The sequence below is a fragment of the Dromiciops gliroides genome, chromosome 2 (assembly GCF_019393635.1).
Source record: "Dromiciops gliroides isolate mDroGli1 chromosome 2, mDroGli1.pri, whole genome shotgun sequence".
NCBI lineage: Eukaryota > Metazoa > Chordata > Mammalia > Microbiotheria > Microbiotheriidae > Dromiciops > Dromiciops gliroides.
In genome coordinates, this window is record NC_057862.1 from 436,441,206 (window position 1) to 436,680,143 (window position 238,938).

At 38.6% G+C, this 238,938-nt stretch overlaps 2 protein-coding genes and 1 pseudogene across 2 annotated transcripts; all 3 read left to right on the top strand.

Annotated features, from left to right (window-relative positions):
• Positions 1-6,372: 6,372 nt before the first annotated feature.
• Positions 6,373-199,235, top strand: EHMT1 (euchromatic histone lysine methyltransferase 1). Its single transcript, XM_043980933.1, is given in 27 exon segments — positions 6,373-6,460; positions 22,586-23,145; positions 42,884-43,064; positions 53,903-54,039; positions 54,446-54,634; positions 57,012-57,092; positions 58,590-58,710; positions 63,440-63,571; positions 74,071-74,216; positions 77,592-77,735; positions 84,958-85,187; positions 85,898-86,071; positions 97,667-97,749; positions 99,851-99,954; positions 101,521-101,643; positions 131,539-131,615; positions 131,617-131,636; positions 136,952-137,058; positions 138,620-138,774; positions 139,622-139,789; positions 140,073-140,217; positions 140,639-140,716; positions 144,043-144,158; positions 146,761-146,847; positions 155,967-156,045; positions 183,225-183,400; positions 197,550-199,235. Coding segments are annotated over 27 exon segments (3,840 nt in total). The 5' UTR covers positions 6,373-6,414; the 3' UTR covers positions 197,731-199,235.
• LOC122741021 lies at positions 127,094-128,011 on the top strand (annotated as a pseudogene).
• Positions 199,236-219,427: 20,192 nt separating the features above from the next.
• On the top strand, positions 219,428-226,536 carry LOC122740282 (voltage-dependent N-type calcium channel subunit alpha-1B-like). Its single transcript, XM_043982277.1, has 3 exons — positions 219,428-219,709; positions 221,038-221,143; positions 226,404-226,536. The coding sequence occupies exons 1-3, from the start codon at positions 219,435-219,437 to the stop codon at positions 226,443-226,445; spliced, it is 423 nt and encodes a 140-aa protein (XP_043838212.1). The 5' UTR covers positions 219,428-219,434; the 3' UTR covers positions 226,446-226,536.
• Positions 226,537-238,938: the final 12,402 nt, after the last annotated feature.

A 238,938-nucleotide genomic window follows, 5' to 3' on the forward strand; every position in this document is an offset into this window, starting at 1 on the left:
AGAAAATAGGCAAAGAAGTCTTTGCCAGCAGTTGGGTAAGGAAAACTGCAAATAACATCTCAGGAAATAGTCAGGATAGCTCACTTTCAGGTCATGGAAGAAATAGCTTTATTAGAAGTTCTTCACATGCAAAATAACTTAAAGGGCCCTAAGCCGATGGCCCACTTTGGTTCAAGCCCTATTTCATGCAAGAAAATTTAAATATAGCAGAAATTTATATGCTTCCTTGAGTTATCTTAAAAGCCATTTAGCTTATATAAATTAGTATTTATTCTGGCTTACACTACAGCATTTTCATGTATTGAGAGCACAGTATTGATCCATCATTATTAGGTAATGGTTTTTGAATTTTTTCTAGACAGTATGATAAATAATTTTTTGCTTATTTGAGTCCCTGATTCTCTCCCCCCCCCCCCCCCCCCCAAGATGGCTGACCATCCTTATTTGGGGTTATGAAACAGAGCAAAGGATACTAGCTCAAATGGAGATTGAACCTGTGACCTTAGTTTGATTAATATGTTGTTGGAGCTAAATGCTTTAACCAATCACAGGAGGCTTGCTGCATCTGGGGCTCTGTTAAATGTTGAAAGAGAGGAAGATACAGTATGTTGATAAGTTACATACATTGAAATTCACGAAGCTATGGATCTACACATTTATAATTCCTAGCATTCTCTTGGCAACACCAGGGATAGACAGGCATTTTTCTTTTAATCACTCAGTATGTTTATTCTTTAGCTCTTTGGATCATCAGGGCTCTAGTTGCCATCTGCTCTCTGTTGTCCTACACCAGTTAGCTTGACCTAGGTTTATTCCTCATCTAGGTCATGTATCAATTAAACTCTTCTTCCCAAGGAACAACATTTTCAGACTGCACATGTACATGTGCTGGTTTTATGTGTTGTGTATATATATGTCTGCGTATATTGTGTGTGTATGTAACACACATACATATGTAAATATACTATCTTCTTATTGGGTATTTTGAACTAAATACCCCAAAATATCTCAAGTTCAGTATGTCTAAAACATCTCATTATTTTTCCATCTAAACTCACTCCTTTTCCAAACTTCTTTATATCTATTGAGAGTACTACCATCCTTTTAGATACCCAGGATTGCAACCTCAGTTTCATCCTTGACCTCTCATTCTCACTTATAGCCAGGTCAGTTGCCAAATCTTGTATTTTTACTGCCACAAAATCTTTACCTGGTCTTTACATTCTATAGCTCCTATTCCATGGCCATCATGTCTTGCCTTGATAAGTGCTATAGTCTTCTATTAGTGTATCTATCTTCAGTCTCTTCTCTCTCCAGTTTGTCTTTTACACAACTATCAAAATGATTTCCTAAAGCACATTCTGACCACTCAGTAAACTCCAGTGCTATTTCTATGATCAGATATCTTTAGCATGTCATTCAAAGCTCTTTACAACCTTGCCCTAGCCTACCTTTCTATCATATTACATATTATTTCCCTCCATACACACCATTTTCTAGGCATCTCTCCTACTCTTCGTGTACTGTAGGTTATATTCTATGCTGTGTGATTGGTAGATAAACAAGACAGAGTCTTGCCTTCTCTGTTTCCCTTCTTTGCCCTTTTTCATTTTTACATCCTTCCTTAGGTATATTCCATTCCTGGCCAAAATGATTTGTCATTCCTGTATTTTCAGCTGTGGACCCAAAAACTCATTTCTTTCTAGACATGTTAACTAGAACATTCACTTCTCACCTGTTCCTTTTTTCTTTTGAAGCCTAGATTCAGTGGTAGGATTAAAAACCTATGGGTGTTTCCTCATTTCTTTAGTTTCTCCAAGATTTCATCATTCTTAACATTGCTTTATAGATTCCTTTTGACAGTATCATTAGTGCTCATATAAACAAGGGTGGGTTATGGTATCAGTTTTGACAAATTGAGGAGGTTTTCTATCTTGTCTAGGGGATGTATCTTAGATGACAGGAGACTTTTCTTGTTATTTACAAGTTGAAAAATAGCTCTAGGATGTAGTGACTAATCAGCACTGCCGTCCGCTTCTGACCCTTAACTGGTGATGTGTCACTAGGTGGCACCTGTGGATCCACATATCATTCCTCAGAGAACAAACAGCTGCTTCCTTTTTAGTGTCCAGGTCTCATCTTTAGGAAAACCACATACTTAATTTAACTCTAGTTGTTCAGTGATCCTTTTGTCCCCTTTCTCCTTTGAATCAGATTTTTTTTCTTCTTTTTTGGGGGTGCGGGGTGAGGCAATTGGGGTTAAGTGACTTGCCCAGGGTCACACGCTAGTAAGTGTTAAGTGTCTGAGGCCGAATTTGAACTCAGGTTCTCCTGACTCCAGGGCCGGTGCTCTATCCACTGCGTCACCTAGCTGCCCCTGATGTCTTTTCTTCTGAGTGGCTTTTAAAAAACCCCATACCTGGATAATGTAGACTGGTGGTGTCAAACTCAAATAGAAATTGATTCTACAGCTGCATATTTGACTTAGAAAACTTTAAATATTATTATATAGGTATTATAATTTTATTCATTTGTTAAACATTTTCCAATTACATTTTAACTTAGTTGGGCCCAATAGGGAGCTGAGGACCACAAATTTACTGCTATAGAAGAAATCTTAAGAAATTACACCTCCTTTCTAGGATGGCGACCATTTCTTTCCTTTCAGCATACATAACCTGGGCCATGGCAAAAAGATGAACTTGTGCACTCTTTTAAATCCTTTACAACTTGACTCCTTCCTACCTTTCCAGTTACCCCCCCCCCCCCTTCCATGAACTCCATGATCCAGTGACACTGACCCTTCTTACTGTTACTCACATCTTGTTGTTATGTGCATATGATATTCCATGTTTTGACCTTTTTATTGCATTTCCTGATACTTGGAATGCTTTTCACCTTTGCCTCCTGGTTCCTTGGCTTCTTCAAGACTCAACTCTAATCCTATCTTCAGCAAGAGACCAATCTTTCCCTTCCCCCCAACCCTCTTTGAGAATACTTCCCATTTACCTTGTATATAAATTGTATATGCATATGTTGTGGGGAAATAGGGTAGGGGGTACGGGGGTAGTAGTTTGGGATAGGGGATAGGGGTAGGGGTTTGGGGTCCTAGGAATTCCTCTTTAAAGAATTACACCCTCTTGCACACAAATCCATAAAATAAGGTAATAGTTTATTTAGGGGCTGGGAAGGAAACCAAGAGAGAAATCCTTGGACTTCTCATGGGGAGAAGGCATGGCACAGAGTGTGGCTCCTGAGATACCAATCTCCTTGAGCAGGAGACAGGCAGTTACTTTTATAGCGGTCTGATGGTGGTCCAATGAGTGATTGACTGGAAAGTTCCCCCACTGGTGGTGGCTGGGGAAATTAGTGAGGGGTGGCTGCTGATCTACTAAGCCATCTATCCCTCTCTGCTCCTCAGGCCACAAAGGTAGCAGCCACACCCAAATTTATCTCCCAGGGCTGTGGGGGACTGGAATGAAGGTGGTAGCTGGAGCTAGCTCAGTCCTGATCAGGTTCCATTCACCTCTTTAGGTGTGTCTGTCCTTTGGTTAAGTTTCTCAAGGAGAAGGTTCTTTGATGTACCCCAGAGAACTTCTGGCGTGGTCTGTTACCATAACACATACATACAGTTGTCTTCTCCCCCATTCAAATGTGAACTCCTTGAGAGCAGGGATTATGCCTTTTTTTGTCTTTATTTTTTAATCCTCGTGCTCAGTTTTGTTCAGCAGGGTCTGGCACATAGTAAGAACTTAATGTTTGTTGACTAATTGACTTACTCTCTGCGTTTACTAATAAACATTCTCTATGATTTTCAGAATGTTACACAACTATTCTATGAAATGATTATTTCTTTTTGACTTTAGAATTAGATCACTGTCATTGCCTTAGCTCATTTAAGGTTTATAGATTACTTTCCCTTGTATCAAATCTGTGAAGTTATAGGCTCAAGTATTGTTATCCCTATTTTGTGAAAGAACCAACAGAGACTGAGAGGCTAGGTACTTGTCTGATAATACCTAATAATACCCTGCTGTTAGAACAATATATTACTCTGTCTCCAAATCTAGTGCTACTATACTTTTCCACCTTGAGCAAGAAACCAAATCCTTTAATTTGCCTCTTTGAGGGGGTTCTCCGAGCCATCGTTCATTCAGCCTTGACTTCTTTATGTCTTTTATTTTTACCTATACCAAGTATGTCAGTATTGTTCCTTTATTGCTGAAATGTGACATAGTTGTTAGAGGCCAGCCTTGGAACCAAGAAAACCTGAGTTCAAGTCCTGCCTCTGATATACGTTGGTTGTGTCACTTTGAACAAGTCATTTTAACCTCTGAGTGCTCTGGGCAACTCTTTAAGACTAGAAGTTGCAGAGAAAGTCCCAATCTTCATTGGTGGAAGGGATGTCTCATGTTGATACTTCCTTTACCAATGCAATCACAGATCCAGTTTCTGTTCTTTAGTAGTGTATTGGCTTTTGGGTCTTTGGACAAAGATCATACATATTAAATTAATTCTGTGAGTCTTACCATTCTTCCCTCCTTTTGTGCTACTCTACTGCTCTAGGCTATAAAAGATTTGGGGGGCCCCTATGAATGGTGCAGGCTTTACTGAGAGCAATGAATCCATGAGTCTTTTTCACCAATTTTAATGGCAGTAGGAGTTGTCAATAATACCTGAAAAGGTCCTTCCCAGGCAGGTTGGGTTCCACTGGTTCTCTGAAAATTCTTTACATATATTTTATCTCCTGGGTTGAGGCTGTGCAATGAAAAGTCTCCTTGTCATTGAACCTTTCATTTCCCTAGGTAGTGCTTTAAGACTATAAGTTTCAGAGAAGATACCAGTCTGCATTACAGAGGGAGAGTTCCCTTTATTAATGAAATCACACATCTAGTTTCTATCAATATTCCTCTCCTTATGTCTTATTGTTCCAATAGACTGTAAGCTTCATGAGATCAGAGACCAGGTTATTTTGTTTCTTTGTATCTCCCAACAGTGTCTTAGATTATGCCTCGTAGTAGTATATCAAATAGTAGATATTCAACACATATATTCATTGATTTTGTTGATGCAGTCGACTGCATAGACTTGAAATGCACCTCTCGTGCTTTTGTTTGAAAAGTATCTGTCAAGTTTTGTGGGCTATGCTCTTTTTCAACAGGGAAATAGCTTTAGGATTTTGGTGGTGGTAGGTATTGCTGGTAGTGATGGTTATGGGCCCTATACCTGTGATTTCAGTGGTAGAGGGAATTCTCAAAGAGGAAACTCCCTCTACCAATGTAGATCAGTAACTGTTTTGCATCTTAACATAGTTTCAGAGTTGATTAAAGTAATGGTGTCAAACCCACAGGAAAGGGGGCTACTAAACCATACATAAGGATCCCAGCAGGCTACATAATTACTTTAAAAACCACTTAACATTATCTATGTTTCTATTATATATTACTTATTTTATAAACACTTACCGATTATATTCTTAATCTTAAGTTTTGTAGGCTTTGATTGCCTGTCTAGAGCACTAAGAGGTTAAGTGACTTTCCTAGGGTAACACAGGCCAGTTGGTCAGTCAGTAAACATTTATTTAGTGGTCTGTGTGCCAGGCACTGTGCTAAGCCTTGGGGGCACAGAGAAAGCAAGAGATAGTCCTAGCATGAAACAACTATGTACAAACAGGATAAATTGGAATTAATCAGGAAGCACATTTTAGAATTTATTTATCTATTTATTTAGGATTTAGGCTTAAGAGCAATTTCGAAAGGCTTTCTGTAGAAACTGGAATTTTAGCTGGACTTGAAGAAAGCCAGGGAACTCAGGAGTTAGAGATGAGGAGGGAGAACATTTCAGGCATGGGAAAGAACAGTCAGTGAAAATGCCTGGAATCAAGAGATAGATCCTCTTGTTGGAGGAAGAAGGAATCCAGTGTTACTGGATCAAAGAGTACATGTCAGGGGAGTGGGGGGATGTAAGGTGTGAGAAGACTGGAAAGGTTGGGTTGTGGGGAGAGAGTTTATGAAGGGCTGTGAATGCTAGATGGATTTTTATTGTTCTGGGAGGTGATAGGGACTCCTGAAGTTTATTGAGTAGGGAGATGACATGGTTTAAACTTTTCTAGTTCTGTGTCACAGGACATGTGTCATCATGTCTGCCTCTCATCTTTGAAATTATAAACACATTTCAGGGAGAAATAATATAGAAAGTTAGGGTGGACTATGGAAAGTTTTTTATTTAATGTTTTTAGTTCTGACAAGTGGTTTTGGGACAAAAAGATTAATTTAAATTTGGGCTTCAGTTTTAAACTAGGATTTCAAATGTTTGCTAGAATTGTTTACTGGTGCTGTATGTTTTAATTTTGGTCATTCCGTTTCATTGTAGCAAGCAGTGTTGAGTAAGGGGGAGACTAAGAAGGATACCTGCATGAGACATGAACTGCTGAAAGATATCACAAACAATAAAGAAGAAGGTAAGTATGTGTTCTCACTTTAACTGCCATTATTTGGGTCATTGAATTTGACATTGGTAAATAAGCACTGAAAGCCTGATTGTTTTAGCCTTCAGGGTTTCTTTAATGTAAAGAAAGTGTTTAATTGTTTCTTGAAATGGATAGTCAGTGGTGCTTGTTGCATGCTATACACCTTACTAGTTATTGCTTAATGAGATGGGAATTAGAGAGAAAAAGAAAAATGATATTTTTATATAAATATTATTACATTTTCTTTTCTTTCACTTTGAAACTGGACAAATATTATGTAGGGTCACGAAATGAATTGAACAGGGGATCAAAAAAGGCTCTGGGGCCTCAAAAGCAGTTTCTGGTCTGATTAGTGTTTACTAAAATATACTTTGTCTAGATTCATTGTCTTCTTGCTGCTCCAGGTAAAAAGTTTACTTTTTTGACCCTAGTTCTAAATTATTTAATCTGCCTGATTACCAAAGTTTTCTTTTTTCACATACCTGGAACTAATTTTTCATTGTATGTAAGAGCCTAACATTTAATGTTTCAGTTTTATTAGCTGTATCCCTTAGTTTCTTAGTAGTCCATATTGTTTGTTTTTTCCCCTCCCAGGATACTCTCTCTATTGTTCTTTTTTTTATTAATAAAGTATTTTATTTTTTTCCCATACATGTAAAGATAGTTTTCAACTTTTGTTTATACAGGCTTTCCAATTTCAGAGTTTTCTCCCTCCCTCCCCTCCCTCTCCCCTCCCCTAGACACACACACACACACACACACACACACACACACACACACACACACAATAGCATTAATGTTATAAGAGAAAAATCAGAGCAACGATGAAAAACCTCAAAATAGAAAAACAGCAGCACCAAAAACAAAAGAAATAGTATGTTTCATTCAGCATCTATACTCCACAGTTTTGTTTTTTTTTCTCCCTGGATTTGGAGATCCTCTTCTATCATGAGTTCCCTGGAACTCTTCTGTACCATTGCATTGGTGAGAAGAATATAGTCCATCACAGTAGATCAACACTCAATGTTGATGATACTGTGTACAATGTTCTTCTGGTTCTGCTCATCTCACTCATCATCAGCCCACGCAAGACCCTCCAGGTTTCTCTGAACTCCTCCTGCTCATCCTTTCTTACAGCACAATAGTATTCCATTGTATTCATATAGCACAACTTGTCCAGCCATTCCCCAATTGATGGGCATCCCCATAACTTCCAATTCCTTGCCACCACATAAAGAGCAGCTATAAATATTTTTGTACATGTGGGTCCCTTTCCCCTTTCCATGATTTCTTTGGAAAAAAGACCCAAAAGTGGTGTTGCTGGGTCAAAGGGAGTCCATATTGTTTTAATATACTAATTGTTATATCCAATGCATCTTCATTAATATTTCTTCTAATTTGCTTATAATCAGTTAGTCATAAAGCATTTCATGAGATATTTTTGCAAGAGATCTTACAAAATCATATCTTCATGCCTCTGCATAATTATCACTTCTGTTATAAACTTTTAATTTGGAAATTGCTTTCCTCAGAATTAGCCTTTGTATGGTTGTCCATGGATTGTTGTCACTATCTTACTGAGGAAGGAATTGAGGTGGCTCTTCTCTATGTGAGTTAACACAGGATCATACTACATTTGAGAGTTGGAAGGAACCTTAGTAGTCATCTAGTCTAAACTTACCCACATGAAAAGAATCTCCATTATGACATACCTGGCAAGTGGCTGTCCAACCTCTGCTCGAAGACCTCAGAGGAGAAGGAAACTCATCGTCTCTTTAGCCAGTTCTTTCTACTTTTGGACAGTCCTAATTGTTATGATCGTTTACATGAATGACATTATTCCTTAAATGGTTTCTGTGCAACCTACACCCATTGCTCCTGGCTCTGCCCTTTGGGCCACAGAGGACAAGTCTGTTCCCTTTCTGAAATGCTATCTCTTCAAGTACTTGGTTAGGTATCTTGTTCCCACTAAATTTTCTCTTCTCCAGACTAACATCCTTAATTCTTTCAGTTGATTCTCACATAATAATGTTCTTTAATTCATCAGTATCCCTTTTATTTCTTTTCATTTGTCTATCATCCATCCATCTATCCATCTGTCTCTCTATCTACCTACCTACCTATCTATCTATCATCATCCGTCTGTCTGTCTATCTATCATTGTGGTGCAATGAGGGTAAAGTGGCTTGCCCAGGGTCACACAACTAGTAAGTGTCAGGTGTCTAAGGTCGGATTTGAACTCAGGTCCTCCTGAATCCAGGGCCGGTGCTTTATCCACTGTGCCACCTAGCTGCCCACATCAGTATCTTTTTAAAACTATAATGTCCAGAACTGACCACAGTACTACAGATGACATCTGACCCAGGCATATTACCAAGCAATTAAGATCTCCTGAAAGCTAGCGCTCGCGCTCACTCGAGCTCTCTCTCTCTCTCTCTCTCTCTCTCTCTCTCTCTCTCTCTCTCTCTCTCTCTCTCTCTCTTAAGCTATATCTCTCTTAATGCAGCCCAAGATCATATTAATGATTTTCCTGTCATATTACACTTTTGACTCATATATTAAGCTTTTAATTCACAAAAGTGTTTAGATATTTTTCAGAAAAGTTGCTGCCTAACTATGTCTCACCCATCTTATGCTTAAGAAATTTATTCTTTTTACCCTCAAATCCAGAGCTTCATAGTGGAAAGAATGTGGAATTTAAAGTAAGAGGACTTAGGTTCAAACTCAAAGTCTACAACTTATCCATGAGACTTTGGACTTAATGTTTGTGGGCTTCAGTTTCCTCATTTGAAAAATGGTGTTGATGAAGGTGTAAGCTTTTTAAGCTCAAAATATATAATACCGTACTTTTCCATTTCTTTCTATTAATTTTATCTTAGATTCATTTCAATCCCTAGACTTATAAGATATTTTTGGCTCCTGATTGTCATCCAGCGTGATGGCTATTCTCCTAGCTTTTTGTCATCTGCACATTTGATGAACATGCCCTCTATTCTTTTTTCCATGTAATTGATAAAATGTTAAAGCATAAGTCAAAGCACAGATCTCTGGACCATTCCATTGAAGAATTCTTGTCAAGTTGACTTTGAACCATTTGTGATTATTCTTTCATGCTAACATCCAACCAATTCTGAATTCATGTGTGTCACATCCCTCCATCTTTTCCTCAGGAATAGTATAAAACTTTTTATCAGAAACTTTGCTGAAATCTGGGTACCTCTCACCTAATCTACTGCAGCAAGCTCCTAATTGGTCTTCTTGCCTCTAGTGGGTCCCAACTCTACATGGCTGCCAAAGTGATCTTTAAGTATCTAGAACTGACTATGTAACACATACACAGAGACACCACAGATAGGCAGACAGACAGACACACACACCACAAATAAATTCCAGTGGCTCCCTATTGCCTCTAGTATGAAATAGAAACTCCTCTTTTTGGCCTTAGATGCATTTTCCAACCTGACTCTAACCTGTCTTTCCAGTTTCAGTACACGCTATTCACTTTTCTATAATCAACAATCCAATAAAACTGGCCTTCTCTCTGTTGTTCACACAAGGAACTCTATCTCTTATCTGTACAATGCTTTTCCCCCATGCTGTGATAAATTTCCTCCTCCCTGGGTGTCTGAATTCCTTTTTTCTTTCAAGACCCTTCTATACAAAATCTACCCTGCCCCCTCCAACTGCTAGTGCTCTCTCCTCCCTAACTACCTTGTTCTCATTTTCTATTAAAATCTTTACTTATGTAGGTACGTGTCTCATCTGATAGAATGTAAGGTTTCTGAGGATAGGAATTACTTCTTTTTTAAAAGTTTGTATGCTTGGCATTTAGTACATGTTTGCTGATTGATAACAATTATTTTTGGCAAATAATGCTCAAAATACAAAATATCTTTGGACAAATCTCAGTCCTGATTTAAAAGTGACAAATGGGACACTGATACTAGTCAGAATGACAATCCTCCAAAGGCAGCCAGAGTGCTGGCCCTGGAATCAGTAGAAACTGAATTTAAATCTAGCCTTATACACTTACTAGCTGTGTGACCCTTGAGCAAGTCACTTAATCCTGTTTGCCTCAGTTTCCTCATCTGTAAAATGAGCTGGAGAAGGAAATGGCAAACCACTCTAGTATCTTTGCCATGAAAATCCCAAATGAGGTCACAGAGTTGGATTTGCATGCTTGGCAAATGCATGCTGATTGATAACAATGATTTAAATGCAAAATATCTTTGGAGAAATCTCAGTCTAGATTTGAAAGTGATATAAATGGAGAGTGATGATAAATGGATAATGTTATAAACTGGTACTGGTTAGAACACATCAGTTCTCCCAAGATAGTTAAAGAGTACCTTTCTTTAGCAAGTTCAGCTTATTTTTTGTACATTGTTCAACTAAGTCTCTAACACTGCTTAGGGGACAAAAGAATCGAAAGATGCATTTATTACTTGACCGATGGAATGAATACAGAAATTTAGGCACAAAACAATCAGTAGCAAAACTAGTAATTAAAAGGATGTCATATCCTAATTTAAAAATGACAGATCTCTAAATCCATATATTCTAAAAGAACTTAGGATGCTGTGGCTTGCAGTGTTCCTATTTTAGGATTGTCATCAATAGAATAACAAAAAGAAGAGTACCTCTTGATGTCACTTTGGGGAACTGTCTGAAGGGACAGAGAAAGACAACTGAAATAAATTTCTCTCAGACATGCCTAAGTCTACCCCATCATTCCTGTAGCCTTTGAGCCTGACATCTTCTACTTTAACCTTCTCCATACTTATTACTTAATTCCTCTTGTTCAGAGCCAAACTCGAGACCCTGTCTTTATTCATTTGCTGCTATATTCTTCCCTCCTATCCATTTCTCAACCCCATCCAATCTATTGCTGTACTGGAACTGATTTCTCCAAGGTTAGCAGCAATTTCTCTTATAATTTTTTTTTGGGGTGGGGCAATGAGTGTTTAGTGACTTGCCCAGGGTCACACAGCTAGTAAGTGTCAAGTGTCTGAGGCTGGATTTGAACTCAGATCCTCCTGAATCTAGGGCTGGTGTTTTATCCACTGCACCACCTAGCTGCCCCCTCATAATTTTTCATGAATTAAAAAATTTTTTTTTTAATTTTATTTCCACATCCCTCTCATTTTTACTAACTAGCTATCTCTAGTAACAAAAAGTAAAGAAGAGAAGGGGGGGAAAGCCATTTAGCACAATTAATCACTATATTAACTGAAGGGAGAAGTGATGAGAGCTTGAACTAAGATAGTGGTTGTGTGAGTTAGAGAGAAGGAGTCGGATGTAAAGGGAAAAAATGTTATGGGGATAGAAAAGGCAAGATTTGCCAACTAATCGATATATAAGTTACAACTCTTGGTTATATACATGAAGCCTGAAAAGATGGTGGTGCTTTTAACAGAAATAGAAAAGCTTGAAAGATGAGTCAATTTAGATGGAAATATAAGTTCTATTTTGGACATTTTGATGTCCAGAGATGTCTCTGGAAGATCCAGTTTAGAATGTCTTATGGGCAGTTGATAATGTAGGGCTGAAACTTAGGGGAGAAACTAGGGTTGGATTTGCAATCCACTGATAGAAATAGACACAGATACACAGACACAGACATGGAAATGACCATCTTTTTCAGTCATACTCTTGTCTCACTAAACCTCTTCAATTTTCTGCTTTTAAAGTTAATTTTTTAAAATCCAAATATAAAACTTGACTTTTATCTTTGTAAAATTTGAGTTTTAGATTCACGTCACGGGTCTAGTTAGCAAGTATTTATTAAGTACCTACTTACCAAGCACTGTGCTAAGCATTGGGGATACAAAAAGGTTATTCTTGCCCTCAAGGAAAGCACAGTTTAATGAGGAAGACAACATACAAACAGCTATGTATGAACAAGATACACAGACACATACACAAAATACTTTGGAGATAATCTCCAAGGGAAGGCATTAAAATAAGGAGGACTAGGAAAGGTTTCTTGCTGAATTAAATTTGTGATTTTTTTGTTTTGTTTGTTTTTGTTGTTGTTGTTGTTGTTTTTTTGCAGGGCAATGGGGGTTAAGTGACTTGCCCAGGGTCACACAGCTAGTAAGTGTCAAGTGTCTGAGGCCAGATTTGAACTCAGGTACTCCTGAATCCAGGGGCTGGTGCTTTATCCACTGCCCACCTAGCTGCCCCCCTGAATTAGATTTGAAGGAAGCAGAACTGGAGAGGGAAGGAGTTCCAGGCATGGGAGACAGTTTGTTTATATCTTTTTGGTTTCTGTCATACAATATGTTAGTTATTCCTGATTCAGTAAACATGCGAATTATGCCTTTAAGTCATTGATATATATTTTTTTAAATTCAACATCACCTGGCTAAGTACAGATAGTTGGTACTCTTAACTTCCTCTTCTATTTTGACATCAATTAATTGATTTCTTTTGTGTTCCACCCATTCAACCAGTTTCCAAAATCTTATCCTCTTCTATATTTCTCCATTTTGTCCTCAATAATAACATGAGTATAGCTTCATTTTCTTGCTCTTCTAGTCTAGTAACCATGTCAAAAGGAAATTGGAGGTGCGGGGAGAACTAGTTGGTGGAGTAGATAAAGCACCAGCCCTGGATTCAGAAGGACCTGAGTTCAAATCTGGCCTCAGACACTTGAGACTTACTAGCTGTGTGACCCTGGGAAAGTCACTTAACCCTCATTGCCCCACAAAAAAAAATGTAATTAAAAGGAAATAGGGCTGTATAGTATGACGCTGTTCTTCTTCAACAACATATACTTACTCTTACTAGTCACTGCTTTCTCTTCTGTATCTCGCCAACCCATTCATTGAATAATATATCTTAGAATTTTTGCCAAGAATTGAAGTCAAGCCTATATCATTTATAGTTCTGTACTTTTTGGGAGGTGGTAATATTATTTACCTTTCTCCAATCCTTTAGCACCTTTTCCATGTTCCATGATATTTCAGATATCACAAAAAGTGAAACGTACATACCATCCACCACTGTTCAGTCTTCAAAGATGTAATTTGTCTGGGCTTGGTAACTGAAATTTATCAGAGAGGAGTTAGGTAGCTTTTTACCACATCCTTACTTATGTTAGGTAAAAAGTTAATTCTCTGGGGCAGCTAGGTGGTGCAGTAGATAGATCACTGGCCCTGGATTCAGGTGGACCTGAGTTCAAATCCAGTCTCAGACACAACACTGACTAGCTGTGTGTCCCTGGGCAAGTCACTTAACCCTCATTGCCCCACCCCCCCAAAAAATGACTAATGCAGAAATATGTTTAATGTGACAGTAATTAAGAAATTGTAGACTAGAATGGTACATGGAAAGAACAGCAACGAAAATAATGAATCACAACATCATGTCGCTATAATGGCCCAGATTGTCCTAGGAAAAAGAGATGAAAAAATGCACCTTCTTTTCTTAGAAGAGATTGGATCCTATTATTGCTTATACTAAAAGACTCAGTTGACACAATAGTTGTATTGAACTACCTTGCCCCCCATCTCTGTTTATTTTTTGTTACAAGGGATGGGTTATTAGGTAGAAGAAGGAAATGACATATTTGGAAACAAAGATGAAATTTTTTATTTTTTTATTTTATTTTTTTTTTAGTGAGGGCAATGGGGTTAAGTGACTTGCCCAGGGTCACACAGCTAGTAAGTGTTAAGTGTCTGAGGCCGGATTTGAACTCAGGTACTCCTGACTCCAGGGCCGATGCTCTAGCCACTACGCCACCTAGCTGCCCCCAAAGATGAAATTTTAAAAGATACCGCAAAGCATTTTAAAAAAAGAATTTGTTGGTAACTTTGGAGAAATCACTTTCATTCTATGCTAGAGTTGGAAGTGAGAGGGAAATGAAGCTATAGAATCAGTGAGTATAGTAAAGTTTTTCTAGGAGTTTGTGAAAGAGAAGAAAGCCATAACACAGTAGTTTGGGAGAAGAGGGGGAAGAGATGGCAGGCCAAAATGTTGTTTAAATGATATGGGGAATTTGGCTATATTTGTAGGCACTAGGGAAAGAGCCATTGTATCAAAGACTGATGACTGGAGGGGTGAGGACAATTAAGGGGCAAGTTGTCAGATAAGTGGAGATAGAATGGGATCAGGGGCATAAGTAGGGGCAGCTAGGTGGCCCAGTGGATAAAGCACTGGACCTGGATTCAGGAGGACCTGAGTTCAAATGCAGCCTCAGACACTTAACACTTATTAGCTGTGTGACCCTGGGCAAGGCACTTAACTCTCTTTGCCCCACAAAAACAAAACAAATAAAAAAGGGCATAAGTACAGGGTTTGTCCATGGCAAGGATAATGACCATCTCTTCCTTTGAGATTGTTACAGAAGAGAAAATAATTGAGGATGATAGTGAGAATGTTGTTTTTTGCATTCTTTTTTTTTCCCCCCTTTTGGGCGGGGGGCATATAGCTGCCTCCCGCGTTTTACGTTCTGATGTCATTTTAAAAATTATTTACTTTATTTTTAATTTATGAAATAAGACAAGCATAAGAGTAGAATAAAAAAAAGATGATTGTACCTCAAAATGCAAATCTATTATGTACAATTTTGTTATTTCCTTTTAAATATATAATAAAGTTATCAGGTAACTTTTTTCACAACCCACCCCCCCACCCCGAGGTAGTTACCATTATGTACATAATCATATGTATGTACACATATAATTCTTTTACATATATACATATATGTTTATCATAGATCCTTTGTAGTTAATTTTGGGTATTTGCAATAGTCAAAATGACAGTCACTAAAGTGTTCTTAAAACAACATTGCTGTTACTGAATACAATGTTCATTATTTCTGCAAGTCTATTCATATTTTTCTAAAATCAACGAGCTCATCATTTCTTATAGCACAGTAGTATTCCATCATGATTATATACCACAACTTGCTCAGCCATTTGCCAATTGACAGGCAACCCCACAATTTCTAGTTTTTTGCCACCACAAAGAGAGCCGCTTTAAAGGTTTTTGAACTTATAGGTTCTTTTCCTTTTCCCCTAGTCATCTTTGGAAATAGACCTCGTAGTGGTATTGCTGGGTCGAAGGGCATAGAAAGTTTAATAACTCTTTGGACATAATTTCAGATTGCTCTTCAAAATGGTTGGATCAGTTCACACTTCCACCAACAGTGAATTAGCCACAATTTTTACTTTCCTCTTCAATTATTTTAGCCAATCTGACAGGTGTAATAAATTCATTTTTGCTTTATGCCTGACATGTTGTTACTTACAACATGAGAAGCTATTTGCATCCCAAAGGGTTTTAAGGCATGTTATCACAGGAATGTTTGTCCATAGTTTGTGTGTATTCTAGGAGGGTAGTGGACCTGGTATGAACTAGGACTTCCCTGGAATCCCAACAAATTAGGCAGAGAGAAAAGATATTACCTCTATCCCTAACTCCCTACAATACACAATCTGAAGCCTTTCTCTTAGGCCCAAAGTAATGAATTTCAACAGATTCTTAAGCTCACTACCTCCTTTTAAAAACCACCCATATTTCAAATTTGGTTTCAAAGTTGAGAATTTGTAAATCAACCAGATGCTAGACCTGGTTTCCTAGGGTCCCACTTTTGACACCTAGTATCAGTGTAACGTTGAGCAAGTCATTTCTCCTGGGACTCATGATGTCATTTTAAAAAATGAGGTATTGGGGCAGCTAGGTGGTGCAGTGGATAGAGCACTGGCCCTGGAGTCAGGAGTATCTGAGTTCAAATCTGGCCTCAGACACTTAACATTTACTAGCTGTGTGACCCTGGACAAGTCATTTAACCCCAATTACTTCACTAAAAACAACAACAACAACAACAACAACAACAACAACAACAAAACCCAAAACCAAAAATGAGGTATTGAATTACTAGTGCTTTAGATACAACTATAGTTAAATGCTAGTACAGCAATACATTCCAAAGCCAATAAGTGATTTCTTAATTATTTGCTATTTTTTGGAATTATCTATACTATTTTCCCTGTTCACTGGATTAGGTAGATTACCTCTGGAGGGATTTTGGGAAAGCATTCATATGAATTACACCTGATATTTACTTGCTATATAATTTGTATATATTTATATATGCATGCTCATATTGTTTCCTAGACCTCCTTGAGGGCATGAGCTATTTTGTATTTGTGTTTGTTTCCCTGACATATAGGAAGCAGTAGACTCTCAGTAAATGTATTTAATTGTGAAATTGGAAAAGTGTGAAGGCCTCATGAACCAGCGTCAGTGGAGAAAGGACTCAAACCAAAGAAGTGATAATCCATCAAATTATTCTTTTTCAGTAATGATTATTGAGAATCATGGTCTTTTATTTGTCATAGGGATTTGTCACACATGTTTCTCTTAGTATTCCTTTTCTTCTATTAACGTTCTGTTTTAATGCTTTGTTGTTGCCTGGTTCCTGAAGGCTGTCTCAGCAGAGCACTAACTCTTATTAGAGGACTAGAGTATGAGTCTAGAAATAAGATTGTCTGTTATAGGGGCCCAGCCTAACCAGTTTAGTGATACTTATCACCAGATTGGCTACATAGTGATGAGGTTTTTGGTCAAAGTAACTCCAAACTACTGTCAATGAAGTTATAGAAGAGTCATTCTATGTTGATGGAAAGAAGCAATTATACCAAAGTCATGGATCTTTAAGGTTTTAAAGTATGGAATCTTTTTGTTGAAACTGATTTAAATGGTAGTACCCCATAGGTCATTGTACCTTAAGTTCTATTAGAAATAATAAGAAACTTTTTAAAAATGAAAGTTGAGGGGGGGGCAGCTAGATGGCACAGTGGTTAAGCACCGGCCCTGGATTCAAGAGTACCTGAGTTCAAATCTGGCCTCAGACGCTTGACACTTACTAGCTGTGTGACCCTGGGCAAGTCACTTAACCCCCATTGCCTGCCCCCCCCCCCCAAAAAAAAAAGAAAGTTGAGGACTATGAGAAGGTGATGTGCCAATTTACACATATATAAAGGGACTATTGTTTAATTTAGTATATAGGAAAGTGGTTAACTTCTAATTGTTTTAATTTCAAAATGTTAAAATTAATAGATGGCATCAAAATTTACTACTTGCTATGTTTCAGGCACTATGTTATATACTGGGGGTATAAAAAGAGGCAAAAGACAGTCCCTGTCCTCAAGGAACTCCCAATCTAATGAGGTAGACAATATTTAATTAACTGTATATAAATAGGGTAAATATAGGATATCTGTAAAATAATCAACAGAGGGAAGGTGCTACAGTTAAGAGAGAGTGGGAGTAAATTCCTACAGAAGTTTGAGTTTTTGCTGTAACTTGAGAAAAGCCAGGGTATCCTGGAGTTGGGGGTGAGGAGAACATTCTAAACCTGGGGGATAGCCAGAGAAAATGCCAGGAGTCAAGAGCTGGAGTTTCTAATTTGTGGAACAACAAGGAGGCCAGTGTCACTAGAACAGTGTGTGGTGAGGAGTAAGGTATAATAAGACCGGAAAGGGGGGTGGGAGGACTAGATTGTGAAGGATTTTGAATGCCAAACAGATGATTTCATGTTTGATCCTGGGAGGCTACACTACCCACTGGAGTTGGGGGTGTAGGGTATGACATGGTCTGTTCTGCCTTTTCAGTAAGTCACTTTGGCAGCTGAATAGAGTATGGCTTGAAGTGGTGAAGAGACTTGAGGTATTTTGCAAAGGTGAAATTGACAGTCTTTGGCAACAGATTTGAAGTGGGAGTAAGAGATAGTGATGAGTCCATAATACCACCTAGGTTATGAACCTGAGGGACTGCGAGGATGATGTTGTCCTCCTCAGGAATAGAGAAGTTAAGAGAGGGGTGGCATTTAGGGGGAAAGATAATGAATTTAGTTTTGGTTGTTTTGAGTTTAAGATGTCTGTTGGATATGGGGCACCTAGGTGGTACACTGGATAGAGTGCTGGGCCTGGAGTCAGGAAGACCTGAGTTTAAATCTGGCCCCAGATACACATTAGCTGTGTGACCCTGGGCAAGTCACTTAATCCTGTTTGCCTCAGTTTCCTCATCTGTAAAATGAACTGGAGAAGGAAATGACAAGTCACTTCAGTGTCTTTGTCAAGAAAACCCAAATGGGGCCATGAAGAGTAGGATATGAAGGAAATAATTGAACAACATTGGACATCCAGTTTGAGATGTTTCAAAGGCTGTTGGACATGCAAGATTGGAGGTTCCAGAGAGAGGTTAGGGAAGAGAGATTGTAATTTGAGATTGTAATGAAATCCATAGGAGCTGATGAGATCACCAAAGTGAAGTAGGATAAAAGGAGAAGAAAAGAGGTCTTCAGGACAGAATCCTGTGACCTAGATGAGGGTCCAGCAAAGGAGAGTGAGAAGGAGCCAGTCTGAAAGATCTGAAGAGTCTGAAGAGAACCAAGAGAAAGTGATACCTAAAAACCTAGAGACAATCAATCAATCAATCAATCTATCTATCTATCTATCTATCTATCTATCTATCTATCTATCTATCTATCTATCTATCTATCTAAATTTAGTCTTTCTGTCTGGATTAAATTTTTTAAGTTGACAGTTGTTAATGATCTTCATTTTAGCATTCATTGGTTTAGAAATTAGAAATATTTGTTTCATAAGAGTTTGGCAATGTATTCTTGATTTCTAAGAATAATTTGTGTAGTATATAGATAATAATTTTTTATTTAAAAGTCTGATAGAGGGCATGTTCTGGGATTTCCTTTTTTAGTGTACATTGAATTAATTGGCCACAGAGGTTCCTTTGAACTCTCAAATTCTATGACTATCCTTCTAGTGATAACCATAACTGAATTTAGTTAGATTCGTCTTCAAGTAACAGGTGCACTTGTGAGGCTATACTTGAATTGATGCCTTTCTAATTTGGTTGGACATACTAAGACTTTGTTTCATTGGCTTAGCCTTTGAGAACCTGTAACCTTTGTACCACAATCAAATATTGAGGAGAGGTCTAATGTTTAAATTTTTTCCTCCTATCTTAAGTAAAAATGTCTATTTCCGTTTTTCTAAATTAAAACAAATATTCAGTTTTCCCTTCACCTAAAATATTGCTGGATAAACCAAAACTTCCTATCATATTTTGTCTCTTCATGGGTCTCCTTATGTATGATCTTCCAAGGCTCATTAGATCAGAGGTATATCTATGTGTATAATAATACAGTTCCTTTGACTCTCTATTCTGTGGTGTTTCCATTGAGGCTCAGGAAGGTCTGGGAAAATCCTTTCCTAGTTCTAATTCTAGAATAGGAAAAATAGAGAAAACACTCAATAGCTTAATCCCAATGGATTCACTGGGAAAACTCCTGATATACAGAGTTTCCAGGGGCTGAGGACAATGTTGCTATCTCCTTGTACAATAGATAAGTGAGTACTGAACCTCTCTTCTCCCCCCCCCCCCCAATTTACATCATGGGGTCAGATGAAGTATGTGGGGGGGGGAGGCCTTAGGGACCCTTAGGAGAGAGACTATTTCATTAGGGATAAGGGGATCTCGGCTGACACTGACTTTTACCTTGATGTCCAAACTTTGAAAGTGATTTCATTAGAAAATTGACTACAATAGGAATGTTTCTGTTATCTAGTGTTCAGTTTACTCTAACTGCTATATTTTGTAGAGGGAAAATAAAAGCCTTGAATCAGATTTGGGACAGATTTTTTTCTACCAGTAAAGGGCCACTTTGATCAGACTTTTACAATCTATGCTTGATGGATAAGTCCTTGGAGTTTGGTAGAAGAAGAGTATGTTAGCATTTGGTGGGATATTTCTAAATTAGCATCAGTTTTTTCATATTCTTGTTAAATGACTGAATTCTCCATGTTTTACGTGTTAGAATTTTCCTCCAAGATATGTGATTCATTTTTGTAGGGCAGTGGTGCCAAATTCAAATAGAGGTGAGGAGGGGGAGCTAAGCCATATATGAGGCTTCCTATGCACTTCCTATGGACTTAGAAAACCACATAGTAGCAGTATTTATGGTTTTTTGTATTTTTTAATTATTTTGTTAAATAGTTGACAATTCCATTTTAATCTGTTTGGGTTACACTAGGGAGTATTGCAGGGCCACAGTATACCTGTTTGACATCTTTGCTGTAGGGAACTTCTGGTGTGGAACGTGGAGCTCCCTTTTCTGATTCAGCTAGCAATCTACTTTTATTTGTTTGGGAGCACTGAGCAGTTAACTTAGGATGTCTGGGTGACTGTTAGTTTGTATCAGAAGCAGAATTTGAACTCGGAACTCCCTGACTCCAGGGAATGGTCTGACCTGTGTCAAATGGGATCACATGAGAAAGTATTTTAGAACCTGAAAAGTATTAAATAAATTAAAAATAGGTACTATGTGGGGCAGCTAGATGGCGCAGTGGTAAAGCACCAGCCCTGGATTCAGGAGTACCTGAGTTCAAATCCGGCCTCAAACACTTGACACTTACTAGCTGTGTGACCCTGGGCAAGTCACTTAACCCTCATTGCCCTGAAAAACAAAAAAACAAAAAACAAAAAAAATAGGTACTGTGGTCAGCCCTGTCTGTCAGTGTATAAGAATATTGTTTCTAAATACTTCCAGTTCCTTTCTCTTATATTTCCAAATTATACCTCATCTTTATCCTATAGCTTGGTATCTGTTTCCAAGTAGAGTCAAAGGACTTTGGCAGGAGGAACAAAAAGTACAAAAATAGACAAAATATTTGTTGAATTTTTTTTCACTGTATCTTGGATAATGAACATTTATAAAAAAACAGAGAAAGAGAATTTTGTCATAATCCTGCAGGCTCTGGCCTAAAATATGGTACCCTAATGTTTACAACCTTAATCCATGAAAATAATTACTTTTTAAAAAATAGTAATATTATTATTCATACTGTCCTCAGAATGAATCCTTGGTTACACAAGGATACAAATTTTATTTTGCTGTCCTTTACCATATAGTTCTTTACATTTTTATATACACATATATCATTTACACGCTCTCTCCTCATTACTTACTACATAAATATTTCATTACTTGGAACATTTGAAAACTTGCGTTCAACACTCCCAACAATAGGGACTTCGTTTTTTGTGAAGATATTTTAAATTATTTAACTTTTTACTAAATATTCCTATTAGTTAATAAAAATCTACATAATATCATTTTTGGAACTTTGATGATATATTTGTAATTAAGTTAATAATATCAATAATATTTTCTTCGAGTCTATCCTTTTTTTTTTTTTTTTTTTGGCTGCGGGGCAATGGGGGTTAAGTGACTTGCCCAGGGTCACACAACTATTAAGTGTCAAGTATCTGAGGCCAGATTTTAATTCAGGTACTCCTGAATCCAGGGCCGGTGCTTCATCCACTGCGCCATCTAGCTGCCCTCAGAGTCTATCCTTTTTATTTTTATTTTTTCCCAAAAATTTTACTGAAACTTTAGCCTTACTAATTGACTATAAACTTTCTTAAACAATGCGTTTGAGATTTAAAAAAAATTTTGTATAAAACATGAGCACCTTGCATATATGGCTGGTAGACTTTAAATTTTGTTAAATGAATGAAAGGATTTTCTGCTGGGTAGAAGAACAATGCCAGCTTGAGCTTGGTAATGTTTGGTGCTAATTCTACTCAAGTTTAGGAAACTGGTCTCTTGTAGAGCACAAAATTAGGGGAGGGAAGACCTGAGATCTACACCTGACTCCTTCACTTACTCCCATAATTTTGGGGGGCAATCTGATAAAATTTCTGAGCTTCAGTTACTTTATCTAGAAAATGGATATAACAGTACTTGTATTGATTATCTGAATGGTCTTCCTGTGTCAAATGGGATCACATGAGAAAGTATTTTAGAACCTGAAAAGTATTAAATAAATTAAAAATAGGTACTGTGGTCTAGTAAAAAGAGAGCACTGGAGTTGGTCAAAATTATTGAATTCTGATTTCCTCATTTGTAAAATGGAGATAATAAATAGAAATATGCATTTCCTACTTCCAACTCCACATGCTTGTTATAAGGAAAACTCTTTGCAAACCTTAAAAAGCACTACATATAAATGTGAGCTGCTGTTATTAATGCAATTATTGTACTGTCAACCACATTTGACTTCTTGTGGCCTTTTTCCGCAGGGGGTAATGCCATGGCTGCTGATGAAAGTTCAACAGAAAAGCAAGGAGGGGAGCCTCAAATGGCAGCGGATGGTGAAACAAATGGTTCTTGTGAAAGAAATGAAGCCAATAGTCATCCCAATCCAGCTAAACACACTCAGGACAATACAAAAGCCAGCCCACAGGAGCCTGCTAATAAGTTAACCAGAATAGCTGAAAATGGAATTTCTGAGAGAGATAGTGACTTTGGGAAACAAAATCATGTGAAAGCTAGTGATTTCACCCAGACTTCTCTCACAGGAAGTAATGGCTATATCTTAACCAAACAGACATTACCAGAACAGCCCATAAGGACTACCAGCACCTTGGCTTCTTCTCTTCCTGGCCATGCTGCAAAAACACTTCCTGGAGCAACCAACAAGGGAAGAACTCTAAGCTCATTTCCTCATGTACAGGCTGCAACGCCTACCAAGCTTGGTGAAGGGAGTAAAGATCTAGATCATAAAAAACCTGCCACTACAAATCCTGATGTCAAAGTCCACAGAGCTCGGAAGACTATGCCTAAGTCCATCCCCAGCCTGGTAATACACTCCCTGCTGCATTCTTTGTCTCTTGAATGGGTTGTTTTTGATTTTTGACCAGCAGGGGATGTTGGGAAGTGGGTTGAGAAGGTGAAAGGGGCTATTTAACTTTCTTCCCCCCCCTTGTTTGACTCCTGAAATTAAAGGTGTTCTTTTATATGCTAGATATAACCATGGTTAGATCATTGAAATACCTTCCCAGGGTCATTGGATGACCAGTTCTCCTGTTTTTGTTCCAGGGGCTATATGAAAAAAAGCTCATCAAAACTTAGTGCTTTAGGAATGAGTGATACACTCATTAGGAAAACTAGAGAGAACCCTGGGTCTGTTGATGCTTTACAGCTAAATCCTCAATCTCTTCATAATCTCCTCTCTTCTTTGGTAATGTCTAGAAGTGGGCAGTAATTAGATGTTTGAGCAAAGAGTTACTGTAGAGGTTGAGAGAGAGAAGACAAAAGGAAGGAGCTCTTTAAAAAGTGTATAAGCAGCCTAGGCTTCTCACTTACTATTCAGTTAAACAAACATTCAAATACAGAGCTGCAGTTTTCATTTTGAGACCAAAATCCATATTGCTTACAGAATATGTTCGTGCCATGATGTTGCTGGTACCATAGAAATCTTAATTCTGCTTCTGGATTGTAGACTGTTTCTTTATATAAGAAAACATAAAGAAGGGGGAGATCATTAGACTTTATTGTGCTTTAACAGAATGAAAAGGACCTAGTTGCGACTTTATGTTGCTGAAAGAAGTGGTGTTTGCTATTAGAATCATCTCTTGGGCCCTGATATTTTTGAGGAAGTGATATCCTTGGGAAATTGGTAAAAGGAAGAGGTCAAGAGGAAAAAGAACAGGAGAGAGAAAAGATCATAAAGTACAATAGAAGGCAGTGATTTTTCCTTGCTGGTAGAAGGTAAGGAATGTGTTAGAAACAGATATAGCTATCTTTGGCTATATTAGTCTCATATGTACAAGTAGTATATAAGAAATATTAGATGAAGAGACAAGAAACCTGGGTCCTAGTGCTAGTTTTGACTGAGTGTAAACATGACCTGAACTTCTGAAAACACTAAGACTGTCTCATGGATCTAGTTTTGTTCTGCTTTTGGGTTCATTAAATTCCTTGTGCCCACCACCCCAAGAATTCAGAAGCAACAGTTACTCATGCAGCTATAATAATCAATCAACAGGTATTTATTAAACATTTAATCTGTTCCTTTGCTAAGCTTGAGGATATAAATACAGTGAATGAAACAATTTCTCATCATGAGGAACTTACATTTTCATGGGTTGAGACAAAAAGGACCCACACATATACACACGCATCAAACAGAAAGAATAAATATAAATAAAGTACAAGATAGTTTAAGAGGGAGGACACTAGCAGTTCAGGGATTGATTTGCTTTTGAGTAAGGTTGTGTTTGAGCTGAGTCTTGAAGTCTGAAGTCAATGAGGCAGAGAATAAGAGACTGTCCCTACTTGGTGGGGATAAATAGTATAAAGGTATAGAGATGGGAAATAGAGTCTCCTGTGTGAGGAACAGAGGGAAAGCCAATTTGGCTACGTTACAGAGTGTGGGAGAGAGAGTAATGTATAATAAAGCTAGAAAAATGGGCTAAGGCCAGGTTAGAAGGGTTTTAAAAGCTGAACAGAGAAGGTTATTTGATTTAGGAGACAGTAGTTGATTGAGCAAGGGAGTGATATGGTCAGATCAGTGCATAAGAAAAATTACTTTGAAAGTAGTGTGTAGGGAGCGGCTAGGTGGTGCAGTGGATAAAGCACTGGCCCTGGATTCAGGAATACCTGAGTTCAAATCCGGCCTCAGACACTTGACACTTACTAGCTGTGTGACCCTGGGCAAGTCACTTAACCCCCATTGCCCCACAAAAAAAAAAAAAGAAAAGAAAAGAAAGTATTGTGTAATGGACTGAAGTGGGGAGAGACTTCAGGCAGGAACACCAATTAAGAGATAATTGCAATAACTTAGGTGAGAGGTGATGAGGACTTGAATTAAGGTAATAGCTTTAGGGAACGAATCTAATGCAAGAGATATTGAGATAGAAATGGCAAAATTTGTTAGCTGATTATTTAGGTAGGATGAGTGAGAGTGAAGCATTTAGGCTAATGCCAAAGTTAAGAACCTGGGAGACTGGCAGAATGGTGGTGCCTTCGATAGAAATAAAGATGTTGTAGGAGAATAGTGGGTTTTTTGGGAAAAGTTAATGAGTTCTGTTTTGGACTTGTTGAATTTGAGATTTCTTTGGAACATCCACTTTGAAGTGTCCAAGAGGCGACTGGTAATTTGAGTGAAATTGAGAAATTGAGGTTTGATATAGAGATATGGGAGGCAAGAGTATAGGAATGATAGGCTATGGAAGCTGATGAGGTCATTCAAGAGAGAGCATACAAAAAGAGAATTATATGGGGCTTATAAAAGATCTTTGGGGAAAACTCAACACTTAGAGTGTGATCTGGATGATGAATCAGTAGAGGAGACTGAGAAGGAATGGCTAAATAGGTAGGAGGTGGACCAGGAGAAAATGGTGTCATGAAAGTCCAGAGAGGAGAGAGTATCCAGGAAGATAGGGTGATTAGCAGTGCTAGATACAGCAGATAGGTCTAGAAAGGATGAGGACCTTAAAAAGACCATCAGTTTTGGCAGTTCAATAATTATTGAAATTAAAAAAAAATTTAATTTAATTTAATTTTTTGGCTAGGCAATGAGGGTCACACAGCTAGTACCTGTCAAGTATCTGAATTATTGAAAGTGAACAGTTTCAGTCAGTGATGAGGTCAAAAGCCAAATTGAAATGTCTCAGAAAGGGGAAGAGATGAAGTAGACATGAAGTGTAGATAGCTTTTTCTAGGAGTTTGTCTGAAGAAGAGGAGAAAGATAGAGAATGATAGCTTGAGTGGGGATGGTAGGGTCTTTTAAAGGATGATGGAGACTTGGACTTGTTTAAAGTCGGTTGGGAAGGAACCTGTAGTTAAGGAGAGAGTAAAGATTTGAAAGAGATGGGGTCAGGGCACAAATGGGCTGAGCGTGGCAAGGGTAAGGGCTACCTCGTCAGAGACTGGGGACAGGAAGAAAGGGTAGGGGATAACAGTGGGTCTTAGGGAGCAGAGGCTCATTTCAGTAAAGTAATTGTCAAGGTCCTCAATTGAAAAGGGAGAAGAGGAAGTGTTTGGAGGTTTGAGGAAAGAAGGTTTGGAAAAACCTTTTTGAGGACTTTGATAGGTAATCAATTAGGGAAAAATAAAAGGTTTAGTGAGGCTGTTTGAAATTTGAAGTTGTGTTGTATAAATTTATAATGTACCTAGTCAGCACAGTTGTGACTTCCTTTGGCTCTTTTCAGCAAAAGATGAGTGCAAATGAAGGAAGTAGATTTGTGGAAGTAATCCACGAATGTAGCTATGCAGAGGAACAGCAGTGATAAGATAAGGGGATAATGGATTCCTAAGTAAAAGACTATGTAGAGTTTTATTAGCTAAGTATAGGGTCAAGATTAGAGAAGGAAAGTAAAATCAGTTCAGGGGCTGTGGTTTGAGAAGTGCAGGGATTAGAGATTTCCGTGGGGGCAAGGATGGGTTTAGGATGAAAGAGGTAGATAGGGAAAGATGGAATGAGTAAGGATTATGGTCTGGTAGAGGAATATTGGAAGTTTTAATTACAGAAGTGAAACACTTATGGGTAATGTTGAGTTCTACTGTATAATCATCTTTATGTGTGGCTGAAGTAAAGAATAGGTCATAGAATTTAAGGGGGCTAAGTAATTGGGATGTTAGGGAGTTTGAAGGAACATCACCTTAGATTTTGAAATCCTCTAGTAGAATGTTAGAAGTTTGAGAGGAGAGGAAAATGATGAGCCACGTACTGAACTTTGTTAGAAAAGAGGGAGAATGACCTGGAGGTCCTAGATTGTCATTGTATGTCTCCCTGAAAATATTTGTTTTGGTATCTGTTTTTAAATTTATCTCTCCTCTGATACAGTAGCTAACATAATCTGGATTAGGTAGAAAACTTGGATGATGTGGACTTTGAAGGAGGAGAGGTTGAGGAATAATGGTGGCAAAGGTAAAGTCTGGAAGTAGCAGTGTGAAGCACGAATTATTTTTACCCACTTTTTCCTCTTTCGCTCTTGGACTAATATATAGGAGGTTGTGGGTGACAGAATAGCAAGTTATATAGAGGAGGGCAAGGGAAATAGTGTCATTAGGGGCCAGGTCTAAGTGAGGGCTAGTAGATAGAAGGAATGTGGGAGAACAAGGTCCAGGATGAAGGCAGGTTTGTTCACTATGGAATTGAAATTCCAGAAGGCAAAGTAGGTAGGGTTGGAGTATGGGACATTGATGGAGGAGGGTTGAAGAAAAGAGTAGGAATAAAAGAATATAAAATAAATTTATTTGTTATATACTTTTATATATATATATATATATATATAGTACTATAATATGTAATATGTATATGTAATGTAATATGTAAAAGCAATATAAAATAAATATAAATACACAATTAAAGTAGGGGTGGTGATAGTTTTCTCCTATGTGTCTGGTGATTGATTAATACAGAGGTAGAGAAAGAAACAGGTTAGAGAGAGAACTTGTTAGGCACAGGGGTAGTAGAGGGTAGTAGATAAAAATTAAAGATAAGAGTTTCAATGTGCAGAGGATATTGGGTCTATACTGGTTCTTGTTTGCTGCTGCTACTGCTCAGGGATGGCTGGGCATATTTTTACATGTGACCTGGGCAGTTAGTTTCACTGTCTTCCTACTGCTGCTAAAGTGATTCTTCTTAAGCTTAGGCACATATCTGACCATGTCACCACACTACTCAGTCATCTTAAGTGGCTTCTTAGTCCCTCTAGAATTAAATATATACACTCCACTGTTTAGCTTTGAAAGTCCTTCACAACCCAGTCCCAGGCTATCTTTCCAAACCTGTTGTAAATCATGCCCCCCTAGAATTTTCCAGTCTAATTATAACAGGCCTTTTCTCTGTTCCTCACACATTACTCTTAATTTTCCTTCTTGGTTTTTTGCATTGGCTCTTCCCTTTGCCTGGCATGCAGCTCTTCCTCTTCTGTGCTTCAGTATCCTTCTCTTCCTTCAGTACTAAACTCAAGCACCACCTGAAACTTTTTGTGATTCTCACTACTGTTAGTACCTTTCCTTTCAAACTACCTTGGGTTTAAATATTTTGTATTTATTCTCTCTCTCTTTCTCTCTCTCTTTTTTTGGTGAGGCAATTGGGGTTAAGTCACTTGCCCAGGGTCACACAGCTAGTAAGTGTCAAATATCTGAGGCCGGGTTTGAACTCAGGTACTCCTGACTCCAGGGCCGGTGCTCTATCCACTGTGCCACCTAGCTGTCCCTGTATTTATTCTCAATGTGCTTGCAAACATACATCCACACATTTTGTTTTTTCACTTTCAAATGTAAATTCCATCTGAGTAGAGATTATTTAATAAATTTCATACATTTTTACATTTAATTTACATATACATATACATTTAATACATAGTCTAAGAACCTAGCATAGCATCTGGCACATGCTTTACAAATACTTGTTGATTAATATTTGACATAATCAGCTGTCATGAGCTTTCTGCCCTATTCTTTACATTTTAATTTGTAGCAGTAAATTCCCTAGAAATCATGGGTGTGGCAATCATTGGTTCCTGTGGTTAGTTATTGTCTTCTTATTGCAATAAAACTGATCATGAAAAGTGTTTCTTATAGGGTGTTGTGTGTGGTTCTCCCCCCCCCCCATTATATTTTTACTTGTTAAATATTTCCAATTGCATATAAACATTTTTAAAACATTCATTTAAAAAATTATTTTGAGTTTCGCTTTCTCTCCCTTCTTCTTTCTTTCCTCCTCTCTCCATCCTCCACTCGGGATTTTTAAAAACAAAAACTAGTAAGAGGATTTGAGGACCATTGATTTGTATGACTTCTGCAGGGATTTAGAGGAAAATGGCAGGTGGGGCATAAGTCTAAAGCATTGAACCTCACAGGTTTTTATCCTGAGACTCTCTGGAAATTTTAAGTATTAATTCAGCTTAATAATGAATGATAGCTCCTTTAATTACCCTCACAAATACTTGCTGATTTGTTGCATTATATCTTTTTTGATTCACAATTAACTTTCTTCTTCTTCTTTTTTTTGGGGTGGGGCAATGGGGGTTAAGTGACTTGCCTAGGGTCACACAGCTAGCAAGTGTCAAGTGTCTGAGGCCGGATTTGAACTCAGGTACTCCTGAATTCAGGGCCGGTGCTTTATCCACTGCGCCACCTAGCTGCCCCACACAGTTAACTTTCTAAAGAAGAAGCTGCCTGAAAACCTTTGGTGGGTTATTCATTAGAGAATGATATTCTTTGTTTCAGGTTGTCTGACCATCTCATAGGTCAGTAAGGAATAATTGTTAATCAGCTGTGTATCTAGCAAGTTGTAAGGTACCTTGAAAAGGATAGTTAAGGACTCTTCCTTTAAGGACTGTACACGTTTGGAGTTTCAAGACATACATTTAAAAAAAATTAGAGAATAATCTAAATTATTATGCTACAAAGCATTAAATGATATAGTACAGACACCATGGACCATAAGAGTCCTTGAGAAGAGAGTATAAGACTTGGGCTGGTTGGGGACATGTCATGTACAAATTTATTTCTTTGAGATTATAATTGTAAAAGTGGAAAAATATCGCTTGATTTGATTTAATTTTGCATGTCACTTTTCCAAAATGCAGCTAATACTTAAAGTGACATTTGCTGTATTATGTTTATATTACTTTAGTAATTCACAAGATCTGAGTTTATCTTCCTGCTTTGATGGATATTTTTTTTGGGCGGGGCAATGGAGGTTAAGTGACTTGCCCAGGGTCACACAGCTAGTAAGTGTCAAGTGTCTGAGGCCGGATTTGAACTCAGGAACTCCTGAATCCAGGGCCGGTGCTTTATCCACTGCGCCACCTAGCTGCCCCTTTGATGGATGTTTTGTAAGTTGCCATGGCCAACCTTCTGTTGATGGTCTTTTCCTAATTTATCTAGGGCAGTCCCCAGGTAACATTTACAGTTCATTGCTGAGCCTATAGTAGTTAAAGCCTTTCCAGGACCAGAGTTTGTACTAGAATCAGGGTCATATCCTCACCCCACTGAAGCATTCAAATAGAATTTCAGTAGAAGCATAGCTAAATGCACATTTTAAATTTTGCTTTGTCATAAAAGTTGTGTGCCCTGTGGACACTGAATAAGTATTTAGTAATGATTACACTGTGCTGTGTTATATTTTTTACAAGGATTTTGTGGGATGGTATTTCCTTTAAGTTTGTTTCATCTCTCTTGTTTATTGTTATTCAAACTATCCTAGGGTTTAATAGGTACAATTATGCAGTCTTCATTTATCCTCTATTTGTTAGAGAGAAAAATGGACACATTTCACCAAGATATGGACATATCTTACCATTGCTATTCAAAGATCAGATCTTTGAAGCATTTGTATACAGTTTTATCCAAAGTAGTTTTTAGCCTCGAATTCATAGATATTTAGTCTAGTTTACCCAAAGTCACGTCCTCGAGGTCAGAAATCATGACTTTGAATGATTCAAATAATGATAAAAAAGAAGACATGCTATTATTTCTTCTGCTTTTGCCCTTTATGAATTTAGGAATATGTGAGGGAAAATCAATCCTTTTCTCAATAATCCTCGGGAACTCAGCAGTGATGTGACAAAGGCTCTTTTATTTACTTATTGTGAGGAGGCACCCTAGTGTGCAGCTAATGGGTGCTAAGAAATGGGGTTCACAGGCCCTGTTTTGTACCCTAGGCCCTAACGCAAATGGACCCTCCCCCTTTTCATCATTGGTCTGATTACTCAAGGGTTACAATCTACACACAAAACCTAGCTAATTGGAACACAGTATTCCCATCTCTCTTCCTTATATGGGCATAACTCAGGAGTGGACCATATTCTTCCTTATAATGGATACAACTCCAGAGCAGACCTTATTGAGAACAGGGCTCTGTGAACCATGTGATTTTGTTAGCTTGAGGAGGAGGAGGGGATCTGAGACTGTTGTCCTACAAGCAAGTCAGGAGGGGTATGATTGACTGGTATATCCTCATTGAGAAGAGACAACTACTCATTTTTTCACAGAACAGAATTATTGAAAAAGTTCATAAGTATCGTTTCAAGGTTCTTTGCCATTTTATTTCATTTTGTAGTGCTGGCAATTGCCATAAAAAATCACATTTCTGGGGCAGCTAGGTGGTGCAGTGGATAAAGCACTGGCCCTGGATTCAGGAGGACCTGAGTTCAAATCTGGCTTCAAACACTTGACACTCACTAGCTGTGTGACCCTTGGCAAGTCACTTAGCCTTCAATGACCTGCAAAGAATAAAAAATCACATTTCCCTACATTAAGCTTTTAGTAAAAACCATGATTTTCATGGTTCTTGTACTCATCAGGCATCTAACTAGGATATATTTGTAGAATCCCTTTCTGTATTCACTAGGGACCTTGATATTTTCGACTTGTAAATGAGTTTTCTTTTGTTTGAGCATGGAATAATCAGTTCCATCTAATACTTAGTCCAGGAAAAGGTAAGAACAAAAGCATGTAGAAAACTGTGGTAATAGTGGGAAAAAGTGCTGGATTTAGTCAGAGAATCTGAGTTTAGGTGACATTTGTGGTTTATTTTACCTCCGTGACCGTGGGCAAGTCACTTAATGTCTCAGGAAGACCTCAGTTTCATCATTAAAAAAATTTTTTTTAAAGTTTCCTCATCCTTAAAATGATCAGATTGGGCTCTATGATTTCCAAGGATTTTCCCAACTCTAAATCTGTGATCTTGGCATCACATAGCTTTAAAAAAAAAACAAAACCAACAACATCCAATCTTGTCAATGTATGTCCCCATGAAAGTATTTATTTTGGTATCTGTTTTTGAGTTTATCTCTCCTCTTTCATCCCTTCAGGCTGTTATCTTATTCTATTCCATAAGTAAAAGTGCATTGTTTCTATAAAGTATACTTCCCTTCCCTTTCCTCTTTTTTTTTTTTTTTTGGGTGGGGCAATCAGGGTTAAGTGATTTGTCCAGGGTCACATGGTTAGTAAGTGCCAAGTGTGTGAGGCTAGATTTGAACTCAGGCCCTCCTGAATCCAGGGTCAGTGCTTTATCCACTGCACCACCTAGCTTCCCCTTCCTTTCACTTTCTAATTTTCTTTCTAGCCTCTGTTTTCTTGGCCCGAATTTTGTCCCTGTTTGCATGGATTTCTAACTATTGCTTCATTCATTAGAACACTGTACATTTCCCATTATTAATTAATTTTACCTTTTAAAATTTCTTGCCTTTCTGCCTTTAGCTGTCTTGTTGTTGTTGTTCAGTTGTTTCAGTCTTGTCCCACTCTTAGAGACCTCATTTTGGAGTTTTCTTGGTGACGATACTGGTATGGTTTGCCATTTCTTTCTCCAGCTCATTTTACAGATGAGGAAACTGAGACAAATGGGTTAAGTGGCTTGCCTAGAGTTACACAGCCCTCTAGTAAGTGTCTTGAGACCAGATTTGAACTCAGGAATACTAGTTTTCCTGACTCAAGGCCCGTGCTCTATCTGTTGCACCACCTAGCTGTCCCAGTTATCTTAGTATGGGGCTTTATGGCATACCTGCTTTAATGAGGGTAACTTATATTTTATCCAGAATTCTGCCTTCACCTGAAGATACTATGCTTCCTGTCCTCTATACCTTCATTCCTTAACCAGATGGAGCTCGGCTTAGGTCTCACCTCTAGCTCATTAACTCATCCTTCTAATCTCAACTTCTACATACCTCAACCTTTTAATTAGGGAAGTTTAACACTGACTTATTATTTCTCTCCAATCCATGGCCATCATCCATAAAATTTAAAATCCATTAGACTTCTTAAATTCATACTTTTTCATTTCCTTGACTCAGTGGAACTCCATATGCATAAAAACCATAACCCTTCATGGTTACATCTTGTACCTCATCATTATAAGTCACTGCTCTAACTCTAATATTTGACTCAGTTACCTCACTTACCAGTCCTCTCTTATTTCCCAGACATTCCCACTAAATCTGTTGTTTTGTCTCAAGGATCATTCAGTAGAAGTGTTCAGCTTTCAGGGATTTTGTAGGAAGGATTACTGCCTTGAGAGAAATGCCATATCAGACCCCTGAAGTTTCTTTTAATGTACAGGCGAGTTTAAATTGCTTGAATTTGTACTCAGTGCTATTGGTAATATAGAAATTTTTGCAGTGATATTTGTTAATCTAGAAGAGGGCATAGAGAAGATAGATCATTGGCTGACTGTTGGACATCTGTAACTGATATTCCATAACAACCTCAAAGCCATCATGCCCAAAATGGAAACTATTCTTTCCCCTACCTCCTAATATACCCCTTATGCTAATATTTGCTTCTATTGAGGGCACCACCATCTTTCCAGTCACCAAGTTTGCAACCTTAGCATCTTCTTTTACTCTTGCTTCTCCCTCATTGCCTGTATCCAAGTTGCCAAGTCTTGTATATTCCATTGCCACAAAATATCTCAAATTCATCCTTTTTTCCTCCACTCACATGGTTACTACCCTAGCTAATTCAGACCCTCAACAACACTTGACTGTGGAATAGTGTTAACAGACACTTAATTGGTTTCTAGGCTACTAATCTTTTCTTTCTCCATCTTTCACACAGCTTCCAGAATAAACTTTTTTTTGTTGCTTGTTTTTAGTGAGGCAATTGGGGTTAAGTGACTTGCCCAGGGTCACACAGCTAGTAAGTGTTAAGTGTCTGAGGCTGGACCTGAACTCGGGTACTCCTGACTCCAGGGCCGGTGCTCTATCCACTGCGCCATCTAGCTGCCCCAGAATAAACTTTTTAATAAAGCGCAAATCTGACAGTCATACCCTTGCTCAAGAATCTTTAGCAGCTCTATATTGCCTCAAGGATAACATAAAAATTCATCATCTTAAAGCTCTTCACAGTCTGACTTTCAGGCTACCTTTACAGGCTTATTTCTCATGATTTTTTTCATGTACTCTGTGTCCTCTTTTAAAAATAGTGTTTTATTTTTTTTTCTAATTATATGTAAAGGTAGTTTTCAGCATTCATTTTTGTAAGATTCTGAGTTCTAATCCCCACCCCCCCTTTCTTCTCCCCTCCTGAACCAGCAAGCAGTCTGTAATAGGTTATACTTAAAATCATGTTGAACATATTTCCACATTAGTCATGTTGTGAGAGAAGAATCAGAACAAAAGGGAAAAAAATACAAGAAAGAAGAAACAGAAAACAAGAACAAAAATAAAAATAGTATACTTCAATCTACATTCAGACTCCATAGTTCTTTTTCTGGATGTGGAGAGCATTTTTCATCATGAGTCATTTGGCATTGTCTTGGATCTTTGTATTGCTAAGAAGATCTAAGTATCACAGTCGATCATTACACAATATTGTTACTGTGTACAATGTTCTTTTGGTTCTGCTCATTTCGCTCAGCATCAGTTCATGTAAGTCTTTCCAGGTTTTTCTGAAATCTGCTTGCTCATCATTTCTTACAGCAGAGAAGTATTCCATTACATTCATATACCACAATTTGTTTAGCCATTCCCCTTTTAATGGGCATCCACTCAATTTTCAATTCTTTGGCACCACAGAAAGAGTAACTATAAATATTTTTGTACATGTGGATCCTTTTCCCTTTTTTATGATCTCTTTGGGATATAGTGGTATTGCTGGGTCAAAGGGTATACACAGATTTATAACCTTTTGGGCACAGTTGCTCTCCAGAATGGTTGGATCATTTCACCATCAAAATGCATTAGTGTTCCAATTTTTCCACATCTTCTCTAACATTTATTGTTTTCCTTTTTTGTCAAATTAGCCAATCTGATAGGTGTGAAGTGGTACCTCAGAGTAGTTTTAATTTGCTTTTCTCTAATCAGTAAATACATTTGGTGTTCTATGCAAATTGGCATACTTGGTAATACTCAAATTGAGGATTTTATCTCCTGTCTGCCTGTATATAGGTTGTCCCTATCCCTAGAGTGCTCTTTCTGTTAAACTTCTGACTCTTAGAGTCCTGACTTCCTTCAAGGCTTAGCTTATGTGCTGCTTCTTAAGGCAAGCCTTTACTAATCATCTTGATTTTGATTTCTTCCTCAAATGATCATATATCTGCTGATATATTTTCATATTGTCAACTTATTAGAATGTAAGCTTCTCAAAGTCAAGGATTGTATTAATTTTGTCTGTGTTTGCATTTCCCTTTTTAGCAAGTGCCTTCTTTGCACATAGTTGATAGGCCCTGAATAAATCCTTGTTGGATTTGAATGGGGATTATTCGTGGTAGAAGATCGGCAAAGCTGCTTTGGTGAAAAGGATGGGGAATTCTACGTTATTTGCATAAAGGCATTTTTGAAGTGGCTGACCATGGAGACATCATAGTTGCCTTTACAGTCCCCTATCTCAGATAAATAGGGCACATAATGGCAAAGTTAAAATTATGCTTGTGCAACTCATTGGCCAGCGTGGAGGTAAAGGTGATTGGAGTTGAGGTCAAGGGACTTTTGAGCCCAGACGTTCATTGAATTCATACTTCCATTATTTTTTGTGGTTCTGCCAATACTTGGTTTGCCTTCCCTATTGTAAATAAAATCTTCCTAGCCAAGACCCAGGCAATATATGGAAGATTTTGAAAACAAGCTTTTTTGGTATAACTTCTTTTTGAACTGAATTATGCACTCACCAGCAGACATTCATTAAGCACTGATTGTGAGGTGTACTCTTGCCTACAGGATGAAATATACAATCAAATAATTGACTTTCAAAGTTCTTTATAACTTGGCTCTCTTCTACCTTTCTGATCCCTGTAATCATGTGACACTATCCTCTTGGTTGTTCCTTGCAAAAGACACTCCATCTCCTAACTACAGGCATTTTCACTGGTTGTTCCTCATGTATGGAATACTCTCCCTCCTTTTCTCTCCCTCCTGTCTTCCCTGACTTCTGACAAGACTCAGCTAAAATCCCACCTTCTAAAAGAAACCTCTTTTGATCCTCCTTAATGATAGTGCCTTCCCTCTCTTGGTTCTTTCCAGTTTTTCCTGTGTATATCTTATTTGTACATAGTTGTTTTTGTGTTGTCTCCCCCATAAGACTGTGTGTGCTTCTTGAGATCCAGGGCTGTTTTTTGCTTTTTTTTGCATCTCCAACACTTAATAGGAGCTTAATAAAAGTTTGTTGACTTTTTGAGAATATGATGATTCTGGATAAATCAGAAATGGCATTTATGCTTAGGGAGCTTACAATCCAATAGATTAATTTGATATAAAGTAGAATCTGATGAAGTATAAAGGAGTATATAGTGTCATAAAAGTAGATGAGAGAGAAATACTTTGGTTTCTGTAAACCTCAGTTCTGTGTCCATGGCATAATTAGTAAGGTATTTGCGTTTTGTCTTGTTAATCTTCATATTTTACCATTTATTTAATATCTGGGCCACTCTAATTTCCTTTTTTTGGTCTAAAAATTTACTTGGAAAGAACCTATATTCTACTTTTAAAATAAACCATAAAGATGGAATTTAATTATCATAAAGATGACTTCCCTCATTTCTAAATGTTACTGAAAATGCAACTTTCAGAACATTGGAGCATTCTGATTCTTCTTGAGGTTAGTTTTGCTTGTACATCAAATTCTGAAGGGATTGTGCCTATTCTTTTTTTTTTTTTTTGCGGGGCAATGGGGGTTAAGTGACTTGCCCAGGGTCACACAGCTAGTAAGTGTTAAGTGTCTGAGGCCGCATTTGAACTCGGGTACTCCTGAATCCAGGGCCAGCGCTTTAACCACTGTGCCATCTAGCTGCCCCTGATTGTGCCTATTCTTGTACTGGAATTGAATTGATTTGACTTGCTTCAATTATTTTGGTCTGTGATTAAAAACCTTTTCATTATACAGCTTTTTATTTTAACAGTTTTTTTCCGTGGAACTGGACTTTTCAAATCTTCAACAAATATTTATTATTAATTGCCTACTATATGCATATCTCTAGGGAGATCATTCTTCTTTTGGAGAGGTGTATATGTGTGTGTGAAACGAATTATAGCTCATATTTTTATGGTGCTTTAAGGATTCCCAAATATTTTCCTTGTAATTTTCCTCATAACAACCTTATGAGAACAATGGAACTAGGTGGTTCAGTGGATAGAGTTGCTGAGCTTGGAGTCAGGAAGATCTGAGTTTAAATCTGGCCTCAGACTCTTACTGTGTCTGTGTGACCCCGGGCAAGTCACTTAAACATATTTGCCTCAGTTTCTTCATCTGGAGCTGAAGAAGGAAATGGCAAATCACTTCAGTATCTTTGCCAAGAAAAACCCCAAAAAGGGTCATGAAGAGTTGGACATGACTGAAAATGACTGAATAACAAAACAGAGAACATAATACTAGACAGTATTTACTCAGTTGATAATTGTGTGATAGATGTTTAAAATATTACATGTAATTCAAAGGAGGGAATAGTCATTATGGAGTGGTTTCATGCTTTGGGACAGGTCTTGAACAATGGATCATTATGACAAGGGCTGTGCCTTATTCTACTTTTTTATACCCTATAGCATCCTACATCCTATATGTAAAAAAGCAATTAGTAATTATGTGTCAGATGAATCTAATGTGGAAGACACTGAGGAGTATACCTTCCAGTACAGGCTGACTAGAAATTATGAGTTTGTTTTGAGGCAATGAGGAAAGATAAAGTTTTGAATTGATAGAATTGAATAGATAAATAGAATTTCATACAGAATCATATGGTTCAACTTGATTAGATGTGGAAGGGACTTTAGCAATAGAATTTACCCCTTCTATTTCCTCATTTACAAATAAGCAAATGGAATTCCAGAGGGACAAAGTGACTCTCCAGGGTTACACAAACTAGTTAATAGGAAATCCAGGTCTCTAGTTTATACTTGTTATTTTCAATTTAGTATTTGATAGCTCAAAGTGTTCTAATCGTTGAATGGCCTGTGTTGGTTGGTTTTCTTTGGAAAAAATGCAGTAATTATGACCTGTAAACTTTCTATGACCACTTTTAAGGGTTTATCATATATTGGAATCCTTCTGATTTTTAAATTTTCTGTCCTTCCACTTGAGCAGAAGATGTAAAATTTAAGTGGATCGTATATAATGATCATAGATTTAGAGATGTAAGGGACCTTGTAGACTCTTCTTCCTATAGCATATATAGAAGTTTAAATTGATGGTTTTTCTTTTTCTGTTCAGGATAATTCTGAATTTTTCAGTTCAATAATTTTTTGTCTGGGAAATAATTCATGTTTATCTTAGCTGGTACTAAGCATACTTTGTTGTGATGAGTTGGTACCTACCCCTTTTCCATGTTAACAGTACATATCCCACAAAGTAAATAAGAGATGTCTATGTTATACGGTGAGGATTCTGATAGAAAGATGAATGAGGAAACATTGGTGTTAATCAGAAGCAAGCATAATAAATTTATTATGCATCATTTTTGTCATAAAATAAGATTTATTTAAATTTTAGGTGCTTTAAAATCAAGATGCCCTAGAAATGAAACTTTTTCTACACTTGTTTGAAATTAGAAAAAGTCTGCCCTCAATGTGGAACCGTCTAACTGCTTTAGTTATGAATGTGTTTGCAAAAATAATCTGGGGAGATTTGAAGCATCAAGAAAACTTCCTGACAGATTATACATTGTTTTATGTTGTCCAATGTTAGGGTCCTTTTGTATGGATGGTTGAGATGACTTTATAACAGGTTTTAATATGATCTTACCTATCCCATTTCATCCTGGGTGCTTCAGGACAGCTAGGTATATGGATAGATATGCATCTAAGAGGTTCTTCTTCTCTTCTCCTCCCCCCGCCCCCACCACCCCTAATCTATACATGGAGGCACACATCCCTTTCATACCCATTCTGATCTCTATACAGATACACAAAAACTAAAAATATCATGAATGGGTAGGCATGTGAAGCTTTAGCCAGGAATGGAGGTGAATGGATTAAAAATAAGGTTGATAGTATATAAGACACTGGCTAGTTGTTAGATAAACACAAAAGTCTTCAAGATGGTATGTTTAATTGAAAGGCCATTGAATTATTCTGAGTTAGAAACATTATTTTACCATTTATTAGCTTTGTGACTGTGAGTCATTTAATTTTTTTCAGCCTTGGTCTCCTAACCTGTAAAATATGCATAATATCTGATAATAATATGTGATAAATGGTTGTGAAAATGCTTTGTAAACAATATCTAAAGTATTGTATCAGTGTCACATGGCATAATTCTGGTCTTTTATTATTTAATTCAAATACCACCCCCATTCTTTCCTTGTAATTTTCAATATTTACTTTCTAGTTGTTTTTCTTTCATTTCGAGATGCAGAAGGATTTAAAAAAAAATAAAAGATTTCCTTATGGGCTCTGTTATTGACACCTTTTTTGCCTGTTTGTATAAATAAGCGTGTCATAGCTAAACTTTTTTTGGTGGGGGTCTGGACCTACAATTTTATAAACATTGGGCACTCCCAGGGTGAAAACTGGATTCATCAATGCAGATCAGCAATTCATCTGTAACCTATTGTCTTAAAACGTTGCCTGGGGCACCGAGTAGTCAAGTTGGCTTGCATGATGACATCATAATATAACTAGCTTTGAAACCATATCTTCTGACCTAGGACCAATCCTCCTCTGTCCAGTTCATCATGCTGCCATTTTTGGTTATAATAGTCTTGCTAAAATCATCTTGTCAAAATAAATATCTAAGACTTTCTTATCTGTGTCTTTAAGCTTCTATAAAAGGTTGCTAGACTGCAGTTTAGGTGGTTTTTCTTTTGGATTTTGTTCACATTTAAGTTAAGTTGGGAAGATACAACAAGGGATGCAGCAGTTACCTGTATCAGACTGCACAGCTACACTGTGGCCTGTGGCTCTTCAAGGCACTGATCCATGGTTGTCTGCTACTGGTGGAGGCCTACTACTACTACTACTACTACTACTACTACTACTACTACTACTACTACTACTACTACTACTACTACTACTACTACTACTAGACACAGGACTAAGATAGACTTTGAAAGCAGATAAACCCTTTTTTGAGTTTTCTTCCCCTTTCTCTTGTTTACTCATTTCTGATATAGTTTGCTGCTTAGCAAGAGTTGGAAAAAGGTTTGAGGTTATCCATATAGACTTAGCTATCACAGTAGACCTTTTAATCCAAAAGTCCCATTTCCCCTTCCTACAAGGGAAGTTCACTTTTTTTTTTGTAGCATATGAGGAAACTGTTAATCCTGCCATCTTTATGCTTTTGTAACATATATTTAAAAAAATGTTCTAGAAAGCTATCTTCCAGAAACATTTATTCATTTGTGTGGCTCATACTAGCACCACATGGTTTGGGCTATGGGTCTTGGGTCTCCTGTTCATTTGATTGTTCTTTCTCTGATAAAAGAATATCTGGTAGCATTTAATCTTCAAAATAATTAGTTATTTATATATCTGTAAGTAAAAGCCTAAAGTCTATAGAATGAATGGGTTCAAAATCAATATTTTATCTTTCTTCAATAATGCTCTTTGGAATAGGGGGAGTGCAAGAAGGTGAAAGCTATCTCCTAGACAGATATGATGGTGATAATTTGTTTAGCAATTTTTGGGGCTACATTTTATGTACTGTTTTAAGGGTTGTGGGATCAAGTCACAACTCATCTGCTTTTGATGGTGAATATAGAAAGTGTTATATTTTCATCTTCTCACTTTGTCAGATCTTGTCTTTTTCTCAAAACCCTAACAAAGGTCAGTTGATCTTATATTTACTTGTTGGTTACTTGAAATAGTTTTCTAGTTAGAATAATACAGTTTAGAAAAGGTTGGCATCCATATCTCTTCTTTAGCTATTGGCTTTCACGACTATTTTCCTATATTCTTTAGTCTATATTTTAAATATCAATCCAGCCTGTCAGAGCTCGCTGTCTAAAGAGCACTGTTCCTGGTAATATGGGGGATACAAGAGAAGTGAACTTAGTATTAGTCTCTGTGCTCATAGCACTTAAAAGTACGGTTTATCTGTAAGTGGAAAATACTTACGGACTTGAACAGCAATGAATAGAGGAGTACAAATTTGTTTCAGTGTAAAGAAAATCTAATAAGTGAAGTTTCTTGGAAGATATATAGTTGGAGGTAATTTCAAAAGAAAGAAGAGACAGGAATTAGTACTGAAGAAAATTATGGGTATTCCAGATGGAGTTCATGGCAAGGTTAGGTAAAGAAGAGTAAATGGGACTTTTTCTTTTTTTCTTTTTGGGTGAGACAATTTGGGGTAAGTGACTTGCCCAGGGTCACACAGCTAGTAAGTGTCAAGTGTCTGAGGCCCGGACTTGAACTCAGGTACTCCTGAATCCAGGGATGGTGCTTTATCCACTATACCGCCTAGCTGCCCCATGGAAATGGGATATTTAAGTATGTCCTGTTTGTTGTAGTGGAAACTTCATTTTGGAGTGATAGGAAATTGGTATAGGGAAGACGTTGATGGGGAACCATGAAGATTTATTAGAGGAGTTTATATTTATGCAGGATTGGCAGTAGAGAGGCAGTTGAGGTTCTTGAGCCTCAAGAAATGATAATGACTGGCATTTCAAATTGGCTGGTACTTCCTTGTGGTTAACTTTCATGTGCATAGTGACCCAGAAATGGTAAAGACCATATGGAGTTGTAGTTCTCAGGGTGCCCATGAGGTTATGATAGTGCAGATCAGAGCTTTTTCCACTCACGACCCCTTTTCACTTGAGAAATTTTTACATGACTCCGGGTATATAGGTATATAAAATCGGCATACATAACCTTTTACTGCTGCCTAATTTTTCACAACCCACACATTCAGTTTTTTTTTTTCCCCCAGTGAGGCAATTGGGGTTAAGTGACTTGCCCAGGGTCACACAGCTAGTAAGTGTTAAGTGTCTGAAGCCGGATTTGAACTCAGGTACTCCTGAATCCAGGGCCGGTGCTCTATCCACTGCGCCATCTAGCTGCCTCACACACATTCAGTTATGCAACCCCTCATGGAGTTGTGAACCACAGTTTAAAAAGCTTTGGTGTACACCAGAAGGGATGCTTGGGGAAATAGAGAGACTTTGAGATGCATTGAGGCCTAGTGATAGGAACCAAATAGGATATGTAGGAAAAGATTGTAGCCAAAAGCTAGAGAAAGAAAACTGTAAAAAGGCCTTTTTGGAGTCATTTTCATGTAGTAGATGATACTTGAAGTCATCTGAAATTAGGTAGTTTTACCAAAAGGTGATTAATCCACCCTTCCCACTCTCCCAGACTAGCACACTGTGATTCAGGTCATTGTCACGAATTTTTTGTAAAACATTGTTTTTTCCTAAACATGTCAACTTGCCTTTTTTTTTTTTTAAACTCTTCAGAGCAATGATTTCTCATTACCTATATCTTTTAAAAATTATCATCTTAGGGATGTATGTGTTATATAGCACAGATGACACATTAGCAGATTCACACATTAGCAGATTCTAAGGCAAATTAGTTGGTCTTGTCCTCTTTAAATACAAATTGTTTTCAGTTGAGGGGAGTGTGAGGAAAAATTAAAACTTTTTTTTGATTGAGAATGTTATTTTAGTGACAACTTCTTTGTGCTTTTAGTCATTAATTCTCTTTGTTTTGAAGCATGCAACCAGTAAGGACCCCAGAGAAGTTCGAGATTCTAGAGATCATAAAGAATCAAAGGAGGAAAGCAACAAAAATGTTACGGAGTTTGGAAAACAGCAGCTTTTGCCCCCTCTCTCATCCCTTCATCAGTCGCTACCTCAGAACCAATGCTACATGGCCACCACAAAGTCACAGACAGGTAAAGAGGGAACACTTAACAACGACCCTTTCTTCCTTGAAATCTGTTAATTTATATATAAATTCTCTTTTCTGTAGAGCACAAGAGCCACAAAGAATGCTTGACTTTTCTAGCCCTTGTATTGACTCTCAATTAATTTTCCTTAGAATTGATAAATCTTTTTATATTTACCCTTCAGCTCTTTTATGAGATTTTTTTTATGCTTTATAGACATTCTTTCCCTTCAATAAATTCTTGTCTTAATAAATTAACTAAGATTTCCTATTTCTTAACACCTCTTGTTTTTAATCTTAAAGTGAAGGTTTTCATTCTTAAAATGCAGCAAACTGTCACTATTTTGGAGTGAAAACTTGGATTTGTAGAATGTTTTCAAAGAAGTACAATTTAGAAGATAGTGTGGAAAGAACCCTGGAGTAGGGAGTCAGGTGATTTGAGCTTCAAACCCATTTCTGTCATGCTTTATGAATTTGGGCCAAACATTCACCTTCCTGAGTCTCAGTATCCTTCTCTTTAAAATAAGGCCATGGGATTGCTAAGGTCCTTTCCATCTCTGGCTCTTATCCTATGTCTTTGAAGTCTATACAAAAACTCAAGTTAAGCTCACAAAGTTCATTCAGATTGTGATTAGAGAGGTCATTAGAGGGCTTTTTGTTTCAATGAATAAATGACTGATTTTGTGTTAGTCCCTGAATGTTTATATGAATATAGATACTTCTTGAAAGACTTATGAGTGCATGAAAAATTTATTTTAACCTATTCTGTATGCTCCTTTTTATTGTTGCTTTGTGACATATATAAAGAAATAAATTTATCAAAAGTAAACTTCAACTCCAGTTTAGTCTTAACAGATTTTAAATTAATAGAGGCTTTAAAAAACACACACACACACAACTTATAGCTACCACTACTGCACTGAATGCACTGTACAAAGTGCATTTTAGGGGCTATGTAGGAGATAAAGAAGTATAGCGCTTGATCCCTGCCTTTAAGGAGCTTGTAGTCAATTAAACAATGCCTTGTAATTACCATTTCCAAAGTTAATTTAGTACTATTCTAACTTTTGTTATATTTTTCTCAAAGCATACAATATTCTTTTTCTTTCTGCATTGCATTTTTCTTTCCTGAGAAATAGAAAATCTAGTGACCATTGTAACAGAAAGAGAACTAAATTTGGAGTCAAAAACCTTGAATTCATATCTTGACTTACCCCTTAACTAGCTGTATGCCTTGGGCAAGTCACATACCTCCTTAGGCCTCAGTTTTATCTGAAAAGTAAGGGATGGGATTCAGTAATCTTTAAGATTCTTTCCAGATCCATAGTCTATAAATCTAATAAACTCCTTGATTAGAAAGATGATGCCAATGAAGCTATCGTCTTGGTATTTATTCCTCTATAGCCTTTGTTCTGTTCAGTGATCACAGACCAGTCTTCCTACTTATAATCTAAATGCCTGCCTTTCGTCGCAGGGCTGATCATATTAGATCATACTAGATTATATTATGATCATACTATGATCATACTAGAGACCATGTACAGATAAGGACTTTGTTTCACTACCATTAGAACTCCGGTGTTGATTTTCTGTCCTCTTGGTAATGCAAGTCAGTATCAAATATAGTAATAGTTAAATTACCTCAGTGAACAAATGAATGAAAAAAATTCTGTATTAGTGTCTTTCACTGTAGATGGTAGGTATCATTTTAGTCTATGGGTAGAGCTCTTATGGGTATCTTACTGGTGTAAAAGTGGAGGTGAGGGCCAAGTGAATCTCACTTTGATTTTCTTTTTCTTTTTCTGACCACTGTTAACTAGTAACATTGATAAGAAAGTTTTCTATTTGTTAAAGTCCTTTAAGCATTATCAGTTCAATTCAACCGTTATTCAACATCTGCTTTACAAAACTTTGTACTAGGAGTTAGGGAAGATGTAGAGAGGTTATAATCTATATCCAGAGACATGGTCAGGATTCTAAATGGCTTTGTACAGAGCCCATCCACTCCAGTGAATATGCTAATGGATTCTATATCTGTATTCGAAAACATGTAATCCTATCAGATTGTTAATCTTCAAAGTTTAATAAAAGTGATAGAAAAATCAGTTTTTGTTCTAACCAATTACTGTAGGTTAGCATTTCTAGTACATGAGATATTTGGGTCACCAATTCAGCCTTGTGTTACTTGAGCTGACTCTCCTCACCTAAAAGATAACAATATATAGGTGTGTTTTTCCCAGTATATCTTAAATTTAAGAAATTCTGTGACTTGATAATATCAGACCATTAAATGAACATATGCACTGTGTCTTAGAGTGTCAACTCATTGCTATTTGAAAAATAATGCACTATGCTAATTAATATCCTCAGCATGTGATGAACGTATGTTGATAAAATTATCCCATAGTAATAATTTATGTTGAAAAGCCATGTCTAATTTTTTTCCCCACAATAATAATGGTCTGTTTTAAAAGAAAGTAGAAGCTTTTTGAGAAAGCAGTTTGTGTTACATGGGTTTTGGTAAAAGTTTCAGCCTATTAATTTTTTTTTTTTTAAGTGAGGCAGTTGGGGTTAAGTGACTTGCCCAGGGTCACACAGCTAGTAAGTGTTAAGTGTCTGAGGCCGGATTTGAACTCAGGTACTCCTGAATCCAGGGCCAGTGCTTTATCCACTGCGCCATCTAGCTGCCCCCGCGCCATCTAGCTGCCCCCAGCCTATTAATATTAAGTATTGGGGCGGCTAGGTGGCGCAGTGGATAAAGCACTGGCCCTGGATTCAGGAGTTCCTGAGTTCAAATCCGGCCTCAGACACTTGACACTTACTAGCTGTGTGACCCTGGGCAAGTCACTTAACCCTCATTGCCCCGAAAAAAAGAAAAAAAATATTAAGCATCTGCCCACTCACTGTTGTATATGAACTTTGGGCAATAACTACCTAGCAGCTGACTGAGAAATAAAAGTCCAATTTCTCTCCTTTGTTAAAGGAGTAAATGAAAACATTATCTCCTTTTGATTGGGAAAAAATATTCACAAGTAGGTTCAATGCTACACCATACACATACCATATGCAAATAATCGTTTTTGGCAAAAAGAGAGAGATTGCTAGGGAATAAGAGGGAATGGGTCTTATAGCTAACTTAAAGACTAGAAAAGAAACTGTAAGACCTTTCCTTTAAAAGCAGTACTAGAACCTGCTATCCCCTTAAACAATCTTTATATCTCTTCTCCCTTTTGCAGCCAGTCTCCTAGAAAAAGATGTTTACACTTGTTACTTTTACTTCCTCTCCTTTTAGTCCTCAGTTCTTTGTATTATAGCTTCTGACTTTATCACTCTTTTGCAACTTTTCAAAAAAATTTTTTAAATTTTTATTTATTTATTTAAGTGAGGCAATTGGGGTGAAGTGACTTGTCCAAGGTCACACAGCTAGTAAGTGTTAAGTGTCTGAGCTTGGATTCGAACTCAGGTCCTCCTGACTCCAGGGCCGGTGCTCTATCCACTGCGCCACCTAGCTGCCCCCTTTTGCAACTTTTGTTTCCAAAATTACCAGACTTGTTCCCTTAATGGTATTTTATTTTTTTCCAGTTACTTGGTTTTTTTCTTTCAATTTACTTGTAAAGATAGTTTTCAACATTCATTTTTGTAAGATTTTGAGTTCCAAATTTTTCTCCCTCCCTATCTTGCTTCCCACCTCTCCAAGACAGCAAGCAATCTGATATAGGTTATATATGTACAATCACTTACAACTATTTCCACATTAGTCATGTTGTTAAAGAAGAATCAGAACAAAAGGGAAAACCCTCAAGAAAAAAAAAAGAAAAAGTAAAAATAGTATGCTTCAGTCTTCATTCAGAATCCACAGTTCTTTTTTGGATGTGGAGAGCATTTCCCATCATGAATCCTTTGCAAATGTCTCACATCATTGTGTAGCTGAGAAAAGCAAAGTCTACCAATGATCTCTCTCTCTCTCTCTTTTTTGGTGAGGTAGTTGGGGTTAAGTGACTTGCCCAGGGTCACACAGCCAGTAAGTGTTAAGTGTCTGAGGCTGGATTTGAACTCAGGTCTTCCTGACTCCAGGGCCAGTGCTCTATCCACTGCGCCATATAGCTGCACCTACCAATGATCTCTTAATTACCAATTCATATGGTCTTTTGTCTGTCCTGATCCTACTTGTTCTCTTTGCTGCATGACACTGATCTTGGATGCTTTCTTGTGGGATTTCATCCCCCTCCCCTCCCTGCAGTTTTCTTCCTGAATATCTATTCCTCCTGTTTTCTTTGCTGGCTTATCATCCGTGTAATGTCCCTTAACTTAATGTCCCTTGTGAGTATTCCTCAAAACTGTTCCTGGCTGTCTTCTTTCTCTAGGCTTCCTTTTAAGAACCTCATCAGCTCCTATGGGTTTAATTATTATATCAGTACAGATAATAATTGCTAACGTTTGTGTATAGTTTACTTTGTGCCAGGTACTTAGCTACAAATGATTCATAGATCTGGATGTCCAATCCCTTTCTCTTCCTGGGATTCATTTCTACTTTACCAACTTCCTCTTGGACATTTCAAACTGGAAGTTGTTCCAGAGACATTTCAAATTCAGCATGTCCAAAAGAGAACTTGTCCTCCCTCTCTCCAATCACTCTTCTTCCAAATTTATTTTTTGATGTAGGTGCTATTGTTTTGCTGTTTTTCAAGTTTATAATCTCAGCTCTATTCTTGATCCTTCACTTTTCACTGATTCCACATATCTAATCAGTTACTAGTTCTTGACATTTCTTTCTGTGCAGCACCTTACTTCTGACCCACTTCTCTCTACTTACATCCTACCACTTTAGTTTGGGCTCTTGTTTTTTCTTGTCTAGATTACTTCCAATAGCCACTTAATAATTCTCCCTACTTCAGAGGTCTCTCTACTACACTCTATCCTTCACATAGTTGCCAAAATGATTTTCCTTAAACACAGACCTGACCACGTCCCTCATTTTCCATATTCAAAAAACTCCAATGCCATCTTTTCGCCTCTAGGATCAAATAAAAATTCCTCTGTTTAGTATTTTTTTTAAAGCCCTTTACAGTTTCATGCTGGCCTATTTTTCCAGCTTCACTGTATGTTATTCTTCCTCCAATACATTACAAGCCTGCCAAACTACTCTCCCATCTCTTGCCTCTGTTTGTATAGGCTGAACTAACTCTTCTCCCCCCCCGCCCATTACTCTGACCTCTTATGCCTGGAATATAATCTCTCTTTCCCTCTCTTGCTTAAGAGGAACCCTCTATTCCTTCAAGGCTCATCTTAAACACCATCTTTTAAATGAAACCTTTCCTGATTCGACTGATTGCTAGTGTTCTCCCTGCAACAAACTCCCTAAATACCTTTATTTAACTTCCTCATATTTATTTGTATTTATTCTCTTCATATTTATTTAGAACTGATTTATATGCACTTCTTGTTTCCTCATTAGAATATAATCCTTGTATTTATATCAGTGCCTAGTACAATGCTTGACACATAGTGGGTACTTAAGAAATGTTGGTTAATTGGTTGTATAGCTTTTTTTTTTTTTAGTGAGGCAATTGGGGTTAAGTGACTTGCCCAGGGTCACACAGCTAGTAAGTGTTAAGTGTCTGAGGCCACATTTGAATTCAGGTCCTCCTTGACTCCAGGGCCGGTGCTCTATCCACTGCGCCACCTAGCTGCCCCATTTGTTGTATAGCTTCTTAATAGTTGTTACCAGGAATAACTAGTTGGAGCTTTCTTGCCTAGACTTGTTACTTTTACAGATGTGTATTCAGATCCATTTTAACTATTTCATTATTTATAGAGGACAGATGTTTGTCACAAAGTGCATACTTAAATCCTTGTTGATTTTTTTTTTACCAGTTGATCTGATTGATTGATTAATGAAATAGGTGTACTGTACCTAGTAGTCACTTAGTAAGTCTTTATTGATGATGATATTGATGATGACAATGGAAAAGAAGATCTAAAGGACCATAAGGTTCTTTGTTTCATTGAAACTAGATTGCTCTTCTTTGCCTGAAGTCAGACTATTTCTATGGTTGCTATTACATTTATTTGAGAAAAATCAGCTCTTTTAACCCAAAATAGTTTCCTTTCCTCCATGCCCCCCACTCATTGGTTTGCTAGTACAATTATCTAAATTTACTACCTAATCTATTCTTTCTGCTAAGACCACAGCCTCAAAAGGGATAACAAAAATCCCAATTGGACTAAATCTTATGTCCTAAGAATTACTTTTTGTAGCATTGAGGGAATATTAGGATACTTTATTATGAAATGGGATTTTCTTTCTTCCTTTTTTGGGGGGGGAGGGGGCAATTGGGGTTAAGTGACTTGCCCAGGGTCTCACAGCTACTAAGTGTCAAGTGTCTGAGCTTGGATTTGAACTCAGGTCCTTCTGAATCCAGGGCCGGTGCTCTATCCACTGCGTCACCTGGCTGCCCCTTGAAATGGGATTTTCTAAGCAAGCACCAGTAGCAATTCAACATACATGGATTGACATCAGTTAGATACCATGGATGGAGTTTTGCAAGTCTAGTTGTTCCCCTGTTCTCAACTGGGAAGCAAAGGCCCTTTCCATAGGATGTAGTAGAGCAAAGCCTCAGTTTAGGTAAAGTAGGAAAAGAAGATTGTAGGAGCATTTTGATAATTACCAAGAGTCTGAAGTTTGAAGACCACCTTAGGAAAGTATATTGGTGAGTTAGGAAAAATAAGAAACATTCTAAACAAGTCTGTGGCTAAGATTAGGTTTAACTTAAATTGTGGTTTATAAAAATTCCGTATTAAATGGCACCAAACTGTACTTTAAACTTAGCTTTATTTGGTTGCATGCTTTCTGTTCATATTAAAAGTAGTGTTTTGTGATTAACCAATTAACCAATTGTGTTTAGCTGTTTTAATTAGGAAGTCATTTTTGGTAAAGTCTGTAATTTTTTTTGTTAAGCAACAGAAATTATTGTTATAACAGGAAATAGGAACTTGTTAGTGTTATGTATAAGACAAGACAGTGAAAGCACCTGGCACTTATTAAGTGCTGGTTGGTACTGTTGTGCAGAGTAGTAAAGTTGAAAGGGCATTGGATTTTGAGTCTGAGAACCTAAGTTCAAATCCAGTTCTGTTATATATTGCTCATGAACTTTGAATTTAATTAGCTAGAATTTAGTTTGTCAATTAACCTTTCTGTTTCAATTACCTCATCTATAAATTTAGGGGATTAATTTGATAATCTTGAAGGTTCCTATGATTCAAAATATTATTAAACTATTGACCAAACCACAGATATAAGTCTTTGAAATTATTTTTCTGGAGCTTAAATCTGTCAGCTTATTCATAATATTACACTAATATTAGCCATTTCTTTCCCTAGAACCATTTCTGTGTTAGACAAGTATCATACCCAGGTATGCCACCTAGCCGCCCCTCCATGTCCTTTCATCATTCCCTCATAGAGAATCTTCTCAATTGATTCAAAGCTTTCCTCTAGGTTTTTTTTCCCTCCCAAATGTTTCTTCATTATCAGTACAACATTCTAGTTGTCTTTCTATCATCCTGCTCTGTGTAATTGCTTCATCTTTTTCAATAGCATATCTCCTTGATGATATTTTATAAGACTTTCTACAAGAATATAGTAGTTAATAATATGCTGCATTCTACTTATGTTCATATGTATCTTTCTGTTGTCCTTTGGATCACTGGCAATTTTTATTTGTCAGAGATAGTAGTGTTCCTGGGTTTGCAACTATCTATTATCAGTGAAAGGGTGGTGGTGGTAGTGGGGTGTGTGTGTGTGTGTGTGTGTGTGTGTGTGTGTGTGTGTGTGTTTGTGTGTGTGTGTCTAGAGAAACATTCTGGGATCATCAAAATGGCTTTGTAGTTTTCTAATTCCAATTTCCTGTTTGATTCTGGGCCTAGGTCATTATCCATTTTTAAATTTTGTCCAAGATACATGTACTGAGTGACTAATTCAGTGGACTGTTTATCCAACTACATGGCAAATTCTAGACAGCAGACATTCTTCATTCTTTGGGGTTTTCCTCTGTGGCTTGTTTGGTTGATCTCTTTTGAGTGAAAAATAGTGGATTTAATTTTGAGGGTATGTAGTGTTCTGAGTCTTGTTATAATTGGCTCAATGTCACCTTAATGGCGAGGATCTTTTCCATCTGAAATCTATGGGGAAAATATCCTTCACGACACTAATAAATTTATTTATTTATGTATTGATTGATTGATTGGTATGAGCCTAAGTCTCACTATTTTATGGTACATTTGATATGGATAATTAGAGAGTCCTTCTATGGTTGCATGAAATATCCAGGAATCTTCTTTGATATTAATGTTTGAACGGGAGATACCTTCTTGGAGAACTTTTAAGGCTGTAGTTTGCTGTTCTGGTTAATTTTTTAATGCAAACTAATAATAAGCATATTAAGATTTTCTATTCATTAGTCAGTCATTGTCTATAAAAATATTCTTGACTATAGAAAATCGTCTTCAAAATTCTGACTTTTCCCATCTCATATTTTTATTAGGACTACCCTAGATGCATGTATGTAGTTCTTTCCCATAAATATATAAATAAGGAGAAGTGGATATAATAGATTGACAGTTCATGTCCTCTCAGTATATTTATTTGGCTGTGATTTAAAATAAATTTGATTCTTCCCCTCTGAGATATTTTAAAAATTGATCTATCAAGTGCTTAAAAAAATTTCTGATGTGTGTTTTTAAAGTGGCATTTCCAGTTCATATGGCATACTGATTCTAGATATCTATGTTCTTATGTGGTGATTCCATCCGCTGTGACTGATGATGGGAATAGATCACTAGCAGATGACTGGCAAACCTGTACCCTTTTCTATTTGTTATCCTCAAAATCTCATCTATAAATGTTCATGAGATGATCTACATTTTGTTTTTTTGTATTTCATGCTGATGCAGATTCATTTTCTCCTCCGTTGCTTTTTGCATTTTTGGAAGGCAATTTTTCTCATGCAGTTTTCTGCTCTCCTCTTCCATTATGTTTGTTCATTTGTTTTGATTTTACTTATAGGGGCATTAGGAGATTCCTTCGACTGATCAAGATTCATAGCTCTTCTGTAATATAACGTCTTAGAGAGTTATACAGGGCACTGAGAAGTTAAATGACTTGACCTCCTTCATGCTTTGCCAATAAGTTTGTACATTAAACTTTTTCTTCTGTTGACTGCTATAAGATTATATGATCATTGATCTCAAGCTATAAGGTACCTTAGAGACCATATAGTTCAATTTACTCCTTTTACAAGTGAGGTAACTGAGGCCCAGAGAGGTAAAATGACTTTCCCAAGGCCACAGAGATAGTAAGAGTAAGTCATTTTGCTTGTCAGGGAGACTAAAGTTGGCTGATTCAGTTCTGAGACTCTTGTTCATATAACTGCTTTACATTGGTTAAACATGTGTAGGAAATGGTGGTTATCAGTGATTTCATTTACCTTTATCCATTTCTCTGATTTCAGAATCAACAGCTAAATTGAATAATCAGTTAGCTCTTGTAACTACATCGTGTTTTCTTCAGATCTTTAATCCTCTTCTGATATTGTGTTGATTTGTATATTTGCTATAACTAGTTGATGTTCTGATTATATACAAATAGTTTATACAGGAATAACTTCTACATATATAATCATTGATTTCCTATAATACATTCATATCCTTTAAAGATAGAGTTAAATTTGGGGCGGGGGGGCGGTGTTTTTTCTTGTCTATTACCTTCCTACTTTCTTCTTAAGGGAAATAAACCTTATTTGGTTTATTTCCCTTGCTATACAGGCAAGAAGTTTCTGAGTAGTCTCTAAGTCTCAGACTTTGATTTCTAATCCTGGACTGTATTTTCCAACTTTTTTATTATTTCCTTCTCTGTGTGCAGTTTGACTTTGAGGTCACCAGTTGTCAAGGTGTATTTTAATTTTGTTTCCAGGGTCTTTTAAGTCCTTTGTGGAATTTCTTTGTTCCTATATTCTTTGGAACAAATTCTAATTTGTAGTATAATTATTATCATAGTGGTCTTTTTGCTTTTAATTATTGGATAATTTTTGATTTTTCCTTTTTTAGGCCCCACCTCATCATGTGTGTCATCGAACAGTTACCTAACAGATTCCCCTATTCCCCACACACCCACATTTTCCTTTTCCTTACCTCTTCAAGTAGTAATAGAAGATGAAATGAATGAACAAAAGGGTGATGGGGAAAGGCAAAGTGATCATCTTGCTTTTAGCAGGAGTGTTTTTATCAACCCATTTTGAAAGTGGATAAAAGCTGTTCATGGATTATGGTGTTTAGTGTGTTCAGAACCATCTTGCGAAGGCTATAGTTTTTATTGGACTTTGCTACTGACTTGTATAATTTTTGTGTGTGTGTGAGGCAATTGGGGTTAAGTGACTTGCCCAGGGTCACACAGCTAGTAAGTGTCAAGTGTCTTAGGCTGGATTTGAACTCAGGTCCTCCTGAATCCAGGGCCAGTGCTCTATCCACTGTGCCACCTAGCTGCCCCTGTATAATATTTTTGCTACAGTTTCCCCATTTTTACGGTAGGTATAAAGTAAAGAGCTTCTGTTCCTCTGGATGAAATTGATAAACCAAACAAGTCAGAAGTGTATGTAATTGAAAGTAATAATTTCAGTGGCTCCCCTAAAGTTATTGAATATGCTTAAATAGTATTTCATCATAATTTTGGTGATCATTCTATTAACTGTCACCTATCCTTAAAAATGTTTGAATAGTATTTCCTTCTTCTCTCCTTCTGTTCTTCCCCTTTTGGCTTTTTTTTTTTAGCTTGCTTGCCTTTTGTTTTAGCAGCTGCAGTATCTCGGAAGAAAAAACGGAGAATGGGAACCTACAGCCTGGTTCCTAAGAAAAAGACCAAAGTTTTAAAGCAGAGGACGGTGATTGAGATGTTTAAGAGCATAGCTCATTCCACTGTGGGCACCAAGGTGAGGGTGACGTGTGAGGTACTTGCCTCGTGTGCTTATTGGAAAAACAAAGGGTGCTATGTGTCCAGTCCTATCATGATGAGGGCGTCATGTGAGAATTTCAATGATGGCGATAGCTTGTTAAGCTATATGTTTCATGCTGTTCTGTTAGAAAGGACAGGACACAGAAAACTGTGTCCAGGTGGGTCATTCCTTTCTCCATGTATGGCCATTCAAATAATATTACAATACATTTTAGTTTTTGACTCAGTCCTATATTTCTGTTCACTTTGCAGTCTCATTTCTATGAAGTTTCAGAATTTTCATTTTGCCAAGAAAAAAAAAATTGATTTGCAGTGGCTGGATAAAATGTTCAGTGATACTACTAAGAACCCCCCTTGATAACGGTTACCTGCTCATGTTTCAGAGTGAGAAGGATGTAGGTGATAGTAGCCTTCATGTAAATGGCGAGAGCTTGGAGATTGACTCAGAAGAGGATGACTCTGATGACTTGGAGGAGGATGAAGATCATGGATCTGAGCCACCCCCTGCATTTCCTGTAGAAGACAATAGGATCTCTAAAGAAAGCATATCTGAAATTGATCGGGCCCAAAAGGTATTGTAAAAACTTATGGCTTACAATTGAAATGTGGAGTGCAATTTGACAGTGCTTGCTAAAAGTTTGTTAGCATGCACTTAGTTGATTGACTAGGGATAGCCACTTTAAGGTCACAAAAGTTTTCTTGACTTTTTGCCTTAGTTGGGATTTTGGTATTTTATTTTTCCTTTTTTCAGTAGAACTACAGAAATGTCTTTTTCTGCATAATCAGCAAATCAGTAAGTCAGCAGGCATTTCTTATTACCTTGTGCCACTAGACACTGTGTTGAGTGTTGCAGGCACAAAGCCACAAGGAAAGCATTTTTTGTTTTGACCTGGCTCACACTCTAAGAGATAACGTTCTAAATATATACTAGGTGGAATCCTTCTGTTTCTATATTTCTGTGAGTTGGTCATATAGTTGGTCAATTGTTCTTGGACTTGTTGATAATAGTTCATCTAGCTAACTGATATTTATCAATTATCTGACAGCTTAACTGCATAGTTTCTGTATGTGTTGCCATAGTCTCCTTCTATTTCTGGTCTTTGAGAGTAGACCTAAATACTAAGGAATACTTTGAAAATAAATTTAGAAAAATTTATTTCCACTTAGTTTTCACACCAGAAAAATGAATTTTGTCAGTGAATTCTCAATTTGTTGGACTGTGGGCATAAGATTGTTTCTGATAGTTTTTCTTTTTTTTGCGGGGCAATGGGGGTTAAGTGACTTGCCCAGAGTCACACAGCTAATAAGTGTCAAGTGTCAGAGGCCGGATTTGAACTCGGGAACTCCTGAATCCAGGGCCAGTGCTTTATCCACTGTACCACCTAGCTGCCCCATTTCTGTTAGTTTTTTTGTTTGTTTGTTTGTTTTGTGGGGCAATGGGGGTTAAGTGACTTGCCCAGGGTCACACAGCTAGTAAGTGTCAAGTGTCTGAGGCCAGACCTGAACTCAGGTACTCCTGAATCCAGGGCCGGTGCTCTTATCCACTGTGCCATCTACCTGCCCCCTCTGTTAGTTTTTAAAATGAATTAGGTGATAATTCTGGTTTGTAATGGCCTCCTAATTGGTCTCCACTTCTGGAAACTCCCCTTTCCATTCTGTCTCTCACTTAGCTGCTAAATTAATATTCCTAAAACATAGGTCTGACCTTGTCATACCCATGTTCAAGAAGCTTCTGGGATAAAATCCAAATTCTGCAGTTTGGCATTTATATTACTGCACAGTCTGATTCTACTTTGTATTTCTAGACTGATCTCGTATAACTATCTCAGTGTATTCTACATTCCAACCAAATTGGCCTACTTTATGGTCCTGTGTGTGAGTCACAGGACTTGAGTTCAGTTTCTAGTTGTGCTCCTCTTTACCTGTGTAATCTTATTCAAGGTCCTTAAATACTCTGGGCCTCAGTTTTGCCAACTGTAAAAAATGAGGCTGGATCTTTTAAGATTGCTTCTAGCTCCAGATCTGTAATTTCTTAGGGCATTCCATCTCCTACTTGTGTTCTTATGTACAAAACCTCATGTTGGAATCCCTAGGTTCTCGTTATATACTACTTCCTACAAGATGCATTTCTTGATTCCTTCAGTTATTAATGCTATTGTCATCTCTCCCCATTACTTTTATTTATTTTACATATTTTTTTGTGCTTACTAATTTGTGTACATGTATCATGCTCTTGTCTCCCCATTTCCCAGTATAATTTAAGTTCCTTTATGGCAAATACTGTTTCTTTTCTCTTAAGTTGGTAAGGAGGGCAAAGTCTTAGGGAAAGGGGACATGGGCACCCATACTAGTAGGTATTTATTGTATTAATGGCTTTTTTTTTTGGTGAGGCAGTTGGGGTTAAGTGACTTGCCCCAGGGTCACACAGCTAGTAAGTGTCAAATGTCTGAGGCCGGATTTGAACTCAGGTACTTCTGACTCCAGGGCCAGAGCTCTATCCACTGTGCCACCTAGCTGCCCACTTTCATTTCTTTTAAAAAATATTCTTTAAGAATAAAATTCCTGGGGGCAGCTAGGTGGCGCAGTGGATAGAACACCGGCCCTGGAGTCAGGAATACCTGAGTTCAAATCCGGTCTCAGACACTTAACACTTACTAGCTGTGTGACCCTGGGCAAGTTACTTAACCCCAATTGCCTCACTAAAAAAAAAAAAAAAAAAAAAAGAATAAAATTCCTTTTATCTTAGATTATCCCTTAGGGAGTGAAGAGAATTGGAGGAGGGTTAATGTTTTTTGAAGCCATGAGGGCTAGCAAGGTTAGTTTAAGTTCATTATCTCCTGGTTTTTCCCCCATCACCTACCATAGTAGCTTGTACATAATAGATTCTAAATAAATTTTGAGTTGAATTGAACCTTTTCTCTTGGCCGTATGGTGATATATTTTTTTAAGATGGAGGATGGGGATTCTGAAGAGGAACAAGAATCTGGAGAATCTGGAGAGGAAGAGGAAGATGGGGATGAATCTGATTTGGTAAGAGACAGTAGTGTTTTATTCTTATCTTTGTAATCACTTGGGTAATTCAAAGGAAATGTTATCTCACTGGTGTTGGTAGTACTCTCTCCAATGATCATTACCCCTACATGCTATAGTACACTGTTTTGTTATTTCCTGTGGCCAAAAAATCCTCTACATGCTTGTCAACTTTCTGGTAATGAGCTTCTGCAAACATGGGCTGTACCTTGGTCTTTGCCAGGCTTTTCCTTGAGTCCTTTTCAGCTTGGGAGAGCTTGCCAATTCTTTTATTGACATTGTTTTTGAGAGCCCATTGTTGTTCTTATTGCATTGGAAGCAGTGAGGTACTAGAAGAGGTGTTTGTTTGGAACTGTTTCACTCTAGCTCTGATATGTTTGATACTTCCATTAAGGTTCCATTATCTTATATCCTAACCATTCATTCATACCTCCTACTGGATTGCATATGTGCCTCACCTTCCTTTTTAGTATCATGAACTGGTAAGATGCTGATGGAAGTCACAGAATAGTACATTTCCATTGTGTATAAGGAAGGAGGTGGTACATGGTGGTAGCATGGAAGGAGTGTGACAACTCAGGGCACTTACTGTCCTGCTACTGATTGTTCTGTGACCTTGGGCAGGTAACTTTCCTTCTCTGAGCCTGTTTCCTCATGTGAAATGAGAGTTGAACTAGATGAGCCCTGAAGTCTCTTCCAGCTTTGAATCTAGGATTTTCTCATGAGGTGGTGGGGAATTTTTGATGTTCTCAAATTGTTCTCTTAAATTATTATATATGTAGCAACATACTATGCCATCCTTTTGTATGCTAAAATGATTTTTCTTGGTGGGGCAAGAAATCAGAAAGGGGGTTTTCATTTATGTTGTTTTAGTAAGGATTTTGTAGCTGAAGTGTAAGGGATGACATTAGGTATCAAGCATAATGCCTTCTATACAGCAGGCACTTAATAATTGTTGAATTGCATTGAAGTACCATAATTTTGTTACATTGTAAATTGTGACCCTCTTCATTAAACTTTTTTTGCATTGAGTATTCATTTGAACATTAATAGGTGTTGATTATTTCCCTTCTTTAGAGTAAGAAGAATAAAAATACATTGTTAATGATGAATCCACACTTGATATGGAGGTTTATTTGTTTCCTACATGAACTTTTAACTAAAAATTTTTTTTGGTATTAAAATGAACCATGGTTACTAAATCAGTTTGTACTGGCATGATTGTCTGGGTCTAAAAATACTAGATTTGGGGTAATGTTGCCCTTCATTAAAGATATAAACACTATGTTTTATCTAAGGCACATTCAAGTCCTTGACCCAGAAAGACATTTGAGAAAGAGAGATTTAAAGGTTTTGTTTGAAGAGATGGGATTTAGCGGGTTGGGGTTTTGGGCAGGGCTGTGGTTGGGGTGGAATGGAGAGCAGGGATCAAACTTGCTAGGACCATTATGCTGCTCACACTTTATTTTGTATTCAAATTCTCTTTTGATTCTCCAGAGTTCAGAATCTAGCATTAAGAAGAAGCTTCTGAAACGGAAAGGAAAGATAGACAGCCCTTGGATTAAACCAACCAGGAAAAGAAGGAGGAGGAATAAAAAGAAACAAAGCAGTGTTTTAGGTATAATTTATTGAAAGTTTGTATTTAAGAAACTGAAATGATCCTAAGTGGTGTTTTTTTGCAGCTAATTCTTATGTGTTGAATATGAATGTTTTTTTTTAAATTATGAAAGTATTTTATTATTTTCCAGTTACATGTAGAGATAGTTTTCAACATTTGTTTTTACAAGATTTCTAGTTTCAAATTTTTCACACTCCTTCCCCACGACAGCAAGTAATCTGATATAGGTTATATATGTACAACAACACCAAACATATTTCTGCATTAGTCATATTATAAGAGAAGAATTAGAGCAAAAAGGAAAAACCTCCAAAAAAAAAACGAAAACGAAAAACCAAAACCAGTAACAAAAACAAAAGAAATGGCATGGTTCAATCTGCATCCATATTTCACAATTCTCTTTTTTTTCTGGATTTGGAGAGTCTTCTCCATCATGAGTTCTTTCGAACTATCTTGTACTGCTGCATTGCTGAGAAGAATCAAGTCTATCACATTTGATCAACACACAATGTTGTTGATACTATGTACAATGTTCTCCTGGTTCTGCTCATCTCACTCATAATCAGTTCATGCAAATCCTTCCAGGTTTCTCTGAAATCTGCCTGCTCATCATTTCTTACAGCACAATAGAATTCCATTACATTCATATACCACAACTTGTTCAGCCATTCCCCAGTTGATGGGCAGCCCCTCAATTTCCAATTCCATGCCACCACAAAAAGAGCAGCTATAATTATTTTTGCACATGTGAGTCCTTTTCCCTTTTTTATGATCTCTTTGGGGAAAAGACCCAATAGTGATATCACTGGGTCAAAGGGTATGCACAGCTTTACAGCCCTTTGGACATAATTCCAAATTGCTCTCCAGAATGGTTGGATCAGTCCACTGCTCCACCAACAATGCATTAGTGTTCCAATTTTTCCACAGCTTCTCCAACATTTATAATTTTCCTTCTTTGTCATACTAGCCAATCTGATAGGTGTCAGGTGGTACCTCAGAGTTGTTTTAATTTGCATTTCTCTAATCAATAGTGATTTAGAGCATTTTTTTTTTCATATGGCAATAGATAGCTTTGATTTCTTTATCAGAAAACTGCCTGTTCATATCCTTTGACCATTTCTCAATTGGGGAATGACTTGGATTCTTATAAATTTGATTTAGTTCCTTATATATTTTAGAAATGAGGCCTTTTATCAGAAGTACTGGCTATAAAAATTATTTCCCAGCTTTCTGCCTCCCTTCTAATTTTGGATGCATTGCTTCTGTTTGTACAAAAACTTCTAAATTTAATGTAATCAAAACCATCCATTTTGCATTTTATAATATTCCCTATCTCTTGTTTGGTCATAAACTGTTCTCTATTCCACAGATCTGAAAGGAAAACTATTCTTTCCTCTCCTAATTTACCTATGGTATCACCTTTTATGTCCAAATCATGTACCCATTTTGACCTTATTTTAGTATAAGGTGTAAGACGTTGTGTTGAATATGAATATTAAAAATAAATTGTCTTCTCTTAAAATCAGTTGTAAGAAAAAAGATTATTTAATTACCGTAAGGAAGTCCAAGTAGATTCATAGTTATTTCTTTTTCTTTTTCTTTTTCTTTCTTTCTTTCTTTCTTTCTTTCTTTCTTTCTTTCTTTCTTTCTTTCTTTCTTTCTTTCTTTCTTTCTTTCTTTCTTTCTTTCTTTCTTTCTTTCTTTCTTTCTTTCTTTCTTTCTTTCTTTCTTTCTTTCTTTCTTTCCTTTTCTTTTCTTTTCTTTTCTTTTCTTTTCTTTTCTTTTCTTTTCTTTTCTTTTCTTTTCTTTTCTTTTCTTTTAGTGAGGCAATTGGGGTTAAATGACTTGCCCAGGGTAACACAGCTAGTAAGTGTTAAATGTCTGAGGCCGGATTTGAATTCAGGTACTCCCGATTCCAGGGCCAGTGCTCTATCCACTGAGTCATCTAGCTGCCCCGATTCATAGTTATTTCTGCAGAGGTTTGAGGAGCATACTTTAAAAGAATTCTTTTTTCTTTTCTTTCTATTTTTTTTAAAGGCATAAATGTTAAATACAAAAGACTAAAGAACCTTTTCAGGACATGCTCTTATAGTTACTTATCAGTTAACATTTAGTACTGGAATTCTTGAGGTTTTTGTATTTCAAAGAGTCAGATATAGTTTTCATGAGCTGCTCCGGGGTAGATAGCAAGTCAAATTGCTCATATTATCATTCCGTCCCCCTATTGCCTCACCCGATTATATTGGATTACCAATCTACTTTCTTTTTGTAGTGAGAAGAAGTTGAGAAGTCTTGTAAATATATATGCTGGAATTTTAAAAAGATGTCTTTATAGGAAGCCCAAAAGGTGTGATATTCTTACTTGTTGATACATTTGGCCCAACCGGCCACATCTCTTATTGATAACTCGTATCACTCACTGGTCTTCTTGTTCAGAAAAACAAAGCATGTCAGAAAAGGTCTCTGCTAGCACCTCTCCAGGTATACTGCTCCTAGTACTGATTCTTTATAGTACATGTGTTAGCCCTGTATAGTAGGCTCTTTGTTACCTATCTCAGCTTTTAATATCTCTTCTGTGGAAAGTTACTATGTATCTAAGACTTAGAAGATTCTGTTCCTTTTTCTTCTGTTCCAGCACATATCTATAGAAGGGCTATATGTATTTTTCCATTTTATTTCATCTCTTTCTTCTATCTGTTCATCCCTTCCTATAAGGGGGGAAATCTGAGTTACCAAATTGGCTTTCCTATGAGTTATATAGAAAGAGGTGGTATAGTAACAGTAATAAAAATTATTATTTATATAGTGCTTTAAAGTTTGCAAAGTGATTTCTAATGCCATCTGATTTGATCATTCTGCAAGTGTTTAATAAATGTCCTAATTCATTCAGTAATTTTTATGTTTATTTTTTAGGTCTTATTAATTATTTGTACTACAAAGACCAGGTTTAATGTGAAATGTTTACTTTTTAAATTCACAGATTTCATAAAGAGTTATTTACACAAATCTCCACATTTATATTCAGTAGTCTTCGTGTATATAAATTCTTTTGGGACTATAGTTCTTAATTTAGAAGTAAATTTGCTAGAGGAGTTACAGTGAGTGAACTTGTTTTAAGATGGTAATATCAAGGAGTGCTTCAGAAGTATAATTAGTAGCTCCACTGTATCATGTTATCTGTTTTCTTAAAATCACTACTTCTGGAGATCATTAGACTGTAAGGCTGAATCTCTTTTTAGTCACCTTATGCACTCATGCCTTCTCACTAGGGCTCTCTGTCAAGGTTCATTTTCTCTTCACTGGTTGCTATTTTATTACCTGACATGAGTTTGACATAGTGGTAGATTCAAGGTGAAAGGTTGGTGTTTGGAATGGAGTTTTCCTTTATCATAAAAGATTTTGGGGTTTAAAAGACTTTGAAGCTGAATCATATGCTCTGTTTTTCCTTTTGGTAGTTAAAAAGGATTCATTCATGCTGTGAACTTTTCTCTCTTGGTGTGGGGTCCATGCCTGTGTAAAGCATTAATATGTACACCTCTGCCCTATTAGATGGTTAGATAGCCAGTCAAACTACATACATAATATAATGTAGATACAAAGCCTACAAATACACTTTTTTGTTATTATTGGTTCTGGATTATTACTCCTCATTGGAACAGTTAATTGATTAGTATCTTATAAATTAATCTACTTCGTACTCTTCTTTGCATTTATGGGCATTTAGTTTGTTCATTTCTTGTGAATTTACATTTACCTCAAGGCCTATTTGAATGGCTTTTTCCACCTAGAAAGATTCACTTGAGTCCAGTCTGCCTTGTCTTCCTTAATTACAGAGGCCACAGTAAAGGGTATGAATTATCTTTCTCTCCTCCCTTTCTTGTAAGCAGTTCGAATCCCATAGAAATAGATGTGCTTCTTTTTGATCCCTATAGAGATTATCACCAGTGACTAGTTACTGAGCCCTCTTAGCTCTAAAGTAGCAAAATTTTTGTGTTTCAGTCTGCTTTCCAACAAATATAACCTCTTAATGCCTTGAAATTTTTTGTGGGGGTTAGAGGAGGGTTCTTCTTTCATACTCCCATTGCTGGTCTTATCTCCTTCTGTAGTCATGTACTTTCTAAGCTGGCCTCTTATATCAGATGATTAAGTAGTAAGATTCCCCCTTTCTTCATCTCTATTCTTTTTTCCATAAAATGATTCTGATTTCATCTGATGCAAGGATTTTTGATTGGTCTGCAAGTTTGGGGTTTTGATCCAGCTGCGTTTATTCCTTATTATTATGAAGCTGGAAGCTGCTTTATTAACTGCAAGCCTTGACCTTCAAAATCGAAAAGTCAAGTGGGTTTTTTTCCTTTAAAATTTTTCTTACAAAAGTTTAAGTGGTCTAGATTCCTCCTGATTTACCCTAGTATATGATTACATCATCTAGCTGATATAGTTGCAGTGAAAGGTGTTTCTGCATGTCAGTGCTTATATTTTTTCCTTAATTTTCTTTTTACATATTTTAATGAAATGGAAAATTTGTACATCTAAGAAAAGAAATGAGTAAATAACTATAATATGCTCAGATATTTTGTAGTATTTTAGGTTATTTCTTTATGTGGATTTTAATAGACTATTGTGAACATGGCCTTTATACTGCTTTCCTCATAATGGATGTGGCCTGCATGTATACGCAGTGTTTGATTTTATGAATATGTGCATATATGTACATGCATTTTAAATATAGGTACTGAAACATACAAGTCATCTTTGGGAAGCACAGGACAAGCTGGGCAGGAAAATAGTATGGACTATATGGAGGTTTCTCTGGATTCTCTGGATCTCCGAGTAAAGGGAATTTTATCTTCACAATCAGAAGGTGAGTGTCAGCTTTCTAAATATGGCCATGTACCATTTTGGTTCTTTGTTTGCCTAGTTTCTTCTCTGTATTAAGACGATGCCCCCTGGTGGATATTAATAGGAGGATTTGATGAGATTCATCTCTTAAAGGTGAATGAACAGGGAGAGACATAACATAAAGCCTATTTTTTCTGTCCACTATAAGCTCCAACTGAATAATCCCAAATTGAAGGTAATTGAGAAGGATTTCATTGAAACACATGCATTTCAACCAAGATCAGACAGTGTTTTCATAGTTTCCTACAGTTCCTTAGCATAAAGATATACATTTTAATTTAATATCTCAAAGTAACAAACAGTTTTAAAATTGAGAATATTTCGGTAGATACATAATTAAATGTCATTTTGGACTCCATGATTTTTAATCCCTATGTTTGTAGTGTTAACTGGATCAAATAGATTTTATTGATATTGCAGAGTTAAACAGTGCTTAGTCCTTAGGTATGCTTTGCATTGGAAGAATGTGCATTGGTAGTATAAGCCTTTGTTTTTAGACATATTCTGTAATACTCTACCACTGCATTTGTTTTCTTCAGTAGAGTAGAGCACATATACATAAAAACCCCATTAAACTTTAGCTATACTCTGTAATAGATTATAGATAGATAGGTAGATAGATGACCTTATTAGTATCCTTTAGTACAGTAGTACATATGCTGTAGGTGATGTAAACTTTCTTATTCAGACATACTCTACAGTATAAGATTTCTTTTGATGATTGATGTGATCTCCTTAGGTTTCTTTTGTACTCTTTGTGACAGTAGCACATATGTTGAAGTGGCCTAAGGGGGGGGCGGTGTTCTAACATATTTCGCTGTATATGTTGTTCGTGATGCTGACTTGTGTTTAAGACAGGATCCTGTCACTATATCATAATTTCAGCTTTGGAAAGAGAGCTCAATGGTCATCTAGTATTTTCCAGACTTTTTTGATTTTGTACTCCACTATGTATATATTTGCTTATTTTTATGTTGTATACATGCTATACTAATAATTATGCATGTTATAAAACATACAGAAGTTGACATTTTAAAAGGATAAGATAAATATGAAATGGTATTTGATGCTAGAGTCAATAGGAATTATACCTGAATTTGAGTTAGGGGAGGATTGGTTAGATAAGATGTAAACTTTAGGAAAACCGCTTTGGCAGAAGCCTTGAGCCCTGGCTCAGGTGGCTGTATAAGTAGAGAAAAGGGGCAGATGGGAGAGATATGGAAGGAGATGAGGTAAGATTTGGCAACTTACTGGATATGTGGATTGAGGTGAAATTGAAATTGTGAATGTAGTTAACTAGAAGTATGGTACTGCCCTTGATAATTTTGAGGCCAGCTTTCTATCCATTAGGCATTCCTGTTTAAAAAAGAAATTATGTTAACCTAGCATGGCCTGCTTTTGATGAAGCAGTACTGGCTCCTTGTGATCACAGCTTTCTTTCCTAGATATTCACCAACAATTCCTTTGTTAATATGTCCTAGAATATTGCCAGGAACCTGAGTCAAACACACTGCTGTTCATGTAATTTTTAAAATTGGGACATTTGCCTTTCTCCAATTCTGTGGGGCTTCTCTTATTCTCCACAACCTGCTTGAGATCTCTCTCAGTGGCTCAGCAATCACATCTGCCTCTTCTTTTTATACCTGAGGATATAGTTCATATAGGCCAGGTGACTTGAACTTATCATGAGTTGCTAGGTGCTCTTTTATTTGCAGACCTTAAAGTACCATACACATATGTTGATGATGATGTTATTATCATTATTACCATTTTCTCCTTACTTAGCTTAAGATATCAGCCATTATTATTCTATCCATTACACTTACAGGTCTTTCTCCTTGCAAGGGAAAATATAAACAAAATTAGACTTGAGAACTGTGCCCCTTCTCCGTCGTCAGTTATCACTGTTCCATCTATCCTCAATGGGGATCTCATCCCTTTCTTCTTTATTCTCTTCTTTTCCAGTATAGATTTTTAAAATCAGCTTGTTCTTAGTATTCCTTAGTATTTCTTAGTATTCCTGACAGTATTCTTTGTTTTTTTTGTTTTTGTTTTTTTGGGCAATGGGGGTTAAGTGACTTGCCCAGGGTCACGCAGCCAGTAAGTGTCAAGTGTCTGAGGCAGGATTTGAACTCAGGAATTCCTGAATCCAGGCCCTGTGCTTTATCTACTGCACCACCTAGCTGCCCCCTCCTGACAATATTCTTACAGGATTATACTATAGTTTTTTATTCATCTTTTGTTGCTACCCTTTGCTTCCATCATCTGTAATCATTCTTATAGAATTTAAGATGTTTAGCAAATTCTCATACATCTATTGAACTCTTTAAATAATATCCCCTTTGCCTATTTATTGGAATGGTTTTATTTTGTATCTTTGAAATTTCATTTTTGGGAGCATCTTATTCCTTCTGCTCTGACTTCACTCTGGATGGGTTTCTAGCCATGAGTTCTGTGAATACTTTGAAATCTTTTTTCCCGAAATCTTTTTTCCCAAAATCTAGGATACGTGATAGACTATTTCTGGCTTTCTTGAAATCCTGTATCACAAACTCTGTGATAGAGTAGTAGTACACTTTGTCCCTGCAATCATTTTCTCTTTGTTGGTAAGAATAAGATCCTAACTAGATTCTCATTGGTTTCTCTACCTTTTGAAAGATAAAATCATCAGTAAGTTAAGTTAGGAACATATCTGCTCTTCTTTTGCCAAAAAGAGTTTCAGCAGATGTCCCCCTAATTGAAATCTCATTTTACTCCCTTTGCTCCAGGCTCAAAATTTGTTCCCCCGATTTCTCTTCTATTTCTTCTTTCTGTCCAGGTGGTCTGTAGTAATACTTCTATTTCTCCCTCGATAGATCTTCAATCAAATTCTGACTGTCATGCTTTTACCTTATGCTTTGTACATTTCTTCATTTTGCTCTGTCTGCTCAACATACAGTGTTAACTCATCCCATTCATTTACCTATCCTGTTTCTTATGAATAAGACAGATATTTTTAGAGCCATATTCCAGCCGTACATCTCATTACCAAGTCTTAGTGATAATGATGAGACCAAATTTGCCTCCTTTAGTTAAGATCTCTAGTTCTTCTTATTTGAACTTACTTCATCTGTCACTGCAAGGCTAGTGTTGTGAATCTTTCACCATGCTTGCAGAGTAAGATTCTGGAGTTGATCAGACTTCTGATCTTTTCAGACTTACCTGTGATTTGCCATAATCATTCTGGAGAGGTTTTTCAAGCTGTGTCTGCATCAAATTTCTCATATATGAAGTCTGTATTACCTTTTGGGGATAGAACTGGATCTGTTATTTCTTTGGTATAGCAAACTCTTGAGTAAACTCTTCTAATGGAGATTGGCGTCCTACTCTGTTAACCTAGGGTTTTAAAAAGAGTTCTGGGGCTTGGAGATAAGATGAATTTCTCAGGCAGCCACTTTCAGTAAATGTCAGAAGTGGGATTTGAACTCATGTTTGCTTAACTCCAAGGCCAGTTATCTACTATGCCACATCCTCTCTAATAATAACTTATTCAGAATTAATAAATGATTACTTAACATGGATCCTATGAATGCTATATTATTATTTTTGTTCTTAAAGACTTGTAGAGGGTGGAAAAAATGATAAGGCTTGTAGTCATTAATATCTCTGCTGATTTCACAAGTAACATTTTTGCGTGGCTCATATATATCAACAGGTATTTAATGAGTCATAGCTTTAAAGGACAAATAACTTGCCTTTTAAATGCTTTGTTTCTAAACCATGCTGTTTCTAAATCAGAACTCTTTAATAGGACCTAAATTTGTCCTATTGGAAGCAAAATTCTATTTGTCTTCTGAGCTTTCTCCCCTTCACCTTCTTCCCACAAATCTGGATGCACTAAAAGGAACCATGATCCACCGAGCAAGCATTACTTATGCAACTCACAGAATTCCTGAATTTGAGAGTTGGCAGGTACCTCAATGATTCATACTCATACTCAATGACCTCAACTCATATGTGAAAAGAATCATCATCACATTATATAAATTTCTTTTATATTTGAGAATAAATCTTAATCCAGTAAAATTTAGATTTAATAAAAAGGAAACAGGATTTTGAGTGTCAGATTATTTTTTGGTTGATAGCCAGACACTCAAGTCAGACAACTATAGATGTTCTTGTCCTATTCGGCCTTTGGTTCATGGTGTAACTTTAAGCAGATCAGCTGCCCTCGATAGTCTTCAGTTTATCCACGTATACATTGAGAAATTGCATAATGTGTATGTGTCCCTACCAACTTCAGTATTCTAAGATTGTTTGATATCAAAATGGGGTGAAAACACAGACTTTAGAGGAGGGGTTCTTCATCTTTTTTCCTACCTGAACATTTTAGACAGTTGGGTAAAGCTTATGGACCCCTTTTTAGAATAATATATTTAAATACATAAAGTAGAATACATAGTATTACAAAGAGAACCAGTTTGAAATATAGTTAAGATATTTTTTAAACACAATATCCAAGTTCATGAACTCCAAGTTAAGACCCTTTGTTCTCTCTCATTTCCAAGACATATGGTCACACATGTATACATGTATGTATTGCATATGTATGCATATATGTATGTGGTTCTCACTTATTAAAAATAAGACTCATTCCCCAGTTGATAAATTATCTATTCTTTAAATAGTCATTTATTTATTTATTTATTTATTTTAGTGAGGCAGTTGGGGTGAAGTGTCTTGTCCAAGGTCACACAGCTAGTAAGTGTTAAGTATCTGAGGCTGGATTTGAACTCAGGTACTCCTGACTCCAGGGTCCGTGCTCTATCCACTGCGCCACCTAGCTGCCCCCTCCAGTTGATACATTATCAAAGCATATATAGAGCTAATTTTCAAAGAAAGGAATCCAGAAAATTAATAGACATATGAAAAAAGATGTTCCAAATCACTAATAATTAGAAAAATGCAAATTTAATCATCAGATTGGCAAAGTTGACCAAAAACCAAGGAATATACAAATTTTAGAATTTTAGGGCTTCAGAGGAATAGGCACATCAGTGTACTGTTGGTAGAACTCTGAATTGTTATAATCATTCTTGAAAGCAACTTGGAACTATGACAAAAAAAGTTAGTATATTATGCATATTCTTTGACCTAACAATTTCATTACTCGTTCTATACTCCAAAGAGTTCAAAGAAAGAGAAAAAGGACCAATATCCACAAAATATAGCAGCTCTCTTTGTGGTGGCCCATCAATTGAGGAATGGCTGGTTAAAATATGGTATGTGAATGCAATGAAATACTCTTGTAAGTAATGATGGAAGGGACAGTATTAGAGAAAGTTGAGAAGACATGAATTGATACAGAGTGAAATAAGCAGAACTGGGAGTTTACAATATAAAGACAAACAACTTTAAAGGACGTAAGAACTCTGATCAACATGATGCCCCAATACAGTTCCACAAGACTCATGAAGTATGTTACTCATCTGCTTACAAAAAGCGGTGATGGACTCTGTGTAAATTGATACACACACACATATTTTTTTTAGTGAGGCAATTGGGGTTAAGTGACTTGCCCAGGGTCACACAGCTAGTAAGTGTTAAGTGTCTGAGGCTGGATTTGAGATGCAACTGTTTTTTTATTATTATTATTTTTTTTTTTTGGTGAGGCAATTGGGGTTAAGTGACTTGCCCAGGGTCACACAGCTAGTAAGTGTCTGAGGCCAGATTTGAACTCAGGTACTCCTGAATCCAGGGCCAGTGCTTATCCACTGCGCCATCTAGCTGCCCCCTGAGGCTGGATTTGAACTCAGGTACTCCTGACTCCAGGGCTGGTGCTCTATCCCCTGCGCCACCTAGCTGCCCCCACATATATATTTTAGACATGGTCAGTTTGGCAATTTATTTTGTTTGACTGCATATTTGTTACGAGAGTGGTAGTTTTTTGGGGATGTAGAGGAGGAGATAGGAGATAGAGAAAATAATACTACTTATAGATTTATGTAAATTAAAAAAGTTTTAAAAACCTTCCTTAGAATACATCCTTTATCATTAGAAAAGCAAAAGAAGGAGAGGAGCTAATTCTTACAGAGTTGCCAAAATCTCTTTAGAATAGTAATTACATAGTTAAACATTTTTTTACTAGGGATAGATAATTCTGGAAACTAATTGAATTTAGGGCATGAGACCAAAGGAATAATCAAAGGTGATACTAGGTTTTGCACCTTATACCTGGGAGTATGATATTACTACCAGTAGAAATATGGAGATCAAGAAGGTCAGAGTATTTTAAAATAAAGCATGTGGAATTTGAGGGTCTAGTGGCTAAAGCTGAGTTGGCTAAAGCTCAGGAGCTGAAGTTACGGATTTAGGAGTAATTGTCATAGAATTCAGTGTTGATGTTACAGATTTGGGTAAGCCTGCAAGAGGAGAACCTATATTGAAAAAGCAGGACGTATGACTGGATGATTGAGGTAATTATTTGTTGAACATTTCTTTACATGATCTGTCAGGTGTGTTCTTCAGGAGTGGATTCCAATATGAAGATGGGGGGGGGGCGGAGTTTCCTGAGCCATCAGCATCTTAGTGAACTCTCAGGCTTAGTCTGAATCAGAAAATTCATGAAGAATCACATAAACAGATAATCAAGTAATGCTGATAAACAAGACCTGTTATTCTAACCTCCCCACTCGGTTTTTTACCATCATTGTTCAAGAGTGTTGTAATTATCTGCCACTAACTAGCAGTGTAACTTTGTTTACTTATTTAGAAAAGGACAGAGGCATCTTAGTAAAGTGGAAGATTCTAGGTTAGAGGGAATATCATTTTCCCAGGGTTCCGAGCCTTCTTCTGACTATGTGTCTTTGGGCAAATCATTTACCCTTCCTGGCCTCAGCTAGTTGGTTCAGTAATGGACCACTGAACTTGGAACCATGAAGACCCAAGTTCAAATCCTGCCTCAGAGACTAAAGAATATGGTGATCCTGGACAAGTCATTGAACTGCTGCCTGCTTCAGTTTCCTTATCTGTAAGATGGGAATAATAATGGTTTCTACCTCCCCAAGGTTGTTGTGAGGATAAAATGAGATACTTGTTAAGCACTTTGTGATCCTTACAAAAAGCACACTCTATAAATGCTAGCTTTTATAATCATTGTAATGAGAACAATGACTATGGTTATATTTAATTTTATCTCTAAAATGAAGAGGGTTGGATTAGATAGCTTCTGAGACCCTTTCTCGCTCTAGATCTAGGATCCTTTGATCCTATGAATGAATAGTGGCTCTGAGGTGAATATTAACAATTAACAGCCTCTCATTCAGCAAACATTTGTCATATGCCTTCTTCTCTGTGGAGCAGTATGTTAAAAGCAGTTGGAGAATAGGCAACTGAGTAGGTAAGATACGGTCATTATGCTTAAGTAGCTTATAGTCTAGTAGGAGGATAAGATACACGTGTAGTGTGAGGTCTGAAATTGTGCAGTGGGAGTGTGGAGTGGATTCAGGAAGTTTCTAGGAGGAAATGAAGTGTGAATTAGACTTTAAAAGAAAAGGAATTCAACCAGTGAAGTAGAGGAAGGAAATTACTGCCATTGAATATAGGATAAGCAAAGGAATAGAACAGAAGTAGGAAAATACAGTGCCTGTTTGAGGGACAGATTGCAGTTCAGGTTCAAGCAGAGTGTGTGAGGAGACTGGGAAAGTAGGAAAGTCCCTGATTATAGAGGTTCCTGAATATCATGCAATGTTGAATTTTACTCAGTAGTCATTGACATTTTTGATTTTCTTTTGTTGTGGGCTAGATGATAGAATTAGATTAATTCAAAAGAAGCTTATTGGCCAGATTAAAAGAAGTCATTAATAGTGGACTGTACCTGGGATCTTTTGCTTGGTCCTTTGCTATTTTAACTTTTTAAATCAATGACCTGAATAAAGACATAGTTGATAATCTTATCAAATTTGCAGATGACTGTAACCTGGGAGACCAAGCCAACAAACTAGATAACAGAATCGGGATCCAAGGTTACCTTATCTCTATTTTGTATAATATATTTTATATATTCCTATATATTTACATATTGTCTCACCCTTTAGAATAACAGCTCCTTAAAAATAGTAAATATTATACTTTTGTATTTTTATCCCCAGCATTTAACAAGTTCCATGGCATGTACAAAGTAAGGGCTTGTTAAGTAGATCTTCACAGGTTAGAACATTGCTCTGAATCTAATAAAATGAAATTTGAAGAGGATGAATTAAAATTTTACACTTGAGTTTTTAAGAAGTAAGTTTCATGAGTACAAGATGAGGGAGGAATGGTTGGACATAGCTTTTCTGACAAAGATCTTGGACTTTTAATAAACTGTAAGCTTAAGATGAGTGAGGGTGCAGGTAGGTGGCACAGTGGGTAAAGCACTGGCCTTGGATTCAGGAGGACCTGAATTCAGATCTGGCCTCAGACACTTGACACTAGCTGTGTGACCCTGGGCAAGTCACTTGGCCCTCATTACCCCACAAAACAAAACAAAACAAAAACAGATGAGTTGAGTGATATCGCAGCTTAAAAAGCTATTGTTAACATGGGATAACTTATTGTATGTTAAGCATAGCTTCCAAGTATTAGGAGGCAATATTCTTCCATGGTCAGACTGCACCTGGAATAGATGCAGTGAGTTTCTAGAGAAAAACAATCATAGTGGTGAAGAATCTTGGATTCATGCTACAAGATCATTGGTTGAAAGCATTGGGGATGTTTTAACTTTGAAATAAGAAGACTGAAGGAAAGTGATAATTATCTTCAAGTACTTGAAGGATTATCATGATGAAAAAAAGCATTAAACTTGTTTTGTTTGGTTCCAGAGGGCAGAACTAACAGCAAAGGGTAGAAGTTGTGGAGAGGTAACTTTAGATTTGGAATCATGGAAAACTTCCCAATATTTAGAGCCTTCTAAAAGTAGAATGGGCTGCCATAGGAAGTAGTAAGTTCCCTCTGAGTGGAGATCTTCAAACAAAGATTGGATGACCATTTATCAGGTGTGTGGTAGTGAGATTTCTTTTATGAATATGGATTATACTACATGGTCACTAAAGTCTCTTCCAAATGTGAAATTTTGTAATTATTTTATTTTCAGAGTGCTATGACCAGGTCTTTACATTAAAATATTATTTGAGCAGTGCTATGAAGGATGAACTAGAGGGAATAGAGCTTAGGGTTGAAAAGACAGTAGCCTTTTCACGTGGTAATATATTAGGGTATGTTTGAGAGTAGAGAGTCAGGGATGAGTGCCACAAAGTGGAGAGGTAGAATCAGTAGTACTTGATAACTGGGGGGAGGTGAGGGAGAAGAGTCATAGATAATTTAGAGGAACAGAAGACATATTACAGGACAAACTTTTGGGCAGGCACTTATAATTAAGGGCTGGAAATAGGATGAGGTGCCAGTGAAGTAAACTAACAAAGTAAAGGAGGTACGGATGTAGAGCCAGGAGAAGCAGAGTTATGGGGTTTCTCTAAAACAGTAGAAGAGAGGATATCTCAAAGGAGTATGGTCACCAGTATCAGGTACTTCAGAGAGGTCTAAGAGGATGAACATGGGAAAATGCCCATTTTCTATAACAGAAGGTTACTGATAATCTTTCAGACGACAATTATACTAATGTGGTAGGAGTGAAGACTGGATAACCAGTGGTTATAGAAGAAGATCCTAGAGTCATCTGTCCTAAATAGATTTTACCTCTTATGAGATCAAAGCTCTGAAAAGCAGTAAAATAACCTGATGGTTTTTTTCAAGACCAAGGGAATATTAGGGTTTTGAATAGATCATCAGTACTTTGAGCAATTGGTGGTATTGATATGGAGCTTGATGTCTTCTGCCATCCTTAAACAATATGTCCATGTGGATCCTCATGCCCTGAAACATGGCCTCCTCTGTTGATGAAGACAGGCTTGATACTGTTTATCTGGGCCATAGTAGAGATCCTCTAACCTAATTAGTGTTTTTGAGTTGAGGGGAAGAGTGAAAGGCATGTTTTACATTTAATTAATAGGTGTGTATGAGAATATTAATACATCAGTGGAGCTGGACTTGAATGTCTGAAATATTTATTTATTTTGGTTCATGTTTGCATGTATTTTATACCAAATAGAGAAGATGTGAAACTTGATCGTTACACTTCTCGGAGAATCTGTATACACATAGTCTATATACATGCTCACATTTATCCATTTATCCATTTATTTATACACACATACATATATCTGTCTATACATATATACATAGGTATATATGCATACACATATCTATAGCTGTGTGTGTGTATTTTTTTCTGAAGTATATTTTTGAGGATGCATAATGAAGTATATAAGTATAAAAGCTAATAGTAATTACATAATGGTAAGTTTTTAGACTATTATCTTTATTGGCCCGAAATGAGCCTGAAACAAGAAATATAATTCTTAATGAATTCCTTCTTCTTTATAGGTTTATCCAATGGTCCTGAAGCAGTGGAAATTGATGGCCTTCAGGAAGTGCCTCTCTGTAGCTGTCGAATGGAAACGCCAAAAAGTCGTGAGATTACCACTTTAGCTAACAATCAGTGTATGGCCACTGAAAGTGTAGACAATGAGGTAAGTGACATCAGTTTTCCTATATATATAGAAATGGAAATTGTTAACATCAGCATTAGGAAACACAACTTTTCCAATTTGTTGAGAAAAATAAGCTTTTGAAGGGTCAAAAACTCCTTTGGAAGAGCTTCAAGGATTTTGGAAATTGGGAAACTGTCATATACTTAGGAAGGTTTCTCCAGTTGTGAATGCTCCATGCAGATCCCCCTAAATAAAATTAGTTTTAGACATCCTGTTATGTTTTTATAATGCCTTTCCAGTCTTCTTGCACCTTACTCCCCTTCATGTACTCTTGAATCAAGTGACACTGGCTTCTTTTCTGACTCCATTTTTCGGCGCTGTGCATTTTCTTTTGTTGTCCTTCATACATCACATCCCTCTGGCAACTCCTGCGGCGGCACTGGTGCCAAACTGTATTGGCTCTGCCTCTCCTTTGGATCCACCAATGTGGCGGAGAGGGAAAACCTGTTGCGTGGGCAACAGCTTGTTTTCCATATTGATCCGCCCAGGCCAGCGCCCTGGAGAGGACACTCCAGCTACTCCTCATGGGGTAGATACAATATGGGATGCGACAGTTACCGGTTACAAGTCACTCAGGAGCTGTGGCTCCCGTATCGGACTGCACAGCCACACTGTGGTCTGTGGCTCTTCAGGACACTGATCCATGGTCGTCCATGACTGGTGGAGGCCTACTACTAACTACTACATGCCTAGCATGATCTCCCTCCTCTTCTCTGCCTCCTGGCTTGCCTGACTTCCTTTTTGTCCTAATTAAAATCCCATCTTCTACAGGAAGCCTTACCTATCCCTTCTTAATTCTAGTGCTTTTTCCCTTCTAGTTAATTCCTGTTTTTCCTTTACATAGCATGTTGGTATATATTTGTTTGCTTGCTTCTTTTCTCCTTCATTAGATCATGAGTTTCTTGAGAGCAGATAGTGTGTGTTGCCTCTTTTTGTATCCCCAGCACTTAGCATAGTTATTGGTAGGTTGTAAGTGCATAATAAGTATTTATTGACTAACTTTTAAAAAATGAAGCATTTTGGGGCAGCTAGGTGGTGCAGTGGATAGAGCACCGACCCTGGAGTCAGGAGTACCTGAGTTCAAATCTGGCCTCAGACCCTTGACACTTACTAGCTGTGTGACCTTGAGCAAGTCACTTAACCCCAGTTGCCTCACTTAAATTAAAAAAAAAAAAGAAGGAGGATTTTACACAAATTAACATTTGTTGAGTGAAAGTACATGCATGGGTGCTTTTACATTTTACAAATGAAGGCTTTTTAGTATTTCTGTTAAGTTCTCTTCTTTCCTACTATAAACCTAGTGGTAAAAGCTGGACTTTTGGTTTATTGTCTCATATTTAGTTAATTAGAAGCCCATCTTAGTATAGCTAATTTTCGTTTACCTAAGTTGAAATTGTCTACATCGTACATGTTTTTTTTTCCTCCATCAGAGTATGCATTTTCTCATAAATCTGGGCAACTTGACACACTTGATATTGATTACAGATAGTTCACTCTCTCTCTCTTTCTCAGAACATTCAGGTTATTCCATAGACCACTGAATGATGTATCACACTTAATTCGTTGGGAATCTAAAGGTCCAAGGATTAGTTTTGTGACCGGGTAGTTACTTATTTCCCTTTGACCAGGTCTTTCAACGACCTTCCTTTATCCCAGCTTCCCAAGCAGACTTTACACAAGATTTCCTGGGTTTCCCATTTTAATTTGTTTTCTCTGAAGCTCTCTCTTCCTCTGCTGTCTCTAAGCTTACTCCCTAACATTACTTAATTGTCCCTTTATCTCCAGGTCAGTTTTCTGTGAATGTGAAAGGTTGAAGGGGAAAGAACTAAGAAAAAAAAGATGGTTAAGAGGGAAATGATGTTTTTTCTGACTCCTGGAACCCTCTATTATTTCTTCAGTACTTGTAAGGAGCCCATGTCAAGTCAGGGCTCTGACTGAGCCTGGCCAATTAAATGTAGAGAGAAGACAAAATGGCCTTAGTGCCCAGGTTTCTAGACTCCTTTTCCTTTTATATAAATATTAGGATTTTTGAGTCAACTCGGTTGTGGTGGCTGTCTCAAGAATTTTCTTGTCTACTTGTAGAAAAAAGTAGACACATAATAGACCAGCACAAATGGTCAGGATTTTCCACTCTCAAGACCTGGGTTCTCTTTCAGCTTCCTGACTTTCTTACTAATCGATTTATGTTTCTTTGGGAAATACTCAGCTTCTTTGGGATTCAGACATCATAGAGAGGCTATCATTTCTTATGGGCTTTCTTCTGTCTTAGTCTGTGTTAATGAGCCCTGTAATTAGTTGAAATTACTGAGGATTGACTATGGTTCTGGTTTTAGAGAATAAGAGTTGGGGCGGGGGGGGGGGCGGGAATAGTGATAGAAATTTGATTTTTGAAACTGGTTAAGAAATAAAATAACCCCAAATAGAATGTTTATAAGAAGGATTTATTTATCATGTTACCTGGTTTTCAAAATAGGAAATTACATGTTGGTCTACTTTTACTTAATTTTACAATAGTGACTTCTGTGGAAAATGTTATAAAATTCTTTCATTTTAAATACTTTTCTATTTATGTGAACCTAGTGAATTTAATGATAATAATGATAATAATGTGCATTTTTATAGTATTTAAGTCATATTCTCAAATAGATACATGATCTCATTGATTTGGAAATTCACTCCAAAAATGCAGATTGCATCAGTGGAGCATTCTAGCTGTCCATTTCTTACCCTTATGTGACAAGTCTATCTACTCTTTCTATCATATGATTCCTCAGTGAAATTAAATAAAGCTCTATAATTTATTAATATCTTTAGCCATATACTAGCATATTTGATCATTAGAAAAATTCTGTGACTTAGGTAAAGCAGGTATTATATTCCCATTTTATAGGTGAAGAAGTTAAGTTCCCAAAAGGTACCTTGCTTAAAACTATCTAATCAGTAAGTGCTTGAAAGCTTGAACTGGAACCAGTAGGTCCTAGTCTAGTCATCTATATTTCTGACTAATTTTTATACTTTTGGTACTTTTGGGTACATTCTTAAATTTATGCAAAATAAAAAATCAAGGACAATTTTGTGCCTTGAATAATCTCAGGCTATTACAGAGTTTCAGTTAATTTGCTTGAGCTGTATATATTACTGGTATGAATATCCTTATCACATATGAAATACTTTAATTCATTTACTTTTTGGTTAACAAGTGATAAACTACTTTCTCTGAAGATTCTACTTGTCTCAGAAACAAGGCTTTTTACCTCTCACCTGTTTATAAGCTCCTGTGGAAGCTTAAATTCCCTTTGGGTAATTGACTCCATTATTTTGTAATTGAATTTGCTTTTATTGCTATAATTGCAGTTGGGCAGATGCACAAACAGTGTGGTTAAATACGAATTGATGCGTCCATCAAATAATGTCCAGCTCTTGGTGCTATGTGAGGACCACAGAGGGAAAATGGTGAAACATCAGTGTTGCCCTGGTTGTGGGTACTTCTGCACAGCTGTAAGTCTCAAGTTAATCCTAGATATGACTTGGATTTTTCATTTATTTATTTATTTTTGGTGGGGCAATGAGGGTTAAGTGACTTGCCCAGAGTCACACAGCTAGTAAGTGTCAAGTGTCTGAGACTGGATTTGAACTCAAGTACTCTTGAATCCAGGGCCTGTGCTTTATCCACTGTGCCACCTAGCTGCCCCATGACTTTGATTTTAGATGTGGCCTACCATTTGCATTGCATAGTATCAGTTAGACACATATTTCTAACAAAGATTACCTTTGCCCATTACTCTGTTTTATTTAGACATATACCTTCTCTATTGCATTAACTTGATTTTTTTTTATCTGTCCTGGGGGTGTTTATCACCTGTGAAAAGACAATTTTAAAAAATGATATTTTGAGAATTGGACCTTTATTTTTTAAAGTATTGAGAAAAAAGTATCTTTTCTCCTCTCTTCTCTAGTGACTATCACTGTAGGGGCCAAATTTTAATTGGGGAGTGTTAGTTAGACGGCTCGCCACAATATTGGGGCAAGGAAGGAGATTAACAGCCTCTTTCAAAAACAGAACAGGGTTTATTAACAAGAATGAACTTAAAAACACAAGTAAGATTAGTAGAAATAAGGGAAAGGAAAAAAAAAGGAATGGGGGAAGGAAAACAATACAACCTGAATCACACCACCACCCAGGGCTCAGCAGAACACAGGGCTGTGTCCTGTCTCTTTCCTGCTCCAAGCCAGAATGGTGAAACTCCTCCTCCCTTCTTATCAGCTACCCTCTGGCTCCCAGGAAGCAGGGCACACAGACACACAGCCCCAAGTTAATTGCCCAGAAGCCCTGATTGACAGAAATAACAAACCACTCTACAACTGCCAGCCTCCCTTCAACTTCTGGATGCCAGAGATCACCTCACTGCCCTCACCCGACTTCCAGTCATATTGGGGCTGCCCTCATTATAATTTTGCCAAGGCCCATGCAGGCTCGCTGGAGTGAGGTCAGGGTGTATGGGCGCATGCCGCAGTCAGGGTGCACGAGGTTTCAAATTCTAAGCAAAGATGGGGGCAGAGAAACCTCAAATCACAATTAATTCTTTACATCACCAAATCCCTAAAAATGTTATCTCATTCTCTGTTATTGCTTAATGAGACGATGACCAACCAGTCAGGGAATCTGCTTTCTTTCTAGCGTTGTCATTACCCTGCACAAAGTTAATATGTTTTTGTTTAGGAGTACAAAACTAAGACTGATTTCTTTGAGTCTTTCCAAAATTGTACCATGTTCTCTTTATAGATTCTTCAGAAATTTTGTTGAGTTGATTGAAATAGAAGAATCAAATGTTTAATCTGTATATTTATACTTAATTCATGAAATATGAATGTTTTTGTCTTTTTCCTTTGTTAAATATTACTCTTTCTTGCCTATAATTTTGTTTATATTTATGTATCACTTTACACATACAAAATGTGTTATTTCATTTGAGCCCCACTACAACCATTAAGTAAACATCTTTATATATGAGAAAAATGGTTTTCAAACAGGTTAAGTAACTTACCTTAAAGCACAAGGCCAATAAATGAGCAAGCTAATGTGTGTGATCTGCAGGTCTCTGGACTCTGTCTTGAAGTTTAGGACTTCTTAACATGCATCTGAGAACTTTTTTTTTTAATATTTTGATAAATTTAATTTAATATGATTTGTTTCCTATGTAATTATGTGTATTTTATGTATTTAAAATATCCTGAGGAGGTCCCTAAATTTCTCCAGACTGCCAGGAGTCCATGACACAAAAAAAGGTTTAAGAACTCCTGCTATAGTTCTTTTTGCCTTCCCATAAGGGCCCCTGTGTTCTTTTTTTTTTTTTTTGGTGAGGTAATTGGGGTTAAGTGCCTTGCCAAGGTCACACACCTACTAAGTGTCAAGTGTCTGAGGCTGGATTTGAACTCAGGTCCTCCTGACTCCAGGGCCAGTGCTCTATCCACTGCACCACCTAGCTGCCCCAGTGTTCTTATTCTAAATTTAAAATATTTTGTTAAAGCAAGATTTAGAAAATTATTAAATATTATTAAATCTGCCACTATTTAAAAAGAAAACAAACTAATACAATATTACTTTAAAAAGGATACACATCTTTAGAATTCCTACACACCATCTTTGATGATTTCTGCTACAATCCTTGCAATTTGTTTTTGGTAGTTTCATGAATATTGCCATTTTTGCGATTCATAAAATGGGAACTAGGGCCCTCTTCTTTGACAAGTTGTGTAAGTTCCAAATTTGACAGTACTGCAAATTGTAATGGCTAATACTTGAAACTTTGGGGTTCTGTTTTGTGGTGAAGATACTCCTTTACATCTTTAATATTTCTTTTACCTCATTGTTTTAATTACAACTTGATATCTCTCACAAAGCTTACAACCCCCAAGGTGGCGCTCCCTCCTCGGCTCCCGGCTCCCCACCTCCCCACCTCCCCACCCCAACTCTCTCCTCTTCATGGATTATGGACAACTCTCGCATTGTTCATTGTGGCCCGTTGCAAACCATTGTGCCATCAGCATCACTCTTTCATTTTGAAGTCCCTGCTGTGTAATTTAAGATTCTAAATGTGGATTCTAATGTGTTCCCCCAGTTTGGGGGAAACTGACTAAAAATCACTGATAAAACGAGTTTAGGTTTTTAAGGGTTTATTGGAAAATAGAAAGAAAAAGATTGAGAACAGAATTCTAACAGCCTGGCATTCCTATCTTTCCTCAAATCTCCTGTGAAGTCCTCTGCCGCCACCACCATCAAGTCCGGAAACCAAAAAGGCCAGCGCTCTCTGCGCAGGCTCCCTTTCCTCCTTCCTGTCTCCTCCCAGACCATAGGAGGCTTCTCCTATGATTGATTGGCTGGTAGACTTGATAGACAGCACCCATGAGCAAATGTCATTTCCTGACGCCAAGGAAAAGCCACAATGCCTCTGAGGCATTTTCCTCATGGTGGAGCTCTCCACAGCAAGTCTCCAGTTGGTGGCGTCATTCCAATCATTACACTGCCATCTATTTAGCAGCCATTTCTAATTCTTGTCATCATTGTATTTTGATCTTTACTCTGTGGTCTTAGCATTTGACATATATTCTTCTGTAACACCAACAGGAATAAAAATATTTAGATAGCATTTTTCAATGTTGTCTCATTTGATCCTCACAAAAGCCCTATGAAGTAATTGCTATTATTATTCACATTTTATAGATGAGGAGAATGAGTCAAAGAAAGGTTAATTGACTTGCCAGGGTCAGAATACCAATAATTATGAGGCAGGTTTTGAATTCCTTTCTTCCTGACTTAGCCTATCTTGCACTTTTTGATTCTTCCTTGTCCCTTGGCCTCACAATTGTCCTTTGTTTCAGTGAGTCCTCTCCATTCTCTTTCTAGTAATATATTACTTCAACCCATCATTGCTTTCTCATTTGTTGTTGCCTCCCTTTTTAATTCAGTTCTATTTAGCAAGCATTTATTAACAAGTATAATATCCAGAATATTGTTGTAGTCATTTATTGATATTCTAGGATCCTCATGAGATTCATGATGTAGTGAAGGGATGTGACACATACATAAAACTATAAGTGAAAATATAGCAGGTGCCTTTTTGCCTTTAGTCCCTCTCCTCTCCCATCGATCTTATGTCAAAATTTATCTTCCTGTTGCATTTCTGATCATTATTCCAACGATCTAAAATAGGAGTTCTTAATCTTTTTTGTGTCATGGACCCCTTTGGCTTTCATGTAAAGCTCATGGATTTCTTAACAGAATTTTATTTATTTATTTATTTTTTGGGTGAGGCAGTTGGGGTTAAGTGACTTGCCCAGGGTCACACAGCTAGTGTCAAGTGTCTGAGGCTAGATTTGAACTCAGGTCCTCCTGAATCCAGGGCCAGTGCTCTATCCACTGCGCCACTTAGCGGCACCCAGAATTTTATTTTATTTTTTTCCAGGGCAATGGGGGTTAAGTGACTTGCCCAGGGTCACACAGCTAGTAAGTGTCAAGTGTCTGAGGCCGGATTTGAACTCAGGAACTCCTGAATCCAGGGCCGGTGCTTTATCCACTGTGCCACCTAGCCGCCCCTCAGAATTTTATTTTTAAATAATTGAGAGCAGCTAGTTGGCGCAGTAGATAAAGCACCGGTCCTGGATTCAGGAGTACCTCAGTTCAAATCCGGCCTCAGGCACTTGACACTTACTAGCTGTGTGACCCTGGGCAAGTCACTTAACCCTCATTGGCCCGCGTACCCCCCCCCCCCAATTGAAATAAACAATAAATTTCAGTTAGAAGTTAGTGAGAGTGAAGATGTAATATTCTTTTCCCTATTCAAATTCATGAACCTCCTGAAATTTTACCCTCGGACTTCTTGAAAGTCCATGGATCCATGGTTAAGAACTTCTGGTCTAAAACTTCTTCCTCCTCCTTTCCATCAAATTGTCTACTAAATTAAGCTCAGAGTCCTTGCTCTGGCATTTAGATCCCTCTGTGGTCTTTTCTCAGCCATTTGTTTTCTAATCCTACTTTTCTTCTTTCTGTGACTTTTTTGCTCATCCTTTTCCTTCCACACAATATCCAATCCATTCCTTCAAGCTCTTTCTCAAATGTACCCTCCCTATAAACTGTGCCCCAGTGGATGTGATTTTTGTGAACTCAACATGTTTATCTGTTTTGGAACTTCTGCTTTGCATTATCTTTTAGTTCTCTATGTGTATGTCTTGACTTACTCATAAGCTTTTGTAGGGCAAGCATTGGGTTTTAATAGTTTTCATATCCACCAGTGTTAAGCCCAGTAGTGTAGACAGGCACTAAATGTTTGCTAAATGATTGAATATCTTGTTCTTTTTTGCTAATATCTAGAAATGTTTAGCCATATTCAACTAGTATTCTAATTGGACTAAGCTAAATGTGAGGATAAAACTCTTATAGCACCTTTACTTTGTATCCATTTAACTACTTGAATATTTTCCTTCTGTACTTTTCTTTCCTCATCTTTTTTTTTTTTTTTTTTGGCGGGGCAATGGGGGTTAAGTGACTTGCCCAGGGTCACACAGCTAGTAAGTGTCAAGTGTCTGAGGCCAGATTTGAACTCAGGTACTCCTGAATCTAAGGCTGGTGCTTTATCCACTGCGCCACCTAGCTGCCCCCCATATCTATTAAATAAGGGGACAAATTAGTTATTATAAGGTCACATCTAGTTCCAAATTCTACAACTTTTATCCAAAGATAGCTTTGAGAACTTTAGAAATGTTTTGAATTCTTTAGAAGAACGCTATCATGTGAATTTTTAAATATAATTTTTATTTGTTTTGCCTATTTGATCTAAGAAGTGATGATCAGAAAATAGCTACCTTTAATTCTGTCTGCTCAGGTGCCCTTAAGAACCCTGTGTTCTTATTACTCTTGCCTGGGATATTGCTCTCCAGTCCCTGGCTGAAACAGAATTGGAGAATGGCAACTCACTGTGGTTTTGTTTGCTTTTTTTTTTTGCTGGGCAATGAGGGTTAAGTGACTTGCTCAGGTTCACACAGCTAGTGTCAAATGTCTGAGGCCAAATTTGAACTCAGGTTCTCCTGAATCCAAGGCCAGTGTGTTATCCACTGTGTCACCTAGCTGCCCCCTCACTGTGGTTTTACTAAATGTCTTTAGTTTGTGCTTACTCAGATTTTAGATTCCAGGAAACATGACTGTCACTTAAAGGAACAGCCAATAGAATGTCATTATTAATTTTTAGTAATATCAAAAGTTGTTTAAATTGTACTTTTAAGTTTGCAAAGTGTCGAATGTGCATTATTTCATTTGATCTTTATATAATCTCAGCTGTATATTGGGCATATCATCAATTCTCATCTTACAAATGAGATCAAAGCCTAGAGAGGTCAAAAGAATTTCACGTGGTCAGAACATCTTGTAAATGTTGGGCGTAAGATATGAACCCATATTTTTCTGATTCCAGGTCTAACGCTTTATCAGCTGTACAACATTGATTACATCTAAAGCTATATTAAATAATGTTGTCCCTAATATACAAATACCAAAGGATTGACTCTTCCCCCACACCCCATCTTTATCACTCAGCATGTTTCTGTCAGCTATTTAGTATTGGCAATAGATTGACACCGACTCATCCACCTTTCCCTTCTTTCTCTCCACCCTTTTTCCCTACCCTCAGTCATTAAGCATTTATTTGTCAAGTGCTACCAAACCAGACAAACAAATCCTTAAAATAATTTTAACTCCCCCTTTCCTGTCTTTGACTTCCTTGGGTAACATGCCTAGAAATCGACCTTTTTTCTTCTTCTCCAGGTTGATTAACAACAATGTGTTTAGGAGCAAAAATAGCTGACCTACTCACTCACTTGTAGAATGGAACTCATTCTGAACTTGCAAGTCACATCTTCTAATGCATGTTTTAAATTATTCTTGATTATCAAGCTCCAACTCAAAATTATAATTTGACTTTCAAAGAAAATAGAATAGAAAAGGTTTTAAAGTCTCTGTTCCTTGTAACCACACTTATGTTTTCTCTACTTTCCTAATTTTACCTTGCAATTAATTAAATATTAGTGGTTTCCCAAGTTCATTTTGTAGTTCCCTTTGAAGCTAAATTGAACTGTCGTTCCTTAGTATAATTTCTGCCATGAGCTTTTCACAGCTATAGCTTTGGGTAGGAGTTTTTCACTCAACTAATTTTCCCTTTCACTCTAATGGGATAAGACTGTGACTAGCTACATCACAGTTGTGGAAGAAAAAGCCTTTGCAGGGGGGCCTTTTTGTTCTGTATATATTTTTTGAGTCACAGTGTAAAAATAATGATCTCTATTCAGCTCTTCTTTTGTTTAATGATTCTTTGTACCATTTGTTTGTGATGAGAGCAGAATCACCCCTATTCTGGAGCTTAGGTTTTGTGTATAACCAAAGAAATGTTTCAAAGCACAATATAATATATAGACTTTTTATTAATAAATAGCAAGTTGTGGGGCAGCTAGGTAGTGCAGTGGATAAAGCACCGGCCCAGGATTCAGGAGGACCTGAGTTCAAATCCAGCCTTAGACACTTGACACTTACTAGCTGTGTGACCCTGGGCAAGTCACTTAACCCCAACTGCCTCACCAAAAAAAAAAGCAAGTTGTTTTTCAGAAAATCTGTTATATGATCTTGGTTATAATAAAACTTAACCATTTTCATGTTTTCTTTATTTAAAAATTTTAGGGTAATTTTATGGAATGTCAACCTGAAAGTAGCATCTCTCATCGTTTTCATAAGGACTGTGCCTCCTATGTTAATAATACAAGCTATTGTCCTCATTGTGGGGAGGAAACCTCAAAAGCAAAAGAGGTGACCATAGCCAAAGCAGACACTACTTCCACAGTGTCGCTTACCTATGTCCAAGAGAAACCAGTCACTGTAGAGGGAAGGGCTGACACTACAACAGGTAGCAGGTAAGATGAAATTTCACATCCCATTCATTTAGTTAAAATTAGCAAAAGAATGTTGGCCATTTGTAAATTCCAGATATGTATACATGCATACACAATCTTATACATATACACATGTATAAACATGTACTCCACACACATATCTAATATACACATATATGTACCATGCTTTTCTTTGTCAGTGTACCCTCTGTTGTATTTTTAGTAACATCGGTCCTTTTCATAATTAGTAGGCATTTAGAATGCTTCCCTTTTCACAATTCCTATATTTTCCAAGATTATATGTGAATCAGATCAGTTTTTAAAATGTCTTTCATTACACTTAGAGAAATTCTTCATCTTTTAAAATTAATTTTTATTTTTCAGTGATTGCTGCTATTTTAGGCCTAAGTATTTCTGAACTTCAGTTTGGCTCTCAGATAGTCCACACTCAATTGTACTAAGTAAGGCTGGATGTAAAGGGAACTCTGTTGTGAATCCTTCTTCAATCATTATACTGTATTTATTCTGGGGATTCCAGTTGGAACTATCAGTTTGTGACAGACTAATTTATAGCAGTTTTGTATTGTTTTAAATGCTACATATTCTCAGAATAGCTAAAGTAAAGCAGACATATAGGAGAAGATTATGAAGAAAGTATTTTGGAGATTTTGAGTTTCTTAAAAATAGTTTTTTTGTTTCTTCAATGTTTCAAATTTTTTTTTTAAACAAAGTGGAGTTGGAACACAGTTGTCTGAAGAGGAGAAGCCTGAGAGTTCAACTCCTCAAGCTCCTGAAGGCTTCGAATTGGTCTGGTCTTCGGTTTTTGTCAAGCCTACTACTGGTCTTTCACAGGGGCCAGTAAAAGAAACCTTGGAGAGTGCTTTGATTGCTTTGGATTCTGAAAAGTAAGTTCTAATATAAATGAACAAAGGTCCTATTGGAATTTAGGATTCAGACCTTATTTGTCACTCTTTGGGGAATTTCAAATAGAGCATATTTCTTTTAATTTTAGAAATTTTCTACCTATTTCAGCTTGGTGGTGTGCCGCCGCCAGGAGCCAGGAGCCAGGAGCCAGGCGCGTTCTTCTCTCCCCCCCCCCCCCATTACATCACCGAAATGATTTGAAATAGTTTGATTGGTGAAGGAGAGCAGCTAGGTGATACAGTGGATTAAAGCACTGGCTTTGGATTCAGGAGGACCTGAGTTCAAAACCAGCCTTAGACACTTGACACTTAACTAGTTGTGTGACCCTGGGCAAGTCACTTAATCCTCATTGCCCTGCCCCCAAAAAAGAATTGATTGGTGAAGTCCAAGTTGATTTTCCATCTAGTTTTATCAGCTTGTCAGGGTTATTTATAATGTCTCATTCTCTAAAACTTTTGCAAAACTTTGCTTAAGAGGGTAGCATGGTTTCTATCTGAGACAGCTAGATAGCTCAACTGACTGAACAATAACAAGAAAGTGGTATGTGTAGTGGAAAGGATACAGAATTGGAAATTGGAAAGCATTAGTTTGTGTTCTACTTCTTCTATTTGTTTTCTGACCATAGGCAAATCATTTCACTTTCCACGAACCTTAGTTTAGTTTTTTATGAAATAGACATAATAATGCTTGTAACACCTACCTCATCTGACTGTTAAAAATGAAAGTTCTTTGTATCGCATAGGAGTGTGAGGTATTTTTTATCAGCATTTTACTCTGCTTTTTACAAATGCAAGTTACTTAGCTCTTCTGATTTTGTAACATTATTATAACTTAATTTCCTGTTCATTAACCAAGGGAGAAAATGGCCTCTTATAAGTCATAAAATCATGCTCATTAGGTTGTCTCATTGCCAAATAAAAGATCCTCAAGCATTATTCTTTAAAAGTGTTGGAGGAGGGAGAAGAAATTTCCTTTTCAAATGCTGCTGTCAAATAAGTATACCTGCTGTGTATGCAAACCATCTTTTCTCTGAATTTGGGTGGAGAGGGGCGGGGCAATGAGGGTTAAGTGACTTGCACAGGATCACACAGCTAGTATCAAGTATCTTGAGCCGGATTTGAACTCAGGTCCTCCTGAATCCAGGGTTAGTGCTTTATCCACTCTACCACCTAGCTGCCCTCCTCTGACTTTTTGTAGCCCTGTGATGTTTAAAATCTATATTGTGTGATCGCCTTAAATTATAAGTTTCAGTACCAGTCTTTGGGCATTAAACATTTATTAAAGCATACAGGTATTAACATGGAGTTCAGAAAGTTAAGAAAAAGTCTATCTAGCCTAGAGTTCCAGCCTGGTTGGGTTCTTCCTCAAGTCCTCCTCCACGAGCCTGCTTTAATCAGGAACTCTCCAGCAAGCTGATTGTGGAAGCTTTTATAGATCTGGAACAGAGGTAGTCCTTACACACTGCTTCAGCTGATTGGTTGGTGTCATCCAAATCCATTGGTTTTGAAGGTGTTCTCAAGTTGAGTTTCACAGTCTAGCTTCTGAGAACAATACCTTCTTAAGGGCTAGCCAGCTGTGATTACAATCCAGTTAACTTGAAGTAGGCTAATCAGCAGTCAATCACTCTCATTTGATTCAGTCAGTCTAGATTGATCTCCAAATCGTCTTTGAGTATCTGCTAAATCCCATTATTTTATCACAGCCCTAGGAAAGTGACTTACTCTCTATCATCTTAGTGTCTTTGTACAATGATGGAAGTCTCCTGAGTTTTGACACTCTAGTGTGTGAAGAGTAAAATCTAACATGTGGGTCACCTTTTTCCTGTTCCCAGTGTGGAGGAAAACTAGCTAGGGTTTACTTATAAATTAGAAGCGTTAGCACCAATTTGGGGCATTAAGCATTTATTCATGAAAAAGAGAACACCTGGGTCAGAAAACCAAGAAAAAACTTATCTATCCTAGAGGAGAAATAAGGGTTCAACCTGGCCTGCTTCTTCTCCCACGTCCTCCACCACAAGGCAGAGGCTGTTCAGAACCACACTGTCAGAAGAAACAACTCTTCCCCACTTCTTCCTGCCTCCCTCCCCTGGAAGAGGCCATCCTTCAAGCTGATTGGGTTAGCGTCACCTAAATTTCTTGGTTCACTGGACTTGAAGGGTAGTCTTGTTTGTTCAGTTCAAAGTCCTCAGCTTCTGAGAACAATACCCTATTGAGGGCGGGCCAGATGTGGTTTCAATTTAATTAACTTTAAGTAGGTTAATCAGCAAAATCAGTCACTCTTAGTCAGTCTCACTTATTCAATCAATCTAGATCAATCTCCTCTGGTTGGTACTTTGGACAAAAACCCATTATTTTTTACAAGTGTTACAAATCTTTATGTATAGATATGTGTCTTCTAGGAACAGCAAATACCCAGCCCTTGAGGGATCATCTTTACCAACAAAGTTAAAATAAATCATTCGTCTTTATATAGGATAGGAGAATACCTATACAGAGTTGCTATTTTTCTGGATTCCAGTAGAATTGTGTATACCTTCCTCTTCTCAAAAATCAGTCTTAGACTGTGGCAATATTAACTAAATTCATAGGGTTTGTACTAAAGTTTAATGTATCAGGCTTTCTATGCTGTTGGAATAAATATTCCTTTTGCTTATTAGACTGAAGTTATTAGGAGAAAAACCTTGAAGCCCAAATTATATTTGTTGAACCTGAAAACCTTATATTCTCAGAGTGAGTATTTCAAGTATAAATGTCAACGGTGTCACAAACTATATATAGTATCTTTATGTTCAAAAAGGGGCAGTCATTAAGTAGATAAATTAGGCCATGTAGCTTATATTCTTCTCAGGGTTTCCTCCATTTATAGTTTATTCAAGGCAAAGGTTAAGTAACTCTTAGTATTATAGGCTAGTTGTAGCTACATAGGTAATTCAGAGCTACTAGAAATCCCAGTCATAGCATCACCAATTGCCATCTTTTTAGCCTAGAAGGTTTCTTAATAATTTTTCTAATCTAATCTTTGTAAAGGACTGTGTTACTAGAAATGTCTTTCCTTAGAGGAAGAAGTGACAAGGTGAACCAGCAGTTCCAGTTAGCATGTTTGAGCTGATGAAGTAATATCAGAAAATTTTTTCTCAGCTCTACCACTAAAGATACGCATTTGTTTTATTCCTTAGAATCCCCAGTGTCCTCAAGAAATTAACAACTTCATTGCTAGAAGACTGAGAATTGTTGTTGAGAGATGACTGAAAATAGTTTTAGTTTCTCAGGCATAGATGAGAGGGTGGGGCAGGCTTTCTACAATTAGCTCTCAAAAATTGGCAGTTCAGGTTGAGATGAGGTACAGGCTCCAAGTGCTACTTTGGCACTCTGTAAGGAGAAAGGAATGCTTAGAATGCACTACTGTTTAATAAATAGTGATTGAATAAGTGATACTAAAAGGGTTTATTTTTATTTACTTCTTTATTTCCCGAACTCCCCATTTGAGAATTATTGTCATAAAGCAAAGAGTTTATGGAAATGGTGAAAAAATTTACAAATTATTGTGTTTCTGATGTTCTCAAATTAATTTCCAAAACTTTCATTTCTCTTTATCTCAAAACTCCTTGATTATCATCCTCCACTTTCCTCATTTCCCCCATTCTCTGACAGTGAGATTACCTTTTTCCTATATCAAGGTCAACCAATCTACTTGTGCCCTTGGTCCTAGCTCCGCCAGTGTTTTCTAGCAGACTACTTACTCTAATAATTGTGTCACTTTTCTAATATGCCTTTTCCATATCTATTTTTGTTGTTGTTGTTTGTTTGTTTTTGTCAAACAATGAGGGTTAAGTTAAATGACTTGCCCAGGGGTCACACGGCTAGTAAGTGTCAAGTATCTGAGGCCGGATTTGAACTGAGGTCCTCCTGAATCCAGGGCCTGTGCTTTATCCACTGTGCCACCTAGCTGCCCCTTTCCATATCTATTGATTCCTTCTCTTCTCTCTTCAATTTGCCTAATTGGTCCTTCATCCTTAAAAAAAATCTTCAGTAGATTCTACCATCTTTCCTCTTCAGGCTTTGATCATATATCTCTTTTTCTCAGCCAGAATCTTGGAGAATGGAATACATTCATTGCCACTTCTTCATCTCCTTATATTCAATTCCTCACTTCTTTACAGTCTGACTTTTCATTTTGAATTTGCTTTCTCCAAAGACCAGTGTTTAAATCTGATGGCTTTTTTCAGTCCTTATATTAATAGACCTATTTGACTTTGTTGGCCACTCTTTCTGGATTTCCTCTCCTTTATGAATTTTGATTACTCTTCTTTTTCTCTGACTCCTCATTCATCCCTATCATCCCCCCTACCTATTTGTGGGTGATCCCTCATGCTTTGTCTTCTGTACTCTTTTCTTCCTTCACACTTTGTCTTAATGACCATATACCCTTCCTTGGATATTATCCTTATGCCAGTCACTCCCATAATGATATCTAGTCCCTGCTTCTTCTGAGCTTCAATCCCTCATCCTCAGTCATTTATTGGACATTTCAAATGGGATACCCTACCCATTTCCCACTTCCCATCTCCCCTGTTTTTGTCAAATGTATCACCATTCTAATCTTCTAGTTTCATAACCTTGGTGTTAATATCTTCAACTCCTCATTTTCATTACCCCAAATATCCAGGCAGTTGCCTGATTTTGTTTCTCTCCATTGCATCTCACATCTGACTCCTTCAAGCAACCACCAGCTTAGTCTATGCTGTCATCTCCTTGTCTAGATTTTTGTGATAGTAAAAGGCTAAGTGATGCAGTGGATGGAGTGTTGGGCTTGGAGTCAGGAAGACCTGAGTTCAAATTCAGCTTCAGACACTATCTGTGTGAACCTGGGCAAGACCTCTGTTTGCTTCAATTTCCTCAAGTGTAAAAACAGGAATTATGCCAGGACCTACCGTGAAGGATTGTTGGATCAAATGAGAAAATATTTGTACAGCATTTTAGCACAGTGCCCTGAACATAGTAGGTACTGTATAAAAATGCTTTTTATTTCTTTCCACTCGTGACTTCAAGAAATTTATATTTGAATCCCGGCCATATAGGTATATAAAATAGGTACACTAATCAAAAATTTACTGCAAAATTTTCTGCAACCCCCACATTCAGTTATGGGACCCACAGTTAAGAAGTGTAAGAAAGGGCAGCTAGATGGCGCAGGGTATAGAGCAGCCGGCCCTGGAGTCAGGAGGACCTGAGTTCAAATGTGACCTCAGACACCTAACACTTACTGACTGTGTGCTCCTGGGCAAGTCACTTAACCCCAATTGCATCACCAAAAAAAAAAAAAGAAAAGAAAATAATGGGCTTTGCCAACTCTCAAATGCCCCAGCTGGGATTGATTTGGACTGATTGGATTGACGGAAATTGACTGACTTTGCTGATTAACTCAACTTAAAGTTAATTCAGTTGCCTGACTCTGAAGAGGATGTGTTCTCAATGACTGTGGACTCAGATACAGCACCCACCCTCAAGTCCAGTGAACCAATGGATTTTGGGTGATGCTAACCAATTAGCTTAAAGCAGTGTGGGAAGGACCACCTCTCCTTGGGAGGCAGAGGAAGCTTGGACTCTCAGTTCATGCTTGAACAAGCTCGTGGTAGATGACTTGGGAGAAGAAGCAGCCAGACTGAACTCTTATCTCTCCTCTAGGGTAGATAGGCTTTTTCTTGGCTTTCTGACCCAGGGGTTCTCTTTTTCACTAATAAATGCTTAATTGCCCAAAACTGGTGCTAAAGCTGCTAATTTATAAGTAAAGCCTAGGTAGCTTTCCCTACACTTGGGACAGGAATAAGGTGACCACACATTTAATTTTAAACTTCAAAGTAGCTTTGTCTTAATTGGTCTCTTTCCCTCAAGCCTCTCTGAACTTTAATATTTCCATCACATGGTAGCAAAAGTAATTTTCCTTAAGTATAAATCTAATCATATTACTTTCCTACTCAATAAACTCCAGGGCTCCTTGTTTCCTCTAGGATCAAGTATAAACTCTGTTTAGTTTTTAAAGCCATTCACAATTAATTTCAAGTCTGATGACCTTTTCTCAGTTTTCATCCTTATTGACCTATGTGTAGCCTTTTAAATTATTGATTCTTGTTCTCCAGGATACTTTCTTCCCTAGGTTTTGTGACACTGGTCTCCTTTGATTTCCTTGTACCACTTGAACTAGTCTCAATCTTGTTTATTGGCTTTTCCACCAGATCATGGCCCACTAACTTTAGGTGTCTCCCAAGTGTTTGTCTGGGTCCTCTTCTCCTCTATACTATGTTACTTGGTGATCTCATTTTCTGCCCTGGATTCCATTATCTTTGTGCAGATGATTCTTAGATTGATTTATCCACCTTTAATGTCTCTCCTGACTTCCTGTCTGACATCACCTAACTTTCTCATTGATATCTCAAACAGGGTATCTAGTAGACATCTTAGATTCACCATGTCCAAAACAACTCATTTTAAGTCTCCTCTTTTCCTCTTACTTCCACTCCACTCCCAACCCAACCTCACCAGCCTTCTTCCAAACTTCCCTATTGGGGGTTGGAGCCAAGATGCCGGGAGAAAGTACATTAAAACACACAGAGCTCCTGATACAATCACCCCCAAAACAGCAACAAAAGAACCCCTGGAGCAGAAGAACACACAAATATATGGCTGAGTTTATTCTTCAGCTATAGATAGATTTTAGGGGGCTGTGCTGGACCACAAGTAAAGTCTAACCCTGTGATCAAGCTGACAGACACACCAGACATGCTGCCAGAGGAATTTAGCCTGGAGCCTCTGAATCCGCTATAGCACTGGTGTCCTTCTGGAGCTGAGTATGTGGTCAGTTGAGAGGGCGGATTGGCTGGAGGGGGGGCGGACAGAAACTGAAGGGGTTTACCAGCAGGACAGGGAAAGAATTTGGCTGTCCCACCCTAGCGGGGAATCAGGAAGAAATCCTGAGTGACGGGAGGCTCAGGTCGGGGCAGTGCACAGGCTCATCAGAAGTTAAAAACCACCTCACAGAAAGCTTTGCTGGTTGGTTGTTTAGTAAATAGGCTTGAGGTTATCTCCGGAGCAGAGAATAGGCCAGGGAGAGCAAAACTGGCCCTCCCTCAAACCAAAACACCTGCTACCCTCTGAGCTGGGAATAGGAGTGGATCCGAGGAACAGCGTGGCGCCCCCCCCCCTCCCCCTCTCCTCTCCCCCCCCCCCTTCTCCTCTTCCCCCTCCCCCAGTGGTGAGTTAAAATCAATTAAAAGATAAGCAAACAAAGAAAGTTTAAAACTATAGAAAACTATTTCAGCGACAAGTAAGATCAAGGTGCAGCCTCAGATGAGGAAATCAACCACAGGTCCCCTACATCCAAAGCTTCCAAGGAAAATATGAACTGGTCTCAGGCCATAGAAGCTCTCAAATGGGACTTAAAAGAAAAAATAGGAGAGAAAGAAGGAAGATATATATATAGAGAGAAGAAAGAATAGAAAGAGAAATGAGAGTGATGCAGCAGAGTCATGAGAAAAAAGTCACAGCTTGAAAAAACAAATGGAAAAGGAGATTAAAAAACTGTCTGATGAAAAGAGTTGCCTAAGAATTAGGATTGAACAAATGGAAGCTAGTGACCAAGACACAGTAAAGCAAATCCAATTGAATGAAAAAATAGAGGGCAATGTGAAATATTGCCTTTGAAAAACAGCTGACCTGGAAAATAAAGCCAGGAGAGATAATTTGAAAATCATTGGACTACCTGAAAACCATGACCAAAACAAGAGCTTAGACACCATCTTCCAAGAGATTGTGAAGGAAAATTGCCCTGATATTCTAGAAGCGAAACTAAAATAGAAATTGAAAGAAGCCACTGATCACCCTCCTGAAAGAGATCCCAAAAGGAAAACCTCCAGGAATGTTATAGCCATTATATTATTATAGATTACAATATTGTATATTATATAATAGATTATAGATTATAGCTCCCTGAAATCTATCTATAGCTGAATTCTAGAACTCCCAGGTCAAGGAGAAAATATTGCAAGCAGCTAGAAAAAAGGAATTCAAATACTGTGGAGCTCCAGTAAGGATAAAGCAAGATCTAGCAGCTTCTACATTAAAGGACTGAGGGCATGGAATATGATATTCCAGAGGGCAAAGGAACTGTGACTACAGCCAAAAATCTTGTACCCAGCAAACTGAACAAAATTTTTTTAGGGGAAAAAATGGAATTTCAATGAAAAAGAAGACTTTCAGGCATTTGTGATGAAAAGACCTAAACTGAATAGAAAATTTGACTTCAAATACAAGACCCTGGAGAATAATAAAAAGGTAAACGGGAAAAAGAAATCATGAGGGACATTAAAAGATTAAACTGTTTATAATCATACATGAAAAATACTACTTCCAACTCATAAGAACTTTTTCAGCAAGGAATACACATAGTCTGAAATGACTTGAAGGATGGTATTTGTAAAGCATTATTTTTTGCATATCCTTGTTCTTTGTGGCGCAAACAAGGTGGGGTTATCTGCTGTCTGGTGCAGCATTTGACTCTGGGCCTCCTGGCCCAGGACTGGTGCTTTGTCCACTGCCATCTAGCTAATGCATGATGACATCTTTAAAATAAGGGGGAGAGGTAGGGAGAATAGAACGGGGGAGGGAGGAGGTGAGAGGTGAAATGGGGAGAAGTAGCTCATAGGAAGGAAATAAGAAAAAAGCCTTGGAGGGAGGGGAGAGAGGGGGAGGTGGGTGAACTTCAGTATCATCAGAATTGGCTCAAAGAGGGAATAACATACATACGCAAGTGGGTATAATAATATATTTTTGTCCTGAGAAAAGTGGGGAGGAGAGGAGATGGGTGGGGGGAGAAGAGGGGAAGGAGGGTAGGGAAGTTTGGGGAAGGGAGCTGTAAAAAGCAAAACACTTTAGAGGAAGGATGAAGATGTTCTGCATAACAACCACATTTATGACATATATTGAATTGCTTGATTTCATAGGGAGAGTTGAGGAGGGAGGGAGGAAGAAAAATTTAGAAAAGAGAATTAGCTCAAAGGCCATAACCTCATCAGAGCAGGCTCAAGGAGGGAATGACACACATATCCAATAGGGAAGAGTAATCTATTTAACCCTTCAGGAAAGTAGGAAGGGAAGAGGATAAGGAGGGAAATGTTGAATGAAGGGAGGGTAGAGCGGGGGAGGGGGCAGTCAGTAGTAAAAACACTTAGGAGGATTAGGGCAAAATAAGGTAGACAATGGCATAAATATCATTGGAAGGGAATGGGATGGAGGGAAATAGTTATGTTTATTGATTACCAAATGTATGACACCTACTCTGGGCTATTGTGAAGAAAATTCTCTGTCAAGTTCAAGGTACTATATAGAAATTGTGATGAACAGGATGCTATCAGAAAAACCTGGAAAGACCTACATGAACTGAAGCAGTGAGAAATGTACTGTATACAAAGTAACAGCATTAGTGTAAGATGATCTGCTGGAAGCATGTGGTTATTTTCAGGCAAGGCAATGATCCATGAAGAACCTAGGAAATTGCAGTACATCTACAGAGAAAGAACTGATGGTATTTGAAAACAGACTGAAACACATTTTTTTGACAGTTCCCTAATCTGAAGTTTTGTTTTTATCTGTTTCCACTCACAACCTAGATAAGGTAGAATTGTTTGCCATGACTACTCATGTATAATTTATGTTGAATTGTTCCAGTCCTTGGGGTGGGGGGGGGGACGGGAGGGAGGAAGAGAAGTTGGAACACAAAGTTTAAAAAAAATTGATGTCAAAATTTGCTTTTACATGTAATTTGGAAAATGAAAGTCTAAAATAAAAAAAATAAAAATTTAGACAGAACTTCCCTATTACTGTTCAGGGGACATTACCATCCTCTCTACATATCCATCTGTTGCTACATCCTATCTTTCTAGCTTTACATCACTTCTGTATGAAACCCTTCTCTCTACTCACACAGCTATAATTATTGGTTTAAGGCCCTCTATACCCCCATTCTAGAGTATTAAAATAGGCTGTTAGTTGGTCTCCCTGTTTTCAGTCTCTCATTTACCATGATAGTCTGCCAGAGGTGATTTTCCTAAAGTGCAAGTCGGAATATGTTCCTTCCTACTCAGGAAATTTCAGTGACTCCTTGTTACCTCCAAAATATCATTAAAATCCTCTGTGTGCTACTTAAAGACTGTAACAACCTTGCCCCTTTCCTGCTGTTCCAGTTTTCTTTCACTTTACTCCCTTCTATTTACTCTTTTTATCCAATGACACTTGACCTTATTTTTCCTCTAACATGATACTCTATCTTCCAACTCTTTGCTGTTCCTCTGAGTATCTGTTTTGTCTAGAATACTTTCTTTCTCATATATTCTTGATAGATTCTTATTGATAATTGGTTTTTCATATCATTCCACTGTTCATCATTTGTAGAGTAGTTGAGGTAATTATAGGAATAAAGTAACAAAAGAATTCATGCATATCTTTCTCTCACTGAAACATGTTTTTTCAAGATATCATTTTTGTCTTTGATGTGTTTATTCTGGTCATTGGGTCATTATGTGCTAAACTAATGAAGAGGATCATTGACAATTTTTTATATTCTGTTCAATAATCTTCTAGCCTTTTCTCTTGGATGGCTATATTTCATGGTTTATTCTTTTGAGGCTGAATTTGATGTGTTACTCATGTGTGTTAATAAATGATGGCAAGAACATCATGATATTTTCCAGGAGTAAACACCAAGCAATTGCCATTACTTAGTTGCTCATGGCACCTGTATACACTTGTAAGGGTGGGTTAGAATCCAGGTTCCAAAGGGCTACAAATAATGAATACCAAACTGCCTCCCACATTTAGTTGTAGTCATCAGTGATATTCAGTTCCTGTCATGAAATAGTTGCTCTTCATCACAGCAGGACGTAAATGGGGGGAAGGGAGAAAGGGAATAAGTGTTCATATAGTACATCTACTCTAGGGCAGGCACTGTGCCAAGCGCTTCACAAATTTCTATCATTTATTTTAAGATAAGAACAGCATATCCATGTAGAATGTTTTAGTTGTCTTGTGTGGGAAAAGTGGGATCACCTTGATAGTGCCTTTTTAATTCACTCTTACATTGAGATCTTTTGTTTTCTCCTCCTTAGATGTTCTGTGTCAATTCATTTCATGTAAATTTTGTGGTATGGCCTACAAGATGCTGTGATTCTTACATTGGAAAAACAGAAGAAAACACATCTTGTACAGATCCTCTTTTTCTGTTTATACCATTATGTAGCCAGACCCACTGAAAAAGTGTTATTTTAGGTTTATCCTTGAAAAATTGGTGTGTAGATGTCAATTGCTATGTGCACTTATCAAATAACCTTTGGCCTTGGGGACACATCTGGTTATTTTATGAAATATTCTTTCTGTTGGAATGACTTGACATAAGATGTGCTTAGTAGCATTTCAGTTATTAGAGGTAATTCTGTAGAGAACAATATCCCATGGGATATAGTCATAAGCTGAGGCAGCAAATGGCTTTATTTTCTTTAAGAGTCACTGATTCATTTTTATTTCCAATAGACCGAAGAAGTTACGTTCCCACCCAAAGCAGCTATACTTTTCTGCTAGGCAAGGGGAACTGCAAAAAGTGCTCCTTATGTTAGGTAAGTAGACCTTGGTATACAAGATTATTATGCTTCCAAGCCCAAAATTTGAGATTGCTTGCTGTACTAGTTTCTGAGGTCATATGGTGCTCTCATTGAGCACAATTCACTTGTAGTCTTAGTGAATAAAAGATAAAGCATTAATTTTCCACCTTTCTTTCATAAAAATAAAGTGCACAGGGGGCAGCTAGGTGGTGCAGTGGATAAAGCACTTGCCTTGGATTCAAGAGGACTTGAGTTCAAATCCAGCCTCAGACACTCGACATTTAACTAGCTGTGTGACCCTCAGCAAGTCACTTAACCACTCATTTCCTTGCCCCCCCCCCAAAAAAAAAAAAGTGCACACCTACTTTGGATTTCTTCTGTTTCTCTTTATGACATAGTCTTTTGCTCCATTATCAGTGTGGTTGTAAAACGATTTTTTTTCTTTTAAGCAGCTATTTAGTAATATGAGTATCAAATTAAGAGAAGGCAAAGCATTGTTACAACTGGGGTACTTGCATGGTAGATCATTTATATTTATTATTTTGGGGGGGAGGGACAGTGAAGGTTAAGTGACTTGCCCAAGGTTCACACAGCTAGTATGTGTCTGAATTCTGGATTTGAACTCAGGTCCTCCTGAATTCAGGGCCGGTGCTTTATGTATGCACAACCTAGTTGCCCCATAGTAGATTATTTTTAAAGGATTTACTTTCTTGGTGCTTATGAGCTATGTGCTTATGGACAAGTCACAATCTCTGAAATCTTGGTTTCGTTATTTTGTAAATGATGTTTAATAATACTGGCACTGCATGCTAGACTCTTGAAAAGATAGTGAAATACCCCAAAATGGTATATTAATGTGAATTATTATGATTATAGACAACTCTGGTATTCATATTAATAAATAGTGATGTTAATTAAAAAAATTATATTTATATATCATGAGATGCCTTTTTTATATTGAGTTGATCATGGATATATTCCTAATATTTTCAGAATTTCTATTTATAAAGCAAAGTGATGAAGCCACACTGTGAAGATCTGATTCAAAAGGAACTGAGAAGTTGTTTGATTTAAACCATTTTTAATGCTCCTTTCTTAGCTCTTTGATGTTAAATGCTATGCTAGGGGATGGAGATAGTCATCAGCTTGGACATTTTTGTTGATCTTATCAACCTTGAACTGCCTTGCTTATTATATTTTGTTTGTCAAAATTCTAATGATATTCTAACAATCTGGTACTATAAACATTGTCTCCCAGAATATATTGAGAGAATGTATGGTAGTGGCTAGAGAACTGGTCTTACTTGTTAAACAAGAATTTATTAAATGATTACTATGTGTCAAGGACTGTACTTCTGGGGATACAAGGAAAGGCAAACCATTTCCTGCCCTGAAGGAGTGGAACATGGGAGAGTAAAGTTGGGAGAGAATGAGGGGATTAGGTAGGGTGGGTGGGGGTGGCTGCAGTTGAAGATTAAGTAACAAAAGGATAGGAGAGAGTAACAGTTGGTGGAATTTTGCTGGCCTTCAAGGTAAGGATGAGTGACAGATGATTAATATACTCACAGTTTCAGTTCCCTGTTGTGATAGGTTGACATCTGGGGCCTGCAGAGTCTTCTCTGGGATAGAGGGAGAGGGAGAGCAAAAATCAATTAGATGCTTGTAGAGTTAGACACATTTTAGCTGTGCAAATCAGTTAAATTGTCAGTGCACCAGGTACCCTTTGATAGAATGTAAACTCTACAGAGTAGGGATTATTTCCTTTGTTGTGTCCCGAGTGTCTAGTTCAGTGCCTGTTACATAGGAGGTGCTTAATAAATGCTAGTTGCTTCATTGAGACTTCTAGTTATAAATGAGATGCCAGCCTGCTTTAATTGAAGAAGTTTCTACATTGGGGTGACAACATCCATTCAGAACGTCTAATGCTGTCTCCTCCTTGCCTCCCACCCCCACCCCCACCCCAATCCCATCAATAACAATAGCCTTCAAGACATGGATAGACTTTTTAAAAAGTTGGTTGTGTACCCAAATATCTGGCATTTTAAAATTTACTTTGAAGTTGTAGTAGAAGGTATAATATATGAAATTATTAATAAACTCTGGTTATTTTACAGTTGATGGATTGATCCCAACTTTAAAATGGAGCACCAGAATAAAAGAACTCCACTCCATGCAGCTGCGGAGTCTGGCCATGTGGACATCTGTCATATGTTGATTCAGGTTCAACTTTGTCATTCACAAGAAGTCTTTTTTTTTCCCCCCACATCCTTTTAGAAGTTTTTAAGTCTCTAATGATGATATAGTAGAAAAATACTGATTTGGAAGAGGACTTGGATTCACTATTTGGTTCTGTTTCTTATTACTGTGGTACTCTGGGTCCCTTCCAGCTTTGTGTTCATGGGCCAATGAGCCTGTGATAATGATGCATCTTGGAGTAGGGAATGAGTATGCTTGTCTTGGATTCGGGGATCTGGGTTTGAAACTCAGCTCATATTTGTCTTTGTGACTCTGGGCAAGTCCACCTTACCTTTCTGGGCCGCAGTTTCTCATCTGTCAAATAGGATACCTCCCTCTATGATTGTTTTGAAAATCAAATGAAATTTTAGATAGACTGATAGATATATAGATAGAAACATTTCAGTCCTTACAGTGCTATACAAATGTTAATAGCTGCTGCCACCACTACCACCATGATTGTAATCAAAGTAATTACTGATCAGTTCACTTTTGTTCTTTATTTCCCATGAAAGGAAGCTTGGATCTATTAATATAGTTTTTTCAGGAAAATTTCACATCTTTGGAAATTGACATGACTTCCTTATTTCATCTTTTAATTAAATGTGCTTTTCCTCAAGGAGCAACATTTTTACTCATTAAAAATTTTTTTTCTTATTGTTTAGTTGCATTTAATCAATATTTTTTTCCCATTCATTGCAAATATACATCTTCACAATCTTTTTTAGGCTCGGAATTTAGTCATTCCAAATACTTTCTATGAAGAAAATATATTTTGAAGTCTGATCAACCTCTTTCTATTTTGGGGGACTGAAAGAGCACAGTCTTTTTCTGTGTTGCGTACTAAAAGAAGAATTAAACTTTTTTTTCTGCTAGTCCTTCAAAAAGGGAAAACTAGGAATAATGTACAGAACCTGGCAAAAAGGCTATGTTAGGATAAAATAAAATGAGATTATGTATGAATGTATGCATGCATGCATGTACACATAAAATGTGTGTCTATACATGTGTGCACATATGTGTATAATGTTTTGCAAACCTTAAATTGCTACCTAAATATTATGTGTTATTATTGGATTTGGTATAAGAGAAAACTTTCTAGGAATTAGAACTTGTCAAATGGAATGGCTTGTCTTGGGAGGAAATTAAACAAAGGCTCAATGATTACTTTACCAGTTTTATTGTAGATAGGATTTTTCAGTTATGGTTTGGAGTGCATGGCCTCTGGGTCTCTTCCAGCTTTAAACTTCTTTGACTCTGTAAATTATATGTATTTCATATTTTTTATATAGCATTATATTTCAATGAAAAATACTTGAATCTAAATAGTTTTTTTTTTAATGGAGTCCCTAAGATAAATAAATTGTATTAGGGAGTGTTTCAGTAATGCATGTAGCTCCTTGTGAGAAAGCATACTGTATAGTTAACATAAAAATGATTAGACTTTTTTTCTTCCCAGTGAAGTATGTGGAAGAGTTTTATTAGTAGGCAAGAATTATAATAATAATCCCCCCCCACCCCCTTTTCCTCCACTGTCATTTGTTTTAATAGGCTGGTGCTAACATTGACACCTGTTCAGAGGACCAGAGAACCCCACTGATGGAAGCATCAGAAAACAACCATTTGGATGCTGTAAAATACCTCATCAAGGCTGGAGCATTAGTAGATCCTAAGGTATGATTGTTAGATTCTAGTTCCTATAAGTATATAGATTTTCCCAGGAGATGGAAGGAACTTCATGTCCTATATAGAGTACAGCCAGGGATTATCTTATAGGACTCCAAAGTGGAGAATACCTTGCCTCAAACTTAAGGTTGTTGTTTATTCAGTACTTCAAAACATTAATTTTAATATAATTTGGCAAACTTTAACTTTAAGCTTAGGGCAGCTCAGTGCTACAGTGGATAGAGTGCTAGTCCTGGAGTCAGACTCATTTTCCTGAGTTCAGATCTCACCTTGGACACTTATTATCTCTGTGATCCTGGGCAAATCACTTAATCCTATTTGCCTCGGGTTCCTCTTCTGTAAAATGAGCTAGAGAAGGAAATGACAAACTACTCCAAACTACTCTCTTGCAAAGAAAACCCCAATAAGATCACAAAGAATCAGTTATGACTGAAACCACTGAACAAGAAGCAGCAGCAGCATTGAGTCCAGGTTTGTGTACATGGTAGGAATTTGGTAACTGAGGTCTGGATGATTGATAGTTCCTATACTACTGAAGAAACTAGAGCCAAAATAATATTCCTGTTTACTATGAGGAAGCCCAAAGACATAGATTGCAACTAATATAAAGACTGTGCAGTTTGTACTTGGGCAATTATAAAGAGGTTTATAAAGTTGTTCTTTTGTATAAAATGGGAATCATAATGATTAGAGTTTCCACCTTCCCATATTCTTGTGATTATTAAATGAGATAATTTATGTAAAACATTTTAAATACTTCAAAACTGTGTAGTTTTTAGCTATTATTTCCATATTCCCTAAAACAACAAGAAATCTATTTCATGGTCATGTCATCTAAAGTATCTTAGCTTCTTCGGTCCTCAGTTTCCTAATTTATAAACTGAGGAGTTTGGATTATATGACTTTTAAGTTAGCTTCATAGAACAGGAGATATTAATTATTAACTACCATGAAGAGAATTTGTTTATATATGCCAAAATCTGTTATAGAAAGTCATCTAATCAGCAACCATTTATTTAGTGTCTACTACATGTACTAGGCACTGTGCTAGTAAAAAATTTCAGGGTAAAAAAATTCAGAGAAAAATCACTACCCTCAAGTAGCTTATATTGTATGTTGGGGGAGATAATGTACATACTTAAGTATATTTAAAACAAGTGTGTAATTAATACAAGAGTGGGAGAGTGTGTGTGTGTGTGTGTGTGTGTGTGTGTGTGTGTGTGTGTGTGTGTGTGTAGAACACTAATAACTGGGAATGTCAGGAAAAGGTGGTATCCAAACCTTGGAGGAAAAATGGGATTTTAAGAGAAAGAGATAAGATAGGATTACAGTTCCACTATGTGGGGTAGCCAGTGCCGAGGCATAGAAAAGTTTGATGAAATGATGTATGAAGAATATAAAGGCCAGTCTGGGCTGGAACACAGTGTGGAAAGAGGAGTCCTCTCACTGCCTCTGTTTCCTGCCTTCTCACTCCCTTTCTAAAACCTCTAAAATCAGTCTTTCATCATCTTCACTCAGTTGAACACTGCTCTCTCCAAAACCACCAGTTCCCGTCTTTCCAAATTGTCTCTCCTGGATCTATTTCCAGGTCAGCGGTTTTTTCAAAGGAGATATTTCACATTGCCCTCTTTTTCTATTCATTTGAATTTGTTTTTATCGTATTTTGATTTTTCATAAAGTCATTAGCTTCTATTTGCTCAATCCTAATTTTTAAGCATTGATTTTCTTAAGGGAGCTTTTGTACCTCCTTTTCCATTTGGCCAATTTGGCTTTTCAAGCTGTTGACTTTTTTTTTTTCATGACCCTCCTGCATCACTCTCATTTCTCTTTCCATTCCCTCCTCCCCCCCCCCCCTTTTTGCGGGGCAATGGGGCTTAAGTGACTTGTCCGGGGTCACACAGCTAGTAAGTATCAAGTGTCTGAGGCCGGATTTGAACTTAGGTCCTCCTGAATCCAGGGGCCAGTGCTTTATCCACTGCGCCACCTAGCTGCCCCCTTATCTCTCTTACTTTATCTTTGAGTCCTTTTTGAGCACTTCTATGGCCTGAGACCAATTCATATTTTTCTTGGAAGCTTTGGATGTAAGAGCCCTGATGTTGCTGTCCTCATTTAAGGGTATATATACCTCGATGTTCCTTGTCACTAAAGAAACTTTCTGTGGTCCTCATCTTTCTCTGTGTGCTCATCTTGCCTGTCTTTTACTTGACTTTTAGCTCTTTAATTTTTTTTTTTTTTTTTTTTTTTTTGGTGAGGCAATTGGGGTTAAGTGACTTGACCAGGGTTACACAGCTAGTAAGTTTCAAGGGTATGAGGCTGGATTGAACTCAGGTCCTCCTGAAATCCAGGGCCATTGCCCTAGTCCACTGGCCACCTAGCTGTGCCCCCCCCGCCCGCCCAGTTTTTAAAAAAATTTATTTTTTTAGTGAGGGCAATTGGGGTTAAGTGACTTGCCCAGGGTCACACAGCTAGTTAAGTGTCCTGAGGCTGGATTTGAATTCAGGTACTCCCTGACTCCAAAGGCCAGTGCTCTATCCACTTCGCCACCTAGCTGCCCCCCCCCCATTTTTAAATTTAAAATTTTTATTTCTTTATTTTTTACAGGGGCAATGAGGGGTTAAGTGACTGGCCCAGGGTCACACAGCTAGTTAAGTGTCAAGTGTCTGAGGCTGGATTTGAACTCAGGTCCTCTTGAATCCAAGGCCAGTGCTTTATCCACTGTACCACGTAGCTGTCCCTAACTTTTAGCTCTTTAAAATGGGGCACTGTTTCCAGGCTGCATTGTCCCAAGCTTCAGGGGTTCCCAGGTGGTATGATTTAAGGAGGGGCAGGTTCTTTACTTGCCTGGCCTGTTCCCTGGTCCATAGATAACCCCAGGCCAACTTGCTAATTAATCAGACAGCAAAACTTTGTATGTTGTGGTTGTTAGCTCCTATTAGCCTGTGCCCCTCCCCCACCTGGGCCACTGCTACTCAAGCCTACTTCCTGGTTCCCAGTAGGGATAAAAAACCCAAGTTTTGCCTCAGCACCAGCAGAGACCCCTGTAATGTCTCCCCTGTCAAGGTCTCAGCCCTCTCACCAGATTGTGAGCTTAGTTCCAGATGACACTGCTACAGCTGATTTAGGGGCTCTGGGGGTCTCTTTCCCTGGCTTGGCCTGCCTGGGACTGGATCTGTGTCAGGCTGACTGTGTGTTTGGGCTCTACTACTGTCCTGGCATAGCAGCCCCATCCTTCCGACCTTCTAAGCCATCTTTGGCTAGAAAATGATCTTAGCACATTCTTTTGTGGGCTTTGCTGCTCCAGGAATTGTACTATTGCATTATTTGGAGTTTTTTGGAGTGATCGTGTTGTGAGTTCCCAGTGTACTCTTTTTTTTGGGTGGGTGGGGGGGCAGGGCAATGAGGGTTAAGTGACTTGCCCAGGGTCACACAGCTAGTGTCAAGTGTCTGAGGCTGGACTTGAATGCAGGTCCTTCTGAATCCAGGGCCGGTGCTTTATTCACTGGGCCACCTAGCTCCGCCCCCCCCCCCCCCCTTAATTGCAAAAAGCTGATGACTTTTTTTCAGACCTTATCCCCCCCTTTTGTTTTTTAAGCCACTTTTCAGTATTCAACACTGTTGACTGCTGTTTCTTATATTCATTCCTCTTTTGTTTGCATGGTATTCTTCTTTCTTGACTCTTCTCCTTTTCTAACCATTTCTTTTCATTGGTGCATTGCTGATCATCAGAACATCTTACTATCAATGTATTCTAAGTGTTTGTCCTGGACCCTTTTCTCTTCTTTCTCTTCACTCTCTGTTCAAGTCATTCAAGGTTACAACCTTGGTGTCATAATGTCAGTTATATCAATAAATCAGTAAACTTTTATTAAGCACTTAGTATGTGCTGGACACTGGCTAAGTTTTGGAGATACTAAGAAAGGGAAAATACAGACCCTGTTCTCAAGGAGCTCACAGTGTTATGGAGTCAAAAACATGCAAACAACTATGTATGATATATGATGCATATATCATAATGGAGGTACCTATTGTAGATGGCCTTCTGAAGGAGCCTTGTGTCATAGAATAGAGGAGAAATATCATTAGCTAGCAATCAGGGATGGATGATTCAAGTGAGCATTTTTTAAGGAATAGGAAGATGTGGGCATACTTGTAGGTAGTAGAGAAGCAGCAAGTATTCAAGGAGAGATTGAAGGTAAGTGAAAGGGTGGTGTAATCTAATGTAGACAACAGGATGGAATTGGAGCACTTTTGCATGTAACGGGGTTTGCCTTGGTGAGGAGGGAGCTTTCAGTAAATGGCCTCAGTCTTAGCTAAGAGGGGAGGAAAAGCCATGAAAAGTTTGAGGAGGTATGAAAAAGTTGGGAGGAGTCCCTGTGGTGAGTGGGAGTTAAGTTGAGATGTGGGAATGGTTTGCTTTAATGCAGTGAGGGCTTATTTTCTACACGGCTCTGAAAGATGGTTTTCCTAATGCATAGTCTTTCTGTGTTACCCCTTGACTCAGTAAACTGTAGTCACACTCTGTTACCTCCCCGATCAAATACAGAACTTTTTGACATTTGAAGCTCTTTACAACATACTTGATGTTCCTCACTTTTTTTCTTATCCACATGGTTTTGCATTAACTGTCCCTCATGCTTGGAATGCTCTGCTTCCCAACTTCAAACTCTTAGATTCTCTGACTTCTTTTAAGGCATTCCTTGATCTTTTTATGTTCTAGTCTGGTCCCTTTTAGTGTTATATTTCATGTACTTTGCTTTTTACCTTGTATGCTGTTATTCATATATGTTGTCTTCCCCATTAGAACTTGTCACAGTACCTAGAACTTAGGAAGCACTTAAGTGCTTCGAAATTGATTGGTAATATCATCAATTCCTATCAGTTTAATTATCATCTGTATGCAACTGTTTCAGAGATTTATATATTCAGCCCTTATCTTTTTCCTGATCTTCAGTCCTACATCAACATTGACATTTATTTCAAATTTCATTTTCCATACATAGCTCAAACATAACTATACCTGAACTCTTTCCTTTTTACATCTACCTTCCTTTCTCCATTCACATAGCTATAATCCTACTGTAGTCCCTTATTAACTTTCTTCTATACCCGTTTAACAGCCTTCTCTTTGATTTCCAGTCTAAATCTCTTGTTGATTCTATTCAGCCATCATATGAGTATCAGATTGATTTTCCTAAAGCATGAGTCTGACTGTGTCACTTTCCTACTTAATGAAGTCCAGTCGCTCTTTATTTCCTTCAGGCTCAAATATAAATTGGCATTTAAATCCCTTTGAAACCTCTGCTCTACCTACCATGCTTGTTTGACATTACTCTCCTCCATGCACACTCCAGTCCAGCCAAACTGACCTTTGGGTTCCTCATGAATGGTTTTCCATCTCCTACTTCTGGGACTTTGCACTGGCTGTCTTCTCTACCTGGAATGCACACTCTCCTAACCTCCATTTTTCTGATATAGTGTGTTCCAGTGTTTAATTTAATCACTCCTGTTTACTTGAGCTCTGGGTACTTGCTGGCAATAGAAAAGGAAACAGATTAAAGATTAGAGAAACAGTGGACTTGAGGGGAATTTGAAGGAATGGGATCAGTGGTATAAGGATTGGGGTCAGCCCTCCTGAGAAGGGTTACCTCCTCATTAGAGGCTAGAGCAAAAGAAGACTGGATAGGGGTGATGTAGTGTAGTGTAGTGAATAATACGGTTTCTTTGAAGTCTAGAATATCTGGTTTCCTTCACTTCACCTCTGTGCCTTAACTTCCTCATCTTTCAAATGAAGGCATTTCACTCACTAAGCAACTAATCAATTAATTAAGCAACAAAACCTTTATCTTTAGGTGTTTGATCACAGAGGTACAAAGAATAGCTAGGTATAGGTAGTATGCAAAGTACACTAGCCATCCTAACTCAAGTAGGAATGTTTGTAATCATTGGTGTAAATCAGACAAGGAAGGATGCCTGAAATATGGCTATGGAAGGGTATGCTGTATCCTAAAGTCATAGAAAAGATAAGAGATAGGAGTAGTTGCATTATATAGTAAGATGATATACTCATGTGAGGAGGTCCAGGAACTAGAGGAGGGCATGATGGAGAGCAACATCAACCGAGTAGGGATGGGAGGCTCTCAAGAATGAAATGGTAAATCATGAAAAGTATATGTTACTGGATAAAGAAGAGAAATGTGTATCTGTGAAATATGTAACCAGAAGTAATCAAACTTAGTGACCATAACACTTGACAAATCCAAGGATTCAACAAGGTTAAAGACTAGCTGGGAAAACTTGAAAGTATTCTGATAGAAATTAGGTTTAAACCAATGTTGTAATACTATATACTATAGTTAAGCTCTAAATGAATACATGTACTAGATGTAAATACTAGACGTAATAATACATATGCTAGACATAAAAAGTCACATCATAAACAAATGATAGGGACAGAGAAAGTAATAGGTTTCGGGGGCGGCTAGGTGGTGCAGTGGATAAAGTACTGGCCATGAATTCAGGAGTACCTGAGTTCAAATCCGGCCTCAGACACTTGACATGTACTAGCTGCGTGACCCTGGGCAAGACACTTAACCCCCATTGTCCCGCCAAAAAAAAAAAAAAGAAAAAAGAAAGAAATAGGTTTCACAGCAATGGATAAGGGAAGAGTTCTTGACCATATAAGAGATGGGAAGGATCAATGGAAATAAAATGATTTTGATTATATAGGATCAAAACCTTTTTGCTCAAACAAAATCAGTGCCACTAAAATTAGGGAAACAGTTAACTGGGAACAAATCTTTGTGGCATATTTCTCTGATATAGATCTCACATCAAAATACATAAAATACATAAAATTACAACTTTTCCACAAGCAACATCAATGCAATTAAACTTAGATGGAAACTGTTAAGTGTGGAGTGTTTCTTTGAAAATATATAGGAATAAGAGACATTACCTCATAGATACACAATCAAAGAATATTACCATTGTAGTTCTCAAGAAAAATAATTGATGCCATCAATAACTAAATAAAATAGGGAAGAAAAGGAAGTCAATAGGCTATTGGCCAGTGTTCTTTTTTTTGTTGTTGTTTATATTTTATTTATTTATTTTTTTTACATATAAAGTATTTTATTTTTTCCGTTACATGTAAAGATAGTTCTCAGCTTTGGTTTATACAAGCTTTACAATTTCAGATTTTTCTCCCTCCCCCCTCCCCTAGACAGCAGGTAATCTGATATAGGTTATATCTATATATCTATATACATATACATATATATATTTATACACACATACACACACACACACACACATATATATATATATATACATATATATATATATATACACACACACACATAATAACATTAATCCTATTTCTGCATTAGTCCTGTTATAAGAGAAAAAATCAGAGCAATGATGAAAAACCTCAAAATAGGGAAAAAAAAAACCAGCACCAAAAAGAAAAGAAATAGTATGGTTCATTCAGCATCTATACTCCAGTTCTTTTTTTTTTTTCTTGGATTTGGAGATCCTCTTCCATCATGAATTCCCTGGAACTCTTCTGTACCATTGCATTGGTGAGAAGAATATAGTCCATCCCAGTAGATCAACACTCAATGTTGATGATACTATGTACAGTGTTCTTCTGGTTCTGTTCATCTCATTCATCATCAGCTCACGCAAGACCCTCCAGGTTTCTCTGAACTCCTCCTGCTCATCATTTCTTACAGCACAATGGTATTCCATTGTATTCATGTACCACAACTTGTCCAGCCATTCCCCAATTGATGGGCACCCCCTCAACTTCCAATTCCTTGCTACCACGTAAAGAGCAGCTATAAATATTTTTGTACATGTGGGTCCCTTTCCCCTTTCCATGATTTCTTTGGGAAAAAGACCCAAAAATGGTATTGCTGGGTCAAAGAGTATGCAAAGCTTTATCGCCCTTTGGGCATAATTCCAAATTGCTCTCCAGAATGGTTGGATCAGTTCACAGCTCCACCAACAATGAATTAGTGTTCCAATTTTCCCACAGCTTCTCCAACATTTATTATTTTCCTTTTTTGTCATTTTAGCCAATTTTATAGGTGTCAGGTGGTACATCAGAGTTGTTTTAATTTGCATCTCTCTAATCATTAGAGATTTAGAGCATTTTTTCATATGGGAATAGATAGCTTTGGTTTCTTCATCAGAAAACTGCCTGTTCATATCCTTTGACCATTTCTCAATTGGGGAATGACTTGGATTCTTATAAATTTGATTTAGTTCCCTATATATTTTAGAGATGAGGCCTTTATCAGAAGTACTGGCCACAAAAATTGTTTCCCAACTTTCTGCCTCCTTTCTAATTTTGAATATATTGCTTCTGTTTGTACAAAAATTTTTAAATTTAATATAATCAAAATCATCCATTTTGCATTTTATAATATACTCTATCTCTTGCTTGGTCATAAACTGTTTTCCTTTCCAAAGATCTGATAGGTAGACTATTCCTTTCTCTCCTAATTTACCTACGGTATCACCTCTTATGTCTAAATCGTGTATCCATTTTGACCTTATTTTAGTATAAGGTGTAAGATGTTGGTCTATGCCTAATTTCTGCCATACTGTCTTCCAGTTTTCCCAGCAGTTTTTGTCAAATACTGAGTTCCTATCCCAGAAGCTGGAGTCTTTGGGTTTATCAAACACTACATTACTAGTGTCATTTACTACTGCATTTCCTGAGCCTAGCCTATTCCATTGATCTACCACTCTATTTTTTAGCCAGTACCAGATAGTTTTGATGACTGCCGCTTTATAGTAGAGCTCCAGGTTTGGTACCGCTAACCCACCTTCCTTTGAATTTTTTTTTCATTATTTCCCTGGATATTCTTGATTTTTTGTTTTTCCAGATGAATTTTGTTATTATATTTTTTAGCTCTATAAAATAATTTTTAGGTAGTCTGATTGGTATGGCACTGAATAAGTAAATTAATTTAGGCAGGATTGTCATTTTTACTATATTAGCTCTGCCTATCCAATAGCAATTGATATCTTTCCAATTATTTAGATCTGATTTGATTTGTGAGAAGAGTGTTTGGTAGTTGTGTTCATAGAGTTCCTGAGTTTGTCTTGGCAAGTAGACTCCCAAGTATTTAAATTATCTACTGTTACTTTAAATGGAATTTCTCTTTCTATCTCTTGCTGCTGGGCTTTGTTGGTCATGTATAGAAATGCTGATGATTTATGTGGATTTATTTTATATCCTGCTACTTTGCTAAAGTTGTTAATTGTTTCAAGTAATTTTTGAGTTGATTCTCTAGGATTCTTTAAGTATACCATCATATCATCTGCAAAGAGTGATAGTTTTGTTTCCTCCTTGCCTATTCTAATTCCTTTAATTCCTTTCTCTTCTCTGATTGCTAAAGCTAACATTTCTAGGACAATATTAAATAATAGGGGTGATAATGGACATCCCTGTTTCACCCCTGATCTTATTGGGAAGGCCTCTAATTTATCTCCATTGCATATAATATTTGCTGGTGGCTTTAGGTAGATACTGTTTATTATTTTAAGGAAAGCTCCACCTATTCCTAAACTCTCCAGTGTTTTTATTAGGCATGGGTGTTGCATTTTGTCAAAAGCTTTCTCTGCATCTATTGAGATAATCATATGATTTTGGTTGGTTTTCTTATTGATGTGGTTGATTATATTAATAGTTTTCCTAATGTTGAACCAGCCCTGCATTCCTGGTATAAATCCCACCTGGTCATAGTGTATTATCCTGGTAATCACTTTCTGTAATCTCCTTGCTAATATCTTATTTAAGATTTTAGCATCAATATTCATTAGGGAAATTGGTCTATAATTTTCTTTCTCTGTTTTTGCTTTGCCTGGTTTTGGTATCACCACCATATTTGTGTCATAAAACGAATTTGGTAGAACTCCTTCTTCACCTATTTTTCCAAATAATTTGTATAATATTGGAATTAATTGTTCTTTAAATGTTTGGTAAAATTCACCTGTAAACCCATCTGGCCCTGGGGATTTTTTCTTAGGGCGTTCATTAATGCCTTGTTCAATTTCTTTTTCTAATATGGGTTTATTTAAGGATTTTATTCCCTCTTCAGTTAACCTGGGCAGTTTGTGTTTTTGTAAATATTCATCCATTTCATTTAGATTGTCAAATTTATTGGCATACAGTTGAGCAAAATAATTCCTAATTATTGCTTTAATTTCCACTTCATTGGTGGTAACATCACCTTTTTCATTTTTGATACTGGTAATTTGGTTTTCTTTCTTTTTTTTTTTTAATCAAATTAACCAATATTTGATCTATTTTATTGGTTTTTTCATAAAACCAGCTCTTAGTTTTATTGATTAATTCTATAATTTTTTTGCTTTCAATCTTATTAATTTCTCCTTTGATTTTCAGGATCTCTGGTATCTAATTGGGGATTTCTAATTTGTTATTTTTCTAGCTTTTTAAGTTGCATACCCAATTCATTAATCTCCTCTTTCTCTTTTTTATTCATGTAAGCATTTAGAGCTATAAATTTTCCCCTAAGCACTGCTTTGGCTGCATCCCATAGATTTTGGTATGTTGTCTCATTATTGTCATTCTCTTGGATATAGTTATTGATTGTTTCTATGATTTGTTGTTTGGCCCATTCATTCTTTAGAATGAAATTAATTGATTTTCATTCTACTTTTCCCTGGCTCTTTCTTACATGTAATTCTTATTGCATCATGATCTGAAAAGGATGCATTTACTATTTCTGCCTTTCTACATTTGACTATGATGTTTTTGTGCCCTAATACATGGTGAATTTTTGAAAATGTGCCATGTACTGCTGAGAAAAAGGTATATTCCTTTCTATCCCCATTCAATTTTCTCTAGACATCTATCATGTCTAACTTTTCTAGTAATCTATTCACCTCTTTCACTTCTTTCTTATTTATTTTTTGGCTAGATTTATCTAATTCTGAGGGGGAGATTCAGATCCCCCACTAGTATAGTATTACTGTCTAATTCTTCTTGTAACTCATTTAACTTCTCCTCTACGAACTTGGATGCTATACCACTTGACGCATACATATTTAATATTGATATTACTTCATTATCTATAGTACCTTTAAGCAAGATGTAATTTCCTTCCTTATCTCTTTTAATGAGATCTATTTTTGCCTGTACTTTGTCTGAGATAAAGATTGCTACCCCTGCTTTTTTTACTTTAGCTGAAGCATAATATATTCTGCTCCAGCCTTTTACCTTTACTCTGTGTGTACTCTTCTGCTTCAAATGTGTTTCTTGTAAACAGCATATTGTAGGATTCTGGTTTTTAATCCACTCTGTAATTCGCTTCGTTTTATAGCAAGAGTTCATCCCATTCACATTCACAGTTATTATTACTGACTGTCTATTCCCCTCCATCTATTTACCCCCTTATTTCAACCCTATTCCTCCTCACAGACGTTTTACCCCTTCCTTACCCCTGCCTCCACAATCTGCCCTCCCTTTTTATCACACCCCCTCTTCTTTTCTTTACCCTTTTCTCCCTTGCTTTTGTCCCTCCCTTCTATCATTCCCCCCCCTTTCCCCTTCCCCCTTTTGCTTCCCTAAAGAATGAGTTAAGTTTCTTTATCCCAATGAAACGTATATGTTATTCCCTCTTTGAATCAAATCTAATGAGAATAGGGTTGAAACATGTTCACCCCTCCTTTCTTTCCCTCTATTGTAATAGGTTTTTTTTTTCCACCTCTTCATATGAAATAATTCATCCCATCCCACCTCGCCTTTCCTCTCCCTCCCCATTAGACTCCCCTTTTTAACCCCTTAATTCTTTTTTGTATCATCACATCAAAGACAATTTATATTTATACCCTCTGTGTATAAGTCCTTCTCTACTCTGCCCAGATACATTTACAGTTCTTAAGAGTTATGAGTGTTATCTTCCTGTGTAAGGATATAAACAGTTTAACCTAATAGGGGTAAACTTTTTTTTTTCTACCCCTCTGTATACCTTTTTAAACTTCTTTTGAGTCCTTGTATGTTGAGAATCAAATTTTCCTATTCAGTTCTGGTCTTTTCACCAGGAAAGATTGAAAGTCCCCAATGTCATTTAAATGTCCATCTTTTCCCCTGAAAGAAAATGCACATTTTTGGCTGGGTAATACATTCTCGGCTGCAATCCAAGCTCCTTTGCCTTCTGGAATATCATATTCCAAGCCTTGCGGTCCTTTAATGTTGAAGCTGCCAGGTCCTGGGCAATCCCTGACTGTGGCTCCATGATATTTAAATTGCTTCTTTCTGGCTGCTTGGGAGTATTTTCTCCTTCACCTGATAATTCTGGAATTTGGCTACAATAGTCCTTGGAGTTTTCTTTTTGGGGTCCTCTTCAGGAGGTTATCGTGAGGGTTCTTTCAATGATGATTTTATCCTCTGATTTCTATGATATCAGGGCAGTTCTCCTTAATAATTTCCTGGAATATGGTGTCTAGATTTTTTTTCTGGTCCATGGCTTTCAGGTAGTCCAATGATTCTCAAATTGTCTCTCCCCTGGATCTGTTTTCCAGATCAGTTGTCTTTCCAATGAGGTATTTCACATTTTCTTCTATTATTTCATTTTTTTTATTCTGCTTGACTGATTCCCGGTGTCTCATGAATTCCTTATCTTCCAACTGTCCCATTTTAATTTTTTAAGGCATTGTTTTCCTTCCAGTGAGATTATGCACTTTTTTTCCATTTGACCAAGTGAATTTTTTAAGGCAGTGTTTTCTTCAATGAGATTATGCACCTTTTTTCCCATTTGGCCAAATGAATTTTTTTAATGCATTATTTTCTTCAGTGAAATTATGTGCTTCCTTTTCCAAGCCTGCTGATTCTTTTTTCATAGTTTTCCTTGTTTTGCTTTCATTTCTCTCCCCATTTTTTCTTCTACCTCTCCTCAATTAATTTTTAAAATTTCTTTTAAGCTCTTCCAGGAAGGCTTTTTGTTCTTGAGACCAATTTCACCTTCCCTCTTGAGGCTTCAGATGTAGGCAATTTGAGGCTATTGTCCTCATCTGAGTTTGTGTTTGGCTTCTTCACTATTGATACAGAAGCTCTCATGGAGAGGGAGCGCTCTTTTTGCTTCTTACTCATTATTGCAGCTTAATTTATTTATTTTTTACGTTGAGGTCTGCTCTGGGGGCACCAGGGTCCCCCTGTTTTGGGCTTCTTGTGCAGGGGTATAGGTGCTTTTTACTCTGAGGGCCTTTATGGAGTGTGGAAATCCCCCGCCCTGCACTTCCTGTCTGAGTGCACTCGGCCAGCCAGACGCCTGATCCCGGCGTCCGTTTCAGCCTGACCCGTTCATGGCCCTCCCGGCCGGTGCAGGTAGGTTTTTTCCGCTGTCCTTCTTGGCCACCACATTTTTGAACCAGATTCCAGGGGCCTCAGTTGTTCGGTTATGGCCCGCAGCTCCTGCTGACTTGCCCCGACCCCTTCGGCGCTGGGTTGTTGCCCTGCACTGGGCCTCCCTTTTGCCGGAGTCAGACCGACCTTTTCCTGAAGTCTTCTAAATTATCTCTGGTTGGAGGACTGTGTCTCTCTGTCCATTTGCAGGTTCTGTAGTTTTAGAATCTGTCCAGAGGCTTGATTTAATGTTCTTTTTGAGGGAACAGAAGGAGAGCTCAGGCAGCTTGCTGCTTCCTCTCCGCCATCTTGGCTCTGCCTGGCCAGTGTTCTTGATTTTAACTCTTGGCAGAACACATTATTGAAGAGATGCTTAGTGATCCTCTAAAGAAAGGAAGTAAGCACAAAATTCAAGCATTGTTTCATGAAGAATAAGTCATGCCTTACTTCGTTTTCTTTGATCTCTCTCTCTTTTGAGGGCCCTACCATCTATCTATGATGAGATTCACAACTTTCTTAAGTCATCTTTAACTCTTTTCTCTCCTATGCTTCCTTATGCCCAATTGGATTGACAAAATTTTGTTTGACACCTCTGTTTTTTTTTCTCATGACTCTCCTGCATTGCTCTCAATTTCTCTTCCATTCTTCCTCTCTTTCTCTACATCTTCGTTCTCTCTCTCCTACTTTCTCTTCAAAGTCCCTTTTGAGAGCTTCCATGGCCTGAGACCAGTTCATATTTTTCTTGGAGCTTTGGATGTTGGAGCTGGTTGACCCTGTTATTATCTTCTTCTGAGGATGTATTATGGTCTACCCTTTCCCCCAAAGAAGTTTTCAATGGTCTGCTTTCTCTGCCTCCTCATCCTGGCTTACTATTTCTTGGCTTTTTACTCCTTCTTAAAGTGTAGCCGCTGCTTCCAGGACACACTGTTGTGCTACAGGGTGGCCCAGGGGGTGTTTAGGCTTCTAAGACACCCTCTGTTTCTTACATGCATTCTTTCTACTCACAAAAGCACAAAATGTATCACTTCTTTCCTTTTTTATTAAAATACTTTGTTCTTCATCAGTTGTTTTTTTTAGTACTATCTGCCTCTTTGTGACCCTCTTGGCAAAGATAATGGAATGGTTTGCCAGTTCTTTCTCCAGCTTACTTGACTGAGGAAGAAAACTGAGGCAAAAAAGGTTAAGTGACTTGCCCAGGGACACACTTATAGTACGCGGTCTGAGGGCAGGATTTGAACTCAAGTCTTTCTGACCTCCAGGCCCATAGTTTATCCACCGTACCACATTGGCCCATTATAGTATTACAGTATTATTGTTACTACAGCCTTCTACTTGTCTCTCAAGTCTCTTCCCTTTCCAGTCATTTCACGGTCGTTGTTGGGGGTGATATTCTAATCCACAGACCTGAACATGTCATGTCCTGTCCTCTGCTGAGAAGCTACTGAAGTCTTCTTTTTGTCTCTAGGATAGAATACAAACTTCTCCATTTGGCATTTAAAGGCCTTTGTAGTCTCTTTCTAACCTGATACTTTTCCAGATTTTGTCCGCATATTAATTCTCTTCATGTTTTCTGTGAGGGCTTAATTGTCCCTGCTTGTTCTCCTATGTGGCATTCTATCTCTCATCATTCTTACCTTATATACAGGTTATCTGCCATGTCTGGAAAGTTACTCTCTCCTAACCTTCATCTCCTAGTATTCTTTTTTTCCTTTAAAGCTTAGACCAAGAGCTCTCTCCTAAATGAGGCCTTTTCTAATCCTTACAAATCTAATGTTTTCCTCAACTCCTCCACCCCAATTACTTTGTATTTTCTTTTTGTTTTTTTGGCAGGGCAGTGAGGGGTCTAGTGACTTGCCCAGGGTCACATAGCCAGTAAGTGTCAAGTGTCTGAGGCCACGATTTGATACTTTGTATTTTCTTAGATGTATACAGAATATTTTTTCCCTGTGATAAAATTGTAAGCTTCTTGAGGGCAGGAACTATCTTCTTTTTCTCTTTCTATTCCAAATCTTTAGGGGTAGCTAGGGTGGTGTAGTGGATAAAGACTGGTTCTGGATTTTGGATAGACCTGAGTTCAAATCCAGCTCAGACACTTTACTAGCTGTGTGACCCTAGGCAAGTCACTTAGACCCTCATTGTCCCCACAAAAAAAAAAAAAGTTAAAGAAGACAAAAAGTAAGTATAAAAGCCTAAATCTTTAGCACAGTTTTCTGGTACATAGTACGATATTTAATGAAATATTCGTTAATTGGTGGGTGAAGAAGAGGTCAGGGGCAAGGAAAAGCTGACTTGTAACTGACCAAGGAAACAGCTTTACAACTAATTAGCGTGTATATCTGTTGAAAAGAAAAGCCACATATAGGATGATGAACTGAATGTTTCACATGGACTCAGAACAGACCCTGTTGGGCCAGTCTTTCCTATTGGAGACTATTCTTCAAGTTCATAACATTTGTACAGACACTGAGTTTAATAAATGAGAAGATCTGACAAGCTGGAATAATTTATCATAAAAGGTTGTGGACTGTATTCAGTTAGCAGTTCATACGTTTTGTGTGTACTTTTACTTTTTAGTACTGTGTTGGATGAAACATTTGTGGGGTTTTTTCCCCCTCTTGAATTGGTTTTATTTTTTGGCCGAATCTGGTGGATGGGAGAAATTTTGTAGATAGTTAACCTAATTTTTACAAAGTATTTAACACCATCTTTTATGCTGTGCTTGTGGTTAGGATATGTACTGATGTAGGTTAGTCTGTAGTAGTATAATTAGATGATTTTGTATTTAAGTGGCTGGGTCTGACGCATGGTCATTAATGGTTAAATAACAACTTTGGAGGTTGTCTCCATTGGAATGTCCCAATTATCTAGTGGATCCTCCTTTCCTAGAGGTTTTTAAGAAAAGGCCGGGTGACCTTGTTGGATTTTATCAATGACTTGATTAAAGACATAAATTGCATGCTTGTCAGATTTGCATGCAACACAAAGTTAGAACCAGTAGCTAACATGGACCAGTCTTTAAAAATATTCTCAGGGCAGCTAGATGGGGTAGTGGATAGAGCACTGGCCCTGGAGTCAGGAGGACCTGAGTTCAAATTGACCTCAGACACTTAACACTTACTAGAATGATTATCTGAAATGAATAAGATAAAATTATTAGGGATAAATCTTATACTTGGGTTCAAAAATTTAGTTTCTCCCATAGGAGATTTGTAGAGTTAGACATCAGTTCATTTGAAAAAGAAATAGGTATCTTGGTGGATTGCATACTTAATGTGAGTTAACAGTGTAGAAATGATGTCCACGACTAGGTTGATAATAGTCCTATTTTACACTGTCCTAGTCAGGCCACATTTGGAGTATTATGTTCAGTTCTACCTGCTATGTATTAAAAAGGACATTGATAAGTTGTCAGGATACAATTTCTAGGATGAAAACTCCACATATCATAGTGACTTAAAGTCATGCAAATGCGTATCAGTTGAAGGAGATATAGATCTTAGTCTGGAGAAGAGAAAATTAAGTGGGAACATTGAAGCAGTCTTCAGATATTTTAAAAGCTATCATTGAAAGGGAATTAGATATATTATTTTTTTCCTCCAGAAGACAAAAAGTTGGAGTAATAACTAGATGGAAGCTGGAAAAGGCAAATTTATGTAAGCGCTGGTCAAAAGTGAAGCCTGACTTCGTCCTTGTTGTAGCTTATGGCTGCTTTGGGAAGGCAGTAGGATTCTCCTTTCTTAGAGCCTCTTCAAGAAAAGGCTAGGTGATCTTGTTGAGAATGCATGTTATAGTGAAATTTCTTATTCAGCTCTTAGTTGTATTAGATTTCTTTTAAGGTTCCTTTGGATTTCTAGTGCCTGTGAAATCCTTTTTTTAAAAGATATTTTAGCCTTGGGGGAGGGGAGGGAGGAATGAGAGAGGGATAGAATTTGGAACTGAAAACTTTATATAAGAAAATATATTGGGGGCAGCTAAGTGGCACAGTATATAAAGCACCAGCACCAGCCCTGGATTCAAGAGGTCCTGAATTCAAATCTGGCCTCAGACACCCAACATCTACCACCGGTGTGACCCAGTCATTCCCTCCCTCTTCCTCTCCTCCTTCCCCCCCCACCTCCAAGGTTGCAAGCAATCATACATATGCAATTATGTAAAACATTACCATATTAGTCATTTTACATTAAAAGATTCAAGTAAAAAAAAAGAAATCACAAAATAGCATGCTTTAGTCTGTGTTCAATCAATATCAGTTCAGTAGATTTTCTTTTTCATTTGTTCTATGTATTTTAATAAATAAGGTACATTCATCTAAAAAAAAATAACAAAAGATATTTTAAATGTAGCTACTATATACCTTGGTACTCAGTGAATTAAATGGAAAGGTGGCCATGGGGGAGGCAGTGGGGGGAGAGAATGTTGGAAAATATGGTTTGGGATTAAAAAACCAGGTTGTCTATATATAAATTACTTAGAAGCTTTATGCCTTCTTAACCGTATAAGAGATGGGAACCGTCAAAGGAAATAAAATGATTTTGATTATATAGAATTGGAAACTTTTTCCATAGATAAAAATTAGGGAAACGGTTAACTGCAAACAAATCTTTGTAACATATTTCTCTCACATCAAAATACATAAAATTACAACTTTTGCACAAGCAAAATCAATGCAGTTAAACTTAGAAGGAAACAATTAAGTGGCTAGTATATTTCTCTGAAAATTCAATCCACTAAAACACCTATTTCTTGAATATTATCTTTCAGAAGAGTCAAAAGACTTTACTTGGTGAGCACCAAATATCACAACAGGGAACTAATTGCATCGTAATAACAGGAAAATTTGATTATTGGTGTAGGAATCATTCTTGAATCAGATGTCTAGTCACAGATCATGATAGAGTAAAGGTCAAAAATCAGTAATGCCAAATTGGAATAAATTATAACTATGAGAGGGAGATATTGATTTTAATTACAACAGCTCTAATAAAGTTTTTGAAATAAGCTCTTCATTCAGGAAAATGGAAATGCGAGAAAAATAAAAATATTGACTCCTTAATAGCATTTTTTAGATTTTATCCCAATGTAAATTTAGTAGCATCATAATAATGAAAGCCAAAATACCCAGAAAATTCCTCAGCTAGCCAACACTTGATATCCTTGCCAAATAAAAAGAGGTAACAACTAAGGGCAATGCCTAATGTAATATAAGCCAGTTTCTAGAAGAGGAATAATCCAACATCATAGTTCAATCAAATTGTCAAAAAATCCAGAAATTTTTTTCTTTTGAATTTTTTGTAGTTTCTTTATAATTTTGGTATAATGCTGGTATTTAGCACATTTGAACTTAAGTCATACTCTCCCACCATTGCACATAGGGTGTGTGGGAGGTAGTTGGCATATATTTACAAAAACCTAGTTGGGAAGGTACACGAGTGGGGAAACCGTTTGATTAGGGCAGCTCACACCTGTGGACTTTAATCTCTGCTAGCTATTTCCCTTTTGGCACTTATTCCTCTCCCACTGGGCAAAACCATTGATGAAACAGTGACACATTCTTTTAGCTCAGAGGTACCCTTAACAGGACTCTTAGGAAGTGTTATTCTCTGTGCTTGTTAAGTGACAAACAGGTTTTTTTAAGTCAGAAGACTGCATTGCTCTTCATGTTGTCTCTCTGGGCAGTGCAGAGAAATCCCACCAGCTTTGAACTCAACAGAATTCTGCTTTTTTTAATTTAGTTTCTAGTAAAGCCAGGCAAAAGGCACAGCTCATAGCAAAAACAGATGGAAAATCTCTCTCCTCTAAACCTAATGAATGAGGTTAGAGAGGAAACAAAGCTTCCAAGAGGTTTCCCTCTTTTCAGACTGTAGATGGCACTACAGAGCAATAAACTCAAGCTAGTCTTTACATAGTCAAGATTCAGCTCTGCTCCAATCACCACAACAGCTGAAGATCTCTCTTAGCTGACTCACCCTTCCTGCCATCCAATCAGCAAAGTAAAGTCTGTCTTCCTATCAGCACACTTCCAGCAAAGCAGCTCCAGAGTTGGCTGGAATCTCCTTCACTCATAGCCTTATGTTTTCTGTCCCCAGCTTCCTATGCTTCCTCCTGCACTCAGATTTCTCTTCTACTTCTTATCTCTACTTTTTTGGCTTCCCATATTTGCCAGTGTCTTACATCAGAACCTTTTAGTGGTCTTTCAGTCATCTTTATCTTATGAGGTATAAATATAACTCAAGTAATCTATCTTTTTGACAGGTGTGAATACATTAAAAGACCTCAAACAATTCCTTGATTTTTAATTTTGTCAGTTATTACTGTTAAAATTCAGTAAACAGAGCTGGAGCTAATGAACCTTAGTGCCCTGCAGCTATCATTACCTCAGTCATTGCTCTTCTTTTAAACATATTGTCTTAGTACACTTATCTGAGGGGACAGATCACTATGTGGTGCTAAAAGAATATTTTTTTTATCACTTCTCAGCATTTCAGCCAAGGGGTTGTGTTTCTTTTTAGGTTGATTTGAACAGTTCTTCATAGAAATCTTCTTTTTCTTCCCCTTTCAGCAACCATTCTCTTTACATATGAAAGGGGGCAGTACCTCACACCTTTCCCAACTCTAAAAAATCTTTTGTGCAACATGAGTAGTCTCCCGGTGATTCTGTATGAGTACAAATCATGGTAGAATATATTCCCTAAGGATCCAAATTGCACACCTTGAAGCAAGAAAGATAAGCCTATTAGGCAAGGCTGCTGCTTGAGTGGTGCCAAGGCTCAAGAGTTCAGAGCTCCCCATACCCAACTTCCTCCATCCCACCTACAGTGGGGAATGTCCTGACCTCAGGTGATCACCCCTAATAAGGGGACTTTCCACAGTCAGATGATCACCCCTTCTGTCCCTCCACTATCCATCCTCTATAAAAGTTTTTGCCTTTCTCCTGCTTGAGGAGATAGCTATCTCAGAGAACCATCTCTGTATCTATCTCCCCTTGAGACTCATCTCAAGATTTCCTTTCTCTAGCATTCAAATAAAATGACATTTGATTCTAATGGGAAAAAAAATAAAGATCCAAATTACAGGTGACCTTAAGAGCAATGGAGAGATAGTTGGTGGGCATGAGAAGGTAACAACACTTTAGAAATAATAATTTGATATATTTAAAAAAAAGATATATTACCAAAGAAACATATTTGGAAAAAAATATGTGTTCTCTTATTGTCAGTATGATTGCTGTATCTGATGGGCAAAAATATGGAAAATGCCTCCAATATGTTACATCTGCTTTGGCATACTTATAGGAACGCATGGACAAAATTCACATGTGATGAGAAGATATGGATGGGTTGGAAGCAGAATTCCCAAATCTGCTTTATGAAAGAAGGTCTCTTGGAAGGAAAAAATTTTTGACTTTGGAGATCAAGTTGAAACTCAGTATAAATAAACTAGTGAGAAAAGTGAATTCTCTGAAATGTGTTCCACTTTACCATGCTCTAACAAACTACAAGTCAGGGTATTGAATGAATTTTCAAATATGTTTTCTAAGTCACGATCACTTATCTTTGAAAATTCAAAGGGTGTTTTGGTGAATATTTAGAAAGGAAAATGGTGTTCACTAAAAGCCAGTTTGAGTTCACTGGGAATATCTTGCTAAACTGGTGAATTGTTGGGTAATGGAGAGGGGAGGGGATAATGACAAAGATAATATACCTGGATTTCAGCAATGAATTTGAGACTTTGTTTATATATATATATATGTGTGTGTGTGTGTGTGTGTGTGTGTGTGTGTGTGTGTGTGTGTGTGTGTGTGTGTGTGTGCATGAGATGGAGATAATGTAATAATGATGATGATAGTAATAATAGCTAACATTTGTATATTGCTTACAAGGTGCCACGTTTAATTGTATAGTAAAATTGAATGACTAGACTCAGAAAATAATGATTAGTTTCTGTCAGTGTTAAGGGTTGTCTCTATTACAGTGATCCAGTACTTAGTCCTCCACCCTAGGATATCTAGCATTTTTCTTAGTTACTCAAATGTGGGCATGGATGACATGTTATCATACTTAAGATGATGCAAAGATTTTTGGGCTAGCTCACATGTTGCATGACAGAGTCAGAGTCAAGATTCTAAAAGGTCTTGACATGCTAAATTGAGGGGTCAGATCAACTTTGCTAAGTATCAATCCAGTACTTGGGTCTAAGAAATTAGCAGCACAGATATCACACACAAGAGGCTTACCTGAATAGTTGGTCTTATGGGAGAGATCTTGGGGGTTTTAGTGAATTACAAATTCAGTAATCTAGGTAGACTATGGTCATTTGAGTGAATGAGGGATGTTTAGCCTTAAGAAGAGAAGACCTGGTGATCACATGATTATTGTATTTAATTATTAGAAGGATTATAATGTATAAGAAAATTTATATCTATTCTTTTTGGCTCCAGAGGCTAGAACTACATGATATGGGTAAAAGATATATAGGGGCAAAAGGACAAGCCAAAGAAAATGCCCAGAAAGACTAAATGGTTGTCTTGTTCATGAAACTGCCAGGAGGTCAGTGTCACTTGATTGAAGAGTATATTTTGGGGAGTAAAATATAAGAAGTCTGGAAAGATAGGAGAGGACTAGGTTATGAAGAACTTTGAGTGCCAAACAGAGGATTTTGTATTTACTTCTTGAGGCATTAGGAAACCACTGGAGTTTATTGAGTGTGGGGGTGATATAATCACACCTGCATTTTAGAAAAATCACTTATGGGGGGCTAAATGGAGAATAGACTGTGGTGGTGAAGAGAATTGAGGCAGGCAGTCCTTCCAGTGGACTGTTGCATCAATCCTCGTGTAAGGTCATAAAGGCATGCACTAGGGCAGTGGTAGTGTTAGAGAAGCGAGTAGGGTAAACTTAAGAAATGTTGCAAAGGTGAAATCAAAAGTGCCTTGAGCAGACACCTTAGGATGGGTCACGGGTAGGGGGAGGATGTAGAGAGATTGGAATCCAGGATTACTATTATGTTGTGAGCCTGAGGGACAGGAGGATGGTTGTTGCCCTCTATGGAATAGGATTAGGTAGGAGACTGGGATAGGTTTGGGGTGGGATGGGTGTGCGGAGATAATGGAGTTCAGTTTGTACAAATTGAGTTTCAGATATGTACTGGAATCTAGGTCAAGATAAACTGAAAGCCAGTTGGAGGTACAAAATTGGAAGTCAGCAGAGAGATTGGTGTCAAGGAAGGTAGAATTGAGAATCATTTAGCATAGAGTTAAATCATGGGAGCTGATGAAATCATCAAGAAGTATGGAGGAAAAAGAAAAGAGGGACCCAAGACAGAACCTTCAAGGACGCCTATAGTTAGAGTGTGATCGGAATGAGAATCCAGCAAGGAGACATAGAACAAGAGCGGTCAGATAGGTAGGAGGAAAACCAGGAGAGAGATGTCCTGAAACTTACAGAGAGGAGAGTATCAAGGAAGAGAGAGTCATCAACAGTGTCAAAGTATGTAGAGAGGTCAAGGAAAGTGAGGATTGGGAAAAGGCCATTGATTTGGGCAACCAAGAGATCATTAGTAATTTTGGAGAGAGCAGGTTTGGTGGAATGATTAGGTCAGAAGCCAGATTGTAAGGGGTTAAGAAGGTGAGAGAATAGAAATTGGTGGAAGGCACTTATTGTAGATGTCCTTTTGAGGAGTTTTACTGTAAAGGGCAAAAAGGATGATATAAGATGATAGTGGGCATGGAATGATTAAGTGATGGGTTTTTTTTCCATGACAAGGGAGAAATGGTCATGTTTGTAGGCAGTAGAAAAGGAGCCACTAGAGAGGGAGAGGTGACAGGGGGCAATCTGTTGGAGGACAAAGGATGGCATGGGATCACTTGAACAAGTAAAGGGGTTAGTTTTGGAAGGGAGTAAGGCCACTTTCATCATGTGAAACAGGAATGAAGGAGAAAGTAACATCACATTAACTCTAAATCTCCTACCTCCTCAATACTCCCCCTGGGGCTCCTCTCTTCCTCCTTCTGACTATGCAACAGAGAAGGTACACACATCTGGAGAGTTCCTCCCTGATGCACTATGTACAGGGAAGGGGCCAAAGACAGCCATCTTATTGTTTCCCACCTGTCTTTCAGGGTTTCATCATCCTGGGTGGCCTCTTTCTCTCACTCGCCTTCACCCCCCTCTGGCTTTGAAGCTTCTTTTTATTTTTATTTATTTTTTTTAGTGAGGCAATTGGGGTTAAGTGACTTGCCAAGGGTCACACAGCTAGTAAGTGTTGAGTGTCTGAGGCCAGATTTGAACTCAGGTACTCCTGACTCCAGGGCTGGTGCTCTATCCACTGCACCACCTAGCTGCCCCTGAAGCTTCTTTTTAAGTGTTTCTTTCCTCTCTTTAGATTTTGAGCTCTTTGAGGGCAATGACTTGTCTTTTTCCTTTCTTTGTTTTCCTCATATTTAACACATTATTACATAGTAGATGCTGAATAAATGTTTATTGACTGATTTGCTGACCTTTAGCATCAGGAAATGTGATTTGCTTTTGACTATTCCTTCTCTGATATTTTCTTTATTTTTAAACCCACCTCCCCTGGTGCCCTGGTCCCTCACCCTCCCCATCTCTGTTCATTTGTGGAAGTTTGATATATTTTCTACACAAAATTGTTGGCATATTTGTGTATTTTTATGTGTTTGTGTTCAAATCCTCCTTTGTCTTTCAGATTAAAGTGCAGTTAATCTGATATCCACTTCTGTACTAACATGTTTTTCGTCTCATGCACTCCACTTAGAATAGATAACAGTTTCTACCCTTTCTTCCATTTTGTCTTTCTCCCTTCTCTTCCTCTTGCCCTTTAAAACCCTAAGAATAGAGTTTTAAGAATATCAGAGAAGCACCCAGGACCTCAACTATCCCTGTTGAGTTGTGGCAATCACACACTGGCACCAGATTTATCACTGCCTACTGTTACTGTCCCCCGACTGTGAGACTTTTGACCATACATTTTGCTATGTACAGACGGAGCCTTGAAGATTACATATATCCTGTCTCTGGTTGTAGTGTCATTTGTTTTCCTAGAGGATCTCCCTTTCCTATTGGCTCATGACTTTCTGGTTACCTTTTGTGAATTTCTGGGTGGAAGAAGTCACATAATGTCAGTTTCTCACTGGATTTCTTGATTATTATTTGATCTGGTGTGAACTTTGTGGTTTTTGTAGGGTCATTGTGTGGGAGCTAGGCAATATCCCTCCTGTTCAGACAAACCATCTTGGTAGAAAGTTATCATTCCTCTTAGCTATTCTGTGCTTGGTGATTTACCAGTTGCTAATGGGCAGTCTGCAGTGTATTCTGGCTCAGTTCCTCTTAGAGTCTGGCCAAATGGAATGCATAAGTGTCATTACAATAGGATAATAGGGCAACATTTTGAATCTAGTTTTGTGAATAGTTAAAAGAGCTTATTCACATGTGCAAAAGTAAATTATGGTGTGACCCTGGGCAAGTCACTTAACCCCCATTGCCCTGCAAAAGAAAAAAAAAAAGAAGTAAAAGTAAATTAGTCCTATCCTCTCCACTTCCTTTATTGGTATCTCTTTTAATTTTTTTAATTATATGTCAGCATTCTCCTTCCCTCTGTTAAGGTTTATACATCTTATCTTTAGCTTCATTATTCATTATGATTTGGTTACTTTCCCATTGCACTGGTGTTTTTTACTTCCATTTTAACTAGTTTTGTGGATCTTATAAAACACTCATACTTCATTGTGAGTTTTCTTGTGTTTTTGAGTTTCCCTGGGTTAATATTTGCCTTAACATATAGATAGCAGTGTAAATATTGCCAATTTTTAAAATTAAAAACAATGCTCTGAGCTTGCTCTCCTAGGACTTTGCCATACCACTCAAATCTTCACCAAAGTACTGACAGTAATTGTTGAGCCTACCAATATATGTGGAAATTGTGTGTAGTGTGAACTGTTTTGTAACTTTTTTCCTGCGCACCAACACTGAAGAGAGTTCATACAACATGCTGCTGCTACAACTCCCTCTCTGCGCCACTTGCCCCTTGGGCGACAGCCCCGCTGCCATGGAGGATATGAATGAGTACAGAAATATGGAGGAGTTCGCGGAGGGCTCCAAAATCAACATGAAGCAAGAACCAGCAGGATGATGGTAAAATGTTTATTGGAGGGCTACGCTGGGATTTGAGCAGGAAAGATATCACTGGATATCTCCTTTTGGAGAGGTTATAGACTGCACAATTAAAACAGATCCCATCATGGGAAGATGTCGTGATTTGGATTTGTGTTTTTCAAAGATGCTGTCAGTGTTGATAAGGTCTTGGAACTTAACACAAGCTGGATGGCAAGTTGATAGAGAGCAAAAGGGCTAAAGCTTAAAGGAGAAAGGTGGATTGAGCCCAGATACATTGTAGAGCAAATCAAAGAATATTTTGGAGCATTTGGAGAGATTGAACTTTCTATGGACACAAAAACAAATGAAAGAAGAGGATTTTGTTTTATCACATATATAAAGGAAGAACCAGTCCAAGAAATTATTAGAAAACAGATACCATCAGATTGGTTCTGGGAAGTATGAAATCAAAGTTGCCCAGCCCAAAGAGGTATACAGGCAGCAACAGCAGAAAGGAAGGAGCACTGCAGCTGGTGGATGATGTGGGACTATGTCGTGGCCAAAGTCAGGTCAAAACTGGAACTAAGGATTAATAACTATTATGATCAAGAATATGGAAATCGCAATAGTGCCTATGGTGGTGATCAAAACTATAGTGTCTGTGGATATAGACAAGGATATGTATGATTACAGGGTCAAGAAAACCACATATGGCAAAGCATCCCAGGGGGGTGGTGATCACCAAAACAATTACCAGGAATATTAAAGGAGGACGTGGAGAAAACAGGTGCAATTACTACAGCAGCCTGTCTTACAACATGATTGACATTGAAGGGAGAGAGTGGTCTTCTATTGATCTGAGATGACTATTTTGTAAAAGACTTTTAGTGTACAACACACAACTGTGTCCAATTGTATATAGTCACTGATTGGTTTTCTTGTTTTTGCTTTGTCCTTTGCCATCTGTGTTATGACTAATGTGAATTTGGTTTATATAAATTTTATTTGTATAATTTCATGTTAAATGATTCTCAAAAATAAATTACTTGTGATTGTTTAAAAAAAAAAAAGCAAAACCCAACAACAAATAACCAACTGAGAGACCTACTTTTTCTTTCCCCTTTGCAATATGTTGGATGAGTCCCATTTAATGATTCTTAGTGCCTTAAAGAAAGGCACTAAGAAAAGAAGGTAGTATACATTCTTTCCCATTTGTTTTCTTCCACATTCTGTCATTCCTTTAATTAGTTGATTGCCAACCTTTACCAGTTACTACTGAATCAATATAGGGAAACTGTTTTCCACACCCCTCAAATTGGGCACCTGTGACAGCTCCTCAAATTTCAGGTCTCAAATGAAATAGTAAGTATTGGATGAATAAAGGGATGCCCATTGCCTTTTTCTTAATGTTATTTTGTTTCATATCACCTTTATGAATATATCCCGCCTCCTTCTTTTATGCTGCAAATCATACTGTTAACAAAGATTGAAAAAGAAAGAGTAAGAAAGCAATTTTGCAAAATTAACCAGCGCATCAACTGAATCTGACAATGTATCAAATATTCCATACCTATCACCCATTCAAGCACAAAATAGAAATATTTTCTTAGTCTTCACCTAGACCAAATTTTGTTATTGTTATTATATAGCCTTTTGCTTTTGTTTCCATTCTTTCCATTTATATCATTACAGCCATTGTATATGTTTTTCCCTTCCATTTTAATAGCACTGCATCATTTCACATCTCTCTTCATTGAGTTCTTAGTATTTATTGTTTTATGTGGCATTGTAATATTTCAGTATAGTCATGTAACATAATTTGTGTAACCATAGTTCATAGGCATCTATTTCATTTCCAAGTTTTTTCTCCACCATAAAAAATATGCTATGAATATTTTGATGTATGTGGTACCTTTCTATATGTCTTTAACTTTCTGCAGAGTGTGTTCTGTGTCTCAGTCTCTGTCTCTGTCTCTCCACCTTGAAGATCATAGCCCTTTTTTTTCAGCATTGTTCCAAATTGCATTGCAGATTGGTTGGACCAATTCATAAGTTTTCCTACAGTGATTTACTATTCCTGTCTTCTTACCACCACTCCCAAGAGTGGCTATTTCCATATTTTTTTGTTTGCTTGTTTTTTCACAATTTATCGAATATGAAGTGAAACTTTAAAGTTGTTTCAGTTAGTATTTCTCTTATTTTTAGTGATTTGGAACATTTTTTCATACGGATATTAATCATTAATAATTTCTCTTTTGTAGACTGTTCCTTTTTAATTTCTTATTAATTGAGAAAAGAATCTTGATTTAAAATGTGTTAATGTCTTTTGCATCTTAGATATCAAGCCGTTATTAGAGATTTTGGTGGAAGAGATCTTCCCCCCCCCCCCCAATCTATGGTCTTTGTTACATTGTTTTTGTTTATGCAAAGTTTTCCAGTTTTAAATAATTAAAACGATTTCTTTTGTGTTTTATGATATTCTCTATCCTTATTTGATTAAAGATTGATTCTTTTCACTCCTAACCATAATTGTGAAAGGTACACGTGTAATTGTGTACACTTGTGTGTGTGTGTGTGTGAGAGAGAGAGAGAGAGAGAGAGAGAGAGAGAGAGAGAGAGAGAGAGAGAGAGAGAGATGACCTTTTATATTCAGGTCTTGCTTCTATTTTAAGCTTATTATGTTTTAGAGTATAAGATGTTGGTTTAAAAACCCAATTTCTGTCAAACTGCTTTAAACTTTTTAGGAGTTCTTTTCAAATAAAGAGTTGTTTTTCATGTAATTTATGTTCTTATTCACTTAACATGTAGTTATTGAGTTTGATGTGGGATGGAATTTAGGGTTAAATTAATAGTGAGTCATCTGAAAAGAATTACAAGACTCAGTGACTCAATTTCCTAAGTTTTATTGCAATACTGTGGGTGACCACAGGGGGAGAACCAGAATAATTGGAAAGGTATCTCTCAAATAAGGAAAGGAAAGACAGTTATATTTATAGTATGGGTAAATTGATTATCAGTCCTCATTATAATAATCTCCACCTTGGGGAGGTACAGGGGAGGGCCTGTCCTACTCATTATAATATTCTCCACCTAGGGGTTGTTACAAGGGAGGGCTTATCCTAATTTGGAGTTCCTGGGGTCCTAAGCCAACCCAAGGCAGGTACCTTGCTCAGTGGGAGGTGCGTTTTGGGGGTTTACACGTCATAAGGTGAACCTGGGGACAAATTTGGCCCTTTTCTGCGCATGTCTCTTTCTGATTCCCATGGCTAGTTTCAAAATATAATCATTTTCATTAGAATTTCTATAGGTTGTCTTTTTTCCTTTATTGTTATTTTGACCTGACTGTTCTGGTCCGTTATGGATGTTGAAGTTATTCATTACCTGGGACTCTGACTCCTTTTAGAACTAATATCTGAATTAGAAGCTTGGGTCTTTAGGTTTTTCTACTTAACCTTTTTTTGCCTCCTACATCAAGTTCACCTTGTTTCTTATGCTGACTTATTTAGTCTTTTCCTATTCATTATCATTCATTCATTCACTTCATTCATCTATTTATCTATTCATTTCATTTATTTATTTTGCGAGGCAATTGGGGTTAAGTGACTTGCCCAGTGTCACATAGCTAGTAAGTGTTAAGTGTCCTGAGGTCAGATTTGAAGTCGGTCCTCCTGAATCCAGGGGCCAGTGCTCAATCCACTGCGCCACCATAGCTGCTCCTGCGTCATTTAGGTCTTTTCACCCACTGATTAACTTTTCTATTTTTAAATTGGTACCAAATTATTTTAATAGTTATGCTTTATACAATTTGAACTGTAAGAAGTACACACCATTGTGTTTTTTCTTTTCTTTTTCTTTTGTGGGAAATGAGGGTTAAGTGACTTGCCTAGGGTCACACAGCTAGTAAGTGTCAAGGTGTCTGAGGTCAGATTTTAACTCAGGGCCTCCTGAATCCAGGACTGGTGCTTTATCTACTACGCCACCTAGCTGTTTTAATAAATGTTTTGAATACTGTCATTTGAGTTCAAGAAAATCTAAAGTTTGTGGTGATAATTTTTTTGTTCCTTTCATTACACCTAGTCTCTTGGATATCTTAAGTATGATCATCCTGTGAATGGCATTGTTTAGTGTATTATCTGAGCAGAATGTCTACATCAGAGACATGAGAATCAATCTACAGGAAGAAGGAGTAGTATTGCCATGTGGACTTCATTGGCCTTAGTTTCAACCATTTAAAGTTTTTTGAGGGAAATCAACAATTGGGTTCATCCATCAGATCCATTTTTTTTTTATTTGCTTAGTGTTGTTATAGCATAAAACCTGAAAATCATTTTCTATTTATAGATGAGGAGACTATGTCTTGAAACATTTTCTTATCATTTAATTTTATTTTTCTTTAAGGATGGCAGAGGGCTCACGTGCTTGCACCTAGCTGCCAAGAAAGGACACTATGATGTGGTTCAGTATTTACTCTCAATGGAAGATGGATGTCAACTGCCGAGGTATGGTTCACAGCTGTGGAATGGACCTCTAATAATCACATGTCCTAGCGGGCCCTCTTATTCCTCTGAGAAGTTAGTGCTAAGTGGTAGTAGAAGAACTTTTTGTCCCTGTCAAAATCATTTTCTATTCTTTTTTTTTTTTTTTTTGGTTTAGGACAATTGGGTTAAGTGACTTGCCCAGGGTCACATGCCACTAAGTGTCAAATGTCTGAGGTTGGATTTGAACTCAGGTACTCCTGACTCCAGGGGCCGGTGCTCTAGATCCTGCGCCATCTAGCTGCCCCCTATTTTCTATTCTTGGACAGAACAGAGAGGGACTTAACTGTTCCTTGTTACAGACTATTTCCAAAGAGTTTACTCAACGGATATTCATGGTTCAACTAGCAAATGCTTTTTGAGCTTGTCTACTGTACATGAGGGCCTTTTTTTAGGTATAGACCCTGGGAGGACTCCAGTTCAGATGTCAGCTTCCTAACACTATTAGAATGTTGCTTCTCCTTTTTCTAGGGCCTTATCATAGTTTTGTAGTGCTTACACCTTTTGCTTAGTATTCTGCTTTAGAAACTAACTTAGATAACTAAGAAATGACAAAACCTAGGTGATAGGATAAAAGCAAGATGTTTATCATCTATTTAGCCAATGGTTGTTATGATTAATAGGTTCAACCTTTCCAGGGAAATTTTTTATCTTAAAAAAAAAAAAAAGATTAACTCCAAGATGGGCATGGTCTTTGTCCCAGAAGATTTGTAGCAATTTTGCAGTCCACTCCTGAAGAGTTTACCATTTTCTAGTTTAAATAAGTGTCATGATTGATGAGAAGCTAGAATGCCTCTTGGAATTTTGTTCCTCTTTCTGGTTATATAGAACTAGTTGTCTTTTAGCGCTAACAACCACAAGATTTATAATTTATTACCCAGGAAAAAATACTTGGCAAAAGTATGGTTATAATTTATCATTAGATTTACCAGAGTTGAATCATTCCTTCAGTGTATAGTTTACTACATGCCTCCTATTGTAGAACAGAGACTTTACTTTTATTCTTTGTAAATCCAAATGGGATGTATTTTAATGACCTGAGAATTCTTATTTATCATTGCCTGGGAAGACAGTATATTATTTTAGAAAATATTAAAGTCTTAGTCTTCTGCTTCTTTTTTGCTGCTGCCATTTTGTTGTTTTAGTAGAGTAGCCAGAGTTTATATTGGATTTAGAATCTAGAGAACTTGTATTTGAATGCAAGTTCTACTGCATAACACCTACGCAGATTTGATTCAATGCACTATAAATTTATATTGTATACCCTCTTCTTGTTCCTTAGTGTAGCAAAGTAATCCTTTTACCTTTCCCTGATTCCCAGAGAAATTATTCTAACCTTCTCTACTGGCCTTTCCTCAAACCTGCCACACTTCTCTGTCCCTTCAATTTATTTGAGGGCCTCAATCCTTATTTACTGTGGAAATTAAGCTGTTTACTATAAATACTCTCTTGTTCCCTTGTCTCCTAGTCTTCATCTCAATACCCCTTTACTTCAGTTTATTGTAATTAGGAGCCTCTACATATGTCCTTAATCTCATATAATCTTATCTTTTTCATCAGATTGCCTCCTCATTGGTCCTACTGACCAAAAACAAACACTGGGAGCCTTCTTCAAGCCCAAGACTCTTCCATTCTTTAAAAAAAACAACACACCACCCTTCATTAGACCATGCCATTCCCTAAAGTTATGGTCTTATGCCTTTCTTTTCTCAGTCAAACTCCTAGAAAAAGCTGGCTGTATGCATTTCCTCTAAGTTCTTCTCTTTCACATCTTAGTCTCCTGTAATCTGTATTTTCACTTAATTACTGAACTGAAACTGCTCTCTCTAAAGTTATCAGTCATTTCCTAGTCAATTCTGATTGTCTTTTCTCAGTCTTCATCCTCCTTCCCACGATCTATGATTCAGCCATTCTGGCCTTCTTTCCATTCCTCACACATGGTATTCCATTTTTCTGTTTCCAGTCCTTCATATTGGCCATCTTCCATACCTGAAATGCACTTCATCCTTACCTGTACCTCATAAAAATCCCATGATTCCTTCTGGATTCATCTCAAGTGCCCAAAGCCTTTCTTGATCTCTCTTTTAGTGTCTTCCTACCTTAACTACTCTGTGTGTGTGTGTGTGTGTAGCTAGAATTTACATAACACATTAAGGTTTGCAAAGAATTTTGTTATTTCATTTGATCAGTGATGTAGGTACCATTAATATTCCCATTTCACAGGTTATGTGCCTGAGACTGAGATAGTCTGTTAAATGATTTGTCCATAAGTCACACAACCAATAAGAGTCTGACACAGAATTTCAGTTCATGTCTTTCTGAGTCAGAGTTCAGTGCTCTTTCCACTAAATTAACCTACTACTTCTATTAAACTATTTTGTATTTATTTTATGTTCTCTATACATTTGTTTTTTATATATATACATACATACACAAACAGACAAATGAAAGTAAGCTCCTTGAGATTAGGAACTATTGAATTTTTAATTTTTGTGTCTCCTTCCCCTAGCACTGTGATTTGTACATAAAAGGCACTTAATAAGTCCTTGCTTAATGATCTTTATCATTTTTAAAAAACCTCTTGATCACCCTCCCTTTCTCTTAGTCTCATGTCACTTTTATAGCCATATTCTTTGTCTACAGCTGTCTACACTTATTGCCTTCATTTGTTCTTCATAGTCACTTTTCTCTTTCTGTTTCCCTTTCCTTTTCCTTCCTTCCCCTCCAGAAGTTTATTTTGCCTATGACTATTCCTTCCCTGATGTTATCCTCCCTCCCCTTTCTCTACTTGTTTTCCCATTGAGATTGATGTATTTTCTACATCAGACTGTTGCCAAATGTTTGTATGCCCTTCTTTTTCTGATGTTCACTTTCTCTACCCATTTCTCCATGTTAGTATATTTCATCTTATGCACTCCAGTTAATTATCGTTAATTATACCCTTTTCTTCCTCATTTCTGCATTACTGTTTTTCTTTTACTTATCCCCTTTTTTCCCCCCTAAAACCCTCAGAATGAACTGGTCTACCTCTAGCACCTCTGCTTTCCCTGTTTAACTAGCTCAGTACCCTTTCTTTGAAGATATCAGAGTTCAGAAAGTACTTGTTTTTTCTCTCTCTATTAAAATATGAATACTAAATCATCATACATCTCTTTCCATTTGCTCAAATACAAATTCTTGGTTTATATTTCAAAGTTTCTACTCATCTCTGATCTTTTCAAGAGAAATCCTTAAAAAGCCTCCATTCCATTAATTGTCCATTTTTCCCATGTAGAATTAAACGGAATAAGTTATTCTTGGTTGTAAGTCTTAACTCTTTTCCTTTTTGGAATATTGTTTTCATGGTTTCTTCTCATACAAGAAGTAGTTACCAAGTCTGGTATGTTCTTGACTATAGTTCTTTAGCTATAGTCAATCTTGGCTATAATCTTTGCTTTAAAAATGAAAATTGTTCTAGCACATTGCTATATTGGGTAATAATTTGTGCATAATGTGAATTTCACATTTGCTTATGTGTGCACCACTTCACAATAACTCATAAGTTTTAATCCTTCAGAAACCCATTTCCTTAAGCAAACTTCAGTTCTTTTTTGAGATAAAGTGTCATATTTATTGTATATCTTCTGGTACAAAAGGAGCTGTGACCCAACAATCCTTTCTTCTTCTTCCCCTAATCCTGCCCTCACCTTCCCTCCATGGTCTTTGCCCTGGCCCCACCTTTCAGAGTTTCAGCCAGATGAACCCCAGGGTAAGCCCACTCGGAGGCCATGGATGTTGATGTTATTCATTGCAGTATTTGTGTATTTCTTAACCATTTAACATGTATAAAACTGTACTACTATTTTATTAGGTTCTTATTTTTTTTAATGTGTCACTGACAAAAATTTATGTTGTGCCCTTAAATCTATTTTCCCATAAGCCCGGTGGTTTTTATTGCACAATTTTGCATAACAGTGTTTTTTTAGGAATGCACGATTTGAGTAAGCAGAACTAATTGTACTTGATTTGCTTCTTTCTGATTGTTTGCAGTATTTTTTATTTTGGCTATTATATTTCTGGGACTTTTCCTTTTTGGAATCACTTTCAGGAGATAATTTGTGCATTCTTTCTTCATTTTACCTTATGATTCCAAGAGATCTAACATTTTAAATTTATGGTTTCTTAAAATATAAGATCTAAGCTTTTTTTGGAGGGGGGGGTCATAGTTTTCTCGGAGACAAATTATCCTTAATCTCTCCCCCCCCCCCCCCCGGTCATTATTTTTTATTTCAGATCTTATCTTTCATTTTAATTTTTTTCTCTAGTTTTAAAATTTTGTTTTAATATTTTTTACTATGTCATGAAGCCATTGATCTCTTTGGTTTAGTCTAGTTTTCAGATAGTCTATTTCTTTAGACAGTTTACCACTTTTTATTCTAAGATATTTATTTTTTCCATTTCTTTCCTCCAAAGCTTTTATTTCATTATTGATCTGTCTTCATTTCTTCTAAATATTCATGTAGTTCTTGTTGAAAATCCATTTTTTCCTTTGCATATCTGATTGTAGTTGGCATAGAATTATTCCTCCTATATGCAGAGCTCTGTTTACAATTGGTTTTCATATTGGTTGATTAGTTGATATTAGTTTGGTTTATTCATCTCTCTAGCTTTAGTTCCTAAATTGGGACTTTGTGTGAGGGTCACACGTGGGTTTGGGGTAGACAGGGTCCCATTGTAGTTTTGTATGGTAGGATGGAATGGTCAGCCTTGTTTCACTCTTAGAGCCTTACAGGCTATGGGAATCCCTTCCTCAGTGAGCAAGTACTGGCCTTTTGGCCCCCTTTCCTATTGCCTGTGAGCTTCTTCCTGACTTCTTTTGCATTTCTGGGGCAGAAGAAGGCACCTATTCTTAATTTCTTATTGGATTTATTGATAATTACAATATCTCCTATGTACTTCGTGGTTTAGCTGCAGTAGGGATATGGGAGTTGTCTGGTTTACATCCCATTCAGATAGCCCTCTTCTTAGAGCTTTCTAGTACTTATCTGGGTGTTTCTTTGCCTGGGAATAAATCAGAAAGAATTATTGAGTTATAATTTTTATTTTCCTGCAGCCCCAAAACAGATGACATGCTTGTTTACCCATCCCTTTAAAATGAGGTGCCAAGTGGGGATTTTTTTGTCCTTTTTCTTTTAATATATTATTTGTAGAAATGGAATTGCAACTGGTAAAATCACTAGGACCTTGCCCTTTCCTGTTTTTCACATTTGTTTTTTTTCCTGCTTATTATGAAAACTAGGATGATGGTGGCTGGACACCAATGATTTGGGCCACCGAATATAAACATGTTGATCTTGTGAAGCTCCTTCTAGCTAAAGGATCAGACATCAACATACGAGATAATGTAAGTGTGTTTCTAACATTTTGGCACTACAAATGCAATCATCTGGAGAAGAAATTTTTAACCAAGCACATAGTCAGCCATATTTTAAACTATGCTGAAGTGATTTCTTTCTTCTCCTCTCTCTCTCTCTCTCTCTCTCTCTCTCTCTCTCTCCCCCCCCTTTCTTTTCTGGTTTCTTATTGAACAGGTACTATAAAGTAATTACTTTATCTACTCTTCTCAGTATGATATGAAATAATTTTCATCAATAAACTGGTTTTTCCTTTGCTGCATCTCAAAGTTACTTTGTAGACATAATGAATTACATCTTATATCCTATTATATAAAGAAGAAAATATATGTTTCATAGTTTTAAATGGTTGTGAAATGCCAGATGATAATGCATTTTTATTATAAACTTAACATTCCACAAAATTTTATAAATATATAGAATAAAAAATAAAACCTTACTTAGATTGCTTAGCATTTAACAAAGTAGATTCAAATAAGTCAACCAACTGCAAACTAAAAAAAGTAGGCATAAGAACAGAAGTTTTGAAAACTCAAGTTCTGTATATTTTTTACAAACCATTTAATGTCTCATTATATTATAACCTGGCCTTAGTCTCTTTTATTATGAAGAAGTATTCATGACATTATAATTGTTCCATATATATATGGTTGGGTTTTTTTGTGTGTTTTGTTGTTGTTGTTGTTGTCGTCCTTGTTGTTTTGGCGGGGCAATGAAGGTTAAGTGACTTGCCCAGGGTCACACAGCTAGTGTCAAGTGTCCGAGGCTGGATTTGAACTCAGGTCCTTCTGAATCCAGGGCTGGTGATTTATCCATTGCACCACCTAGCTCCTTCCCCCCGCCCCCCCCCTTCTCTCTCTCTCTATATATATATAAATAAAATTTTTGGGGGGGCCAAGTAATGAATTCTGCTTGTCAAATAAATATGTTCACTTTGACACTGAGCTGCATGAACAACTTAAAAGAACTACACATAATTTCAAAATTCAGGCATTTCTTAACAGAGTCTTCCTACTTTGCCTTAGTCTCATAGGAAATCTTTATGTGCTCACTGACTTTGACATGTAAGCAGAATAAAAATAAATTAAGTGTTTACCATGTATAAAGCCCTATGGTATAAATACAAAAGGCAAAATCGTCTCTTTCTTCAATAAGCTTACACTCTATTGGAGTGGTGGACAACATATAGGAAAGTAGTATCCTGGATGGGAAATTTTTCTAGTAGTAATGGCAAATATTGATTTGATTCTGGCTCCAGAAGTATAAGTGGAAAGATTTCTTGTAGCAACAGGACAGATGGAGAAAAGATAGCCAGGTTTCAAGTGAAACATGATTGGAGTTGAGTCAGCCTAGATACTTTGAGACAAGACTTACCAGTCATGGCAATGAAAGTCCCAAGGCAAGAGTTCCTGAGCCAAAGGAGACTGGAAAGCATGAGAAATAGGATAAATAGCAAGGGATGTTGTTTTTATTCCTGAGGCAAAGCACACTACAATTCAAAGCTGATGAAATATTAATTTATTAAGCTGTTTATCTTGTTTTTCTTTCTAGGAAGAAAATATTTGTTTGCATTGGGCAGCTTTTTCTGGCTGTGTTGAAATAGCAGAGATATTGTTGGCTGCTAAGTGTGATTTACATGCAGTAAACATTCATGGAGACTCACCCTTGCACATCGCAGCCAGGGAAAACCGCTATGATTGTGTGGTGTAAGTATGGTTTAGAGCAGGGCTTCTTAAATCAAGGCTTCATAAACTTTTTCTACTTGTGACCCCTTTTTGCCCGAGAAATTTTTGTGTCCCCAGGTATATAGGTATATAAAATATGTATACATGGCCTTTTACTGTTGGCAAATTTTTTGTGATTCCCGCATTCAGTTATGACCCCACCCCCCCATGTGGGGTCATGGCCTACAGTTTAAGAAGATAGGACTTTGATCATCACTACCCTTAATTATTCTGGATTTGGTATATGTTTCTGTTTGGTTGAGAAGATTGCACATAAAGAGACAAAAGAAAATCTCTGAGTGCTTAGAAAATGGCACCTTTTCTATGGTACTGTGCAGATTTTGATTTCTAGCCATTTCATCAGACCTGTACACTGAATCTTAGAAGGGTTCTGTTCTCTTTCAGTTTCATAGCAATAAATTCAACAAGTAACATCAACCACAGCACCCAGCACTTTTTTTTCTTTAAGGTTGACCTCACTGTGTTCCTTCTTAATATATGTTCACCAAGAGTAAGGATCTGAAAGAAGGATTTCAAAAATAACATGCTAACTGTAGTCCCTTACATGTCCTTTTTAGTTAGAATGTGGTTTGTAGTGGCTTTTGAAAAAGAATATGAGAGAAGAGTGATGAATTATTTTCCTTAGTAAAGTTGAGCCTAATTTTTCAGAATCTCTATTTAGTCCTTTGGCTTGTGGATAATAATACAGATGAAAGAAAATAACTTCCATGTTAGTAGTGTTAGAAGTTTTACAAAATATTTCTCCTTTCTTGAAACATTTATTTTCCACTATAATCTTCAACATTAGGTTTGGGTTTTTGTTTTATAGCCTCTTTCTCTCTCGTGGCTCTGATGTCACCCTAAAGAACAAGGAAGGAGAAACACCACTCCAGTGTTCCAGCCTCAACTCTCAGGTCTGGGGAGCTCTTCAAATGAATAAGACTCTCCGAGAATCTTCCAATGAAAAACCTGTCCAAGTAGAAAAGACTATGAGTAGGTAAGATTGACAAGTGAGGTGATCTCTCCATCTCACCATTGGCAAATTTCTAGATCACTTAAATCAATTCTGTGACAAATCATAAAGGTCACTAAAAATTAATTTGAAATTTCACTTGAAAAGTAATCTTTCCAGTTGAAATATTTAAAGATCAAAATTAGAATAATTTTTCTTATAGTGCCACCTTGTTTATCTTGTTTTTTTATGAATAAGTTTTAATTGGGGAGAGCTTCATTTTCAAATACAGAAAGTTTAACTCTTTCCTTCTCATTTCCAATGACAGAGACATTGCTCGAGGCTATGAACGAATTCCCATTCCTTGTGTCAATGCTGTGGACAATGAGCCATGCCCTAGTAACTACAAGTATGTTTCACAGAATTGTGTGACATCCCCTATGAACATTGATAGAAACATTACACATTTGCAGGTGAGTTAAGTGCTAGATCTTATATGTCTAGCCTGTTGTACATTTTCAGTTGTTGAAGTAGATCAAAACATACTTTGGTGATCCTAGTACTGTTTTCTTACTTGTAGTTGCTTTCACCCTTCTTCTTTACCTTTGGAAGACTATGAATGTTCTTTTTGTACATGTTAGAACTAGGAAAAGAATAACATTATATAGGAAGAACATGGAAACAGAATTTCCCAAAATGTAGAATCAGTTGTTACTGTTTTAAGATCTAGAATTTAAGGGAAAATATTGGTATAAGTGTGGTGTGAATGCAGGGGTAGAGTTGGACATGACTGAAATGATTCAACAACAGAATTTATCTTATGGTAAATCATGAAGTTGTGGTTTTTGTGTGTATTTTTTTTAAACAGTGCTGGTGTATCTTTTCTTTTTTCAGTACTGTGTGTGCATAGATGATTGCTCTTCCAGCAACTGCATGTGTGGCCAGCTGAGTATGCGGTGTTGGTATGACAAGGTGAGCATCATGTTGCCTTCTGAAACCTGTTTCTCATTTAATTAATATTCTCAAAGGAAGATTTTTCATTTAAATTAATGAAAATAGTAAAGCATATCTATGATATTCAGTGCTTTAAAATTAAAAAAAATATATCCTGCCAAAGTTTTTAAAAGTAATCTTTCAGTTGGCAGCTAGGTGGTGCAGTGGATAGAGCACCGGCCCTGGAGTCAGGAGTACCTGAGTTCAAATCTGGCCTCAGACACTTAACACTTACTAGCTGTGTGACCCTGGGCAAGTCACTTATCCCCAATTGCCTCACTTAAAAAAAAAAAAAAGTAATCTTTCTTAGAGAGCTCCCAAATCAAGCTATAACAAAAATTGAGCCTTAAATATGACTGAATCATGGTTGAGATATTTAAATAAATAACTTTACTGATACTGTTTGAATTTCTAGCCCATGGGACTTAATATGTCTTAGTATGACTTCTAACTTTTAACAACCTGGCTTCAATCTACTTTTCCAGACTTATTGCCCATCATTCTCCTTCATACTCTTCTGCTTTGATCAACTGGCTTACTTTGTTTTCTCTGCACAGAATATTTAATCTCATTTGTCCATGGCTTTGCACAGGCTATTTACCTCTTCTATCCAACTGCTAAGGAAAGTCCATTTGATTTAATGTACATGATAGTTGTATACTCATCAAAGTAAACACTTTGTGCTTTCGATCTATCACATGCTTAATCTTATTTTAAAAATTTTCTTCTTGATTTTTAAGACTTAATTGTTTAAATAGCGACATGGATTATGCTGTTACTCCTAAAATAGTTAGAAGTGCATCAAAATACTTGTTTAAAACAAATCAGTGATTAAATATTATTGTTTTCTATGACCATAAAATACTTTGTTTAAGGGTTGGAGCTTCCTCTAATTCTTTAAAAAAAATAAAATTGGTGGTGTGGTGGAGAAAAACTGATTATATTACTGATAGTGATTCTCATCAAACAAAATTTTAGTAATTGGTAATGGGTTCTCATTAACCATGAACAGGTTCTTTATGAAGATTCAGTATTTTAGAATCTTGTCTCCTAATTGCTTAAATTGTCTACATGATTATGGTCAAAAGAGATGAGGTAATAAGCATTAACTGAGGTCCAGTATGTATAAAGTGTGTACAGAAGACTTTGAGAGGATAAGAGAGTAAGGAGGGAACATTGGTTTAAAAAACAAAGAATAGTTCCTAGCCTTAAGGAGTCAAAGGTGGAGAGACAAAAATCAGCATACTATAAATGATGTTAGAACAATGATAAAGTAGTTTTTCAACAAACTAATGTTACAAATTGAAAATAAGGGCCACAGAAAATAGAGTAAAGTGAGATGTCATCATGAGCGTGGAATCATGGAGGAAACCTTTTCAGTGGTGGTTTAAAATGATACAGAATGACATTAGCTAAGGCTTAGAGATGGAAACCAGTCAGCTATATGTATACTTTCTTCATTTCTAATCTGAAGTTGATACCTGCCATATACACTTTATAACATTTTTAGGGGGCTAAAATTTTGGGTTTTTTAATATGTACATATATGTGTATGCATTGCTTTGCACACCTAAAAGTACCATATATAAATGCCTGCTATATTGCCTCCATTTCAGTGCCTTACATACATTTGGAAGATTAAATTAGTGTAGTAAAAAGAACTTTCAATTTGGTGCCAGGAGATGGCTGGGCTTGAAATCTACTTAATAGCTTTGTGATAGTAAGCAAGTTAAATCAACATCTCTGAACCTGTTCACTCATCAGCAAAATAGAGATCATATGTCTTACCAAGTCTACCTCACAAGATTGTGAAAATCACGTGGGATTAATGTTTGTAAAATGCTTAGTAAATATTAAGAAAGACCTTGTAATGTAGTAGATAGAGTGCTGGGCTTGTCTTCGGGAAAATGTTTTTGAATCCTGTATCTGACACTTAACTAGCAGTGTAAATAACCATGATCAAATCATTTAACTTCTGATCTTCAATTTCCTTGTCTGTAAATGGGGGATAGTAAGACATTATCTATATCACAAAGTTGTTATGAAGTACAGAAGAGATAATATCTGTAAAGCCCTTTGCAAACTTTAAAGACTATAAATGTCAAGTATTCTGTTTGTAGTAGTATTAGCTAGGAGAAAGAAAAGGTATCATCTCGGCTTGAAAGGAAGAGTAAAGAGAAATGAAACTAGAGAGATGGGAGGAGATCATTTGAACACTAGGCTCTAGAGCCATTGAGATTTGATGTAATAAGCAGTCAGGAGCCACACTAGATTGTTGTAAGCATAATAATAGTGTGCTGATATTATTGACCTATGTGGATAATAAAAAATGGAGAATCTACTTAGTAAGTCAGCACTGGAACATTTTCCAGAAAGAACTAAGATGGAAAAAAGTACTTAGAATTTTTTTTTAAGTGAGCATAATGTTGGATTCAACTTAAAATTTTCTGGAATAAAAAAAGGCAACTAAAAGTATTTTTATTAATATATCTACTTTCTGCTGGGTTTCATATCCAGTTCTCAAGTTTTCACTAACATTAAATTGAAATGGTATTTTAAAAGAATTTTTGAAACATAATTCTTCCTGAAATTTAATTTTCCTGACATGTACATATACATCCTTTTGAGTGAGGTGATTCAATTTAAATCTCAGTTTAATTCATCTTAGGTATATGAATTTCTGTTTTTTGTAAATAAACTTACTGGAATGTTTTGTGACTCTGATATTGCATGGCTATCAGAAAAAAGTTTGAGTATAAGGACAGAATACTTGGAAGTAATTTTGTAGATAGGTATGATTACAATCAGGGCTTTCTGCAGCCTTTCCCTAGGAAAAGAATATCTGATTAGCTGCTCTTATTACCAAGATTAACAGTTGAAAAATCTCTTTTAAACTATGTAATACATAACAAAAAAAGATTTTTTTAAATGATAGAGCACCAATCTTGGATTTTGTTTGGGCTCTAGCACTTGCTAGGTATGACACCTTGGACAAGTTACTGAACCTCTTTGAGTCTGTTAATGGGAGTTGTCATATTTCTGATGTACACTAGGTTGTTGTGAGTAAAATGCTTGATAAACTATAAATATTATAAGTTTGAGATATTTCTTTTACTTTCAACCTTTATTTGTCCTGAGTATAGTGTGATTTGTATTTCTTCTGTTACAGAGGTAAGAAAAAAATAAATTTTATAGATTATTGAGATCCCATTGAGTAACCCTTATCTTGACTAATGGGATTTCACTTAAAAAATATCAACCATAATATAATTGATGAGTCCCAAATGCACATCTCTTCTTAATAGGATGGTCGACTACTACCTGAATTCAACATGGCAGAACCTCCTTTGATCTTTGAGTGCAACCATGCTTGTTCTTGTTGGAGGAATTGCCGAAATAGGGTTGTGCAAAATGGGCTCAGGTAAGTTGCATATATATATTAGACACTTAAGAAATGCTAATTGAATTGAATTGAATTGTAGGCTTCTTACCTAGAAGTCTAGTCCATGTCTGTCTGGATAAAATAATCAGCAAGAAGTTAAGAGGAAAGTATTAAATGTAATTAAAGAGAAAGTGGTGGGGGTGTGTGTGTGTGTGTGTGTGTGTGTGTGTGTGTGTATACACATATACACATATACACATGCACACACACTCATATTTCTAATAGTTACAGCTGTTCAGCATAGAGTAGGTAGCTGCCTTGTGTTCTTAGATGACAGGATTTTTATCACTAAAAGTGTTTGAGCAGAATCTGAATAAGTATAGTGTAGTAGGAATTCCTGCATAGGTTGGTTCTAAATGGACCTTAGATATTATATTTTGAATCTCTGTAAGATTTGAGATATTTGTGTTCTAAAAAGGTGATAATCAATTTCTTCACATTGGACCATTTGTTTCCTTTTTTCTTAAGTTATTCTTATTTTTAAAATTCAAACATATTTTCACATTGTTCATAGACTGTACTTTTTTTTAAGAATTAAAACTCTTTCCTACTCTTCCATTCTTCCTTTGTATTCAGATGTATCTAGGTTTGAAAAATCATTGTTTACATGTCATCCATCATTTAGCTATTATTTATTTCTCTTAAGTTTAGCTAACCCACAGACAACAAAAGCAGATGCTTCCCATATTGCTCTGCAGTGATGCTAGTGTTTATGATCGTGGACCTGATAGAACTAAACTAGCTTGTTTACATTCAAATTCAAATAAACTTATTTAGCATATACTTCATATAAAAATGTATATTTTCGAGTTCATACTTGAACTCTTCTTTAGCTGTCCAGTACTATGCTCTAGTTTTTATATCATGCAAAAGGGTGACTTCTACACTTTTTTCCCCACTTTATTTTTGTGAAACCAGCTTTTGATTTATTTTGATTTCTCCCATACTCTCATACAATTTATCCATAAAATTAGCATCTGACTTAAGCTCCCCTGGACTATGATCACTCTACATCCCCTTAGTACCTCTATGTAGTAAATACAGATAAGGTATTCTTAGTCAGAGTCCTGTTTCCTAACACTTTGTACTCCAGAGAAGAGTCATTAGAGTTATCATTGGTTATTGTGTGTTCATAAGTTATGTGGTTTTAGTATTTTCTGAAGCTCCAGGGAAAGAATCAGTATAATTTCAATTTAAGTCAGTTTTATTCTTTTCTAATTGTTGACAAATCAGTAACCGCGCGCGCGCGCGCGCGCGTGTGTGTGTGTGTGTGTGTGTATGTGTGTATGTGTGTATGTGTGTATGTGTATGTAATAATTCTTCATTAATCTAACTATTTGATGAACTAAAGATTTTGTTAACACAGCCATACCAGGTAACAGAGAACTGAATTTGTAGAGTTCTTTGTCAACATAAATTTGTAGTCTTCATTTTCATACTTTTTGTGTGTATATGTTTTAATTTTCCCATCTCATAATACCTGATATTGGGCTTTGCACAATAAAATAATATAATAATAACCATACACACTGTGTGCTTATTAGTGGTTGTTGCTTTATAGAATCTCATGTACATTAAGTTGTGTTTGTCAGATAGACCATTTATTAAGTACTTACATTCTAATGGGGAAAGCTAATGCATAAAAGGGTACTGGAAAGCAAGGGGAGGGTCTTATGGCTAGAGCCTACAGGAAGTGATATTTTGGTCTGGTTCCCAGCAAGATAAGGCAAAAAACTCACCCATCAGTGTTAGGTGAGTCTTAAACTTCCAGTGGAAAAGGGAATGGACATAGAGTTGGGTTCATGGTGAAAAGACTACAAGAAGTTATAGGGCAGCTTAATTTCTTACCCTTTAGCACTGTAATTGCCATGCTACCCAGTGTAGGGAGGTTACTCATAATCCATGATCACTAATAGTTGTTGCTTACCAGATCGATTGTCTCCTTCAGGTCCACTTTTCTGGGCTTACTATGTTCACTACACTCTATTTTACATTTTCTTTGCCCCACAGATTAAAAAAAAAAGGCAATGTTATTATTTCTATGCTTGAGAATAACCTGTTGATCTGCAAGGACATCAACAGTCTCTTCATTTGACTTAGAGAATCCAGTATGTTTTTATTTAAGCACCTTAAATAATCCAGCCAAGCAAAAGAACTGTGCCTTATTTAAAGCAAATCACCTGAGGATGGACTTATTTCCTCCAGATCATACTCTTTAACCTCAGAATGATGCTTTTTTGGGTTTGTTTTTTAGATCATCGAATTTAGCCCTATAGTAACATAGATTTAGAGCTTCAAGGGATTTTAGTCCAACCCCCTCAAATTATAGATGAAGAAACTAAGGCTCAGGGAGGCTAAATGACTTGCTGGTTACCCCGTCAGTAAGTGGTAAAGCCAGGATTTGAAATCAGTTCCTTTCAGTGCCAAATATTGTGGTCATTTCACATGATAATACACAAGAGAGAACTACTTTTTAGTCCAAACTATTCATTATATAATGTTTCTTTGACGGTTATTTTAGTAAGCTGGCTGAGGGGTTACCGTGTGTATTGGCATAATAATACCACATTTCCTTTTCCAGGGCTCGATTACAACTTTATCGAACACAAAATATGGGTTGGGGTGTACGGTCCATGCAAGACATTCCACTGGGGACCTTTGTCTGCGAGTAAGTAAGGTCATTGGGTGACTCTGTTGCATTTTAAATTTCATAATTCTTTGGCAGTTCTTTTGCTTTATAATTTCTAGGTCAGTCTCAGAAGGTTTCAATCCAGAATTTACATGAATTTAATGTATATAGAATGTTCCAACTAGTGACAGAGCTTAAAACACAGAGCTGAAATAGAAACTGGTAGGGGTGCTGATGAATGAGTTTTTCTTCCCCCCATGGGGATAAAGAGCCCCATTCATTTTTTGATCCTGAGGAGAAGAGTCAGTGAATTTAGTGTCTTCAGTGTTAACATGGAAATGAGAGAAGGGAAGAGTGAGAGGAGTCCAGCATCTTCACTTTCAGCAGGGAAACTAGAGAGCAAAGGTCAAGGGTATCTACTGACTTCAGTGTCCCATAGGAGAACAATGGAGGGAGAGCCAAATCCAGTGCTGCCACCCCCACACCCCCCCACATATTCCCTCCCACCCCCATTGTCAGAAGAAGAACAGGATCATAATTGGAAACATCACTGTCCTTCTGTTTAGTCACCCTCAACCACTCTCTGTTCAGCCTCCATATCCAGTCATTTGCCAGGTCTTGTTGATTCTTCCTCCATAACATCTCTAGCCTATGTTCGCTTCACTCTCCTCACAAAGCCACCAGGATTTTATTCAGACATTTATTGTCTTTTACCTGGACTATTATAATAACTTTATTTGTTCCCATACCTCAAATTTCTTTTCTTCCCAATTCATCCATCCTCCAAACACCTACTAAAATTATTTTCTTAAAGCAGAAGTCTGACCTTGTCACCATGTATTTCATTTAATTCTAGTGATTCTCAATTCTAGGGTCAAATGAGAATTGTCTTTTTTGGCACTTGAAAATCCTTCATAAACTGGTTCCAACTTCTGTCCACTTTTATTATACATAATTCACCATCATGTCCTCTGTAATTTATGACCTCCTTGTTCTTATGCATTATGCATCATCTTTTGTATCTTTGTCTTTGTACATGTATAGACTTCACTCTCTTCAAAGCTTAGCTCAAGTGCTGCCATCTACAGGAAGCCTTTCCTGATCTCCCCCAGCTATTAGTGTCTCCTCTGTTTTTTTATATTTGCTTATATATGTATATCTATTTTTCTCAGATCGAATGGAAATTAATAGGTAAGGACTGTTTCATGCTTATGTTTGTAGCCTCAGGACCTAGCATAGCATCTGGTTAATAGTAGGTACTTAATAAATGATTACTGGTTGATTGATTGACCTAGTCTATCCACCCTCATTTTATAACTACTGGATTTATTGCTGTTTGTGGCTTCACTGAGCTCTTTGAGATGTTGAAAGAATAAGGGTATCACTTAGGAATAAGGTTTCCTGTTGAAGGATTTTTGAGGTTGGTGGCCAAGGAAAACATTACTTAAAAATAAAGAAAAACATGAGAATAGCCACTACACATAAGAATGTTGTTATTTGATCATCTGGTGAAATTTTGAAAAATGCATTTAATATATTATTAATCCTAAGGGATTAATATCTATTAAATTAAATATCTTTATTAAAAAGGGAAAAATCACTATGCTACAGTTGAGGAAACTGAAACATACAGAGGTTAAATGACTTGCCCAGGTTCACAAAGCTAGGAAATGTCTGAGGCCAAATTTGAACTCCAGCCTTCCTGACTCCAAGCCCAGTGTTTTCATTATTTCACCACCACTAGATGCCTCTGTTTTTGGAGTATAGTTTTTGAGAAGCAAAATAGTCCAATGTAGCTAGAGCAGAGCTTGCATAGAGGAATATACTAAGCAGAATAAGACTGGGAAGGTAGGAAGAGATCATATGTTGAATAGTTTTAAATATCAGACTGTTGTAATAACTTTAAAATTTGTGCATAGCTCCTTATTCATATTTTGTTACAATGATTTTTTTTGTGAAGTAAATGCAATGTATCCATATTACTCCATGGGCTACATTACCAGCTAATCTTCATAGACTTGCATTTTGTCATGACACAATCAGAATCCTTGTTGTTGTCTGTAGACTTCAAAGTCACTCCCCTTCCTTCCTCAATCTCTATTTCTGCCCTCTCCTCAGCCACACACAAAGATAATTATATCCTCAATTTTGCCTTCCTCCACAAATGTACTACCGCCATTTTCAAAAATTCCCAAATCCCTTTATCTTAGTATAATCTGTTTTTCTGCCTCTCTCTCCGCCTTCCCATATACCCTTCTCTTCATCCACGCCATTATTTCTAATCTTTCAGCTCCTCACTTTTCTCTCAGGCCACCTCCCTTGCACTAGCCATCCTTTCTTTTCCTCATCTTGACCTGGTGAATCATTTCAGCTCTATACTGTCCTTTTCTCAGTTGCTCTCTACCAAACCTCGGCTTTGAATCATTCCCACCATTTGACACCATCTTTGCTCCTATACATGTACTGCTGAATGAAGATGGAGCAAACCACCATTCTGATTGGATCCTCTACAAGTTTATGTTGCACAACCTCAACTGGATCCTTACTGATGCTAGGCTATCTTCCTATACCTCCCATAACTATTCAATATCCTACTTCCCACAGGAGCTCTTCTAAATCTGTGTTCATCTCTTCTCATACCTCCCATGGCTCCTCCTCCTTCCACCTTTTCATTTTAGAAAAAATTCGAGATTATTGATTTATTTATCCCTTATATTAAGCTTCCTCTTCTCTTTCTGTGACTGTTTTCTTACCTTATCTTACATGATGAGATGTCCTCACTCCTTAGCAAGGCTAACCATTCCCACTTTCACACACACCACGCCCCCTCCTCCCCCAAGTGGATCCCATTTCCTCCAGCAGATTATTCCCTCTGTCATTCTCACTCTTTTTACTTTACTTTACTTTACTTTACTCTCTAAGTAAGTGGTAGCAGTGAGGGTTAAGTGACTTGCCCAGGGTCACAAAGCTAGTAAGTGTCAAGTGTCTGAGCCCATATTTGAACTCAGGTACTTCTGAATCCAGGGCTAGTGCTTTATCTACTGCACCACTTAGCTGCTCCTTTATCACTTATTTTCAATCTCTGTCTACTGGTTCTTTCCTTATACCTACAAAATTAGCATGTCTCCCCCCAATCCTTTTTTTTTTTTTAAAGCAACAAACATTTATTTTATTTTTTCCAGTTACATGTAAGGGTAGTTTTCAACATTCATTTTCATAAGATTTAGAGTTCCAAATTTTTCTCCCTCCCTCTCTCCCTTTCCTCCTGCCTCCACAAGATTGCAACCAGGTTTTAAGTGACTGCTATGCACTAGGCTGCTTAGGCACTGTACTAAGGCTTTTACAAAGATTGAATTTTTGCAACAACTTTGATGTTAGCCCTATCTTACATTTGGGGAAACCGAGGCAGGCACCTTAAGTGCCTTGTCCAGGGTCACAGAGGTAGCAGTCAACATCTGAGATCACATTCAAACTGGCCTTTCCTGACAATCCACAAGTGTTCTTTTTGTCAGTTCTTTCTATGGGGGTGCATAGTAAGTGTCCTCATTAGTTCCTTGGGATTATCTTGGATCATTGAACTGCTGAGAGTAGTTAAGTCATTCAAAATTGCTCACTGAACAATACTGCTGTCACTAGGCACAATGTCCTCCCAGCTCTGCTCACTTCACTGTAAGTCAGTTCATGAGTCTTTCCAGGTTTTTCTGGGATCATCCTGTTTGTCATTTCCTGTAGCACAAGACCATTCCACTACAATCATATAGCACAGTTTTTTCCATCATTCCTCATTGATGGACATTCCCTTGATTCTCAATTCTTAGCCTCCACCAAGAGTTGCTATAAATAGTTTTTGTACAATTTTTCCCCCTTTTCTCTTTTTCATGATTACTATTGTTAACTGTTTCCCTTCCATCCTCTTCCCTTCCCCATGATATTTATCCATCTTCTTTCATCCTATCACTCTTCAAAAGGGATTTCCTTGTCTGTCCCCTCCCCCACTCTGCCCTTCTTTCTTTTGCCCCTCTCTTTTTTTTTTTTTTTTAAATTTTTGCAGGGCAATGGGGGTTAAGTGACTTGCCCAGGGTCACACAGCTAGTAAGTGTCTGAGGCCGGATTTGAACTCAGGTACTCCTGAATCCAGGGCCAGTGCTTTATCCACTGCGCCACCTAGCTGCCCCCTTTTGCCCCTCTCTTTATCCCCCTCCCCTCCTATTTTCCTGCAGGGTTAGAGAGATTACTCCACCCAATTGAGTGTGTACATTATTTCTTCCTTGTGCCAATTCTAATGAGATTGAGGTCTTTGAGCCAATTTTGATGAGTGTTAGGCTCATTTACTGCCCAGATTAAATAGATTACTCCACCCAGTTGGGTGTGTCTATTAGTCCCTCCTTGAGGCAGCTCTGATGAGTTTAAGATCTTTGAGCCTTTTCTGATGAGTGTAAAATTCATTTACTGCCCTTCTCCTCTCCCATCTCTTCCCCCACTCCATAAGCCTTTTCCTGTTACTTTCATGTAGGATTTCACTTCTGCCCTTCCCCCTCCCCCAATGAATTCCCTTTACTCCTCAATTTAATCCTAAAGATGTCATTACCGGGCCAGCTAGGTGGCGCAGTGGATAGAGCACCGGCCCTGGAGTCAGGAGTACCTAAGTTCAAATCCAGCCTCAGACACTTAACACACACTTACTAGCTGTGTGACCCTGGGCAAGTCACTTAACCCCAATTGCCTCACTAAAAAAAAAAAAAAAGATGTCATTACCTAGCTAAGTGACACAGTGGACAAATCATCACCCCTGGACCCAGGGGGATCCCAGCCAAAACCTGGCCTCAGACACAAGACAGTTACCCACTGTACGACCCCAGATATGTCCCCCAGCTCCAATTTTTTTTTATGGTTCTCTAGGGTCTTGTATTTGAAAGTCAAATTTGCCATTCAGTTCAGGTCTTTTCATCACAAATATCTGAAAGTCTTCTTTTTCATTAAAGTCCCATTTTTTTCTGCTGAAAGATAATGCTGAGTTTTGCTGGGTAGGTGATTCTTGGTTGTAATCCCATTTCCTCTGCCCTTTGGAATATCATATTCCATGCCCTCCGGTCCTTTAATGTAGAAGCTGCTAGATCTTGTGCTATCCTGTGATGAGCCTGTGCCCCTCCCCAACCTGGGCCTACCTCCTGGTTCTCAGCAGGGGTGAAAAATCGAAGTTCTGCCTCAGCACCAGCATAGACCCCTGTAGTCTCCCCCCTACCCAGGGCTCAGCCCTCTCACCAGACTGTGAGCTTAGTTCCAGACGACACTGGTGCTTCAGCTGATTCAGAGGCTCTGGGGGTCTCCTTCTCTGGTGAGGCCTTCCTGGGACTGGATCTGTGTCAGGGTGACTGTGGGGTTGGGCCCGACTCCTGTATCAGCACAGCAGCTCCCTCCTTCTGACCTTCCAAGCCGTTCTTGGTTAGAAGATGATTTCAGGGGCAGCTAGGTGGTGCAGTGGATAGAGCACCGGCCCTGGATTCAGGAGGACCTGAGTTCAAATCTGGCCTCAGACACTTAATATCTAACTAGCTGTGTGACCCTAGTCAAGTCACTTAACCACAACTGCCTCACCAAAAAAAAAAAGAAGAAGATGATTTCAGCACATTCTTCTGTGAGTTTTGCTGCTCCAGGCATTTTCCTGTGGCGTTATTTGGATTTTTTTTGAGCCTCTGCCCCATCCTTAAAAAAAATATGCTCATTTGATTCATGCATCCCCATTATCAGCTTCTATTTTTTCTCCCATTTGTGGCTAAACTTTTTGAAAAGGCTATCTACAATTGGTTCAATTGCCTCCACTTTCTCTCCTCTCCTTAACCCCTTAAAATCTGGCTTAAGACCTTTTGATTCCACCGAAACTGCTCTCTCCAGAGTTAACAGTGATCTCTTGGAATCCAGATTGAATGGCTTTTTCTTAGTCCTCATTCTCCTCAACTTCTCCATAGCCTTTGACACCACTGATTACACTTTACTCTGGTAGTTTTCTCTCTCTAAGTTTTTGCTGTACCACTTTCTCCTGGTTCTCTTCCTACTTCTCAGACCACTCTTTGTCTCCCTTGCTGGATCCTCATCCAGGTCATGTCCATTAACCATAGGTGTCCCAAGGGGTTTCTGTCCTGGGTTCTCTTCTCCCTCTTATGCTACTTAACTTTGTGGTTTCATCAGCTCCCATAGATCTCTGTAGTGGTGATTTTTCAAATCTACCCATCCTGTCCTAACCTTTCTGTTGCCCTCTAGTCTTTCAACTACCTTTCAGACATCTTGAACTGGATATTCAGTTTACATCTTAAACTCAGTATGTCCAAAACTGAATTCATTATTGTTCCCTAAGTCTCCCCTTTCTAAACTTCCTTTTTACTTTTGAGGATACCACCATCCTCCTAGTCCACGGTACTTACTAGATATCATCTGCTTACTATTTCCTTCCTCTCTCCCCATGTAGTCTGTTGCCAAGGCCTGTTCTTTTTACTTTTGCGTGTCTCGGATATGCCCCCTTCTCTTTTCTAATACTGCCACTACCCTGGTTAAGGCCCTTATTACCTGGATTATTGCAATAGTCTGCCTCAGGTCTCTTCTCACTTAATCCATCCTTCATTCAGCCACTAAAGTGATTTTTCTAAAATGCAAATCCAACCATGTCATTCCCCCCACACCTCCACCAAATAAACTCCAGTGGCTCCCTGTTACCTACAAGATCAAATACAAAATACTATGTTTGGCATTCAAAATTCTTCAAAGCCTCCTACCTTTATAGTCTTCTTATACTTTATTCCCTATCACTTATTCTTTGATGCAGTGACACTAGCCTTCTTGCTGTTTGTAGCAAAAGATTCTCAGTTTCTTGACTTTGAGCATTTTCTCTAGTTGTCTCCCATCTCTCATACCTGGAATATTCTTCCTCTTCAGTTCTACTTCTTGACTTCCCTAGCTTCAAGTTCCAAGTAAAATTCTACCTTTTTTTTTCCCCCTTTTGTTTTTGGTGAGGCAATTGGGGTTAAGTGACTTGCCCAGGGTCACACAGCTACTAAGTGTTAAGTGTCTGAGTTTGGATTTGAACTCAGGTCCTTCTGAATCCAGGGCTGGTGCTCTATCCACTGTGCCATCTAGCTGCCCCAAAATTCCACCTTATACAAGAAGCCTTTCCCAACCCTTCTTAATTGTAATGCCTTCTCTCTCTTAATTATTTCCTTTTTATATTGTATGTGACCTGTTTGTACATATTTGTTGACTTCATTTCTCCCCCATTTGATTGTGAGCTCCTTGAGGGCAGGAACTGTCTTTTGCCACTTTTTGTATCCCTAGTGCTTAGCATAGTACCTGGAACATAGGAGGTGCTTAATAAATGTTTATTGCCTTACATGCTAGCTGAGCTCCTCCATCAATGTTGCATCCACTATTATTTCTGCCACATTGTTATTTACATTAAAAACAGTTGTGGGGGGTAGCTAGGTGGCGCAGTGGATAAAACACCGGCCCTGGATTCAGGAGTACCTGAGTTCAAATCCGGCCTCAAAACACTTACTAGCTGTGTGACCCTGGGCAAGTCACTGAACCCGCATTGCCCTGCAAAAAATTAAAAACCCAAACCCAAACCCAAACCAAAAAACAAAACAAAAAAACAGTTGTCAATTATATTGACTTTTTTCTTAATGTGGCTGTTGTAGTCAGTTGATTTGCAAAATAACAAATCTTGTATCAACAAATATTTCAACAACTTATCCATATGTAATATATGGGTATATATGTATGCTGTTCCTTTTACATGAATATGTGATTAAATGAACATCTTAAATTATATCTATTGCTTTATCCACTTGTAATGCAAACTGGGGAGAGTTTAGGTTTTTTTACTTGATCACAAAGGTATCATCTTCAGGTTGGAATCATTCAAAATTGTTTTATATTTTACTCACTGGGTATAATTTCAGTATATCAGTAACTGCAGGTAGGACCAACATTATTCCTATGGAATGGAGTTTTTTGTACTTAGCAATCCTGCATGTAACCTATTATGCGATAATAAGCAGTCCTTTTTGTGTTAAGGCATGATTATAGAGAAAATTCAATTTTTGTATAATTAAAAACATTTTTCCGTATGTATACAGGTTGTTCCAAAACATTTAGTGCAGTTTTAAGCTTTAGTAGCACTAAGACTTTTGGGATACTTTGTACTTTCAATATGTCATCTACATTTATTAGATTTCATACTATTTGGAGGTAATGCATTCATACAATGCAAGTGCCATTTGTTTTTCTATCAGTTAACATACTTTAGAATCTAATAATACAAACTGTGGATTATATTTTCTACATTGAGCTTCTTTGTTTTTCTTTTACTTAACTTGTCTTTTGTCTCTCTTGTACTACTTTCAACTGCTCTAATCATTTTTCTTTTCAAACAAGTTACATATATATGTGTCAGTCATAAAAATGTATTAATTTACTTTCTAAAAAAATAGTACAAATTTTTAAAAATTAAGTTTTGTTGATTAAAATTTCAAGGGATTATAACAATTATTAAATATTCCAATTTGTTAAAAGTTGTAGATTTCTTTATAAATCAGTTATTATATTGTACTTGCCAAATATGAATGCCATGCTGACATATAACTCATTTTATGGTATATTCCACATCATGATTGTTTAACTTTTTTTTACTTCACGTTCAAATGCAACATGTACTGTAATGGTACAGCTTATCTGAGCCCCTGCTGACTGGTGCTGATGGTTTCAGATCTCACCCTTGTAAAATATGACACAAGCCAATTCAAATTTTACCTAGTTTGGACAAACTGTATTAAATAATCAAAATGCTGCATTCACAGTTGAACAAATTTGGCATGTTCACTTTTTTTTTTTTAAACTTTGATTTGAACTTTGTTTTCATGGAAGATGGAAGATTTTTTTGCGAAGGAATTAGACCTAAAAGACTTTGAATATTGCTTCATTTTCTTCCTGAGTCTTCCAATCAGGTTTGTTTTGTTTTGTTTTTTTACAAGGTGTTGGCAAGTGTGGTTCTGGGGATGGCAAATCATGTGCTCACCCAGTTTTAGTAAACTTGACCCATGGGTTGCTTTGATATTTATAATGAAATGTACATAGGTCTCTCATTGCCATGTTTTACTTCCATTCTATAGATATGTTGGAGAGCTGATTTCTGATTCAGAGGCTGATGTTCGAGAAGAGGATTCCTATCTCTTTGATCTGGACAATAAGGTAGTGTGCTTCAGGGAAATTCAGGGATTGTTTTCTAGGTAATAATTCAGTCCAAAATATATACATCATTACTATCTCTCCAAGGTGAAACTTTTCCCCTCATCTGGTAGATTTTTCTTTGACCTAGGACAGGCTGTGGTTATTTTTGTTTTAGTTTAATTGGTGTAAAAGGCTGAAGATATATTTCCTCATGTCTTCTCTGGGGCTCAAATGATTGTTCTAATTTCATTGTTCTTTTCATTTACATTAGTCATTCTACATTTCCTTGGTTCTACTTCACACTGTATCAGTTCATATAAGTCTGACCAAATTCCCCTGGATTCATCAAATTTGTTGTTTCTTTTGCACAATAATATTCTCTTGCATTTATAAACTGCAATTTGTTAAGCCACTCCCATGTCATTTGGCATACATTTTATTTCTAGTTCTTTGACAACATAAAAAGTATTCCAGTTTCTGACTGATTAAAAAGTGATGAGGGAGCAGCTAGGTTCCACAGTGGTTAAAGCACCAGCCCTGGGTTTAGGAGGACCTGAGTTCAAATCCGGCCTCAGACACTTGACAATTACTAGCTATGTGACCCTGGGCAAGTCACTTAACCATCATTATCTCCCCCCCCCCCCAAAAAAAAAAAAAAGTGATCAGCATATTGCCCTTTTGATTTTGATTTGTTTTATGTTACTTTATTTCTTTCCATATATCTTTCTGTACTTCGTGTTTGTCAGTTCTTGAAACAGAACAGTATTTCATTTTATTCATGTACTAAGATCTATTTAGCTTTTCACCAATAAATGTCTACAGGTGGTATGTGTGGTTTTTTGTTTTTGCTAATAGAAAATGTAGAGCTTTAACTATTTTAGCACACATAGTATTGCGTCTCGAGTCAGAGAATCTTGAGTTCCTATCCTACCTCAGATACCTGCTAATTTTGTGATGACCTTGGACAAGTTACTAAACCTCCTTGGGCCTCAGTTTCCTCAACTTCAAAATGAGGGATATGAGTTAGATGGCTTCTGAATTCTCTTCTGCTTATATGAACCTACGATCCTTTTTTCTTGTTGCTAATCTCCTTAGAGTGTAAACCCAAGTGTAGGATTGCAGGGCCAAAGAGTATTTGTGTTATGTACTTAGTAGTTTTCTATCTTTGGTTCTTATTTTTATATTTTAATATCATTTTATTGAAATTTAAACAATATACCTATAAAAGGTGTGGTGGAGAAAATGATAGGTTGGAACTTTTGTATCCATCAAAGGCTACGTTTAAGCAAAAGGTAGCTTAAGTTTTAAAAGAGTTGTTTAACACATTAAATTCAATTAAATTAATTTGATTGTTAACTTGAAGCTTTTTTCCATAGTAGAAGAAAATGTTTTAAAATATGCTTCATTTCTATACTATGGACAGTTAAAAGAAAGGGAAAAAAGTATTTAACGAGTGGGAAAATAGGGAAAAAAATTGATCTAATAGGGGAAGGAAGGATGCTTAGTAGCTATTGAAGTGTTTTTAAATTAAACGTGCTGTATTGCTGTTCACTTCATCCATACGCTTGGTCTTAGATATCATTTCCAAACTTTATATCCAGACATTGTTCTTTGAAATGTGAATCAACTGATTGATTAATCACTGCCCTGAGACTTCTTGGATTCATGGGATCATAAATTAAAATCTCAAAGGCACTACATGGGTTCCTTTAGTTCACCTCTGTAATTTTACAAATTGGTATTATCACTTTTCCTAAATCTTTAGCAACTCCAACTATGCTAGGCACTGCAACCAGATGCCAATTATTATTTGGGTTGCAGTAGCTATGACCACAATAATAAAGTATTATCTTCATGTACCAGATGAATAAGGCACATGGATTGAGATATTAGCACTTAATTCACCATTAGTTTGCTTTCCCTCACAGTCTTAGCAGAGAAATACAAAAAATAGAATTTCTTTCTTTTCCACCTTTTAGTGAAACCAGGGAGTTGATGTATAAAGCTGTGGAATTGTTTTATAATGTTAACAATGTATGACTACAATGCGCTCATTGCAACTAGTGGTTGGGCCAGTTGGCAAACTATTTCAGGCACTTTCAACCTAAGTCCTAGCAATTTAGGAGAAGTGAGAATTAGTGAGTATTTCCTGAGATGAAACATAACACAATGGCTGATTATTATTCTTAATCATTTTATTGCATCTTTTCAATGATGGTCCAGGGATAAATCACTATCCTCCTTGGCATTTTAGATTTGATCATCTGCAGAGCATTGCATAGGTAGATAAAATAACCCCTTATAATTGAATAATAGTATGAAATATATGCTTGTCTTCTGTAGGTTCACCAAAAGCATCATCTGGACAATTCTGGTAGCAAACAGGATGATGGGAAAGAATATATGCCTCATCCTGTTTCCACATGGTTTTGATTTATTCTGTTAGGTTCCCATATTTAACATCATCATTAGCAACTGTGATGCTTTGTATAATGCTTTAAGTCTTTGGGGGGGGGTAGGGCAATAAGGGTTAAGTGACTTGCCCAAGGTCACACAGTAAGTGTCAAGTGTCTGAGGCAGCTAGTCAGTGTTGGAAGCAGAATTCAAAACCAGATCTTTACCATGTCCCAGGACAGTGTTATTTCCCTATACTAGGCTCTTTGGCTTGGTAGGATTCCTTAGAAGCAATCTGTGTTTCAACTTCTTGACTGAGGGCAGCAGTCACATGAGTCAGAGTGCCTTTGTGACTTAGCTGCTTTGGTTAGGAAGAATAAGTCCTGAGAAGCCTGGAATGTTGCGTTATGTGTAAGTCTTCAGACATCTTTTTAAAGTACACAAAACTTTTCTCACCCACTTAAGGAGTACATGAGTTGATTATTGAAATGTTGTTACCACACTATAACTTTGTTGGAAGTAATTTTTAACATTGGCTTTTTGCAGGAGCCCAAGCTTCTAGCTCAGTTTTAAATATACTTCCTCCATTTTACTTATTTTATGTTTTTTACAAGATAATGTGGCCTCACTGCCATCTGGGGACACTTGAGAATCCTAGGGGCAGCAAGTTTTCTTTGTTTTCAGAATATTTACAAGAGGCATTGTGGTACAATTGATAGATCTTGGTTTGATATTAGGGAGACCTGAGTTGAGTCCATATTCCACCTCAGGCACTTGATAGCTGCATGATTATGGGCAAGTCACTGAGTTTATCAAAGCCTGAGTTTTCATGTGTATAAAAGAGGGATAATAGAAAATCTTTTTTGTAAACCTTAAGTACTCTATAAATGTCAGTTATTAGCAAAACTATGCTATGTTTAAGTGTCCAAACTTCTGTGTTAACTATGATAGTACTGAGGGTATCAAGTTCTTGGTTTCTATATTTTTGCAACATTAGAACTTTTGTTATCATTTATATTGAAACAAGTTTGGCTATTTTGTTGTTTCAAGGAAAAGTAAATATCTTTTCCCCCCCACAGTGTTATTTGGACTATCTTGATTTCCTTGCTTAGAATTAGCAGATTCACCACCAAGGACAACTAGTGGTATAGAGATAATGGGTTTCTTTTCATTAAAAGTGATTTATATAACAGCTGAACTTTTAAAATTAACTCAAAGAGGAAAACTGGTCATTATAGAGAAGCTGATTTTTTTTTTTTTTTTTTTTTGGTGAGGCAATGAGGGTTAAGTGACTTGGCCCAGGGTCACACAGCTAGTAAGTGTCAAGTGTCTGAGACCACATTTGAACTCAGGTCCTCCTGAAACCAGGGCTGGTGCTTTATCCACTACGCCACCTAGCTGCCCTGAAGCCAAACTTTTAAACTTCTGAACTTAAAGACAAAGGAATGTGACTTTAGGTAGTTATATAAAATGTTGGTTATAATACAGAATAGAATCATGGAATCAGAATCAATTTGATTTTCTCAGTAGGGTAGCGTGAGGAAAGGCAGAGGGAGAAGTGAACGGCCAATAGAGTGTGGTCAGATAAGGGGCTTTCAGCATTCTTGAACATGGAGGTGGTACATTTATGGGTGATAGCAAGTTCAAGGGTATGATAATCTTTGTGCATGGCTGAAGTAGGGTAGAGGAGTTGCTCATGGGAGGAGAGTAGGTTGGGGAAGGGAGCGAGGGGCGGAAAGGAAAGTCCAAACAAAGTACTTTGTGAATAATATTCAGTTATCTACCATTAATGTTTTGATGTTATCTTAGAAGAAGATACCCACTGGAGTGACTCAGAAATGTTTTGTTGGCCTTTGGTTGTTTATTTGAATAAAACATAGATCATATGCTTATCAGATTTGCAGGTGACACAAAGTTGAGAGGGATAGCAAACAGACTTTTTGCCAAAGTTAATTTACATATTTGTCTGAATCTAATAACATGAACTTAGATTATAGTTTGTTTGATTCTTCATTTATACTTACCTCCTCTACCATGACTTAATTTTACCTTCACATTGTTCATATTCATCTCTTTCTCTTCATACATAGTACAGCCATCCTAATTCAGTATTTTATCTTCTCTCACTTAGACTATTGTTATAGTTTCCCAATTGTTCCCTTCATTCAACATCTTACTTTTTCTGTCCCACCTATACACAGCTGCCAACTTGATACTCCTGAAGCATAAGCATGATTGCTTGATTACCTTGCTCAAGAAATTTTAGTGCCTCCCTAATGTCTCCAGCATAAGGTAGAAACTGTTGGCATGACATTTAAAGGCCTTCACACTGTGGGTCTAACGTGTATTTCCAGCTCTATCACACATCATTTCCTCTCATGCAGTCTCTGTTCCAGCAAAACTTGCCTGTTTGCTGTTCCTCATACATGATATCTTGTCTCCTGCTTTTATGGCTTTGCACATACTTTCTCCTATCCTTGGAATGATTTTCTTCTTTACCTCTCCTTTCTACTTTTTTTTTTTTTTCCTACCTTCTTAAAAAACCCTTTCTTGAACCCATGATGGAAAATGCTCTCCACATCCAGAGAAAGAACTATGGAGTCTGAATACAGATTGAAGCATATACTTTTCACTTATTTTCATAGTTTTTCCCTTTTGTTCTGTTTCTTCTTTTATAACATGACTAATATGGAAATATGTTTAACATGATTATACATGTATAACCTATATCAGATTGCTTGCCATCTTGGGGAGGAAGGAAAGGAGGAAGAAGGGAGAAAAGTTTGGAACTCAAAATCATATAAAAATGAATGTTGAAAACTATCTTTACATGTAATTGGAAAAAATAAAATACCATTTACAAAAACAACCAAAAAACCCCTTACTTTTTCCTACCATCCACAGTAACTATGATCCCATATATCTCTTACTCTTCATGGCTAAACTCCTTGAAAAAGCTATCTTTATGGTACTTCTACTTTCTCTCCTCTCACTTTCTTCTAAGCCCTCTAAGTTTCAATTCAGATGTCACTTTCTGTTGGAGTCCTTTCCTCATTTTCCTAGGTACTAGGACCTTCTCCTTTGAGAATATCTTCAGACTCCTTTGGTTATCATTGGTGTAGAAAGAAACCTTCAGAAAGGTCAAGGAGGACGAAGACTGAGAATAAGCCATCAAATATAAAAAATCTTTGGTGACCTTTATGAGAACATTTTATTTGTGTCATCAGAAGGCAGATTGCAAGCGCTTGAGGAGGAGGCAGTAAGGAAGAGTAGGCAGCAACTGTAGGCCATTCTTTTAGGAAATTAACATGAAAGCAGGAGAGATGTAGACTAATGGCCTCAGGGAATATCAAAGTTAAGGGAAAAAAATTTTTAAGGATATATTTCTAGGCAGCCCAAAAGGAAACATTCCAAAGAGAAGACTGAAGATGAGAAAGAGTGGTGGGCCAGCTCCCAAAGGAGAACAGGAAAAGATGATTTGGATCAAGGGCATATTAAAGTGGTTAGACTTAGAAAGGAAGGAAGGAAAGAAGCAAACATTTATTCATATTATAGGTATTAATTCATTAGATCCTCACATTAGCCCTATGGAGGTATGTACTATTATCCCCATATTATAGTTGAGGAAACAGAAGCATATAGAATTTAAGTAACTACTATTAAGTAACTTGCTAAGGGTCAGATAGTAAGTATCTGAGGCCAGATTCTAACTCGGTCTTCCTTTTTTTTTGGGGTGAGGCAGTTGGGGTTAAGTGACTTGCCCAGGGTCACACAGCTAGTGTCAAGTGTCTGAGGCCAGATTTGAATTCAGGTCCTACTGAATCCAGGACTGGTGCTCTATCCACTGTGCCACCTAGCTGCCCCCCTAACTTGGTCTTCCTAACTCCAAAACTAGGGCTCAATCTACTGTGCCACCTATCCACCTCTAGTGTACAGGCTTCCTCCAGCAAAGGAGAGCATGAGTTAAGGTACAGAAATTTGCGGGGGGAGCAGGGCAATGAGGGTTAAGTGACTTGCCCAAGGTCACACAGCTAGTAAGTGCCAAGTGTCTGAGGTCAGATTTGAACTCAGGTCTTCCTGAATCCAGTGCCGGTGCTTCATTCACTGTGCCACCTAGCTGCCCCCGGTACAGAAAATTTTTAAAGAGTAAAGTGGGGGGAAAGAAAAAAGAGTAAAGTGGAAGAAATGGGAACTCTAATGGCTTCCACCTTCTCATTAAATAAAGCAAGAGGTGAGGTCATCAGCTAAGAGAGTAGTTTGTAGGAGGCAGCTAGAGTTTAGATATAGTACTGTGTGAAACACAAGAGGAAGAATGACATTATAGAAAGCCAGCCTCAGAGCCAAGAATACCCTGTTTCAAGTCCCATGGCTAACACATATAGTATGTGTGACCATAGTCGAGTCATTTAAACTCTGTCTTACAGGCAGCTCTCTGGTTATTCTATAAGGCACTGTGAATGTACCTGCATTGGTGCAAGGATTTTCTACACCAGAGAGTTTCCTGTACCAGTGCAATCATAGGTCCAGTACCTGCCCCAATTTCGATAAAGAGAACCAAAAATAGTTTAAAAGATTGCTTATAGCAAAGAGGTCTCAGTTGAGGGTAAATAACATGAATTTGTAGCTATCCCATTAGACATAGATCATGGGATCAGCTCTCTCCTCTTCTCTCTATATACTCTCTCTTCATGATCTTATTACCTCCCATGGGTTTCATTATCATCTATGTATAGATGACTCAGATCTATATATCAAGTCCCACCTTTCTCCTGAGCTTCAGTCCTGTGTTACTGATTCCAAGTCCAGTATTCTATCCACTATATCACCTACCTTCACAACAGAAGAAAATGGACCAAAATAGGGATGAAGAATTAGGAGAAGCTGGTTAGATGGAAAGATGAATTTGTAGTAAAGATAAAGCACAGATTTAGTGTGTGACATATCTCTTTGTACCAAAGGTGTAAAAAGAAGTGCTGGAGCCTTTGGGGATATATGTTTTGCATTTGGGATGAGAACCAACTGTCTTCTGTATCCACTCTGCCCTTTTTGTCTTTATTCCCTGTAAGGTTTTGACAACTTTAGGAAAAAATGACAAAAGGAAGTTGGATGGTTATGCATTTCTAAAAGTAGTATTGAATGAAGGAATGATTATTCCCATGGTAAGGTAGAGGTTGGCACTCAGACAGAATTTCTCTGTGTATAAAGACACACTAAAGATAAATTTCTAAAAGATAAAATTTTGTTGATTGTTCTTGGTTTTTACATTACTTATTTTTACTGTTATACCCCTCTGCCACCCCTTCCCAAGGAGCCATTTATGGAAATGCTTTAAAAGGAAAAAAACAGTGTTATACACCCATGTCCCTTATCTCTGGAAAGAAGCTGTGAGAAAGTTGTCTGATTATATCTCTTTTGGTGGGATTAATAAGCTTGATCATCGTAATTTCACAGCATTCAATTTTAGCTTTGTTGTTGTAATTCTTAACATTTATATCATATCATTTTGTTGTTGTCCTGGTTGTGCTTATTTCATTTTGTGTCAATTCATATGCCTTTCCATGTTTCTAAATATTAATCATTTTCACAATTTCTTAGAGTACAGTAATATTCCATTAGATCAATTAACACATCCTTTTAAAAGCCTGTGGAATTTTGGGGCATAGTTGATGGGGGGCTTGGATACTTTTGTTGCCTTTTTAATGTTGCTGAAATTTTTGTGTTTGAACTGGAGCCACTGGGACTACAGGATCCCCAGGAACCTGGAATGTGCTTTGTAAAAAAAAAAAATTAATGAGGCAATTGGGGTTAAGTGACTTGCCCAGGGTCACACAGCTAGTAAGTGTCAAGTGTCTGAGGCCGGATTCAAACTCAGGTACTCCTGACTCCAGGGCTGGTGCTCTATCCACTTCGCCACCTAGCTGCCCCTGGAATGTGCTTTTTAGCAGCCACACATTTCTAATACTACAAGGTACTTAGCTCCTGTAATTTGTTGTTGCTTTGAAATTGAATGTGTGCAATATGGGGTATGACATGTCATTTGGTCACAAGATTTAAGTCAGAATAACTTTGTGTAAAGCTAAGGACACAGAAGCATAGTGGTAAACATTAAATATACTCAAGACAATGTTACTACTTTCCCTGAAACAAAGTTTGTCACTTATGGAAATTCTTGGATTTGGCTGCCTTTCCTATCCTGAAAGATGTCTGAAAACCAGAAAACAGTTAGGAAAGCCAAACATCAGAATTTCAGTTTACCAAAGTTTATTCACCTATATTTATAATAGGGGGAGCCCCATCTTCAAGCAAATCAGCAAGCAGGTGACAGTCAGCTAGGTGGCACAGTGGATATAGTACTGAGCCTGGAGTCAGGAAGACCTGAGTTCAAATGTGACTTCACACATGCTTACTTGCTGTCTGACAACCATGGACAAGTCCCATAAACCTGTTTGCCTCAGTTACCTCATCTGTGGAATGAGCTGCAGGAGGAAATGGCAAACCAATCCAGTGTCTTTGCCAAGAAAACCCTAAATAGGGTCACAAAGAGTCAGACAAAAGTGAAAATGACCAAACAACAACAAATATGTCAGGTGTTATGCTAAGCCCTGAGGATACAAAAAAAGTAAAAACAAAGCAAAAAACTACCACCAACAGTAAAAAACAGCCCCTGTTCTCAAGGAACTCACGGTCTGTTGGGGAAGACAACATGAAAACTATGTACAAACAAGATAAAGACAATCTTAGAAGGAAATCTTCTTTTAGAAGATAGGTTTTTAGCTGTGATTGGAAATCAGGAAAGCCAGGAGACATATGAGGACAGGGAGTATTCCAGGCATCAGGAGAGTCAGTGAAAATGAATAGAGCAGGGAAATAGAGTATCATGTTTGCAGAATAGCACCAAGAGCAGTGTCACTGTATCACAGAGTATGTGGAGGAAATAAGAAGACTGGAAATGTAAGAAGGAGCCAGGTTATAAAGGACTTTAAAAGCCAGACAGAGGATTTTACATTTGATATGGAGGTAATAGAGAGCCATTGGAATTCATTGACCTGGTAGGGGTTGGGGCTGTCAGACATAATCATACCTGTACCTTGTTGCTGAGTTTTTTTCCAGTCCTGTCTGACTGGCAAAGATACTGGAGATTTTGTGATTTCCTTCTCCAAATTATTTACAGATGAAGAACTGAGGCAAACAGGGTTAAGTGACTTGTTTAGGGTCACACGGCTAGTAAGTATCTGAGGCCAGATTTCAACTCAGAAAGATGAGTCTTCCTGATTCCAAGCCCAGTACTCTATCCACTGCACCACCTAACTGCACTTTAGGAAGATCAAATTTGACAGTTAATGGGGATGGACTTGAGTGGGCAGAGACTTGCATCAGGGAGACTAATTAGCAGGTGATTGCATTAGTCAAGATTTGAGGTGATGATGCCTGTACTAGAGTAATTGCAATGTCAGAGAAGAGAAAGGGCAAATATGAGCGATGTTGGGAAAGTATAAATGACAGGATTTTCTGACAAGTTCTTTATAAAGAGTGAAAGACTTGTTGTTGTTCCTTCTTGTTTTTTTTTCCCCTTTTGTTCTGATTGTTCTCTCACAACATGACTTATGTGGAAATTATTTAACATGATTGTAATGTATAACTTAGATCACTTTCTAGCTTGGGAAGGGAGGGAGGGAGAAAATTTGGAACTCAAAATACTATTTAAAAGAGAGTAAGGAGGGGCAGCTAGGTGGCACAGTAGATAGAGCACCGACCCTGGAGTCAGGAGTACCTGAGTTCAAATGCGGCCTCAGACACTTAACAATTACTAGCTGTGTGACCCTGGGCAAGTCACTTAACCCCAATTGCCTCACTAAAAAAAACCAAAAATAAAACAAAACAAAAAAAAGAGAGTAAGGAGTTGAAGATGGGTGACTGGGAGGATATTGGTATAGTAATAGGGAATTTAATCTAGGTCTTGTTTAATATTATTTTATACAGATGTATGACAAACTAGATTCTAGGCCCATAAAAAAACCAAGTAAGAGCATTGAGAAATGACAGTTGTCAATCTAACAGTGATGGGACAAACCATTTAAAAAAGAACTATACTAAGTATAACTATGTTTAGCAGATAGCCACATTTACCTCAGTATGTCTAAAGGACCTGCTGTATTTTATCATAGACTAAGATGTTCATAGTGCCCTAAATCAGTCATCAAGAAAGCATAAGTTATGTTTATCACCTCTGTTTGAGGAGATAAAGAAATATGTGATTTATTTTGCAAAGGCTTCTATTGAAAATTGCTAAGTAATAATAATAATAATAATAATAATAATAACAACAAAACAGTAATAAATGTTTTGGCATTTACAAGAGTAGTTTTTGTTGTATGGGAAAAGAATCACTATGGAACCTTTTATCCTAAACTCTAACAATACTGGATCCCTCTTGTTAAACACTTAAAACGTGTTTGTTGTAAAAGTCAACAGTCATTTTTTACTCTGTCTGAACCAGAGAATAGCTATTTTTTTCTCTGTCCTTAAGCCATGGTTCTGGTTTGGAAGCCCATTCTAATGACATGTTCCCTTAGTGTATTAGTGCCTATGACCATCAGCAGTAGTTTGGTCTGTGAGTTTGGTCTGTGTGACCCAAATAGATGCTGTGGATTTTTACACTTATCATTATCACAAAGCAAAAGAACATTAAAAAAAGAGACTTGAGGCTAGAGTCCTGAAAAAACGTACACAGATGTTAAGCCACTGGAAGAGAGGAATGTAGGCATGGATGCTTTCATGATTTGAAAAGGCTCTTTGCAAGATTCTCCTGCCTGCTGGTTCATTTTAGAGCTTTCGGAGTGTGTACCAAAAGACCTTTGTATTCCACTAATGGAACTATGTGTATTTGCTTTTTGCACCACTGAAATGGGTTTTGTAACTTAAGTTGGCTGTTTGTATAGTTATTGTACTTTGATCAAATCCCAGTAGCTTTTCATATTTATCAGGAGTCTCAGTATGGTCATGATTACACACTACGAGTAAGGTTTTAGAGGTTTTGCTTTATTAATATTAAGAAGCATCTTTTCGGGGCCACTAGGTGGCGCAGTGGATAGAGCAATGACCCTGGATTCAGAAGTACCTGAGTTCAAATCTGGCCTCAGACACTTAACACTTACTAGCTGTGTGACCCTGGGCAAGTCACTTAACCCCAACTGCCTCACTTTAAAAAAAAAAAAGAAACATCTTTTCTACGTCCCTGCTTTGTGCTTTATACTGGTATCTTGTTCATTTGGTGTGAAGAAATAACAGAAATCCTTGAATGTTGGACTCTTTGACCACAAAATATTTGTACAGACCAATCCTTCTACATTTGCCTTTAATGCCATCCCCTCAGTCTTCTTTAGCAGATATCTTCTCTCTTTCAAAACATGAACTTCTCCCTTTCTGTTTTCTTTACCTATTGGCAGCTAGGTGGCACAGTGGTAGAACACTGGCCCTGGAGTCAGGAGGACCTGAGTTCAAATCCTGCCTCAGACATTTGACATTTACTAGCTTTGTGACCCAGGACATGTCAGTTAACCTCAATTGTGTCAAACGTCCAGGGCCATCTCCAGTTGTCCTGATGTATATCCTGCCATTGAACCCAGATGTCTCTAGAGGAGAGAAGGAGACTGATGACTTTGCATTGCCCTCCCTCACTTACATCCAATTCAGTGCAAGTCATGACATTATCTCCTAATGTCATGCTCCTCTTTGAGAACAAAGGACAAACTACAACAAAAGTATTCTTTACCTTCTGCCTTCAAACATGTCATAGTCTTTTCCAGGTGTACTGCCCTATCCTTTAAAAAAAACAGCAAAAACCTCACATACTATACCATCCCCTCAGCCTATCCTATATCACTCCTTTTCGTAGCCAAAAGTCCTTGAAAAAACTATTTGGTTACAGTCTCCACCTTGTCTCTTATCTTTTACTCCTTAACCCTTTATAGTCTAGTTTCCAGTCTTTTTGTCATACTGAAAATATTCTCCCCAAAGTTATCAGTGATATCTTAATTGCCAAATTTGATGGTCTTTTTTTTCAGACCTCATCCTTCTTTACTTTTCTGCTGTATTTGACACCTTTATCAACTTCTTCAAAGTCTCTTTTGTTGGTTCATCATCTAGATCACACTCTCTAACTCTGGGTCTTCCTCAAGGCTCTGTCCTAGGCCCCCTATTCTCTCTACATTCTTGGTGATCTCATCAGCTCCCATGAGTTTAATTATCACTTCTGTGTAGGTGACTCACAGATCCATATATCTAGTCCTAGTTTTTTGTTTTTGTTTTTGTTTTTGCTGGGCAATGAGGGTTAAGTGACTTGCCCAGGGTCACACAAATAGGAAGTGTCAAGTGTTTGAGGCTGAGTTTGAACTCAGGTCCCTCCTGAATCCAGGGCCAATGCTTTATCCACTGCACACCTAGCTGCCCCCTCTAGTCCTAGTTTTAACACAAGCTTCTATCATATATCAACAATTTTATATTGAACATTTCTAACTAAATGTCTGAAAGACATCTCAAATTCAATTTCAAAATAGATATAATTTTCTTACCCCTCAACCCACCCCTCTTCCAGACATCCTTATTTCACCACCATTCCAACAGTATCCTTGCCTTCTCATTCCTCCTCACCCTATATCATCCTATTAGTTGCCAGATCTTGCCATTTTCTACCTCCATAATATCACTCATGTCTAATTGTTCTCTCTTACTCAGTGGCCACCACTGTAGTTTCAGACTCTCATTATCTCTGCCTAGTTTTTATTGCAACACCCTCTGAATTGGTCTCCTTGCTTCAATCCATCCTCCACATCAATGCCAATTGATTCTCCTTTATTTGTGCAAAAATATCTATAGCAGCAGCTTTTTTGTGGTGGGCTAAAATTTAGAAAATGAAAAGGATGCTGATCAATTGGGAATGGGCTAAACAAGCTGTGGTATAAGATTGTAATGGAATATTATTGTACTGCAAACAATGACAAACAGGATGATTTCAGAAAAACTGGAAAGACTTACATGAACTGATGTTTATTGAAGTGAATTGAACCAGGAATATGTACAAAGTAACAGAAATATTGCTCTCATGAAGAAACTCTGAATGGCTTAACTATTTTCAGCAATACAATGATCCAAGACAATGCTAAAGTACTAATGATGGAGCATACTATCCCCTGCCCAGAGGAAGAACTGATATTGATTGAATACAGACTGAAGCATGCTATTTTTCACTTTCTTTGAATTTTTCTTTTGTTTTAAGTCTTATATAAAATAACTAATATGAAAATGTTTATAATGTTTATTAAATGTTAATAATTGCACACATATAACCTATATCTGATCACTTCTCCCAGAAGCAGGGAGAGGAGGGAGGGATAAAATTTGGAACTCAAAACTTTTAAATAATTTATTTTTAAACCATAGTGATTGTCCTTAAGTTCAGATATCTCTGCCTGTGGCACCGCTCTCATATAAGTACTTCTGGTGGCCTCCTATTTTGCTCCTAAAATCAAGTAAAAACTCTTTATAGCTTACAAAGCCTTTCACAGTTTTGCCCCCAAAAATATATTTCCAGTCCCATTATCCATTGGTTCCCCCTCACCTACTCTGCAGTCCATCCAAAGGGTCCTCTCTTTGTTCATTGCAAGGTGACACTCTGGCTTTGTCTTTATGTCTTTGCATTAAGCACCTTCCTTGCCTAGAATGCACATCTTTACTTTATCTCATAGAATTTCTTTCTTCCTTTAAGACTTAGCTCAAGCTGATCCAGACAACTGATAGTGAGCTTCTTCTCATAACTACCTTTTATCTATTTCACATCTCTTTGTAGTTAATCTCTTTATATCGATTCCATATATACATGTGTATCTGTGTACACATATCTATGTAATATGTGTATACATACACATTAAAAAAAAAATATATATATATATATAGGTAGATAATATCTTTGTTAGTTCCCCAATTAAATTGTATATTCTTTATGTATATAGGATTATTTTGTGTGTTATATTTGTAGATATATTATAACCTAGCATAGTGGACTAGAACATAGTAAGCCCTGAATAAATACTTGTTTGATTGATTTTTTTTGGTCATTAATTCCTATTTATTGCATTAGAAAACCCATTGATATCCTATCCCCCTGTATACTCCCTCATCTTCTTTTAGTCCTCAGTCCAGTTCTTGCCCTCAAGGCTTTTCAGCCTTTGTCCATGCCTCTATCCATTTCTTCTTTTGACTATATTCCAGTCTCATATAATATATATATGTATGTGTAAGTAAGTACTTCATTTTCTCACCATTCCCCTACTGTTGCAACAGCCCTTCTAATGGGTCTTCTTGCTGAAATTCTCTCCTCACTCTAATCCTCCACTGAACTGCCAAAGTGCTTTTCCTTAAGCCCAGATTAAATCTTGATCACTCTGCTCACTTAAATTCTAGTGGCTGTTCTCTGTAATTGCTGGTAAAGCCCTTTACCACCTTGCCTTAACTTTTCTTCCAGCCTTTTATACATTACTCCCCTACCCCACATTCTTTTGTCCATCAAACTGCCTTTCTTTGTGGTCCTCAAACATGACACTATTTTCTGTATCCATGCCTTTCCATGCAGTACCCCATGCCTGGACATATGTACTCCTTCTTAACTTCCCCCTTACAGAGTTCTTAATTCCTCAAGGTACCACCTTTTTTTTTTTTTTAAAAGTGAGGCAATTGGGGTTAAGTGACTTGCCCAGGGTCACACAGCTAGTAAGTGTTAAGTGTCTGAGGCTGGATTTGAACTCAGTACTCCTGACTCCAGGGCCCGTACTCTATCCACTGTGCCACCTAGCTGCCCCAAGGTACCACCTTTATCTGAAAATTTTTCCTGATCCCTACAAAACCATTGCGGCCCTACCTAATGCCTTCTATTTAACCATCTCATCTTTTATGTTATTCTATGTTTGCTTCTATAAGTGCATATTGTCTCCGTGGATAGAATATAAACTCTTTGAGAGTATGGAATTTTCACATTGTCTTGGTAGTGCCAGTACCTGGCACACAGTAGACACATAGTAAAGGTTTGTTAATTGGTTGATTACCATGCCTTATCTTCTAACTATTCACACTTTCTTTCATGTCTTGAACTCCCACTGTATTACTTTGCATACCCTCGTCTCTTCCTCTACTACCTGGCTAATGTAGTAAAGTTCTTTTAAATCCTTTGCCTTCTTGACATCTCACATTTAGTATCATTTCCCCTCCCTCCCAAAATACTCTAAAGAGGTTATGTGAGCTCAGTGCTCTTCTCCTTTCTATATTCCATATACATCAGTAGTAATATTTCATATTTGTACAACACGTTATACTTTTCAAAAGCCCTTTGATGTACATAATTTCATACTTTATCAACACTCAATAAAGTACACAAGACAGATTTTTAATTCTTAAGTTTGATTCATAACCATATTTAAATTAACTTTAATGCATAAAGTGTCATAACTTTTCAGTCTAGCTAAGAATGTCAGGATTTTTTTGTTCTCATTCCATCTTCCTTTTATATGGTCAGAATTTATATGTTTTTTTCTGGTTCTGCTTTTTCTTTACTTTGAATTATTTCATAAAGGTCTGTCCAGTTTTCTTTATATTCTTCATACTTTTTGACCTTAAATACATTATATTGTTCTATTACATTGTTGTTTAGTCTGTCCAACTCTTCGTAAACCCTGTGGGACTGTAGCAGGTCAATATTTGGGGTTTTCTTTGACAAAGATACTGGAGTAATTTGCCATTTTCTTCTCCAGTGGATTAAGGCAAACAGAGGTTAAGTGATCACACAGGATCACACAATTTCTAAGTGTCTGAGGCTGGATTTGAAATTAAGTCTTTCAGACTTCCAGGCCTAGATCTTTATCCACTGAGCCACCTAGCTGCCTCTTCTATTACATTAGTATACCACAATTTAATTTAGCCATTCTCCTAATATTGGATGCTTAAGTTTGCTTAAAGAACTAAAACCTGGGCTTCTTATCTTTTGAGGAATCACTACTCAAATTGTAGTGTATGAAGATAATGGAATATTATTGCATGATAAGAAATCATGGAAAGATTTCAGATAATCTTAGGAAGTATAAAATGATACAGAGTAAATAGAACCTCAGCAAAAAAAAGTTATATAATGACAACAATATGGTAAAGAAACAACTTTGAAAGACTTGAGAATTCTGATCAAAGTCATATCTAGCCATGTCTTCAGAGGACTTATGGTAAAGTATGTTATTCACTTTCATGAACAGAAATGATGATGACTCAAGGCCAGAAAGAGACATACAGCTATGGACATGGCTTACGGTGTGCATTTATTTTATTTGAAGGATTTCCTCCCTCACCCTCTAGTTTTAATTGAGGGACAGGAGTTGGTGGATGGGATTAGCATAGTGAAAAAAAGAGAGTCATTGAAACATTTTGTTAAAGTCACAGAAAGAAAACTGAAGGAAATTCCGAATCAAACCAGACAAGCAGACAGTGTTGAAAGTAATGAGGAATTATATACTTTTAGAAATAAGCAGGATGAAATGGCGATTCATCATTCCATATGTTATTGTATATATATTTCTCTTTGTGTTCTGCAAAGTGTAAGACTGCTTATTAGGAAGAAGGACTTTAAAGTCAGAAGAAAATTTAAAAAGTAAAACAAAACCTTACAAAGAAGGATGGTGTATGATAAGAAAAAGTATTGTTAAATAAAGCTCCCCCTTAATTCCAAACAAACAACATTAGAGATTAAGGCCAGTTTAGAAAAATTTAGCAGGTTATTTAGCTGAGACAAAGTCATCCCAGGGGCATTTAAGTATGAAAAACAGATATAGACTAGAAACAGAAGAACATTTTAAAAGATTTCCAGGTTAGTCAAACCACCACGCTGAACTCTAACAAATTAGTCCCTGAGGTACTTAGAGAGTAAGTGGAAAAGGCATTTAATAAAACAATGACAAGAAAAGCAGCCAGATTGCACCAAGTATATATAGAAGAGGTCCATGTTGGAGGCCATAAAATTATGAGAGTATTAAGTGATCAATTTATAAGGTGTCTGAAGGAATAGAAGATTCCAAAGATATGGAAAAAGTCATAAACTTTACTGATTCCAAAAAGAGTATCAACAACTCCTCATCTATACAAAATCTTCATGAGAGTCATCTGTACACCAATTGAGGTCATGTCCAATGAAGGTTTTTTGTTTGTTTTTTGGTGAGGCAGTTGGGGTCAAGCGACTTGCCCAGGGTCACACAGCCAGTAAGTGTTAAGTGTCTGAGGCTGGATTTGAACTCAGATACTCCTGACTCCAGGGCTGGTGCTCTATCCACTGTACCATCTAGCTGCCCCTCAATGAAGGTATTATTAGGAAACAAGCAGACTTTCACAAGTGATATTCAGCAATGGACTAAATCTTTACCGTCTCAAAGTTGATTGGAAGATGTAGAGATCTCAGGTGCTTATTGTTTATTGATTATTAGAAAGCATTAACTGGTTATAACAAACTCTTTTTACAACAAAGTATCTTCAATACACATAGCAAGATCATTAAAGATTCTTTGGAAGCTGTAACGGGGGGGGGGCTGTTCAGTTATCTTCTGACAATGAATATTAGATGAGGAATCAAAAAGGAACATGTATGCTCAGCAAAATTATTTCATGTTGTGATGGAGGAGGTCCAGCACAGGGCCCAGGTTAAGGAAGGATTCCCTCCAGATTCTACTGTTTTGGGATTGCTTTGTTTTGATCATATCAAGTCTCAAGACATTACTGAGCCTTCAGAAAGATATCTGTAATTACTCAAAGGATCTGCTCTGTCCATCTATACAAGGAAGACTAAATAGATGAGGAATGTTTATTACCTAGATTTCAACTTGCATCTGAATGGACAACATATAGACCTTGTCCAAATGTGTTTAAATAGGATGGATAGCAAGTATGACTCAATGTTAAAATGGAGAAAAATTTTGGGGAAATTGCAAAACAGTTTCTCTGACCCCAAGCTTCCTATAACAGCAAAGGCCAATCTTTCAGTGCTTTAGTATTGCTGCTACAGAAGCAAGACCTGTAACACCACTGCTCTTGAAAAACTAAAGATGAACATCACAAAGAAGATGATGGAAAATCATACTGTGTATGTGAATGGGTGACAATGTGTAAGGCATTCTGAAGAAGAATAGATATAAAGGATGTCATCCAAGAATTGTATGTCAGAGAAAACCTAGAGTGGCAAGAGTGAAAAATAACAATTGACTGACCATGGTAGTGTTCCACTCAGCTTCAAGATGTCTCTAAAAATCAGAATAGAACAAATGGAAATGACTTAACTCAGAAATAGCAAGAATCCTTTTTTATTTTTATTTTATGGAATAAAACAAGCATTTCCATAACATAGTATAATATAAAAAGATGATTGCACATGAAACTGCAAATCTGTTATGTGTAACTTGTTATTCCTTTTGAATATATAATAAAGTTATAATATAAATTTTGTTCTTAATTTTCCCTTCCCCACCCTAAAAAGGGCTACCACTAGACACATATGCATAGCAAGAATTCTTAAAATAAAAAGAATGAGAAAATGGAGGAAAATATAAGATATCACATCAGAAATAACTGATCTGGAAAACATCAAAGAGAAATAACTCAAGAATTAAAGGATCTCCTTAAATCTGTGGTCAAAAAACAAAACAAAAACTCAAAACACGAATATTATATTTCAGGAAATCATTAAGGAAAATTTCCAAGATGTATTAGATCAAGGGCAATATGAAAATAGAAATAATCCCCGAGTCACCTCCTGAAAGAAACCCCAAAATGAAAAGGAATATCAGTGTCAAAATCCAGAATTTTCAAATAAAAGAAACAAATATAAGTAACCAGAAAGAAAGAATTCAGATATTGAGGAAACCACAAAAGGATTGCACAATATTTAGTAAACTATTATGTTAGAGGAACAGAGAACATGGAATGAAATATTCAAAAGGCAAAAGACAAAGAGGGCTACAACCCCCAAATAACTTAAAAGCAACATTAAGTATCATCCTTCAAGGGAAAAAAACAATGGATCTTCAATTAAAATAAGGATGGATATAATATATATATATATTTCTGATGAAAAAGAGCTTTTGACCAGTTCTAATTATTAGCAAGTTCCCTAAACATCATGCCTAAATTGACCTCTTTCAAGCATCCATCCACTTTTCTTGGTAACTGCCCTCTGGGGCCAAAAAGAACAGATTGTTTTCTCTTCCACATGATAGAGATCTTTCGGACCTTGAAGATAGCTATCATATCCAGTTATGTCTTTTTTTTCCCCCAGGCTAAATAAACATACCTTGTTCTTTTATCCAGTCCTTATATAATGTGGCCTTAAGGCCTTTCACCATCCTGATTGTTCTTTGGACAGTCTTTGCTTATCAGTGTGTCCTTATTAAACCCTGAACATAATACTGTACATTAAGTATGTGATGCTGCTCTCTCCTATTGTCTAACTACTCTCTGTCTCCTTTATGGATCGTTACAACTCTTCACCCATTAGGTGTCCCCAAAGCTCTGGCCTGGGCCCTCTTCACCTCCTCCCCTCAGATGAGGTGTTTGTAAAGAAGTGCTTAGCACAGTGCCTGGCACATAGTAGATGCTATATAAATGTGGGTTTTTTTGTGGGGTTTTTTTGGTGAGGCAATTGGGGTTAAGTGACTTGTCAAGGGTCACACAGCTAGTAAGTATCAAGTGTCTGAGGCTGGATATGAACTCAGGTACTCCTGATTCCAGGGCCGGTGCTCTATCCACTGCGTCACCTAGCTGCCCCTATATAAATGGTTTTTTTCCCCTTTTATTCCCCATTTCCTTCTATTTCACTTGGTGATTTCATCAGCTCACATAGGTTCAATTATCATCCGTGTATAGATAATTTTCAGATTTGTCCAGTCTGAATATCTCTCCTAACCTTCAGTCTTGTATCTTTAGCTGCGTATTGGAAATCTCAAAGTGGATCTTAAGCTTGACATGTCCAAAACCGGAACTCTTTTATCTTTCTCCCCCAAACCCTCTTCCCTTCCAAACTTCCTTGTTGTTGAGGGTACCACTTTCTAACTAGTCACCCAGGCTCACAACCTAGGTGCATCCTCAACTCTACTCTCTTTCACTCCCCATATAAATTAATTGCAAAGTTCTGCCATTTTACTTTCATAACATCTCCTCCAACACTGCCACTACCTGGTGGCAGGCCCCTGTCACTTTATGCCTGGACTATTGCAATAGCTTGCTTGTTGGTCTACTTGCCTAAAGTTTCTTCCCATTCCAGTCCAACCTCCACTCAGCTGTCTTAATTGATCTCCTTTAAGTACAGGTTTGACTATATCACTACCCTATATAGTCAACTCCAGTGGCTCCCTATCACCTCCAGGATCAAATATAAAATCTTCTCAGATTTTTGAAGCTCTTCATAACTTGACCCCTTCCTACCTTTCTGGTCTTCTTAGATCTTACTCCTACATACTTTGTGATCCAGTGATACTGGCCTCTTTGCTGTTCCTTGCACACAGCACTCCATATCACATCTTCTGCCATTTTTACTGACTCTGAATATTCTCACTTCCTGGAATGTTCTCACTCATCTCTGCCTCCTGACTTCCTTTAAGTCCCAGTCCCAGCTAAAGTCTCACCTTCTGCAAGAAGCCTTTCCCAGTCCTCCTAAATCTTATGCCTTCCTTTTGAAATCGTCTCCAGTTTATCCTGCATATATCTTTGTTTGTACATAGTTGTTTGCATGTTGCACACCACATTAGACAGTGAGTTTCATGACAGCAGGGACTACTTTTTTTCCCCCTGGATATTATGCCCCTCCTAATGCAGCCCAAGGTTGCATTATAACTTATTTGGCTACCACATCAGACTGTCAAAAAAAGAAATTAAGTTAATCTAGCATGACTGTTCTTGATGAATCTACTCTGACACTTTGTAATTACTGCTTCCCTTCCTAGTTGGTAAATAACTACCTCTTTAATGATCCATTCTTGAATTTCCCAAGAATTTTAGTCAAGCTTATTGGCCTGTTGTATGCAGACTCTGCTCTTTTCAAAATTAGGACATTTGCCAGTCTTAGGCTGCCTCTCCTGTTTCTCTGATTGCTGAGATATCATTGGCAGTGGTTCAGCAGTTACTTCTGCCAATTTTTTTAGGACCAGAAGATGTCGTGCTACTGGTTCACATAACTTGAATTCATAAGGTAGCTAAGTGTTATCTTAAGTTTCACCTTTTTTATCTTGAATATCACTCATTTTTGTTCTGTTATTACCAATGTAAAGATTATTCTCCTTTGGAAAGAAAACAAGTGGAATAAGAGTTGATCATCTCTAACTCCTCAGTGATCATCAGTTTTCAGTGATCATCTTCCTCTTATCATAAGCAAAACTTTTCACCTTCTTTGATTCTACTTTTTCTCCAGATAATTCAAATTAACAATAACAAACCTTTTTCATTGTCCTATCTTGTCTCATCAATTGCAGTCTATTATGAGCTTTAGCATTTTGGACACTGTTTTTATAAGGCTCTACAACCCTTATATTCATTTTCTGTTGCCTGGCTTCACTTCCATTTATATATTTCCTTTTAAAATCTAGGTTTGTTGATGAGTTCTCTGTCTATCCATTTCAGTCTTTTCAGAAAATCACTTTTTTCTCTTCATTGAAATTGTTTCCATCAGTGTCTTTAGAACTTCATTCTTGAGTATTTTCCGTTCCTCCTGTACTGACTTCCCCTGAAACATTTTAATCCCTAAGCTTCTACCTGTCTTTCTCCTGGTTCCCTTGAAATCTGCTTTCCCCAAATCTGGGGCATATGTTACACTATATCCAGTATATTTTCTCCTTCTGTAGCATTAGGTTTAGGATAGAGTGCTCATTTCTTTTAAAGTTCCCACTGTAGTAACAACCAGTTCCTTCCTATTGGTAAGAATTAGGTAAGAATGAATTTCCCTTTCACCCATCGAAGGTGAGATTATTAAGGTATGTCAAGTTATGGCTACTTTGCTTTTAGCAGCAAACTCCAGAAGATGACTGGATAATTGAAGTCCCCCATTACTACTCTCTCATATCCCTGGGTCTGGCTTGTGATCTGTTCCCCAGATTCTCCATCTATTCTTTCAGTTATGACAAAATCACTTCTACTCCTCTTTCCTTTGACCATTAAACAAATGCTCTTTCCCTCTGTTCCCTGGATTTCCCTACAGAGATATACTTTGTTAATATACACTCTTACTCTACACCTACCTCCTTTTACTTTTCCTAGTCATCTTTGAAATAAGATATAACCATCCTGAGCATGGGTTTTATCCCACTGACTCTTGGTGATACTTGTATTGTCATCTTACATTAGGATTGCTAGTTTTTCTTGTTTGTTGTCTGTATTTTGGTCATTTGACACTTGAAGATATGGTTTTTACTACTGGCTCTATAAATTTCTGGGTGCTTTATAGCAGGATAGAGAGGGTGAGTCCTTTGAGGGACCTTAATGAATTAAGTACTGCTCCTCTGCTTCATGCTGCTTTTCTGGTTGTCAGGATCAGCTGTTCTTGCTTCTGGCCTATGGCTTCATTTTGGAGGCAGTGGAAAGGAAATTGGAATTTATCTTGAGAGGATACATTTCCTCAGTTTTTCAACTTGAGTATTGTGTATGCTATTTGGAGCGAGTAACAGTTGAATTCTTCAGGTACTGTGGAGACATAAAGCATCTCTGTCTGCTATGGATCATTTTTTGTTTACTGTTGATCTTTGCTGTGGAGATAACCATGAGAATATTTGCATTTATAAGCAGAAGGATAGCTATATTAAAAATTCAGACAAGGGGTAAAGAAACAGAATGATTACCTTAAAAATAAAGTGAGCAAAATCTTCTGTACCTTTAACTTGTCATTTCTGTATTTTGGAAAGTCCTGTTAAGGTCCAGCCTATATTCAAAAGATCCCTTAGTACCATAGATAGCAGATTGAGGATGTGATCGGTGCTAATTTCTCAGTCATTGGAATCATTGGTATTTAAGTTGTTGGTATCACAGTTTTTATTGTCCTGACTTAGCACAGTGTCTGATACATATATAGTTGGTGCCTAATAAATATTTATTCTCTTTCCTGACCCCCATTCCTGGTGAATCAGTAAATCTTTACCTTCAGGCTGAGGCCCTAAAGCAGTGGGGCCAATAGATCTTTGTCATAATATTCAGTTTGTTCCTTTTTTGTGATCCCACAGTTCAAGAGATACGATATAATATAAAATTCCTCTTGCATGATATTTAAAACCTGAGACTTTAATACTAAATGTCATAAGAGACATCTCCTTAACCAGCTGCCATAATTGAAAGGCATTAAAGTCTAAAAAGGGGTAAAATATCCCCACACATAACATTTTGTTATATAATTCTTTAATGTATATATTACATAATATTCTCTTTTCCTCTCCCTCTTGCCCTCATATCTTACTGAGGAAGTAGAGGCCATTCTTTGTAAGCTCCTTCTCCCCTTCACTTCATCTCAGAATACCTTGACAGGATCCCTCCTTTAATCTAGACTCTGATTGTGAGGTGACCTTTCTTCTTACAGTAATTCATTTGTTTGTTTTTGTTTTTTAGTGAGGCAATTGGGGTTAAGTGACTTGCCCAGGGTCACACAGCTAGTAAGTGTTAAGTATCTGAGGTCAGATTTGAACTCCTGACTCCAGGGCCAGTGCTCTATCCACTGCACCACCTAGCTGCCCCACAGTAATTCATTTGTATTGTGCTCTTGATCCCCCCTTTCATCTTATTCCTAAGCAGGCTCTGCCCTATCAGTCATTTCTACCTGGCTTCAGTCTCTCCCCATCCACTGGTTCCTTTCCTGCTGATTATAATCCTTACCCAAACCATCACCTTCATCCTTAATAGAACTTCATTAGACCCACCATTTCCTATAGCTATCTTGTATCTTTCCTCTCCTGAGTTATAGTACTGAAAGAAAAAAATGTGCATCTTCTTTTCCTTTCTTACTCACTCTTCAAACCCTTTGAAATCTGCATTCTAACTTAATCTTTCAACTGAAATGGCTTTCTTCAAAGTTATCCCTGATCTCTTAATTGCCACATCTAGTACCTTTTTCCTTCCTAAACTCAACATCATCTTACACTATTGACTATTTTTTCCATCTGTATACTCTCTCTCCTGGTTTTAAGCTAATTTCATACTTCTACTTGGCTAGTCCCTCTTTCTTAGTGTCCTTTTTTTGGGTCATCTTCAATGCCATGACCTAATAACTGTTATTGGTGCCTTCTCTTTCAAAATTTCTTTGTATATTTGTATATGATCCTTGTGTTCGTGTGTGTGTGTGTGTGTGTGTGTGTTGTCTCCCCCTTTAGAATGCTAGCTCTTTGAGGGCAGGAACAATTTGTATACCTATATATTAAGCATATAAGTATATAAGTATATACACTGTACTAAGGTACAGTGCCAGACACATAATCAATAAACACTTATTAATCTCCTAAATGCTAGGGATTTTGAAAGAGGCAAAAGACAATCCCTGCCCTCAAGGAACTCTAAGGGTTGTTGAATGGGGAAACAAGTACATATTAATATATGCACATAAGTTACATACTGGATAACATAGGAAATCATTAACAAAGGAAGGCACTAGAATTAAAAAAGGGTTGGGAAAAACTTCCTGTAAAAGATGAGATTTTTTTTGTTGGTACTTAACAGAAGTTAGTCAATTACAAATATGGAGAAATAGCCAGAGAAAATTCCCAGAGGCAAAAGATGGAGTTTCTCATTCCAGGAACTGCAAGGAGGCTAGTACCACTGGGTCAAAGAGTATATGGTAGGGGAGTAAGGTGTAAGAAGCCTGAATGGTAGGAGGGAATAGGTTATAACAAACAAGAGCATTTTGTATTTGATTCTGGAAGTGATAGGTGGAGATGGTGGAGTTTTTTGAATAGGGGAGTGATATGGTGAGACCTGCACTGAAGAGAGAAGTTGGATTGGGGTGAGTAGAGACTTGAGTCAGACAGATTTACCAGCAGGCTATAGCAGTAATCCAGGTGTGAGGTGATGCACCAGAGTGGTGGCAGTGTCAGAGGAGAGAAGGGTACATATTCAAGAAATGTTGCAAAGGTAAAGTCAACAGGCTTCAGCAATATACTGGATATGGGGTGTGGGAAATTAAATAAAGAAACCAAGAAGACTCCTATGTTGTTAGATTGGGAGGATGGTGTTGCCTTGGACAGTTATAGAGAAGGTAGATGTGGGGAAGAGTTTAGGGGAAAAGATAATAAGTTCTGTTTTGGGCCTGATGAATTTAAGATGTATACAGTATATTCAGTTTAAGATATCTGAAAGGCACTTGGAAATGGAAGATTGGAGATCAATGGGGAGGTTGGGGCAAGATAACTAGATTTGAATATTGACAATCTAGATATGGTAATTAAATTCATGGGAACTGATGAGATTTCCAAGTGAACTAGTGATAGAAGGAGAAGAAAAGAGGTCTCAGGACAGAACCGGGAGGGACTCTTACGGTTAGAGGGCTTGGTCCAGAAGAAGATTCAGAAAAAAGACACAGAAGGAGCAGTCAGATGAGAGGAGAACCAACACAGAGTGGTGTCCTGAAAACCTAGAGAGAAAAGAGTATCAAGAAGGGGGAGAGTGGGTCAACAGTGTCAAAGGCTACAGAGAAGTCAAGGAGATGAGGAACAAGGAGGGAAAACTCATTGGATTTGGCAACTAAGAGACTATTGGTAACTTTGGACAGAACAGTTTCAGTAGAATGATATGATTGGAAGGTAGTTTATAAAGGGGTTAAGAAAAGGGGTGAGAAGGGAGAAAATGGAGGCTGTTGTTGTAGATGACCTTTTGAGGATTTTAGCTACAAAGGACAGAAGAGAAATAAAGCAGTAGCAGGGATGGAAGGATCAAGTAAGGGTTTTTTGAAGATGGGGAGACATGGCCATGTTGTAAACAGTAGAGAGGGAGAGATTGAAAAATAAGTGAAGGAGTGGGGAGAAATATAACAATCTGTTGGAGATGGGATGGAAAGATAGATAGATAGATAGACAGAGCCTGCCCTGATAGGATGCGATCTCCTTGAGGAATGAGGATTCTTGCATTTTTGTCTTTGTATGCCACAGGTTTATATCACAGTACCCAGCATATAGTAGAAGCTTAATAAATGCTGGGGGGGGGGGGAGGAAAAATGTGATTGTTGATTGGTAATGTTGTACATTATATGTATCTATGTGTTTTATCTGTCACACCTACAGTATATTATAAGATCCTTGTGATCAGGATTTGTATCTTATCTAAACCTTGTATCTCAGCCCCTAATATAGTGTTCTTATAAAATGAGCACAATAGTCTAATGGATGGATAAGTGAATGGGCAATTTATGTATATAAAGTCCTTGTTTATTTTCTTCTGTTTATATTCAATTGCTTTTTATATTGTTCCCCAAATTTCTCCATTGCAATGAAAATTAAACTTTTTTTTTTTTTTGCCATCTCTACAACTCTAGAATATTTCTGAGTAGGTGCTAACACAATAGATATTGAAGCCTTTCAGACTCTGTAGGGCTGTTGTCTTGGTGTTACTTATTCAAAAGAAAGTGACTGTTAAAGTTTTTGCACCTAATGCTGTATTCTTCCTTCCCTCTCATTGATTTTGTGCATTCACTGAAAAGTGACTTGTTCAGTTGCTTTAAACCAAACCAAATAATTCTCAAAATGCAAAATGATGCTTTTCTTCTTCCCCCACTCCAGGATGGAGAAGTTTACTGCATAGATGCCCGTTTCTATGGCAACATCAGTCGTTTTATAAACCACCTCTGTGAGCCCAACCTCATTCCTGTGCGTGTCTTCATGTCACATCAGGACTTGCGCTTCCCTCGGATTGCCTTCTTCAGTACTCGGCAGATAGAAGCAGGAGAAGAACTAGGGTATGTACTTTTGCATTATCTTATACTTGCATGTTCTCTCCTTAAATTGTATATATTTGTATACAGTATATACATACATACTCGAGTAATGCTGGAATGTGTTTTCCCACATATTCATTCATATGAAATACTATTTGTAAAGTGCTTAGTACAGTGCCTGACACAAAGTGGGTTTTTCATAAATGCTTTCCTTCCCACATGTGTGCATATATGGCCATTTTATGTTGGTAGATCTTTGCTCTATACTAGAAATACTTTCTTCAGTTTTCTATCTGTAAAGATTAGCATACTAGTGGGGATGATAATGGGGAAAAGTTTGGCCTTCAATTAATTTAATTTCACCTAGCCTGTGAGGCAGGAGCTGGTCCAGTTTTCCCCCAGTGGTGTAAATACAATATAGCTTTAAGAATATGGAACAGCAATGTTCTAACAGTTTACAAAATGAGACCATTTTTATTGGAAATCAGTCTTCATCTATGTACAATAGGGATCCAACTCTAACACTGTGATTCTATGACATTCCTTACTTTCTAGAGCTGGGTGTTAAGGGTAAAAGGAATTCAAGAAGTCTTGTACTATTGTTGCAGTAGAAATCTGTGATAAACATAAACTGAGGCAACAAAATTCCAAGCATGAATTAATTTATTACCACAACTAGAAATTACCAATAATGGGAAATGGGACCAAAAGCTCCTCAGAGACCAAGGATGCCATTTCGGGGTTTACAGAGCATGCTTATACTTGATAATAAAGAACATAGCAGGTTTTCATAATATTGAGTAAATCTTAGGTTATTTCCAAAAAGGGAGGAGAATGAGGAATTAGAAAATAGATAACAGCTGCTGAGGAGTAAATAAGCCTTCTTGCTGATTGGCTAAGATATAGGTATTGATTAATGGAATATTTTGCATCCCCAGGTTATGACAGCATCTGAAGGAAATAGGGAGCTTCCAAAAGGGCACTAGGCTTCTGACAAACAAAAATAGGGAAACTCCAAATTGGGGACTACCTCTCACGATGGGAAACTACTTACAACTCACTCTTCTGTTTCCCAATTACCTTCAGCAAAGCATTTCTCCTAAGTCATATGATTCTGTAGCACAGCAAGACCTAGCTCACAAAGCAAGGATAATCATGATATAAATGGAGTTAATTAATCTTAGATTGCACAGTTCCCCCCCTTTGATTCTTGGGAGTCATGCCCATAAATCATTCTCTATAGACATATGCTGATTCTGGCGGGATTACATCCATATGTGTGTGTAAGTTCAGCACCTTGGATCACTGTAATATTGTCAGGGGCTAAATTTGAGCAAGCTTGAGTATGACAATTAATACAACAGTGACTGTAAGGTGGAAAGACAGTTATAAGAACCAAGAATATAAGGGCCCATTTAAATATGGTTGACATATGCTTCCACCAGAAAACCAGGAAGTTACCTAAGAAAACCAGGAAGAATGATACCACAGGAATTACTGTTCTCTGCTACTTGAGTCTCTTGCATTTTGCTGAGTTTCATAAGTGTTTGAAGTTCATGGACATTTATGATAATCTCTCCTACTTATACTTATAGGTTCCTACTTATAGGAACAAGACTGATTAATAATAGCTCAGGCTTTTCTCTGGGAAGCAGTGAGAATATCTTAACTCCAAACAATTTTGCAAAAATCATATCTGCTAAAGAATTAACTCCCACTTAGAGGAAGAGGACAGCACTAGATGTTTCAGTAATGGCTGTGGATTTTTCTTGGGATAACTTTTCATTTTCAGTAGAAATATTTCTGATTGATTTCATGACAAATTTCATGACCAAAATTTGGGAATATAGAGAAATTTGGGTCCATGAATAGATACCTTTATAGGTGTTGGAGGCTTATATTCTTTCTTCCTATGCTCATACTACCATGCCCCCAGATTTCTAGTAGTCTTTCCTATTAGGCCCATGGAATGATTGTAAACTGATACTGGTGGGGTCAAATAGGCTAACCCCTATGTTCCATGACACCCGGAGAGAAAAGAAAAAGCTGCTCTAGCACAAATGAAAAATTGACCTGGAGTTATTAATCCCCATGCTAACTCTGGAATTGAAGTATCATTCTTATAAGAGTTGCAAAAGAAAGGTTCCTGGATTGAGTATTGTCATTAAGTGGGTTTTAGCACTAATGAATTATTTTTGTTTGTTAATATGGGGAGCATGAAAGTCTTACTACTTTTTTGTTTCATCTTATCTCCTACAAAGATAGTAGTATTGCTTCCATGTCATGGAGTTCTTTTAATCTGTTCTGCAGTTTTTGTATATTAGAAGCAACAGAAGTATCTCCTCCCAGTAATGAAGTATATAGAGTGGAGAAAGGTTTTGCTTTTATGGGAGGGTTTCCAAATACCATTTTGTAGGGAGAGAGATGTAATTCCTACTTTGGTCTGTTTCACAGGTGAAATAAAGCAAGTGGGAGTACAACAGGCATTTAAAATGGATTTCAGAACACAGTTTGCAAAACATAGTCTTAAATTCTTTGTTCATGCATTCAGCTTGGCCTGGGCTCTATGGGTAATAGGGAGTATGAAACTTAGGAGTTATCTCAAAAGCAGAATATATTTGGGAAAGAATAAAATCAGTGAAATGAGACTCCCTGTCTGAATCTACATGTGCTGGAGGACCATACTAGGGCGCAGTCTCTTTGGGAAGCATTTTAGCCACAAAATTAGCTGTTGCTTTAGAACCAGGAAATACTTCCACCCATTGAGTAAGCTGATCTACAATAAAGAGGCAAACTTTAAAATGACCTGACTAGGGCATACATATAAAATCAGCCTACAGATGTCCAAAGTGTGACCACCAAAGACAGCTTTACAAAAAACAGTTGGTCATAGTCTAACAGGTGGGACAGGAAGCAGAATTACAAGCCACAATTACAGAAATACCTGGGGCTACCTATGCCTGCTGCATTGTATCAACCATTCCCTGAGTTCCTTATGAACAGAAGGACATACCTAGTGATGATAAAAGCTTCAGGGGAAGAGTGATTTGTCTTCCACAGTCATCTAGATCCCATCTACCTATTTAGCCTTAAACCATTGTTTCCATTTTCCAACTTCAGAGTCATCCTAGACAGTATTTAAATTGTCTTCCCAAGAATGGGAGATATGAAAAACATGTCGAAGTCCTTCTAGAGCTGCAAGTTTTGCTGCAGCAGCAGCATGAGTGTTCCATCATAAGACAGTATTGTTTCCATTGGTGTGAGCAGGGCAATAAACAATGACTAAAGCACTCAGTAGTTTAATAGCAGATAAAAGTTCCTTGATGGTCTGCATTAGCAATCAGTTTGCTAGCAGATATCAGAAATCCTCTTTGTAGCCATGGCTTCCCAATGGCATTACAGATGCTGAATGTATGCCATGAGTCAGTGTAGATGGTTGCACTGCTTCTTTGAGTACAATCAACTCAGCTTCTTGGGCTCTGAAACGAAATATCAAAGAGGCTGCCCAGACGGTAGGTATCATCGTTAGAGGCTTGACTACTGGATGCTATCCCTCAAAAAAGGACCCATCAGCATACAAAACATAACCAGGATTCTTCAAAGGGATGTCAGGAAAGATCATCGTAGAGTTTTTTAGCTATGTCCACCAGAGAGTAACAGTCAGTCTCCCCAGAGATTGGTAGATGGAGGAGCAATGTAGCAAGGTTGAGGATAGCACACCACTTAAGAGTAATATTCTCTTTCCCTAGCAAAGTCACTTCATACCTAGCAGTTCTCTGATGAAAAGCTGTGATGAAATAAAAGGAACTCAACCTCATGGGAATATAGTAAGTAGCACTAGAAAGGCTCGAAGAACTAAATCAAACCTCTGCTAAAAGGGTAGTGCTATAGCAGCCACAGCATCAAGGTGCACAGAATAATATGCTACTGGTAAGAAGAAGGTCTGAACATATGCGGAAGGGCCCTGGAAGCCACTCCATTGTGCTCATGAACAAAAAGAAAAGGGCTTACTGTAATACGGAAGTGCCAAGGCTGGAGCCAGTAACAGCTTATCGAGTTCAGTCAGGGAACTAAGATGTTGAGGCTCAAGTTGTAAAGGTTTGGTAACAGAATCTTTAGTCAAAGAAGTTGGAGGTTTCATAATCTCAACAAAATATGGAATCCTCTGTTGATAGTACCCAGCCACACCTAAAATGGCATGCAGCTGTTCTTGTTCTTCAGAACTGATCATTGCTAGAGAGTCTGAGCACTTTGGGGAAACAGAATGACTGCATTTATGAAACCAAGATACTCTCATCTGAGGAAGGCACCACTGAATTTTTATCTGGAAACCTTATGGTCTCTAAGATGAAACTGCAGAAGAAGAAGATGCAGCTGTCTTCTTGGCAGGTTTCTATTAGTAAGAGATCATCAACATACTGCACCAGGGCGGAGCTCTTGAAGCTAATAGAGGCTTAGTCCAGCTGCAAGATCTGAGAGAATTGGGTGGGGCCATCTCTGTACCTTGGGGCAGATGTGTCCATTGTGTCTTCTTCCTCATGAAAGCAAACAGGTATTGTGAATGTGGGTGAATGGAAATGCTGAAGAAAGTCGAACCAAGGTCTATCACAGTAAAACAGGTTGTTTCACTAGGGAGGGAAGTGATGCCTAGGTATAACATAAGCACTGTAGTGAATAAATCTTGTGTAAATCATAAACAGTTTTCCATCAGGGCATGGTTTAGATTTCTTCAAAGTCAATAGAGGAGTATTACAAGGTTACTTGACTGGAACAATACTTTGGTCTCTCAGGGAGTCAATGTTAGGTGAAATGCCTTAAATAGCTTCTTTAGATCTGTGTGGGACACAGATGGTGGTAGTCCCCTAATAATAGGGATAACTGGTTTTGTTGTTGTTGTTGTTTGTTTGTTTTGTTTTTGCAGGGCAGTAAGGGTTAAGTGACTTGCCCAGGTTCACACAGCTAGTAAATGTCAAGTGTCTGAGGCCAGATTTGAACTCAGGTCCTCCTGAATCCAGGGCCAGTGCTTTACCCACTGCACCACCCAGCTGCCCCTGGGATAACTAGTTTTTAACAATATCTGAGGATGAAGTGACCCTTAGAGAATCAGGGATATCAGGTATAAGGCTCTGATTTCCTTGGGCATTATGGTAGGAAATGAAGAACAAGGGAAAGCAGTTCCTCTTCAGAGGGCCTTATAAAATCCTCTTTGGGGTTCTCTGAAAAAATCTGTCACAACAGGGAATAAGGAAGGGGGGGAAGTCCTTTAGTTGTTGTAAAGACAGAACCATTAGGTGAACATGACTGTGGGGTTGGGCTCCTCTCCTGTATCAGCACAGCAGCTCCCTCCTTCTGAACTTCCAAGCCATTCTTGGTTAGAAGATGATTTCTGCACATTCTTCTGTGGGTTTTACTGCTCCAGGCATTGTCCTATGGCATTATTTGGATGTTTTTTGGAGCGATTGTGTCATGAGTTCAAGACCTTTCCTCTGCCATCTTGGCTCCGCCCCAGAAGTCCCATTAGGTGAACATGAAATAGTGGTCTTAAATTTGCATGAAAAATCTCTACCCAGAATATTTACTGGAGATTAAAGGATAAAAAGGAAAGAATGTTTAAGTGAGAGAGGACCAATGGTGACTTTTTGAGGAGACAGTTTGAGGATGGCCTCGGGCTGTCTGATAACTCCCAATATTTTGGGACCCAATAAAAGTGCACTCAGAATCTAGTATCTCAGTTAAAATTGAGCTAGAGGTTCCAGTGTTTAATAATTAATCATAAATGTATTAACAACTTTAACAGTAATGTGACTGGGACAAAGATATCAGAATCAGGGAAAATAATTCCTTATCAGAATTTATGGTCTCTGCTTCTCTCCCCCCATACCTTCATGCTGTAAATTTCCCTCATTTTCCTTTGGGACCTCTATTCTTTTTTTTTTAATTATAAAAGTATTTTATTATTTTCTAGTTACATGTAGAAATAGTTTTCAACATTTGTTTTTATAAGATTTCTAGTTTTACATTTTTCTACCTCCCTCCCTTCCCTCCCCAAGACAGCAAGTAATCTGATATAGTTTATATATGTACAATCACATCAAACATACTTCTGCATTAGTCTTGATGTGAAAGAAGAATCAGAGCAGAAAAGGAAAAACCTTCAAAAAAGAAAAAAACAACAGCACCAAAACCAAAAGAAATAGTATGGTTCAATCTGCATCCATATTCCACATTTCTTTTTTTTTTTTGTGGATTTGGAGAGTATTTCCCATGATGAGTCCTCTGAAACTATCTTGTACCATTGTATTGCTGAGAAGAATCAAGTCTATCACAGTTGATCAACACATACTGTGTACAATGTTCTTCTGGTTCTGCTCTTCTCACTCATCAGTTCATGCAAGTCCTTCCAGGTTTCTCTGAAATCTGCCTGCTCATCGTTTCTTACAGCACAATAGAATTCCATTACATTCATATACCACAACTTGTTCAGCATCCCCCAATTGATGGGGCAACCCCATCAATTTCCAATTCCTTGCCACCACAAAAAGAACAGCTATAAATATTTTTGTACATGTGGGTCCTTTTCCCTTTTTTTTTTTAGTGAGGCAATTGGGATTAAGTGACTTGCCCAGGGTCACATAGCTAGTAAGTGTTAAGTGTCTGAGGCTGGATTTGAACTCAGGTACTCCTGACTCCAGGGCCAGTACTCTATCCACTGCACCACCTAGCTGCCCCCCTTTTCCCTTTTTTATGATCTCTTTGGGGAAAAGACCTAACAGTTGTATTGCTGGGTCAAAGGGTATGCACAGGGTTACAGCCCTTTGGGCATAATTCCAAATTGCTCTCCAGAATGGTTGGATCAGTTCACAGCTCCACCAACAATGCATTAGTGTTCCAATTTTTCCACAGCTGCTCCAACATTTATGATTTTCCTTTTTTGTCATATTAGCCAATCTCATAGGTGTCAGGTGCTACCTCAGAGTTGTTTTAATTTGCATTTCTCTAATCAATTGTGATTTAGAGCATTTTTTCATATGGCAATAGATAGCTTTGATTTCTTCATCATAAAATTGCCTGTTCATAACCTTTGACTATTTCTCAATTGGGGAAGGGTCCTCTATTTCTTATTGTCATTAATTCCCTCTTTTCAAAACTCACCTTCTGGCAAGATGCCTTTTCTTATAAGAGTAAAAACATTTGTGGGGCAGCTAGGTGGCACAGTGGATAGAGCACTGGCCCTGGAGTCAGGAGGACCTGAGTTCAAATCTGGCCTCAGACACTTGACACTTACTAGCTGTGTGACCCTGGGCAAGTCACTTAACTCCTAATTGCCATGCCAAAAAAAAAAAAAAAAAAGAAAGAAAAATAAAATGAAAAAAAAAAAATTGAGTTTCTTACAATTACCAGGTAGAGTATGAAAAGAAGCTGAGGATATTCAGCCAGCCAAGATTGAGGTTTTCACTTAGGTTTTACTTTCTCTTTATATGTTTCTTCATAAATATTCTACGTTCACAGTGGTCTTTTTGTGCCACCTGGGCAACTTTTCTGAAAATAGCTGCATATTTCTGGCCTGGATAGGCTAACAAAGGCTGAATTTATGATGCGAGCATCTCTTAGATTGGTTGGATCTAACCTGTGTACTACTTAGCATTTTTATACACCTGTCCATAAAAATGGTAAGGTGTTTCGTTCTCTTTCTGGATTATTTCTTAGAATTTTCTCCAGTTTTCAGGTATGTCTCTTTTCATTATGTCTCTATTCCCTGAATTAAGGATTCCCTAGCTTGTAACAGCCTGGTGTAATCAGCTGGGATGTTAGGGGCCAATGCAGGTCTTAAAAAAGGCCAATTGAGAGACCCCCAAACAGGCAGGAGCTTTTTTATTAGCAGCCTCTATGATAACAGTTTTCTTCCCCAGGGAAAGGCACATCTTTAAGGGATCATAATGTAACAGTTACATCTCTCCTGGTTGATTATGACCCCCTAAAGGTGGCCTTAAATTGTGTTATAATGGCTACAGCATCTTCATCAAATTTAGAGGTATTTTCTCCTCCATGTGGTAAGGTAAGAGGGACTGAAAGGTTGATAGACCTTAATTCCCTGCTGAGTGATATCATGTACATATTTTCCTATAGTGATTCCCTTGTTTTCAAAAGAAACAACATCTCTTACTTTAGTAGGAGAGTAGATTGGAGGAGCAAAAGATGGAACAGTATAGAGAGAAGAGGAACCTTTAAGAGATTGTGGGCTTGTCACATCAAACAGCTGTCCGCAAAACCAATAGTACTATTGGTTTGGATAAGTTTGTTGAATTGCCAGTCTTAATTTCTTTAATAAACAATAATCAAAAGTAGTGTGCTGAGGCCAGAATAATTTCTCAGCCCAAATCTATTGCAGTTTAGACCAAGATTCACACAGTTTAATAGCGCATTTCTTTGTCATGCCAATACCTATCCATACCATACCATAAACTGGAAGTTTTCCTTGGTTAAGGAACTTTTCCAGGAGAGAGGGAGATCCCACTGATTGGTACTACTAAACTCATCACTCTCTTGAGGTGTCCCTCAAAGAAGAGTTTCGGGGGCAGCTAGATGGTGCAGTGGATAGAGCACCGGCCCTGGAGTCAGGAGTACCCTGAGTTCAGATCCGGCCTCAGACACTTAACACTTATTAGCTGTGTGACCCTGGGCAAGTCACTTAACCCCAATTGCCTCCACGGGGTGGGGGGGGGGAAGAAGAGTTTCTTTCCCCAGAAAAATACTCTTAGCAGTAATCTCCCTGGAATGCTCCAGCTGGATTTCCCCTGAGATGTTTGCCAAACAGTTTATTCCATGGGAATAAACTAAAACAGGGTCTTTTCCCTTTCCATTACAAACCTTCAAGAGAATAAAGTCAGATTGATCTAGACTACAGTGACTTTAGAATCTGGCTAATTTCATATATTGCTTCTATGTCAAGAGTCAAAGAGTCAAAAATTAATTTCAAGGCCATGTCAGGTTCTTGGTCTAGATGTTCTCAGGGATTTTCTTACTCATAAGAGAGAATCCTCTGTCTGTAAAAGGGATTTCTTTGCAGGAGAAAACGTATCTCCCTGCTTGTAGGAGAGTTTCCCCTATCTATAATAGAATTCTTCTATCTGTAGGAGAGACTAGCTCTACTTGCCCTATCTGAAACAAAATCCCTTTGTCCTGTAGGTGATGTTTTTTTCATTCAAGGTCTTACCTTGGCTCAGAAATTTGGATTGAGGTTGAGGTGTGTCCAACTTCTGGGGCAGACCTCTTCAGAGAGGGTTGTCTCAGGGCTGGGAGTCCCCAATGCTTGACGTTCTTGCTGGCTTGCCAGTTGTCATGGTAGATATCTGTAATATAGATAAACTGAGCAACAAAGTTCTGAGCATGATCAGTTTATTAAGCAATTACCAATAAATGGTATTCCAGGCTTTTCAGAGACCAGGATGCATCTGGGGGTTTATGAAAGCATTCTTATCGTTGATGATAAAGAAGAGAGCAGGTTTTTATAATATTGAGTAAATCTTAGGTATTTCAAAAAAAACGGAGGAGAATGAGGAATTAGAAAATTGGCACAGCTAGTTGCCGAAAAGTAAACAAGCCTTCTTGCTGATTGGCTGAGATATAGGTATTGATTAATGGAATATTTTGTATCCCCAGGTTATGACAGCATCTGAAAGAAATAGGGAGCTTCCAAAAGGGCACCAACTTTTGACAAAAAATAGGGGAACTCCAAATTGGAAATTACCTCTCACACACACTCTCCTATTTCCCAGTTACCTTCAGCAAAGCATTTCTCTTAAAATTACATGATTTTGCAGCACAACAAGGCCTACCACACAAAACAAGGATAATCATGAAATAAATGAAGTTATGTTAAATAAAACATTTCTTTATAACAAATTCTGGCATTATTTACTTTTGCTTTTCATTATATCCAGAATAACCACATTTCTGTTTCAAAGGGGCAACATACAAGGGATTACCTTCTTCTCTCTTAAAATGACATAGAGGGAAATTAGGTCACAGAGTAAAAGGAACCTTCAGGACGGAAAGATAGAATCAAAAGACGAGTTCAAAGCCAGGCTCTACTACTTACTCCCTTTATGACCTTGGATTCACGGTTTTACTTTTCTGCATGTGATGGGTAAAGCTAAATGTGTGTGTGGTCACCCTCTCTGTCCCCGTGTGAGTAAAGCTAACTAGGACAACAGTTTAACAGTTTAGGTATTAAACATTTATTAAAATATATTAGAGGTTAGAGACTAGGAAAACCCTTACCTACTGAGTGAAGATCAGAGCTCCACCTCTCATGAGGTTCCAACCACCAACTGACAGAACCAACTGACAAAACCAACTGCTTCACACACTGCTTCAAGCTGATTGGTTGAGAGTGGTCTCATGTTGATGTGAGGTAACTTCAGGACATTGAACCTTAGAAAGGTCAACCCATGCTCTCACAGCAGGGGGCCTCTGGTAATAATATTCTCACATGCACCATAGTGCATCTGTAAGAGTAAATTGGACTAAAAGACCCTTGAAGTCCTTACATCTCAAGATCATACAAAATCTACATGGTTAGCTTCTTCTTCTTCTTCTTTTTTTTTTTTTTTTTGTAGGCAACGGGGTTATGTGACTTGCCAGGGTCACACAGCTAGTAAGTGTCAAGTGTCTGAGGCTGGATTTGAACTTAGGTCCTCCTGAATTCAGGGCCGGTGCTTTAACCACTGTGCCATCTAGCTGCCCCCTACATGGTTAGCTGCTTACACCTTACAGGAATTCTCTTTCAAGATCCCCCAAAGATTGGTCTTCTAACCTCTGCTTGAACACTTTCAGGAAGCGGGATCTTACTACCTGTCAATATTCTGCTTCATTATGCATGGATTTAGTTGTTCCATCATATATGAAAGAAATAGTATTATGTAAGTGAGTGGAAAGTCACCTTGGAGTTAGGAAGACTTGGGCTCCAGCTCTGCTTCTGTTGCATGCTGGTTGAATGACCAAGAGTGTCACTGATCCCATGTCCTGGGCTTCTTCACTTGTAACTCACCAATGAGTGGCTGAAATGCGTTGTGGAGAAAGTTTCCACTATAGGTATCTCTGTACCAATAGCATCCCGGGTTCAATTGAAAAAACATACAAAATTTTCTCTTACTCTAGTTACCTTAACTGAGGTATAGATTGTCTCTTTGATTTATAAAAAGATTAGTGGAGCGTTTACTGTATCTGAGCAATGACCTTGGAGTCATGTTGCTAGTCTTCCAGCTAAACAACCCCAAGGTCATTGCTCAGGTACAGTAATCACTATATTTTGTTAACCCATTCCAATCTAGTCCCCACACTTTTCTTTTTCTCTTTTTAAAAAAAACTTACTTCTTGTTTAAATGACTTTTGTAGGGAAGGGGTTAAGTGACTTGCCCAGGGTTACACAGTTAATAAGTGTCAAGTGTCTGAAGGCTGGATTTGATCAGGTCCTTTTGATTCTAGGGATAGTGCTCTATTCACTGCACCACTTAGCTGCCCCACCTGACGTTTTATGATTTTTTTCCCCCGTAAGCACCTGAATGAATAAAGATTTCTTTCTCTGTATACAGATACAGTAAAAGTTTTAGGCACCTTCTGAAATTTTATAGTCAGTTTATCCCCCTCGGTTTTACAAGTGAGAAAACCAAGGTGCAGAAAGGGCTACAACTTTCACAGGTATCATAGCAAGTTATTGGCAGAAGTAGTAATGGGATCAGTCCTCTTATGTCCAATAAAGTTTTTTACACTGCATCTAGGTATCCTCATTACTCCATCCCTTTCTGCTGGGTATTTTTTGGTCAATTTGGTGTATAATATCTATTTTTGTCTTCTAGGCTTTGGGCCTTGGAACTCTCAACAATACCCTACCCTATCCTTTTTTATTTTTTAATTTAATTTAGTTTTCAACATTTGTTTACATAAGATTTCCAATTTCAAATTTTTCTTCCTCCATCCCCTCCCTCCCCCCTCCCCTAGACAGCAGGTAATCTGATATATATATATATATATATATATATATATATATATATATATATATATATATATATAATAACATTAGACATATTTCTGCATTAGTCATGTTATAAGAGCAAAAAGGAAAAATCTCAAAAAAGAAAAACACACCAAAAACAAAAGAAATAGTATGGTCCAATCAGCATCCATATTCCACAGTTCCTTTTTTTCTTTCTGGATTTGGAGAGCCTTTTTCATCATGAGTCCTTTGGAACTTTCTTGTTTCTTGGATTGGTGAGAAGAATCTAGTCTATCACAACTGATCAACACAGAATGTTGATGATACTGTGTATAATGTTCTTCTGGTTCTGCTCATCTCACTCATCATCAGTTCATGCAAATCCTTCCAGGTTTCTCTGAATTAATTCCTCCTGTTCATCGTTTCTTACAGCACAATAGAATTCCATTACATTCATATACCACAACTTGTTCAACCATTGGCCAATTGATGGGCATCCCCTCAATTTCCAATTCCTTGCCACCACAAAAAGAGCAGCTATAAATATTTTTATACATATGGGCCCTTTTCCCTTTTTAATGATCTCTTTGGGAAAAAGACTCAAAAGTGGTATTGCTGAGTCAAAGGGTATGCACAGCTTTATTGCCCTTTGCCATAATTCCAAACTGCTCTCCAGAATGGTTGGATCAGTTCACAGCTCCACCAACAATGCATTAGTGCTCCAATTTTTCCACAGCTTCTCCAACATTTATTATTTTCCTTTTTTTTGTCATATTAGCTAATCTCATAGGTGTCAGGTGGTACCTCAGAGTTGTTTCAATTTGCATTCTCTTATCAATAGTGATCTAGAGCATTTTTTCATGTGGCAATAGATAGCTTTGATTTCTTCATCAGAAAACTGCTTGTTCATATCCTTTGACCATTTCTCAATTCCTGTCCTTTTATTTTTACATCACAGTATTTTCTAAGTATATCCTTCTCTTTCCCATACATATCAAGCTTTTATTTGTAACAAATTTTTTTTAAAAGGGGGAAAAAATTCTGAAAACTAACTCATCAGCTGTGCCTGATAGCATATACAGTATTCCATAGCCTTAGTGGCACTTCTGTACCACTCTCTATCCCCCTCTCCCAATATTCTTTCAAATGAGATTTCCTATGAGATCCAAACTTCTAGCTATGGGTAAACTGCCCTTCTGTGTTTCCTAGATAATAGAAATCTATTAAACACTCATAGACAGTTAATTTCTTTCCTGGTATATGTTCTTCATATTCCCTTTATGATGTTCCTTTTCCTCTCATGAATTTCTTCTCCCCTTTGACCCTTCCTTGTTTAATATTATGACTCCCCAAATCCTGTAGCCCTGCATTCAACTTCTGTTGTACAGCCATGGACTTTTGGTAAAGTGAGAATGGGAACACAGATCATGGGATTCTTTTGATCACATTAACCTCTTCCTGTGGGTTTTTTACACTAGAAACCAAAGTCACTGAAGTCTAGAAAATAAACTTTCCAGTATTTACCTGTCTGGATCAATGAGTGCTTTGGACCAGGGATTCATTATAAGAAATGCATGTGCTTCTACTTTATTAAGGTCTTCACCCTTTCCCAACTATCAGACCTATCAGAAGTTGACCTGAGATTGTATATTGAGAACTGATAGATGGGTCTTTTTTTTTTTTTTCCACACATGATTTCATAAGAGCTGCTATTCACAGCTTTTTGATCTTAGAATTCATTCCTTTCCTAGCTAAGTCTGAAGAAGCATACCTGTTTAGAAATGACAAAAAATAAAAAGGAATATTACAGGTAGAGATAATAACTAAGCCAAGTAGGGTGAATAATGAATGAAAAATTAGTTTTCCCTCAGCATTTCATTAACATTTCAGTATTAATTGATTTGAGAGAGATAAAAGGCTTAGAGGCCCTCCATTTCCATTCTCTAACCATATCACAGTCAAGTCAGTGCTGATATATTCTACTTCACCTATTTAGCCGAGCATCTACTCATTCATTAATTCACTCATTCAGCAAATATTTATTATGTGCAGGAACCTGTGGAGGAGAGAAGGGCCTTAGAGGACCTTAAGATGTATGGTGAAAATTTCTCTTGCTATGATGCTGAGACTCAATATTCTCCTCTTTCTTCCCCACCCTTGATTTGATCTTTTCAGGTTTGACTATGGAGACAGATTCTGGGACATCAAAGGCAAGTTCTTTAGCTGTCAGTGTGGGTCCCCCAAGTGCAAGCACTCCAGCGCAGCCCTGGCCCAGCGTCAGGCCAGTTCTTCCCAGGATACCCAAGAGAACGGGCTCCCAGACACCAGCTCTGCTGCAGCTGCTGACCCTTTTTGAGGCCCTCATCACCAAAACTGACATTGTTTCAACTCTCTAGATTTAAATACTGTTTAAATTTCCATTTAAAGAGGACAAGAAATCTACAAATGAAGTCCAAGAGAGGTCATAAGATTTAGGGGCTGTGCCACCGACTGTTACTTGAGGAATTATGAAATAACATGCTGAATACTTTTTTGTTTCCGGTAAGTTCCCAGTTCAGTAGCCTGGGGCTAGGGGGGCGGGGGTGGGGAGAGATGGGATGACCCATTTACTAGGGGAAATGTCAAAAACACCATCTGTGGGTGTGATAACGGTGTTGTCAGAGGCAAGGGAGAGGTTCCCAGCCATCTTAAAATGGCATTACTAGTTAGAAAAGGCCATTCAGTCAAGCAGTGTCCCAGTCCATGACAGTGAATTTTGAAGTACTTGATGTCACTCTTCCTAAAGTTTCCAGAAGTGATTCACTTGGCACAGGCCTTCTGAGTTTCTGATGGTGGTTTTTGTGCATTTTGAAGTTTAATTTCTTCCTCTGGATCTGGTGATTTCCAGTGATGCTGTTGAAATCATTTTGGGCAATGCACACTCTTCTAAAAGATGCCTGTTAGTCACCAAACTCACCTTTCTGGAGTCCTTTTCTTTCCCTTTCTTGAAGCCCCTATTTTGTGCCAGCCTGCCAAAGCCACCATCACTCCCACAAGCTGTCTCCGTTAAGACTCTGGCTCCTTGAGGCCTCCTCGGCAATGTTACTGGTTCAGTGTTTGTTTCCACGGGTGACACTTACAGATGGATTTGTCTCTTCTTTCACATTAACAGTCTTAGGGAGAAAGTTTTAAAGGGATTGTACAAGACACTAACTTGGAAGAATCGGTTTGCTTTTTAAGAAATATATATATATCTAGACACATATATCAAACCTCTGACTGGCATTTCTTTGAGAGGCTACTGAGCTCAGTAAGAGCTGAGGAGAGCCAAGGATTGTGTAACAGGGAGAAGATACCAACGCACCAGCTCGTCTGCTCCTGTCAGTTTATTTGATGCTGGGCACCTTTTAATTTTTAAGCCACATGCTATGATGATTAATAAACTGATTTATTTTCTACCATTATTGAACATTAGGACAAACAAAAAAATAAAAAAAACCAACACAAACAACGGTGCTGATTCTGGTGTGATTTTTACTCACCAAGTGAATATAAACTATCAATTGTATAAAAAGAACAAAGTGATTTTAGTATAAAATGCAGGAGAACCTTTTTTTAAATTGTTAGTATTGTAGTGTGAATAAATTTGCCATCAACTTTTTGTGTGATGGCTTGGCAGGTCATATAATTTTTTTTGCATCTATCTTTTTAAATACTGTAATTAGTGCAGTAAACGTGGGTTTTTTTGTGCAACTCTTCTAAACATTCATAATGCGGTCATGTTAATTTTTTCTGTTAAAATGTTTTTGACAGTTTTAAGAGCAGTCTTTTGGCTCAGACCATTTCTTGTTCTGTTTTCAATGAAATCAATAAAAAAGTACTTTAAATGAGCTTTTTATTATGATACTGTGTTTCTCAAATGTGTCTGCAAAAAAACGCCTCAGCTTTGACTGGATAAGATGCTTACCAGCTTGAATACCGACTTCATTTAACCAGCACCTCTAGTCTAAGGAGCATTATATCTATCTTTATATCTACCTTGCAGCTTAATATCTGACCCAGGTTGTGAATACATCCTGGGGTGTCAGGAAAGCTTAGATATGTCTCAGTCAACTTCCCTCTCACACACAATGACAGGGCATTCCCATATGCTCAGCATGTGGGGTGTCCTGAAGAATAGCTTCTTCCTTTTTACACCAGAAGTAGGTTTTGAAAGATGGACAGACCAGGGGTCTTAGATCCAAGTCTATGGGGCAAAACTAATCTAGTGGTATTGGAATTGCAGCTCAAAGTCATTGCAGTCATCCCATAGACACAAGGATGCAGTTTAATTTTACTCGTCACACTCTATAGGGAAAGAGGACAGAGAAAATAGAGGGTTTTAGGCAGCATGCCACGTTGGACAGAGTGCTGGATTTGAAGTCAAGAAGATCTTGGTTCAAACTCTGCTTCCGACTTTGAAGAGCTCGATGACCCTGGGCAAATCATTCAGCCTCCTTGAGCCTCAGTTTCCTCAACTAACTCGCAGATGCTGGATAGTAACGGCACCTTCCTTACAGTGGTTGTGAGGATCAATGAGACTATTAAAGCACTTTTATTGACCTTTAGAGTACTACATAAATTTGAACTATTATTAACATTTTGTTGTTTCTCCACTTTTAAAAATAAAGCCCTCTTATTTCTTTGAGTGCTAAGAGAAGCCATAGAAAAGTGAGTGAATTTTCCCAGTTATCCTCTGGCCCATCTCTGAGTGCATATGAGGTCTATGCTGCTTTTTTTGTCTTCACCCAGCACTGCGTGAAGCCCTTTCTTTAGCAAAGAAAACTGGGTGTATGTTGGCCCCATTTTTAAGTTTTGGAACATTATCTAAATAAGAGAAGGATTTAAAAAAAAAAAAAGAAACGATGCCATGGCCATTTGATTCCTTTAACCATTGGAGACTCCATATCAAGCTGAACTATAGGAGGTTATGAGGTTTTCTAATTGTGGTTTGGGAGGTTAGAACTGTGAGCCTGTAGTAGCTCTCTCTATTATTGTGGCAGATGGGATAAGAGAAGTTGCTCAACCAATTTCCTCACATGGAGATCAGGAATGTCAGCAAACGGTTTGAATCTGTAGAAATATTTTCCTGCCTTATCCCGGAGGATATTTGTGCTACTTGTACTCAATGTTAACTTAATGGAAGTTGGCCACTTGTGTCACAGTGTCTAGATGAGGTTAACAGGGTACACAGTTTCTCTTCTGCTCCCCAGAACCAGAATTAGTAAAATTTCCAAGATGATATAATTTATTACTTTACCCATCATTTCCTTTTACCTTTCTCACTAATATTAGGATCTAATGATTATTCTCCCAGAGTAGAGAATTCCTTTTTTTCACCAGGCCAGACTAAGGGAGGTGCTAGACAGACTTAGGAATTTAAAATTTTTTTAAAGAAGCTCTAGTGTATGTATATGTTTGACTTGATGTTAGTTATTTTTCCTGAACTGTTTTTTCCCCTCTCTTTTTTATTCTTTTCTTTTCTTTCTTTCTTTCTTTCTTTCTTTCTTTCTTTCTTTCTTTCTTTCTTTCTTTCTTTCTTTCTTTCTTTCTTTCTTTCTTTCTTTCTTTCTTTCTTTCTTTCTTTCTTTCTTTCTTTCTTTCTTTCTTTCTTTCTTTCTTTCTTTCTTTCTTTCTTTCTTTCTTTCTTTCTTTCTTTCTTTCTTTCTTTCTTTCTTTCTTTCTTTCTCTTTTAGTGAGGCAGTTGGGGTTAAGTGACTTGCCCAGGGTCACACAGCTAGTGTCAAGTGTCTGAGGCCGCATTTGAACTCAGGTCCTCCTGAATCTAGGGCTGGTGCTCTATCCACTGCGCCACCTAGCTGCCCCTTTATTCTTTATTAAAAGGCTGGTGCTCTGTCAGGGAAGAAGGGGAGGGACATTTGGGGACATGTAAAAACAAAAGTTAGCAATAAAATGTTTTTTTTTCTTCTAAGTTCCATGTAATGGTGCATTCATTTTATCTGGTCCCCTGGATGGGTTGGCAAAGGGCATGGCCATTCACTCTTTACCTGCCTTTGTTTTCAGGAGGTGCCGAAATATAAGTTTATGCAACCATGGAAATATGAAATAGATGAAACCAGGCAATACTTGTTTGAGGCATTTCTTTCTTTGTGCTCATCCAGTCCCTAATGACCCTTACTCACCCCTCCCTTGGTAAGTGCTTCCAAACTGTTCACCTTCTGTATATGATATGAACCAGTGTCCTCTAGGCAGAACTAACAAATGACTGAGGCTTTAAATTGGCAGAAGTCACTTGTTCCTACCTTGCAACTCTGTTGTGAAAACCAATTAAAACCTCTGAAGAGACAGTGGCATAATGAAGCCCAACATTAAAGTCAAGACCTGGGTTCAGGTCCCCTCTGACACAGGCCAGCAGCATCACTCCAGGCAAATGAGTCACTTAACTAACCTCTCAGTGATCCCAGCAATACTTTTTCAAGTGACCAGCAACTAGCAATGGGTATTAGTGGAGGAAGTTTACCCATTGGGAGTTTCCACCAGATGAAATCACAGGCCTGGATTTCTCCTCTGTCTCCCTGCCAAAGTGTTATAAAAGTGAGCTATTATTATTAGTGGGCAAAGCAGTAGTTCCTAGAGAGGAGGATAGGGTTAGGTCTTTGTGTACAACCCTACTTAACATTGCAGCTTTCCCTCTACCTTATAATGAAGGGTTCAAGAATATAAGCCTTATTATACAGTAATTCTGCTGGCATCATATTCAAGGAAAAAGTAGCTCATTACCAAGTGGCTAGAGCTTTGTGCCATCAAAGCCAGGCTCCTGTGTCTGTAACTACTTTGTTATCTGCTGGTTCACTTAGTTTTCTTTTTCTGTGGCCACACTTAGCACTCCCCCCCCTTTTTTAAAAAAAATGTTTCTATCTGTATTCAAATACCATCAGTTCTCTCTCTGTAGATGAATTGCATTTTTCACAAGACCTTCAGAGTTGTCTTGGATCATTGCATTGCTGAAAATAAGCAAGTCATTCACAGCAGATCATCTCACTGTTATTTTGTATACAGTACATTTCATTTTGCATCAGCTCAGGCAGGTCCTTCCAGGTCTTTCTGATAGCATCCTGCTCTTTTTTTTTTTTAATGGTAAACTACATTTATATAGTACTTTAAAGAGAGATTTCCTTACAATAAACCCATGAGGTTGATTATTGCAACAACAGCAGTAGATAACATTTATATAATATCTTGACAAAGAATTTTCTTCACAGTAGCTCAGCAAAGTGCCATCATCAAAGTGACATCATCCATCCAATCCTCCTCCTCATCCTCAGTCAATCTTCATCATTGTCAATCAGTCATCATCTTCATTCAATCCTCACCAGCATCAACAGGTCCTCCTCAGTTAATACTCGTCTTCCTCCAATCATCAATCAGTCCGATCATCACCATCAACCACCATCATCTACATTACTCTTGCCTCTGCTTCAAAATTTTTTCACAATTACTATTAACTTTCCCTCCATCCTGTTTCCTTCCCATGATATTTACTCTATTTTCTATCTTCTTTTACCCCATCCCTCCTCAAAAGTGTTTTGCTTCTGACTGTCCCCTCCCCTGCTCTGCCCTCCCCTTCTTTCACCCCTCCCTCCTCATCCCTTTCCCCTCCTACTTTTCTGCAGGCTTAGATAGATTACTCCACCCAACTGAGTGTGTATGTTATTCCCTCTTTGAGCCAACTCTGATGAGATTAAGGTCTTTGAGCTCCTTCTGATGAGTGTAAGGCCCATTCACTGCCCCACTCCTCCTCCATCTCTCCTCCCCCACTACATAAACCCTTTCCTGCTTCTTTCATGCACATAGCATTCCTTTTTTTGTTGTTGTTTGTTTTTGTTTTAAGTGAGGCAATTGGGGTTAAGTGACTTGCCCAGGGTCACACAGCTAGTAAGTGTTAAGTGTCTGAGGCTCAGGTACTCCTGACTCCAGGGCCGGTGCTCTCTCCACTGCGCCACCTAGCTGCCCCCACATAGCATTCCTAACTCCAGTTAGACATGTTACAAAATGCATGTCAGTGTTCCATGAGGTTTCAAAAAGGATTATTAATGGCCCAATCCATGTCCATCTCCAACAGGAGAAACCTTTGTGCACACTTCTCATCTTACACCTAACTATCCTCCTCGGCGATTGTCTTTGTCAATTACAGGGTCTTAGTGAGAATTAAGTATAAGTACAACACCAAAGGAGGATTTTTTTTTTCTCCAGGTTAGAAATTCCAACATTATCCATTGGTATACCTCCCATACTTTGATGGACCCACTTTCACCCATGTGGATACTCGTTCCACTGCTACAGATTGCAATCCTTCCACGTCTTTTCAATATTTACATCTGGCATATCTTTACCATAAATCCTCCATAGATCCAAGAGGGGTGTTGGATGCCTCCCTTTATGTCTTTCATATCTCTTGGATACCAATGTAGCATCAGGCTTTCTGTTATTTCTCAGTCTTGTTATATGATTAGTGTACCTCCTTCAGTAATACTTATCTTGATTTTTCTTTCTTCACATGGATGGTTTATTTAGTGTCCTTTTTGTTTTTGTTTTTGTTTTTTGGGGGGCTGGGCAATAAGGGTTAAGTGACTTGCCCAGGGTCACACAGCTAGTAAGTGTCAAGTGTCTGAGGCTGAATTTGAACTCAGGTCCTCCTGAATCCAGGGCTGGTGCTTTATCCACTGCGCCACCTTGTTGCCCTCAAATATCTTTTTATTCTGAGATCAAATCAGTCAATTTTTTTTCATCATGTTGGCATTTTTTCCCAACATTAATATTATTTTATTTTTTCACAGTTACATGTAAAGATAGTTTTCAACATTTTTTTATTTTTAAATTTTTAAAAAATGGCATGATATTTTGCTTTTTTTTTTGGCAGGGCAATGAGGATTAGGTGACTTGCCCAGGGCCACACAGCTAGTGTCAAGTGCCTGAGGTCATATTCGAACTAAGGTCCTTCTGAATCCAGGGTCGGTGCTTTATCCACTGTGCCACCTAGCTGCCCCCTCAACATTTATTTTTATAAGATTTCGAGTTTTAAATTTTTCTCCCTCCCTCCTCCATAAGACAGAAAGCAATCTGATATAGGTGATATATGTACAGTCACATTAAATATATTTCCACATTAGTTATGTTATGAAAGATCAGAACAAAAGGGGAAAACCTCAAAAAGACAAAAAAACCCCCAAAATAATTAGAAATAGTATGGTTCAATCTGCATTCAGATTCAACTGTTCTTTTTTTTCTGGATGTGGAGAACATTTTCTATCATGAGGCCTTTGGAATTGTCTTAGATCATTGTATTGCTGAGAAGAACTAAGTCTATCACAGTTGATCATTGCACAGTGTTGCTGTTGTGTGTACAATGTTCTTCTGGTTCTGTTCACTTCACTCAGTATCATCTTGACATTTTAAACATCATTCTTTCCCTCCCTTCCTCTACTGCTCCTTTCCTCCCTCCCTCCCTCCCTTCCTTCCTTACCTCTTTCTGTCCCTCTTTCTCCTCTTTCCTTCTATTTCTTCCTCTCTCCTTTTCTTTCTCTCCTTCCATTTTTCTTTCTCTCTGTATCTTTCTCTGTCTCTCACACATACATCATTATTTTATATATTTGATATGTGACCAGAAAGAGAATATTTTTGTTCTATAGTTTCAGTCATGTCTGACTCTTCATAACTTTTTGCGAGGTTTTCTTGGCAAAGATAGTGAAGTGGTTTGCCATTTCTCTGTCTAGCTCATTTACAGATAAGAAACGGAGGCAAAGAGGGTTAAGTAACTTGCTGAGGATCACTCAGCTAATAAGTGTTTGAGGCCAGATTTGAACTCAGGAAGGTGAGCCTGCCTGGTACTCTATTGACTGCACCACCTAGCTGCCCCAGGGTACGTTAGTGTGAACAACATGGACCTTTGTGAAAGCCAGAAGCATCATTGAAGCAGTTACTAAATGTGAGGGCCTGTAGGTTCTAGGAATATAAAGAAGAAAAAAATAAAGTTCCTTCCTTAGAGGTAGCCGGGGCCGGTAGATAGTCAGGAGTCAATGAAGATCTAAGTTCAAATCCCAGCTCAGCCACTCTTTAGCTTCTGCTATAGTTTCCTCAACTATAAAATAGGGTTAATAGGACCTACTTCCCAGGGTTTTTCTGTGGACCAGATGAGGTAGTTTTACATTTCTTAGCAGAATGCCTGACACTTTGGAGCTACTTACTAAGTTTTCTTTTTCCTCGAGGAGCTCACAGTCTAATAGTGAACACAATGTACAAACAACTATGTCCATGACATGATATGTCCAGTACAATTGAAAGAGAAGGCAATTGTGGGAGTTGGGGGGTTAGGTGGGGAGGGGGTAAGAACCAGGAAAAGCTTCTTACACAAGGTAAGATTTGAGCTGAGTCTTAAAGGAATCCAAAGGCAACCCAGGAAATAAAGACCAGGATTCGAGGGATAGGTAATGAAAAAGCATAATCAAGATGTGTAGAGTCAAGAGCATGGCATGGCAAGGAGGAGGGTAAAATGTAAGAAGACTATGCGAGGAAAGGAGTCCAGATTATAAGGGTTTTGAGGGTCAAATAGAGGATTTCCTATTTAAATCCAGGAGCTAATAGGGAACAACTGAAGTTTATTAAGTCAGGAAGGTGGGGGTGGTTGTGATGGGGTTGGATCTGACCTTAAGGAAGATCACCTTGGTAGCTGAGGATGGAACCAGAGTGTAAAACACTTGAAAGGAATGGGACCTGCATTATTTGGGTGTTGATCATGTCAAAAGAGAGAAGGTTCTTATATGTGAGAAAATAGAAATGGTAGGTCTGGGCAACAAATTGGATGTGCAACGTGAGTGCAAGTGATGTCAAGAATGATACTGTGGAGGGATAAAAATTGGAACCCCAAACTATAAATTAAAATGTTTATTATTAAAGAGGAAGAAAATGATACTATGGTTGTGAGCCTGCATGACCAGGAAGATGGTGGTGTCATAGAAAGTAATATCAGGGGCAGCTAGGTGACGCAGTGGATAGAGCACTGGCCCTGGAGTCAGGAGTATGAGTTCAAATCCTGCTTCAGACACAACACTTACTAGGTGTGTGACCCTGGGCAAGTCACTTAACCCCAATTGCCTCACTAAAAAAAAAAGAAAGTATATCAAAGTTCTGAAGAGGGAAGGATTTTAGGGAGAGATAAGGAGTTCTGTTTTCTGTATGTTGAGTTTGAGATGTCTATGAAATACTCTGTTCAAGCTGTCCAATAACAGCTGGTAATATGAGCCTGGACCTCAAGAGAGGTTAGGGCTAGATGATAGATCTGAGAATCACCTGAACAGACATGATAATTGACCCCATAGGAGCTGATGAGATCATTGTCCTTCTTGAGTACCTGTCCAAGATGAAAATATTGATATTGATAAACTGGGCTACCCTTTTAACTGTAATGTTGTGATATGGGTAGTACATTAAAAAAAATTTTTTTTAAAATAAACTCAATGTGAATATTTCAATCTACAAAGAAAAGATGAGGCAATTGTTATCTAAAACTGAACTTCTGTTATATAGGTTTTAAGTATATTAAACACAATAACAAAACTTATACTTGTCTGTTCCCTTCTAAATTTTAATTTCCCTTTGTATGTTTGTTCAGCCTTTCACTGATAATCTTTTATTTCTTTCTGATTACTGTCACTAGCCACCAACTCAATTCCCCTCCCCCTCCCTGCCCAAAGTCCTCATAGTAAATAAGTAAAGTCAACTAAAACAAATCAGGCTTTATTTCAAAATAATAGTTTTTAAAATCCGCTTTTTATTTCCAGTGTATCTACTGGATTTTTTTCAAATGACTGTGGCTTTTGGAGACTCTTGGTAATTTTCTGGGGCTTTGATGCATTTAAAACAATGTCATCCCAACCCAGCAAGCATTTATTGTGAATAATTTACCTATGAGTAGGAGCGTTGGAATTTTACCATCTATTGGTAATTTCTTTTATTTAGGAACTTGAGATGGGATATACTCCGTGACTTTGTTAAACATACATGCCTCATATGATATTGATACTCAGCAGATCATTGAACAGTGATGGTTATATCCATTTTGTGTTTTCACTGTCCCCCATGTCTAATATGCATTCCCTCCTCACCTCCACTTTATAAAATCTCTCTTCCTTCAAGGTGTTGTTTAGTCCATTAGTCATGTCTGATTATGTGGCCTTATTTGGGGTTTTCTTGGCAAAGATACTAGAATGGTTTGCCATTTCCTTATCCAGCTCATTTGACAGATTAGGAGCTGAGACAAACAGGGTCAAGTGATCTGCCCAGGGTCACACAGCTAGCAAGTGTTGAGACTGAATTTGCATCCAGGTCCTCCTAACTCCAAGCCTGGCACTCCCATCTACTGTGGCACAGCCCAAGTAATAACCAGAAAGCCCTTCCTGATTTCAACTGCTAATGCCCTTCCTCTCATATCACCTTGTATTTGACCATTTTACAGTTATTTTCTCAACATTCTCTATATGTTTGTATGTTCTTATCGTCTCATTAGAATATAAGTTATCAAGATTTTTTGTATCCCTAGCACAGTGCTTGTAACCACTTAAAATACTTGTTGAAAGGATAAACTACTTGCATTCAAATATGGGGAGGTGATACTTATCCCCTCTGACCCCTATCATCATCAGGGTTCATAGGGGGATTCCAGTTAGACAAGGCCTAGGAGTTAGCTTTGTTAGATCTTTTTTTTTTTTAATTTAATTTTTTTTTTTGGTGAGGCAATTGGGGTTAAGTGACTTGCCCAGTGTCACACAGCTAGTAAGTGTTAAGTGTCTGAGGTCGGATTTGAACTCAGGTCCTCCTGAATCCAGGGCCGGTGCTCTATCCACTGCGCCACCTAGCTGCCAGGTCTTGTTAATCTTAAGAATGGAAAGAGGAGAAGAGAAAAACATTGGGATGGAAAAGAAGGTTAGAAATTACTTCACATAACCAAGTTGCATAAGTAAACATCCATGCAAACAAGGAGTTGGGGGTGGAGGGAGAAGCTGACACTTGCCTCACTCTCACTTGAGAACTGGTCAACAGAAGAATAGACACACACACACACACACAAATTCTAATCATGTAAAAGAAGTCATAGCTCTTTTTGAGGTGGCAAAGAATGGGAATCTTAAGGGGTGCCAATAAATTGGGGAATGAATGAAAAAGTTTTGTATAGAAATGTCATGGAATATTATTATGCCTAACTCTTATCCACATAATGACCAACCAGGTTTCCAGAGGACTAATGATAAAATATGCTACCCACCTTCTGAGAGAGAGAGAGAGAGAGAGAGAGAGAGAGAGAGAGAGAGAGAGAGAGAGAGAGAGAGAGAGAGAGAGATATATGAAGGACTCAATGCAAAATAGGACAATTTTTTTTTAGGTCATGGACAATATAAAAATTTGTTTTGATTGACTATACATATCTGTAATGGGTTTTGTTTTTCTTATGTTTTCAATGGAGGTGGGAGGGATTGGGATGGAAGGGTAAGAAGATGAATCTTGGCTGATTAAAACTCTGTGTGTGTGTGTGGGGGGGGGGGGGCGGGAACGAACCCTGGGAACTCTGATCAACAAAGTTACCAACCACAATTCCTGCGATCTCATGATGAAACATGCTGCCCACTTCCTGACAGAGTAATATAGAGACATACTTTTTAAAACATGATCAATGAAAAGTTTTGTTTGACTATATATGTGCATGTAATATTTTCCCCCCTTGCTTTCTTTTGGGGTTGGGGGAGGTAAGTGGGAGAGAGGGAAGACTGATTTTTGAAAATAAAATAAAATTCATTTAAAAAATAAATGCTTGTTGGTTGTTTATAGATTTCTGTATAATTTTAACATTTGTGTATGAGGTGCCTTACTAAAGAAGAGTCTCTAAGGCTGTTTTGTTCTGTCCATTGTATTTTGTTATCAACCATGGTTACAATATAGACATTGGATTCCTATAAATTTTGCACCCCTCAGTTAAGTGACTGGTCTGCTATAGGAAAACAATCTGCAAGTGCCTATTCCCTATTCATGCTTTTTATCAAGGATGACCTCACTTCTCAAAAAAACAGTCCTCACAGTGATTTTATAGAAATATGAAAAAGCAGAAATATGACTGGAAAACTGCTAGTATTTTCTCAGTGATTTTGGGGGTGGGGTGGGAAAGTAGTGTTTTCCATTCCTTTAGAATCTTTCCCTTTGAGGTATCCTGAGTAGTAATCCTCAGGATCTTTAAAATTATTTCATCTCCATCATAAATTTGTATGCATTTCATCAGGTACTCATTCTTCCTGACTTCACCAAATTAATTTCCATGACTTGCTTCCTCAGGTACAAAGTCCCTTACCACCCTTGAAAATGGTTAGTGTAGATACAGTGGCATATCAGTTCCATTTTCTATCCATTTATGTTGTCCTCTTTTCAGTTATATCTGCAAGTGCTTTGGGGGTGCTCTGCTTTAGCTAGGTCTGATGCCAATCTCTTGTGCAGTCTTTTTCCTCTTTAAATGCTTCCCTTTTTCGAAGCAATACCCACTATCTCATATCAGCCTCTGTAATGTTTGAAAGATGAGTTTGTACCCTATACTGATGTTGCCTTTGTCTTCCATATCCCCTTCCAAGGTAGGGGAGATTTTATTTTTAAGCTGAGATATTTCTGAACTTTTTGACATGTATTGACTTTCTAAGAAATGATGAATAGGATAATTGTTCTTACTTGTGCCCATTTCTCATTTTACAGTTAACTTGTTTTTAAATAGTTGAGGTGATACAATTGCATTGACTTTCCAGTTTTGTGTCACTTTTGATCTTTGTTCCAGCCAGTTGGTGATCTGCATACAGACAGCTATTCTGAAGTATCTCCTAGGTTAATATTAGTTGCTTTCTGTCTGATATGATTAATTCACATTCATCTCTTGGAGTGTTATTTGGTTCTCCACATGTTCAATGACTGTTTTCTTCAAGAAAATGGTTGCCATGGTAATGTACTGTGTTATAAGTTGGTGATATTTATTGATCCTGCTGATTGGGGAAAACCACAGATCTCTCTACCTCACAAGGCTTTTACAAACAGTATATACACATGATGTTTTATATCAGTGGATATGAAGGATATCTATTCTTCCTACTAGCCTCCTAGGTTGTTTAAGTTGGTAGCTATGGTTCATTAGAAGCCTCACTGCAGGGTGGTTTTTTTTTTTTTTAAATAGCATGATAAGAGGGCAAATATAGGGCTTAGTTGCCTTTTGCTACAATTACTCTGGGCAGAATTTGATTTTTTTTTTTTTTAGGAAGAATGAAAATAAAATCTAAAACTCGTAGTTATATCTCATATAAATCTGGGCTAGTTCCTAAGGGTTAAACAATTCAGACACATCACAAAATAGTTTTACACTATTTTATGTGTTCTCTTTGGAATCCTGTTAGTTCCTGACCTACAGCTTCATAGACTCTGGCTGTGTTCTAGCCTGATAAATAGCTAAGTTTGATTTATATTGTGGGATAGGGGGCAGAATTGCCCTTCTTTTCCGTTCTTGTGTAAACTCATAGCTCAAGGTTGAGGTAAGAATCTAGCGAGAATGATATATTGAGAACAAAAATTAGGGAATAATTTGATGCAAGCTCACAGTTAATACACTTCAGCTATGCCTTGAGGATTCACATTATTCTTCTGGCTGCATGGCTATAGTGAGTTGCTGCTATTTGAAATAATATCACTGCTCTGTCGTGGTAAATTATTTGCAAAGAAGGTGAAATTATGCCAGGAAACAGTATGTGCCTAAGTTGAATTCCTGAGTCCTTGTGAAATAATTTCTATTGAAAAATAACTTTGCAGTGGAGATCTGGAGCCAATTACATGGGCTTAAACATTCCCTGAGTCAGCAAGTAGTCATGAAGGTTCAAAGGTGTCCAAGAGGTGCTAACTGGAGTAGGTAGAAAAAGCTTTATGGAAGGCGGTGGAGCCATAAAGTATTAGATTAATGAAGAGGTGTGGAAAATACATTTAAGTTGAAAGGGGAAAGTGTGAGCAAAAATGGTAGGCAGAATTCCGAGGCATCCATTGATGGGACCATTTACAACCAGGGTGAAGGAGGAATGAAGAACTATGGAAAGACTGGATAAAGCCAGCAAGGGTTTGACTTTGTTATCCTATGTGGAAGCCAACATGGTAACTTGGGAATGACATTAAGTATGCTTGGAGTTGTCTCAGTGAGAATTTGTAATGGACTGGACTTCAGTGACAACCTTGAGAATAAGAATGAGAAAGGAAACGCAAGTTTACATCCCTGATAGGAGAACCCTTTAGAATCCAACAATGCAATGTTACCACCCCACTACAGTCCCAACTTCTGCACAATGTCTCCTTCTGGGTACTGGGAAAATTCCCACATTCCCATGGTCAATCCTCAACATAGAAAAACATGCTGGGATTTTCCATATAGCTCCCAAAAGCCTCAGTCTGTCATTTAAAGCTTTCCACAAGTGCTTCATTCTAAATGACCTAATGTTAACTCTTGCTACAGGATTCCATAGCCCACTCATGCGGCTAGTTGCTTTCCCTTGAACATATTTCCCTTTTTTTCCCGTCCCTTCCTTACTGTCCTAACCCAATACTGTTTTGTAAGCTCAAATTTTCCTTGAATCTTTATCACTAATCTTCCTCTGTTGTCTGTATCATGTGTCTATTAATTATATTATTTTAAATAATTTGGGGGGTGACTAGGTGGCACAGTGGATAAAGCACCGGCCCTGGATTCAGGAGTTCCTGAGTTCAAATCCGGCCTCAGACACTTCACACTTACTAGTTGTATGATCCTGGGCAAGTCACTTTAACCCCATTGCCCCCGTAAAAAACAAAAACAAATAATTTGGTAACCTTATATGTGTGTTCTCCTGACTTGTCTGTAAACTTCCTGAATACTGGATTTATTCTTAGATGATTTTCCCCAAAGTTCTTAACCAGGGTTGAGACCAGAGTCTCAGTGCATATTCAATGAACTGATTCTATCACAGCTTGTATCTTGTTCTCAGGACAAGTATAAGACCAACACCTATCCTGTCTCTAGGTTGGTTGGTTGGTTGTACCCTCCACAGTGACCTCCCTCACCTGCCTTCCTGGTGCTGCTTGATCTTGTATAGGCCAAGGGAGAGGAGCAATTGGCCTTGAGGTTAAATCCAACTAATACCACAGATCAGCCAAGCCTAACTAGAATTCAGGCAAATTCTGTTGAGGTGGGGAGAAAGAGCTCAGGTCCCTGGAATCCCCCCATGGCCCTGAAATGCCCCCTTTCTGAGGGTGGAGATGTCTGTCCCTAGGCTGCCTGATAGCAACAATGCTTTTCTCCCCTGGGTGAATGTGTTTCAAGACCCCCTGAAGTGCCTTCTTCATGGGTACGGACCATGGTCCCCCAAGTATACCTACCAATAATCCACAGAAAATTGAGGGCCCTTAAAGACCTCTCTTCACTGAAAGTGATCTGGGGAATCAACACCCCTGCTGATACTCATCTTCACCCTGTCTTGGACCTGCCCCTTTGCTTAGTGACCAAAGCTTCTCTGAAAAATAGTAGCCCGCTCCAGTGAACCCTGTCCCACTGGCTTCATATTCTTAGATTTCAGTTGGTGGGGAGTTTAAGGTCTCCTTCCTCTAGAGGAAGCATGCCCCCTGGAAGGAAGCACCGTGAGGAAAAGCCCTGGTCAGGGCTCCAGTACACTTTGATTAGGCTCAGGAGCTTAATTTCAGGTTATTTCCTGATCTGTGGGACAGGCTGCTCAAAGGAATCTGTTTCCCTTGAGCCTTAAATAGCTTCCCTTTCTCTACCAGAGCTGACCCCCTATGTTTCTCATTGAAGACCAAAATTACCCTGTCCTGGGCTGGTTTGTCCCCAGTCCAGCCTGCCTGTGGCTGTTGACCAGCAGAGGGAGCTCCAATCTTCCTGACTCAACCTAGGGACCTCAGACATCTGGTCTTTGGGAAGTCTGGAATATCCAGTCCCCATCTTAATGACTAGTATTCAAGAGGAGCCCTCTGGGGAGAACATTCATCCTCAGTTGCCTGTTACAGCCACACAAGTGGCTCAATAGTAACTTAGCTGTGTCCATGGTAATGGTGACATGATGACTTAGGAGTTATTGCAGAGGGAGGTTCATCAGGTCTAGTTCCATTTGGGTAACAGAAGAGGAGAAGAAAAGACCAATTTTTGTGGGGGGCAATGGGGATTAAGTGACTTGCCCAGGGTCACACAGCTAGTATAGTGTCAAGTGTCTGAGGTTGGATTTTGAACTCAGGTCCTCCTGAATCCGGTGTTGGTGCTTTATCCACTGCGCCACCTAGCTGCCCCAAGACCAACTTTTTTGAGCCATAGGCAACTAGGAAGAGAAGACTATTTATGGGGTTAGCAACCCAACAAATTCCAGGAGGTCTCTTCTGGAATTGGGAGGTATTAGGACCAGTAGCTTCATCTCAGCCTACTCCAAGCAGTCGCTTCCCACATGCCCCTGTTACAGGGCACTGTTTTGTTTTCACCATCCACACAATGCTTCAGAACGATTCTTTAGCCTACCTGCTCCTTTTCAAACAGCCCACAAGTGAGAAGTATACTATAGGGGAGATGATGTCAACACTATTGAAAAAGCTGGGCTAGGAGCACTGATGTCAGGTAGTTTGCCTGGTGGTCAGTGTTTGGTGATGCTGAGGGCAATAGTTCTCTGGGAAGCAAGTCAGTCAGCAAGCATTTTTCAAGGACTAACCGCACGAGAGGCACTGTGCTAAGTGCTACACAAGGGACACAAAGGCAAAAAAACAGTCTTACCTTCCAGGAGCTTTGTTAACAGGGGAGACATGTCACGTACATAGAATATATATACAGAGTAAATTGGAGGTAATTTCAAGAGAAGGGGCAAGGGTATTCTTTTGGCTTTATTTTTATTTTAAATCTTTTAAGGGTTTTCTTGCAGAAGATGGAATTTGAGCTGCATTTGAAGGAAGCCAGATAAGCCAGGAGGCGGCAGGATGATGAGGGAAAACATTCCAGGCATGTAGGACATGCTAGTGAGAAGGCACAGATTATCCCCCAGTGTTACTGAATTATAGAGAACATGGAGAGAACTAAAGTGTATGAAGACTAGCAGGTAGGAAGGGGTCTAGTTTTGAAAGACTTTAAAAGCCAAAACAGAGGATCTTTATTTGATCCAGGAATAGGGGCCACCGGAGTTTATTGAGTAGGAGGGTGATGTAGGCAGACTTGGGCTTTAGGGAAATCATTTTGGCAGCTGAGTGGAAGATGAGACTGGCATGTGGAGAAATTTGAGACAGGAAGGAAAGAAGAAGCATTTGTTAATTACTACAGGCCAGGCACTGTGCTTAGGGCTTCAACAAATATCTCATTTGATCCTCAGAATAGTCCTGGGAGACAGGTACTATTATTATTGCTCCTTTAGAATTGAGGAAACCAACCAGCAGTAGTTCAGGAATGAAGTAATGAGCCCCTTCACTGGAATAGTTGTGTGAGTAGAAAGAAGGGCACTTATAGGGAAGTATGAATGAAGAGTCAAGATTCCATGATCTCTTGGGTCTTCTTTCTACAGACATGGGCCATCTTGCTTAATTTTCAGCATGACTGTGGACTCCACAGATGATTTGTGATCAATTCCATGAATTCCATGTCATCTGTGGGTGCTTCCCAATAGATTCCAACAAATATTTGTTAAATGCCTACTGTTCCCTGGGGACTGTGCTAGGTTCTGGAATATAAAGACAAAACCATCTTCAAAGAGCTTATGTTCTTGTGTGTGTGTGTGTGTTTTGTGCTGGGCAATGAGGTTATGTGACTTGCCCAAGGTCACACAGCTAGTAAGTGTCAAGTGTCTAAGGCCGGATTTGAACTCAGGTCTTCCTGAATCCGGGGCCAGTAAGAGCTTATATTCTACTGGGAGTTATTATGAGATTTGCACACCTAAGTATAACGCCAGGGAAATTGAAGCAGAGAGAAAACTGACAACTAGGAGGAATAGGGAAAGCTTCACAGATTTTTCCCAAGAGCTGAACCTTGAAGAAGACAAGGATTCCAAGAGATGAGGAGGAGGTAACAGTGCATCCCTGCCTTGAGCCATGGTTTGTATGAAGGTACACACAGGGAGGAGATGGAGAATAGAGCTGAGGGCCTTCCTGGGGCAGTTATTGTGAACATAGAAAGAAGGGATTGTAGTAGTAAACATAAATAGAAAGAAGGGGATGCTAGTAGTATCACATTAAGCCGAAATATCGTTTGAGAAGCAGAACTAAGGATGGGATGGTGGAGGCCTGGTCTACAAAGCCTAAGCTATGTGGTCTGAAGTCACATGGACTTCCTGGTTGACCCTGGGTCTCCAGCATTAGCCTGCAAGGCCCTTGTCTAGGAGCAAGAGGAAACTTCAGGAATCACTATGTTTGCTTAGACTTTTCTATGTACCCAGGCTGGCATAATAATCCAGCAGCAACAGCTCAGACATCTCTACTTGGAGACCTCCACTATATGTTGTTGGGTCCTGATCACTGCTTTCCAACATTTGTCAAAGATCGGTGACCACCATCATCTTCAGCAGAGGCCATGGGGGCCTCTATGCTTGTCACAGAGCAGACAACTCAGTGCTGGTGGGAGTCATACACTCTTAGAATCTGACAGCTAGAAGTGACCTTTAAAAGCCCTCATTTTTTCAGATCAGGAAACAGACTCTTAAATTGTGCTTTGGCCAATGTTGGAGGTAGTACACAGTAGGGCCAAGATTTAAACCTAAGTTTCTGTCTACAAATCCAGTGCTATTTTCAGCATATAATGTCATAGGCATTTATCAGCATCTGCAAGATAGTCCAGGTTAGGGCTGGCTACAATTTATGAGGTAGAGATCCAGAGGAATTAAAGAATAGGAGGTATGAGGTTATGGTGGCAGGAGAATCTGGCAGTGACAGGGGCTTGACCCACCATTATCCAGTATGTGGAGTAGAGACTTAGCTCCTCTGAGGTAGGAACAGGAGGGACACAATTATGGAGATGTGAACAATACAGGAACTTGGTCATTAAAGTAGAACAGAAGGTCAGGTCAGAGCAAGAACACCAGGATCATTCCTCCAGGTTGTGGATCCAGGATTGTATTTCCAGTGCCCTTATGGGTAGCAACAAAGGAAATAACTCAAGTTCAGGCTGACTTGAGCGGGGGTGGAAGGCTCTCTATAAACTCAGCTGTGGGGATTGGGAGCTTCAAGACCTGAGTCAGGATCAGTCCACAAGGGGATGTTGATGCCAATGACAACATCTAAGTCCCTTGATGCCTTCAACCTTCAATAGATTAAAGAGTTTTAAAGTCAGTTTTGTTCACTGAAAGGTTGTAGCCTAGGTACAGGATTTCCGGTCAACTGCCATCTACCATGGTGTGTATGTGTGTGTGTTGTGTGTGTATTCTTTTACCTTGTCCATGTGACCCAGGGTCTGTGGAATGTCCTGTCCTGAGCACAGTCTTGAGGTATATCCTGAATACATTCCATTATGGCAATCACTAAGGATTTCCCTTTTTCTAACCCCATGCTAGCTGGCCCTGGCTATGGATGCTCATCAATCTTGACATATGGTCTCTGATGAGAATTCGCTATCATCATCTGCTTCTAGTCATTCCTGGTTGATTATAGGGCCCTCAGCTAGGCCTTGGGGACTCAGAGTTAGTGCAGGCTGTGACTAGAGGCCCCATCAGCCTTGGTTGTGACCACAGGTCAGCCCTGGCTATGACCACAAAGGTCTGGTCTAGTAAAGGGCTGTGTTCTGCAAACATACACAACAGGTAATCCTAGCTACAGACTTACTGTGGGCACAAATGAAGGCTGCAGGGTTCTTGCAGAGAGCCTGTAAGACACCTGTGGGTGAATAACGTATGTCTATATGCCTCTGTGAGGGTGGGACTGTTTTTCACTTTTGTTTTTTATCTCCTCAGCACATAGCCACAGTGTCTGGCATAACTAAGACTCAATAAACAGTTCACTTACTGAATTTCTGTTATGTGTGTCTGTGTATGTGCATGCCCCTCTCTGATCCTTCTATCTACTGCTAACCTGCTAACCTGAAAGATGGGGGCTGGTTAAGGGAAGGGGTTGGTAGCCTTTGAGGATTGAGATGGGGTTTGGAGAGGGGTGGGAGTTAGCCTTGGGTATTCTAGCCACTGGGAGAAGATTTCACAGTTTCCCCAGGAGAAGGCTCTTGTCTGAGCCACAACACCTTTCTAATTAGTCCTGATGAGAAGAAAACATCTCACCTCCCTCAGGGAGCAGGGCACAGTGGGATCTTCAAGCACCATCCAGCCTCTTCCTCCTTGCTCAAACATGGGAGCTTTGGCTCCATTTCTATGGATAAGGAGACCAAATCTCTGGAGTAAGGATGAATTCAGTGGCATTTGGGTTCTTGGCCCCTTGGTTTCTTGTACCCCACAAATCCAGTGATGCATAGACCTGTGATACAAACACAATTCAGAAATAATCCTCAGGTATCTTTTCCTGACCCCAAATAGGCAACCTTTGTCCAGTTAGTCCTACCCAATCCTGTCTAAATCTCTGTGAGCCCCATCTGTGTTTCCCTGTGTTTTCTACTAGGTCTTTGTGTTGAGAACAAGGGCATTTTGATCCATATCTGAACCTCTTTCCTGTAAAAAAAAAAATACTCCTTCATGGTAGGAGTGGTTGTCCTTTGGTCTCTCTGAACCCCTCCTCTTTGCATCCCAGCCTAGCCTAAAGGACACCTCATCCTGCCCACAGAGGCTGAGGTAAAAATGTGGGAGGAGCGGAGACAGTCAAGCTATTGTTTTAGTGGTTATAATGCTTTCACTTTCAGACTCCTCTCCCCATTCCAGTCCAGTCAATCTACCTCTAAACCTAGTTGATCACCTGAACCTTCCTTTTTTCTCATCTGAGGCAAGGGATGGGGAAGCAGGAACTAGGATTGGCTTGGAATTGCGTGGGAATAGTCAAAAGGGAAAAAAATAATTCATGCTACCTCCCTCCAGATACTTCACCCTCTCCCATCCATGAAGAATCAAAGTTTATCTTCAGCCTTTTCCCTTTCAATGAGCCATGGTTTTCATTTCTCCGTCCATCCATCTGTTCCCGTGCGCCTCCCACTACTGGGAGGCTTCTCAACTGGCTTGTGGAACTGAGATTAGGGTAGCAGCTGCCCAGGGTGTAGTCGGCTCGAGGTGAACAGGTTCTCTTCTTCATCTGACTTTTTTTGTAAGTATACTGGATTCTCCTTACACCACCCAAGCTAGAAATCCTCCGCTCTTGACCAGTGAGTGTTGGTTTCGCTATAACTCACGTCCAGCAGGGGCTTTGGAGTACAGGGAAACCTGGTGGTGAGATTCTGTGAGGGACTTCCTGGGGCCGGGACTGATGCAGCGAACCAAAGTCCATCAGCACCGGACAGCGCCTGTAGGGTTGGTTTATGGTTTGGCAGGAGGGGATAGAAGTGGCTGTGAGGTTTCCGGGGGGGCCGGGGCGGGGCGGGGCTGGAGTGCCCGCGGGCTGGGAGTTGCAGGGAGGGGGCGGGCACAGGCGGGGAATTTGGGCTAGGAGGGGCTGGCGCTCAGATTGGCTGGCTGTAGTCACGTGGACGCACCCTTATAGGGTCCAGATCCCGGTGGCCGAGGACTCGGAGCTCGGACTGAGCCGCTGGCAGAGCGTGCACCTGCCGCCCCCGCCCTGCCCTACCCCAGCTCCTGCTCTTGTCCCTGCCACCGTTCCCGGGCCTGAAACAAGGGGCCCCAAGACACAGAGAAAAGGAAGGAACGAGAGTACCCGGGAGTCTCTCGGCGTGCCTCAGGAGCCTCCGCGTCCTCTGCGCCCTGGGATCCGTCGGGGCCCGCGCCGTCTGACCGTCAGTGCGCGCCGGGCCCGAGGGGAGCCGGGAGGAGCCGGCCTGGGGGGGATGCGCCCTGGTCCCCCGGCGGCCGGCACCGGGCACCGGGCTCCGGGCAGCACAGCGCTAAGACAGGCAGCGGCAGCGAAAGCGAGCGGCCAGGAATTATGGTCCGTTTCGGGGATGAGCTGCCCGGGCGCTATGGAGGAGCGGGCCCGGCGGGCGGCGGCCGGGGTGGCGGTGGGGCCGGTGCCGGGCCCGGGGGCCTGCAGCCGGGACAGCGTGTGCTCTACAAACAGTCCATCGCGCAGCGGGCCCGGACCATGGCACTGTACAACCCCATCCCCGTCAAGCAGAACTGCTTCACCGTCAACCGTTCACTCTTCATCTTCAGCGAGGACAACGTCGTCCGCAGATACGCCAAGCGCGTCACAGAATGGCCATATCCTGCTTGCCTGCCTGCGGGGTCGAGGGCTTGGAGGGGGGTGGAGGGTCCATTCTGGGGTTGAGGACGGCCTGGTTAGGGGTAGAGGACTGGGCGGGGCTGGGGCTGGGCAGACTGGGGGCCCTGCGCGGCCCGGAGGCCTTCTGGAAGGTCTGGGGAAGCTGAGGACTAGGGACTGCGGGGCTGTGGCCGGGTGGGGCTGCGGGGGGGAGGAGGGCGGCTTCCTGGGGGCGGAGGACCTGTCTGGCTGAGGGCGATCTGGGATAGAGAAGAGAGAGGTCTTCTGGATAGTCCTGAGGAGCCTTGGGAAATCCAGTGGGATGGGGGGGTGGGGTGGGGGGTCAGAGCAAAGCCTGGGGTGCTCGGACGTCTCGGTCAGAGCTAGGTATCTTTGCGCGCACATAGACATAGACACTCCCGACCGCGGACTCAGGGCGGCACAGACGCAGAGCGGGGGGAGAGCTGCATAGAGAGCCTGGAGGACACCTGAGGGTGAATGGTGCGTGTGTCCATATGAATGTGTGCTTCTGTGCCTGGGTTTGTGTGTTCATGTGTAATACAACATATGTGCGTATGTAAATGCACAGTTTCCCCGCTACATGTGTGTCTGTATACATGTGTGCGCGCACACGCGTAGGGTTCCCCCCCTTTACCTGCCTCCAGACCCCTGGGGTGGGCAGCTCCAGCTGCCATGGCTCTGGAGGCCATGCAAGGAAAGAGGGCGTCGGCTAGGCTGACTCCGGGTGCCGCTGTCCGAGGTACTGAGGCCGCCCTGGCCGGTCTCTGGACGCGGCCCCGCCCCTCTCCTCTCCCTCAACAGGGTGGGCTAATCTGCTAGGCTCTTAGAAAGGTTCTGAGACCGGTCTTGGCAGGGAGGCTTGCACCTGGTTCTCTTCCGTGCTCTGTCTTCAGCAGGACCAGCATGAGGAGCAGTCATGGAGTAAGCTCCAGTCCTTTCACATGAGTCCGAATTGGGAGCCTCACAGGTCAGTTAGGGTTAGAAAACTAATACAAACCTTCCGGGGATGGAGGTGGAATCATCCTTAGGATTGGGCTACCAGTCTGAGGGCTATTTAATTTTTGAAAAGGGCCTGGTCTGCCTCACCATCGGGGAGGTTATGATGCTGGGGGTGTTCTATATTTCCTGTTTATGGGAAGAAGAAAGGAAGTACAGCTTCAGCTTCTGGGAACCCTGTTGTGCTCCTGGAGGAGGTTTCTAAACTTCTTGGGTAGGAGATGTCCAGTACTGATCTTGCCTCAGTACCCCTACTTGACTCCTTTTGTCCCTGTTTCTGCATTCTTTCCTTAACGTCTCCCTTGCTCACTCCCTTTGAGTACATGATCCTGGCCACTATCATTGCCAATTGTATCGTCTTAGCTCTGGAGCAACACCTTCCTGAGGGAGATAAGACTCCCATGTCTGAGAGGCTGGTGAGTGGCCTGGGATATGGAACTAACCTGTTCTGGGGAGGGGAGAATATAGGGATTACACATCTAGAGCCCCAGAAAGGGTCTGGGAGAACAAGGGAGGAAGACAGGGACCTGATTTCCTCAAGAACCTGACAGACCACCTTGGAGGGCTGATTTCGAGAAGGGTCTAGGAAAAGATAAAACCATGGGGCTGGTGAGGGATCGTTTCCTAGCAAAGATAGAAAGGTAGACAACTAAAAGCAGATCACATTAACTTTGCATTCTCAATGCCTAGTGCAGATGTGGCTTGACTAGAGTTTAGGGCTGCTCTCAGGGACTTGTGGATGATGAGAGGTCTTTCATAAGACTCTAGGCTCTGCTCAGTAGGCCCCAGGATACTCCTGACGACTCATGTGTTTCCTGTCTAAATGTCCCCTCCTACCTACAACTTTTGCCTCTGACCCCAGTCCTCTAGCTCTTCCTTCAGGCCACTTCCACTTTTGGGTTTTCTCACAAATATAGTCATTTTTCTATTATCCATAACTGATTTATTTGCTATGGTTTTAACTCTGCCTTCCAGGGACCCCATGTTCCCAGGAAGTACATCCAGGATGAGAGAGGTTAATTAGCTAAAAATAAATGTACATTTTGAGGGTTCATGTCACCCCTGCTCTTCCATTGGAGCTAGAATGTGAGCTCAGAAGCTATTGATTTCATTGGGTGCTATCTCTTGAGTTCCTGAATAGGAGCTTGCTCACTTATAGGTACCAGTAATTCTTTATTCCTTGCTTCTCCAGTTATTGATAAGAGATAGTAGAGATAGCCCAGTCAGAGCTAGGGAGGTTAGGGTCCTCTATACTAAGCAGAATTTTAAATTAATCAAATCAACTAATTTATTAAGCATCTGTATATCAAACTCTGTCCTGGGAGCTGTGGATGATGCAGGGAAGCAGATCTAGGTCCTACTCCCTCAGGTAGTTCATTGTTTGAGGGAAATCTGGAAGGGAGTAGAGGCAGACCCCTATCCTCTAGGAGCCCATTATCTGTGGGAGGTGAGGCACACACTATGGTAAAATGTTTAATACTACCAGTTAGTGAGATTAAGGATGAGGCTGTGCAGCTCAAGGAGTACACATATTGTATGACAAAGTGGTCAGGGTGGTTTCAGGAGGAGATGGTTCTTGGACTGAATCTTGAAAGACAGATAGAATTTGGAAGCTGGAGAACAGTGTGAGAGACTTCTTGAGGTGAGGCAGTCTTAGATAAAGGAGACAGGAGGTAGGAACAAGTCTGGCCTTGTGTGGAGGACAGGGAAGAGATGGACTTAATGTGTCTATGTGGGAGGTGGAGATGAAAATGTACTCTGGGGAAGAGGACAAGTGGAGTCTAGAAAGGTGGGGGAGGGATTCTTGAAGTCACTCTGAGGCTAACATGGAAAGGAGTGTTTGTCTTTTCTGGAGTTGACTTTGAGCTCCTTTAATTTTCTGGAATTATGTCTCTCTGAGGGCAGTGCAGACACTTGAAGGAATGAGACAGAGTAGTTCACATCCTGTCCCAAGGTATTTGAATCAGCTCCCTGGCCCATCAGTAGGGTCTACAGCCAAGGAAGGACCCAAGCAAGTAAATGAGGATTTTGGGGGATATCAGCTTGGGTTGTTTTTGACTCAGCCTTTCCATGGTCTTTCCTGGTGTAGGCTGGGTGCATTGGTCTGGGTAGCTATAGACCTGAGATAGAGGATATCTTTAAACCTAAGATATTTCCCTGCCCCAAGCTTGATAGCCAACTGAACTGACCACATTGATTCTACACTGTCCCATTCTGTCCAAATCCCTTTCCTTGACCTAGAGTCTTGGGTTTTGAGTCCCTAGGACAGGTGTTCCCAAGATGCACTAATGTGAGAGCCTGTCCCTGCTCATGTTGCTCCTGTGGTCATGTCTCTTCACAAACTACTAGGGGTGTTTCTTCTTACTTCTGACCACAGGCACTCAGAACTCATGTCTCTGAGCTGCCCATTAAATCCTTCCTGACAAAGCAGTTGCTTCCTGGCACAACCCACACCTCCAGGTGGTGTTCAGGGCCTGGAAACAGGATTTTTCTCTGCCCTGTATTGTGGTAAATGGGGTCCTGTCCAGGGTTCATAGACCAGGGATTAAACACAGTTGGGAATTCATTTGGGAGCATTGTATATATATTTAAGCAACAGTTATCAATAATTTTTTTAACAGAAAGACTGAGAACTAAGTTGAGGACCCCTTCCTAAACACTGTAGTCAACAGTAACTTTTGCTGAGCTATGAACTATCTCTAGACATTGCCAACCTCTTGGTTGGCTAGTGCTTCTCCTTTCTCCCATTTTGATCCCACATCAGCCTTATCATCAGCAGTTAAAGTTTCTCCAACACAGAGATGGGCAGGTACCTGGTTTGTGGTTAAGGCTGATGGTGTCCTATTCCCTTAAGAGTTTGGCCAAAGTATCTATACCATTCATATTGGCCTTTCATTATATACTGACTGACCAGTACTGAGTCTCCTGCCCCACCCATGCATACCTAGCTATGTGTTCTATGCCATTGGGAGTCCAAGAATTCCTGGTCCCTTGCCCTTAAGGAGATCAACCTCTTTAGGGAAGCAGAATGTGGACATAAGGAATAAAGAACAGTATAGGATAGGGTGTGGCCATGGGCCTATCTAGCTCAGACTCCAAATGCTAGAAGAGTTCAGAGAAAAGGGAGATCAGTAAATCCTGGGGTGTTCATGGATGGCTTCATAGTAGAGGATAGGACTTTATCTAGGCCTTGAAGGATGAATAGGTTCTTGGTAGGAAAAGAGTGTAGATATAAAGGAATGGATGAATCTTGTATGTGAGAGACAGTGAGGCGATTGATTCATGGCATGTGGAGGAAATGGCTTCAAGATAAGGCCAGAAGGGTAGACTGGAGACATACTGTGGAGGACTTGAATGCCTGGTTGAGTTTGTATTTTAGCCTTGGAGGAGAGCTGGACACAATGATTGCAAGTTCCAGGGAATGGAGACTTTGCCTTGATGAAATTCAAAATCTTCCTAATTAAGAAGCTGTCAGAACATGGAATGGGCTATCTCAGGAAGCATCAAATTCTCATCCGAGGACTCTTTAAACAGAGGCTGAAATGACCACTTGTCAGGATGTTATAGAGGAGTTTCAGCTGAGTGTTAGGTTGGATTAGATGACCTCTTAATTTCTTTCTACCTGCTCGGTGTGGTAGCTTATGAAGATGAATGAATCCAAATGAGGAAAAATTTGTCAGGGAGACACAGTGAAGAGGTTTTTGTTGTTGTTTTTACAGTAATCAGGCAAGGTTACAAGGGCCTCATGAGAACAGATGTTGTAGGAAGGAAGAGAGGGGGAGACCAGGATATTCTTCTCATTCTAATTCTCATGAGTTGTTTTATTTTTTTTTTGGTGGGGCAATGAGGGTTAAGTGACTTGCCCAGGGTCACACAGCTAGTAAGTGTCAAGTATCTGAGGCCAGATTTGAACTCAGGTCCTACTGAATCCAGGGCCAATGCTTTATCCACTGTGCCACCTAGCTGCTCCCCTCATGAGTTTTTTAAGGAAGGAAGGAAAGGAGGAAACAAACATTTATCAAGCATCTACAGTGTGCCAAATGCTTTTTACAAATATCTCACTTTATCCTCACAGCAACCCCGGGAGGTAGATACTATTATCTCCATTTTACAGTTGAGGAAAATGGAGGCAAACAGAGGTTTGTGCCTCTCCTCCACCAGGTGACACAGCTAGGTAATTTTGAGGTTCAGATTTTCAATCAAGACTCCAGGCACAGCAATTATCCACTACACCATTAGCTTCCTCAAAGGCGTAGTAAATTGTTATTTCACAGTGAAGACAGTATTTAGACAGTGGTATACCCGAAGTATCTGACATGTCTGGGTACTTGCAGCATCTTCTCACCTCCGTACTTTTCCCCTCTCTGAGAATGTCCTCTCCACCATGGCCTATCCTTCAGGTCCATCTGATAAACATTGTGACAGAATCTAGAGCCCGAAAGAACCCCCAGAAGTCATCTATTCCAACCAGTACCTTAACAGAGTTCACTTCATAATCTCTGGAAGAAATAGCCATCCTACCCCCATACTCTCTGCTTTAAGACTTCTGGTAATAAGGCACTGACCTCACAAGGTAGACTGTTCCACATGCCCCACTTCCTCCCCAAAGTGACCTCTCTTCTGTAACACCATGTTCTTAATATTCCTATGGACCATACATGTATTCTATCTATGCCATGTCTTACCTCTCCTAAATAAACTAGAAATTCATGAGAATAATGGTCAGGTTTCATTTACTTCCTCAATCCCATCTCAAAACCAATGGCCTGGACACATATTGAATCAGTCATTATTGAACATGGTGACTAAATGGCTATCTATGAAAGTTGAGGGAGAGAGAAGACTCAAAGAAGATTCTTAGGTTTTGAGCCTGGAAGATGGAGAAGATGGTGCTACCATCACCCCAAATAAGGAAAATTGGAAGAGAGGTGCAGTTTTGGGGTGGGAAATGATTTCCACTTTAAAAACACATCTGGGGGCAGCTAGGTGGTGCAGTGGATAAAGCACCGGCCCTGGAGTCAGGAGGACCTGAGTTCAAATCCGGCCTCAGACGCTTAACACTTACTAGCTGTGTGACCCTGGGCAAGTCACTTAACCCCAATTGCCTCACTAAAAAACAAAAACAAAAACCCAAAACCCCACATCTGACACGTCAGTTGGACATCCAGATAGAGATGTCCAACAGAAGATACAGGATCAGAGTTGTGGAGAGAGAGAAAGGGGATTGGGAGCTTTGAACCCTAGTCCAAATTGCTGCTATCACTTCCCCTTTCTGGGTCATCCACAAAATGAATGGGCTAAGTTTGATGATTCCTAAAGTCCTTTCTGCCTTTACACTCTATGGAGTGACTTTTTCCCTGATTTGGAATTAGGACTTGAGATAAACATAGGTCATATAGGGACCATTATTGTCATAGGAGTCTAAGAGATCAACAAGTGAGAGAGCTGAGGATGGAGTCCCATACTTAGGGAGTTGGAGGAGAACCACTGCCAGCGGTAGAATAAGAACTTTTCCCTAGCCAGACAATAACTTTCCAGGACTAGAGCTCAAATTTCCTTGTCCTTCTCTGACCATCTCACAGCCTTGCTCAGCACAGGTAGGCCCCTGGGGACTCAGTATTAGGCTGGCATCTCTGAACCTGGCTGATAGTGACTTGTCCTGTTTCTTCCCTGCAGGATGACACCGAGCCCTATTTCATCGGATATTTTGTTTTGTGAGCTGGGATCAAAATCATCGCCTTGGGCTTCGTTTCCACAAGGGCTCATACCTGAGGAATGGCTGAATGTGATGGTTTTCGTGGTAGTCCTCACAGGGTAGGTGGCTGTAACAGGGCCTGCCTTATGGCCCAGAAATCCTTGCCTTTGGGGAACACTATTAGGGCTTTCTGTGTTGTGAAGGCTCTTTGGAGGGTATGTGACTGGCCAGGTAAGGGCCAACAAGGAGGAGCATGTTTCCCCTGCAGAGGATACCTTCCTCTCAGTGGCTGGACCACCTAATTCAAGTCATTTTGACCTACTCCCTAATTCTCCTCCCCCTTTCCCTTGCCAGAAAGCTAATCAATGAAAGCTAAGACACTTCCCTCCTCACCCTTAGATATAGGTTCACCTAATTTAATTCCTTGTATGTGTTCCTGAAGAGCTGTATGTCAAATCTTTCCAAATCAAATCCTATTTCAAATGTACTAGGAGAGGAGAAAGGGGGTTTGTTTGGAGGAAATCTGTGTTCATTCTTTAGTAATGCCAATAGACAAGTTGCAGGAGAAATAATAATAATGACATTTATATATTGCTTTAAAGTTTCTCCAGCCCTAAGCATAGGTTAACTCATTTGATCTTTATAACAACTATGGGAGGTGGGTACTATTATTATCCCCATTTTACAGATGAGGAAACTGAGGCAAACAAGTTTAAGTAACTTACTCAGGTTCACATGGTTAGTAAGTGTCTGAGGTGGAATTGGAACTCAGATCTTTCTGACTTCGAGTCCTATGCACTCTAAACCACCTTGCTACCTTTCCAAACATTTATTAAGCACTACTATGCATTATGCACTGTGCTCAGTGCTGGGAATACAAAGAAAGGCAAAAAATCCCCCAAACCAGTATGACCTCAAGGAACTTCCATTCTAATGAAGGAGAAACAACATGCAAACAAATATGTGCAAACAAGCTCTATAGAGGATAAATTGGACTTGATCTCAGACAGAAGGCACTAACATTAAGGGAGAACAGAGAGGCTTCTTGCAAAAGGTAAAACTTTAGCTTAGATGTTAAAGGAAGCCAGGAAAACCAAAAGGCAAAAATATGAAGGGGGTGCATACCAGGCATGAGGGATAGCCATTGAGAGTAACCAGAGTCAGGTCTTGTGGGAGGAACAGCAAGGAAGCCAATGAGTACATAGAGAGTTGTAGGGGGTAAGATTCCTGGAACCATAGAAAGGGTGCAAGTCATGAAGTGTCCTTCCATAACAATCATCTCCCGATTCGCCTTCGGTGTAAATTAGACCCTTATTCTTTATATTGGCTGAAAGCGAGGGCTTCCTATAGTGCTCGATAGTGGAGTGGAAGTGACAAGTGAATATCAGTGGGTCTGCCTTGGAATAGACATAAGTCCCTCATTAGGGAATAAATCCAAACCACTCAGTGTGAGTATTCAGAAACATCTGTTGTGTGATTAGAGACACCAACACATAGAGCTCTCCGGGAGGAGACAGGTTAGCCAGCCCTGTGGAATGGAAATACAACCCTGACCTGGGAGTTAGGAAACCTGGGTTCTATGCTTTACTCCACCACGGGCTTATTGCATATTAATAGCAAGATGCCTCTTTTCTGGACCACAGTTTCCTCACCTGTCAAATGGGACCATAATGGCTATGGGTGCCTTGGCAGTGCTTTTGTGAGCCTGGTTGTGATCTATGAACAGAGGAGGATCATCAGATTGCTCAGGTAGTCTGTGATTCGAGGCTGTGAAGATTTGGGCCACCAGGACTTCTGTTCACTCTGGGGCTCACTCCTGTCTGTAGAACATGGTGCCTATTTTCATAGCCAGGTGGTCACAGTGGTTGGGGCCTCCAGCCACTGGAGCCACAGGCCTTTGGCCTGCCCAGTGTGACCCAAGGTGACAGGTTTACATTTAAGACTCCACAGTCAGGGGCAGTGAGGTGGCACAGTGGATAGAGCACTGGCCCTGGATTCAGGAGGACCTGAGTTCAAATCTGGCCTCAGACACTTAACACTTACTAGCTGTGTGACCCTGTGCATGTCACTTAACCCCAGTTGCCTCACCAAAAAAAAAAAAAAAGACTCCATAGTCACTATGCAGAGCCAAGAAGGAGAGCCTATGAGCAGGAGAGCACTTCTTCTGAGGCCTAGGTAGCTGGGTGGCACAGTGGGGATGGAGTGCTGGGCTTGGAGTTAGGAAGTTCCAAGTTCAGACACTTACTGGTTATGTGGCCTTGGATGAGTCATTTAATTTCTATCTGCCTCAGTTTCCTCAACTGTAAAATGGGTATAATAGTAGTGTCTCCCAGGGGTGTCATGTGGATCAAATGAGATATTTGTAAAGCACTTAGTGCAGTGCCTGGCATGTGATAGGTGCTCAATAAATGCTTCTTCTTTTTATTCCTTCTCCTCCTCCCTCCCTCCCCAGGGTAGATAATTAAGATGGGTCTATATAATCAGGAGAAGCCCTGAGCTCAAATTTAGGGGCTAATGTGAGCGGCCATGATGGAGACAGAGAACATTGGTCTCTCAGAGCTGGAAAAGAGATTGGAAACCACTTAGTCTAATGAATGTCTGAACACAACTCTTCTATACAACATCCTTCACAAGCAGTCATTCATATTACCTCTTCTTGAAGACCCCTAGTAATGGGGGAGGCTTCCAGTTTTATACATCACTAATTGTTAAGTTTTCCATGCAGGAAACCTAAGTATGATCCTGTGACCTCTGCTCCTGGTTCTCCCTTGGGGGCCAAGGAGAACTTATCCAATCCCTCTTCCTCACTGTAGCCTTTCCAACACCTGAATATGACCATGACCCACTAAGTCTTCTTTTTAGTTCATCAAGTTAAGACTCTTATGGCATCCCTTGGTTTCCTTCATTATCGGCTGCCCTCCACTGAACACATTATAATTTGCCAACATCCTTCTTCAGCTGTTCAGAATTGAACCCAATGCTCCAGATGTGATAAAATCTGGATAAAAGAAAACAGGGACATAATTTTTCCCTTCCTCCTGGAAAAGAAGGACTCTCTTAATGAAGCCTAAACTTATTTTGCTGGTTTTTTTTTTTTTGCGGGGATGGGATGCCGTGTCACACTGGTGACTTGTATGGAACTTCTTGTTGTTTAGTCATTTTCAGTCATGTCCAACTCTCCATGACTCCATTTAGGGTTTTCTTGGCAAAGATATGGAGCAATTTTCCACTTTCTCCTCCAGCTCATTTTACAAATAGGGAAACTGAGGCAAACAGGGTGAAGCGTTTTGCCCAAGGTCATGCATTTAGTAAGTGTCTGAGGTCAGATATAAAATCAGAAAAAGGAGTCTTCCTGACTCCAGGCCTGGCACTCCATCCACTGTGCCACCTCGGTGCCTCTGTATTGAGCTTACAGTCCATTAAGTCCTCCAGTTTGTTTTCACATAAATTCTTTCCCGTATCCTGTATTTTTACAGCAGATTCTTTGTAACCCTTTATGTATCCCTGTTGCCCTTCATCTCATTCGATTTGGCTTCTCCGGCTAGTTCTTTGAGTTATGGGGACTACTTATCGACACCACCACTCAAATAAGGGTTCATTCATTGCTTCCAGGGCATCCTGGCTGGGAAGGCAAGACCACTAGTCTGGGACCCCTGGTCTCAGGAGTCACCACCCTGGCCCTAGGTCTGCCCAGACAGAGCCTCTTCTTTTTGGCCATATTCTCTGGATGGCGCTTGATGGGACTGGACTCTCTAAGGAGGCTGGTTCCTGCAGAATGCTTCTTTTCCCTGGCAGGGTCTGGATGTCTGCATGTCATCGTCGAATCCCTTGCTTCCATGGTCATCGTGTGTCTGTATTGCATTGGCAGGGGGTGCACCCATGTTTCCAGGTTTCTCCCCTCAGCCCCTCCTCGGCTTTTAGGTAGATCCATTCCTGGCCTCTCTCTGAACCACTGGTTCAGTGATGACTTTCTGCTCCAGTTTGCTAAGCCTGCGGCTCTGTTGCCAGGAAGCTAAAAAGGCTTCTTTATCATCCAAGAAGCAAGGAAAACATGTGCTGGGGATTCAAGAGGTACTGGAATGAAATCAGGATAATACTAAAATAATTAAATTCCATTGACGTTCATGACAAGCCCCCTGGTTAGAGTTTTTCTAAACCATTGGGAAAGGAGCAAACAAGCTTTAAAATCAGGGATGTCCCTTTAGGAAATGCATAGAAGAGAAATAGCAATATTTCACTGAGAGCCCTTTCAGGGGTCTGTGGGACAGGGCCTATGGTTATTGATCCAGTGCTTCTAATGGCTTCAGGAGTTGTTGTCCCCTGGATATGTTTCATGGGTTCGGGGAGTGATGCTGTTGGGTGGGACGTTTCCAGTGGTTTACCTGGTCATGGCTATTGTCAATAGAGGGAGGGAGCAGAGGAAAAGGGAGAGAGACTCTCTTCAGAAATTCTGAATATTCACTGGGTCATGGTCTGGAGCTATGTCCAATGGGCCTCAATAGGAGGCTACCCATGGAAATGCTGAAAATTCTGGGTTTTGAGGGCTCCTGATCTGAGGAATGGTGGTGAAGATTTGCCAATGGCACCTGTGTAACCACAACCAAGAGCTCTCTGAATATAGGTGCAGCTCGCTCCAGTAGGTGTGTCACAGGTAAGTTATATGAGTGTTGGTTTTAAATAAACACTTTGGGGAGTCCAGGTGCTTGTAAAGTTTTATATTTTAATTTTGTGTGACTATATAGGGGTTCTATGTTGGGTTTGCCCTCAGGGTGGAATAAGAGGGGACCAGGGGATGGGGTGGAGCAGAAGGAACATGAGCCTCAGGGTGTTGGCTCTCTGCTCTGGAGCCATTCCCCGGTGTTGGTCTCCCAAAGTGAATCTCGCATCTCATTGAGCACCTCAGTTTTTCTTTTTGTGATATGAGGAAAGAGATTCCTATGCTAGACTTGCCAATATTGTTTGAAGACTCTGGCCAGAGCCCAGTGGGCACCATGAGAGATGATCACTTCATGGTACCGAAGTTCTCTTAAGTGGAAGAGAGAATAGAGGCAATAGGGCTCCCAGAATAGGCAGGGCCTAAGTTTCTGGAGTCCCAATATTTTCTTCAGGCCCAGGGAGGAGTCTGTTATTGGAAATGGGCTTAATCTTTCCATTCTAGGATATTTCTTTGGAAGGGCCATTTGAACTTAGAAATATGTCATCTTGAAGTCATGATGGTGATGTGTGGCCTGGGACACATGTTCTGTGAATATAGCAGGAAGACACCAGAAATACCTCTTCTTTTTTAGGATCCTTACCATAATCCCCTCCTCCTTAGCCCTCAATCAAAGAAAAAGCTTCTCATTTCTTCACCAGTCCTGGGCCAGGCCCATTGTACTATAGGCATCCATCCTGGGGACCAATTGCACCTTCTCTAACTGATTGACCTTCATCTTTGTTTCAGTTCTGAGGGTTGTTGGTCACTCCAAGGGGGTGGGAATTGGACTGTCTTGGAGACAGGTTGCATTTGACCATAAGTAACTCTCATGAAGTCTGGAAGATGAGGCTGGACCCTCCTGCATCCCCATCTCCTTGGCAGTAGCTTTAGGGGTATCTCCAAGTCTTTTAGTCCCGGCCATGCAGAGATGTTCTAAGGTCCCTTTTTTCTCTAAGGAATTTTATATGGCAATGTTTGAAGTCTGTCCCTGAGGTCTCTCCCATCTTCCCTCCCACTTCTCCCCTTGGCTCAGGTGTTGGTATTTCTAGTTACCACTCTGGACTCAACAACCTTCTTGAATACAGATTGGCACCATTTCCTCTTGATCTCTTCCTGGGCACTTTGAAATGATGTTGTTTGACTTGATGGCTTAGAATTGCTGCAGGGGATAAATTAAATTTACTAGAAGTTGATGGGCATGTAATAGATAACCTGGCCACAGAGAAAGGTGGGTAATTCAACTCATTTCAGTTCAATTTCAGTTCAATAACACTGTTGAAATACCTAAAGTAAGCAGAACTCTATATATGGTACTGGGGGAGATCTGAAGTTTAGATAAAACATGGTCCTTGGCCTCATTTTACATACAGGCTGGCAGGGGGAGAAGAAATATGCAGAGATAACTATTAATAATAGTTTAACTCTAGTAAGATACCTGCATTTAAATGCCTCCTCTGATGATTACTGCCTATATGGCTTTAAGAAAGTCACTTAAGCTCCCTGGGCCTCAGTTTCCTCATCTGTAAAATGAGGAGGTTAAACTAGATGACCTCTAAGGTCCCTTCCAGCCCTAAATCTATGATCCCATGACCACAATTACTTGATAAGTGCATTAGGGACAAAACAGAGTGCTCAGTGAGATCTCACGCATTGTATCAGAGGTTGGGAAATCAAAAGCAACGTGTTTGATAATTCAGTTCCGTAAAAATTTATTTGTTTTTTCTGTGGGGCAATGAGGGTTAAGTGACTTGTCCAGGGTCACACACTTAGTAGGTGTCAAGTGTCTGATGGATTTGAACTCAGGTCCTTCTGAATTCAGGGCCAGTATCCACTGCACCACCTAGCTGCCCCCTCAGTAAATATTTATTAAGCATCTATGACATGTCAGATACTGTGCTAAGTGCTTGGATTACAATTAAGAAAAAGAAAGACAGTTCTTGCCCTCAGGGACCTTACAATCTAATGAGGGAAGACAATACATAAAAAAGCTTTAAAAGGAGAGGCAGGAAGGGGCATCCAGCACAGAGACATGATGTTCTTTGGTGTCAAACCAAGTAGAGGCAATGGAGAATGACCTAGAAAGTTCTGAGCCTTCTCTAAAAGAAAGCTTTGGGAGGAGTTATTATTTCACCCTCCAGCCCTCTGAATCAGAGGGGAAAAGCAACTGAAGGTATTAAGTCTCTTTTTTGTTGTTGTTGTTGTTGTTGTTGTTTTTTAGTGAGGTAATTGGGGTTAAGTGACTTGCTCAGGGTCACACGGCTAGTAAGTGTTAAGTGTCTGAGGCCAGATTTGAACTCAGGTACTCCTGACTCCAGGGCCGGTGCTCTATCCACTGTGCCACCTAGCTGCCCTGGTATTAAGTCTCAAAAGAAAAATCTAGCCAGACTTCAAGGTGATGAGTTTTCAAGTGATCAGATTTTCCTCAGAGGGGCATGATGTTCTGTGGAGTCCAAACCAAGCAGAACCAATGACGGAAAATGGAGATGAAATTGTCTAATTCTACTCTTTGAAGGAAGATGGAGAGATGTGGTTTAGACAATAATACAGTTAGGTGGAATAAGAATTGGTTTGATAACCAGGCTCTAAGAGAAGTTGTTAAGCATTCAATGTCAAAGTGTCAGGAGGTCTCCAGTGGAGTACCCCAGGGATCTGTGCTTGGTCTTGTGCTGTTTAACATTTTTTTTGGCGACCTAGATAAGAGTATAGATGACATGCTCACCATACTTTCAGACGACACAAAGCTGGGCAGGAGAGCTAACAAAAGGGATCAAAAAGTCAAGATCCCTAAGTAGCCTAACAGGCTGTAGCATTTGGCTGAGTCCAAATGGGGTCATGAAGAGTCAGATACCGAAAAGCCACAGCAACAACTCAACTGATTAGTGCCAGAGGTGGAATTTGAGCCCTGGGGCCCCAAGTCTACCACTCTTTCTCTAGTTCTACTCTACCTCCATGCAGGAAGGCTTAAACACATAGAGACACAAACTGAAACACATACACCCACCAGCAATATTGATGAACACTTTGTATTTATTTCCTTTTTTTAAAAAACATGGTATATTGCCCTAGTAGAATGTAAGCTTTTTTTTTTTTGGTGGGGCAATGGGGGTTAAGTGACTTGCCCAGGGTCACACAGCTAGTAAGTGTCAAGTGTCTGAGACTGGATTTGAACTCAGGTACTCCTGAATCCGGGGTTGGTGCTTTATCCACTGTGCCACCTAGCTGCCCCATAGAATGTAAGCTCTTTGAGGTCAGGGACTTTTTCATTTTTGTTTGTTTTTGTCTTTGTATCCCTCGAGCCTACCACAATGTCTTGCACACAGTAAATGTGGAATTACATTTTAATCATAGGGAGAAGTATAAATGAAGACACTGAGGGGGAGAACAAATGATGAGGATGGATGGAGGAAAGGAGGTTAAAGGCTTGTACAATTTTCCTAGAGTTTTGGGAGGGGAATAAAATGAGGTTAGGTTGGAAAGTTAGTGGGGTGACAGATTGCAGAAGGCATTGAATGCTAGGCACAAGAGTTTGATCTTTGCCCGTGAGGCACTGAGGAACCACTGAAGATTTCTGAACAAAGGAGTGACATGGTCAGATTTGTACCTAAGAAAAATTAGCTTGGCAGCTTGTCAAGAAGAGATAAAAGCAAGGACAGAATGGAACTTGAAAGACCTGTTGAAAGCTATTGTGTTAGTCCAGCTGGTGGTAATGAAGGCCTGAATTAGGTTTGGGGACTCAATTGCTTACCTTGGATTCACAAGAAACAGGAAGGGGATGGCATGACATTATAAGTCTAGTCAGCAAAGGACTCAGCCTGTGCCCTGGGGACATTTGCCTGCTATGAAACTGATACCTATTAAGGTAGTCATGACTGTGCCATTGTTACCATGCTTCGGGGGAAGGCTTTGCATCCTCACTGACCACACATCGGTCTCTGATTAGGTATTTCAGGCAGGCCAGCTGACCCCAGAGCATGGGAGGGGAGCACAGTGTGTCAGAGTAGATTGGTGGGTAATCTCATGCTGGGCTGGCACTTAGAGTTTGGGCTGATGGGAAGGGAAGGGGCTCTAAATATAAGCCCAGGTTTGATGTTTGGTTAGGAACAATAAGAAGCCCATAGGGTCTTCCTTAAACATGAAATTGACTGGCTTTGGAGAGGATATTTTCCCAACTTGCATCCCTTTCCACTTCTTCCGATCCCTTGGATGGAGGGGCCAATCACTGCCAACCACTATCTGTCTCTTTTTAGTTTTCTCCTCTACTCTATCTCCATCTCCTTTTCCACCATAGAGTTGGAAAGGAGAGGGAGAGGACAAGCATAAATCCCCATTGGCACTGGAAGCTTTGGCCAGAATTCTCTCCTTTCCCCTACCTATTTCCTTTATTCTCTCTTAGTTAAACTAAGCAATGCCTTCTACCAGCTTTTGGTGTGAGTAGGAGGACCTTGACTTCAGGTAAACTCTCAGTCTGGCATTCAACCTGATTGATCCCTTCTCCACCACTGCCTTCCCCACCAACCCCAGCCATCCTTCAGGGCCCAGTGGGAGCAACACCTGCTCCATGTAGCCTTCCTTGGTCATCCTAATGTACATACTGATGTCTCTTACTGCAAGCTCTGGCAGTCTTGTCTATCTCATTTCTTGCTCCAAACCCCCAGGCCCAGCCTGGGCATCTCTTCCCTCCTGTGTCCATGATATCTCCTGACTAGACTGTGCTTCAGCTAATTTCAACATCCTGTTGGCATAGTCCAGCCCCATGGACGGAACTGCTTGGGTTTGAAGGGCACATAAACAGAGCCTTCAGGCTTTGGTGTGGGGAACCAGGGCTGAGCCCATTTCTGAGTGAAGGTTCATAGAATAGATCCGAGGCTGAGGGACCAAACAGGGTTTCCTTGAGGAGGTGAGATTCTCAGAGTCTAAAGATCTCAGGAAAGTCTCCTGGCTCTTCTCCTACCACAGAGCCAGGCTTAACTATCTTCTGCTGAGTCCTCCAAGTAGTAGTTCAATTCAATACGTATTTATTAAACACCTACAAGGTTCAAGGCTCTGAGGAGATTGATACAAATATAGTCCTGGGGCAGCTAGGTGGCACAGTGGATAAAGCACCGGCCCTGGATTCAGGAGGACCTGAGTTCAAATCCGGCCTCAGACACTTGACACTTACTAGCTATGTGACCCTGGGCAAGTCACTTAACCCCCATTGCCCTGCAAAACAAAAACAAAAAACAAAAATATAGTCCCTACCTTCAAGGAGTTTACATTACTATGTTTTTTGTCTTTCTTGGTATCCCTAGTACTTATTGTGGTACCTGATATATGGAAGATACTTAATTAACGCTTGTTGACTTGACTGTATCCTATATGGTGATACATATACCCAGTTAAGTAAGTACAAAGTTACATAAAGTCATTTCAAGAGAGAGAGAAGGTCATTATTGCAGTTGGAGCGAGTGACTAGCCTGAGGAATCAGAGCCATTTACCTTAATATTTGGGGATTCCAACTACGGGTGGGTCAACAAAGACCTGCTGTGGGAGGTTGGCCTAAGCTTTGCTGTCTTATTCCAGGGTGCTAGGGTGGTATGGCTGGGATATAGGGGCAGGTATGTGGCTTCTGGTCATAGACACCATGGAAGTTGTACATGGCAGAGCCTCAAGACCCATGCTTTGGAAGGATGGGAAGCGGGGAGGTCCTAGGTGCTGAGCAATGGAAGCAGAAGCTCTGCCCCAAGGGAAGCTGGGAAAACTTCTGTCACATTCACCCTACCCCCACCCCATGGCTCTCCTCTCACTATGACTCTGGGTCTGGAATCCCTGTGCAAAGCCTAGTATCTCATACCCTCTGTCTTTAGCCATAGTCTGAGGAGGGAGAGAATCCCTGAGATGAGGACATAGGCTGGGGGGACTCAGAAGGACCAACTGTCTAGTCTTGATTCTTCTACTGGCTCACTTTGTCACCTTTAGGAGGCCACTTAGAACCACCGGATCACCAAGCATCAGATCTCGAAGGAGTCTTAGAGTCCATCCTCCTTATCTTAGAGGGGAGAAGCTGAGGTCCAAGCAGAAGGGGCTTGTCTAAGATTATACACATTGAGTCAGTTCTATTCTGATGCCCTGCCCCCCCTCCAAAAAAAAATGAGGGCCTGTACTATATAGCTTTGATTCCTTGAAAAGGCTAGGATTTCTGAGCTGGGGTTCATAGGCAAGCTAAAACATCAAAGTGCTATCTATGATGCTGCCAGGCTGCGGGTGAGCCTGGGCCCACTCCTCCTGTGTCCTTCCCAGAGACAAGGTCCCCACAAAGCCTTTGTTGCAAGAGATAAGACTGAGAACAGACCAGTCAATCTTTTCCTATAGTGAGGAATCCAAGTTTATCTTGTTCTCAGCCTGGTCTCTGCCCCCCATTTTTCTTCTTTCAACCCTTTTGACTCATGCTGTTCCATTAATCTCCTTAATACACAGTTGTGAGTATGTTCCTCACCCACCCAGAAACCTCCAGGGGTTGCCATTATCTGCAGGATAAGATCCAATGTTCTTAGACTGGCATTTAAGTTGCTTTGCATTCCAGCCACCACCTCAACCTTTATTTTCCTCCTTCTCTTTCTCCTCCTGCTTCTCCTTTTCTTCTCCCTCTCCTCCTTCTTTTTCTTCTCTCCCTCTTCCCCTCCTTTCCTACATGTAACTTCAGGCCTGTGTCTATCCTACCAACATTTATTAAATGCCTATTTTGTGCACGAACAGAAGCAAAATGGGTACAGAGCTAGCCTTGGAATCTGGAACATGTGGATTATATATTGATGTATGGCCCTGAGACAAGTCACTATAATCTCTCATGCCCTAGGCAACTAAGACTATAAGTTTCAGAACATGAGTTGCCAATCTGAACTGGTAGAAGAAATTTCCTCACTGAGATTTCCTTATACCAATAAAATCACCCCCACCCCACAATTGTTCAAGACAAACAGTCCTCAGATTTTTCCTAATTTATACCTCCTATTCCTTATAATTTCCTATTCCTACTTCATGGGTGGCATGGCATGGTCTACTTAGGGCCCACTAGGGTCATGTGGCAGAGAAAGGTCACTCCTCTTGGGCTAACCCTGACTTGGGTGGAGATCATAGGATCCCCAGGACATTATATAGCAAGAGCCAGACGATGTCATCTGATTCTGGGATACATAGAAGGGGGGATGCCGGAGTATTTCAGCAAAGCATCTCACAGAGTTTCTCATAATATCCTTATGGGCAAGATGGAGAAGTTTGTACAGTTAGGTGGATTCAAAACTGGTTGAATGACCGGACACAAAGAATTAGTGAATAATGAGTTTATGTCAACCTAGAGGGAGGTTGCTGATGGAGTGCCCCAGGAGGCTGTCCTTGGCCTTGTGCTATTCAATGTTTTTTGTAAATTACTTGGATGAAAGCATAGATGGCAGGCTTATCAGCTCTGCAGCTGATACAAAGCTAGGAGGGATAGCTAATATGTTGGATGGCAAACTCTGGATTCAAAAAGAATGATGGGCCTATTGCATAAGATGGAACTTAATAGGGAAAAATGTAAACACAATTGGGTTAAAAAAATCAACTATACAAGTATCATCAGTCCACTAGCATTTATTAAGTGTCTACTATCTAGGGGCAGCTTGGTGGCGCAGTGGATAGAGCACCAGCCCTGGATTCAGGAGGACCTGAGTTCAAATCCAGCCTCAGACACTTGACACTTACTAGCTGTGTGACCCTGGGCAAGTCACTTAACCCCTAATTGCCTCTCAAAAAAAACCAAACAAAAAACAAAAATGAAAAACTAGAGCATACCCAGAGGAGG

Excerpts from the sequence above, each read along its gene's own strand:
- LOC122740282 (XM_043982277.1), top strand. The coding sequence starts at position 219,435 with ATGGTCCGTTTCGGGGATGAGCTGCCCGGGCGCTATGGAGGAGCGGGC. Across the intron at positions 219,710-221,037 it reads AAGCGCGTCACAGAATGGCC|TCCCTTTGAGTACATGATCC; the intron begins ATATCCTGCTTG and ends TCCCTTGCTCAC. Across the intron at positions 221,144-226,403 it reads CTCCCATGTCTGAGAGGCTG|GATGACACCGAGCCCTATTT; the intron begins GTGAGTGGCCTG and ends TCTTCCCTGCAG.